This window comes from Marmota monax, unplaced genomic scaffold (assembly GCF_021218885.2).
Source record: "Marmota monax isolate L192 unplaced genomic scaffold, Marmota_monax_Labrador192_F-V1.1 WCK01_AAM20220418_F8-fsc00332, whole genome shotgun sequence".
NCBI lineage: Eukaryota > Metazoa > Chordata > Mammalia > Rodentia > Sciuridae > Marmota > Marmota monax.
This window is the reverse complement of record NW_026693576.1, coordinates 52137-340494: the sequence shown is the minus strand read 5'-3', so window position 1 is coordinate 340494 and position 288358 is coordinate 52137.

Below are 288358 nucleotides of genomic sequence, written 5' to 3'. Positions count from 1 at the left end.
AGAAAGTACAATGTATTCTGCTTCTTTTCAGGACAGGACCATTCCAGGTAGTCAACTTGGTTCCATTTCAGTTTAAATGCTTCCCATGGACAGAGTCTGATTTCTTCCAATAATCGTCTTGGCACATGCTCAAGGACTGGCTGGCCCTTCACTTACCTTGTTATTTCTTAATGCTCTATTAAGCCTAAAATTCAAAGCTCAGACTTTTACTTTCTGTTCCACAGAAATAACTGACTTTGGGCCCCACATTTCAAGGGCAATATAAGCAGTTTAATAACCTAGAAAGGTTTTCATCATTTCGTTCACTCAACATTTTATCACTACCCATGGGATATAAAAAAAGAAAGACACTGCTTTTCACATTGATTTTCTTTGCTCAGAGCAGAATTCAGTCTTTGGTCTTACTTCAGAGACGAGTATAGGTCCTGATGCATCCAGTTGCTTTCCTGGAAGCCTAACAGCTCTCAGTTCACTTCATGAGTAGCATCAGAGGTGGGTGGCACTTTCCCCAAAGTCTTGCACTAGAAAGGACTGAGGGTCATCTTCTAAATACAAACAAGCATCCTACCTATATGCTGCTTATTGGCATTAAGTTCTGACACGAGTAGAATTTGGACTCTAAAAATATTCATTTGTATTTCTCAAAGGAACATCACTCTGTGTAGGAACTGAATTTCTTCAGGGACTATTTTCATCATGCAATGCAAGGAAAAAAATATTTTTTTATAATCAAAGTTTCCAAAACAATGCAACATTAGAAGTTGAACTCTTTTAATCTCCTTCATTTTTAGAATTAAAAGGTTTTCCAGAATTAAACACTTTATAGGAGGAATATATGATATAGACAAAGGCTAAGATGTCCTCTGTGCAGCATGGGACTATTATTATTATTAATTAGTTGTTATATGTTGATAAGAAACACTTATCCTTGGTTTTTAACCAATAAATTGTAGTCAATAGGGTTCTGTTGTGTGAGGTGGCATGGATTTCTGTATTCCACAGAAAGAAGTGAAGGAGTTTCATTTTGTAAACCTGAAATATCTATTTATTCAGATAACTCTACTTCCTTTGGAAATAGGAAGAAACATTTATTTTAAAAGCCAAGTTGTTAAAATATTAGCAAATCTACTAGTTTAAAAATAGTTTCCCTCGGGGCTTTATTTTTATCATGAAGGATGGCAAAGTGCACAAAAATATAAACATACAGTTTGATAAATTTCTCATATGCTAAGCATTGGAACCAATGCTAGGGTCAAACATGGGAAGTCTACAGCACTGCAGATCCACATCCTGTGATGGCTCCCATGTACGCAGCCCCCTTCTGGTGCCAAAGGTAACCACCATCTTGCTTCTAAAACAGCATTATAATTTTCCCTCCCTTGGAAATATATTTAACTGGAATCATTAAACACACATGTATGTATAGATAGATAGTGGAAATGTGTATATTCTGTTGGTAATACACTTAGGAGTAGAATTACGAGTCTTTTGTTTATGTGTCTGTTCAAATTAAAAGTACATCAAGGCTTTGTTCAAATAATTGCACCCATTTACTCTCCTACAAGGGCTGTGCAAGTCCCTGTGACCACAACCCTTGGAAATGCTGGGTACGCTATTCATACTATTTTAGCCCTGCTGGTGCATATGTAGTAACAGCTTATTAAGATTTTAATTTGAGGGGCCTGGATGTAGCTCAGTGTTAGAGCTTGTGCTTAGAACCCCCGGGTTCTAGGTTCAGTCCCCAGCAAGTGAAGGGAAAAAAGGTTTAATTTGAATTGTCCTGATGATTGATAAAATTTAAGTACATTTTCAATTGATTATCTCCATGTAACTTTTGTTTCTTTTTCTGTTCTCTTACCTGAACATTTTTTTTTCTTTTCTTTTTTGTACCAGGGACTGAACACAGGGCCACTTAACTGCTGAGTCACATCCCCAGTCCTATTTAAAAAAAATTAATTTTGATATTGGGTCTTATTAAGTCCTTAGGGGCTCACTAAGTTACTGAGGCTAGCTTTGAACTTTCGATCCTCCTGCCTCAGCCTCCTAAGGCACTGGGATTATAGGCTTGGGCCACTGCACCTGGCCATTTTCTTCTAAATGCATGTTTTTTAAACCTTTCAGCTATGAGTTTTTTTCCTGGATACATATGCTGCATAGTCATTTCATATAGTGTATTTTGATGAACATTCTTAGTTTTAATATAGTTCATGCTGTTGATATTTTCCTTGAAGATTAATGTTTTTTTGTATATTGTTAAAATCTCTCTCTATATCAAGACAATAAAAATGTTTTCCTGTACCTTCTGGAAGTCAGATCATTTTGCTTTCCTTATAGAACTATATATCACCTGAATTTTTTTATTTTATGATTTGACATTCAAATTTTATCTTTTTCCATTTGGATATACAGATTACAAAGTTCCAGAGTTTCCTCTTAAAGCTTCGCATACATTGATACAACACAGCCATCCATTGTTTCCCCTGCATAAAAATACAGCAGTCATATTTTATGAGTTAGCATTTAGTACCCATTTATTATTTAACGGGTAACACTTCAGCAAACTTTGCATTGCCTACAGGATGGAGATGGGAATAAGGATCGAGGAGTTATAAAAATACTTTCACTTACCTGACCTTTCTTCAAACAATGTCTCATATTTGAGTTCAGATTGGCAGATTACCAGTTCTGTAATAAAAGAGCTATATTGGGTTTAATAAACCTATTGTTGGAATTTTGTGATTGTTTAGCTTCTTTCTCAAAGATATTCTCAACATCTCCTGATATATCAGATTGGCATTACTAAATTATGTGCAATTTCAATCAAGAGCAACCTAATTTATATTAAGATAGATGAATTACTGAAATTACCCTCTTATAATTGAAATTATTTTATTCTTGAGAAGAACTAGAATCTCTTGTCAAGAGCATTGTTCTAAGTCAGAGATAGGACAAATATAGATAATTATCTCTTCCTTTCTTAAAAAATAAAAATCGTTTATTTTAGAAGGACAATATAGAATAACAATTTCACTTAGTCACTTTAGTTGGTAACTGATAGAAATATTTTGTGCAAAAATTTTAATTGCAAAAGTTAAAATGTGCATTCATTGCTTGTTAATTTGGCAAAAGACATGGTGAAAGCAATTTATAGTACTAGAAATAAAGAAAAATTCATTCAGTTGAATTAATATTGAAATCTTTAGTCAATTGGTAAAGCACAAAATCTTATATTCCCACTTTGTGATGAAACCAAATTTATAAGTTAATAATTATGTTTCATATATATTCTGATTTACTACATCTGAGGATATTATAATAAAATATGGCTCATACTAATATGAAATAATAACTAAATCAGAGCTAATTAAAATAATGATAGTTGAAATTTAAGGATTGACTAGTAAAAGTAAGATTAATTTGAATGTAGACTTTTTAAATAAAGAATTATTCTGTAATGGCATCTCAGTGTGCCCATGTACCTATTCAAAAATATAAACTGAAAAAAATCAAATAATTCGAAACATTTTTAAACATTGAATTTTTAAATATGATTAGATTAAAATCTTTTGTCCTATTCCTGTCCTCTTCTAAGTCCTATTCTATGTCTCAGTGACATTTGACTTGATTGTTCAAGTTAAATTGTAATGTGTCTGAAAATAGGCCTATAATATTTCCCTCAAAATTGGTGTTCTTCTCAATTCTATCTCTGGTTTGAAATTTGAGCTCTCCTTTGGCTTCTCATTCCTTTCACCTGCTCATTTTCTAAAGGGCACGATGACTTAGTGATTCTAACCTGTCTTCTTATCTGTCTTTATGGTCCCCATCAATGCATGTGAATCCAAAGCTGATAACCCATAAGTTTCTCAGCCTGCACTCTTACCTTTTTCAATCCATCTTTTATACCACTGGGGGATTTATTTTTTTAAAAAAAATAACATTTGTATAGGGTCATGCTCAGAATAAAATCTTCAAATAACTAGCTAATGTTTCTGAACATCAATCCTGGGGTTTAAAAACTTGGCCCCTACTCATGAGCGTCAAATCCAATGAGGGCATCCCTTTCCTCTGCAATCTTTGATGTTTGTCCTTGCACTCCGTTCTCCAGTCAAGCCAGTTTTTTGTTCCACTTTCAAAACCCCACGTTTTATGCTTTATTCTTCAATTCTAGTCATAGTTAAGTTGTAATGCCTGACTTCTGTAGAGAAATTGCAGAGAGAGAGAGAGAGAGAGAGAGAGAGAGAGAGAGAGAGAGAGAGAGAGAGAGAGAGAGAGACACACACACCAGGAAAAGAATTTGCAGTCAGTAGTTATCTATCTACTTCATGATACTGGTTCTGCATTTTGTGACACATTTAATTCTGTTACTTTCCAAAACCAGGAAGCCTGTGTTCAGACTCAGCTGAGATGTCTATTTTCCCATACAGGTTGAGATATTATGAGATATTAGTGGCATTCACACTTGTCCTTAGAGGGACCCAAAGACTTTCTCAGGGTTTCTGGGCATATCTTGATGAACATGGCAATGTGCCACCCAGATATGCAATCAAGACAAGATTTATTGCCCTATCTTCTGGGAATACTTTAAACAGAGTGCCTTTAGCTGTCAATCCCCTTACTCAGGGTCATGTACTTCTCAGGACTGGTAAGAATTTTAGGTCCAGAGTTTTTTGTGTGGTCAGTAAGGCTACAGTTCAACCTGCATTGCAGCTCACATCTCATTTTGACTAGTCTGGCTTCCATTTGTCCTTCCCAGATCAATTTTGATCCCAAGAATATTCTTCAGTAAACATCCTATACTATAAACTCCATCTCAAACTTGTCTTTCCAGAAAACAGCCCCTGAATGATATTTTCATTGGAATTAATGTGCAGATCCTCAATTTGATATGCATTGAGTTTTCAAATTGATCTGTCTCAAAATGTACCTGTAGTCAGGGTATGCCTCCTTTTTCCTTTCTCACATTCCCATCACCCATTTTCATTATATTATAGTGTAATACTCCCTAGGGTTTGGCGGGGGGTGGGGGGGGAGGAAACAGGAAAATTTGAGATATCTATATCATCAGCATAATCTTATTATAGAGTTTTATATTCCTTCTTATATGTATTTGCTGGTTTACGGAATGATATATTTTGGTCTATATTGGGAAACATTGCAGCATGGGGTAGAAGTTGTGATAATAATATATCTTTAATGAATCATTGTTTTCTATTCTCCCAATTACTGACAAAATTGCAAGATTTCTGAGGAAGAGCCTCATGAGAGCAAAGCAAAAAGACAATCATCAAGAAATAATAAAAAGAACAGAAATTCCCTGGTACAGCCAGGAAGCAAGCTCATTGCAAGTCTCCATGCAATATCTATTTATTTATCCTGAAACATTCAAAATTTACCTAAATCATGATGCAAAATACTAATCTCCTACAAAATGCACTCTCTGAGTTTTTATCATTCTCATAGGGAAGCATTTGGTGAGCCTTAGTTTCTCAACCGCAGGGTGTGTGTGTGTGTGTCTGTGTGTCTCTGTGTGTGTGTGTGTGTGTGTGTGTGAGAGAGAGAGAGAGAGAGAGAGAGAGAGAGAGAGAGAGAGAGAGAGAGAGAGATTTCAAGAAATAGAGAGAAGGACATTCATGTCAATTTTGACACATTAGTGCTATTTCTTCAAATAGAAGGGACATATCCTAGAGATAAGACAGTTTTATTTTTTGAAAAGTAATTCAGTTTTTGGAAATATTTTTTGTTCACTTTTTTAACTAGATTACTGGAGGCATTAAACCCAAATTTATTTTTATTTGGGTGCAAGTTTCTAGCATGCTATCAGCCATTAACGATTTCTCTATGTGGTCATATCAAGCTAATTTGTCCATTGTTTTTCCCAAACTAGAACTTGCTGTGCCCTTACCACTGGGATTGCCACTGGAATGGACAGCGTGCTACACCAAGTGCTTCATAGGGAGCAAAGCTGTTTGTTTCCACAGTGTGCCCTCTCCTGGTGGGCCTGTGTAATGCAGCTTGTGGTTGGGTGTTTGGAGCACTGCCTATATATATTCTCATCTGAGTTTCAGTAGTCTGCACGAATAAATGCTCTTTTTGGGAGATTGTGTTTACCAAGTGCCGAAGGTTCATTTTGACACTTTGATTCAGGTTAATAGTTGCTTTCTTGGGGAGATTGGTCGACCCCTTTTCCTCTGTCATGTCAGATATCTTAATATTTGAAGTCACAAAACATAGTGCTTTTTAAAATTTTCTAAACTGAATGTGTGTTGTAAAAGATGCTAATTAAAATTTCTATTGTCAAAGATGAGTATTCAAGGATATGCAAAATGTGAGATGTTAGCAGACAGCTATGATGTCATAAAAAAGGAATATGATCACTTGGGAAGTAATTACAAACAAGAAAAGAAAGCTTAGAACTGAAGATCAGAATGTTTGGAGGTTGAGTTGATGTAGAAACAGCAAAGGAGACAGAGGAAGAGTGGACACTCACATATGAAAAGACAAGAAGAGATGTCCAGTACACCAAGTGGGGGAAAAAAGAGCTTCAATATTGGTTATTAGAGATCTCACTGAATGTTATTTTTATAGAGGGAGCTTGATGGAATCCTTTCTGGAATAAATTTGTAGAAATGAATGAAGAAAAATTTGCACCACAAGTATAAGTAACAATTTCAAAGAAATTCTTCTATGAAAATAAGAAAAAAAAATGACAGTGGTATGTCTAAGGATCACGTAGGGTCAAGAGGGATCCTATTTGATATGAAGTTAGGAAAGAATAAAACATGGTTATATTTTGATAGGAAAAGTTGAACCAGAACAATTGTTACCAGAGAGAGGCAGCTGATTGCGAAGGTAGTGTTTCTCAGATTTTGGCTACATTGGAATCACTTGGAAAACTTGTTGAGCTATGGATGCTGGGCTCTATTTTGGAGGTTTTGATTCACAGACTGCTATAGAGCTGAGAATTGAATTGCTGAGAAGCTGTGGAATGATGTTGGTTCTACTGTTGGTCTGTAGACAATATTTTGATGACTATTACACTAAAGCTGTGGCCTGGCACAGTTTTTTTCTATGTTTATGTAGGAATATTAGAGGGCAGAGGTATGGTTAAAGAGGGAGAGGTTGAGCAGATTTCCAAGGGAATTATAGAACTGTGAAGGAAATAATAGGGTTTATATAGCAATTTATCCATAGAGATAAAAAAGAGGCAAAATGTTTGGGCACAGGTAGAAGATATTACATGCAACAATAAGATCTTGTTAAAGTTTTCTGACTTCAGTTTCTTTTCTTTTTTCAAAAAAAGTTTTATTCAGGACTAGAACTTGAATTCAGGACCTCATGCATCTAGGGGAATGCTCTATCACCAAACTGTATCCCCAGCCCTGATTGCTTCTGTTTTCTTTTTTCAAAGGGGAAATGCTCATAGAAGATTGAGGATAGAAGAGGTGTTGGAAGTTTGAAGAGAGAGTTAAAGTTTTTGTGGAATGGAACATTTGGTTAATTCCCTCAAATAGACAACTTATATTGCGAAAATGACATCATTCTGTGCATCTGATACCGAAAGACCAGCTTTCAGAATTGCCAGCATTTTACTCAACAATTCTTATTTATTTCAGATACATTTTAACATTTAGATTTACTATGTTTTATATTGCCCAACTTCAATCATCTCCATCTGTTCAGCATTAATTAGAGCAAGGAATAATTACAATTTCCACATTGTACTCTGTACTATGTAGGCTTCCCAGCGGATGCAGAGCCAGTGTGAGTTGTTTTTAGGATCATGATGTAAATATTATGTTTTGAAAATGTGAAGATTTTTCAATGTAGCTTGACAATTCAGATTAACTAAGACTTGAGAATAAAGCAAATGCTGTCATGTTATTAACGTATCATTTTACTTATTAACATTTACAACCCATTCATTTCTATTTTAAATTAAAACCCAATACCAGCTGGGTGTGGTGGTGCACGCCTGTAATCCCAGCAGTTTGGGAGACTGAGGCAGGTGGGTCTCAAGTTCAACGTTAGCCTCAGCAACTTAGGAAGACCCTAAGCAACTCAGCGAGACCCTGTCTCTAGATAAAATTAAAAAAAGGGCTGGGGTTGTGGCTCAGTGGTTAAGTGTCAATCCCTTAACCACTGAGCCACATCAGTGGCTGGGTTCAATCCCTTATACCAAACAAAACAAAAACAACAAACATACAAAAGAATAAAACCCAATATCAACAAATAAGTTGGGGGGAAACCACAATAGCATACCTAAAGGGAACAGGAGCAGTGGATTCTTCTAAACAGTCAAAAAAGTGAATTATGGCAAATGGCCACTTATACTAATTGTCTATTTCCTTTCCTACCAAAGCATTTCCAGATACCGATTCCTTCCTCTTCTTTAGAAGTGTGTTTTTTAATTTTTTTTTTATTATGATCCTTTGATGAAAGGCCAGTTAATGGGCATACAATATGCATTGTACTATCCATTCACTATTATTAATCTCTGAAATAAGGAGTCATATACGACCAAGTAAGTAGGTATACAGTAGATTATGAATTTGGTAAAATAAATGTTAAGAATGTGGTAAAACAGAAGCTGGTTGTTAGCTTAGAGACTGTATCAGGTAACTTTGTTATAGAACACTTCATAAAGTGTAGTGGTTTATCAAGCAAGGCTTCATTTATTTCTCAGGAATTTGAGGTTGAGTTCCTCCATCAGAGGGGGTTCTTATAATCTTGCTGGAGCTCCTTCCTGTGTGTGCAGTCTGTTGTCAGCGGACGTGGCTGCTGGCTTGCTGGTTTATTCTGTTCCTCATGGTCTTTGATTCACCAATGAGCCAGGGCTTGATCACATCATGATGCCTGGTTCTAAGAAAGAACACAAGTGTGCAACATCGGCTGAAACCTAGACTTGGGACTGGCCACATCACTTCTGTCACATCCTTTTGGTCAAAGCAAGTCACAAGGCCAGCTGGTATTTAATAGGTGGGGAGGAGAAAAGCTCCACCTCTTGATCAGAAAAGCTGAAAAGTTATATTGCCAAGAAATTTGTACATAGGAAGATGTACAATGTTGGCTGTAGTTTTGCAAAAAATCTAGCACAGTGACAAACTGACCCAATGAATAATTATATATAATAATTAGAACTGGGCAAGAACAAAATAACCTGGAAGAAGCTAAGAGATATACTGAAGGAAACAAAAAAAATTAATTTAAAAAATACCATATAATAATGTGATTTATTAGAAAAAAAACCCTTTTTTTTTCAATTTGGAATTAGCTTGGAGAGTATGAGATGAATATGATGTGCTACATGTGATTTGAATCACACTGTGACTTCATGTTTGTCTCCTCCTGTTTCTTTACATTTTCTTTTGTGGAATTCATTTTCTCTTGCTGTTGAATAAAAGCTCCAGAGGATCAGATGACTTTTCTGCTTACTCTTCTTTAAGTGACCTTTGGTCACTTTAAAATTAAGGAATTAGCATCTATTAAGCAATTAAAGTGTCCAGGTTATCAAACTCTACATTAATCAGGTGTCTATTACTATAACAAAATACCTGAAATCAAATTAACTTAAAAAGAGGAAAGGCGTATTTTGGCTCATAAATTTGGAGGTTTTTGGCCCATGATTGGCAGGGTCCATTGTTTTTGGGCCTGTGGTGAGTCAGTACTTCATAGGTGGGGTCTGCGGTGGAGGAAAGCCTGTATACCTCTTGGTCAGCATGAGAAAGGAGAAAGGAAGAGATCAGAGTGCCTCACTCCTCTTTGATGACAAGTCCCAGTGACCTGAAATTTGCTCCATCTCTTAAAGTTTTTCAACCATTTTTGATAGTGCCAAGCTGAGGTTAATGAGGATAATGCCTTTAACATATGGGCCTTTGGGAGGCATTCTAGATCCAAACTACAGCAAACTGCCAATCTATGATGGAAAACTCCTCTTATTCTCTGGGGATGAAGGCGGATGCTTCAGGCTGGAAGCCTGTGCAGGGCAGAGGTCTGATTTATCCTTGGTTTTCCCTGTTTTGTAAATGTATTCCTTTGAACTCTGCAATTGTGTTTATAAGATGCTTTATTTTCCTGTGAGCTCTATGACTCTTCACTTTGTGTTTTAGTCAGCTTTGCATTGCATTGAGAAAACTGACAAGAACAACTTAAAGGAGGGAAAGTTTATTTGGGTTCATGGTTGTTGAAGTTCAGTTCATGGTCAGCTGATTCCATAGCGCTGGGTCAGAGATGAAGAGAACATCATGGTGGAAGGGCATGGCAGAGGAAAGCACCTGAGGACATGACAATCATCAGGAATGAGAGAGAGAGGGAGGAAGAGAGAGAGAGAGAGAGAGAGAGAGAGAGAGAGCGCTCTGCTCAGGAAGGGCAAAATATAGACTCCCAGGTGCACCCCCAGTGAACTACCTCCTTCAGCCACACCCTACCTGTCTATGGTTACCACCCAGTTAATTCACCTCAGGGCATCAATCCATTGATTGGGTTACAACTGTCATAATCTAATCATTTCACTTCTGAAAATTCTTGCATTGTCCCACATATGAGCTTTTGGAAAACAGCTAACATCTAAACCATAACAAATGGTGTTTTATTTTATTTTATTAATTACTAAGGAGTGAAGTTACATTGGATAGAGGCTCCATCTTACTCCATCATCCCCTGTATTAATCACCTGTACAACACCTCTATTTTCAAAGAATGTCACCTTTTGAAACACCAAGGGTTGAGAATTCAACATCTAAATTGTGGGGAGAAAACAGTTAAAGCCATTCATTAGGTCAGAGCCTTCCATTTTCTGACATAAAGTGGTGTAATTATGAACTAGGTTTGGCTCACTGGATCTAAAAGATACTCATATTGGTTTCTTGCATTAAGACTGAATCCTTTTCTCCTAAGCTTGTCATTTTTATGTGCTCTCCTAAAATTTATATGCTCTCCTGAACCTTGGGTTCTCACTTTTGATTGTTCTATTTGGATGGACAGTGGGATTAAGTAGGAAGGTCACGTTGAAATGGGATTTTAGCCCAAGCTGGGCTTACCCAATAATGCATTTTGTTAAGGGGCTGCATAGATTCAGACAAAGATTTTCTCTTAAAATAAACATATGCATCCATACATAAACATTATCATTTAATTGCTAAAAACTTTGTTAGACTACATCTCACAGAGGGTGTCATCTTGTTTTTTCTTATTTTGACAAGGGAATAGTGCTTACCCAGCATTAAGTGTAGGTAGGACCCTATGTCCTGTGATTCCACTTTGACTTCTCTCAGGTCTCAATCCTCAATATTTTAAAACTTCATCATTCTCCAAATAATGCTCTTCATATCCTCTTACAACTTGGGGGTTGGTAACATCCCCTCTTCTGTCATAACAGAATGTTGGGGGATAGACTATTGTGATTACAAAGAAATGGCTTTCACTCATATTAGCCAGAATAGAAGAAAGTTTGGTATTTTTTTGTAGCTTGCACATTGACCTTACTTTGCTCCTGCTTAGACTAAAGTATAATTGACTTGATTTTTTATAAACTCATTTTATGATTTATCTCTTACTAGTATTCTTATATTTCAAAAGAAACAATTTCTTATCATTTACCTGTAATTGCTATCTAGCTTATATAGCATATATTTTCTTCATTCACTGTTCATCAATAGCTTTGGTTAAAGCATGCAGAAATTTAATATAATTAAAACGATTAGAACATTTACAATAATGTTGTGTTACATAATCATCACTTTATATATAGGTCTTATAATACAGTACTAAAGTAAACTCCTAAGCATCATACCATGCAAGGGAGAATGATTTGTCCATATTTCACCTGATATTAAAGCAAGGTACATTAAGTTACCAATAGAATTTTAAAAGTGATCATCTAAATTTTCTTACATCTGGTCTTTAAGTGAGACAAAATAATATATTCATAAATCCCTTTTTATCTGAAATTTTAGTGAAGAAGATTTAGTTATATTGATCATTTGGAAATAGAAGAAAAAAGAATTCAAGATATCCTGTGGGTGGCAGTCAAACTCTAAATTATGAATTAAAATTTTCTGCTTGTTACAGTTGATTGTTATCATTGGAAAATAAGATTCAAAAAAAATCAAACAACACTCTACAATTCCTTTGCTATGATTTTGAAATATATCTGAATTTTAAATCACCTTACAGTGATGTAAGTAAGATATACTATGTAAAAGTTTTTGAAAACTAGAATAATTATGAGTAATAGTTTAGTACTATATAAGTTGCATTTGAAAGATATGTTTGTTACATTTCTGGTATAATATCCCAAGCATTTAAGGTAATGTATAATTGCCGTATAAAACAACCTATTTTTACTTAAAAAATTCTCAAAGAATGTATTAAATTTCATTCATAGTAGTAACCACTTAGAAATCTGACTTGTTAATGTTTACCTTATATGCCAATGAGGTTACTGTAAATGGCTATTCAAAACAATATGATGATCTTCTTCCAATATTCCTATCTTAAGTAAATCCTCATAGATTTCAACTTTCACTGATAGCTTAACATATGTTTTATATTACATAGTGATAATAACTCAAAGAAGGAAATTAATTATTGAAACTTCCAAGACAATCTGCTTAATTCTTCAGAAAATTCAACCATATAAATATCATAAGGATTATTCAAAAATTTTAACCATATAAATGACATGATCATTGATCAATCAGAGGTACTGTTAACGATAAGCATATGTGAGGATGTACTGGTGTATGCCAGTTAAGGATCAGCCCAGATCAGATATAATTGTTCTGTTGAAGATAAAACAGGGCTCTGAGAGTCTACTGATTTTTTCCAAATAAAAACGCTAAAGCTAGACTCTAAGCCAATTTAACTTTAAGCCTATTGCCTTTCTATAAAAATTTAGAGGTGTACAAAATACTATGCACATTGTAATCAGTGATTTTTTTTGGGGGGGGGCGGGGGAGCTGCAGTTGTAAAAGTTAGAATTGAGTTAACCATAGGAGTTATGAAAACAAAACAAAACAAATGTCTAGCTTTATTCTTCTTAGCTCCATCATAGATCTTTCTAAATTATGGGGCATTATGACTTAATAACTTAAGAACCCAGAATTTTGCAACATAGAAACATTGAGTTGGCTTTTGTTCTCAGAAATTGATAAAGGGCAGGTGTTATTCACCATAGTTATATAGATTATAATAACTGAAATTCATCAGATAATAATAGAATTTCAGAAAAGGAGAGAGTGAACTAAATATTCTTTGGTTTGAATAACAATAATAGTATTAAAAATATATGAATATATGTGTATATTATTGTGTATACATGTATTATATATGTATGTATACATATAATATATAATACGTGTATATATGTATACACACACACACACACATATATATATATATATATATATATATATATATATATATATATATATATATATATATATAATGTTCCTGTGAGGTGATATTGGTGAAGAAATGGACAGATAATTCCATTGTTTTCACGATGAGGTGTATACCAGAGAATGTTAGATAACTAACATTCATTGTCTCCTTTCCTAACTAAAGAGCGTTTTATTAGAAGTGTTGCTGTGCACCTTCAACACGTTTCCAGAATTCCTTGTAGCTAAATGATGCCTTTTATTCCTTCAAAATAGGAAATAAATCCTGCCTCATTCTAGGCTTCATTTGATATTTATTGAACCTCTAATATGTGCTGGTCATTAGCATCCAGAGGTTGATGGGTCAGGAAGATTTTTAAAGATGTAAGCAAATACCCATTCATTAAAAAAAGAAAAAATGCTTTCAAGAGACAACTGAGAAGGTAGAAAAATCCATCTATAGGTACAGTGAGTGACATTTTTGAGGTCTACTCTTCAGTCCTGAAATGCTTCTCCTTATAATTATGTAAAGCAAGTGAATACCTGTTTTGCGAAAGATAACCACAATCTGATCCCTATTGAGATTACTTCTAAATACCTGCAGGGTAAATAATAATTTGGGCTTTGTAGGTTTTTTTAAGGGCCTATGATAATAGATAATATAATACTTCTGGCTACATGGGTGCCTGCCTGTGTTGCTTATTTTTTTTTTAAACTTCAAATTTCCATAATATACTAAGGATAGAAGGAACAGGCAGTGAGCCTTTTAAGAAATACCTCTTAGATATTCTCTGTATCTCCTATTCTCTTGCAAATAACTATTCTCTTGTACTTTTTTATGATAAAGAGATACTCATGTATCCTCTGTGTAAGACTATTATGCAACTGAGAACTCCTTTTTTCTTTATTTAAGCTGAATAATCTTCTTAGGTTTATCCATTTTAGGGGATATGGTTTTATTCCATTTGGATGGTTGAATCTTCTTCAAATTCTTTATCACCCTCTTCAGTTTTAGCCATCAGAGATAAACATTCACTGCTTGTGCAAGTTTCAAAAGATCCTTCTTCCTTCATGGGAATTTATTTTGCATTTCTTAATTAGTCCTTTGCAAAGTCATATGATTTTTTAATTTGCAAACATTTGTATAAGTCACCAGAAATATATGAAAAATGGTACTTAAAAATATTTTTTAGCACATTGGAATACATCTGTAAAGTAAGATAAATCTCAATTTAAATTTTTATTTTTAGCCTAGTTCCTTTCCTTAAACTGTCTCCACCCTTTCAACTCTTAACTTTCAACTTTTTTTTTTGTTCTTAGCTCACTATTCTTTATACAAAGGTAGGCTCAGAATTTCAACTGATGTACCATGGGAAGTACTCAGTTTTTCAGGTTTCGATTTCTTTATCTGGAAGACAAGGAAGCTGCATTAGATGATCTCTCAGATTCCTTCCAGCTTTAGGTTAGAAAGAGTCAAAAGTGAAGGGAATTCATTTCTTTTTTTTCTGGGATATCAAACTTATATTTCTCTTTTTTTGTCTTCATAAGTGAATGGAGCACTTCCTTCTTCATTTTTTTTTTATGATTCCCTCTGTGGTCCTTCTCACCATTTCATTTTAAATTAGAGAAACTTCCTACTTATATCTCAGTTCTTTATGTAGTTTTTAATATTCACAGTAACCTTGATACTTTATTAAGAGTTAGATGGCTTTGGGTATGGCCCCAGGGCTATGGCAAGGAACAAATCAGAGGGTCTCACTTGAAAGAATTGGGATGTTACATTTTATTTCTGGGAGGCAATGATTTTGCCAGAGGGAAGGAGTCATTCTATGTTGGTAGTTTCTTTTTCTTTTTTACAGTTTTGCTTCTGCATCTTTACCCTTGGACCTTAGTGCCTGAACCTACAAGTCTGCTAAATCCTTCAATGACTTTTTATCACACTACATGCAGCCTTGTTTCAAATGCAAGGTCAGGGTGTAAGTCTTTTTTGATATCATAGTTGTAAAATGAGAAGTGGTGCTTATTTCAGATAAAACCTCTTTTTACCTTTCCATAAAAGCTTTCTTCTTTCACACTTCAAACATAATATCTGATTTTTACATTTCAGTAAAAGAAAAAAAAAGAGTAAAACTGAAGAGATGGTGTAATAATGTTTGTGACTATTGGACTCTCAGAAATACATGGCAGAATGGTACATTGAAAGACCATTTATTTCAACCCTCTACTATCAAATAAATTTGCTATTTAATCAACCAGGGAAATGGGTCTGAAATCTTTTTACGCTGTTCTGTGGCATCAAAATCTGCTGCTTCTTTTCCAACACACAATATTGTTAACTTACCAATTTAGGATTTTAAGTATATCAGTCAGTGGGTCTTCAGAATAACCAGATTTTCTTGGAAAGTATTATTAGTGGGCTTGACTCATTAACTCTTTAATACATTTGACTTACAATTTCCTTCCTGGTTTGAGGAAAAATGGAAGAGAAACTTGCATGTATTCCTTAGAATATTCTCTCCTTTTAAACCTGCTTTATTAAGATGTAAGTATATATTCTCACTGCCAAGTTACTCAGAGTCATAGATCATGACGTATAAAAATTGTTTCTTTCTCAAAGACTGGAAAAATATGAAAGTGTTAAAGAGCTCAATACTTCTTTTCTTATCTGATTTAAGATAATTTATATAAAACAATATGCATATAATTGAAACATTTGGTCTATAACATAGAAAAATGGAATATATTTGATAATAATAGTACAGGTGGTATGGGTGATAACATAGTTTTATTGGGTCTAGGTCTAAGAAATGACACTGGATGTCCACAGGGAAAAATGAAATAGACAAAAATAGTATGTAAGAAGATATAAATAAATAAATACATTCATTATACATTTACTCTTTTTTGGTTTCTTTAATAGAAACAGTTACATAGGTAATAATTATAGTAATGCATTAGGATTGTATCCTATATAGATGTGCTGTGTAGACCATTATGCCACAAAGGGGTGGCAGAAATCAAGATATGTAAAGAATAGTGTTTCTATATCTCAATGAATTTAACTACTATATATCTAAAATAATTCCCAGTACTAGAGAAACCCCCAAAATAAATATTTTAAAAGAGTGAAAAGAACACTTAATGGAAATTCAAACGTTACATTAAAAGTATTTACTTGTTGAAAAGCAAAGTTGAAAAGAAGGAATAGAAGGAAAAAAGACATAAGAAAGTATTATGGCAGATGTAAATGAAACTACACCATTAATAACATTAAATATGAATGAATTGACCCAATCAAAAGGTAGAGATTGTCAGATCGGATGAATAAAATATGATCTGATAATGTACTGTCTATAGATAAGCATGCTTTAGACACCAGCACACAAACAGATTAAAAGTAAAAGGATGGAAAAAGAATTCACTTGAGAGCAACCGCAAGAAAGATGGAGTAGCTGATTACAGAAACCAAACTCCCCCTAAAACAAACTTTTAATATTAACCATGCCACTACAGATAAAGAACTTTTTCTTTTGGCACGTTTATTAGTTTTCATTTCTGTATAGAATGATACTCTGCATGTGTATCATATTTGATTGATTTTTCTGTTCAGGGACAATTAGGTTTTCAATATTATAATAATGTTCTTATAAATCCTCATAAATATTTACTTAGATACACATGCAAGTGGTTCTTTTGAGAGCTGCCATAGAATAGATTTGGTGAACTATGGAGTATTTGTATATTAAGCTTTTTATTTTTATAAATAATTATTTTTAATAGTGATAAAATTCATAATATTTACCATACTAACTAGTTTCAATTGTATATTTTGATGTGAAAAGTACATCAGATCATGCAAGAAATTTCCAGAACTTTTCATCTTGCAAAACGAAAGCTCTATACCCATTGAACAACTCCATGTTTTCTTCTCCCTGTACCCCTGGAAAACCAACACTGAACTTTCTATTTCTGTGAGTTTAACTTCTTTTGATATTTCATATAAGGGGAGCCATACAGTGTTGATATTTTTTGGTGACTTGCTTATTTCACTAAGGATAATTTCCTCAAGGTTTATCTGTGTTTTAGCATGTGACAGATTATCCTTACTTTTCAAAACTGAATAATATCCAACTGCCTGTATTACCATATTGTATTTCCTCATTCTTCCACCTATGGAAATTTGAGTTGCTTCTACCTCTTAGATCTTGTGAATGATGTTGTAATGACCACAAGTATACAAATATCTCCTAAAGAACCTGTTTGGAATTCTTCTGGATATATACCTAGAAGTACAATTGGTAGATAATATTATTATTAGGGTTTTTTTTTTGGTAGAGCCTACATAATCTATAATGGCCTCACCGTGTACATACCTATCAGTTAAGCTCCAGGGCTCTAATTTCTCCACATATTTAGCAGTGATTTCCATTGGTGACTTTTTGCCTTTGAGTACATTATGGAAGCATACATTCCCTGGTTCAAACTGTAATGGGTATATTGCTAAAGAATTTCAACATAAAGTCTCAAGGTGGCTCAATTTAGTTTTCCCAGTCTTATTACCTACCTGGCTGGTAAGTCTCAAGTATATCAATTTCCCTTTTCTTGGGATTAAGATAATCTTTATGCTTTGAGATTAAGGATATCCACAGGACAAAATTCTAATGAGAAATATGCACAATTCTGACATATGTATGGGCATCCATGGTTTGTGATCTATTAGTCTCATTTGTACTCTTCCTTTTTCTTCATCCTTTCTTTCTTTTTTTTTATTGGTTGTTCAAAACATTACAAAGCTCTTGACATATCATATTTCATACATTAGATTCAAGTGGGTTATGAACTCCCATTTTTACCCCAAATACAGATTGCAGAATCACATCGGTTACACATCCACATTTTTACATGATGCCATATTAGTAACTGTTGTAATCAACTATCTTTCCTATCCTCTACTATCCCCCCTCCCCTCCCCTCCCATCTTCTCTCTCTACCCCATCTACTGTAATTCATTTCTCTCCTTGTTTTTTTTCCCCATTCCCCTCATAACCTCTTATATGTAATTTTGTATAACAATGAGGGTCTCCTTCCATTTCCATGCAATTTCCCTTTTCTCTACCTTTCCCTCCCACCTCATATCTCTGTTTAATGTAAATCTTTTCCTCCTGCTCTTCCTCCCTGCTCTGTTCTTAGTTGCTCTCATTATATCAAAGAAGACATTCGGCATTTGTTTTTTAGGGATTGGCTAGCTTCACTTAGCATAATCTGCTCTAGTACCATCCATTTCCCTGCAAATTCCATGATTTTGTCATTTTTTAGTGCTGCCTAATATTCCATTGTGTATAAATGCCACATTTTTTTATCCATTCATCTATTGAAGAGCATCTGGGTTGGTTCCACAGTCTAGCTATTGTGAATTGTGCTGCTATGAACATCGATGTGGCAGTATCCCTGTAGTACGCTCTTTTAAGGTCTTCAGGGAATAGTCCAAGAAGGGCAATAGCTGGGTCAAATGGTGGTTCCATTCCCAGCTTTCCCAGGAATCTCCATACTGCTTTCCAAATTGGCCACACCAATTTGCAGTCCCACCAGCAATGTACAAGTGTACCCTTTCCCCCACATCCTCTCCAGCACTTGTTGTTTGACTTCATAATGGCTGCCAATCTTACTGGAGTGAGATGGTATCTTAGGGTGGTTTTGATTTGCATTTCTTTGACTGCTAGAGATGGTGAGCATTTTTTCATGTACTTGTTGACTGATTGTATGTCCTCCTCTGAGAAGTGTCTGTTCAGGTCCTTGGCCCATTTGTTGATTGGGTTATTTGTTATCTTATTGTTTAATTTTTTGAGTTCTTTGTATACTCTGGATATTAGGGCTCTATCTGAAGTGTGAGGAGTAAAAATGTGTTCCCATGATGTAGGCTCCCTATTTACTTCTCTTATTGTTTCTCTTGCTGAGAAAAAACTTTTTAGTTTAAGTAAGTCCCATTTGTTGATTCTTGTTATTAACTTTTGTGCTATGGGTGTCCTATTAAGGAATTTGGAGCCCGACCCACCGACTGTAGATCGTAGCCAACTTTTTCTTCTATCAGACGGCGCATCTCTGATTTGATATCAAGCTCCTTGATCCATTTTGAGTTAACTTTTGTGCATGGCGAGAGGAGGGGATTCAGTTTCATTTTGTTGAATATGGATTTCCAGTTTTCCCAGCACCATTTGTTGAAGATGCTATCCTTCCTCCATTGTATGCTTTTAGCCCCTTTATCAAATATAAGACAGTTGTAACTTTGTGGATTAGTCTCTGTGTTCTCTATTATGTACCATTGGTCCACCCGCCTGTTTTGGTACCAGTACCATGCTGATTTTGTTACTATTGCTGTGTAATATATTTTGAAATCTGGTATCGATATACCACCTGATTCACACTTCCTGCTTACAGTTGCTTTTGCTATTCTGGGTCTTTTATTTTTCCATATGAATTTCATGATTGCTTTATCTATTTCCACAAGAAATGCCGTTGGGATTTTGATTGGCATTGCATTAAACCTATAGAGAACTTTTGGTAATATCGCCATTTTGATGATGTTAGTTCTGCCTATCCATGAACAGGGTATATTTTTCCATCTTCTAAGATCTTCTTCTATTTCTCTCTTTAGGGTTCTGTAGTTTTCATTGTATAAGTCTTTCACCTCATTTGTTAGGTTGATTCCCAAGTATTTTATTTTTTTTGAGGATATTGTGAATGGGGTGTTTTTCCTCATTTCTGTTTCAGAAGTTTTGTCGCTGGTATACAGAAATGCCTTTGATTTATGCGTGTTGATTTTATATCCTGCCACTTTGCTGAATTCATTTATTAGTTCTAGGAGTTTTTTTGTAGACCCTTTTGGGTCTTCTAGGTATAGAATCATGTCTTCTGCAAATAGTGATAATTTAAGTTCTTCTTTTCCTATTTTTATGCCTTTAATTTCTTTCATCTGTCTAATTGCTCTGGCCAGTGTTTCGAGAACGATATTGAATAGAAGTGGTGATAGAGGGCATCCCTGTCTTGTTCCAGATTTTAGAGGGAATGCCTTCAATTTTTCTCCATTCAGAATGATGCTGGCCTGAGGCTTAGCATAGATAGCTTTTACAATGTTGAGGTAAGTTCCTGTTATCCCTAGTTTTTCTAATGTTTTGAACATAAAGCGATGCTGTACTTTGTTGAATGCTTTTTCCGCATCTATCAAGATGATCATATGGTTCTTATCTTTAAGTCTATTGATGTGGTGAATAACATTTATTGATTTCCGTATATTGAACCATCCTTGCATCTCAGGGATGAATCCTACTTGATCATGGTGCACAATTTTTTTGATGTGTTTTTGTATCCGATTCGCCAGAATTTTATTGAGGATTTTTGCATCTAGGTTCATTAGAGATATTGGTCTGTAGTTTTCTTTCTTTGAGGTGTCTTTGGCTGGTTTCGGAATCAGGGTGATGTTGGCCTCATAGAATGAATTTGGAAGAGCTCCCTCTTTTTCTGTTTCCTGAAATAACTTGAAAAGTATTGGTATTAATTCTTCTTTAAAGGTTTTGTAAAACTCTGCTGTATACCCATCCGGTCCTGGCTTTTCTTAGTTGGTAGTCTTTTGATTGCTTCTTCTATTTCATCCATTGATATTGGTCTGTTCAAATTGTGTGTATCCTCCTGACTCAGTCTGGGCAAATCATATGACTTAAGAAATTTATCGATGTCTTCACTATCTTCTATTTTATTGGAATATAGGTTTTCAAAATAATTCCTAATTATCTTCTGTATTTCTGTAGTATCTGTTGTGATGTTGCCTTTTTCATCCAGTATGTTAGTAATTTGAGTTCTCTCTCTTCTTCTCTTTGTTAGCATGGCTAAGGGTCTGTCGATCTTATTTAATTTTTCGAAGAACCAATTTGAGTTCTCTCTCTTCTTCTCTTTGTTAGCATGGCTAAGGGTCTGTCGATCTTATTTAATTTTTCGAAGAACCAACTTTTAGTTTTGTCAATTTTTTCAATAGTTTCTTTTGTTTCCATTTCATTGATTTCTGCTCTGATTTTAATTATTTCTTGCCTTCTGCTACATTTTGCTCTTCCTTTTCTAGGGCTTTGAGATGAAGTGTGAGCTCATTTATTTGTTGGTTTTTTCTTTTTTTGAGGAATGACCTCCAGGCGATGAATTTCCCTCTTGAAACTGCTTTCATTGTGTCCCATAGATTCCGATATGTTGTGTCTGTATTTTCATTTATCTTTAAGAACTTTTTGATTTCCTCCTTTATGTCTTCTGTAACCCATTGATCATTCAGTAACATATTGTTCATTTTCCAGGTGATGCAGGATTTTTCCTTCCTTCTTTTATCATTGATTTCCAGTTTCATTCCATTATGATCAGATAAGATGCATGGTATTATCTCCACACCTTTATATTTACTAAGAGTTGCCCTATGGAATAATATATGGTCTATCTTTGAGTACGATCCATGTGCTGCTGAGAAGAACGTGTATCCACTTGATGATGGTTGATATATTCTATATATGTCGGTTAAGTCTAGGTTATTGATTGTGTTATTGAGTTCTATAGTTTCTTTATTCAGCTTTTGTCTGGAGGATCTGTCTAATGGAGAGAGCGTTGTGTTGAAGTCACCCATATTTATTGTGTTGTGGTCTATTTGACTCTTGAACTTGAGGAGAGTTTGTTTTATGAATGGCGCAGCACCATTGTTTGGTGCATACATATTGATAATTGTTATGTCTTGTTGGTGAATAGTTCCTTTTAGCAGTATGTAGTGTCCTTCTTTATCCCTTTTGATTAACTTAGGTTTGAAGTTGATTTTATTCGATATGAGTATGGCCACTCCTGCTTGCTTCCGAGGACCATGTGAGTGGTATGATTTTTCCCAACCTTTCACCTTCAGCCTGTGTATGTCTTTTCCTGTCATATGAGTCTCCTGAAGGTAGCATATTGTTGGATCTGTTTTTTTAAATCCAGGTTACTAGCCTATGTCTCTTGATTGGTGAACTTAAGCTTTTTTTCCCCAACCTTTCACCTTCAGCCTGTGTATGTCTTTTCCAATCAGATGTGTCTCCTGGAGGCAGCATATTGTTGGATTTGTTTTTTTAATCCATGTTACCAGCCTATGTCGCTTTATTGGAGAGTTTAGGCCATTAACGTTTAGAGTTACTGTTGATAGATGGTTTGTACTTCCAGCCATGTTTGATTATTTATCTTTTTTTTTCTCCATGATTAGCTTTCCCCCTGCCTTCTGTCTTTACTGAGGCACTTCCCACTGATGGTTTTGGTTAATGTTTTTCATTTCTTCCTCGTGTAGTGTTTTGCTCAAGATGCTTTGCAATGCTGGTTTTCTAGCTGCAAATTCTTTTAACTTTTGTTTATCATGAAATATTTTTATTTCATTGTCATACCTGAAGCTTAATTTTGCTGGATACAAAATTCTTGGTTGGCATCCATTGTCTTTCAGTGTTTGAAATACGTTGTTCCAGGATCTTTTCGCTTTCAGCGTCTGTGATGAAAAATACGTTGTTAACCTTATTGGTTTACCCCTGAATGTAATCTTCCTCCTTTCTCTTGTAGCTTTTAATATTTTCTATTTGTTCTGTATATTGGATATCTTCATAACAATGTGTCTTGGCTTTGGTTTACTGTGATTTTGTATGCTCGGTGTCCTGTATGCATCTACAATTTGTATATCCGTTTCCTTTTTTATTTCTGGAAAGTTTTCTATAATTATCTCATTCAGCAGGTTGCTCATTCCCTTGGTTTGAACCTCTATACCTTCCTCTATCCCGAAGACTCTTAAGTTTGGTTTTTTTATGTTATCCCATATCTCTTGGATGTTTTTCTCGTGATTTTTTACCAGCCTTTCTGAGTTGGCTAGACTCTTTTCAAGATGATATATTTTGTCTTCATTATCTGACATTCTGGCTTCTACTTGCTCCACTCTGTTAGTGATACTCTCATTTGAGTTTTTAATTTGGTTTATAGTTTCCTTCATTTCCAGAATTATTGTTTGATTTTTTTAATAATCTCTATCTCCTGATAAAGATGCTTAATTTCTTCTTTTATCTGTTTATGTAATTCATTTTTAATGTGTTCTTTCACTGTTTGAATTTGCTGTCTCATATCCTCTTTAAGGTTCCATTCCATCTGTCTAAGGTATTCCTTGAGTTCTTTATTTGACCATTTTTCTGATGCCTCTAGGTCCTCCTGAATATTTAGGCTGTCCTGCATTGTTTGTACTCCTTTTCTTCCTTGCTTTTTCATGCTGCTCATGTTACTTCTTGTTCTCTTTGACTGCTGAGTTACTGTTTATTCCTATAAATTTATTTGATGCTTGGGAGGAAAGGTATTAGAAGGGAAGGGAAGAAGTCACTGTCACCACCGATTTCAATGGAGTTATCTCCTCCACCGCATTCTGGTGACGTCAGTTCTCTGCCATGGTGGTATCCCATGCAAATGGTGACAGTTTGTTCCCTTTGCCGGGTGACCAATGCAACGGGTGAGTCCTGACTGGCTCTCCCAAGCCCTGTTTCAATCCTGTGGCCACTGCCTATGAAGGCTCGGTTGGCATTAACCCCTGTAGTTTCAGAAGGGCCGACCAGTTGTTTCAGCGAGATCATTTAGTGCTGAGTCACAGCAGTTTGTCTGTGAGAAGCAGGTGAACGGGAGCTTGAATTCAGCCGATCCGGGCTCGGTGTGTGTTCTGAGAGGCCCAGACTGTTTGCCCCAGATCCACGTCAGCTCAGCATTGCCTAGTGATCCTGAGCAAACAGCATTTAGACAGTTTACGACTCCCTATTCCCGCGCAGCTGAAGAGGTCAGAGACTTGATCTCTCTGAGCCCGCCGCCATGTTGGAGAGAGATCATCCTTTCTTTAAAAGAATCTCCAATCTCTTTTGGGTGATTCTGTAAAGTTTGCTCCTATATGAAGCCAGTTTTAAAGACTAAAAAAGGTGGCCTTTTTTTTTTTAAATAGACCCTAAAAGATTTATTTTTTGCCAAGTGTATGAATTACCTGACAAAAATTAAAAATAAACACCAAAAGATGCCCCATGAGCCAAACAAAACTGAAGACTAAATTAACTAGACTTGGTGCATGAACAAAATAAGAATATCAGCAATGAAATAGAAACTATAAAACAAACCAAAGAGAAATTCTGAAGAATAAGACCTTAAAATTGGGAACAAAACTTGTTTGAGTTCCCAAAGCTTTTCAATTTTGGGGGAAAAGGTAGTCATGGAAGTGTTTCGAAGTCATCTTTGTTTTTGTATGGCAATAGTTCTTCTTTGAGAAAGGGAATATAGATCTAACTTTCAACTTTTATTGTCTGAAAGGAAAAGGAAAGATATTAGGAGAAAAATAAAATATTTTTATAACTCCTGATTATATCTCACTATATATAGCTTAGTATTTTAGGGGATTTATTTTAAATTTGCAATTGGCACATGAACTTCATAAAGGGAGGTAGCATACAAAGTTTTCTTTTTATTATTATAAATTTTCATAAGCATAAGGTCTTTTGTTGCTGCAACCAAAAGACCTGACAAGAACAATTTTAAGGTAGCAAAGTTCATTTGGCAGCTTACTGTTTTAGAGGTGTCAGTCCATAATGGCCTGCTCCATTCTTTGGGACTCAAAGTGAGGCAGGACACCAGAGAAGAAGAGTATGGTGGAGGAAAGCAGGTCAGGATGTGGCCACCAAGAAGCAGAAATAGACTAAGCTCAGCTTAAAAAATATACAACCCAAAGGTATGACCTAATAACCCACCTCCTCTAGCCACTCTCTACCTGCCTCTAGTCACCATTCAGTTAATCGATACTAGGAGATTAAGTTAAGGCTCCTTAAGGAACCCAATCATTTTACCTCTAAATGTTCTTGCATTGGTATATACAGGAGCTTTTAGGGAACTCCTCATATCTAAGCCATAATGCATTCTTTCTAATTTGTGAAGGATAATGTACCTACTTTTAATATCTCATTAATTCTGAAACATTATTTTAGAAACAAGAGGAACGTAATCTGATATTAGAAAATTTAAAGCCTACATCCCACTAACAGATTTTTTTTTCTTTCAACAATTTTTATGAGATGTTATCAGGATATGTCTTCAGGATATGTTGGAATCATATGGTTAATTCTTACCTCGTTTTCATCATCATTTTACTTAGCAAACATTCATGTAGTAACTATTTAAGATAGCTGCTATGTAATTGGGAACACAGGCATTTAAGCATTTAAAATGTTATAGAGGTTTAAATTTGTAGTTTGCAAGATAATGCTTGTAAAGGTCATTAATGTTTTATAACTTGAGGAGGAGAAACCACAAACCAGAAAGTGTGAGATTCAGTAAAAAATAATTAAAGACCTCAAGCTATTCTCATTAAATAGAGTTAAAAATTGTAAAGAAATCTTATTTCTGGGTCAGGGTGTGACTCAGTGGTAGAGTGCTTGCTTAGCATCTGCGTTGGTTTCAATGTCCAGTACTAGGGAAAAATAAAGGAAGAAAAGAAAGAAAAAAGGAAAAGAAAAGAAAGAAAATCTTTCTTCTATGAGAATGAGTCTGTAAAATAACCAGTTTACCGAAATTTAACATTTCCATTTTTCTAATTGTCTAATGATTTGAAAAAGTTAGCATTACATGTTTTTGCAAGCCATAATACCTTCTCCCTAGCCCTTGACCTATACTTTTACCATAACATTTCCTGAATCTTGAAACATATTGCTTTGATAGTGCTACAGAATCTTCAGCCTGTGATTGTTGAAACAAATCTGATGCAATCAAGTTTAAGTGTAGAAGTGCTGCCATTACTTAGGCGATTTACTCTAAAATTTGTACTTTTCAATACAAAACACCAGAAAAAAATTCTCCTTAGGAAATAAATGCCTGTGGTGCATGCCTGTAATCTCAGCAGGAGGATTGTGAGTTCAAATCCAGCATTAACAATTTAGGGAGTTCCTAAGCAACTTAGAAGACAGGAAAAGGGCTGGGGGTGTGGCTTAGTGGTTAAGCCCTTGGATTCAAATCCCTGGTACCAAAAATAAATAAATAAATAAAAAAACAAACAAACAAATAAAGGCCTGTCAAGAGATATCTATAGTAGCACCGTTATCATATCTACCTGCTGTATTTCACTGTCAAAAATGATGTGGGCTATCAGGATTAAAACTAAATACAAATATGAGGCACTCCTTTGGACATTTTCTGTCATGAGAAAAGAAAAATATATAGATAACATAAGCCTTTGGAGACAAATTTATTATTGATAAGGGAATACAGGACAGTCATTTGAATGAAGCTGAATATTTTACAGTGATGTCAAGTGACTCATTCTTCTTAATAAGTATAGTAACTTACTCAGAATACTCAGATTCCTTCAAGGCTGCATTCCTGTGGAGTACCATGTTTGTCTTTTGGCAACTTGAAAAGAAGCATGCATCAAGTGTGGAACTATTTCAGTTAATGACCTTCATTTCCGAATCATACAACAGTCTTCACATTTCACATATTCATCTTTTTCAAGTTGTTTTAAAAAGCTTTTTGTGTATGTGTGGCAGAAGCAAAGTTGAAATGCAGTTTGAAAATATATTTTAGTAAATATATACGCATAAAGTGACATTGAAGAGTAAATGTGGAAGTTTTCCCTTTCAGGAGAAAATAAAAGCCTTTGGGAATTTCATAGGTATTGAATTCACGATAGCATTTAAATACACACTTTTATTTTTATAAAATGTAGTTTTATTTACCTGTTTTATATTATATTTGGGAGTCTCCAGTATGTATAAAGGATAAGTTACAATAAAAATGACCGGAATCTGTGCATAAACATTTGGAGTCTGATATTAAGAAAATCACTAAAATCTAATTTATACTAACTTTTTTGTATTGGTTAGAAAAAATGTATCACTTAAATATTTGAATTATAAGGCCAGTGACTCCTTCATTGAGCCACAGAAAGGAGATTAAGATGTATCTATTTTTAAATGCTATCAGAGGAAATCCCTTCATTCTGTGGCCAATGTGGGTAAGAGCTGTCCCTCAACAGACTCTGCTCTTCGGACCTGTATGATTGTGGCCACTCCAACCATAGTGAGTTCCTTAAAAAGAAACTACCCTAGGGAACCTGAGAAACTCAGATCTTACATGATTTTTTTTTTGGGGGGGTGTACATAATATTTGTACATCTTTATGGGGTACAATATGGCAATTTGATACATGTGTACAATATATAATGATCAAATCAGGGTAATAAGCACTTTTGTTCCCTCAAATATTCCTCATTTCTACGTGTTGAGAACTTTCATACTCTTCTAGTTATCTTAAAATACATATAGATTGTTCTAACCAACAGTCACCCTATTGTGCTGTAGAAAACCAGAACTAAGTCCCCTCTAACTGTGCGTGGTGCCTTTTAATTTTTTTCTATCCCCTTAGCTTCCTCCATTCCCAGTCTCCAGTGTCTACTATTCTATTCCATTATTCTGTGAGAGTGACTGTTTTAGTTTCCACAAATTAATAAGGAAATGTGGTGTTCATCTTCTTCTGTCCTATTTCACTTAACATTATGACTTCCTTTTCATCCATATTGCTGCAGGTGACCGGATTTTATTGTTTTAATGGAATAATAACATTCCATGTGTATAAATATCACATTCTCCTTATCCATTCATACGTTGAGGGACCCCTAGTTTGATTCCTTATCCTGGCTATTGTGAATGGTATTACAATAAATGTACTAGAGCAACTATCTCTTTGATATAATTATTTCATTTTATTTTCAGGTGCTTTAAAGCTTTTAAAACCCTGTGTCAAAATCCACTAATGCACTGCATGATGACTTTTAAGTCAAAGACAGACTACATATATGAAGCAGTTCCACAAGATTATAATGGAGCTCCAAAGTTCCTGTCACCTAGCAATGCGGTAGCCATTGAAACATTTTTCCTTGGTGACCTTGCTGTCCAGTTTCCTCTCTATTCTATCGTGCTCCCAAACTTTCCATTCTTAAAACTTTCATTGTCCTTCTACTTGAGTATCTTTCTGGGAAGCTGAGCATTTAACAGAAAAACCATTAAAGACAAGGAACGTGACTGAATGCTTGGTTTCTCTTGTTACTCCATTATGAGAATTAAGGCATTTTAAAGTTCTTTAATAAGCAAATAAGTGAATAAGTTATGTGGAAGAGTACTGTCTTTGGTCAATCAATGAAAATATAATTAATTCTGAGAACAGAAGAGCTTTTTTTAGCACCTGTCCTGATATGCTATTTATCTGCTCAGGTCTATGTGGTTTATACAAAAGCTCATACATGCTGTTTTTGTCAAATCTTTTCTAGAAGATTGTGGGATATACAACCATGAAGAGGGTAGCCATTTTCATATTCATGAGTTGGCTACATTTTCCTATTAATTTAGAACTTTGTATACATAGCACCTATTCAGATGAGGTTAACATTTACTGGGGACCTATAATGTACCAGGTTTTGTGTAAGCACTTTTATATTATTTCCTTAAAAAAGATTTAAAATTTTTACCTTATAATATACTGGTAGCTACTGACCTAGACCATAGTTGTATATTATTATAATGATATTCAAACTTTTGATATCATTTAAGGTTTTCCAGAGAAGGTGAGTTCCCTATGCCTTTGAAAAAATATTCCAACAACTTAATAAATAAATTCAACTTTCAATGTTAAAAGGTTTTGACCCTAATTTTTCCACTGGATATAATTTCAAATGAGAAATATAGTTAGCATAATGGCATAGAAGATTTGAAACGCAGCATATAAGTTTGCTAAATAATGTTCAGACCCACATAGTCTTCATAGTGTACAATTCAAGGCTGTAAATAGAGAAATACACTTAATAAATATTTGTTTTTGAATGATGAATTATGGGTGCTCTGGGTCCCTACTAATATCCCTAGGTATTTACAAAACATTCAAAGCTGTTTTTAAGGTTTTATCCTGAGTGAGGTGGGGAAATGCTGTTCCCATGGAATATTTATTTCACGTACAGTGAACACATAGAATTCTTTGATGGGGGGAAGAGATGAGGGTCTGGGGTAGACAGAGTAGTGATCTCACAGATGTCTATAGTCTAATCCCCAAACCTGTGAATATGTTAGCTTATAAATGTGGTAAAGTTCATACCCTTAAGATGGGAAAACATCCTGGATCATTCAGGTGAGTCCAGTATAATCATAAGTTTTTTGCAAGTGAAAGATGGAAGCAGAAAAGTCAGTAACAACAGAAACATGGTTGGGTGACATGATGCGGGAAGGATATAATCTGTGGGTGCTGACTTTAGAGATGGAAGCAGGACCATGAGGCAAGGAATGGGGGTGGCTTCTATAAATGGCAAAGAAATGGACTTTCCCCTGGAAATTTCAGAAAGAAATGCACCCCCGCTGATCCTTTGACTATAGCACAGTGAACCCTGTGCTAGACTTCTGACCTTCAGCTCTCTGTGTTAATACATTTAGGTTGTTTCAAGCCACCAAATGCCTGAATTATTACAGGAGCAATAGAAATAGAATACAGAATCGAATAGAAATTATGTTTTTAATTTTGAAAGGAAAAATTAGAATTTTACAGGAATGTTTCTTTTTTGAAAAGCAAAATGATTAGTGGTGATGGAGTTCTGCTCCATTTGGGAGGTGAAGTAGTAGTGCAAAGATCCAATGGAAAGCAATACCATTCCAAAGTTGGGAACTGAAAGCTTTTGAAATGGCTCTAGCATATACTAAATCTAGAGAAGAGGGAGAGAACCCTGAGGAGATAAGCAGGAGCCAGATTAAAAAATATTTTATGAATTGTGAAAGAAATTTGAACTTTATCAGAGACATCTTAGGACTTAAGTAGGAGAATGATATAATTTTTAAATAAGTTCTTTAAAAGGATCAGTTTTGCTGTAGTGTAGACAATGGATTAGACAGGAACAATGCTGGACACAAGGAAACAAGTTGGATAGAAGGCTGCCAATTGATTTACTAGGCAACTTACAGCTTTAGAACATGGATAGTGAGGTTGGTAAGACATTTGTGAATTTGGGAAATGTTCAGGAGGCAGAATACGCTAAGTGAATGTAGTTGAGAGTCAAGATTTAACAGCAGGTTTCTTACTTGAGACACTATAAAACTACAGAGAATGAATCAATTTTGTAAAGTGGGTTAGTGGAAATGTTAAACTTGATTTAAGCTTAAGACATTTAAATGAAGAGAAACATTGAGAATGTGGGTTTGGAAAGATGGAGTGAATTTTAGGCTGGTGACATAAATGTGAATATTCTTGGGGGCATTGGGTGATGTTAGTATTCATAGAATGAGAGGCTGGCTTTTATAAGAAGCACATCATCTAGAATGCTGAGAAAGGCCATTAGAGGATTGGGAGAAGAAGAAAGACCACAGTGTTCTGATAAACATACAAAGCTGGATTGTAGGTTTGTAGCATTTGCCTACTTCTGTGGTATTAACATCCATTATTTTAAATTTAATTTTATTTTCTAAGGTACTGGAGATAGAACTCTGGGGGGGGGGGGTTCTACCATTGAACTGCAACCCCAGACCTTCTTATTTTGTGTCTGGTTTTCACTCAGTTGCCCAGGCTGTCCTTGAGCTTGTAGTTCTCTTGCCCCAGGCTCCAGAGTCTCCTACATTACAGTCATGTGCCACTGAGCCTGGGCCAACTATACTTCTCTTTATAAAGTGATACACCCAATTTTCTTTCTCAAATCAGTGCAAAGTGACTCCATTGTATCACTGAAAAGTTTAGAAGGAGGAGAAGAATCAGGCAGCCTGACCCATGAAAGACTGCAAATAATATACAAATCACTCTTTAGGGACTTTGATAATGAAAGAAGGAAAGGGAGAGAGGGAGAGAGGGAGAGAGGAAAAGAGGAAGAGAGGGAGAGAGGGAGAGAGGGAGAGAGGGAGAGAGAGAGAGAGAGAGAGAGAGAGAGAGAGAGAGAGAGTATGAGGAAGTGTGGATTTTTTTTGTCATATATGAAAGGGAGTAAAGATACAGAGGGCTGCTAAACACAAAGAAAGCAGATGAATTAAGAGAACTGGCTAGGTTGATAAAAGGCATAAAATGGGAACAGTCAATTAAGGATACTATAAGCATGGAAATTGTGGACAGAAAGGCACAGGTCTAGATTTGAAGGGTAAAGCTAATTTCAAAGATACAACCAGGGTGTAACCAACCATGTGAGCAGGTGACTGAGCCATGTACAGTTCAGGCATAGGAGATGAAATTGCGGGACTACAAGGTCAGCATTATGTATTGGTCAGTGTAATGGTTAATCTGAATTGTCAACTCAATTGGATTAAGAAATGCCAAAGATTAAGAGGCTTCTGGTATGTCAATGAGGGTGTGTCTAGGAATGATTGGCATGTGGGAGAGCAAACTGAAGTGGAGACCCTCCCTAAGTGTGGGCAACACTGTCCAATAGGCTGGTGGGTTGGATGGAATATAAATTGGAAGAACAAGGGAGAAGCAGCCTAGGCAAGCTTGATCTTCTGGAATGGGGTTCTTGATTGCTGCTGTGATTGCCTGAGGACATCAACTCTTGTTCCTGCACTCTTCTAAAGTGGAATTTGCCAGTGATTCTCCAGGGAGTTTCCAGAACTCAGTCTTGGTCTCAGACTAGGTAGGTCTTAGATTAGTTTATTACTGTTGATCCCTCTTGTTCTAAGGTTTCAGCCTCTTGGACTGTGCAGCTACTGGTTCTTCCAGTTCTCCATCCTGCAGATGGCCATTGTGGACTATCCAGCTTCTGCTTCCCCTTTTATAATCATACTTCCTGTTGATTCTGTTCCTCCAAAGAACCCTGACTAAGGGCTAGAGTTGTGGCTCAGTGGTAGGTAGAGCATTTGCCTAGCATGTGTGAGGTTGGGTTCAATTATAAATAAGTGAATAAAATAAAGGTCCATCAACATCCAAAAATACTTAAAAAAAGAACCCTGACTAATACAATCAGTAATTGTCTATTGAAATCAGTGATGGTGGTGATAGAAATTAAAGAGAAGACCACCACTAGTTTTCAAAGAATGGATGATAATTAGAAGAAGGAAAAAGGGTGAGTTATGAGTAACATGAATCTAAATCTAACAAACTTTCGACTGGGGTTGGAAGACCACCAGTCTTTCCCCTGTGCAACGAAGCTTCAGGGCAATTGATATTTTTGAGGGTAGGAGCAAGGATGGGAACTAGATGCTGTTGAAATCTACTAAATGCAAGAAATATTCAGGGAAGTAGGAGCCTAACTAATTTTCTGAAATTTCAATCTTAGAATTTTTAGAATTTTCTGTGAAATTTTTACCTTGTCTGAAGACTTATAGCTCTAGGCTTATAACAATCTCAATGAATTTATTTTTTTTTCTTTCTCACACTTTTATTTATTTATTTTGTTACCCATTCATATCAGTAGGAACTCATGGATCTTTATTTATTTATTTATTTTTTTAAATTTTTTATTTTTGGCTGTTCAAAACATTACATAGTTCTTGATATATCATATTTCACAATTTGATTCAAGTGGGTTATGAGCTCCCATTTTTACCCCATATACAGATTGCAGAATCACATCAGTTACACATCCATTTATAAAACTGTAAACATTTTGTCTAGTGAAGGGATCCATATACACTACCACTCATTTTATCATTTGAATAAAAAATAATCTGTTTCTTCTGTGTTGTGAGACTTTGGCGTGAAGAACAGAGCCAGGTGTTTCAAAGATGATTGACAGGGGCACTGTGGAAGGAGATGTAGGAATTGCTACAGATTACTTCTAGGTATATAGTGTTACTGCTAAAACCCTCCTATATAAATAAGCCTTAGGGTTGAGAGAATGAACAGAGATCCTCTTCTTTCTCTTTGGATATTTCTAAATAACTAGATAGCTTTCTTTGCCTTGTAGCATTTCATATCTCCACTTTGAGTTGGCTATTGAATAGATACATTGTTTTTATTAAAGCTGTAACCTGTTTGTCTATTCAAAAGTATATCTTGTCATTTTGTTATTGCCTGTTATCACTGCCCTCCAGAAAAATAAACGCCTACATTAACACCAAATGAATATATAATGAATAAAGCTATTACAGAAGTAAGTTAATATTATTGATTACAAAGGTGCTACCTTTAAAAGGCATTTGTTTGAAAAGATTCTCAACTCACATGTTCATTTTTTTTAACATTTATGGGGTGCTTATTTAACATTTGATAGTGGAGGGGAAATGAACCATTAAGTCAAATCAATTACATAAAAATCCTCTTACGTTCCAACTGTGTGTTAGTCTGGTCTCTGTCCCTGTGATAAAATAATCTGAGCCCATTAATTTAAAAGGAAGAAAATTTTATTTTGGCTCATAGTTTCAGAGGCTTCAATTCATGGTTGCTTGGTCCCGTTGCTTTGGATGTGTGGTGAGGCAGGACATCATGATGGGGAGCACATGGTGTAGCAAAGCTGCTTGGCACCAAGAAGCAGAGAGAGAAAGTAGAGGGGCTAGGATCCCAACATCCCCTGTAAGAGCATGCTCCCAATGACCTAATTTCCTTCCATTAGTCTCCACCTCCTGGATTGATCAATGGTACTGCAGGCTGGCCACTGTGCCTTCAACGCATGGCCTGTGGGAGACATTTGAGATCTACACAATATGGGGAAAATTATTGTCACAACTCTTGATCTTAGGAATGCAGATGATATTTCAGGTCATCCCTACTGAAGGTAGTTTATAATTTTATCTTTATGTCTAGTGAATTTATGATACTCAATGAAAATCTGCTAATGATGAGGACTAACCCTGAGAGGCAAAGGGGAACATACCATGTGCTCATATATGTGGCTGTACATATCTAGAATACCAAGTCTGTTAAAGAGAGACACTTTGATAACCATATAGAAAAGTATAGAATGTGTTTAGGAAACATGAATATAAGAATAAATAAAGTTAAAGAATGTTATAACTTAAAATAGAATTGCTTTTATCAAAATAATAACAATTTCAGTTCATGAAGTGTTGAAGTACTCAGAAGAAAGTCTCCCATATAGAAGCAGGCTGTATTACTGATTATTATTGTTATTATTATTACTAGCATAAAACAAATATTCATAGAAGTTATGATTAATGGTATCCCTCAATGTTAAACAATAGGACCGTTAAGAATAATGATTTTATTTTATTTACTTATCTATCTATCTATCTATTTATTTATTTATTTTTTTTGGGGGGGGAGAGAGAGAGAGAGAGAGAGAGAGAGAGAGAGAGAGAGAATCTTTTTTGTAGATGGACACAACACAATGCCTTTATTTTTATGTGGTGCTGAGAATCGAACCCGGGTCCCACCCATGCTAAGCGAGTGCTTTACCACTGAGCCACAATCTCAGCCCCAGTAATAATGTTTTTAAACCTTTGATATCTTTATATGAGTACAGTATCCCCTGTCACTGTTGAACATTGGCCTATGGCCCATGTGTCTTTCATTTTCACTCGCCTTTGTAATTCATGTGTCTTCTTGCTCAAATAATACTATAAAACCCTTGAAGGCAAAAATGTATGTTTTATACTTATTTCTGAACTTGACATCTGTTTTAAAATACTGCACAAAGTGAAAATTGATATTCTTAACATTTTAATCAATATTTGGTTAGACAGAGGTCCCTGAAATAAAGAGAAAATTGGAAGGGGTAGGCCAGGAAGTATTTTCTATCATTTAAACATGATATTGAGAAAAAATTGCATATTATTGGCATCTTAGAGACATCACACAGTCAGCCACAAGACTCTCATCATCTTGCAATTTCTGTTAGGCTAGGTCTGTGTAGTGTTTCCCATGCCTTCAAATCTCTTTTATGCCAGTGCCTTTGGTTTTCCTTTCAAATACATCAGGGTTCTTAGTTGCTATTAACAGAATGCACTGTGGCTACTCTAAATAGAAAAGAAATTTAGGAAGAGTATGTTAGATACCTCACAGCAGTACTGCACCTAATCTGTTTTGGTATTTCCTTCAGAATATGATGAAACTATTTTCAGTAATAATTAAGAAATGAAATAAGTGGTAATTTTGAAGAGAAAGAAATGCAATGAAAACTTTTCTTTTACTGTTTTTTGAACATGCAAATGTACCAGTAAATTTTTTTAAACAAAAATTAAAAATAGATATTGTAATACAAAAAAGGAAAATATCATCAATTAATACTTTTTGAATACATAAAAACAATTCTTTAAAAATTGAGAATTATATTGATATGTTATCCTAATGGAGAAAAATATTACAGTTTCTGTTTTCAAGCCCAATTTGGGATATTTGTCAGTGACTTCATCAGAATGGATTTTCTTTGCATATTCATATTTAATAAATCATATCTCACATTTGTCAGTCTTCATTCATAGTTCGTTGAAAAACACTTTTTATTAATTTTAAAGTTGAAAACTTCTTTCATACAAGCTGACAGCAGTGCAAATAACACATTATTTATTCACACATTTACAGTCTTAGAGTTTTGAGAACTGATATATATGAGGCTACTTAAGGTTACTGACCCTTTCTTGTATAGAACTTACAAAGTGCTAAATTTTTATAGAGGGATTAAAGTAAGGTTCACTGACATCACTTTTGACCCCTGTGTGAGCTTTATCTGAAGTACTTAACCCAGTACTGGTGGTTCATATGGGCGATGCTAAGTAACAGTTGAAGTGCTTGTTTTTCTGATTTGTATACTTAATTTTTGCTCAAGAAGAAGATAAAAATATTAGAAATATTTGATTCTCATGATCATGTTCTTATTGAGCAGACCACACACTGAAAGGATATTCAAATGACTACACAAATGTTCATTACACACCACACACACACACACACACACACACACACACACACGATAATTCTATCCTGCATGCCTGCATGCTGTGGCTTAGCCTGTGGCTCCATGTATTGACTTACTCCATGTTATAGGACTCTGTTGATCTGACAGCCTCTGGCTTCTCAGCAGTGTGCCTGAAGTCTCCTGAGCCATTAGAAAACTGTTTACACCAACTTCCAAAGAAACAGAACTTTTAGGAGCCAGATTTATTACAGATGCTTTTATACTAGAACCAGAAACAAATTTATGATTGTAACAAACAATTGCACATCCTAAAGGAAGATATGCTTGTATGTTTGGATGATGAAAAGAGTAAAATATTCGGTTAGAGAGAGGAAAGATGTTTTCAATCATAACTGACCAATATGAAGGAGAATGATTTTATTTTATTCTTGCCTTTTGGAATTTTGGATTTTCCTAAAGAATGGCAGAATGCATGTACACTTAATTTTGGAAGTTTGGGAGTCCTAGATAATGTTTTCTATTATAATCATAGGGTAGCAATAATTTACGTATTCTAACATTCTATTCTTATTAGATATAAAATTAAATGTACATAATGTTTTTTAACTACCTAGTTTTATTTTTAGATTGGTAATAGAAGATGGAATGGTTACAACTTTCCATTCACCTTTTTATTATTATTTTTTTCAAATTCAGCCAAGTTACAGCTGTTCATGTATAATAAGTCCCCAAAGAAGCTTTCTTTGGTGAGTTGCTAAACACATAGAAGTGCAAATGACTAAATTAATAATGCATGTCAGAAAGTATCAAGCAGAAAATGTCCCTGTAGTCTCTAATCCTTTCTAGATAATGATACATATTTAGCATTAAACAAACTACACGGTGAAGTGTCAGCTTTTTCAAAGTTTTTGTTTGGATTCCTCCTCTAGCTTTGCTCTGGAGGGTGTTAAAGACCCTTGACAAATGTTTGATGTCACTTAAAAAAAAAACACTTCTGAACTTGCTGTACCAATAATTATCATCCTGGAAGTGTGTTGTTAACTACACTGCCTGGTAAAAATTTCAGAAAATGCACTGATCAACAGGTAAGGATATCACGACACAGGGCTGAGCATGTGCCTCCATAGTAAAACTCAAGGCTGCTTTGATGCACAGAACTTAATATGAATAAACTGAGCAGTTGCAGCTTTTAATGAGAGCACCCTCCCAAAGTTTCTGCAGTGCACTGGGTTTCTTGACAGCATGGCAGTATTAGGGAGTTCTCCTTTGGCTCCTGAAGCCAAACTTGACTGCTCCAGTGAGTCAAGTGGAAGCAGTATCATTTTACACAATCCAGCTTCAGAAGTCAAAGTGCAACTTTTGCTGCATTCCACTGATTACTCATGAGTCACTAAGGCCAGCCCAGATTCTAAAGGAGAGGGTAGTGATACCATTTCTTAATGGAATGAGTTGTCAAAAAATGTATAGATATGCTTAAAAACTGCCATGGGCAAAATATATATTAGCACATAGTCATAACACACAATAGATTAACTTACATTATTGATGTTGAAATTTTAGCAAGAAGCCAAACGTGACATTGCCGCATCCATGTACAGGTTGGCAAACAGACAGCTTTCTGTTTAACTCATCCTTGATCATATTCATACTGATGGTAATACCACAGATCAGAAAATAATTCAAGGAAAAAGATAAGAAACTCTAAATATAGATACATTATAGGATGCATGAACGAAATTTCTTAAGTATATTGAGATTTTCAACATGAAAGAGAGTTTCATGGGAATTTCAATAGGGGTAATGAGGTGGTGTGGGGACAAGTGCACGGAGTACTGCATTACAAGGCATACGTTAAGGGCGTCTGAGTGGCAGGCCACTCCCCTCTTGCTAGACTCCTGAGTGTCAGGCCGCTTACCCAATAGGCACAGCTGAGGGCATGAAGCCATGTGTTGCAGTCCCTGCGCTTGCTCCGTGGCCCACTCCTTGATTGGTTGCTGCAAGGGCAGTTAGCAGAAATTGCATGGGTGGCTGCCTGTAATCTGCTTAGCTACTGCCTGAGTATGTGTACATGGTAACTGCACAATAAAATCAGACCTGCTTTCTGCTTGGTCTCCAGAGGTCTTGATTTGTGACTCCATAGCCACACTCTCCTTTACTGTGTTCTGTGGACCTCCTCGCTGGATGAGAGAGAGCCCTCGAAAGGGGGGACAATTGAATCTTTATCCTATTCACAGTGAAGTAGATCAGCTGTCTTCCAAAGAACCTGGCCCAGCACAGTACCATATTTGAGTTGCAATGATCAATTTAGTGGTCATTGTGCAATTAAGCTTGTTCATTTAAATCATTTATATGGTTTGTGTTCATTTTTCATAATTATTTTAGATTTATAAATAAGCAACAGCATAAAAAACTCACCAACTTTAGGATTCTACATGTGAAGTGATCATTATGATGATAACTGAAATTTTAAAAACAGAAAGATTTGAGGGACAAGGATTCTTATCTTGAATACAAGAGAGATGAGACATTAAGAGAAACACCGTGTGAAACTGTTATCAAGGATGTCAATTGCCTCCGTATATAAACACCAATAAAAAAGTAATAAATAGTCACATTTTAAAAATCCTAGATAACTTATTTAGAACCTGTTTATTAACTTTATTAAAGTGTTTGTTTAAGTGATGCCATATAAAAGATCTTCACTAAAATATAATCTTCAGTTTTATGAACTGAAAGCATCATTACATGTTAACATTTAAAATACACAGTAGAATGTAATTGGAAATGTCATCACAGAGATTTCTTTAGATTAATGAGAAAAGTTCTTATAATAAATCAGGTTTTCCTGCTATTCTACTCCAATGCTTTTTAAAAGACGCTTTCTATTGTTGGTTCAAAATCAGTAAACAACTCTTGAATCCAGTGTTTTGCATATCCCTTTGCAATTTTTATACAAAATTATCAAAACTGATGGATTTGCCTTCCTGGAAAACAGGAAGAAAACTCAAGTTTTCTGGATCTTGAAATTAATCTTAAACTATTGTGGAAACATTGTGAATTTCTACAGTGCTGGAATTTAGGGTAGATAGAAACCATAGGAAAGATGGTAATGGTGATGTAAAGTAAGATTGTCATATGGGTCCTCAAAGCACTTATAACCTGGCTTATATATTAAAGGAAAAAAAAAACCCTGCTAAAACACTATTCTAATTCTATTTCTTCTTCCAGATTCAGTTAGGAAAGTTCTAAAATGATAACAAAAACTATATAATTTTGTAAAGTTCTTCTGACTTCTTAATTTTAAAATTTTCTAAATGAATGTTTTTATAAGCATAAGAATTTTAATAACTGTCATTTTATCTCAGAGACAATCAAGTGGAAGAACATAACTACTCTTGTCTAATGCTGTCTCTGGTTGTAAATAAGAATGTTGATAATCTTTTCAAAAAGACAATGATATAAACATTTTTCTTTTTTTCCCCCTCAATTCCTTTAGCAAGGTCCTGTTATTACAGAAATGGTCATCAGAGGGCAGTAAGTATGCCTGTAACAAGGATCAACTAAGGTCCGTCCTCTGTCTCAAGTATTTCTCTATTGTGGAGTTTTTGCATGACTTGTATTTCAAACTGATTTTAAATATTTATACTATTAAATAATTTTAAATATGCATATTATTATTATTAAAGCAAAGGTTGTAGCCAAATGATATGTAATTGGTAATAAAAATCAGTTAGTATTTATTGAGCACTATTTTATGTGTTGGATACTGGCCTAGTTCCCACACCTAGTAGCATCTTTTAAGCCTCACAAACAATTTCTAAGAAGGAACCATTATTATACTTATATCACAGTGTAAGGCCGGGCATGGTGGAACACGCCTATAATCCCAGAGGCTCAGGAGGCTGAGGCAGGAGGATTGTGAATTCAAAGCCAGCCTCAGCAATAGCAAGGCACTAACAACTCAGTGAGACCCTGTCTCTAAATAAAATACACAAAAGGGGTTGGGATGTGGCTTAGTGGTTGAGTGCCCCTGGGTTCAAATCCCCACTAACAAACAAACAAACAGACAAATTTATCACAGTGTAAGATGCAATACTCAGTGAGGTTTAGACAAACTAAGTATACTTAATACAAGTTTTGATTAATTTGGGGGCAAGGGATGTAAGTCAGCCTAGTATTAGATTTATTATATATTTATCAGCTGTCCACCTGTGTTTCAGTCAGCTTTTGCCATTGTGCCTCAAAGATCTGACTAGAACAATTTTAGAGGAGGAAAAATTTATTTGGAGGCTCATGATTTCAGAGGTCTCAGTCCATGGTCAGCAGGCTCCATTCCTCAGGGCTCAAGGTGAGATAGAACTTCTAGGTGGAAGAGTGTGGCAGAAGGAGGGGGCTTCATTATGATCAGAAAGTAGAGAAAGACTTCACTGGTTAGATATAAATTTTATACCCCCTGGCCACGCCCCCAGGGACCCACCTCCTCTAGCCACATCCTACTCACCTTTACTTCTCACTGAGCTAATTCTATCAGGGAACTAATTCACCGATTCTAAGAAGACTCTCATAACCTAATCACTTCTTCTAAACCTTCTTGCATTGCATTTCACACATGAGCTTTTGGGGGATACTGCACATCTAAACCATAATGACCTGTAAAGGTTATGAGAAGATCAAACCAGCTAATCCTTTTTCGGGTTTGTGAGAAAATAAAATTGGAAAAATGAGATCCTTTATCTCATAAAGGTGAGAGATGTAAACTAATAGCTGTGCAAAGGGAAAAATATATTTTGTATAATCAAATCAAGATTTTTTGAGTTATGTTGTTCTAGAAAGTATCATCAACTTCATTCAAATGAAGGTTATTTAGCTATATTTCCTTTAAAAAAATAATGTTAACTTTCCCTCCACTGAAATATGTCCCAATTCTTGATACTGTCCTACCTTCTAACTATCCATTAAAGTACATGCCTCCCAGTCTTAAAGTCTAAGCCAGGAAACAAACTGGACTGACAATAAAATAAAATAATACAAGCAAAAAGAGAAAGAAAATAAGTTGCATAAAAGTCTGTTGCGCCCAGACTGTTAGAGTCTCAGTGGTAGCTGATGTCTCCAAGCAATTGCTGCTATATTTCAAAAGGAGGTGCCAAAGCCCTTGCATCACTGGCCAAGGAATTTTCCAAACTCTTCTTGTTGTCATGGCCTTTTACCTACTTGTAACCTATTAAATAATTTTGAGGAAAGACTGAAGATTTGAAGAAGGCTTTGGAGAAAATGAGCTTCCTGTTATTGTAGAGCTAGTCAGAGCAGAGGATGCTTTAGTCTTTCATGTCCTCTTGATAAGAGCCATGTATGTGAAGTACACGGAGTGAACTTCCCTTATTTTATTTATAATTTTGCTTGAGAAGCAAAAGATCTCAGTAGAGAAACAAACAAACAAACAAACAAAAAACAAAAACTAAAAGTAGAGGTGCCATCAGATATCCAGGATCTGAGAAAGTATATGTAATGCGGCCAGATGTCATAGAGGTGCGAGTGCATGGATCAAGGAAACTTCCAATGCATGATCTGCCACGAGGAAAGCGTGCACTTTGAATATCTCTAGGCCCAGGGAGCATCAGTGTAGATTATCAGTCAAGAAAGCAATTTCCACCATTTTTCTTGTTTTCTCTCTTCCTTTTTACACTTCTTCCCAAAGGGTCAGGAGCCACCATTTATAAAAGCTGAGACAGAGGATGGAAGGAAGTACATAGGACACGCCCTCCTTTTCTGCTTCACAACACTCTACATATTTAAATGAAGTTAGAATTTATCGGTTATTCCATTGAATTGAATAATGTAATTGCTGATATGATATTGTATTTTGTGTGACAAAAGTGACAAGAAGAATTTTTATCACCTGAGTGACTGGAAGATTCATGAACCCCCTTTTTTTTTAAATTCATGATGCGAGAAAGTGGGCGAAACCACATGAATTTGTTTCCTGGCTATACTCCATTACTCTCCCTTATGTAAGATAATAGTTATTCATAATACTTATGCAAAAATAATCTACAGAAATTCAATTTTCTTTTGCAGTACTGGCAATCAAATCCAGGGGCATTTTACTACTGAAGTACATCTTCAGCCCTTTTTATCTATCTATCTATCTATCTATCTATCTATTTATCATCTATCTATCTATCTATTTATCTATCTATTTAATTTTGAGACAGGATCTTGCTAACTTGCCCAGATTGGTGCTGCACTTGTGATCCTCCTGTCAGCCTCTGGAGTATCTTGGATTACAGGCACACATTGCCATGTCTGGCAATTAGGAATCCAAATCTAGAAGTCAGAATTTTCTAATGTGTAAACTGGTTTAAGAATTGTAATGCATTAAAATATACAGGATTAAATCTGAATAATTTATGTCTTCTATAATAACCAGCTTATATTCTGGTCTAATGCAAGATTTGAGATAATTTTATTTTATCTGGGGGTATTATGTAACTAATAAAATTATATAATGGGAGAATATTTTCTTAGGTTTCATTTAGCAATGTTCATATAACAGATTAAGCTCAAGAGATAAATTATTCACTTGAAGTTCATTTAAAAGTATCAGTTGGTGTGGTAATTTAACACTTTTTCTCTCTGCCAACTGCAACTTAACCTCATATATCAGGTTAAATGACATGTCTCATGAGCATGAGGAATGCTGTTATCCCTGGAGGGAATATGCAATAGACTGAGTTGATTTAAAGTAATCACAAATATTTCTGATTAATTCTACCTGATCATTTAGTTACTGATTCCATTAACCACAGCAAATCATAGTCTTGACTGCTTTTATTCATTTCCTATAAAGTGTATATTAAACATGGATCAAGAAATGTTATTTTTTATTGTATGGTCAACAATCAATTTTAGAGCTATAGATGATTTAAAAGAGAATGCGAAGCAATAAAAGCAACATTTTTCCTGAAGAAAATCTTACATAGTAACAGGGAAAATAAAAACCACAAACAATATCAGAAGTGAGAAATTTCTAAAAATCTTCAATTTAATGAGTACTTGCTGTATGTTAGGTATAAAGCTGATAGTATTTTCATTTTATAAGTGAGGAAAATGTGGCTGAATTGGAGGAGGCAGGTTAAACAAAATCCAAAGCCATATGGGGAAGTAAATTTGGGGTTGACACAATTCTAGAACTGTGTAATCACAAACTATTCATTATGACGCAGTGCTACACCACATCACCTGAGATACTTTTGAGATAAAACCTCAATATCTAAATTAAAAGATAATAACAATAATGGTTAGCAGTTCTATGCATTTTGGTAATTTTTCTATTTCTTGAATTACACTAAAATGTTTAACTGCTGTCACAGAGACTCAATGTAACAAAACTAAATCGAATTTAATTATTTTCCACCTCCCTGTCTAGGAAGATGTTAACTAGGACTGTTGGAGTGCTCTGTGGTATCAGGATTTGAGCCTTCTTCTATCTTGCATCCTCCTGAGTGATTTGTCTTCATCTGTGTATCTAAGACTTTCACTACCCTGCGTGGGTATTCTAGGCAGGGAGTTGAAAGAGGAATCAAGGAAACACTCCTTCTTTATAGGTTCTGAAGGTTGCTGGTTGCTGTGGTCTGAATGCTTGTGTCCCTTCAAGTTCTCATGTTGATGTCCTAACTCTCAAGGGTATTAGGAGCCTACTCTTTGGAAGATGATTGGTCTTTAGGGTACAAATCCTCATGAATGGGATTAGTGCCCTCATTAGAGAGGCATAGTGAGCTTATTTGTTCCTTCTGCTATTGGAGAATGCAGCAAGAAGGTGCCATCTATGAAATCTGTGCTCACCAGACATGGAATCTGCTGATATGTTGATCTTGGACTTCTTAGCTTCCAGCATTGTGAGAAATAAATTTTTGTTGTCTATAAGTTACCAGATTATGGTATTTTGCTAGAGCAGCCCAGATGGACTAAGACACTTTAAAAAAATTTGGGAAAAATTCGCCATTAAAAATTTTAGAGTGTAGAATTCAGTGGTGGTTATTACAATCACAGCTGTATAACCATCACTACTATGCAATTACAGAATATCTCCATCACCTCAAATCAAAACCCACTGTCTATCCTACCTGTTAATAATGATTCCCCATTCCTCCTTCTGTTCCATCCCTGATAATCACTGATCTCCCCCCCCCCCCCCAAATATTTGCCTATTTTGGATATTTTGTATAGATAGTCATATCATACATATGGACTACCTGCTTTCCTTTAACTGATGTTAAAGTTTGTTTAATTGATGTTATAGAATGTATAACTACTTTATTTCTTTTTATTGCAAAATAATATTCCATTTTATGGATGTGCCCTCATTCTGTTTATCTGTTCATCAGCTGATGTGCATTTACACTGCTTCTACTTTTTTTTCTTTTGCCATTATGATAATGATGCTCCAGCCAATTGTGCACGTTTTCTGTGGGTATGTTTTTAATTTCTTTGGATATATATGCATAGAAGTGGAATTTCTGTATCTGTGGTGGTTATTTTGTGTTTGGTTTTTTGAGTAGTCCATATTATGTTTTACGCATACATCATTGATCAAGTCTTTGTTGAATGTCTAGACTAAAGATTAAGAAAATTAAGGTTATAGTCTGTATTCTGGAAACCATGTGCTCAGCTAAAGCCTGTTCATAAATGTAAATATCCATTTCTTTCATTAGGCAAGAAAAAGATAGGTATTTGGGAGCAAGAGTCTTCATGTAATACATTCTTTTATCCATACAAATATCAATGTACTCCTCTTCTTCCCATGTTTAGTACATAGTCACTTCTTTCTAAGAAAGACAATCCAAATTTCTGTACAAAGAGTAACTCCAAGTAAAAGATTTGGGAATTTGAGTGGTATGTTTCAGACTGGTGCATTACCTGTACATTAAATGATGTTACCTCCTCTGGATACACCCGATGTACAAAATCGTTCTGCAAAAGGAAAGCCATACTGTGAACAACTACTTAGAAAAAAATAAGAATGAGACACTCCAGAAATCAGTCATTCACAAAAAATATCATATACTACTGTGCTGCAATAAGAGGAGTCAGATCTGGGAGTTGTGCAAATTCCTTGGTTAGGTTATCCCCTGGTTTGTTCTGAAAGAATCTTCTATGTGATTCTCATATGGCTATTGGAGGAGTCTTCCTTGTCCATTCATCTGCACACGTTTCCTCAGGAGTGAACATAAAGGCATGTCCTTGGAAAGAATCAGATTTTTTGTTTGTTTGTTTGTTTCCTTCTTGTTTGCATATGTTTGAAGTTCCATTTGTGGCTTTATTGGCTGAATGGAAAATTTTTAGGAGTCTCATGATTTCTTGAACGGTACAATTTACTCAGAAACTTCTGAGAAATTTACTCATGTTTAATTTCCAATTAATTTCATGTGATAGTATTTAGAGCAGTGATATCATCTGAGTAGGTTTTTAAGCCTAAAAAATGAATTTGCTTGCCTATCTGCTCTGCCCATTCCCCTTTATTCTGATACCAATTGATTTCCTTGCAGCTATCTAGGAAAGAACATTCAGGTAATAAGGCAATGATCATAACTCTGATTTTTAGTGGTTCAATTGATTTATGTAGTCTGGTCTTTACAGGACAAAAACTAGGGCCATAGACTTATCTCTTGCTAAAACTACCTTCTTAGAATTCATTTTAAAAATTAACTCAGTTGGCTTTATCAACAGTTCAAGGCCCCAAGTTACCAGGTTTTTAGTCACTTTGGATTTTAGATTTCCAGCTGAGAAAAATATAAAATGATGGGTTCTGTTCAATTTTAGCATGTATACTTGCTAGCATTGGTCTTAGTTACCCTTGTTGAATTTTGTTGAGAATGTCAAGAAACAACCAATACTTTCAGAATTGGTGATTTCCCCATGATTTCCCATAAAATTTCAAGCTCAGAGGTGCATGGTCTGCCTTCTATGAATTCAGATGATCACCTCACATGTGCTTTTCTGTGGCATAATGAAGGAGGCTGGTTTTCCTAATTGTAGTTTCTGTGTTGATGCTGCTGACTTTGAGTGATTGCTAGCTATTCTTGGTCTCATTATGACCAAAGTTCATTAGGATGCAGGTACTATAATAGATATTTTAAACTCATCCTGTAAGTATGTGTTATCTCTTTCATTTGTATTCTGGCCATAACCAGGCCAGGGGTGGTAATGAAGATAACATTGTGTCAGGGACCAAGATTCATTCTACATCATTATTTTAGAATCTCTAGGGTATTGCCCTTTGCCACTTAGCTCAAGATGGTCTCTAATCTTGCCTGCATTCAAGCCACTGAGATGATGAAAAGAAATAGAGAGGGATATAGTTTTTTTTTTTTAATGACATGGCTCAAAAGTTGCATCAGTCACTTATGGCTACACCCCATGGATCAGAAATTGACCATATGGTCACACTTAACTGCAAGACACTTTAGGAAGTTGCCTTTATTCAGAATGATGACACACTGAGGTAAAAACATTTTTTTTTTAATGAAAAGGAAGGGACAGATATGGGTGGAAACCCAGCAATCTCTTTCCTATTTTCACACCTGTTGACATGAAAAATAGTTGAAAGAATAGCAGTAGCTAAAAATATTGTGTTTATCCTGAAAATAAAATTGTAAATTTTCATTATAATATTGACCTCTAAAACTTGATTTTTCTTAATTCTAACTCATTTTATTTGGACTCTACGCTTATAATATTACACAATACCTTCTATGATGATACTAATTTCAGTGATAATATTTAAAATTAGACACTAAAAATGCATTGCCATTCTATATTTTTACTATTAAGCTTTATTTGTTTAATCTTATGTTCTAGTTTCTAAAGAAAAGGCATAAAAGAACAAACATCGTGAGTGTAATTCTGTCTCTTTGATTTACTGAGCATGTAAAAAACGAATGAAAAAGGCTTAAAATATAGGACAAAAAAATAAACAAAAATACTCACCCCTGCAGGTTGGTTTTAATTCACACATCAAGTGACTCAACAGTGCTTCAGACCCAGAAGTCAGTCACCCAAACTGAAATCAAAATTCTGTCCAAAAGTGAACCTTTTAATTTAATCACAGAAGTTCTGTTCATTCATGGTCTATCCTTTTTTATTTAGTACCATGTTAACTTAAGTGTTTTTCTTCTACTTGACCACTAATTAGTTTATGAAGATTAATATCAAAAAATGTAGTAATCATATCATTGTGAACATAGGTCTCTCATGTTGTAGTTTCATTTTATTTGATTATTTGAGAATGACCAAAGTTTTGTTTTGAGATTGAATGCATTTAAGATAGTTCATGATTGCTTTTAGCAGAGTGATAATTTTACTCAAAAATCTACTTTTCCAAATATTTTCATGGAAATAAAAATGAAATTAAATGGCGGGTGGTCTAGATGATTATAGTCCTCATGTCACTCTTTCAACAAATTCCAAAGATAAATCATAAAAGCAATTCAACATAATTATCATAATGTTTGGAGAAACTGTGTATCCTCCAAAAGCCTACAGAGCATAAGGCTTCTCAAATATCACCAAAGATCTATTTAAAAAGAAAATAGTTCTCTCAACACATTCTAGCTCAGAAGAGATGTAATTTTATATTGGATGTTAGAATTTGAACCAAGACAGAAATTTGCTAATTAGTTGCCTTGGGCCACAGATGGTTTGTAGATCTATTTCTTTTGGTCAATAAAAGAGTCAAAAAATAAAATTTAATTGATTGTCAAGGTTTTAAAAATTTACTATTATACATAAAATTTATATTTTCAGCTTTTATTTAAAAAATAAATGTCAAAGCTATGTGAACAAGGCAAAAAACTAAAAGTTGTCTTTGTGAGATCCCTATAGCCGTGTGAGCAGAGCAATGGTTGCTCTCCTAGGAGGGGCATGTTTCTCTGCCTCAATCTACTAATATTGGTCCCTAATTGCTTTGGGAGTTTCCCATCTGGCCCGATGTAGCATCATTTGATGGAATCAATAGAGTTGAAAGAAGGAGGAGAGAGTGGAGGATAAGCAACATCAGTAATTAAACCCACTCTGTTTTTTTAATCAGCTTTTTCATTGCTGTAACCAAAAGATCTGACCAGAACAATTTTAGAGAAGGAAAAGTTTATCTGGAGGCTCATGGTTTCAGAGGTATCAATCCTTAGACAGCTGGCTCCGTTCCTTGAGGCTCCACGTGAGGCAGAACATCATGGTGGAAGAGTGTAGCCGAGGGAAGCAGCTCACGTGATGATCAGAAAGCAGAGATAGATTCCACTTGCCAGATACAAATATATGCCCCAAATGCACAACCCAATAACCCACCTCCTCTAGCCACGCCCTTCCTGCCTTCAGTTACCGCTTGGCTAATACCGACGGGGTTAATTCACTGATTGTGTTAAGGCTCTAACAACCCAATCATTTCTCCTCTAAGCCTCTTGCTTTATCTCACACATGAGCTTTTGGAGGACATCTAATATCTAAACTATAACATGACCTTTACTGAGATTTCTGGCAATGTCTAAACACAACTTCCTGTCCATTATTCTATGAGCCTCTCCTAATAACTTCCACCTCCTGTCACCTTTTCCTCCAGTGTGCCTCCTTTGGGGCTGCTGCTGATACTGGGATAAAATAGAGTCCTATTTCTCTGAGTGCTTTTGGCTTCCTACTGCTACACAAACCATCTCCAGGTCTTGCTGTCCCCTACCTCATTAAAAAAAGACATAATGTGACTCTTTTTCCAGCAGAAGTATCTTTGGCACAGAGCTGGGATTAGACATATTGTAGTGATAACGAGTCCCATGATAAATTGTAAGGAAATTTTGAAGTTATAGCAAGTAGTAAAATCCTGGAGAAGCTATTAAATCTAACATTTCTAACTCAAATTGAAATGTTAATTCTACTTAGCAAATACAAGTACAAAAATAGCATTTATTACAGTCAAGAAATGTAGACATATAGCACTTATATTATAGACATTTGTGCTAAATGCAGTATCCTGTGAGTTTGATTAGACTTCCTGATTGTAGAAAGTGTTCTCTTGTTAGTACCCTGCAGGACTAGGGTACAGTCACAAGTATGAAATGATATTCACAGACTCTCAAAAGCTTCAGAACTTTATAGGAATAACGTGACTAAGTAGTCCATCTCCTAAACTTACAGAAAATTGATGTTGAGTCTCGCTCTCATCACTTATAAAAGACAAAGCTGTTGGGTTTAACAATTTATAATTTCTGTAGGTTGCAAGTATCTGTGAGTTTCTTATAAAATACAAAATAATATTTTACATCTGAAAGATGATAAGGAAACCTAAAAGAAGATATATAATAAAGGAAAGTAGGAATGCATAGATCCAGGAGAGCAGGCGAAAAATAAAATCAGGCAGAAATAGAACAAGGAACTTGTGGTTTATGCAACAGAGTTACAAAATCACAATCCTTTTCATTCTACATCCCAGAGATCAGAGACTGATGCATTAAAGCTGCTATTCTCAACCCATGATCCAGTGCCCCCAAAGTGTAGTATAATGTTACATCCTTGGATACTTGAAAACCTCAAGAGTATGTGAATTCTGCTCATCATGGCTGTGTCTTGCTTGTTATGCTATTTTATGTCTAGTCTTATTATTTCATATTTATTTACTCATGCTGAGTTACATTAGTCAATAAATTATTTCCCTGGACTCCAATTCTCTCAAAGTTATTCTGAATTCAGTTATGTTCTTCTAATTTATCTCCCTTCTTCAGGTGTTTTGTTTTGCTTTGCTTTGCTTAGCAATTGCAAGCTTCATTGCTTTTACTGTTGCTTCCACTCCAGCCTTGGAAATGAAAAAAAAATAAAAAAGAATCAAAGTGGTCTTCATATTGATTCCCATGGCACTTCACTTGTCACCGCTCTTCACCTTCAAGTGCCTCCTGTCTCTGAGTCATTTGTCTCTGGATTCACTCTTCTATGTTGCACACAGCACTTGTTGACCTTGGGGATCAATCTTGGGTTGGTGATGCATTTTTTAAAACTCACTGAAGTTCAGGTACTATAATTTATGACTGTGGTTTACTTCAGTCAGATCAGAGATATTATTCTTTCATAAAAATGTCAGCATATATGTGCTGCAAGCTTGTCTGTCTGAATAAAATTATTTTCTTCTTAAACATCTTTTGCTTCTTCAGGATGACTCCATTTTGGTCCATAGTATCACAGGACATTTATCCTCTTTTTCACTCATTATTCTTCTTGGGGCAATAAATAGCATCTCATGCACACAAATTTAGAATCTATATCTATTCTAATATATCATCTCAAAATGCAATTGTTTTTTTTTTCAGTGTTGGGGATTGAACCCAGGGCCTTGTGCATGAAATGCAAACACTCTACCAACTGAGCTATATTCCCAGCCCCCTCAAAATGCAATTTGTATATCCCATATATAGCACCTCAAATGCTATATACAGTTTCCACAGGTATTATTGTATACTAGTATATAATGCTGTTAATATATTTGGTTCAAACAACCTAAGTTACAATATGGAGACCTGGATTCTAGTTTTGGCTCAGTCATCTATTGATTGTACAGCAACTTTGGATGATTCCCTTGCCTTCATGCTTCCTTAGTTGCCTTTTCTATGAAACAGACATAATATTAACCGCCAGTCTTATTGCATAGGATTTTTAAAAGGAAAATACTAGGTATTTATGAAAAGAGTTTGAACCTTTGAATGCTACCTGCAAATATATAATAGTATACTGTCAAAGTAACTTGCACAGATATTAGATGGGAGATAAAGATTAAAGGAATGAATATAGTCAAGTCATTACTGTTGTTCACAGATTCAAAGTCAAAGCAGTCTTGTCCTATGCCCTCACATGTAAGGCCCAGCAAAGCTCCCCCTGCTAATTAGTGTCCAGTTTTGAGTAGAATTAATTCCTGAATCATATCTTGACTCATTACAGCATACTTTTGGGCTACTTCTCCTCTGTACACTGTGGATGTGTTTAGCTTTATTAATGCCAATATTAACACTCCTCAGTGGAAGAAAGTTTTAACTTCCTTGCATAGATTCTGGAAAAGAATAGAGGGTTAAATCACTCTGTTCATCCAAGTTTACCTTTCCAAGCAATCTTGATATTTTTTGAGAGCTGGTTTAAAAATTGCTTGGAGCACCCAATCCAAATTCATCATGCCTCCATGTCCAAAGCCCTCCCCCAAACTTTCACAAGTTCTTAGAACTAAGGTGTAATGTGTTCTCCTGGCTTCTCCATGTAACCTTTGCTTCCTCATGGCCTCAACCCAATCTAGAACTCATATTCAGAAATGAATCTCTGATACCTAGCATTCATCAAGTTAGTGGACTTTTTGTTGTGTTTTCTGTTCTTTATATTTATTTATTTTTTATGAGAGGAACTATTTATAGTATGAGGTTGATTGCACAGCATGTAGTCCTCTGCAATTTTGCCAGTTTCCATTGTTTTCTATGTTTCATTTGTTTTGTTGTCTCTATTTCAGGCAATCTCAAGAACTCCAAAAGCTTTCCTCTGTAATTATCAGGGTCACTTAGTTCTCCTTTAGGAAAACTTGTCAAAACCCAACAACAGAGTCATGGGTTAAAAGTAGGAGACCGGTTCCTTTCATCAAGCTGTTTTCAAGGGAATTTGCAAGAAAAATTCTGGTGTCACTCTTTGTAAGTAACAGTTCTCCATTTTTGACTTGAAAACCCTCATTTTCCTGTGATTATACCAGTGCCAACATTTTGAAGCCTCAGGCCAACTTGACTATTTAGAAATTGAATTTGTCAGTAATAGACTATCCAGCATAAATTATACTGAATGATAAAACTTCAAGGATGATTTAATCTAGCAGTACAGCAATGTCAAAACGTTATACTTGCATGTGTGGGTGATCTCTTTTAAAAAGATGAGTGCAAACATCCACTAAGGCTACATTCAGATTATGCCTTTTCCTCATCTTTGAATTTAAAACTCTAGATGTCATGCTAATTACACTAATTTATGTTGTGTGCCTGTTTCTTAATCAATCACTATGATAACATGGATAAGATAATTATTATGATCAGGCAGATTAATTTAGGTCCATAAATTCTCACCATTCGATGTGAACATGAAATCAAGTCCATTCAAATTTGTTGAGGGGAGATGGGTTCCCTCATGAAAAATCTTCAGGCTGATGGGCCAGTGTTGAATCTTGTTTGGTATAAACTATATCCATTCTTCATTTTTAAAAAAGAGTACAGTAGACATTATTGCTACTCTCCGAATAATGGCAGCTTTCTACATTCTGGTTACAAATAAGGCTTTTAAGTCTCTTGGAGCTGGTTGATACCTCTCCCATAACTAGTTCTACTCAGTGTATTTTTATTTATTCACCAGTGAAAATTTTATGGAGGGGATATGTTGCCATTGGGCCACACCATATACATGACAGTGCAAACCCTTAGGAATTATATACAATTTTTGCCTCTGGCATAAACCTAGGTAGAAGGCAATATCTCAGAGTTAGGTCAAAGGAAAACCAATGGGTAGTGCTCCCAGCTGATTCATGATGGACATGGAGAATGTGTGAGCAATAACATTTTGTTCTTTCAAGCCACTGACAATAAAGATTGACTGTGACTGTTTCATAGAATAACCCAGCCTATTCTAGCCTACTTATAATTGAGTTTTGGCTTATTATACCACTATGCAGAGGTCCAGGGACTACTTTTTCCAGAACTCTTGCGGTCATGTGACTGTGTTTTTTGAAAACAGAATCGATGTTTCCAGTTTCTATATTGTTTGATTGAAAGGAAATCTGTTTCCCTAGGCTTTGGCTCTCTCAGTGCTGGCTGGAAATGGCACTGTCTGTAGAAGTCCTGAGTGCCTCATGTGAAGAACAAGCCACATCTTTGGCCCATGGACAACTTAATGGAGCAAAGGTGGTCTATTAGCTCAGTGCTTTACATGAGCGAGAAATGAAACTTCTGTATTTTTTAAATCGATGCATTTTTTTTTACTGAAATAGTTTATCCTTTACTCTAACAAATATATCAACCTAAACACATCATTAGTCAGGAAGAATGCCTAGACACATGTATACTATCTTTTCACCCCAAGAATTGGAAAATAAACAGGAAATGTGGCCTTTGTTTTTATTATTTAATTTATTCACTCAGGTATACATTCAATAGATCTTAATAAATTGCTGTTATAAGAATGGGAGATATTGTGAAGAGGGATATGAAAATTAATAATGCATATTACTTCCCATGAAAGTGCTTCTCATTTAGTATGAAAGGTAAGACATATGTAAATTAAGCATTTAGAGAAATCCGTGACGCAGACTCAAGTCAAATTCATCAAGGTATGGTGAAAAGATCCACCACCGTGAAGGTAGATAAACACAAAGTTCTATCTGACTTTAGACTCTACTGTCTGCTAATTATAAGATATTTAGCATGTGATGATCACATGCACGATGGCAGTTATTTTGTACAATTGATATAATTATAGCTATCCTGTAAATTGCCTAGAGAAGTCCATGGCAAAACAGTAGGCATTCAATTGATGTAGCTCTTAGTGGCATTTCAAAGAAGTTTACATAAGCAAAGAAAATTCAAAGAAAGGATATGTTTATAAGGAGTAGCAAAATTTTTAAAAAGTTTACATATGTAATAGGAAAAAACATTCAATGCAATAAAGAATTTGCCCCAGGTGAGGAAGCAGGGGACTTTAGGCAGAGTTCAACTGGTATGTGGGAGCCAGGATGGAATGTATACAGGATAAATGGAACATGGAAGAGATCAGATGAAAGACAGCAGAAAAGATGGTAGAGAATGGTGGAAATGCATCTTAAGTCTTTTCTCACTCTTTGCATATGGCAAAGGCAAAGATTGATCTCATTTGAGGAGGACTTGAAAGATGTAATTTTGGAGTGCCTTTTTTTTGGGAAAAGACTTAAAGGATACAAATACCAATTTAGGCACTGAGAAGTTAATGGTTAGCAGGAGGTCTATATTACATTCTATTCCTTTTCCAGGGTTGGAGATACTCCTAAAAGAGAGCAGGTGTCCTCATTAAATTTCATTGTAAACCTACTAATGATAGACGTCTTGGCAAACAAACCCATGGTATTTGCTAGCAGAAGAGTTAGTTTCTCTGGAAGATTTTCCTAAGGATAAACTTGGTTTTCTAGGATATCTTATGGTCAATATATGTGGCAATTATACCTTTATGGGACCCGACTCTGGGGAAAATGTCCCATTAACTTTAGCTGTGTAGTATAAAATGGAAATGTAAAGACCAGTTGTTTTCATGTGGGTAACGGCTGTGATTGTGCACATCACTCAGAGAGCTCAGTTATTGCTAGAGATCTACAACACATCTGGAAAGCTGCACTCGGGGACCTGGAGCTCCCCTGCTTTTCCCAAGTCTCATGATTCCTTGAATTCTTTAAACTATTATTAACATTTGATGCTGAGTAAGATATATGATTTGTCTGAGTCTGATTTTTACATTAAGGTCTTTCATGTTCTTTCAGGTCACTGAGTTGAACAGCATTGTATTTCAGATCCACAAATTACAATAGCTCAGACCTTTATTATATTTATTATAATTATTGTGGTAGAAAAAAAGAAGATGGGTAAAATATGAGAAGGACTCAATGCCATGTTGGCTGCTCTGTATGAAATGGTAAAACAGGAAAATGACTGGGATAAATCTTACCTATGGAACTTGTAGGAAATCCATAGAGAGCTGAGGAAAATGGCTAAGTTGTTAGAGAATGGCAGGAAAAAGGGCAAATTAATTAAAAACTCTATTCACTGGGCATTTTCAACAGCTCTGATAAAAATCTAGATTTAGTAGAATGCAACAGACATTATTACTGTATGTATGTATGTATGTGACTGTATGACCAATGTGATTCTACAATATGTATACTCAGAAAAATAAGAAATTATATCCCATCTATGTATGATATATCAAAGTATTAAGTGCAGTCTATTGTCATGTGTAATTAATTAAAATAAATAAATAAATAAATAGGAAGAGAAAAATTGAAGCATCAAAAACAAACAAACAAACAAACAAAAAACTAGACTTCTAAGAGAAGAGGAGGTGACAGTTGGAAGAAAGAAAATCAGTAAGATTGGATTTTCCGGTTCTGGAAGGCTTTTTATGGCTTCTGGACAATCAGGGAAAAAGTTACCTTCTCTTACAAAGTAACTCAGTTATAGCCACTGATTACTCAAGTATCTGCCTAAGCACCTAGAGACCAGGTTCAGGTGACTATAGAACTCAGGGGGATTCTTTCTGTTCAAGCATTAGTACACTTAAAAGTAAAATGTTAGGAAAGTCAGGAGAATAATTACCAAAATGTTTTTGTAGGAATGGCAATCAAGGGAGCTTCATGATATTATATGTTACTGAACAGAAGTGATTATTTGGGTTGATGACTGATCCCCAAGCGGCTACAATCTTTAATAAGAAAAGGCATCTGGATGGTCTATCAACTAACAAGTGGCAGTGGGTGAAGAGGGGGATGACTCCAGCACTCCACCTGTCTCTTAAAAAGGGCCCTGGTGTATTTATTCTGCTATCTGGTCTGCAGGAGTTTATTCCTACAATTAAAGGCAACCCATAAAAATCTGAAGAAGACAGAGAGGTCAAGATCCACTTGTGTAAGCTCTGATAAGAGATCTTGCAATGCAACAATTAGGTTAAGTGGCCTGGAGTTGGCAAACAAAAACTTTATTAGAAATGTTATATTTTTGTATCCAGTGTAAAGTCATTGGAATAATAGATTTAGTCTGGATGGCATAGAATTAAACCTGGTAGGGTTAGAGTTACTACTTGAGGCAACGAAGCAGGGATGGAGATTTGATTTCTAAAATGTGGCTAGTGCTGGGGACATAGCTCAGTTAGTAGAATGCTTGCCTTGCATGTACAAAGCCCTGGGTTCAATCCCCAGCACCAGGAAAACAAAAACAAAATGTGGCTAGAAAAGGTAGGTATCCCACCTATTTTTATGAATATAAGCTCAGAGTGGGTACTTTTTCCATAGTGCATTCTATCCTTTCCAGGGAGGATATTTGACATACTCAAATTCAGGCAATTTTAACTAGCAGTGATGAATGGGACTGTCTAAGACTAAGCCTTCCTCACTAATAAACATTAGGCAACAGAGGATTCAAGGGAGAAGCAAAGAATTGTTGCTGTCCTTAACAAATGGTTGTGGTGAGAGTTTTTCTCTATTTTCCCTTTAATAGCCCTCTCTGGTCCGTTCTAATAAAAGAGTTTTTATAGGTTAATAGCAGACTACTGGGGGTTAGATAAGGAAATCCTTCTGCTTGTTTCAGCTGTACCTGATGATATAGGACAAATGAGGCTGGACACCCAAGGAATTAGCAGGAAGCAGGTTAATTAGCTGCAGTGGTTCAGAGTGGCTATGCCTAAAAATCTCTGGACCTTGAGTCTGGAAATTCTTTCAACTTTATACTCAGTGGGGTGGTTACATATCAGTGGGTGGGTACATAACAGTTACTCTTTGCCCCATATTTTTAGGCTAGACAAAGTTGTCACAAGTTTTTACCACAGAAAGCAGAAGTACTAACTTTTTTTTTGTACATCATCAAGTTTGCAGGCAGATTTAGCTTTTGCAAGAAAAAGCAACTTAGCTCTTAGAAAATAGGAAGTTTCCAACAACACTGTTTTCTTTGCAGAAATTTTTGCTGCTTTCTTGTTGATAAAAACAATGATGGTGAAGGTCTCAGGAGAAACTTAATTATGACTCTTTGGTGGAGGGTGGTTGCCAAGGGGGTGCTACTACACTGATACAACAGACTACACAGAAATTGCAACAAGCTAAGGGACACTGGTACAATGTGACCTACATGGCTGAAACATTCTTTCCATAGTGATTTGGAGTCTGGCCAGTGAAATGTGCAAACTTGTGAAAGGGACATCTGCATATATTCACTGTTTCCAAAGAAAGAACTTTGAATTCCCAGGCATAGGGCCACAACATAATGAGGTAGGACTTGAGCTTGGTGTGGAGAGCAAATGAGCCCTTGATCATCAGCTGATCTGTGGCATTGGCAAAAGCCAAGCCTGGGAAACATTCCTTGCCAAAAAGGTGAGGATGTTATTGCCTTAACTCTTGGCTCTGATGCTAACAGTTATCAGACATTCCAGGACAGTGGGCTTCCTGGGTGCAGCAGGATAACAGCAGGATGTTCCTAGCACTGCAACAGTAGGATAGCTGCAAAAAAAGTTTCTAGCTCTGTAACTTTTTAATGCACAAAGAAGCCTCTTGATAACTAACAAGACTTGGAACAATTTACAATGCCCTATAGTTAACTTCTTGATTATGAGACCCTATATAATAAACTTGCAGAGCTACTTCTGTGTCACTGTTCATCCATCAGAGTGCAGTTGTCCCACCTGGCCCCAGATGCACTTGAAAATGTCTCTGTGTTTTCTTTTTCTCTGTGTTTTTCTCTATCTCCAGTCACCTGTACTCAAAATTCTTTGTTGATGCTACACGGGCCGCTGCAGCTTGATAAACATTAGAGAAAGTTGGTGCACAGCATCAATGACATGACTATCACTGGTTGATATGTTCAGCTAAAATTGAAGATGCTACCCGGTGTAGTGATGTGCTCCTGTAATTTCAGACTCAGGAGGCTGGGCCACAAGGATCACAAGTTTGAGGGCCAGTCTCAGAAAATAAGTGACACCTTGTCTCAAAATAATAATAAAAAAATAAAATAAAAAGGAATGGGGATGTTACTCAGTAGTAGAGCACCCTGGGTTCAATCTCTGGTACTGAATGAATGGATAAATAAATAAATAAATAAAATAAAAGCAAAGGCCCATCTCATAATGAAAAACTCCAAAGAACTATGTGGTCTTGATTAACCAAGGACATCTCCTCTAGCTGAAAAATAAGTTCTCATAGACTCTGCCAAGAAAAACAGAAAAATAGAAGGATAGATGATCTACTCGGATTTTGGTGAAAATTTTGATTCTAGGAATTCTGATGGCCTCAATCACAATGTTACCAGAAAAATTTGAAGGCATAGAGTGCCTTGAGAAGAAATAAACACTATAAAGTTTATAGAGGAGGGTGGTGCCAGCAGACCCGCTTGGTCTTTATGATCCATAACTGAACCTATAGAGCAGTAATGGGGTGTATTCATCTTTTGGCAGAATTCAAGGCCCAGACCTCTTGGTAGGGCCATCTAAAATAAGTGATCAGGGCTGGGGTTGTGGCTTAGTGGTAGAGTGCTTGCTTAGCATGTGCAAGGCCTTGAGTTTGATCCTCAGCACCACATAAAAATAAATAAATAAATAAAGGTATTGTATTGAACTACAACTGGAAAATAGATATTAAAAAATTTAAAAAATAAGTGTTCATTATTAATCACTAGAAAGCAATTGTTAACTTAGTAATAGCTAGTGATGAAAACTATCCACTCCAGAGAAGTCTCAGGTGAGACGCATCATCCATATAGGTGATGTCAAAGCAATTTGGATAGGAATGAAGAAGCCGGCAAAATTCCCATGAAATGGAATGGTATATTAAAAACTATACTAAAGGGGAAGTTCAGGGCAAACCACACACACAGGAGATTATTAACGTATCATTTTGTATAGGAAGAGCAGAAAGATAAATTTGCCTTTTATCTAGCATAATTTTTTAAAATTTTTGCCAATTAGATGAAGGCTTTATGAGAAATAAACATTCTGCTTATAGTTTTACTCTTCTGAGGACTGTAAAGTCCTTAAAAAAATGTTCCTCCGTATAATAACCTTGTTTCTTCTCCACTACATTCACATTTTGATTGCACTCACTGTGGGACATCTACATATTGCCTGGCTAAACTTCTTGTCATGACGCCAGGTGATTCAGTATGGTGGGTGGTAGAAGTTTTCCTAGGAGCCATTCCTATACAGGTGGCTGGAGATAACAGGAATGCATGGTGCTGACCTGAGCTACACAAATATATGGCACAAAGTGCAAACAAATGTCCCTTATCTTCCCTTAAACTGGGTCCTTTAAATCCCTACAATCATTTCAACAACACTTGAAACAGAGTAAGAATGACAAATAGGAAATAGGGGTTGAAACAGTGGTGATCCTAACTATGGTAAAACAATAACCTCCATTGGTCAATTGTTTTGAGCTGTCCATGGGCTAAGTGTGGACTTTGTCGGCATTGCAGCCTAGTGAATAGGAACATCTGGTGTCTGGGAATTTACAGTGGACATTTCCTCTGGGTAAGACTGCCCAGAGACATTGTGAATTTCTATCTCACTCTGCCATGTCCCACACAGCACCTGAGATGATGTGATCTGCCAAGATGCCAATCAACCTGCTGACTGCAAGACATCATGAAACAAGACTCTACCCTTGAAACCTTATCCCTGCCTTTTATGTACCCCCTTAAATAAACTGCTGGAGACATTTTCTTTGTCGAGCTCCCTTTTGGACTAAACCTATCAGTGCTCTGCTTTTTAAAATATCTTTCTGACTCTTTGTCTTTTGTTCTTCACTAATTGTTCTCAACTTTGATTTCTCAGGTGGCTTACACCCTCCTCTGAAGGAAGAAGAACCCCCCAATAAGACACTGGCTGTCATCCCCATATGTCAATTTTACTTATAATATAGGCACAGTGTTAGGGCTCTTCTCTGGGCCTTCGAAGGTACCTGCGAGAGAATGAATATTAAACTTTTTTACCTTCATGGCAAGTATGCCCCTCAGTGAGGCAAGATTATGGAAATATTCAAAAACTCATCAGAGAAAGCTGGATTTGATACAGTCTATAAAGGCAAGAGACATTAGTATGATGAGGTAGTTTAGAAATTCAGAGAAATGTCAGTCAAAGATATGTGCTATGGATAAGTGGTCTCCACTAAAATTATCAACTCAGTCCTCTTCAGATTAACTTGTAATAATATCAAAGCTCTTTCGAGACAAATGTTTCATCTTTTCTAAGGTTGTCCTAATGCAGGATACTGGGATTGGTAGAGTTATATTAAGTAGGATTGGTTTCACTTCACTCCAGTTAAATACATTAGCAATGCATTAAATCATCTCTGGCTATATCAAAATGGTTATCACTTTCCTAAAGCATCACCAATAAGAATTTTAGCTCAATCTCTTATCAAGAGCATCAGACATTTCAGACTATTAAAATCCAGTGCCCTCACTCTGATTTATTTTTCATCCTTTCTGAACAAGTTATTGAACATGAACATGTTTCTTCATTTGAAGATCAGAATGTGTTCAAAAACATTATCAAAAGACTTGTACTGTAACAGTGGTAGCAGGAAATAAAACCAGAATATTTTAAAAGCAAAACAAAACGAAATCTAACTGTCTGTAGTCAACTTGAAATTATTTAATGGTTTCCCCTTTGCCATCAGTCACACCAATTTTTATAGTCTACTACAAGGATTACTGTTATGGTCCTCATCAATTTTTCCATCTTACCTTACAGTCACTCCTGAACCATTTCAGCATATCAAAATATTTATAATTTGCTAACCCTCCATGCCTTTGCATAACTATTCCTTTCTACCTGGAGGTCCCCCCGCCCTTTCTCTGCCACAAGACTAACATTTCTTCATCCTTTAATATCTTTTTTCCTTTATGCTCTTGACTAAGTAGTCTCAGTATGTTTTCTTTCCTAAAAGTTTATCACAGTAGATTAAAATTATGTGTCCCATTGTCTATGAGAACAGGAATGATATTATTTAATTTTCGAGTACCTGCACCACTCTTGAAATACATTAACTGTTCAAAAATAAAAGAGAATCAATCAAGGCTGTACTGCTAACACAGAACACTACTAGTCCACCAAGAGAGATGCCATTGTTTTGTTCAACAGGTATTTAAAAAGAAAATAAAGCTTATCTATATACAAACATAGAATATGATCATTCACAACTAATAAGGCTAAAGATGATCAAACCAAATATTAAATACCAATGCATTTTAATTTTTACTGACCAAAGAATTACTGTGTCAGATGCATTTGGAATCTTGGACATTGTCAGGACAAACCAATTATATGGATAGGAGTATTATGAGAGAAAAACAAAGGAAGTAGGATCTATAAGCCAGCTTACAGAGGGTGTCCTTGAAAGCAGATCTAGTGAAAACGAAATGAGGGATGTAGATTTCAGAAATATTTGGGACTGGATTCTGTTTTTGTTATCAAAGAGGGAAAGTAGTTTACTAATATGTTTACAAACCCATTCACACACTTATGGGCAAAGACAATGCCACAGCTTATCTTTATGATGCATACTTATTTGAGATTGTATGTTTATTAGGGAGGTTGCAATTCATTGATGAAAAAAATCATTGTTAATCTTCCACTTGATGTAACTGCAATTTAAGAAAGTATTTATTGGAATATTTGATCAAAACTTACTCTGTATTTAGTAATGTTTTGAAGACAATATCTTTTTACTAATTTCATATTGTTATAAAGTTAGAAAACAGCAGTAGTATAGAAAGGTGTGCAATACACGATTCATCAATTTTGGGACAATATTTGGTGCTCATATATTATAATGCATATCTTCACTGCCCAAAGGGGTCTGAGTATTACAGACTGTCAAGCTATTTCCTTCTCACAAATGATCATTTTGAAAGCTCTTGAGAAAAGCTCTATTCATTTTGCCATATAAATACATATTTTATTATGTTTTTAAAAGAAATTAAAATTTGTTTAGTTACTGATTGCCTTCTCTAAGTTGCTAAGATTTATTATGTAAATTATTATGGAAATATAATTTAAAGAAAGCATTTTAAATAGGCTTTATTTTATGCAAAAAGATACACTAAGATATGAGGATCACTGACCTGTTAAGAGCCTAATTAACTATTTCATTTTTATCATCTTGGATGAATTTAGCTAGTTCTTCTGTATATGCCCAAATTTCTGTTTACAAACTTTTAAAATAATACGAAAATAGAAGAACAACTTGATTTTTAATTACATCAGTAATGTTTTTGCCTCTATATCAGGCTGCATTCAAGTGTTAATTGAGGGTGAAGATTTCTTAATTAATCACATACTGATAGATTAAGAATCTAAATGTACTCTAAACTGATTATTCTAATTTAACCATGCATATCCATTAGAACTAAAACTACTAGCCAGTATCTTGGTTTCTTTTTTTGTACTTCAAAGCTTATACATTTAGACTGATGAGGGAAGGAATCTAAACCTTGGATTTACTTGATCGTGTTTACAAAATCATGTTCCAGCCTCAATGGCACATACCTATAATCCCAGCAACTTGGGAGGCTGAGACAGAAGGATCACGAGTTCAAAGCCAGCCTCAGCAATGGCAGGTGTTAAGCAACTCAGTGAGACCCTGTCTCTAAATAAAATACAAAATAGGGCTGGGGATGTGGCTCGGAGGTAGAGTGCCCCTGAGTTCAATCCCCAGTACCCTGCCACCGGCCCCCCCCCCCCCCCAACAAAAGAAAACCACCAAAAAACTTAGCTCCTGCAATGGTCCTTCTCCTCTCTTTCGTTCTTGCATCATTAGTTTTTGGCATTTTTTGATCAACATCACCCTGATATAAGGAAATTACAATATATTTTAAATGAAATTTCCTTTATTCCATTTGACCTCTGACTCCCCATGGTCCCAATTTTGCCTAGCATTTTATGCTATGCTTTCAAATACTCAGTATTATGTTCCCAAGATTTAATTCATTTAGAAAGATGTAATTCGCTCATTGTAACTGCTCTGTGTTATTCTTTTGAACTAAAATACCACAGCTTAGCCATGTTATACCTGAAGGATAGATAAATGCAGTTATTTGTATACGTAATGCTTCAGTGGGAATTTTTAATTACGACTTGTTGTATACATGAGGGAAAGACTTCCAAGAGCAGATAATTGAAAGTGGAATCACTGGGTCATAAGATGTGCACAAATTTAAATATCCTAGATATTGTAAATTCTCTTTTAACTAGTAGTTCCATTGTACAGACTCACCAGCAGTGTATAAGATTTCTGATTTCTTCACATTCTTGACAATTTTTTTTGTAAGTGTCATAGACATAAATATGTAGGTGATTTTCCCCCTAAAATGTAGTATCCTGTTTGAGCAGCATTTCATTTTCTTTCAACAGTTTTAAAGATGACCCACGTCTGCCTGCCTCCTTGACTTTTGAGAGGAAGTCAGCCACCAGTCCTCTCATTGCTACTTCCACCTAAGTGTGCATAGGCATGGTTCCTCCGTGTGATTTTCTTTTTGTCTAACCTGTTTGCTATTTTTGAGCTTCTTTAATATGTTAATTGTTACTATTCAACTACTTGGAGACATTTGGCCATTGTCTTTTTATATGTATTTCCATTTCATACTTTTTTCATTTTGAAACCAAAATTATTCATAACTAGACTATACAACCTTTTCTCACATGTCCATGAGACAGTTTCATTTTTAAGTTTATAATCTTTTCTCTCCAGTCTTCAGATGTAGTGTTAGCTTATCTTTAGTTCACTTTCCCTTTCTTCTATTCACTTTAAACTTTAAAAGTTTCATTCTTATTTCAGAATTTCATTGCTAAAAGTTTACTTTTTATTCTTTCTGTTTCTCTGCTGAGATTTCCCATCATTCATATGATCACACTTCCTTCTAAGTCCTTGAATATATTTGCAATGGCTGCTTGAAGATTTGGATCTGCCATTTCTAACATCTCTGTCATCTCAGGATCTATTTCTATTGCTTGTCTTTTTTGTTTTCTTAAATTTAGTTTTTATAGGTTTTTCAATGTTAGTATTTAAGTTTTAGACATTGTTGTATTTCTTAAAATAATGATGCCTTTTGTTCAGGCAAGCATATAATTTACTGATTGATATCCTTGAATTTTTAGGGTTTTAATTTTATTTTTACATCAGTCTCTGCTGGGCTTGCATTTTGTAAATATACACTGTGATTTCATCCAGAGAAAGAAAGGCTATACATATTAATCTTTTTTTTTTTCCACAATTACGTGAAAGTCTTTACTAAAGCAAAGGCTAAAATGGCCACAGTCAGGGAATACTTGGGATTTTAAAGTGCACTGAGCACTTGGGTCAACATACAGAAGAAATTTGTCAGAACTTTGACAGACAACACACAATACATCTGCCTGAATCATCTGGGACAGTGAATGACAAATTGTGATTTTGAAAAATGAACTGTTGTGACTTCTGTTTTCGAGAGTGGACAAGTAGGTTAACAGACCAAATATCTTGCTGAAAAGGGAAATAGTTTTCAATGCCTGTTTTAATGAAGAGGTTGAATGGAATCATCACATAAAATTGAAGGGAGAATAAAAAACTGAGTTGTAGGTGAGTAATGAAGCCACTTTTGCCAAAGTACATCTGCTGATGCTGGCAAATTTGAAGTTTCAATCTTCTTTTATGATGTGTAGGCCCACTTATTGCTTACCTCAGTATTTCCCACTCTTATCCCTTTCTACTCTTTCTGTTCTAGGTACTCTGATCTTCTTCTTGAATAGCTTTTGATTGTGCCGATAGTAGCTATGTGAGAAAAGAATTTTCCACCATTTCTCATCATATTAATAAGGTTTTGTAGTATAAGGTCAGAATAAGCATGCTAGGAATCAGCTTTGCCAGATAAAAATGACCATCTATTAAAACTGAGGCTGTTAGTTTTTGAAAATAAGTGACTAGTATTGGTGGCCGAACTCACTGACATAGCCATTTGGCTTTGACTCTGGAATGAAGAAACATGCCAATCAAATTTCATTATTTCTATCTTTTCTCCTTTGCTCCTGTGTGCTATCCAATGACTCCCACAGAAAGCAAAAATTTGTCAACATTAAATAAGATTGATCTCAGGGAGTATGATGAACATTAATCAAGTTACTATTAATATCTTTTGGTTGTTCATACCCAAATTCAAAGGAAAAACATACTAATTTGATTTCTATACTACTTCATTAAGTGGGTGCTTTGCCATGAGGCACTTATTGCCCTACTGGCTAATGTCTGACAGATGCTTTCTTCCATTAACAGTTACCCTCAGCCAGAGAGCCAGAGAAAACTGTTCCAACCAATCTCATTCCCTTTTCCTGGGATAGTCCACACGCAATGAGTGGTAGATGCAAAGGTTCAAACACCTTGGCATAATCTGAAGGACTATCCTACATTTAAATTTTCCCCATGAGATTATGTGAAGCTCTATTATTATTATAGCAGGGTTCAGACCCCTTTTTCCCCCATTCTATCATTCTTTACATATGCTATTCCTGAAGGTACTTTTAAATTAATTTCTTAACAACAAATTTCATGTTTGTATCTTTTCCCAGGGAACCTTATCTAAGATAGGTGATATCAGATGTTATCCTAGGAAGTGGACATAAAAATAAGATGTGACAAAATGAATTACCCATTTGTTGGATGGTAATAAAGACTTGATCCTTTGGTCTTCCCAGGCATGCTGTAGTGTGAAACTATTCACAAGTTTGGTAGTTGTTAATGGGAGGGTATGCCATTGAAATGTGGTACACTTGCTTTCAATTTATTTGTGATGAAAGAGAGTAAATAATTTTAAGGACTGAGGAACCAAATAGCAATTGATGAATAAAATCACTGCATCAAAGAAAGACAATAAAAAGTTGAGTATGATTAACGACCAATTTAAGGCAAATGTGAGAATGAGATAGTCCTTGGTAATATACAAATGAATATGAATTTTTGCAGTCAGAGAACAGTAAAAGGATGAGGATAAGACTCAGGGCTTGAATTTAAAATTAACTCATCTCTGGGAAAGAGTCAGTTCTCAACCCAGAAATCCAAGGTCACGTTCCTAATTTAGAGGAAGTAAGAAACTGAAACTGAAATTTGAAGTTGGGATATATAAACACACTTGTTTTTTTCATATTAAAGGCAAACATCCATTCATCTTTCTCTTGAAAACAGTGTGGAAAATGAAGAAATGCTGGATCAGTTAAGTGAAGAAAGAATTTATACACTAAAACAGTTGCAGCATGTAGTCAGAATGTGTATCGGAATGGGAAGAGTATGTATTGTATTATATATTTCAATACAATACATAAAGATTCAGAAAGGCTAAGGAAAAGATAACACAATCTTGGATCGTAGCATTTAATACTTTGGTAAAAACTTCAGGAAATAGGGATAGTATGTTGCTAGAATGACTCCTGGAAGCTTGGAAAAAATAATATCACATATGTGAAGTAATAGAATTGCAATTCATATCACGGTATATAGTATAATAAGACATCAAAAGGCCCAGAGAGAAGTCGGCAGATGAGGTGGGATATAGTACAAAACACCAGAAAATCTACCAACCATATTACATACATGGGCTGAGAAAGAAATTTACAATCTCTCCAATTACCAAATTTTGTTACATCTTCATGAGAGTGGTAGCAGGATTGTGAAGAATCTCCATGGTGGTCATCACTGTTAGACTATACTTTAGGAGGTTCCTCTCACAAAACCATAATAGGCCATAGAATAAGTAAATAATAAGATATAGGTACCGACAGAATCTGAAATAGTAAATGTAACATCTATCCTTTGTTTTGGTGGTGATTCTTAACTACACGTGATGGTGTGAACACAAATTTTATATGGATTTCAAAGTTTGTAATTCAGGAAGCTTGGCCTACAGAAAACTCTAGAGATAGATATTAAATTGTGGTGCTCCTCATCATGTACAACTACAAGAATGGGAAGTTATTCTCCATGTATGTTAATATGTTAAAATACATTCTACTGTCATGTATAACTAAAAAGAGCAAATAAAATTTTTCTAAAAATTTGTGGTGTTCCTACAAAAAAGAGAGATGGATAAACAGTGAGTGAATTGCTTTATATGTACAATTGAAAAAAAATACAAAAATTTAAAAAAGGAGGAAAACACACAAAGAAATCTAATAAAGAAGACAAACAAAATTAAGGATGTAAAATAAATCAAAGTTAGGAAGCTTAAGGCCACAGTCTCAGTAAAAAGTCAAAATCTGTTACTGTGTTAGTCAGCTTTCTGTGACTGTAACAAATTATCTGAGAAAAGCAATGTAGAGGAATGAAGATTTATTTTAGCTCATATCAAAGGTTTCAATCCATGGTCATGTGGTATGTTGTTTCTGGGCCTGTGGTGAGGAGGAAGGGGAGGCTGGAGAGCATATGGCACAGCTAAACTGCTTACCTCACCATGGCCAGGGATGAGCAAGAGGAGGAGGTGGAGGAGGAGGAGGAGGAGGAGGAGGAGGAGGAGGAGGAGAAGGGAGGAAAAGGAGGGAGGCTAAAGGAGGGAGAGAGAGAAAGGAGCTAGGGTACCAATATACTGTTTAAGAGCATGCATCCAGTGACCTACCTCTTTCAACTAGGCTATGTCTCCTAAAGTTTAAACCATTTCCCAGTAGTACCACCAACCAAGGACCAAGCCTTTAACACATGAAACTTTTGGAAACTTTTCAGATCCAAACAATAACAATTGTTCTGTTTCTGGATCTTAGCCAATTCTCAGAATCAGAGCCACTGCCCTTGGGAAGGATTTAGCAACACCAAGGCAAAAGTATACTGAAATGATTCCCCAATTCATTCTCAGAGATAATACAACATTAAGTTGAGGGATTAAGTCTGGGATTAAAAGATCACTAAATTCAAAACTTATGGATGTAGAGTTTGAGGAACCAAGCATCATGACCCCTGTTAAACAGGGGAATTATGAGGGTTAGATAATAAATTATCCTGATCAAAGTCTGGTTTACATGAGCCAATGGGTTCATGTACCGCTGCCATTTCTGTAATCCAAATATTCTCCCAACAGAGGTCTTGCATGAACTCAGAATTTTTTCCTTGAGAGAGAATCCAGAACATTTAAATGTTCCTACATGGTCTTGCTCTCATATATGTATTTCAAAGCTCTAAATTTGAGATCTTCAGGAAACCTACATTTTCCCTGGTTGTTCTTAATGAAATGGAATACAAGCTGCATAGTATAGCTTGGTGTGATCAGTGTGTGACTAATTTTCTAAACACACAAAATGAACTAATTAGCTTTAGAAATTAGATATTTCACTAACATTTTCAAAACAGTTAATATTTACACAATCAATGCTCTATCATAAATTACAACATGAATTTATTTAACAGAATTGTAGTTTCAAAGAACCAATTGATATTTGATTTTTTTTTTCTGTTCAGGGAAATTGGATGTTTACTTATATTGGACAACGAAATGCTATATACACATTGGAAAAAATGCTGCACATACATTTAGAATAATTTTTGAAAATAACTATGATGTGATTCACCATTAAAAATAAAATTACTAAAACACATGATTATAGATTGGACCTGTAATGATGACTTTGGAGCACACTCACATAGAAGTGGCTGTAATGCTGCTGGGATGGAGCTTAAGTTACCTTGCTAACAAAGAGCAAATAGGCGTCTCTCCACCAAGAAGCTGAACAAGTGGCACACAGCATGAACTTGGAAAGCTCTGGAAAGAGGGTCAAAGAAGAATGAAATTATTCATCTCCTACAGATTTAATTCTGAAGAAGTATAGTGTTGAAAAATCACCCAAAGACTGCGAATAAGAGTTTTCTTTTCCTTAAGACAAGGGTAACATAAAAATTAAATAGAGCTTTTCTTCCAATTTTCATTAACTCTGATTAAATGGAAAGAATAGACAAAAGCCTTGCACAAAAAGAAAAGACATTCTTCTAGACCTTAAATGTGTTATAGCTGGAATACTCTGAAAAGTCTCACTGTGAGCTCTTAGAAAATAGGTAGCTAAACAATACAGTTTGCTTTGTTGATTAAGTTGAAATAAGTTACCAATAAAGGTTAAATTTAACTAATTTCTGCTTTATTACACAAGTGTTAGTGCTTTGTGCGTCCTTCCTAAAAAGAAAAATTCCTTTGTTTTGATAAGGCTGTCTCAAATATCTACAATGAAATTTTGTGGGTTTTTTTTTTGACTCTTAAAAATATACCATTTATAAAATTATAATATATATATATATATATATATATGTGTATATATATATATATATTTATATAAAAACTATTTATTTATATTAATTAATGCAACACATACTGAAGAAAAATGATGGAATTAGCATTTGTGAATCTGCCATTCAGTGATACCAGGGAAGCTGATAATTCTTCTGTACCTGGCAGAACCAGTCCCCCTTCTTTCCAGAGGTAACCCATGTGTTGGATTGCATGTCCATCATTTAGCTTTAGTTTAACGTTTTCTCACATAGAGATAACATTATACAGCACATCATCTATTTAGTTTTGTTTGTGTAAGTGGTGTCACACTTGACTCTTCTGCAACTGATATATCATTTATTTCAGATTGTGTTTTGAGACATCCATGCTGATTGGTATGGCTATAATTCAGTCATTCTAACTACTCTACAATTAATTAGATGGAAACTTTATGTAACTGTTAAGATATGTGGATCTAATGTGACAACCTATGGCTTTGTATTAGGTAATGTAAAATCTGCATTTATAACATGTAGTTATAATTGAGATTTAATCTATCACATGTGACATGTTTTTCTTTGCCCAATTTGTTATTCTTTTAAACATTATTATTAATGTTAGGAGATATTAATAATAAATCATAAGTAAAAATAAATGATTTTTTCTTATTATTTATTTTTCCTTTTTATTATTTATTTTTTCTCTTTCCTCATTTCTTTAGATTAAATGACATTTTATTCCAGTTTTTTTCCACTATCGCCCTAATCAATGTATTTCTTTATTTTGTCTAGTTGTTAGGAACTGTTCAAAGGTTTAAATGTAAAACATTAAGTTTTCTTTCAAGTTCTATTGTTTCATTGATTGTAATGAAGGAATGTTATAATACTGTATTTCCTTTATCTATTTCCTTTATCCTGTCTTCGCTGCTATTGCTATCCTGCCTTTTAATTTAGAATGTTTAAAATCTTTCAATTCATTATTATTGTTTCTGATTTCAAAAGTCAATTATTATTTTTTTAAATGAGGTAACTTTTTATAGCTTTATTTTATTTTATTGATTTTTAGCAGAATGCATTACAATTCTTATTAAACATATACATATACTGCATATTATTTTATTCATTTGTTTTTTATGTGGTGCTGAGGATTGAACCCAGAGCCTCACATGTGCTAGGCAAGCGCTCTACCAACTGAGCCACAACCCCAGCACAATTATTATTTTTTAAGTAAATTAAAAATATAAAAAAATTGAAAATTGCTTTAACTGGTCAATGTATTTATTCTTTCTGCACTCTGGTTCCTTTAAGTCTATCCAAGTTTTCTTTTAGTTTTGTTTATCTTTTTCCTTTAAAATTTCCATGAGATTTCCTCATTAAAATTGCCTCCAACTTTTCTTCACCTTAAAGAGTATATTTTGTCTTAATTTTTGAAAAATACTCTAAATCAGTTACCATGTTTACGATTGACAGTTTGCTCTCTCTCTCTCTCTCTCCCTCCCTCCCTCCCTCACTCTTTTTTTTTAGCTTCTTAGAGATATAATTCAAGCTCACAAAATTTCTAATTTCTAATTCTATTATTGTACCTTGTTTCTGAACAAAGAATATGCCTTTCCTCCAATTCTGGCTGCAGAATTTTTTCTTCATTAGTATTTTTAAAAAAATTCTTTTTAAAGCATAATAATAATAATAGATTATTATTATTATCATCATCATCATTATTATTATTATTCCTTGGTATGTGTTTGTCCATCTTTGGGTTATTTAGCTTCTTTGGTCTGTGGACTCCTTATTTTCACTTAATTTTTAGTATTTTCATCTCACAGGTCACTGTTAGTTTTGTTTTCATTCTTTTTTTTTCCCTTTCAGATAAGTCTTCACCATTTTTTCTTCAAGTGCAGTGATCTTGTGTGTTATCCTTTCTGTGGGTAATTCTGTTCAATGAAATTTTCACTTTAGATATATTTTTGATCTTGTAGGAATTCTATGTAAGTCTTAAAAATCTTCCTTTTATCCTGTCATATTCATGTTTCTTTCAGAATATTTATGTCAGCTATTTTAGGTCCCCCTTTAAAAAAATCATTCTTTCATCTCTGTCATTTCTGGTACCATTCATATCGACCAATTTTTCTCCAAGTTACCATTCTAGATACAGTGAACTCTGTATATCTCATTTTTAGGATAAGAGTGCTCTATTTTGTTTCTGATTTGCAAAGATTATTAAGCATTTTTCTTTGACACAACCAAAAAATTTAAATTACTATATGAAGGGCTATTTTAGGACAGCTTATAACTTTTAAAATTTCTTCTCTGACTTTAGCTATGGTTTAATTTTCACTCCAAATGTTATCCTCTTCTTGATTAAACTTGTAATAGTTAAATCAATTTGTTTACCTTCTTTGGAAAGTCAGCTCTTATTTTGTTATAATCTCAATTCATTTGTAAATTTTATTAATTCCTTATATTTTCTTTATTCTTTTTTTTTGGAGAGATAGTATTGATTTGTTGTTTATTCTCCTTATTTTATTTTTTCTCTTTTTGTAGTATTATGAATTGAACCAAGGGTACTCTGCTGCTGAGATACATACACCAAAAGCCTTTTCTTATGTTTTATTTTGAGAGTCTTGTTAAATTGCAGGGGCTGTCCTCGAATGTGCAGTCTCCTTGCCTCAGCCTCTCTGGTGTCTGGGATTACAAGTGTTTGCCATGGCACACCCCTGACCCATTTTCTTAAGTGCTTAGCATATCAATTAGTAATATTTTACAAGGAAACATATTTGAATATATTAGCTCATGTTTCCAAAATTTGCATAGAGTTGAACTGTGGCTATAAATTCTAGGTCTTGGACTATGATCAACAAATGTGCTCTTTCCAGTTGGGTTAGTTAGAAGTATATGAGAGTGGTTGGGTGGGGTGGTACAACCAATAATCCCAGTTGCTCAGGAGGCTGAGGCAGAAGGATCACAAGTTGAAGGCCAGCCTGGGCAATTTAACAAGAACCTGTCTCAAAATTACAAACAAAACAAAAAGTCTGAGGATTGAAAATACGAAGATAAGTAGAAGAGTGTCCCTGGGTTCAACCCCCAGTATTACAAATAAATAAATAAGAAATAAAGAAAATAATGAAAGTGTATGTGGGCTTGATAAAGTCTCCCCCCCACCTTTTCACATTCTGGTAGCCATAGAGACCTTGTGTTTTGTCAGCATCACAACTGATGCACTTCTGTAAGCCTAGAACTTTGATGGGTAGGTGAAACAGAGCTCATTCACCTCCTTACCTTCTACTTCCATTGGGATATTTAAAAGATGTGAATAAACCTTTGTGTTTTTGCAACTAATTTGTTATAGCGCCATCACTAGGCTGGAAACGACACAAAACTTAGCCCCCAACTTTTAACAAGAATGTTCAAAAGTGTGGTTGTATATTGACCGCTTCCTTTATTATCAACTTACTCTTCATGTGGAAACCTTCCTCATATGATTATATTTTTTGTTTTCTTCTATACACTGACAAGGTATAGATAAAAAATGTTAGGCAGCTTATATTTAGTGGGTTGATTATATCAATAAGAATGTGGGCACCGAGGTTAAGTTTCCTAAGACCTTGATGACTGGGGAAGCTTGGATCTCTCTTTGGGTAAGAAAGCTTTCAGTTTATACTGTACACAAGCCACTTCCTCCAGTCTCTTGCTCAGCATGACATCAAGCTTTACTTTCTGTGCATAATTTTCAATTACCTAAGAAACATCAAAGAACTAGGGCATGTTTTCCAGCACAAGTGTGGTTGATTTTAGGTAGAAAGAGTATGAAACTGAAGTCTTTGAAGGGAATCAAGAATTTAGGAAACAAAAAATACCTCCAGTTACATAAAACATTACAAATATATTAAAATGTTAAATTCTCAAATGTGTCTGACGACTAGGTCAAGCTTGACAAACATATTTTCAAAAGACTGTTACAGTTCTGCTCCTGAGGCTAGGACAAGGGATAATTACTTAGAAGCAGGGAAAGACTTTTCTCTCTGGATTTGCTAACAACAGTTTAGCTTTATCACCTTAATTCTGTAATTAAAATGAATGTGCTTTTCTTTTACAACTACCTACCATTTTCAGGTCAGAGGGAGAGACTAAAGCAAGCCAGTTGCAAATTTTCGAAATAGGTTTTTGAAAAATTATTTTGTGGAACACAACTAGAAATCAACAAAAACAATCACTGAATGACAGAAAGGATCTTGCAGTTAGAAGGGGCTCATTTTGGCATCAAATGACACAATTTCATGACATTCTTAAATTATAGCAGATAAGGAGAACGAAAATCAGACCTTTACTTACATTGTTGATCAGTTACATCATGTGAATATTCTTTGTAATCACAAGGGGCAAAGTAATTACCATATCGATGGATAGCTAAATAAGGTAGAAATAAACATCATGAAAAAGAGATTTAGGAATGTGAACGTAAAAGAGTTTTCAAGTGGTTGATGACATCCTTTGGACTGACATGAGTACTGGAGTCCAGGGCAGGGAGAAAAGGTGGGAGGGATTGGGTCTCCATACAGGCAGAGATACCAGGAAAGGACACCTGGGTTCAAAAACTGGATAAAATAGCACTAGTGAGCAATGAACCCACAAAGTGACAAATGTAGCAAGCATGGATTGAAAGGCAGATGGTATGGGAAATTTCCTTGTTTAAAGAAGACGAATATATATGATAGTCTTTCTATAATCAGTGTTCTTAATTCAAATAAAATATTTGTAGACTTTCACAGTGCATTGCCACAGCCATATATAATAGCACATGCCATTATCATGATGTATATTGTGCAGATGTAATGCCATTAGTGAAGCCGACTTTTCCAATTTAATCTCTCTCAGTGCTCCATTTGAAGTTATGTCCACATAAAACCAAAATTATTATATGAATATGAAATAAAAAGTTAACAACTGGTTTCATTGTCCTTTTCCCCCCAAACAAATGAACTGAACCTAGCAAGGAACAGACCATATAATCATCATCATAAACTTATAAGGGCAAAATTCAGTAATTTCTTGTGTTAGTTTTCTGAAATGGCTTTGAAAAAGAGGATTTTAGTAAAACAAATCCGTAGATAGTTTATTTACAAAAACTAGTTAAATAAATCGACAAAATAGGTTAACTGACAGGGACCTTAGTCAATTGTAGAATAAAAATCAATAGGTACATAATTAAAAATAAGAATATATTTTTCCTCTAACATTTAAATGTGATGTTAATATGTTGTAAATATGTTGTTTCATATTTTTCCTGTTTTAAATTACTAGGAACAATCCCTTAAAACAATTTTAAATTTTTAACTAGATTTACTTTAAAAATAAAGGGGAAAATGTGGTCTGTTATTGTCAAACTTAATTTATGTAGCAACAGCTCTTAGACTTGCAGAAAACAAAGGGTCAAAAGAGAGTTACATGGTTCAAATATTTATGATAAAAACTAAAGCAGAATATTTTATTATTTTGAGATTAAGATATCGAAAACATTTTATTCTATTTCTTGATTTTTAAGAAATCATACATTTTCATGTTTTATTTATTATCATGTTTCTCACATGTACATGCATCTTCATTGTGTTTAGCTTGTGAAATTTACTCAAGAAAGAGAGAGAAGCATAAAACTGAACACATATCTGAGAATTTTATGGAATCAGTTCCTGGATGTTCAGAATCAATAACATATCTGATTCTGGCTTTCTCTCAAGTTATAAATTTGAGTTTTATAGAGGATGTCCTCTTCTAGCTCTGATGGGGTTCCATAAAGAAGAAATGAAAATTAAAATTCAAAATCCATCTGTTTTAAAGGATCAAAGTCCTATAGAGTCAGCCAGGTATGAGGGACAACCTGGAGAGAAGGAACCACAGAGAAATAACCCTGAACTCTGCTGACTTCTCTCTTCACTGGGGGATTTGTTGATTTTTCATAGAAGGAGCCTGGGAATGCTGGAAGAATGCTGTTGTTCTATGTTGTCTATTTCACCTTTTCCTCCATCTCCCCAAAAAGGTCTTTATATTTAATTGGGATATATATATATATATATATGAATGATTGGTTTTGAGACATAAAGTTACTTTTTCATTAAGTTAGGGACTCAGTATAAATGTGCTATATATTTGGAGTCACTACAATTCGTTTACATGCTGTAGAGCTTGATTTGAATTAGTTTTCTTAAACTTTCTGTGAATCTGCTTTTTCCTCTCAAGATGGTAAACTTCAGAGGCAGAATTGTGCAAATCTCAAACTATTTCTCATGAGAGTTGAAGGTAGGTAATGTGATAATCAACTTACTGTTTCTGTGATCAAAAACCTGACCAGAACAACTTAAGAGGAAACGTTTATATTGAGTTCATATTTTCAGAGGTTCAGTCCATGGTCAACCAACTCCATCACTCTGGGACTATGGTGAGGGAGAATATCATGGTAGAAAGATGCAGTGGAGGAAAGAATCTTACCTTGAGAAGGTCTGAAGCAGAGTGAAGCTACCAAATATAAATGGTAAAAGCCTGTGCCCAGTGACCTACTTCCTAATATGTCAAATGGATTGATCCACTTATTAGGTTATAGCTTACATATTCCAATAATTTTATCTCTTAAAATTTAACACAGGAAGTTTTGGGAGGACACCGCATATCAAAACCATAGCAGGTACTCTCTGTTGGGCATATATTCTTTTGATCAATGATCCTCAATATTGGTTACACATTAGACTCTCTTGTAGTACTTTTCAAACTCCCTGTGACCAATTCCCACAGAAGACCAATAGCATTAAAACATTGTGTGAAACCAGGCATTATTATTTTAAAAAATCCCACCAGATCCCAGTGTGCAGGGAAGGCTCTGAACCATACTTTAGATACTGTGGACAGCAGTTTTTTTACCTGCCAAAAGGAATTCACTGTATAGAGAATAAAGTGGAAGTTTCAGAGTTAAAATTCATTGGGCAGATATCTGTTCTACATCTTTCTGCTTTCCTGTAATAGTTACGGCACCAAACAAGAGAAGACTCAGACCTCCTGGGTCAAGAGAGAACTTCTTTGAAGAGAGTCAGGATGTGCTCAGAAAATACTACTAGATCCCCTTCATGGCTAATAAAGGCCTTGATGAACCTTAGTATATGAATTCTTAATACTTGTCCCTGAGCAGCTAACCATAGCTATAGAAAATCGTGACACATGGGTGGTTGGTTTCATTATAAATCATAATTATCAATTTTAACCTGGTATGTAACACTGCCAGTCATGGCTAATGCATTTTTCTAGTTCCCTCAATTATTCATATTAACAATGATTATTTAAAAATAATTACTGGGCACTTTCTTCTCATCTCAAAGACTCTCTATTTCCCTCTTCATCTCACTCAATGATCTTATGACACTAAAAAAGTAAGTAGATGTCATTATTATTGTAACTGCAATAGCAACACAACCAACCATAGCTACATGTATCTTTTAAAAATCCTTATGTTCCAGGAGTAGTTCTCTCTTACCCAGGTCCAATTCTTTCTTATGTATTTGAGGTTTATCATTTCTAAACTTTTTCAAGGTCAATGAGTTGACATTTCCACATTTCCACAGCAAGAATACATCCCCAAGGTTTTTATGTAATTGCTACGGGATGGAGAAACTTATTGTTGATATTTCCTTAAGTCTGAGGTACTTTTCATGTGTAGCTGTATTCAGAACAACTTCTATCCATTGTATTTAAACCATCGCAATGAAAGCTATCACCAAGGGAGAAATTATTTTTACAGAACACAAAGAACCAAGTAAGATCTTGAAGAACACCAGCATTTAGAGATTAGGTCAGGAACACAGCAGAAAACAGAAAGAAAAAAAAATAAAAATCTGAAATGGAATACTCTTAAGATGTTATGGAAACTAAAAAAGGGAGGGGCTATTGTTTTTAGAAGAATTAATAAATGTGATTGAGAGGGCAAGCAAAACAGAGCAGAGTTCACACATAACAACTATCAAGATGGAGACTTGAAAGTGCTATTGGCTAGGCATTAAACTTTTTCAGGAGTTTTCCCAGAAGGAAAGCAGGTTGGTATAGAGAAGGACATATTGAGTTAGGTGAGAGTTTTAATTTATTTTGTGAAAAAAGAGGGGTTACTGGAGCATGTTTCTGTGCTGAGGGGAGTCTCCAGAGTTATAGAGATTAAAGATGCAGGAGAAGTGAGAGTGGACAGAGTGTAGAGGTCATCTCTTGAGAGACTAGTCTTTCATAGGCACAGGTTTTTGTCCCAGCTGATTTTTGCTACAGAGAAAAGGTGAAGGAATTCCTATGAGGTAGTTCTGTTACATTCTTGAACATGAGGTACCATTATCACCTGCATGAGGCTTGTGGCAGGGTTATGAGATATTTTAAGAAAGAGCATAATCTTTTTTGTTTAAATATTTATTTATTTTCAGTTGTAGTTGGACACAATACCTTTATTTTATTTATTTATTTTTATGTGGTGCTGAGGATCCAACCCAGGGCTTCGCACGTGCTAGGCTAGCACTCTCCTGCTGAGCCACAACCCCAGCCCCCACAAATCTGAAAATAGGTATTTAAGGGATATTTACATCTATGATGAAATGGTATTGTGCTCTTGAAGTCTGTGAATTCACAGAAAAAAATAGCTTTTTATTTTTCTTCTTTGGTTTGGTAATCCTCAGTGATTCTAGAGAAAACACTGGTATATTTATATTTTTTTCAAATTAATTTTTTATTTGTTTAAGTTAGTTATACATAACAGTAGAATGCACATATATACTTTGATATATCATACAACGATGGGATATAATTTCTCATTTTTCTTAGTATACATATTGTAGGATCATATTGGTCATACAGTCACATACATACATAAAGTAATAATGTGTTTCATTCAAATTTCTTATCCCCACATCTGCTGCTTTCCCCTCATTTCACTTCCCTCTACCTAATCTAAGGTAACACTATTCTTTTTAATTTTTTCCTTTATACATGTACTTTTTTTTTTCATTTAAACTATGTTGACACCCAACTCAAATATTTATACATGTACTTTGTATAATGATGTCTATCACATTCCACCACCCTTGCTAATCCCCTGCCCCTCCCTTTCCCTCTCACCCCTCTTTCCTATCTAGAATTCATCTATTCCTCCCATGCTCTCCCTCCCTACACCATTATGAGTCAAACATTTGGCATTTGTTTTTCTAGGATTGGCTGACTTCACTTAGCATTATCTTTTCTAATGCCATCCATTTACATGGAAATACCATGGTTTTGTTCTTTTTTAATGCTGAGTAAAATTCCATCGTATATATATGCCACATGTTTTTATTCATTCATCTATTGAAGGGCATCTAGGTTGGTTCCACAGTTTAGCTATTGTGAATTGTGCTGCTATAAACATTGATGTGGCTGTGTCCCTGCAGTATGCTGCTTTTAAGTCCTTTGGGTATAGACCAAGGAGAAAGACAGCTGGGTCAAATGGTGGTTCCATTTCCAGTTTTCCAAGGAATCTCCATACTGCTTTCCAGATTGGCTGCACCAATTTGCAGTCCCACCAGCCATGTATGAGTATACCTTTTCCCTCATATCCTCGCCAACACTTATTGTTGTTTGTCTTCATAATAGCTGCCATTCTGTCTGGAGTGAGATGATATCTTAGATTGGTTTTGAATGGCATTTTTCTGATTGCTAGAGATGATGAGCATTTTTTTTTATATATTTGTTGATTGATTGAACATCCTCTTCTGAGAAGTGTCTGTTCAGGTCCTTGGCTCATTTGTTGATTGGGTTATTTGTTTTTTCAGTGTTTAGCTTTTTGAGTTCTTTATCTACCCTAGAGATTAGTGCTCTATCTGATGTGTGAAGGGTAAAAATTTGTCCCCAGGATGTAGGCTCTCTGTTCACCTCACAGATTGTTTCTTTTGCTGAGAAGAAACTTTTTAGTTTGAGTACATTCCATTTATTGATTCTTTGTTTTAATTCTTGCACTATAGGAGTTTTATTAAGGAAGTTGGAGCCTAATCCCACATGATGAAGATTAGGGCCTACTTTTTCTTCTATTAGACACAAAGTCTCAGGTTTAATTCCTAGGTTCTTGATCCATTTTGAGTTGAGTTTTGTGCATGGTGAGAGATAGGGGTTGAATTTCATTTTGTTGCATATGGATTTCCAGTTTTCTAGCACCATTTGTTGAAGATGTTATCTTTTCTCCAGTGCATGTTTTTGGCACCTTTGTCTAATATAAGATAATTGTAATTTTGTGGGTTAGTCTCTATGACCTCTATTCTGTACCTTTTGTCTACCCGCCTGCTTTGGTGCCTATTTTGGTGCCTAAGTCTAATGATGTGATGAATTACATTTATTGATTTCCATATGTTGAACCAAACTTGCCTCCCTGGGATGAATCACACAATCTTTTTGGTATGTTTTTGTATTCGATTTGCCACAATTTTATTGAGAATTTTAGCATCTATGTTCATTAGAGATATTGATCTGAAGTTTTCTTTCCTTGATGTGTCTTTGCCTGTTTTTTTGGATCAGGGTAATATTGGCTCCATAGAATGAGTTTCGAATTACTATCTCTTTTTCTATTTCCTGAAATAAATTGAAGAGTATTGGTATTAGTTATTCTTTAAAGGTCTCTTAGAACTTGGCTGTGTATCCATCTGATCCTGGGCTTTTCTTAGTTGGTAAGTTTTTGATGGCTTCTTCTGTTTCTTCACTTGATATTGGTCTGTTTAAGTTGTCTATATCTTCCTGACTCAATCTGGGCAAATTGTTTGACTTAAGAAATTTGTCTATGCCTTCAACGTCTTCTATTTTATTTGAGTATAATTTTTCAAAATAATTTTTAATTATCCTCTGTATTTCTGTAGTATCTGTTGTGATATTGGCTTTTCATCACTTATGCTGGTGATTTGAGTTCTCTTTCTCCTTCTCTTCGTTAGCATGGCTAAGGGTATGTCAATTTTATTTATTTTTTCAAAAATCAACTTATAGTTCTATCAATGTTTTCAATTGTTTCTTTTGTTTCTATTTCAGTGATTTCAGCTCTAATTTTAATTATTTCTTCTACTGCTTTTGCTGCTGATTTGTTCTTCTGTTTCTAGGGTTTTGTCATGTAGTGTGATGTCATTTATTTGTTGACTTTTTCTTTTTTTAAGGATTGAACTCCATCCAATGAATTTTCCTCTAAGTACTGCTTTCATAGTGTCCCAGAGATTTTGATATGTTGTGTCTGTGTTCTCATTTACCTCTAAGAATTTTTTAATCTCCTCCTGGATGTCTTCTGTAACCCATTTTTCTTTCAATAGCATATTGTTCAGTCTCCATGTGATGCATAAATTTTTATTTTTTATTTTGCCATTGATTTCCAATTTCATTCCTTTATGGTCTGATAAATTACATGGTAGTATCTCTACTCTTTTGTATTTGCTAAGAGTTCCTTTTTGGCATAGTATATGGTCTATTTTAGAGAAGGATCCATGTGTTGCTGAGAAGAAAGTGTATCTGCTTGATGCCGGTTGAAATATTCTATATATGTCAGTTAAGTCTAAGTTATTACTTGTGTTATTGAGCTCTATAGTGTCTTTATCCAATTTTTGTTTGGAAGATCTATCCAGTGGTGAGAGAGGTGTGTTAAAATCACCACTGATTATTGTGTTGTGGTCAGTTTGACTCTTGAACTTGAGAAGAGTTTGTTTGATAAACATAGCTGCACCACTGTTTGGGGCATATGTATTTATGATTGTTATGTCTTGTTGGTGTCTGTTTCCCTTGAGCAGTATGTAATGTCCATCTTTGTCCCTTTTGATTAACTTTGGCTTGAAGTCTACTTTATTTGATATGAGTATGGAAACCCCTGCTTGCTTCCGTAATCCATGTGCTTGGTATGATTTTTCCAAACCTTTCACCTTCAGTCTTTTCCTAACAGATGAGTCTCCTGTAGGCAGCATATTGTTGGATCTTTTTTTTTTAATCCAATCTGATAGCCTATAGTCATAGGGACACTATGAAATAAAATTAATTGCTGAGTTTAAGTCATTAACATTTAGGGTGACTATTGAGACATGGTTTGTGTTTCTAGCCATATTTGTTTATTTTTGTTATTGAACTTGACTTGGTTTTCCTCTTTGATTAGTTTTTCCTTTAGCGTATTACCTCCCTCTGCTGGTTTTCATTGTTGTTTTTCATTTCCTCTTTTGAAATATTTTGTAGTCGTGGTTTTCTAGAATTTCTAAAATTCTTTTAACTTTTGTTTATCGTGGAAGGTTTTTATTTACTCTTCAAATCTGAAGCTTAATTTTGCTCAATACCAAGATTCTTGGTTGGCATTCATTATCTTTCAGAACCTGAAATATGTTGTTCCAGGATCTTCTAGATTTCAGGGTCTTTGTTGAAAAATCTACTGTTATCCTATTTGGTTTACCCCTATATGTAATCTGACTTCAGTCTCTTGTGGCTTTTAAAATTCTCTCCTTATTCTGTATGTTGGGCATTTTCATTATAATGTGTCTTGGTGTAGATCTGTGGTGATTTTGCACATTCAGCTTCCTGTAGGCTTCTTGGATTTGGATTTCCATTTCATTCTTCATGTCTGAAAAGTTTTCTGATATTATTTCATTGAACAGATTGCTTATTTCTTTGGTTTGGACCTCTATGCCTTTTTCTATCCCAACAAATTAAATTTGGTGATCTTTCACTGCCTGTATTTGTTCCCTAATGTCTTCTTTGAGATCCCCAAACATTTTATTCATGTATATCCTGAAATCTTTCTCTGTAATTTTGTCTGCTATTGCTGTCAATGCTTCTAGTGATGTTTTATCTTGAATTGTTTGTGGTATTTTCCCTTGTCTTTTCATGTTGGTCACGTTTCTTTCTTTCCAGCTCTGTGGGACTGGTGTGTTATTTTTTTTTACCCTATAGATTTGTAGTGCTCTTGTATGGTTCCAAGATCCCTTCTTTGTGTGGAAGGACAATTTATTAACAGATCCTAATATCAACAGTACTTCACCTATGATGTACAACACCTAGGAACAAATTATTGTTATTAAGACATTTATAGTTAGTCTCAATGTCCAAAAATTTTGGATTTAATTATTATTTAAAATATAATCAGTAGTTTCATAAAAGGTGTACAGTTTCTGGTGGTGGACAGTGAACTGGGGGTCAGGCATAGGACGATATGCTAAGGGGGAAAGATGTGAGGGTCTGGGGTTAATATAACTTAGGAAATTTGAAGGATAACTGTAATGAAGAGGCTTAGTAGCAGGGGAATAGACAGGAGGTAATTTAGGGTAGACAAGTACTTGGGAGGACAGTAGAGCACATAAAAATAAACACATATGTATTTTGAAAATTACAGGATATTAAAATAGTAAAATTTGGAGGGTGAAAGAAGAAGAAAGAAGAAAAAAGGAAAGAAAGAAAGAGAAAAAATAGAGAGAAGAAAAAAGAGAGAATAAAAATGGGGGGGGGTTATGGAATTCCTCTATATTATATTATTCAGGTGACTCAGTTCTCAAAGTTCTATTTTATGTAAAGTTCTTGGTTGCACATATGTTGGGGTTTTGAGGGCCAGAGGATAGAAGGGTAGAGGAGAAAGAAGGATAAGAAGGGAAAAAAAATACTCTTAAAATTCCGTTTCCTTCCTGCTTCTCTTCTCTTCCAGTAGGTCGAGTTGTCTATTTTAAGCTGGACTCTCTATCCTCAGGGTGGAGTAGGTAACCAGGGTGAGAAAACCTGAGGGACCCCCCCCCCCACCCAGTATTGTCTCCCTCTCCTTCCTTTAGCTTCCCAACCCTGGTCTCTCTGTTTTGCTCCTGGTTTTTAGATCCCTCCCCTCTTTTGCTTATTAGGTCCCAACTGTGGGACTTCTCACCCTCAGGCTTGTGCCAGGTGGGCAGTGCCATGGTCCCATTGTGCTCCCACTCCCTTTCAGCTGAGAGTGGTTTTTGTGCTGGATCGTGGCGGTGCCAAGTAATCACAGCTGGGGATGGGGGAGGAGGAGGAAGTTGGAAACCAGGTACCTGTTCAAATGGAGGTCCGTGCTGATAGCCACGCCCACCAAAAAATAGCAAGAGAGGTTTTCCAAGATGGAATTGGTCTGCTTGCAGCGCTGGGGTGTCTGGTGAGGTGGGGGAGCTGGGATGGCTTTATGCTGTGGCTAGATTGCAGCTGAGTGACCTGTGTGGGAGCCGGCACAGCTGATTAGGTGATTCTGCTCCAACGCTTGAGAGCCCTGTGTGTGCTAGAACTTCGGGCTTTGGGTCTGGAGTCCATAGTCTTACTGGAACCCAGAGGCCCTGATTTCTGCACAGGTGGTCTCAGCTCTGATGTTTTCTGTGAAAATCCGCTGTATAGGGGTCCTGTCACACACTCTTGAGTTGTTGTATTCCGTCTAGGTGAGACCTTGTGAGGCTGCCTGACTGCTTTCTTGGTTTAATTCCACAGAGCAGCCAGAAACAGTACCTCCTCTATTCCGCCATCTTGGATCCCCCCAACACTGGTGTATTTATTCTAGGTAGTTTTTTTTCTTTCTTTACAGGCAAATGTGATGGATGAGAAAAGAACAAAGAAATAGAAGCTATTGTTTTCCAGGAAGGAATGATAATGTGCCATAGAACTGAAACTGGTAAAGGCAGAAACACGAGTGAGAAGATGGTGAGTTTGTAGATAATGGCTCGCTAATCAGTCACTGTGACCTCAAGGTATTTGAGTCTGGTGAAGTATTGGAAGTGGGTATTTTTACTTGTCTTGTATATGTGTAAGATTTTTATTGTGCACCTTTCTCCTCCCAGGGTTAGTCCCTCCTTGGAGGCAGGAAGTAGAGTACATCTCTTACTTGTAAATTTCTCGAGATTTCTTCTTCCACTCCATGTTTTCTTTCTACATTGGCGAAGGTGTGTGGAGCAGGTGGGTGGAAGTGAATTGCACTCCATAAGCTTCCTTGAGAAGAGTCTGTGCCTCCTAGAGGTGTGGTAGATTTCCAAAGTTGAGTGCTTTGTTTATAACAGGTCAGTTCGAGTCCACAGAGAAAAAGAACATACTCCTTGAACTATAAGTTGGATAAATATTAATTCTTCATAGATTTCCTGTCATTCTCTCTTTATTCTCCCTTGTGCTCCTTTTCCTTCTCCCTTCCCTGTTTTCTCTATTAGGTCTTCCTTCCTTTCTTCTTTTCTCCCTATGATTTTTCTACATTTTCTCATTTCTAACTTCATCCATCTTCTGTTTTCTCTCTTCCTTCTTTCCATACTGTAAGCAAATCTATGACTTTATTTCAGGTGTGTAATTGGGTTTCTTTAATATATCAAATGCAAAAATTTATCATCTATTAGATGACTTGAGAGTTTCAGGACCTGGCCCCCAAAATCACAGAGCAGCCTGTAACCCCATTACCTTCAAGTGAATCATAGCTTCCTACTTTTTTGTCTGTTAGCTGTTATCCTAAAATTACTGCACTTAATGCTACATCAAAAAATATAAGTACAAAAGTTAAAAAGAAGCACAAAACCATTATTATTATTATTAATATTATTTTTGATAATTTCTTATCCTTTCTCCTAAACACTGCTAATAAAAGTCTTTTTTGTACTGTCAAACACAGGATATGATAGGTGTTAAACAAAGCCACCTTAAAGTAACACACTGTGTGTGTGCACACACGAGTAGTTATTGTGCTGACTTTGGCTTTAAGCAATGTACTTTCTCACAGTGACAGCTAGAGGTTGGCACTTTATCCATTTACATCTAAAACCTTGCCTGGCTGTGGATGACACGTTCATTTCCTACAACTGCAAAGCAACCCAGAGAGCTACTATACCAGCGAAAGCAGCAATTTTCTGATGCCGTTGTGATATCATCGCTGCCTGCCCAGGAGTGTGCATGAAGAAACCCAGATGGGAAATAGGCAACAACCTCTATATAAAATAGAACGATGCCAATGATAACCAGGCAGATTCATGATTCGCTTTTACACGGGAAACACAGGAAGGGAGGTCATCATTTTCATGCCCTTACGTTATGCCGAAAAAGAGAAAAACGGCAAGTAATTTTGTAGGCCCTTATCATGGAAATCAGGTTTGACCAGAGAATGGTTCATCTCAGATTGCGGCCATCTCATTTCTTCTTTTATTGCAGTCTTCTTTTTAAACTTCTGGTTTAAAAATAGTGTTACTTGCATAGGTATCTTTTAAGAGAAATCGCTTGCAGGGTTTTCAATATTGGCTCCTTGTTTGAAATAAGCAAATATTGGTGTTATAATTGCTATATTCAGGCAAGAAGATGGACACACACATCCCATGTCACATACTGAAGATCTTTCCAGAGCTGCAGAGGGTTTGTCATTGCAATAGCTGCTTTTCCCACCGTAGAATCCTTTTTTTTTTTTTTTAAAGCAAAACACTAACGGTATCTCGTTTTAGAAATTGCTCCTACTATTTTAGATGTTTATCTTTTAATCAGCTAAGATTCAATGCAAGGAACAGAAAACACATAACGAATTTTAAATAACAAAGAATAAATATAGCATGAATTAGTAGTTGTTTATAAAATAAAGGGAGATACTGAAGGAAGGGCACAAGTAGGACCTGCAGTGACCCATAGCTTGTACCAATCCATTAGGAAAACTACTACCTCTGAGGTGACCATGGAAACCTAGAATCAGGAGCCCAATCCCACAGCCTTCTAACAGCAGAGGAGCTGGAGTACCAATATCCACAGCTGTCATCCAGGGACTCAGAGGTGGATAGAGAAGTCACACAACTGTTTCACCTGTTCTCTGCATCACAGGAAAGCAGGAGCCGTGCTGTCTCATAGCAACACAAATGTGAGGCATGTTTCCAATTTCAAATTTTCTCATGGCTTCATTAAAAAAAAGTAAAATGAAACAGGCAAAATTAATTTAATGACATGTTTTATCTGACAAAAATAGAAGCACTTCAATGTATAATCCATAAAAAAGTTAATGGAATACTATATTTGCTTATGTTTGGGGGCTATGGGGTCCTAAGATTTCAAAATCTATTGTGTAATTCATGCTTACAAAACATTTCCATGTGCCCTAGCCATCTTTCAAGTGCTTAATGGTCACAAGAAGCAGTGACGATATATCGGGCAAAGCAGAGCTAGAAAGGGATGCTGCTGTTCAGTTGTTGCAAAGAAAAATTTTGTTTTCCCATGGGCTTGCAAGCAGAAGCAGACACAATGTGACAGGAAGGTGGCTTCTGCCTCACTTTTGCTTTCCAAATTTCATGCCCATGCATATGATTGGCAGGTCTAATTTGCCTCCAGAACCCTTGCTTCAAAAGAATTTCAAAAATATGATCTTTTTTGTTTTGATTTCCATATTCTGCAGTTAGAAATTAGAAATGCAGGTTGAGTAAACCAATCTACAAAATCCAGCAGTTTGTTTTCAAAATGGGAAAGGACAATTGCTAGACAATCTTTACATCTCATTTCTGTTATTCCACAAATAATTTAGTGTATATAACTTAAAAAAAAAGCCCAATCAGTTTATTCTCTTTCTACTTTGGAATGCTTATTGTTAACCAAGGCTTTATACCATAACGTCTATTGTGGTTTTTCAAATAGCAACACAAAGGTATAACTAAAATTGTTCCTTTAGATTACTCTATCTTAAAGAGATCTTTGTCATGAAATTTCTGAGGCTTTAATTATAATTCCTAACCCTATGAGAAAGAATTTTCTGTCTCTTAGGATTTCTACACAGAAAGACATTCATATGAAAAACAGATCCCTTTTAAAAATATTTGAATGGTTTATGACACCCACCTATTTTTGCAAGCTGCAGGGTCTGGTTGGTCATTAACAGGACTCCACAAGCCAGTGTGACTCATTATGCTCTACAGTCATGGAGAAATAGGAAAAATAAGATGCAGGCTTCTGCATATTATGAGAAGAGGGGAACTTTTAGAGATTATTTATAACATGAGTAATGAAACATTAGTGAAGTTTAGGGCACATTTTTTTGGAGAAAAATATTGTGCTATAATAAAGGAGTCTACAGTTTCATCTGCCTAAAATCCAATCTACCAGACATTACACTCTGGATCCTTTACACCCACACACAGTACTTCAATTTATCACTTCTATTCACTGCAAGAATGAACAAGTAGCTCAAAAACCAGGATAATTTGTTCCATTCTGACATCTGGAGTTTGATAGAAATCCAGGCTTGTCTCCCAGGAATAAATAGTAACATTATATCATCTAGCCTTTTCCTGGCCATTGTGGTGTGCTATGTTCACATATTGGGCAAATATTAGAATGCATATACAATTTGAGTTGAGTACATGCTGGTTTTTAAAAAGATCAGGATATCAAGCTAATGCTTAATGCCAAATGCATATCATAAGATACTTGAGAGGCGCCTGGGCTTGGCTACTCACTAGCAGCCCTGCTCCCTATACAATTCACCTCCTAGGTTCATCCTCATGTTCATATATGGTCCCCTCTGAGTGACCGTTTCCAAGACTACAGCTGTAATTAACGCTTCTAAGCAAGTGGATTAAATAATCTTGTCTTTAACTTGATTTTTCTTTTGAAAATTTTCTTTTAGATTCCAGATCCATATTTTCAACTGACTGGTGAATATCTCCAAGGGCATTTTCTGGTAGCAAAAAATGTTAAAGTCAAATAATCCCTTTTCTTGTACCCAGAGAAGTCCTCTCTGAGCTCGCTATTTTTTTTTTGTATTATCCTCCCAAGGCATACTTACCAGCCTGCTGAAGGTTAAGCTTCTGACTTGTTCATGATTTCTTTCTGCAAACTCATTATGTACTGGTTTATTCTGTACATACATATCTATGGTAATGTTGACACATTAAAAGATTAACAGCAAAAATAAACAATTATAACAATATACTATAAAACAGTTACTTATGAATGGTTTATTTCTAGAATTTTTCATTTGATATTTTAAGAGTATGGCTGACTTCAGGTAACTCAAAATGTGGAAATCAAGACTGTGGGTAAAGGGGAATGAATGAATAGATTTAGGTAAACATCATTATAACCAAGATTCAGAGCACCTCAAAAAATGACTTTTCATAATCACACCCTTCGTCTATTTCTAACCCATAAGGACCACTGATCTATTCTCTGTTCTTATAGATTGTCCTTCTTCAGAATGCAGATGAACAGATTCATGCAATCATTTGAGTCTGGCTTCTTCATTCAGAGATTCACCCAATTATTCTGTCTATTAGTACTTCTTTTTAGTATTTCAATGTGTAGCTATACAACTGTTTCCTTTATTATCTTCCAAAATTCATTATTATTTTAATAACAACAAAATATAATAATAATGATAATAATAATAATAATAATAATAGTTATTATTATTTGCGTCTGCTTTTCAAGGACCTTATAATATTTCCCTCGTCTCAGGCCTGATTTTCTATACTGACTTGTAATATTTAGGTCAGTGTATTATTCAGCTGTTTGTCACTGTGTCCAAAAGTACCTGAGAAAAAGAACTTCAAGAAGAAAAGTTTATTCTGAGCTCACAGTTTCAGAGGTTCAATCCATGCTCAGCTGATTCCATTGTTCTGGGCTTTAGGTGAAGCAGATCGTCATGACAGACAGAAGGGTATGGTGGAGGAGAACTGCTCTGCTCATGGCAATGAGGAAGCAAAAGGAGGGAGGGAGGGAGGGAGGGAGAGAGAGAAAGAGAGAGAGAGAGAGAGAGAGAGAGAGAGAGAGAGAGAGAGAGAGAGAGAGAGAGAGAGAACACATAAAGAGAGAGAAGACTGTGAAGAACTAGGGACAAGGTATAATTCCCAAGGGCATGCCTTTGGCCACTGTAGGGCATGCCTAGAGTTATGACCCAGTAATCCATTCAGATCATCAATCTATCAAATTGATTAACCTGTTGATGAGGTTATAGCTCTTATAATCAAATTATTTCACATCTGAATATTCTTGCATTGCCTAACTTGTCTTTTGGGGGACATTAAAGATCTAAACAATAACAGTCAGTGACACTATGTTCAGTTATATTATTATACTCAATACTTCCTTTATTTTCTTCTTTTGTTTGTTTCATGAGATTTCCTCCAGTTTAAAATAACTTGCCTCAATCTCCACATGTTAAAATTCTACCCATTTGTCAAGATTTCCTAGGGAACCTTTTATGATTCTTTTAAATAGTATTTGTTTTCCTTGTTTTTCAAATATTTTATTTGGCATTTTGACTTCATGATATTTTTAATGTAGATTTGTAGCTTGTTTAATAGATTGTATATAAGATTTCATGTAAGAGATGAATCATAAAAGTAAAAATGATGTCTTAGAGTTAATATTGGAAATCAAGATTTAGTAGATCATTAGAAATATGGGAAAATCCTCTTAATAAAAGTTTTCTAAGGGTTTCACAAATGTGAATGAATGTAGTTACGACAACAACAACAACAGCAACAACAAAGAAAGAAAGAAAAGCCCAGGACCAGACAGATTCTCAGACAAGTGTTACAAGACCTTTAAAGAAGAACTAACAGCAATCCTCTTCAAATTATTCCATGAAACAGAAAAGGAGAGAACTTTTCCAAAACTCATTCTATGAAGCTAGTGCCACCCTGATATAAAAACCAGACAAAGACACACCAAGGAAAGAAAATTTTAGACCAAGATCCCTAATGAACATAGTTGAAAAAATTCTTAATAAAATTCTGGCAAATTGCATACAAAAACATTTAAAATATATTGCACCATGATCAAGTGGGATTTACCCTAGAGATGCAAGATTGGTTCAACATATGGAAATCAATAAACATGATTCATCACATCAATAGACTTAAAGACAAGAATCAAATAATTATCTTAATAGATTCAGAAAAAGCATTTGTCAAAATACAGCACTTTTTCATGTTCAAAACATTAGAAAAACTAAGGATAGTAGGAACATACCTCAATATTTTGAAAACTATCTATGCTAAAACCAAGGCCAACTTCATTATAAATGGAGAAAAATTGGAAGTATCCCCTCTAAAAAGTGGAACAAGACAGGAATGCCATGTTTCACCATTTCTATTCAACAGAGTCTTAGAAAATCTAGCCAGAACAATTAGAAGAATAAAATTAAAGGGATACAAATAGGAAAAGAAAATCTCAAACTATACTTATTTCATGATGATATGATTCTATATTTAGAAGACACAAAAAACTCCACCAGAAAATGTCTAGAACCAATACATGAATTCAGCAAAGTATCAGGATATAAAATTAATACCCATAAATCAATTCCATTCTTACATATCAGCGGTGAATCAAATGAAAGAGAAATCAGGAAAACTGTCCCATTCAGAACAGCTTCAAAGGTAATGAAATATTTGGCAATCATTGTAACAAGAGGTAAAAGGCCTCTATAATGAAAAAATATAGAACACAGAAGAAAGAAATTGAAAAAGACCTTAGAAGATGGAAAGATCTCCTATGTTCTTGGATATGCAGAATTAATATTGTCAAAATGGGCATACTACTAAAAATGCTATACAGATTTAATGCAACTCCTATTAGGTTTCCAATGACATTCTTCATAGAAATAGAAAAGGCAGATGTGAAATTTATTTGGAAAAATAAGAGGCTCAGAATCGCCAAAGCAATCCTTAGTGAGGAAAGTGACATCACAATACCAGACCTTAAATTATACTTCAGAGCTATAGAAACAGAAAATGGCATGGTATGGGCACAAAACAGACACAAAAGACCAATGGCACAGGATAAACAACACAGAGATAAACCTGCACCGAGATAAATACATCGATATCATATTAGACAAATGTGCCATAAACATACATTGGAGAAAAGATATCCTCTCTTCAACAAATGGTTCTGGGAAAAATGTAAACACATATGTAATAAAATGAAGTTATACCATATCTCTCAGCTGTACAAAACTCAACTCAATGTGGATCAAGTACCTAGGAATTAGACCAAGGAACCTCTGCCTACTAGAAGATAATGTAGGCTCAAATCTTCATCATGTTGGCTTAGGAACTGAATTCCTCAACAAAACTCCTAAAGTGCAAGAAATAAAATCAAGAATCAATAAATGTGATTGTATGAAACTAAAAAGCTTCTTAACAGCAAAGGAAACAATCAAGAACATAAAGAGAGAGCTGACAGAATGGGAGAAAAATCTTTTCTACCTACTCCTCAGATAGAACATTAATTTCCAGGATATATAAAGAACTCAAAAAATTTAACACCAAAAAAGCAAATAACCCAGTCAATAAATGGTCAAAGGAATGCAATAGTCACTTCACAGAAAAAGAAATATGAATGGTCAACAAATATATGAACAAATGTTCAACAACTCTGACAATTAGAGAAATTCAGATTACAACTATACTGAGATTTTATCTCACTCCAGTCAGAATGACAATTATCAAGAATATAAGTAACAATAAATGTTGGTGAGGATTTGAGGAAGAAGGTAGACTTGTATTTTGCTAGTGGGACTGAAAATTGGTGCAACCACTCTGGAAAGCAGTATGGAGATTTCTCAGAAAACTTGCAATGGAACCACCCAGCTATCTGACTCCTTGGCATAGTCCCCAAGGACCTAAAATCCACATACTTATAGTAATGCATCCACACCAATGTTTATAGCAGCTCAATGCACAATAGTGAAGTTATGGAACCAAGTATGAGCTCTTCAACAGATTAATGGATAAAGAAAATATGGTACATATCCAGAATTGAATATTACTCAGCCATAAAGAAGAATGAAATTATGGCACTTGCTGTTAAATGGAAACGAAGACTATTATGCTAAGCAAATTAAGCCAATCTCCAAAGCCCATAGGCTGAATATTCTCTCTGATATGTGGACACTGACTCACAATGGTGGAGAGTGGGTAATAGAGGTTCACTGGATTGGTCAGGGGAAACGGGAGGAAGGAAAGGAGGACAGCAATGAAAAAATATAGTAGTTTGTATTGGACATAACTTACTTATGTTCATATATGAATATATGACCAGTGTAACTCCACATCATGTACAACCACAAGAATGGGAAATTATACTCCATGTATGTATGATATGTCAAAATATATTCTATTGTCATATGTTACTAAAAAGACCACCAACAAAAAAGCTTTATTTTCATATACAGTCACATTTTGAGGAACTGGGAGTTAAAAATCCAACATACAAATTTTGAAGGGAGACAAATCTGCCCACAATACTTGCTCACCAAGTAACTTCCAGAAAATTTGCCTAATGAGGAAAAATAAATTAGTCAGGCTCACTCAGTTAGAAAGTCTTGGCAGATATAGTTCTCATGACAAATTAACAAATTGACCTAGAAAGTCTCTTGTGAGATTAGGGTACACAAATTATCATTTCCTTGCCAATCAACTCTGGGACATCAATAAAATACAAGTTTAGAATTGTTAAGGCAGGTGGTAGACTTGGAACTATGGTAAATTGTGGAAGATCAATGACTTTCTTGGAGACCAGTTTTGGAAGGAAGACTACCATCTCCAGCTACCTGCCTTTGAGTCATCTCATACTGCATAACCTTCTCTGTGAGACTACTACAGTTTTAGTGCCCCTACATATTTAACCTTCAATGAGTTACTTTGTTTCATTAATTATAAAACAAAAATTTTCACACTTTTAATTAGACTGTGTGAAATAATAAATGGTATTTCATAGTCTAATTGTGGTACTTTCCCTCCCTTATTGGAAATTAATTATGCAATTTAAGAGTTAGAGCATTTTAATTTTTTTTTAAAATATGATATGTCTCCTTACTTTTCTGACTCCCTTTTCAGAAAGGGAAAGAAAAGTAGACTTCTAATTGGCAGACAGTCAAGAAATATGTTTACTATCTTTATCATATTGTATATAGTTTATTAGTAATTATTCTTTTGTCTTTGTACAAACTTCCTGCAAAAATAAAACGGACAGTAAATATTTGTTTTATTGAAGAGAATTTGAGGAAGGAGTTATTGTTTATGACACTTCCTTCAATGATGGCAATCTGTAAAAACAGAGTTAAGTTTTGTTTACAAAAATCCATTTTCCTTGACCCAAAGTGTATTGTAGGAAATGCCTCATGCTGTTTGTAGAAGTAAAAAACAAAAACAAAACAAATAAACAAAGAAAAACTCAGAAATTACTCTCTGCCACCTGGAAGGAAAGCTGGTGGTGTAAGTCCTGAGAGGGATCTTGACCCACTCTTGACCCATTCATGCTAACACCCTCAGAGTCATATCACAAAATAATATTTTATCAACTATCTGAGCATCCTTTATCTCAGTCAGATTGACCCCAAGATAACCATCATATGTTGTATGTTATCTAGAGAGATGGAGATGAGGATGAATCCCTACTTTTGATTATATACTTAAAAAAGAAGCCTGGGTACCTATTTATCTCTGCTTCATGATAAGAATTTGCAGTCCATTTGATGAAGAAAAAGAGGGCAATATGACATTAATTCTAGGTCAGCCTTTTAGTGCTTGATTTCCTTCAGAATATATTTTTTGTTCTTGGAGAAAAGAAACTGAAATGGAGTTGAGTTTACAAAAAGTATCTCACCAATTATTCTGAATTCAGTTTTGGAGAGCTTATAGAGATAGGAAGGGCATGGAACTTTTTTTTTTTTTTTTTTTTAAGATGGAAACCATGGGATGTGAGTAAAGTAATCATTGAAGTCTTTGAAGCTAGGAAGTTTTTGTACCTTTGAATCCTGAAAGCTCCATGTCCAATGGGTCAGAAAATAGTTGGGGGTAGACAAGAGACATAGGGGCTCTTGATCTGCAGGCCCACCTACAGGGTCATACAGCAGAAGATAGTGTTACACTGGTGCAGTGATTTGAGGAAAATATTTACTTCATATATAAATATTTAAGAAAGTCTTGGCAACATCCTCTTTGCTTCTTTGTCTGAAGCTCAGAAAAAAACAATGTGGACTCTTTCTGCTACTGATGAGTAAATTGATAGGATTTTTTAAAAATATTTTTAATATTTTCTTCTGTCTTGAAAATTTCTTTTTTTTTTGTTTTTATTACCTTAAAATTTAATGAAAAACTAAGCTTCAATTATAACAGACTTGTAATGGGGTCTACTTATTGAGATCTTCTTCTTTATTGTCAATCTGAAACGAATAGATGATCAATGACAACAATCATTATGCTAAAACAATACAATGAGAGCTAGATGCTACTAAACTTTTATTTTGAAGTATATGATATATTCCTTGATCCCAGGTCCTCCATCTATCTTGCAATATTTTGGTTCATGCAAACAAGTTTGATAAAATTATTAAACACTATTGGGATTCACCTTAAATTTATAATGTCTATTTATACATAAAATAGGAAAACAATCATTTTGATAAAAAGTGAAATATTTATATGATCTGAAGAGAAACCAGAGTATTGAAAAACAGGCATTTTGGCAAAGCAGCTTCAGGAGATGAATTTTACAGTCTAATTCCAGACTTCATTTGGAATTGAAAAATAAATGGGTCTAATAATAATTTTACAAAGCAATACAAAAAAAACCTTTCATCTTTTTAAGAAACTTGTCTACTGACTTCAATTCATTTAAGAGAGATGGTGTTGGTAGCTTGCAGATGTTAACACTGTGTTTTAAATCTCTGTGATAGTTTCTACAAGATGCTTCTATTTCAGCTACACTTCTCTACTGACTTCCCAGCCCTCTCTGTGAGGAAGGGGACATACTGACACTAATATTTCTGATCAAATTTTACTCAGAAGTGCTACTTTTTTTTCCCTGTGTCCTTTTTTATTCCATTGTCTTTTGAACTTTGCTATCAGCAAACGCCAAAATACATTCATTAGAAGTGGTGATACACATTTTCTTAATTTCTAGAAACATTGAATGTTTTTCATATATTTATTGGCAATTTGTATTTCTCCTTTTGAAAAGTATCTGTTTAGTTCTTTTGCCAAATTATTAATTGGGTCTATTTTTGGTGTTAAGTTTTTTGCGTTCTTCACATACTCTGGATATTAATTCCTTATTTGAGGGTTTCAACAAGGAAGTCAATACCTGTGCCAACATGTTGCAGGGTTGAGCTTACATTTTCTTGTACCAGTTGCTGAGTTTCTGGTCTAATTCCCAGAACTGTGATCCACTTTGAGTTTACTTTTGTGCAGGTATTACATATGGATATGCAGTTGTCTTATCGTCTTTGTCGGGTATCAGATGGCCGTATCTACATGGATTTGTCTATGTGTCTTCCATCCTATTCTGTTGGTCTCCATGGTGCCAATAACATGCTGTTTTTGTGGAGTATAATTTGAGACCTGGTATTGTGATGTTTTCCATATTCTTCTGTTCAGAATTGTTTTGGCTGTTCTGCATCTCTTATCATTTCAAATGAATTTTAGAACTGGTTTTTCTAGTTCTGTGAAGAATGTCATTGGTATTTTGATGGGGAGTGCACTGAATCTGTAAAGTGCTTTTGGTAGGGTGGACATTTGACAAGGTTAATTTTGCCTGTCCAAGAACATGGAAGGTCTTTCCATCTTCTAAAGTCTTCTTCAATATCTTCTTTTAGTGTTCTAGAGTCTCCATTGTGGATGGAGCTCTTTCACCTCCTTTATTAGATTAATTCCTGAGTATTTTTTGGAGGTTATTGTGAATGGGATAGTTATTTTAACTTATTTTTTTAGCAGATTTACTACTGAAGTATAGGTATATGATTGATTTATGTATGTTGGCCTTGTATTCTGCTACTTTACTAAATTAATTTATCAACTGTAGAAGTCTTAAGGTGGAGTTTTTGGATATTTTAAATATAGGACCATGTTATCAGCAAACAGAAAATTTGACTTATTTTTTTTTTCTATTTGTATCCCTTTAATTTCTTTCTCTTGCCCAATTGCTCAGTTTCAAGTTTCAAAATGGATACGTTGAATAGGAGTGGCGAGAGTGGATATCCAGGTTTTAGTTCCATTTTTAGAGGAAATGATCTCAGGTTTTATGTTTAGTGTGTTGTCTTGATTTGTCATATATAGCTTTTATAAAAAATTACATTAAAATTTCATCTCCAGTCAGAATGGAAATTATCAAGAATACAAATAATGATAAATGTTGGCAAGAACAGGGGAAAAAAAGGTACACTCATACATTGTTGATGGGAATTAAAAGTAGTACAACTTCTTTGGAAAGCAATATGGAAATTCCTCCCAAAACCAGAAATGGAACCATCATATGACTCAGCTATCCCACTCCTTAGTATATATTCAAAAGATTTAAAATCAGCATATCATACTATAAGGATGCAGATTTGTTCATGTTTAGAGCTGCACATTTCACAACTGCCAAGCAATGGAATCAATGTAAATGCCTATCAACAGGTGAATGGATAAAGAAAAATGTGGTATATATACAAAGTGGAGTATTACTTAGCCATAAAGGAGAAAAATATTATGGCATTTGTTCATTAATGGATGAGACTGAAAACGATCATGCTAAGTGAAACAAGCTGGACTCAGAAGGTCAAAGGTCAAATGTTTTCTCTAATATACAAAACTTTGACCAGCGTAAGGCAACCCCCCCAAAAAAATAGTATGGAGGTGAACTTCATGAAAATAGAAGAGATATCAGTGGAATAGAGGAACGAGATTGTTGTGAGGAAAGAAGAAGGGATGGGAAAAATAAAAGAACTGTGAAATAAATCTGACGAAAATTTCCTATGTACATATGTTAATATATCACAGTAAATCTCACTTTTATGTATATCCACAAGGCACTAATTTTCAAAAGAAAACCTGTAAATAAATTGGAGAAAGAGCAAATGAAGAGTGAAAGGGAACAGGGAGAGGGAGGAATAGAGGGAAAAGGGAAATGGTGGTCACTGAACTAGAGCAAATCATACTCCAGGGTTTTATAATTATGTCAAAATGAACCCCAATATTATGTATAACTAAAACAAACTCATAAAAATGTCAAAAAAAGGAATGAAAAAAACACTTGGACATTGAACAGTCAATTAAAGAAAAAGAAATGGTGATATGCTTAGACTGTGGTGCTAAGCTATATAGTTCCCTTTTTGAAAAAAAGTCATGGACTTTTCCTAAGATAATACAAGCAATTTGTTTTCACCAACAATGTCAAGTGTATCCTGTTTTGATAATATAAAAGAATACAGTTAAACCTGTGTAATCAAATTTTATTTTCTTCTAGCTAGGAATCTTACAGAACAACAAAGCTAGAAGAACTTGTTGTCACACTTAATTCTCATGTGTCCTTAGGGTCACTTGGAAAATCTCTTCTAAATTACATTTTCTGTGATCCAGACGCTCCCATGGGTGCCCCATTATACAGGAAACAAACACCTTCCCGACTTCTGAGTCTTGCATTTACCGATACTGAAATGTTATTGGCAGCCTGAATCAGGGTTCCTAGTTTAGAACAAATCAAGATAATATTCAAATCATTATTTAATAATTCAATGTAAAATATCCACATTCTGCATTTGACACTAGCTCCCTGAGAGCAGGTGCAAGAGAGGAAGGCTTATCTTTAACAGATAGGAAAAATATCTTTTGATGTGGAATAGACATTCAACAGATATTCGTTAGAGCAATGAATAAAAGGAGTGATGAATGTAAATATGCCTAGATGAATTTCAAATCAAGAAAAACATAATAAAAATGAAAAAGCTGACAGTTCAAGCAAAGAGTTCAGCTGGATTCTATTTAAAGTATGCTTTCACAACTGAGGTGTGCCTTTTCTGATCTTTCCTTTCAAGGGATGTGCAGAAACATAGCTACTAATTTCTTTGTTCTTTGGTGTCTGTATATAAATGTCACCTCCCAGACTTCCTGGTTGTGACCATGGCCTCCCTGAGCCTCTCTCTGATTCTTTATGACCAGGACCATCTGACAGCCTCTATCCTGCCTAGAATTATTCATTATAAAAGTTTTCACCTCCTCCCTGTGTCCTCCTCCCATCCCTACCATGCAGCCGTGAGTCACTTTTGAGGATAAGAAACCTCCATTCTTATATGATTTGCTAAGCAGTGACTTATTTAATCATAGCCAAGATGTGTTTCTACTTAACTACCTATTTGGAGTTTTTTTTTTTTTAATTTACTTTATAACTAGATGATCATGTTCAAAAATCTCATTGTGGTTAACATTATGAAGAAAAGACAACTATTATTCTTGAGATGGTATTAATATTAAGCAAAAAGGCATTTAGATGCCAAACAAGTCACTTATTTTGGCATTGTGAAGGATAAATGATATTTGCTTCCCCATCTGAAGTTAATTTTGTAATTGACAGATTTTTCTATATATTTTTATAGTTTTATTAGCATTTTATGGCATGTTTTATATTTGATGAAACTGCTTTACACTCATTTTAATTAGTTATTTCTCATATATATCAATTAGTTTCAGTAATGGAAAGAGTGAAGTCAAAAAGATTTTGAAAAGCAAGATGTCACATATGCATACAAATTAAACTTTAATGACTTCCATCTGGGGATTATTACCCGGCCTCACAAGTGGTTTCAGAGAAAAATTGTATGAATGACAAATGGGCCCTGCTAGCTTCCTCAGCTCATCCAGAGGGTGAAATGACTCAGTCTTCAAACAGCTTTTAGTGGGCTTATGTAGATGGGCACACTGGGTACGCCAAAAGGAAAAAGGAAATGAAGGAATAATGCATGAGCATGATCTGTGGCCAACGTGACAATTGGACAACCATTAGATGTTCAAGAAAACTGGCTTTACTGAGTCTGTGACCTGGATTTGGTCTGTGCTTTGAGATGTTCCACAGAATGTGACGGAAATCAAAGCAGCTCATATCTCTCACCATTCTCTCTATCCCTGTTTATTTTATTTTTATTTATTTATTTATTTTTGGAACTGGGAATTGAACTGAGGGGCACATCTACCACTGAGCCACATCCCCAGCCCTATTTGGTATTTTATTTAGAGACAGGGTCACACTGAGTTGCTTAGTGTCTTGCTGATGCTGAGTCTGGCTTTGAAGTCATGATCCTCCTGCTTCAGCCGCCTGAGCTGCTGGGATTACAGGCATGCACTAGGGCACCTGGCAGCAGTTCACTTCTCTTAACCTTGCTCTTCCTGTGTTCACAATGAAAGTATTAAGACTCATTTCACAGAGGTGTTTTGAGGCTTAAATAAATTCATCCCTACAAAGCGTCCAGCTCAATATTTGATTTGTGGTGAACCCTACACATTGTTTGGTACCATTATTTGTATCAATCATCCAATGATTGGTGTTCTTTGTACCCTTCCCAGGCTGACCTTAAACTCTGATTTTACCAAAATGTTATTAAACAGAACTGTTTTTAAATGTTAAATGAAGTTGTGACTTGATCATTATCAATCGGAATCTAAAATTATTCAACCTGTTTCTCTTTTAAAGTGGGCTAAGTTTCTTAGCTAGAAGGGAAATTTGACATTTATTATTAGTCCAAACTTCGTCTTCATAGAACCAAACTCACCCTAACAGAGAATACAAACATATTTACAAACATACCTAAATAAATATAAATTGGCATATGGAAAAGCTCTAACACATTTCTGCCTGCTAAAGTGAGCAGATGCTTCCTCTTAGAATGGAGAGCGTTGAACGGGACTTATGAGAGCTATCAGCATTTAGCGGGCAGTTGATGGCTTACTATTGCCAAGTATAGCCAGGTTTCATATGGATGTCAAATCACCAATTCCTAGTACCTCGGAGTTCTTCTAATTTCACGATTTTATGTTTTGAAATGAAATAATTAAAATCGGCATCAAATTAGAAACAGCAAGGATGTTATTGATGAGCTGAAATACATTCAAGGTTGAGCAGTATCACATAAATGTTTATTTGAGCTTTATTGAATAGTCATGCATATTATCTATTTTTTTTCTTCAGGTTTATGAAATAGATGAACAAGTCAATTGCATATTGTATTTTCTCTAGGAAAAACAGAGAAAATGTTTTTATTGAACCCCTTAACATAATTTTCTATGGATATCATCAATTTTCAAGTTAATATGTAGATAGAAGCCACATAGATTAGAAAACATGTTATTTGGAATTTATTATTATTTTGGTTTATATGATATTTGATTTGTTGAGCTTGAAATGATTTTTTTATACCTCTTTATTTTGCATCTAGACTTTGAATTGAAGACAAAGCCCAGGGATACAACATTAAATTATTTTATGTGAATTATTGTTTCAATATAAATTGCAGATCACAAAAACAGATGTAGCATATAGTGAGAACCCAAACATTAACACAATCTATCTAGAGCCAATATGACTTAATGTACTGACCTTGTGTGGGTACAGTGGAACCTACAGAAGTAAAGTGCTCTGCATAGTATCTTTAGTGGAAATGAGTTCAATGGAAATGTGTCCAGAATCAGGACACTAGAACTTGCAAGTTTTCCATGATAACTAGGGACCATTCACGAAGTCAGTGTCCATCAGTTATATTCTTACAATAGTTTCCGTCTTCTCCTTTTGTAGTTCTGGCTTCTGTTGATGTTACATTTGTTCATGAACTTTTAATTTGCTGTTTGCTTTTATTTGTATTTGACATCTATTTTTTCCATTATTCCTGTATACAGAACTTGAATACCTAGTTCAAAACCTGCTACATGAAATTGATGAAATTGTTTTTCTTACTTTACCAAGTCTCTAGCTTGCCCTGATTTTGTTGCTTCCATCTGTACCTTGACAGTTTTGATGGTCTCATTCTACTGAAGCCATAATTAGACAGGTTGTCAGTATAGATAGGCAAATTGAATCAGGTCAGATCAAGGAAGTTGGAGACTGGCCCCTGAGGGACTCAAATGCCTTCAGAGCCCTTCCTCTACCCTATCAAGATAACCTTTCCCTGCTCCAACCTGTTGCTAAGGTAACCTGACCCAGGAATTGCTGTTCCCTACAGGGAGGTATAAAGTTGTTAATTAATGCCTTCTGGACTGCTCCATCCAGCCTACCTGGCGATCCCACCAAGCATCTCCTGGGCCTAGTCATGTAAGCAGGAAGGAGAAAGATAAGGGAAGAGGGCAAGAGAACAAAGGAAGCCAAAGACATAGAAAAAGGCAGAACACCATGCTTCTTGGGATACCAGGATACCAGATATGTCCCCCTTCTCCTTCCTGGGAGAATTCTATGTTACCCATCTTTATTTATTTATTTATTTTTATACCTTTATTTATTTTCTTTATTTTTATGTGATACTGAGGATTGAACCCAGTGCCTCACATATGCAAGGCAAGCGCTCTGCCCCTGAGCTATAACTCCAGCTCCCCTTCTTTAAATAAACCCTACTTTATATGCTTGCTTTGCACACTTCTCTAACATTTAGACTTCAACATGTGAGGAAGCAAAACTCATCACCACTAACCAGTGGTATCACTACCATTGACTATGACAATGTCAAGCTACTAAGGAATTCAGCATTCAAATCAACCTACACTGACCAATTTTAAAAGTATAAATAATATATAAATAGTTTTAAATTTTATGGTGCAAATAACAATTGTAGGGATGTTACAGAAGTTATGTTTGTATGCATATATGGATCTGTGTATAAATTTCTTCTTATATGCTAATTTTAGGCAGCATTTATAAACCTCAGGCACAATTAGTGAACACACACAGATATATATATATGCATCCATGTAAACACATAGCTATGGATATAGATGATATCAGGTACGTTTTATATATAAATTATATAATCTCTATTTTACATAGATTTACATATGTGTCTGTGTGTTCAGTATGATTCACTGTGTAGGCACAGTTAAATACATTCATGCTGGTCAGTCACACTTATTACAATGCCTTTCTTTTGCTCTCTTGTAAGTGAATTTTCAAATGTGCTTCTAAAAAGTGAAAGTCATTAGAATTTATATCATTTCCCCTCTCTCTATTTTTCTTCTTGTGATAAAGCCATTCAAAGTTAATTCCTTTTTATCCACCTACCTTGGGAGAATTAGAAATGACCTAAAAAAACAGTTTGCCAAAAAAAAGGGATATGTGACAGAATTATATAAAAACTGATTTCCTTGAGATATGTGAGAGTAAGTTTGACAAGGAATCTTCAAGTACCCTCATAGACACAAATGAGGGAAATATGTGGAATATGTGGATTCCCTGTAGTTAAGATGGGAGAAAAGTAGCCAACCAAATCTCTTTTGAGAAAGAAAACTCTCTGTATCAGGCAAGTTAGAGAGGATAATATGACTCAGACCACTTTGAAGAGGGAAGAAAATTTTCTACTTCAGTTTCTACATGAGATCTCTGGCATAACTCTTGTAGGCGTGGCCCCAGGAATTTAAAGGCTCAAGGAATATAATATGGCAATTCTTTGATTAGAAATCACTAAGAGTTCATAAGACGGAATTCCATGAACTATTAGGTTTGACAGATAAAACACAGAATGTCTATTTAAACTTAAATTTCAGATTAATAATTAACAACATTTTAGTACAAGTAGTTTCTATGCAGTATTTTTTCCCCCAGGTCTTTCAATCTGAGAAGTAAGTTATTAGCACATTTATAGGTCATTTTATTTTAGAGGCAAACTATTATGGAAGGGGAGGATTCCCATCAAAAAATAAAACAGAAATATTTGCAAATTAAATGTCACGGACCTGATAAAGCAATGATTTTCATGGGAAACCTTTGAGAGAACTGGCCAAATAAGCCCACTGAGAAATTATGGAACACGGACACTGTGGATGTGGCAATTATAAAGTCATTTACAAATAGTAATAATCAGTTTATAATGGGTAAGAAAAATTACATGTGGGCATGGTTCCATAAACACTCATGGTGTTTTTTCCCAGAGAAGGATTTAGACACATTATGAAGTTGGTATAGGAAAGAGGTGGATTAATGTGGTACTTGTGGTCAAGTTTCAGGCTGAACTCACAATGTCATATTCAGCAAAGTCATACAGAAGAGAAAATATTTTTTCAGGGGTCAATGGAATTGTGACTCACAGAAGTCACACTGAATCCATTAAATTACACCCATGATGACACTGCAGCTTACAAAATTATTTCTATATTGTTTCAGGCTAATGATTTTATTAAGGTACTCATATTCATCATCAGTATTCTGATTAAAAATGGGCAAGAACTTAAAGGTGCATAGTGGTAGTTTCATGTCTTCCTCACGTAGTAGGGTACTTGAGAACATTCTTCTCTGCTATTGGTTTTGGTCACAATTTTTTTTTTCTCAGTGACTATAAGAGAAAAATATTTTTTCTTTTCAACTTCTAGAATATTTAATAGATAGGTTTGTTAATCTTCAGTGATATGTTGGTTAAAATAAAGCTTTGAGATATAATTGTCTTTAATTACTGTGATTAAAAAGCAGAATTATCATATAAAAAGTTATGGGAGAAAAACCTTAATTAAGGACCTGAGACCTGTAAAATAAATTAAATTTGGCTAAATCTTGGTTAACTTGGTTGCATAATTTTACACTATATTTTTGCAAACTAGGATAATCTTGTAGGTAGAATCCTAACTCTATCTAACCACAAAATATTAACTAAATAGAATTTAATGTTTTAACAACATTATATTTTGTTTCTTGAGATTGGGGCCAAGTTCACATTCAGATTTACAATTGTTAAGATTCTTTTAGTTCCCAGGGAAAGTAGCACATGCTTTCTGCCCTTGATAGCGTGGATATTGACTTCTCCTTTTCACTTGGTGTCTGTAGCTGCCACAGATCCTTTAAGAAGCTGAGGATTCTGCCATGTTTAGATTGAGTCCTAATGAATGGCAGCTAGAACTGACTTGAATTATGGGGTAGTAGCCTGTTGGGGCTCTGTGATTACCTGCCTTGTTATATTTCCACTTATTCCTTCTATGTACAAAGTTTTCGGAATCGGACCTTCAAGCCCTTGCTTTCTCATCAAGATTTTGTGACTGATATCAAATGTCATGCTCCTCTGACTGCAGCAAATGGTCTTTACCTGTGCATTTATCCTTACTAGAAGTTCATCGCATGGGTTTGATATTCTTCCCTAGCAGAACTTACAAGCGATGTCAGGAAGATCTATACATTTCTTTTTATGACTGCCACATCTATTCTCTGTGAATTTCGTTCCACACCAACTGTTCACCAGGGAATGTGCTTTATGAGGATTAAACATGGGGTATACAGAATGTGCGACACAGTGTTTAAGATTATCTTTAAGAATAATGATGAGCCAACTTTTAGCTTCAGTGCTTTTCCTATCTCTCCTTTTTGGCATTGTGCTTGTCTCCTTTCAAGAACAAGATTATTCCTAGCTGCCCAGATGCCTAAGATTGAGTGGCTTCCAGAAGCTTCCATGACCAGAAGTTTTCCTTCTTTCTTTTTTTAAAAAATATATTTATAGAATTTATTACATTAATCTTCTTTGCCATTTTTGGATTTCTTCATTTCTTCCTATGGCTTCACGTTCCTTCTTTCTTTATTGTATTTCTAACAATATTTTTTAAAGGGTTAATCAGATAAACTGATTGGTCTTAACATGAGGCAAACAAATGCTTGTCCTTTATTTCATGTTTTGTTTTTCCTGATTGAAATCTACATTTTCCCAAAAAGGATCAAAGGGATAGACTCAAATGGAAGGAAACACAGGAAAGTTGAAATTCCTTCAGGGAGATCTTTGTAGGAAGAAGGGTCTATCGCTGCTCCTCACATTATACCATGAAGTTAAATCCCTGTGGAGCAATTGTGTGAACAGACCTGTGGGCACTCAGGTGAAAAAGTTAGGAAGAGAAAACATTATCTGGAATGAATCATAGAGTCCCTCAGCCCTATCACTTCCCTCCACTCTCTGTAGATGACCTTTCCTCCAAATATGAAGAGAAAATGGAGGACTTCAAAGAGTCTAACTTTTCTATTGTGGAATCTACAAGCTAACTTTTATTCACACACTGATTTTGCTTTTGCCATTGAGTGTTATAGAAGAGAGATGCCTCATGTCATCTCAAATCAACCCTTCAATCTCTCCATGATGCTGTACTTCCTACTTCTTCCTCTCCCTGGATCCTTGTCATCTGAACATCCTAAAGTTGATCTAACTTAACCCTTTATCAACCTCATTCTCCCTTCCGGGTTCTGCTCTTTTCCACTTTTCTACCTCGGAGGCAAGCTTTATGAATAACTTATCTACGGTGACCAGTTTTACCCTTCAAGCTCTTAAAATCTGATATTGCCGCCATATTTTGCCATTATTGTCCAATATGTAGCCACTAGTGGCACATGTTGTGCAACTATATAGTCACATGTTGCTATTTATGTTGATTAAATTTAAATAAAGAGAAAAATTTAGTTCTTCAGCTTTACTAGCTACATTTTAAGTGCTTAATGGCATTAATATCTCATGCAACTATCATAATGGACAGTGCAAATGTAAAATATTTCTGCCATCTCAGAAAGTTCTAGTGAGCAGAACATTTAATGATGGAGCAATTGTCTGTTATTCCTTTGCTCAGTGTCCATGGGGACTTTAGTATATGGAGACTGTATGTTGTATGGAAACTGAGTTATGTGGATACTTTGACTGTGGTTTCAATACCCAAAGCATTTTTATCTTAATATAGGTGCAATTTTTATGTTTTCATGTATTAGTTAAAAATAAATTAAAAATTAAAACAACACACAAAATCCAAAAATCCAACCAATCAAACAAAAACAAAACTCCAATAAACTGAAAGCATCTTAATTAGGGACTGTGTGATCTCACCAATAGTAATTATGAGCATAATATCATCAAAGACAGAAGGCAAAAGCAATATTTCGCTTTACTTTTACTTTTTAAATCTTTCTAGCCAAATACTACAGTACTTGACTGCAGCACAATTACTTATATTTTGATAATCACTCGGGAGCATGATTTGCATTTATTTTCAAAAACACCTTCCTCCTTTCTTGAGTCCTTGTGATTGTTCCCCTGTGAACTCGATCCTCTCCGTGCTGTTGTGTTGATGCTGAAAACAATCACATGACAGAATCTCTTTCCTATTAAAGACAAGGTCTTATTTCAAATGGAGAAAATAATTAGAAAGCTGACAGGAATTCCTCTGGGTGCAATAGTGTTTTTAATGAGAAAATTGTACATCATCGAAGTCAAAGGGCTTGGCCTTGGGAGCTGAGAGAGGCTCAGTTTTGTCTCAAGGGCAGAACCCAGATGTCCACCACGGCACTCCTGGTGGTGCACAGTTCCTTTCCTGCCCAGATACGCCAATCAGTGCCTTTCTGATGTCTTGCTGCAATACATATTAGAGAAATTCTGAAGTACTTATCCATTTCATTATGTCTGGGGAAAAAAATTCCAGATACAGGTGCATGAATTAAATCACTTATTTGTGACTTCAAGCATGAAGTTCAAACTCATTGGAAGCCACAAATTATATGCTTGAGAGGCTTCTGCAATTTCAGAAAGAACTGTACTTGACTGCCAGAAGAAAGGAAGGACAGACAAAAGCTAAGTTCACCTCCCTCTACTGGCATCTTATTTGTGGCTTGGTTAGCTTCCTAAGGATAATTCTAAAGGTCAGAGGAAAAAGCAGAGGAAATAGTTCCATGACTCATTCTTATTTAAATATACAAAAAGAAAGATAAGAAAGATAAATACAGAAATATGTGTGTGCATGTATATACACACATATCTGAGTAGTTCTGAAATATGCCGGTGGCACAAAGTATTAGTCAATCAAATGGTTTTTAAAGGGAAATTACTGCATCCCAGTAATACTTAACTTTCTGATTATAGAACTATCCGTTCACTAGCATCCAGTGCCTTCTGACTGATGGAAATAATTGTGACCTTTTTAAAGAACAAAATATTTGTAACAGATATAGTGTAATTCCTGTCACAAATAATAGAGGTAAAACAGAAGTCAGTCAGTCAGTGTTATAGCTTAATATAATTGAACACCAAGAATTTAAATTGTGCAGCAAGAAATATGACTCATTTTCTCCTAAGTCATCTTTTAGGGCAACAAAAAAGCCATAAAAGAGCTGTGGAGATACACATGACTTCTACCGGGGTATGGCCCACTAGTTTACAAATGAAGCTTGTTAGAAACTATGATGGATGAGAAAGGAAAAAGACTTTTTTTATGTGCTTTTGTTCTTCCTGTACCTTTCAATTATAAAGAAGCAGGAATTTTGGCTACCAAGAAATTATTAAGTTTGCAGGTAGAAAAGATATGAAATCCTTCACTAGCAAATCCTCATTTCTTGTTTGGGGTGTCATAATCCCTATCTGACAATAGGGGGTGTGCAAATCCCATCATGAAATCAACCACTGGGGACATTTCTCCTTGCTATTATGTGTTATAAAATCAATGTTTTTGGCCCCAAACTCCAAGGAACCAGGCCAAAAATGAAGGTATTCTTCCCTATAGCTTATCCTCTTGTCGTTTTGATTCATCTGTTGGTGATAATGGAAAACTTCCTGATTGGTTGGTGTATAATCCATTTTAAGCTGCCATAAGAGAATATTTGAGATTGGATAATTTCTAAAGAACAGAGATTTGTTACTTACAGTTTAGGAGGCTTGAAAGTTCAAGGTCAAGGGGTCCATATATAGTGAGGGTCTTTTTTACTGTGTCCATCCCATGGAGAAAGGTGGAGGGGCAAGAGAGCAGTTGCAAGTGAGAGAGAGATAAAGCAAGGGGGCTAAATTCATCCTTTTATTGGGAAACTCACTCCACATAAGCCACTCCACAAAAGCAACAATAATCCATTTACGAGGACAGAACTCTTATCACCTAATCACTTCATAAATATCTTATTTCTTCCTGCTGTTCCAGAGGAGATTGTTTCCAACACTTAAACTTTAGGGGACAGATCACCTTTGGGGCTACATTTAACCTAAAGCAGATTTACTGATAGACAATTTTTTTTACTCTTCTTCCTCTTGTTGCTCTCTGTTTCTCTCTTCTCTCTCTCTTTTCCCCTCCTCTTTCTCTGAAACACACACACACACACACACACACAAAGGATGGAAGCAACCGATATTCAAAAGGGGAAACTTATGAGAGAGAAACTTATAGGAGGTGAGAATTCTCTTTTAAGGGGCCCAAGCAAGGAAAGATTCCTGGAATGTGAAGCGGATAAAAGGAGAATATTCTATGTTCATGAATTATTCTTCTCCTTCCCTCTCACTCCTTCCAGCGTAAATACTGAAAGAAGAATACAAATAAATGAAAATCAGGTTTTAGAGTATCATACAGTATTTTTAAAAAGGTAAGATACAGACATGATTAACCTTACGCATTTCAAGTAAAAAAGATGTGGGAATGGGGGAGAGGCCTAACTAGGACTTATACAGGGTATGTCATATGTTTAAATATATGAAGTTGTACAACAAAAAAAGGAAACAGGGCTCATGAGGGAATGTGTTTTAAATTTTTATGAAAGAAGAAGGCGGACTCTAAGCACAGAAAGAAAAATTCAGTTTCGAAAACACAGAAAGGTTTAAAAGACTGACTGCCACTAAGCTAGGAAGTATTTCTTAGCAGAAGGTGAGCCGTGAATGATTGGCTAATAAAACACTTCCCACAACACCACCTTTAGTTCAGTACAATTTACATTTCTATTCTTGGAATTGGGTTCTCTAAAGAGCTGGGTAAAAACATTGTTGGGCAAATATTTATTTAGAAAGAGAAAAAAAATTAAAATTACTCTTAAATCTAAAAAAAACCAAGACCACTGAGATGGTTGGGCACACAGCCTTTCAAAGAAGAGAGCTGTGCAGTCACAATGTATCCTTTGCAAAATAAAGCAAAGTGTGATCATTTTTGGGAAAGGAACTGTCTTTCATTGCATGCATTTCCCAATTCTGTAAGCTTTCCCAACCTTTCCCAATACACATCAAGTGAAGATGTTCCTCATCTGGAGATACCTCTTTAGTCAAATTTCAATTTGTGTTTAACCAAACAAACATATAGCACTTTAGCCCTCCCCTCCAAAGTTCACCATAGTTGTTTGAACTTTCTCATAATGATATAATTATTTTATGTTTTTTTTAATGCTTTACCATTGGAACCTATATCAGATGTGCCCTTGATTAAAAAAGAAAAAGGATTGTGTGCATTCAGATTATACAGATTACAGTTAACTAAACAGTGAATACAGTGAATACAGTTGTCTTTGATCTGTCCCCAGTCAGTAACAACCAGGGAAAAATTTAGGCTCTTTAGCCTACATAGGAGTGATTGTCTTTACTTTCTTATATCATTGCAGTGTACCTAGTAGTAGTCTGTGCTAAAATTCTAATCAGAATTTGAAATTTTATTAACAGAATTAAACTACAAGGTTTTCTAATAAATAAGTAAAGGAACAAAAAAGGAGGGGGGGAGGAGAGGGACAGAGGCTTTGAGTGAGACCTGATGTAGACATGGGGTGGAGAATCCTGGGATGCCACTTTACTCACTCTAGGATTCCTGCATTTTCTGTTTATGCAGAGAGCACTGGGCAGGGTGTCCTCCTTGGCAACAGCTGTCAGGCAGTCCCTTCCTTTTCCTGCCTTTATGTCCTTGGACCTGCAATGCTTCCTTTGTTCTTTTGTATGTAACTCTTAGCAGTGACAGTAAATCATGTAGAGAGAGAACAACTGAATTTGTTCTGCTTCTGGAGCCATTTGCCAGAGAATGGAAGGTGGAAACAATTAGTGAATAGAACCAATAGGCATTGTGGTGACATGTTAGAGTTCTGTCATAAATAGAACAAATATGTCTGGAAATATTAATAAAATCTGATAAAATCATGGAATTTTTTGAAAAGTGTAGTGGATAAAAGTGGGATTGTCTGAATCAGTGTAATTAATATAATATTTATTTGGCTTACCTTGGGGGTTTTCAGAAAACATTTTTTTTTTTTTTTACTTACCACTTCCTTAAGAAAACTAAGCATGGAACTATGTGGAACTAAAAGATTGGTAGCACTTTGTGACCACAAATGCAAACTATTGATGAGTAGGAGCAAGTAAGGATCAGAGTATTATCTAAAGTAAATTCTGGGAGGTCTAAGATGTAGGATTAATTTAATGCACAAGAATAGAATGAAATATAACTATGGTATCATTCCAACATCTTAGGTTCCAACTACTTTTTTTTTTTTTTTTTTAAGTAATAGAGTCTCTTGGTAACAATTACCTTTCAAATAACATTCAAATACTAGTAGGACTGATAAATAAAACTGGAAAAATATCTCCTTGAGACTTTGAACAGGAAGAATGATGAATTATTATATCATTATTCAGAGAGTCATACATCTCTCAGTAGACATTTTTATTTCTTTGAAAGTGCCTAAAATGGGCATATTATAAAACTTATTGGTGATTATCAAACAGCATCTTTCTCTCTGGAAAGAATAAAATGACTAAAAGGGAAAATAATAGTACATTTTCTTTATCCTTTTTATTCCTTCTTTAGAGGATGAGGTATTACCAGTTGATGGAAATTATCTAGTTCTTTTCCTTTGGGAGAATTTAATTTCATTTAAAGAACCAGGTAGGTAGATGTTATGGTTTATATACGAAGTGTACCCTGGAAGTTCATGTGGGAGACAACGCAAGAAAATTTAGGGGTGAAATAATTTGGTTATGAGAGTTTTAACTAATCAGTGTATTAATCTCCTAATAGGGATTAACCAGGCAGGTTCAGTGTGGCTGAAGGAGATACAACATTGGGGGCAGGGTGTGCCTTTGGGGTATATAATTTGTTCTTGGTGAGTCAAGCTCTCTCCCTGCTTCCTGGTGACTATGTTCTGAGCCACTTTTTCCTACCATACTCTTTGGCCATGTGCCTCTTCTCAGGCACAAAACAGTGGAGTCAGCTGTCTTTATGGTAAGAGATCTCTGAAACCATGAGACTCAAAACAGATTTTTTTCTCCTCTAAAATTATGCTTGTCAGGTCTATTGGTCACAGCCATGAAAAAGCTGACAAAAACAGTAGGTAAATGTTCTGATTGGCTCACATGAGTAATATTTTTAATTTATAAGATAAATAGCCTCATTAGTTTTGAGATTTTAATTGGATAATTATTTTGTCACCCTTGTAAAATATGGAAACTGCTCATATTCTTCAGATATAATTTACATATATAATTATATTATGTATATTATAAATTATGTAGCATATATAACAGATTATAATAGGTCACATATATCACAGTAAACCTCTTTAGTGTGTGGTACTGAGTTTTGACAGTACGTAGAGTATGCAATTTTCAATACGATCAAGATATACTTTTTAATTCCTACCAAGTGCCCTACTGGGCTATTTTGAAGTAAATTCATCCTTAATTTTATAGCCACTGCCTAATATTCATTTATTTTCTGTACCTATAGTTTTGCCTTTCTCAAAATGGAAGGAATCAGAGCATGTAGACTTTGGAATTTGGACACTTATGACTTATTATGATAGATCTTTAATTTATTCAAAGTATTACTTATATCAGTAATTAATTCTTTTATATGGCAATGAGTATTCCATTTTATGATATACTAATTTATCTTTTTACTCATGAGGACCATTTTTATAATTTTTAACTTTGTGAAATTATGAATAATAAACTGAATATAATAATAATCTGTTTATAAATATACATATACATATATATTTGTTGTTTATTTGATCATAAATTTCTTTTCTCTTGGGTGAATATTCAGGATTGAGATTCTGGGTCACCTAGTATATGTTTGTTTTGCTGTGTAAAAAACTGCCAAAATAATTTCCAAAGTGTCATATTATTTTTCCTTTCCATCACCAGTGTATGAGTGATCTAGTTGCTCCACAACTTTATTGTGACATACTGTCTGCTAAAAATCCTTAAATACATAAAAGTATAAAATAATGAGGGACAGAAAACCAAATTTTTGTAAATGGGTTAGCAGGGTTAATAAAGAAAACTATTACATTCTGTATGTTGGCAAATATATAGGTTTAATTCAAAATTCCATTCAGGTGTTTTTAGACATATTCAAGTTTATTGAAAAATTTACATAAAATAGTACATGCCTTAGAATAGGTAGAACAATCTTAAATAAGTACTATAAAATTATCTCATAACTATTTTAGCTTCATCCAATGTATTTTGATACAGTATGTTTTCTAAAATTTGGTTTTATATGTGTGTGTTCACTTCCTTTGAATTTTCTATTGCATCAATTATTTTGAAACGTGTTTTTACCAACTGTTTGAAGATTTTCCTATTATCTCTCTACTATTAATTTCTTGTTTGATTTCATTTTGGTAAAAGAACACACTTTGATTTTTAATCTTTAAATCTGATACTATTTTTATGGCTGAGATATGGTGTATCTTGATAAATGGTCCATAATGTATTAGAGGAAAAAAGTGTACTGTACTATGTTCAAGTGGAGTGTTTTATACATGTCAAATCTGTTGGTTTGTTATGGTGCTCATATGTTTTATAACTTTATCTTATGTGGAGCAGTTCTATCAGTTGTTAATGGAGCCAGTGTGTAAGTTACTAATAAAATTTGTGGTTCTGTTTACTTCTTTCCTCGACTCTGTCAGTTTTTGCTTTATATATTTTGAGGTTCTGTTTGTTGCACATTTTGAATAATTTTGTATTCCTGATGGAATACCTTTTCATTATTATATAACATCACTCTTCATATCTATAATTTTTTTTTTGCTTTGAAATCCTCTTTACTGGAAGTTATTATAGCTACTCCTGACTGTTCAAATTAATATTTTATGGCATATCATTTTGTGTCATTTCACTTCCAACCTATTGTTTTGTTGAATTTGAAATGTTTTTCTTGTAGGCAGTAAGGAGTTTTGTCCTTACTTTTCTTAAATACATTCTAAAGACCTATCTTTGGATTGATACATTTGAAACATTTATATTTAAGGTGATTGTTAATATTTTAATAATTAACTCTGTCCTAATAATTTGATCTTTATTTCCTCTCTTTCTCTATTTTTTTTTTTTTGCTGTTTGTGCAATACTTGAAACTTTAAAAAAATTTATCTTCATTTACTTATACTATTTTAAAGTTTACATTTTGTATGGTTTTGTTTTGGTTGCTTTTTTTTTTTTGTATTTGTTATATACATGATTGTTTTTAGTCTGCTTATAAAGGGTATGTTTTTCTCTTCTTATATCTTTCACTATTTTGGTATCAGGGTAATAATAGCCTCACAGAATCAACTGAGAAATATTCATTTTTTTCAATTTCCTAGAAGAATTTTTGTAAGTAGATGTTATTTCTTCATCAAATCTTTGTTAGAAATTGAGCAGTAATATCAACTTGACTTGGAATTTTCTCTGTTGGAAGGATATATTATAAATCAACTTCTTTTCTCTTTTGTCTATTATTTTCTTTAGTGAGTATTGATAATTTGTGCCTTTCAATAATTAAGAATTATGCTCACTTAATTTAAGTTGTCAAATTTATGATCATAAAGATTTTCTAATCTGAGACAATGGTCCCCTTTAAAGTCCCATTATTGGTAATCAGTTCTCTTTCTTTCTTTTTCTTTGGCTGGAAGTTAATCAATTTTATTTGCCTTTTCAAAGATGCCAAGAACATGCATTAAAGAAAAGATAGCCTCTTCAACAAACGGTGCTGGGAAAACTGGAAATCCATATGCAACAAAATGAAATTAAACCCCTGTCTCTCACCATGCACAAAACTCAACTCAAAATGGATCAAGGACTTAGGAATACAACCAGAGACCCTGTTTCTAATAGAAGAAAAAGTAGGCCCTAATCTCCATCATGTGGGATTAGGCCCCAACTTAATAAGACTCCTGTGGTACAAGAAATAAAATCAAGAATCAATAAATAGGATGGGCTCAAACTAAAAACTTTCTTCTCAGAAAAGAGACAATCTGTGAGGTGAATAGAGAGCCTATAACTTGGGAACAAATCTTAACTCCTCACACAACAGATAGAGCACTAATCACTTGGGTATATAAAGAACTCAAAAAGCTAAACACCAAAAAAAAAAAAAAAAAAAAAAAAAAACCAAATAACCCAGTCAATAAATAGGCCAAGGACCTGAACAGACACTTCTCAGAAGATGATGTACAATCAGTCAACAAATACATGAGAAAATGTTCATCATCACTAGCAATTAGTGAAATGCAAATCAAAACTACCCTAAGATTTCATCTCATTACAGTCAGAATGGCATCTATTATACATACAAACAACAATAAGTGTTGGTGAGGATATAAGGTACACACATACACTGCTGATGGGAGTGCAAATTGGTGCACCAATATGGAAAGCAGTATGGAGATTTCTTGAAAAATTGGGAATGGAACCACCATTTGACCCAGCAATCCCTCTCCTCAGTCTATACCCAAAGGACTTAAAACCAGCATACTACAGGGACACAGCCACATCAATATTTATAGCAGCACAATTCACAGTAGCTAAACTGTGGAACCAACCTAAATGTCCTTCAGTAGATGAATGGATTAAAAAATGTAGCATATATACACAATGGACTATTACTCATCAATAAAGAAGAATAAAATCATGGCATTTATAGGTAAATGGATGGAATTAGAGAAGCTATTACTAAGTGAAGTTAGCTAATCCCAAAAACTTAAATCCTGAATGTTTTCTTTGATATATCCTTATATATAAGGAGGCTCATTCATAGTGGGATAGGAAGAGGGAGCATTGGAGGAATAGACAAACTCTAGATAGGACAGAGGGGTTGGGGGGAAGGGAGGGAGCATGGGGTAATTAATGATGGTGGAATATGATGATTATTATTATCCAAAGTACATATATGAAGACACAAATTGGTGTGAATATACTATGTATACAACCAGAGTTATGAAAAATTGTGTTCTATATATGTTATAAGAATTGTAATGCATTCTGCATTACAATATATATAAAATCTCTCTTCTTGCTTTAATCATTTTTAATTTTACTAGTTTTACCATGTGCACAATTTTATCACTTATCTGAATTCTTAATTCTTTTCTAATATTAGGAAGTAGATTGTCTCTGGTTAGCCTATATAGTCTTTAGCATTGAACTAACATTAATTGAACAAAATAAAAGTATACAAATTGGAATTTCAAAAGAGTCCAGGAAACTGGTAGGGTTAAGTTTGCAGAGCCTGCTTTAGTTCAAAGCATGTAAACTGAGGACATAGTCTTCCTTCTTTATTTGCTGTGAGCAGGGAAAGACATGTGGCCACTGCCCACTCATGATCCTCCTAGGAATCATATCCATTTTGAATCCATCTTCGGAAAAATGCCACTTTACTGCCCCCCAAAGCAGGAAACTAGGGTCTCTCTTTCCCCAATACAATAGCAATAGTTTCCCGTTTTACACTTTGAACCTGAAAGTGTCTCACTGGGAAATGGTCTTCATTTTCAACACATTTATTTTATTTCTTATAATTTGCCAAGGTGAATGACACATATTTTCTCTCTTTTGACTTTTTTTAATGTTGAGTCATCAAAGACAATTGAGCTCTCACAGAGATAAATGGAAATGAACTGTCTATATAAAAAGAAGCAAGTTGACAGAAGAAAATTAAATGAAGCAAATATTTCTTTTAGAAATAGTATCTATTCAGCACATCAGGCTTTGAATGATTTGCAGTCATGCAGACTTACTTTGGAATGTAAAAATTTGCTAAAATAATCTAAATATGTCTAGTCAATGGTTTCTTGAAAGATTTCAGAAGAAGCTATTATTACTAAGGATGGAGATAGAACCAAAAACTTTAAAATAGAGAAAAAATATGAAACAACATAGATTCATACCAAAAAGGTATTTAATTTTAAAAAGAAATAGAAGTTATTTTAAAGCATTTGAGTACATTTTGAAGGCATCATGCCGTCAATTGTAGAATGAATGCTGCATACCAGCAGTATCCTCCGTGACCTATAAATCTTTGGGATACTGGGACACTTTTGGGATGGTTTGAGATATTAGAACTATTTTTTAAAAATAAAATAAAAATGCTCTTTGTCTTTATTTATTTTTATTGTTATTTATTTATCTATGTTTACTCTGTTGGTACTTGAACTGATAGGACAAAAAGCCATCATGGGTAAAAGTGCTGGTTCCTAAGCTGGGTGTATAGCTCAACCTAGCATCAGCTGTTTCCTTGACAGGAATCAAGACAATTATCCCAAAGCCAAGTGGTCATACCAAATAGTCTTCATAGCCATGCTCTTCTTTTTCGGGAAAAAAAAAATGCAGTTTTTACTTAAGAATGCCTTTAGGGTTGGGGATGTGGCTCAATTGTGAGACACCCGCCTAGCACGTGCGAGGCCCTGGGTTCGATCGTCAGCACCACATAAAAATAGATAAATGAAGGTATTGTGTCCAACTGCAACTAAAAAATAAATAAATATTTTAGAAAAGAATGCCTTTAATGAAGTAGGGCATATTATGAGCTTTGTTAACTTGCCATAGCTCAGTTCTTAAATTGTTTACTTGCTATAGTTTAGTTTCTCCAAGGCCCACATGTTAAACTCTTGGTCCTTAGCCTGTGGTGCTCTCTGAAGGTGATGGAACCTTGAAAAGTGGGGCCTAGTGGAAGCAAATTATGTTACTGGATGTGTGCCCTTGAAGAGGATTTTAGGATCCTAACCTCTTTTTGTCTCTCTTTGCTTTCTAGCCGCCCTGAGGTGAGCAGCTGTTCCACCTGGTGGTCTCCTGCATGATGTACTATGCCAACAGAGGCCCAAAACAGTGGGTCAACTGAACGTGTACTAAAAGATCTAAAACTGTGAACCCATCAATAAACCTTTCCTTCTTTAAATTTGATTATCTCAGACATTTAATCACAGTAATAGAAAGCAGACTAACACATAAATCTAAGATTTTTAAAAATACCTTGTGCAACACAGTGGGATGTGTAAACAACACACATCACTACATACCAAGGTAACAAGGTTATTTCCACATATTGCACTTGTGCAATTCTTTGAGAAGGAGAATCACATTTAAAATGGAAAATCATTTAATTTTAAGGAAAGTTTGATAAGCTTGATTCATATTTGGGGGTGTAGGGAATATCTATTCAAAATGAAAAAAATCTGTTCATCTATTCAAAATCTGTCTGCTTAAGAAAAATAATTGACTATGTCTATTATAAACATAAAATTCAAATTTTGGTGTAAAAATCAGAATTTAGAAAAAAAATGTATGAACCACACGGACCTCATTTGTTCCAACTGCTTGGAAAAAATTCACATGTTATTAGTAATGTTATTAATACATGTGAACTTCAGATATTTTATTACTCAATGATCCATGATTTTCAAATGACCAGTATATGATATTGCAAAAATCATGCATGAGTAAACAGTCCATACAAATTGCAAGGTAGAACAATGAATTTTAAGAGTATCATAGAATGAAAAGTTCACTGAAATGTTTTCAGGTTCCTTATGGAATCTAATGTTTAGGGAACTAGAATTCATTGAGATTGGTGTAATATCATAGAAGAATATCCATAATTATTTAAAAGACTTGTATATGAAACCAGACTTTCTTTATATACTTTAACCTAAACTGCATAGTGATAAAATTAATGCACAAGCAGAAATGTGAAAACTACTTGTTCTCATAAGCCCAATTTAAGTTTTGTAAAAATATGTAACAATGTTATTCTTTTCACTAAATGACTTTTTTTTGCAAATATAGTCATTCTTTCAAATGTCATGTTTACTTTTTACTGGTGCCTTATGATTATACCTAATAGTGGGATTTGTTATTCCATGTTTGTACATGTATGTAGCATAATTTGCTCAATTAATTTCCTAGTACCTCCCTTATCCTCCATTTGTCCTCCCCCTGACCCTCTTCATCTTCTCTACTTGTCTCCCTTCTAGTTTCATGAGATCCCCAATTTTCCTCCTTTTTTTTTAATCTCTTTTGGATATGAAAGAAAACATATAACCCTTGACTGAGTCTTGCTAAATTTTCTTAAGATAATGCTCTAAATTCCATTTTCCTGCAAATGACATTATTTCATTCTTACTTATGGCTGAATAAAACTCCATTGTGTATGTGTAGCACACTTTTTATACATTCTTTCCCTGATGGACACCTAACTGATATCATAATTTGGATATTCTTCTATAAACATGGATATGCATGTATTGCTATAGTAGGCTGACTTTAACTCTTTTGGATTAAGATCAAGTAGTGATATAGCAGGGTCATACTAAAATATAGTATTTATGTTAAGATATGACAATTTTATTATTTTTATTTAAGATAATATATGATATTTTAAACATTTCTCTGTCTTAGTTATGAATACAGTAAATACTGATAGATATAATCCATATAAATAAAACTTGTTGGAATGCTCAATAATTTTTTAAGAGTTTAATGGACCTTGATACAAAAATGTTAGATAATCACAGATGCAGAGGAGTCATAAAAATAGCTTTTAAGACAATGTTGATACTTTAAATCTGAAAATAGAAAAAGACTATGCAGAGGAGGAATAATTCAAATTGTATTTTAGGGAATGTTCGCTGATTCCTCTCACCTGTCAGGGACCTGATATTATTTGCTATTATTTTATTTTTGTACATTTTATCTCTCTACTCTTCACTTAGCTTAGTTATTGAACAGGCATGTACAAATTCTTAATTGTTGTACAGGTTAAAAAATAAGAACAAAACAAAATAAATATTTATTCTGTAAGTTTGTTTCTCTACCTATCACTTTAATTTTTTCTGAAAATATAAAGGCATTAAATGCACCAAATGTCAACTTTTTCACTTTGATTTCAATACTAGATATATTAATTACTTCAATCTACATTTTAAAAATTCTATCACCTTTTTTAAAAAATTGCCCTGTTTCTTAAAGTTCCATGTCTTTAAATTTAATGAATAATTTTCAAACTCAATTACTTTTTTTTCTTAGCAAAATTTGACCTGAACTATTTCCTCTCCTCTTATCTGTGGAAGATACATTTGAGATCCCTCAATGGATGGTTGAAACCATGGATACTGTGTATAATTTTTTTCCTATATAAACATACCTATGATGAGGGTTAATTTATGAATTGAGCACAGTAAGAGATTAACAACAATAATTAAGGATAAGTAGCAAAATTACAATAATACATTGTAAAAATATTATTTAAATTTCATTAAATATTTATTTTTAGAGTTTTCCATTTAATATTTTTGGACGGTGGTTGGCTATGAGTATCTGAAATCAGAGAAGGTGAAAAGCACAGGTAAGCGGTAACTATTATACACTTACATTTCACTGTGTGCTTTTATTTTCTTCCTAATTGACTATTCAGTGTGTTGAGTCCCTTAGCTAATTCTTCCTTATTTTACTAACTATTCGATGTGGAGATTTCCATTTTCCCCTTATTCAATATTTTTTCCCAGAATTGACCTAATTTACTCCCTTGTTTTCAACGTTTGTACCAATTATTGCCTGATTTATTTTCTGGTGTAGATTTCTCCTTTATTATATAGACATGTGTGTGAAATGTCATTTGGGATGGTTCAACTGGAAAATCAGAAATTCACCTCAAATTTAAAGTTTTAAAACAGAATTTTGTATTTATCCCCAGTAAGCGTGTTCTTCCAAGATACTCAATGAATGGAGCTACTATCTATCCAGTTGCATGAGAAGAGATCCTAGGATCCTTCTTTGATATTGCTTCCTAACTCATTCATTTCATTGCTAAGACCCAAATATTTACAAATATTTTACAAATATTTTTACAAATATTTAAAAAATTTTCATTTCTATCTTCTCTCTCTCTCTCTCTCTCTCTCTCTCTCTCTCTCTCTCTCTCTCCCTGTATTTTAGGCAAAATACCTGATAGTTCTTTAACTCATCTTCTATACAGCAACTATTTGCTGTCTCAATTCTGTCACCTGTACTTGACATAATTCAAATTTGATTTTGCAACCACGTTGCATTAAATCATTTGTTGAGTTCTTAATGTTTTCAGGGGAAAATCAAGGCTATAATCTCAACCACTCTTTCCATTAATCACTTTTTTCTAGTTGTTGCAACTTTCTTTTAGTCCCTTCAGTTCATCAGGTCCATTCTTATATCAGGCTCTTCCCAGAACTCTTCCCATCTCTCTCCCCTCTGTTTCTGTAAATTTCTATTCATGAAGCTGCCACATCTCAACTGAGATCTCACATTCTTTTCCTTCATATTGTGGAACACATTTTATAATTACACATACTTTTAATTATGTGCGGTATATCTAAGAGGCAGCTACTCTGGATGTGGCCCTGCATTTTCAGCATGTTGGACTAAAAACAAAATATTTGATAAGTATTTTGGTCGGTATGTATGACAAGTTTTATGTTATATGAGGAGAACTTAGAAGAAAATACATGTCAGAAGAGAGAATGATATGGAAAACTGAAAATTTGCTCTGTGGATCCAATGTACTCAGTTTTAAAGGAGACATTTCTTCTTGCAATAACATTCTGTACTTTCTGACTAGCAATACTTGCTTAATTTTAGAAATGTATATTCTTTAGGTGGATAAAATTCCTATTAAAATGCTCAGATATTTTATGAGTTGACTAAAACTTGTATTTTGTTTTTAGCACAACACTGATAATATGGCATGCATGCTATCATAGGCAGAGAAGTTTTCAGTTTAATAAACACACATAGTAGTTTTCATTGTATAGATCTTTCACCTCTTTTATTAAGTTGATTCCCAAGTATTTTATTTTTTGAGGCTATTGAAAATGGGGTAGTTTTCCTCGTTTCCCTTTCTGAGGATTTGTCACTCATATACAGAAATGCCTTTGATTTATGGGTGTTTATTTTATATCCTACTACTTTGCTGAATTCATTTACTAGTTCTAGAAGTTTTCTGGTAGAAGTTTTAGGGTCTTCCAGGTGTAGAATCATATCATCAGCAAATAGTGCCAATTTGAGTTTTTCTTTTCGTATGTGTATCCCTTTAATTTCTTTCATCTGCCTAATTGCTCTGGCCAGTGTTTCAAAAACTATGTTAAATAGAAGTGGTGAAAGAAGGCATCCTTGTCTTTCTCCAGTTTTGAGAAGGAATGCCTTCAATTTTTCTCCATTTAGAATGATTTTGCCCTGGAATTAGCATAAATAGCCCTTATGATGTTGAGATATGTTCCCGTTATCCCTAATTTTTATAGTTAGAATACCTTAGAAGATGGAAAGATCTACCTTGCTCTTGGATAGGCAGAAATTAATATTATCAAAATGACCATACTTTCAAAAGCACTACACAGATTTAATGCAATTCCAATCAAAATTCCAATGACATTCCTCATAAAAATAGAAAAAGCAATCATGAAATTCATCTGGAAATATAAGAGACCCAGAATAACTAAAGCAATTATTAAGAAGAATAGTGAAGCAGATGGCATCACTATACCAGACCTTAAACTATACCACAGAGCAACAGTAACAAAAACAACATGGTATTGGCACCATGTACAATACCATGGCACCATGGTAGACCAATGGTACACAATAGAGAACACAGAGACTAACCTACAAAAGTACAATTATCTTATATTAGACAAAGGTGCCAAGAACATGCACTGGAGAAAAGATAGCCTCTTCAACAAATGGTGCTGGGAAAACTGGAAATCCATATGCAACAAAATGAAATTAAACCCCTATCTCTCACCATGCACAAAACTCAACTCAAAATGGATCAAGGACTTAGGAATAAAACCAGAGACCCTGTGTCTAATAGAAGAAAAATTAGGGCCTAATCTCCATCATGTGGGATAAGGTCCAATTTCTTTAATAAGACTCCTATAGTGCAAGAATTAAAACCAAGAATCAATAAATGGGATGGAATCAAACTAAAAAGTTTCTTCTCAGCAAAAGAAACAACTGTGAGGTGAACAAAGAGCCTATAGCCTGGGAGCAAATCTTAACTCCTCACACATCAGATAGAGCACTAATCTCTGGGGTATATAAAGAACTAAAAAATCTAAACACCAAAAAATCCCCCAAAACCCACAAATAACCCAATCAATAAATGGCCCAATACCATGCTGTTTTTGTTACTATTACTCTGTAGTATAGTTTAAGGTCTGGTATAACAATACCACCTGTTTCACTCTTCCTGCTTAGAATTGCTTTAGCTATTCTGGGTTTCTTATTTTTCCAGATGAATTTCATAATTGCTTTTTCTATTTCTATGAGGAATAATCCATTTATTTTATTTTATGTGATGCTGAGGATCGGACCCGGGGCACAGGGACACAGCCACATCAATGTTTATAGCAGCACAATTAACAATAGCTAAACTGTGGAGCAAAACTAGATGCCCTTCAGTGGATGAATGGATAAAAAAATATGGCATTTATACACAATGGAATATTACTGAGCACTAAAAATTAAGATCATCATATTTGCAGGGAAATAGATGGCATTAGAGCAGATTATGTTAAGTGAAGTTCTCCAATCCCAAAAAAACAAATGCAAAATTCCTTCTCTGATATAAGGGGGGTGACTCAAAATGGGGTAGGGAAGAAGAGCATGGGAAGAACATTACCTTTAGATAGGGAAGAGGGGTGGGAGGGAAAGGGAGGGAGAAGGGGAATTGCATGGATGGTGGAGGGAGACCCTCATCGTTGTACAAAATACATGTAGGAAGATGTGAATTTGAGGTCAACATATCTTGTATACAGAGATATGATACATTGTGGTATAAAGGTGTATTAAGAATTGTAATGCAAATAATAATTAAAAAAAGAAAATAAAAAAATAAATAAATGGGCTAAGAACATGAACTGACACTTCTTAGAAGATGATATACAATCAATCAACACATATATGAAAAAATGTTCATCATTGCTAGCAACTAGAGAAATGCAAATAAAAAACACTCTAAGATTTCATGTCACTCCAGTCAGAATGGCAGCTATTATGCGTACAAACAACAGTAAGTGTTGGCGAGGATGTGGGGAAAAAGGCACACTCATACATTGCTGATGGGACAGCAAATTGGTGTGGCCAATATGGAAAGCAGTATGGAGATTCCTTGGAAAACTTGAAATGGAACCACCATTTGACCCAGCTGTCTTTCTCCTTGGTCTATACCCAAAGGACTTAAAAGCAGCATACTGCAGGGACACAGCCACATCAATGTTTATAGCAGCACAATTCACAATAGCTAAACTGTGGAACCAACCTAGATGCCCTTCAATAGATGAATGAATAAAAACATGTGACATATATACACAATGGAATATTACTCAGCAATAAAATAGAATAAAATCATGGCATTTGCAGGTAAATAGATGGCATTGGAGAAGATAATGCTAAGTGAAGTTAGTCAATCCCCAAAAAACAAATGCCGAACATTTTCTTTGATATAAAGAAACTGATTTATAGTGGGATAGAGATAGGAAGCATGGGGGAAATAGATGAACTCTAGATAGGGTAGAGGGATGGGAGGGGAAGGGAGGGGGTATGGGGTTAGAAATTATGGTGGAATGTGATGGACATTATTATCCAAACTACATGTATGAAGACATGAATTGTATACAACCAGAAATATGAAAAATTGTACTCTATGTGTAAAAAAAAGAGAAGAAAATAAGGTTAAAACATAGTTAAAAAACAAAAAAGAAATATTTAGAATATTGATTTTTTTAACTTGAATAGCCATATTTTTAAAATTTCAAACCGTTAAAAAACGTACCAAATTAAAAAAAATTCAAATGACTACACAATTTCAAATGAATTTATCATTTATTTGTGATTTGGCATGCAGCTCTAGTTAATACTAGATCTAGTTACTTCTTACTGTATGCCTGTTATTTTTAAAGTTAAATATGCATTATTAATGTATGATTATAATTATACTGTGTATAATGAATATAAAACTTAAATTTTAAAAAATAGAAACAAAATTTGTTGTTTGGTTCATGATTAATAAATTAATTGCTTTCTGGCCAAGGGTTGTGGCTCAATGGTTGAGTGCTTTCTTAGTATATATAAAGCAGTGGGTTCAATCCTCAGCACCATATATAAATGCATAAATAAAATAAAATAATTGTGCCCACCTACAACTAAAAGTATTTTTTTAAAATTGCTTTCTAACTTCCAAACCCTGTAGTATCAACAGTACAGGCACTTGTTATATCCAGACTTAGTTTCCAATTATCATTCTTGGGAAATTACACCATCTGAGAGAACATGGAAAACCTGAAATCAGAAACTAACAGCAACAGAGAATAATTTGGTCTGGTACTAAACTGTTTCCTGCTAGTAGTTTGTAACCCACCAAAATTTTCTTAAAATAACATTGATATAGTTCTATAAATGAAGGCAGATGCAATTGCTACCAACAATTTTTAGTTTAGAAATATTGGAGTGATGTGTAAATTTCAAAATAAGGAGCCTTAAGGATAAAAAGACCAAACAAACAAACAAAACCCCCCAAAACACCAACAAAACAAACAAACAAAAAAACTCAAACCAAACCCAAACAAAAACTTAAAGCAAGTATGCACACAAAGCCAAAAACAACGCACAACAACAACAAAACTCCTTGACAGAACCTATTGTCAAATATCATAAGAATAAAACACTATTTTAGCTTCATTGGAAACTTGCTATCTGACCTCAGTCATACTTTTATTGTAGTTATATTGTTCAGCAGAGGAAGCCAAAAATTAGTACCATACCTCTGTATTTAAAAAGGTAAACAAGAGATATCAGAGACATGTTGGAATTCTTTCCTAATAGAGTGATTTTTGTAATGCATATTGCAAAAATCAGTTTCTCTAGAAAAATGTATTTAAAGACTTGTTTTCAGGAGCTAAGAAGTTATTATAGTTTCTAAAACTTTATAGTAGTGTTTTCTTTATTTGGATGTATTGAATCTATGGGCTAAAACTTATCTAAGCTGGAAAGTTCTGGTGCTTATTTGTAGATCAAGTAGTATATTATCAACTCAAAAGTTATCAATCATCTGGGGAAGGCTATGGATATTATATAAAGGTGAATTACGATTAATACCTTAAAAAGGAAAAGATTCTGACAGCTTCACACTTTATTTCACTTTACATTATGCAGCAGATATTTTTATCAGCTGTTTATAAATAGCATTTTATTTTTTATCAGAATATGCATCACATTTTGGAAGATATTTTTACTTGCAAGTAACTATATTTATCAACCATTTAAAATGTCTCTATTAAAATTTTTGAGGTACATTTTTACATTATGAATAAGAATATTCTACTAATCTTCCTACTATACAATTTTTATAAAGGCAGAATACATAGCCAAATCTCATATTCTGAAGTTTCCAGCTAATATCAAGAACATAATTAAAACATTTTGATATGCTGAATTTAAAACACTATATCCTTTACATCTATGAATTACTAGGTGGGTATGTGGCTTTTTATGTTTCATACCCAAGTTGAAAGATTAAGCTGTGTTTTTTGCCCATTTGCACTTGAGGTTTTCTTTTTCTTTTTGAGTCACTGGAATTACTCATATATTCTGGTTACTGACACTGTGTTGTAAATATATGCTGTCAGTGTGAGTCCCTCCCTTTGAATTTTTAAGATTTTTCTTCTTTAAAGTATTGATTTGCTGGGCATAGTATTCTTGGCTGACAATATTTTTCTTTGCACATCTTGAATATATTATTTTACTGCATTTTAAAGTCCATTATTTCTGATAAGTCAGCTATTAATCTTGTGTTAATATAATGTTCCTTTATATGTTACAATTTTTTTTCTCTTGTTGCATTCAAGATTTCAAGCACTTTTTCCTCTTCAGAATTTTTCCATTATATGTTTTGTGGTGTTTTTTAAATTTTATTTTATTTTTGTGTGTGGTTTTATGTGTATATGTTTATTCTACTTGCAACTTATTGAGCTCTTTGAAAGAAATTTATATATATATATATATATATATATATATATATATATATATTTAAATCAAGTTTGTGAGGTTTTTAGTCATTACTTTTTTTTTCTCCATCCCCTCTTATTTTTCTGGTATTCCTATTACTTGTATATTTGTACACTTAATAATTTCCCACATTTCTTTGGTTTCTCTTCATTTTGTTCCATTCTTTTTTTCTCTCGGTTCTTTGAAATGCACGATCACTACCTTTCTTTAACTTCATTAGTATTTCTTCTGCATGTTCAGCATACGCTTGAGCCCCTCTAATGCATCTTTTATTTCAGTTACTTGAGTTTTCAACTCCAGAATTTACATTTTAAAAAGTTATTTATATATATTCTCTGATGCAGTATTATCATCAGACCTTAGCTTATTTTTAAAATTCTGTTTTCCTTGGGTTCTTTGAACTTATTTATAGTGGTCACTTCCAAGTTTTTATTAAATCTGATATCTAGTTTCTTTCACAGGCATTTTCTGTGGTGTGTTTTTTTCCTCCATATATGAGTCATGTTTTATTATTTGTTTGTATGTCATGTATGTGCGTGTGTGCGTGTGTGTATTTGTATATTTTTTTTTTTTTGAACTGGAGATTAGACAGAATCTTTGGGAAGTGCCCTCCACCTCCTTTCCAGTCTGTAATAAAGTTGCTTTCTTTTTTATTTGTTTAGTGATTGGCTTACTTGTTTAGTGACTGGTTTAATTTAGTGAAGTCTATTACCCTTACAGTAGGAAGACTTTGATGTTCTTCCTAATAGAGCACAACCTTCAATTTGCAGATTTTTTGGGATGATAATGTTTTCATCTGGGCTCTCACTGAATATTTTTCTGATCTCTCTGTCAAGCTGATTGCCACAGTTAGTATCACACAACTGTTAAGTTTCACTAATTGCCAGCTGAATGCTGTATTGTATTTGACAGTGATTTTGAGGATAAATTGCTCTGAGATCTGACCTATTAAATTCAGACCTGGTTGCAGGGATAAATTTTAAGTCCAACCTTTGAGACTTGTTCTGATTCTAGAAGTACACTTAGCTATCTCATTCCTTGGCTTTCTCTGGTGAATAAGCTGGACTACAGTTTACCTTGTTGATCGAGTGGAGCTATCAGTTTTCACTTCATTGTTCACCACCAAAATATTAATTGTTGGAATTTTTTGGATCCTGTAGGTACAGAATCATGTTGTTGGCAAATAGTGATACTTTGAGCTCTTCTTTTCCTATCCATATCCCTTTAATTCTTTGTCTAATTGCTGTGGCTTGAGTTTCAAGAACTATGTTAAATAGAAGTGATAAAAGAGGGCATCCCGGTCTTGTTCCAGTTTTTAGAGGAAATTTTTTTCAATTTTTCTTCACTAGAATGATGTTGAATGATGTTAGAATGATGTTGGCCTTGGGCTTACCATATATTGCTTTTACAATGGTGAGATATATTCCTGTTATCCCTAGTTTTTCTTGTGTTTTGAACATGAAGGGGTGCTGTGTTTTATTCAATGCTTTTCCTGTATCTATTGTGATGATCATATGATTCTTATCTTTAAGTCTATTGATGTGCTTAATTACATTTATTGATTTCTGTATGTTGAACCAACCTTGAACTACTCTTAAGATTTCATCTCACTCCTTACAAACTCCCTGTTAACTGCAGAAGAAATGCAGGCCCCAAATAATGTTAATAAGAGAAACCTAAGTTACCCTGAATGGGGAGTCTTTTGTGATCAGGTTGTGAAACTGTTGGAGGTAAGGATAGCTCCTCCTAACAATAAATCTATAATAATGTATGGTTAAGAATCCAAAATTAGAACCAGTTAGCATGGGCCAATGTGACTTAGATTTGCCATGGCAATGGGTACTTGAAAGTCTGATGTCACCTTGCTGTCAGTCAAAAGTCAAGAGGTGGACCTGGGGAGGACTCTCTGGAAATCTCTGGGACCCTCCAATACAACTGGAGTGCAGGAGAGGCACATTGTCTCTCTCTTTCTGAGAGAACCCACTCTCTCTCTTGAGAGTGTCTTCTTTTCCTTTCCCCCATACTTTCAATAAACTCATCCCTGTTACTCTGAGGGACATGTCTGAAATCAGTCTGACTTGATCTCAGGAATTGGGATTTGAAGGGGGGTCTTCATGCTACCTCAGTTTTTAGAAAGGCCTCAGCTCTGTAACAATACTTTCTCTGGAACAGCACTAGATATTTTTATATAAACAACCATTAAAAATAAACATTTAAAATTCAGATACCAGGATTTTTTTTTAACATCTTTTTGTTAAGAAAATGTATCTTTAATAGGACATCCATAGCACAAGAGATAAAAACAAGAATCAACAAATGGGACTTACTTAAACTAAAAAGTTTTTTCTCAGCAAGAGAAACAATAAGGTAAATAGGGAGCCTACATCCTGGGAACAAATCTTTACTCCTCACACTTCAGGTAGAGCCCTAATATCCAGAGTATACAAAGAACTCAAAAAATTAGACAATAAGATAACAAACAACCCAATCAACAAATGGGCCAAGGACCTGAACAGACACTTCTCAGAGGAGGACATACAATCAATCAACAAGTACATGAAAAAATGCTCACCATCTCTAGCAGTCAGAGAAATGCAAATCAAAACCACCCTAAGATACCATCTCACTCCAGTAAGATTGGCAGCCATTATGAAGTGAAACAACAACAAGTGCTGGCGAGGATGTGGGGAAAAGGGTACTCTTGTACATTGCTGGTGGGACTGCAAATTGGTGCGGCCAATTTGGAAAGCAGTATGGAGATTTCTTGGAAAGCTGGGAATGGAGCCACCATTTGACCCAGCTATTCCCCTTCTCGGTCTATTCCCTAAAGACCTAAAAAGAGCATGCTACAGGGACACTGCTACATCGATGTTCATAGCAGCACAATTCACAATAGCAAGACTGTGGAACCAACCTAGATGCCCTTCAATAGACGAATGGATAAAAAAAAATGTGGCATTTATACACAATGGAGTATTACTCTGCATTAAAAAATGACAAAATCATAGAATTTACAGGGAAATGGATGGCATTAGAGCAGATTATGCTAAGTGAAGCTAGCCAATCCCTAAAAAATAAATGCCACATGTCTTCTTTGATATAAGGAGAGTAACTAAGAACAGAGTAGGGACGAAGAGCATGAGAAGAAGATTAACATTAAACAGGGATGAGAGGTGGGAGGGAAAGGGAGAGAGAAGGGAAATTTCATGGAAATGGAAGGAGACCTTCAGGGTTATACAAAAGTACATACAAGAGGAAGTGAGGGGAAAGGGAAAAATAATACAAGGGGGAGAAATGAATGACAGTAGAGGGGGTAGAGAGAGAAGAGGGGAGGGGAGGGGAGGGGAGGGGGGATAGTAGAGGATAGGAAAGGCAGCAGAACACAACAGACACTAGTATGGCAATATGTAAATCAATGGATGTGTAACTGATGTGATTCTGCAATCTGTATATGGGGTAAAAATGGGAGTTCATAACCCACTTGAATCAAAGTGTGAAATATGATATATCAAGAACTATGTAATGTTTTGAACAGCCAATAATAAAAAATTAAAAAAAAAAGAAAATGTATCTTTGCCAACAGGAGACACCACTTTTATGACATAACTGACTCATAATATTATTCAAGAGATGATTTTCATAATATTTAGAGTGGTTAATTTACACATGATATTTGAGAAAGCATCAATAGTTTACTATAATAAGACACATTCCTTACATAGGACTTATAAATGCAAAACTTCTTTATTTTAACAATTTAATGTACAACATTCTCCAGTTATTTAATACCTGAATGTTTAATTTCCCTCACCCTACAATATTGAATTTTATTGATACATCAAATATAATGTGTACATTTTCATTTTCTTTTACAAAATCTGCTTGGTGACTCATTAAGAGTATTAAACAAAATATCCAAGAATTATCTATAAAGTCCCTGGATAAAAAAAATGGCAAATAACTGTTGATATGCCCTATCAGTTATCCCTATCATTTTGAAGACATAAAACTTAAATGTCAGAAGGAAAGTTTTCTTGTAAGTAGAAAAAAATAGAAGCTACTTTTAAGACCTATTTAGTCCTTGGAATTTTTGCTTTAATGATTTTGAAGAACAAAGAAAAAGTCATTTAATTCAGCTTATTATCTTGCATCAGAAGTATTAGTAGTTATTCAAAATTATTTGTTCATATGTAGTTAATGATATAAAAATAGACCTGGCTATTAGATTATATCCAGATTTTGCTTCTATTTCTCCCTGTTTTTCTTTTTTGACATTAATTTCTGATTAAGATTCTTACACTAGAACACTTTTAAAATTATAACTGATCATATTTCCATATACAAATACTTGTTGTCTGAAAATTGGGTTAATGATCTCTAGAATCACAACAACTCTTCTGAGTAAGTGTTCTATTTTCTGTCAAAACTTCTACACCTTTAAAAATTTATTACTCTTTTTTTTTCTGTAGTGCTGAAAGCTGCTCTGGTCATGTTCTACATTTATAGCAGATTTTGGTGCCTAAATCACACACTTTAGATTTACACAACATTTTTTCATTATTTATATGGCCTTTAGCATCATCTTTAAAACATTAAACAATAGCTTAGCCTCTCATTCCAGAGCTTTCAGAATTTGAATAGTTATCTACATTCAAAGCAGGCCTCCTCCCTGAGAGGCCAAATCCTAGAATTTTTCCTAACCTGACCTGGTCAAGTTGAGAACTAGCTTTAAAATATACCATGCCTATTTTCTGACTAGGATTTGCTATGTTTCTAACTCTTTTGTTCCTTTATTTATCTCATCAGTGCTCCAAGACTTCTTCATATTCCTTCTATAATTTATCAGATGCTTCCTGATCTTTCTTTCTTTACCGGCATTTCTAAATTTCATGTCAATTGTATCAGGAATTTTTTGGCACTCTAGATTCCTCATGTATCATTCTGACACATCCACCCATTCAAAATGACCCTGAATCAGTGTTAAGATCTATACTTTTTTTCTTAAACTCTTGGTGGAATAAGTGCTGCTGAGACAAATAATCAATACATTTTGGGACTTCAACAAATCTAGTAAATACTTTTACTGGTGGGAATTCACTCTACCTCTAATTCCTGTCAGTGATTACTTATGAATTTTGTATGTTGCTTTCCTCACTTTAAAGGAATCTCATTTTCATTAGATGATCTTATTGAGAAAAACATAACAATACAAAAGAATCCTATAACCATTAGTTGCACTTTTACTCCTACACATACCTAAAAAATATACATCTATTCCATATTCATTATTCTTTTTTTTTCACCAAGTATTAAAGTCTTTCTTCTTTTGATTTGGGGTAAATATCTCTACAGAGGCTCCTCAACTTATTAATGGGGTTGGATCTTGGTAAACCCACTGTAAGTTTAATAAGTGTAACCTACCAAACATCATAGCTTTAGCAACATGCTGCGCTGTGTAGTACTGCTTGTTTTCCGTCATGATTGCATGGCTGGCTGGGAGCTATATGACTCACTGCCCTGCCCAGCACTACAAGAATTTTATTATGCATATTGCTAGCCCAGGAAATAATCAAAATTCAAAATTTCAAGAATAGTGTTTACAATGTGTATTGCTTTTTCACCATTGTAAAGTAAAAAAAAGAGGTATATGGAACCATCATAAATTGCAAATTACCTTCATGTGCTTCCTTGTCTCCCTTGAGAGAATTTGCTGCCTAAACAGATCCTCCTTCCTTGCTTTTATCATGAATCTCCTTTGTCTCTATAGAAAACTTTGTGTCAATCCATAGATATGTTAAACATTCTCTTGCTAAACAAACAAATAAGCAAACAACAAAGAAAAAGTCCTCCTCTTTCTCTTATAGTTAAATTGACTGTTTTTCCTCTTGCTTTAATGGGAATGAATAAGGGTAGTCTACAGTTATACTTTGTATTTCTTCCATATACTTCCTTAAATCTTGCTAAAATGGTCTTTGTTTTCCTTATAACTCTGTGGCAACATTTTATTATTGCTGTCAAAAACTTCTAAGTAATACATTCAGTTGATGATTTTCAATATTTATCTAGTTGTAATATTAGGTATATAGATAGCTTTGGATGGATTTTTTTAGATTAACTTTCTTAAATACCATTTCATATTATTATTTGGAAAGTCAGGGAAGCTAAAATCACCTCAACACATCAGCTTTTTTGAAGTTTTGTGTTTTGGTCAGCTTTTTATTGCTGTGACTGAAATATTAAAAAAAAAAAACATAGAGGAGGAAGAGCTTATTCTGAGCTCATGGTTTTAGAGGTTTAGTTTATTGTGTGCTCATTCCGAATTGGCTCCCACACCACAGAAGTGGAACCCAGGGGAGATCCCTGGGGTACAGTCTTCTAGAATGAACCAGCAAATACTGGGTGATGGAGGTGTGCTGATTTAAAATCTCCAGACCAATTGGCATTGAGGGAAGAGCCTGGAGCTCACCTAAACCTAACCCCTGCCTCCAGGAATTCTGCCTATGGGATTACCTCTCTCATTCCAGCAATCCAGAAGGTGGAGCATCACCTTCCAGTTGACTTCACCTAAAACTGCTGAGAAGAGGAGCTGAGAATATTTTCAACTCCAATGAGAGGAATGCTTTAACTTTTTGTCAAGATTTTCTTTTTCTTTTACTTTTTTAAAAATTCTTTATCTCTATTAACTGTGACCTTAATTGTACATGGACAATTATACATTTTCATATTTTTTCTCATTCCTAGCATTTTTGAAGCCAGTTAGTTTTCATGCATCAGTTTTTTTGTGAACTGGAATGTTTGATTAGTATATTTTAGTCTTATTTTGTATTCTTTTATTTTTATTTTAAAAGTTTTACTCTCTATTTTTCTCCTACCTATCTATATTCCTTGAATCTCTCTTTTCTTCCGCTAACAATCTCTATTGTTCTCTATTGTTTTAACTCTTCCTTTAACTTTTTAATACTGTCTTCTCTCCTCCTCCCTCATAATTATTATCACATTCTATATCACTTCTGTTATCTCTGTTTACCCTTTGAAATTGTAAACCCTTTTGCAAACTTCCTGCTTTTATTGTAGGCAATAATGAATCATATCATCTACGTTTATTGTGATAATTGACATTGTAGATGTCATAGTAGGAATTATTTGGTTTAATGTTGCTTATTGTTTGCATTGGTTGTTGTTATTATTTGTCTCTCCCTAAACAGTGAGGTACTAGAAATGTTCAAGGTCACTATAAGTCCACAGGGTAGAAACTCTACTGCCGCAGATCCATACTGTTAGATAGGTAGATACACAAACAACATGAAAAAGCAAGGGAACAAATCACCCAATAAACTAAGATACTCCAATAAGAGAATCCATTGACAGCACAGTGGAAGAATGTTAAAGAAGGGTAAGTTTAGAATGTAAATAGTTAAACTGACCTGTGAAGTAAAGGATGATATAAGGAATCAAATCAGAGAGAAAATACAGGAATTGAAAGATCACTTCAATAAACAGGCTGAGATTCCCAAACAAACAAATAAACAAACAAAACAAAACTAAACAAAAAAAAAATAAGCGTAAATCCTGAAAATGAAGAAAAAAATAAACCAAATTAAAAATGCAACAGAAAGCATCACCAACAGACTAGAACACTTAGAAGACAAAATCTCAGGCAAAGAACACAAAATATATAATCTTGAAAATAGAGTTAACTATGGAGAGAAGATGTTAAGAAATCATGAAGACAAGGTCTTAGAATTATGGGGTAACATAAAGAGACCAAATTTAAGATTTATCGGGATAGATAAAGGCTAGGAGATACACACCAAAGGAATGCACAGTCTTTTCAATTAAATAATATTAGAAAATTTCCCAAACCTAAAGAATGAAAGGCCTATTCCAGCTTTGCGTGCCCATTCTCTAGCATGCCAATTGGTAGAGTTATTTGGAGAAGCAGCCTTGCTTCCTGTTCTCTTCACAGCTCTGATGATGGCCTTGAGGGTACTATCTCTTTGTTCTGAGTACCATTCCAGAAGAGTTAGAGTAGAAACTCCAACTTCAAGAAGTCTAACTTTTTTTTTAAGCCAAATACTTATTTAAATACCTTTGTGCTTTAAATTCCTGCCATATTTTCTGCCCTTTCACTGAATGAGCCCTGACTATACAGGACTCTAGCTTATTCCTCCTTGCCTAGTTCCTTTTATTCCTGCAGCATAGCACTCTTCTGGTCACTAAAATGCCTCTCTGAGTTTCTCATCTGTGTTGGTCTTCTCTTTCTCTTTCCATCCCTCATCCTTTGCATTTAGGAGCAATTCTCACAGTCTATCCTTAATTCTCATGAGCTTAATAGCAAATGCCAACTCCTGAATTTAGAGCAGTTGGTCAGGCTTACTAATTTTCCCCTCCTCCTCTCCCTCCTTTTTCCCCTTCTCCTCTTTGTTTTTCTTTATTTTTCCCTTTTAAAAAACTTTACACATAAATTCAGTATCTGCTGCATATCTTCATATGGTTATTTTACTTTTTTACAAAATAAAAATGTGGAAAATGAGCTCTGTTTCTCATTTAGACTTCATTCATTGATATTCTTATTTCTCACACGTCATGAATACTTATTTGTCATTCCTACTTTTCTTATAACATATCCCATATCCAGTTGACACATTCGTCCCTAATATTTATTGAGCTTTGACTCTTTATTGATCCAGCCACCATTATTGTTATTATTTTTTAATTTGATCTTTATTATTCTCTCATACAGACCATAGGGACATTTCTTAACTGAACTTTTGGCTGTCTCCCTGAAATTAATTCCCACGCACTGTATCCAAAATGCTCTATTTATAAAACACCTAGACCATGTAACATTTCAGCTTAATTAATTGTTCGATGATTTTATTTAAATTCATCAATAATCAGGCTATTACCAGTCTATCTAGTAATAATTTTCTGACTCTTTTGAGGTTGGGCTTTATGTGCCTCCTCTGATACATGCTGCCACTATCTGCATATTCCATCAATAAATCACCAGATGATATTGTCCTGTTTTGCTGTGTATATGTCTTTTTCCTCTCAATGAATAGTGAACTCCTTAAAGTTAGAAATTGAGATATATCTTTGTATCCATAACCACATGTTTGTTTATTAGTAATTGCTGACCAGATAAATAACATATCCATTTAAAAATGTATCCATTTAATCAGTCTGTGTTGGTCACTCAATTAATTTTATTTAATTATTCCACCTATCTTCTTTGGACAACTACCTCTAAGGGTGCCTTGTTAATCTCCAACATTTAAAAATCATGGTTCACATATAGACACATATGCAAAAAGATGCACTTATTGAACGAACAACAAAAGAGAGTTTTTTCCTGATGTTGCTAACATTATGGCAAGAATTAATTTTAATTCAAAACCTAATCTTGTGTGTCTTTCTTTATCTCAGGTATATACCACCAAACCCATATAATCCATATAAACCTTATACATACTGTTGCATGAGCTTAGCATAGTGTAAGACAGTAATTATTCTATGACTATCAAAATAAATTCCCCCAAACCCTATTCAGATGAACAAAAGAAATCTGTGCTTCCACTTGCTTTAAATACAAAAGTTCTTCTAAATGAGTAAATTTTCATCCTCTTGTGATTTTTTAATATCTCTTCAAATATACTAAATTCCCTTGAAATTTTTTTAAACTTTCTAAAGTATTTTACCTCTCCTTCAAGTGTTTGATTTTAATAGTACTTCAGCTGATTCCTACTACTTTGGTTATAATCTTTTTAAAAGAACAATGACTTTTCTGAAATATTCTAGGATAGAATATGAAAAGTCAGTGAATCTCAAGAAAAATCAGACTTCATTTTATTCTAGATCTCTAACAGTGAAGGTCGAGACAGACCCAATACATAAAAATATTAATTATTTATTCTAATTAAACACTAATTTTATGGAGAAAATGAAAGTTTCAGAGTCTCCCAGAACAAGAGTTGTCTTATGTCATCCTGGGAATGATCTTGTGAGTTCTGTAGAAAGGGACAATTAATCCACTGGACTCCATGGGGAAAGATCCTATGATCTCTTTTTCCAAAAATTCTTTCTGGTATGATACAATAACAACCTGACATTCTCAGGAAATTACTATAACTTCATGAAAGTCCAGTGGTTCCATTCTTTAGTGTTCTGATATCCTTGAGGCAAAGCAGAATTAACCTATATGCTGTTAAAGACTTCTAGAAAAAGGAAAATTCAATTCATAGTTCTTTATTGCAGACTAAAGCCACATCTTTAAGAAACGTAGAAATGAGGAAATTTCCAAGTAAGGGGAAATTCCCTCTCAAATGGGGAATCATTAAAATTATTGATAATAAATAAGGATAAATAATGTAGTTATATGGCCAGCAACATTCTTTAGAGGACAATTGTTAATATTTATTGTATTTCCTACAGAGCTGCCAAAATTCTAAATCTTGATACAGTCTAATGTCTCTTGTTCCATTTTTTTGTAATATTTAATATGATTTTAGGCTAGCAAATGCACAAATCAGCATTAAATCTACAAATACAATCTCCAAAGCTTATTCTCTTTATCTTTTTCTCTATCCTGATTGTGGTAGATTGAAAAAAAAAAACAAATCATGGACATGATGACAGTCGAGAGTGTTACTTGCCTGGGCTGTCATAACCAATTCTCACAAATTTGGTGGCTCCAAAGAACCAAAATATATTTTTTCACCATTAGGGACCAGAATGCCAGAATGGCAGAATCAAATTTTGGTAAGGATGATTTCTACTGGAGGCTCTGAGGAAGAATCTGTCCTGTGCCTCTTTCCTTGCTGCCAGCAATTCTTGGCACAGTTGTCTGCCCTCTGTGTCTTTTTGTCAAATTACAAGGACATTTATCTTTCAGTTTAAGGCCTATTCTAAATCCAAGATGATTTCCTCTTGAGATTCTTAATTACCTATACAAAGAACACTTGAAGGTCACAGTCTTAGATACTAGAGGTCAGAACCTGGACCTGACTTTTTGGCATACCTCATTCAATACATTACAGAGGGTTAAACCTTGATACTATGGAAATGCTGCTGACTACATAATCTATGTAGAATTGACATTAAAATAGTTTCAAGCAGTAGAACGAGTTTTCACTGGTTTTAATCTAGTGGCTCAAATTTCATGAGAAATAATTTAGAAAAAAAAGAATTCTATGTTTTGTTAAATTATTGAAAAAATGTCCAATGTTCAGATTGAAGACAAAAGAGTCAATAAAATACATGTACTTTAGTTATCACAATTGCTAACTCGATGTTTTTACAGAGTGAGTGGGAAATTTTCTTGCCAATAAAATGATCTTGCTAAATAAGAAACAAATGATTAGGTATGTAGATTTTCATTTCTTTTAGTTTTTTTCTACTACCACTGTACTAGATAGCTTTAAATTTCTGTATAAATAGACTTTAATTTATAATCAACAAAATGCTACAAATTTATGGAATATAATGTGATATTTCAATAATATATACAACTTGTAATTATCAGAAGAGGCTAACTGGCATATTTGTCAGCTGAAGCATTGATCATTTCTTTGTTTTGGGGGCATTCAAAATCTGCCCTACTAGCTGTTTTAAAATATGCAATTCATTGTTTAAACTGCAGTTGTCCTACAGTATTATATCCATGCTTGCCAGCTTTAGTAACCACTAGTCTACTCTCAGCTTCTAGAAGATCAATTTTTTTTTTTAGTTTCCACATATAAGTGGGAACATCTGCTATTTTTATTTCCTTTCTTGACTTATTTCGCTTGATTCCTCTGTGTGCATATGCTCAGCGGCTGCCACTCACTGTCATTTTTAACACCTCTTCAAAAAGTTTACTTGGCTTCAATATTTCTCTGACTTAGTGAGTACTGTAGGTGAAATATGCATGTTTTAATGATTTGCCACCGATAAAGCAGTTTTTTATATCTCAGATGAGGCTGGAAGAGCAATGATTTTAGGCCTAGCCACATTTTTGAGAAAACTTGATATATATAATACAGAAGTATTTGAAATGTGTATGAAAAGAAATCAAATAAGCTTTTATATTTTATCCCAGTGACAACATATCACAAGTCAAAAATGATTTCTACTGAACTTAAATATACAAAATGTCTCACTTTGAAAGTTGAAATAACATTTTTGGTTCCATAAGAATAGAATCGAGTTTTTGAAGTATTACTCTTTTTTTGATATGTAAAATCTTGAGTTGACAGGCTTGCTATCTAATGTCTTTAAAGGAAAAATAAACAAAATGTGCATAGTGTGGAATTGTCAAGAAATATATGGATAATCAAAGACACTTGAGGTTATTAAAATAAAAATACATTGAGAAACGAATTACTTATAATTTATGATCAAATATTTTAGATACTATAAAGCTGACAAATTCAAAATTGTTTTATGTCCTTAGAAGACTGTATATATCTAAGTAAGTATGGTATTTCTAAGAGAATAATGTTGTCTCCTCATATTGGGTACCGAAATGCTGATTTCTGAAAAGGTACAGCAGGGAGAGCAACTGCAGAAACTATTGACTTTACAGAGGTATTTAGCGCAAAATATTGACTATGACAATTTCAAGATGTAAAAGCAATTGTTTTCATTCAACTCATCTGATCCGATTAATGTTATTATTATCTTTTTAATCAGTTGCCATCTGTGCATCTTACAATGAGAAGTTGTTCTAATCATGTCTACTACTTTTATCATCCTATTTCTCAAGGTCAAATTTAACATTATCATCCCCATTCCTAGAATTTTAATTTCTACCAACATCTGTATTTCAACCGCTAATACAAGTTCAGAACTCCCCTGAACATGTTTTTTAGCAGTCATCATTATCCCTAATAACTTTTACATCAAAATAAATACATAACCCTTTCAAACTATGCTAGTAGAAGCCCTCACAGAAGATGTAATTTAATTTATTAATTAACTAATTTAAACCAGCACTGGTAAAACAAACTCTGAGTATAAGACACCATAGATGTATATCTTGAATTTTTTCAGATTAAAAAAAGCAAAGTTCTTATTATTTTAAATTTAATATGATTTTATACTTGTTTAACAAATAATACCTTCTCATGGTATACAATGTGATGTTGTGATATATATGTGTATGTGTATGTGTGTGGGTGTGTGTATGTGTGTGTGTATAAATATATATATATATATAATATAAATATGAATTATTTTGTCAAGCTAATTAAGATAACTATCCCTTTATATACTTATCATTTATGATGAGGACATTTAAAATCTACTCTTTTAGAAATTTTGAATCACCTAGTGCATTATTATTAACTTTATTCACCATGCTATACAATAGATGTTTTTGAAGCTATTGTTACAGTTAAAGCAAAGTCCCGGGGTTTCATAAATTGACTTCCAGACCACTCACATATAATCAAATCAAACCTTTATTGAAGCACACAGGTGGCAAATGACCAGAACATAAAGCTGTTCCCCTGATCAGCCCCGAACAATTGTAAGGGCACCCCTTTTAAGGCTGAAAATTACAAAAGGGATGTTTGGGAGTTTAGCCAATGCAAGCAAGCCAAGTTACAGAAGCAGGAGAGTATAGTCAGTTGGCGGGACACCACAATTAAATCACAATTAAATCAGTGATGCCAATTATAGAAACACAGCCCTTACCCTAGTTACAGAAACAATGTCCCATTAGGTAGCTCTGTGTTCTTAAGGGGTTCTATAGCAAAAGAAAAAGAACACTTGCCCCGTCATGACCTTTCTATTTGGCACGGTTGTTTTACAAAATGCAGTTACTAAACAAAATGGAGTCACTTTGGCTTGACTATCACACTATCTAATTGAAATTTGGAACCTTTGATCAACACTTTCTTGACCCCATTTACTCCCACTCCCACCCTCTGGGAACTATCACTCTATTAAATTTCTATGGCTTCTGCTTTTTAAAATTTCCACAAATAAGTGAGATGATATAGTATTTTTCTTTCTGTTTCATCTCTTTCACTTAACATAGTATCTTCCAGCTTCACCCAAGTTTTCACAAATGGCAGAATTTCCGTGTTTTAAAAGACTGTATAGCATTCTATTGTATGTATGTATGTATGTGTGTGTGTATACACACACACACACATCTATATATATACCAGTTTTAAAATCCATTCATATGGTAATGGATGCAGGTTGCTTCCTTATTTTGGCTATTGTGAATAGTGCTGAAATGAACACAGGAATAAAGATATCAATATTTACTTACAAAACCAATTTCAATTTGTTTGTATAACCACAAATGGCATCGCTGAATCAAATGGTAATTCTATTTTTAATGCTTTGAGGAAACTTAACCCGAGTTTTGATAACAACTGTTATTTTAACAGAAATAGAAATATAATTCTGAAATTTATATGGAACCACAAAAGAGCCAGAAGAGTAAAAAAAAGTCATTAATGAAAACAAAAAATACAAAACAAAAGACAAAGCTGGATACATCCCGCAACCTGATTTCAAAATATATTACAAAGTTTTAGGGTTTAGATATGAGGTTTCCTCCAAAACTCATGTGTGAGCATGTGTGAGACAATGGAAGAAAGTTTAGAGGTGAAATGGTTGGTTATGAGAGCTGTAATCTGATCAGTGCATCAATCCACTAGAATTAATCAGCTGGGTGTTAATTGTAGGCAGGTAGGGTGTGGCTGTTGGAGTAGATCAATGGGGAAGTGCTTTTGGTGTACATATATTTTGCCTGATGAGAAGAGCTCTCTCTGTTCCCTGTTTGCCATGTCCAGAGCTGCTCCCTCCTCCATACCCTTGTACCATGGTGTTCTGCCTTACTTCTGGCCCAGACCTTCAGAATCAGCCACCTATGAATAGAAACCTCTGAAACCTTGAGCACCAAATAAACTTTTCCTCTTATGTTGTTCTTATCAAGTCTTTTGGTCACATCATAGGAAAATCAGACTAAAGCATAAAACTTTAGTAAACAAAACAGCCTGATATAGCCACGTCAACCAAGGCAACAGGACAGAGAACCCAGAAATAAATTCACCAATTTCTTTTTTTTTTTTAGTTCAAATGTAATTTATTATTATTATTTTTTTTAATGTTTTTTAATTGGTTGTTCAAAACATTATAAAGCTCTTGACATATCATATTTCATACATTAGATTCAAGTTGGTTATGAACTCCCAATTTTACCCCAAATACAGATTGCAGAATCACATCGGTTACACATCCACATTTTTACATAATGCCCTATTAGTAACTGTTGTATTCTGCTACCTTTCCTATCCTCTACCATCCCCCCTCCCTCCCCTCCCATCTTCTCTCTCTACCCCATCCACTGTAATTCATATCTCTCCTTGTTTATTTTCCCATTCCCCTCACAACCTCTTATATGTAATTTTGTATAACAATGAGGGTCTCCCTCCATTACCATGCAATTTCCCTTTTCTCTCCCTTTCCATCCCACCTCATGTATCTGTTTAATGTTAATCTTTTCTTCCTGCTCTTCCTCCCTGCTCTGTTCTTAGTTGCTCTCATTATATCAAAGAAGACATTTGGTATTTGTTTTTTAGGGATTGGCTAGCTTCACTAAGCATAATCTGCTCTAGTGCCATCCATTTCCCTGCAAATTCTATGATTTTGTCATTTTTTAGTGCTGCGTAATACTCCATGGTGTATAAATGCCACATTTTTTTTTACCCATTCATCTGTTGAAGGGCATCTGGGTTGGTTCCACAGTCTAGCAATTGTGAATTGTGCTGCTATGAACAGCGATGTAGCAGTATCCCTGTAGTACCCTCTTTTAAGGTCTTCAGGGAAAAGTCCAAGAAGGGCAATAGCTGGGTCAAATGGTGGTTCCATTCCCAGCTTTCCCAGGAATCTCCATACTGCTTTCCAGATTGGCCGCACCAGTTTGCAGTCCCACCAGCAATGTACAAGAGTACCCTTTTCCCCACATCCTCTCCAGCACTTGTTGTTGTTTGACTTCATAATGACTGCCAATCTTACTGGAGTGAGATGTTATCTTAGGGTGGTTTTGATTTGCATTTCTCTGACTGCTAGAGATGGTGAGCATTTTTTCATGTACTTGTTGATTGATTGTATGTCCTCCTCTGAGAAGTGTCTGTTCAGGTCTTTGGCCCATTTGTTGATTGGGTTATTTGTTTTCTTATTGTTTAATTTTTTGAGTTCTTTGTATACTCTGGATATTAGGGCTCTATCTGAAATTCACCAATTTCGATGAATTAATTTTTAGTAAAGACATTAAACAATATAATGGGAAAAGGGTAATCTCCTTAACAGATGGTATTGGGAAAACTGGATATTAGCATATAGAAGTTAAAAATGGAATGCTTATCTCATTGCATATACAAAAGCAACTCAAAATGTTTTAAAGATTTAAATGCAAGACCTACAACTTTAAAACTACTAAAATAACTAGTGAAATTGTAAAACAGTACAAAATCTTCATAACTTTTGTTTGAGCAATGATATCTTTATATGACCCCAGTACTGGCAAGAAAATCAAAATAGAACAATGATATTACATTAAACCAAACCCTTCTGCACAACAAAGGAAATAATCAAGAGTGAAGAAACAACTAACAGATTGGGGGAAAATACTTGCAAACCATACATCTCATAGGAAGTTGGTGTCCATAATATATAAGGAACTCACAACGTAGAAAATAAATAGCTCGATCTAAAAATGGCAAATGACCTGACTAGCCATTTTTCAATAGAAGACATACCAATGGCCAACAGATACATTTAAAAAAAATGCTCCATATCACTGATCATTAAATATGTAGTTAAAGACCACAATATATTTCTTTTGCCTGGTAAAATATCTAGTATCAAATGATAACAAGTGTTGGCAAGAATGTAAAGAAAAGGGGACTTTTGTATACTTTTATTGGAGATATAAATTATTATAGTTCTTGTTACTTTAAGACAATACATTTACAGTTTTGGTAGTCTAAGATATATATGAATATATGCTATATTCTTGCTATAGACTGAAAGTTTGTGACCCATCAAAATCCATATTTTGAAATGCAAACACTCAATGTCATGGCACTAGTTAGGGCCTTTGGGAGATAATTAGGTCATGTGAATGGATATCTCGAATTTGGAATTAGTGACTTTATATAGGAAGACCTGGAGTGCTCCCTCTTCCTTCCACCATGTGAGCACAGAGAGAACAGTCTGCCATTTAGGAATAAGAAGGCTGATCCTCACAAGACACCAAATCTAATACCACTTTGATCTATGATTCCCCAGACTCCCGCACTGTAGAAGATAAATCGGTGTTGTTTACCAGCCATCCAGGTTTTAATGGTTTTACATAGCAGCCAGAAAAGATTAAGACTTTCCTCCTTGCTTATTCTACTACAGTTTTACTAATAATTTGAAAAGTATATATTAAAAAACTTGTGTTTCCTGGGTCTTGCAGATTTAACAGTGAAACAGCTAATAGTTCTGATCTCCTGAAATTGTAACTTCACAGGAAAGTAGGTGTGTGGCTTCGATAAATTAATTAATAAATGTGAAATCATGAAATATACATTTTGGTGCTGTACAGAACAGGACTCAAGACTCTTATGACATTAAGATGATCACTCTCCCATAAGGTACAATGAATAGTCTCAATAAGTTGGCTTATTTGTAGATTTAGCAGGTGTGGGGGTATCTCAGATTGCTCCTTACCCAAGAAGAAGCCTGCCTGCTGGTTCTGAATTTTTCTGAGGAATTCATTTTATTGTTGGATCAACTGTAGTTGGCCCAGAGTGCGATATTCAACTATTACTATGTCCCCATGAATAGGTCCTTAATGAACCTGATTTCTCACATGTTGATAAAGAATTAAAAGTGTAGTAAGTTACAGTAGCTTGAAATAATTTTTTTGTAGAAATATTCAAATATAAGAGGAAAATATCTAGGTGTCACCACAACAGGCTTCCTTTCTCATATGTTTAGTATAGACATATGGCACTTTTAAAGATAAATTATCTAGAAACAATTTTGCAAAGTGATAGACCTTCAGAATGCATGCCAGTGGGAAGCAGAAGGCCTGGTTTACACAGCTCAGGTGTGCCATGTCTGGGACAGTGTGTGCAATTCCTGGAAGTCATTAGATCTAAAATTCAAGGACAGATAGGAAGAGAAAGAAATTTTGAGGTGACAGGGAAGTAGATTACAATATTAAATATGAATAAGCTGTTAAAGAAAAGACTGAGAGGTCAGGTTACTGATCATTAATTATTTTAAACACATAAATGAACATAAAGGAGACCAGAAAAATGGCTGAAAGACTTCTAACTTGAAGAAAAGGATTTGTTTTCCTTCATTCAAAAGGGCTAATGATAAATAACTACTTGCTCATGAAAATGCAAAAACAATCACTGTGTGTGTGTATATATATATATATATAATATATATATGTATATATATATATAATCATATATATAATATTATATATGATTATATATATTATATATATATATAATCACTGTATATACAGTGATTTTTTGCATATATATATATATATATATATATATATATATACAGTGATTTATTTTCTCTAATAAAAGCTCCCCAGACCACAAAAGCAAATCATTTCCAATTATCGTTAGCTTAGTTAACTTCTAGAGTGCCTTGGTGACTTGTAAAAGTAAACGACAAAATTGGCTAGAAACCAAATGTCCTAGTTTGTTGATTTGCTATGTGCATGCACAACTGGAGATCTCTAAGTTATTTACTCAAAACAGGTCTAACACCCCTGTACTTAATACATTTGGAAGTAAATACTCCATTTATTTATAAATGCACAATATAGAAAATAAAGATCATAATTTTCAAGCTCAAAGGTAATGTAGTAATTCTTTTGTCAGTTTTTCCCCTTTTTTTTCTTTTTTGTAGATATATATAAGAGTAGAGGGTGCTTTGATATATTATACAAATATGGAGTATAGTTTCCCATTCTTGTAATTGTACATAACGTGGAGTTACACTAGTTATTTATCCATACATTAATATAGAAAAGTAATGCTTGATATATTCTACTGTCTTTCCTGTTTCCATCCTGTCTTCTTTCCCTTTAGTACCCTTTGTCTAATACAACAAACTTGTATTCTTCCCTCCCCTCCTCCTTATAGTGTTAATATCTGCATATCAGAGAGAATATTTGGCTTATTTCACTTAGCATAACAGTCTCCAGTTCTATCCATTTGCTGGCAAATGCCAAAATTTCATTCTTCATTATGGCTGAGTAATATTCCACTGTATATAGTGTACCAATTTCTTAATATATTTGTCTGTTGAAGGGCACATGGGTTAGTACCATAGCTTGTCTAATATGCATTGAGCTTCTATGAATATTGATTTGGCCGCATCACTATAGTATGTTAATTTAAGTCCTTTGGGTATATACAGAGGAGTGGGTGAAATGGTGGCTCTATTCCAAATTTTCTGAGGAAACTCTATAGTGCTTTGCAGAGTGGCTGCACCAATATGCAGTCCCACCAGCAATGTATGAGTGTATCTTTCCCCCTACATTCTTGCTAACATTTATCGTTACTTGTATTCCTGATAGTCCATTCTGACTGAGATGAAATCTCAGTGTATTTGTAATTTGCATTTCTCTAATTGCTAGAGATGTTGAACATTTTTAAAATATATTTGTTGACCATTCATATTTCTTCTGTGAAGTGCCTGTTCAGAGACTTTGCACAATTATTGATTGGGTAATATGTGCTTTTTCTCCCCGTTTGGTGTTAAGTTCTTTTGAGTTCTTTATATATACTGGAAAGTAATGCTCTGAGGTGCAGGTGGCAAAATTTTTCTCCCATTCTTTGGCTCACTGTTCATGTTCTTGATTTTCCTTGCTGTGAAGAAGCTTTTTAGTTTGAAACCATCCCATTTATTGATTCTTTTTTTTTTTTTTGAGAGAGAGAGAGAGAGAGAGAGAGAGAGAGAGAGAATTTTTTTAAATATTTATTTTTTAGTATTCGGCAGACACAACATCTTTGTTGGTATGTGGTGCTGAGGATCGAACCCAGGCCACACGCATGCCAGCGGAGCGTGCTACTGCTGGAGCCACATCCCCAGCCCCCAAATAAATTTCTTGACTGCTTTTTCTATTTCCATGAAGAACATCATAAAAATTTTAATAAGAATCGCATTAAAACTTTTAGAACTTTTGATAATATGGCCATTTTGACAATATTAATTCCTCATATCCAAGAACTTGGGAGATCTTTCCATCTTCTGAGGTTTTCTTCAATTTTTTTCTTTAGTGTTCTGTAGTTTTAATTGTAGAGGTCTTTATCTCTTTTGTTAGATTGATTTCCAAGGTTGTTTTTTGTTTGTTTGTTTTGGGGCTATCATGAATGTTATAGCTTTCCTAATTTATCAGTTGATTCATCATGGATATATAGGAATGCAACTGATTTATGGGTATTAATTTTATCTGCTACTTTGCTGAATTCATTTGCTGTTTCCATAAGTTGTCTGGTAGAGTTTTTTGGGTCTTCTAAATATAGAATTACATTGTCAGCAAGTAGGGATAATTTGAGCTCTTCTTTTCCTACTCATATCCATTTAATTTCTTTGTTCTATCTAATTGCTTGGCTTGTGTTTCAAAGGCTATGTTGAATAGAAGTGGTGAAAGAGGGTACCCTTGCCTTGTTCCAATTTTTAGAGGGAATGCTTTAAATTTTTCTCCATTTATAATAATGTTGCTATTGGGTTTAATATATATAGCTTTTATAATGTTGAAATATATTCCTACTATGCATAGTTTTTCTAATGTTTTAAACATGACTGGATGCTGTAATTTATCAGATGCTTTTTCTGCATCTATTGAGATAATTTAGTCTTTAAATTTATTGATGTGAGGAATTATATTTATTAATTTCTGTGTGTTAAGCCAATCTTGCATCCCTGAGATGAACCCCATTTGATCATGGTGCACTATCTTTTTAATATGTTTTTGTATGTGATTTGCCAGTATTTTGTTAAAAATTTTTGCATCTATATTCATCAGGGATATTGGTCTGAAGTTTTATTTCCTTGATGTGTCTTTGTCTGGTTTTGGTGTCAGGGCAATACTAGCATCATAGAATGAGTTTGGAAGGGTTCCCTCCTTTTCTATGTCATGGAATAACTTGAGGAGCATTGATGTTAGTTATCATTTGAGGGTCTGGTAGAACTCAGTTGAGAATCCATATAGTCCTGGGCTTTCCTTTGTTGGTAGGCTTCTGATGGTGTCTTTAATTTTATTCTTTAAATTGATCTGTTTAAATTTTCTATGTCTTCCTGATGCAATTTGGGAAGGTCATTTATCTCTAGAAATTTGTTGATGCTTCAAGATTATTTTATTAGAGTATAAATTTTCAAAATAGTTTCTGATAATTGTCTGTATTTCAGTAGTATTCTTTGTGATGTTTTCTTTTTCATCATGGATTTTATTGAGTTTTTTCACTTTCTCTTAGTTAACTTGGATAAGGATTTATCAATTATATTTATTTTTTAATGGATCATCATTTTTTAATTGATTTTTAATTTTTTTGGTTTGTTTTATTTTCCTTAATTTTTTTCTCATTTTAATTATTTCCTGTCTTGTACTGCATTGGGTGTTAATTTGTTCTTCTTTTTCTAAGACTTTGAGAGGTAAAGTTTACTTATTTGATGACTTTCTACCCTTTTAATTAATGAGCTCAATGCAATGAACTTTTCTTTTAGAACTTTTCTTCATAGTGTCCCAGTGACTTTGACATGTTTTGCTACTATTCTCATTTACCTCTAAGGGTTTTTTTTATTTTATCCTTGATTCCTTCAGCTATACATTGTTCATTTAATAGTGTATTATTTAGTTTCCAGGTGTTAGAGTAGCTTCTTTTATTTTGTTGTTGATTTCTAATTTCATTTAATTATTATCTGATAGAATGTAAAGTATTATCTCTATTTTTTGTATTTGCTAAGAATTGCTTAAGATATGATCTATTTGAGAGAAGGATCCATGTGCTGCTGAGAAGAAAGTGTATTCAGTGTTTGATGGATGAAATATTCTACATGTCTGTTAAGTCTAAATTATTAATTTTATTTTTTAGTTATAGAGCTTCCTTATTTAGTTTTTGTTTGGAGCATCTATCCAGAGGTGACAGAGGTATGTTAAAGTCACCCAGAACTATTGTGTTGTGGTCCACTTGATTCTTAAAACTGAGAAGGGTTTGTTTGAGGTACATGCTCCATTGTTTGGGGCATAATATTTATGATTATTATATCTTGTTGGTATATAATTCCCTTAAGCCATATGAAATGTCCTTCTTTATCCCCTGTGATTAACTTTGGCTTGAATTCCACTTTATCTGATATGACTATAGAAACCCTTGCTTGTTTACAACATCAATGTGAATGATATGTTTTTCTCCCATCCTTTTACTTTCAGTGTGTGGATGTCTATTTAAAAGGTCAGGAGATAGCATGTTGTTGGGTCTTTTTAAAATCCAATCTGCCTGTATATATCTTTTGATTGATTAACTTAGATCATTTACATTCAGTGTTACTATTAAGAAATGATTTTTATTCCCTCTCATTTTGATTTTTAATTTGAATCAGATTCTTCTTTGATTGACTATGCTTCTAGTGTAATTTCTTCCTTTGATGGTTTTCACTTTCATTTTTCATGAAATAACTATTGAGTGTATTTTGTAATGCAGGCTTTCTAGTTGTGAATCTATTAACTTTTGTTTATCAGGGAAGGTTTTTATTTCATTTTCCATTTTGAAGCTTAATTTTGCTGGGTATAGCATTCATGGCTGGAATCCATTCTTTCAGAGTTTGGTATATATTATTCCAAGTTTTCCTAGCTTTGAGTATCTGGATTGAGAAAACCAATGGGGTGCATGTTGTTTTCCTCTAATTGTGACCTGCCTTATTCTCTGCCAGCCTTTAAATTCTATCCTTATTCTCCATGTTAGGCATTTTCATAATAATGTGAATAGGTGTTAGTGTATTGTAATTTTGTATATTTGGAGTCCTGTAAGCCTTCTGTATTTGATTTTCCATTTCATTCTTAAAATCTCCAAAATTTTCTGAAATTACTTCTTGAAAATATTGTACATTCCTTTGGATTGTACCTCTGAGCCTTCATCTATCCCAATGAATATTAAATTTGGTCTTCTCAGGTTATCCATATATCTTGAATATTCTGCTCCTGGACTCTTAACATATTTTCTCCATGGTCAACTTTATTTTCAAGATTATACATTTTGTCTTCATTGCCTAAAACTCTGTCTCCTAAGTGTTCTAGTCTTTTGGTGATGTTTTCCATTCAATTTTTAATTTGGTTTATTGATTTCTTCATTTCAAAAATTTCTGCTTGATTTCCCCCCCCCCACCAGAATCTCTCATTATTGAAATGATATTTCCCTTCCTGTATTTTATTTCTGATTTGACTTCTTACATTGTCCTTTAACTCTCAGGGCAGTTTAACTATGTACATTCTACACACCTTCTCTGACATTTCTTCTACTATGATGTTGATGGATTCTGTTATTTGCAACAACCAAAGCAAATAGTATACAACATTAAACCAACTGATTCCTGCTATTACATCTACATTGTTAACTGTCACAATAAATAGATATGATATGATAAGTTATTGCCTAGAGTAAAAACAGTAAGTTTGTGAAAAGGTTTACAATTTTGAATGGTAGACAATGAGAAAACAAAAGTGATGTGGGATGTGATGATTATAAGGGAGGAGGAGAAAAGATAGTAGAAAAAGTTAAAGGAAGAGTGAAAGAGAGAACAATAGATATTGGCTTTTAGCAGAAAAGAGAAAGAGAATCAAGGGAAACAGATAAGCAAGAGAAAAAATATAGATAAAGTAAAAATTTAGAAGCTAAAAATAAAAGAATACAAAACTGAAATATACTAATAAAATGTTCTAGTCCTCAAAATACAGATCCATGAAAAATAACTGGCTTCAAAAAATGCTATAAATTAGATTTAAAAACATATATACATATGTATAAATGTCCATGAACCATTAAGGTCACATTTAAGCAGAGAGAGAAAAAATATCTTAATGAAAAGTTAAATTAAAAATGTCCATGAACCATTAAGGTTACAATTAAACAGAGAGAGGGAAAAGAATCTGAATTAAAAGTTAAATAATTATTTCCATTTGCATTCAAATATTTTCAGTTTCTCTTCTCAGCAGTGGTAGGTGGGATCATTTGGAGTGTGATGTTCTCCACCCTTAGGGTGAACTTGCTGAAGTAAGAGAGATAATTCCACAGGCAGAACTCTTGGAGATGGGTTGCAGGCTTAGGTAAGCTCCAGTTTCTTTACTGAATGGAAATTGGTCTGGAGACTTTAAAACAGCACAACTCCAGGACCGAGCAATTGCTGGTCCATGCTTGAAGACTGCACCCCAGAGATTTCCCCTGGGTTACACTCATCATTGGAGGAAATTCTTAAAATGAAGAAATCAATAAACCAAATTAAAAATTAAATGGAAAGCATCACCAAAAAACTAGAACACCTAGAAGATTGAGTTTTAGGCAATGAAGACAAAATATATAATCTTGAAAATTAAGTTGATACCATGGAGAAAAGATGTTAAGAGACCAGGAGCAGAATATCCAAGATATATGAATAATCTGAAAAGACCAAGTTTAAGATTTATTGGGATAGATGAAGGCTCAGAGATACAATCCACTCATCATTGGAGGAGTCAATTCTTAGTCCACTTCATTATGTCTTGACCCCATGTTTCCTGGTCTCAGATTCAGTCTCCAAACTCAATCTCTCTTGTCCCCACCCTTTCAAAATCCCAGCCAGGATGTTTTTTCCCAGTTAGTCCTGCAAACAGGAGAAGGGAAGAAGCAGGTTGTTTCCATGATGAGTAGTACCTTGTGTAAACCCCTCTCCACGTTACATTTTCTCATGGTCACGTAGGCACACATTATGCCATGCAGTGTGGGTTTGCAAAGTCAGTATTTTGGGCCAAACTCAGTTTGCCAGGAATTGGGTCCCTCAGCTTTCATTCCCCATACTGTGGTTGCAAAATGTTTCTCTCCTCTTTACTCCACACGCAGCCAGGAGAGATGCAGCTTCTTTACTGCACAAGGATATTGTGCAGCACACCTTTTGGTTTAGTTGGTCAGTGTCTTTGATCTCAAAACTCTCTGTATGTGGGTTCCTTTAATTCCCTTATCCTTCCACTTTGATTGCTAGGGACCTATATAGTGGGTGCCTCTGGCTGTGGCTGCAGCTGTAGCACTAGGGATTACTTTCTTAATTTTTTTTTATATCTGAGTCCCCTATTTGCTTTGAATGTCCAATATTAAATTGTAGTAAATTCTCCATCTCTTTTCTTTCACCCACCTTGCTGAGAAGCTGCCTATCTACTTTCTTGGTTTCATAACTTGGAGCAGCCAGGAAAGCAACTTTCTGTATTCTGCCATCTTGTAGTAATTCTTAATGAGAATCTCAACCCTCGAGTATATTATATTAAAAAAAAAACACAATTCTTTTATTCTCATCAAAAGTGTCCAGGGGTTTAAAAATTTGAGAAATTACTCTAAATAATGTGATTGTAGGATTTGGTGAGAGTTAGACATTGGTTTGGAAGAGATCCAAGTGGGTTTAGAGCCTACAGAAAGTCAAAGAATGAGGAGCAGTCAGAAGCTTAGTCTAAACCAAAAGGTTTGACTAGAAAGATCAGAGAAAGGAGCTTGATGACAAAAATATAATGATTTCCCTGCTTTCTGTCCTGCAGCTAAGCAAAAGTGGCAGAAAAAGAAAATCAATTTACATCAACCCAACTTGATGAGAGGTATGTGAGAGAATTTGGCAGCAAATTTGAAAGGTGGTAAGTGGAAGGACAGCGTTAATTGACTTGTCAAGAGAAATCTGAAACCTACTCTGGAATTCAAGAGGAGTCCTGAAGGAAGCATATTAACAATGCAATCCTTTCCCCAGAAGACTTGAGAAATGGAGAGAGGTGTTCTTCTAAACAGGAGGTTGTAGTTGGAGCCCTCTACAAATAAGAGAAAAGAGTAATAGTCTAATTTTACAAAACAGAATCTTAGCAGTGTGTAGTGGTGCATTCCTATAATGCTATCTATTCAGGATCCTGAGTCAGGAGAATCATCAACTTTACGCAGGCCTTGGCAACTTAGTGAGATGCTGTCTAAAAATAAAAAAAAAAATAAAGAGAAACAATAAAAACAGAGAGTTTATAAAAAATAACTTTTCTCAAATAAAAAATGACATTTTATCCATTAAACAAGAAAGAATGTACAGAAAATAATTATAGAATAAAAGGAGGCCTTGTATGTTAAGATGCTGGTGAGTTAACAATGTTAAAGAAAATTAATGGTGAAAATGTAAGCTCAAAAAATCGATTTGGAAAATAGTTTGGTGATAACTGTTAAATATGGAAATACTGGGGACTGGGGTTGTGGCTAGTGGTAGAGAGCTCTCCTAACACATGTGAGGTGCTGGGTTCGATCCTTAACACCACATAAAAATAAATAAATAACATAAAGGCATTGTGTCCTACTACAACTAAAAAAAAAATTTTAAAAATGCAAATAATGTGTGACTCACCAAATCCTTACCTAGATATTACTCAAAAGAAATGATTCACATAAAAGATTTTGGAAATACCACTTGTTGTTATGGATGTGAATCAATGGGAATGTTTTCAGATTACTAGTTGGAGTAGAAACTTGTACAACTACTTTGGAAAACCAATTTGGCATTGTCTTTTAATGTTAGACATTCTCATATCCTATAAATCAACAATTATCCCCCTTTCAGACAAAATCTTTATATAAACAGTTACATGTGTTTGAAAGACATGTATAAGATTTTTCATAGTGATCTTGTTCATAACAGGAAAAAAAGAGCAACAGCTCTAAGCCTACCAACAGAAAGATTCACAAATAAGTCATGGTATATATTCACATGATGAAATCTGATATATCCATGAAAGTGAATATGTTGTAACTGTGTGCTTCAACATGGTGTTGAGATATAAAGCCAATCTCAGAATATTGCGCACAATAGAATACCATTTTTATATAGTTTAAAAAGGCAAGATTGAAAAAATATTGTTTCTGAGTAAAAATGTATAAGACAAGACACTTAAAAGCATGATGAGGATGGAGGTTTTGCTCAAACTCTTGGATTTCAGGCTGAATTTTCACAAAAGTTTCAATTTTTAGATGTCCTCTGATATTTCCAATATAGTGGACTTGCAGAGATGCTCTAGTGGGAATGCTAAAAGCCCTCTGTGGTACTACTTATTACCTCCCTAGTACTTTGATTTTTAAAAAGTAGTCTATTTTCTTATAACTCTCCTAATGAGTCTGCATTTTATTTTTAAGCATTTGAAGAGAGTCTTATGTTAAAACTAAGCCATATATTTTGGAAACAAAACAAAACAGGATGACTATAAAAGTTAAGAGAAAAAGTTTTGAGAAGTACTTATAAAAGTACCCATAAAAGTGATGATTCCACTATGAAAACTCATATTGGGGGGACAGTTTGTGGGTGCAGAGAGGAAGAGAGATTGATTAATTAAGTAATATACAGTCCAAGAAAAGGCCAAAAGCAAAAGCAAATGTAGGAAAATATTAATCTTCAAGAAGATTTAAAGTACAGGTAAAAAAGTTATCTTTGAGTTAATGGCAACAACAGCAATAATAAACCAAAAACACTTTACCAAGGTGGGGAATAAAATGACTGTTCCTCTGGTATCTGAAGCAGAATAGTATTACCTTTTCTAATGATTTGTGGATCCAATAACATTCTTCCATTGCCTGTTCTAATGAACTCTGTGCTATATTGGTATCTTTAGTTTTTGTCTTCAATAACCAAATACTTCTCTCTGTAACTTGGCCATTTCATTTGAAAAACACAATAAACAAAATTCAATTATGTTCAGTTCTTTGAAATTCCAAGGTCTGCAAGCATGCTTTTGTGTTTAGTTCTATTGATTTAAGTAAACTTTTATTTATCACTTTCTCATAATACCCTGAAAGCTGTCTACAAATGTCTCAGAACCATGTTGACAGCCATCCCTGGGAAATGTGATTCTTTTGTTGGTTTTACTAAAAAGTATCAAATTATAGCTAGCATTCAGTAAGCAATGATATTTTTGTTTTATTTTCATTACATTATGTAAAAATATATTCAGGCAAGTAAAATTATTTTTGTTTGCAAAATAGTTTACTTAATTTCTGAGAACAGTTAAATTCACTTATGTGCCTCTGTGAATTTATCCCCATCCTTAGTCTTTAATATTATACCCACAGCAAGTATATAATCAACGGAAAAGGCTTTTCTAATGAGGGGTATGACAAATACTTTTCATAATAGCTCTTGCTGATTTCTGACATGACAGTGAGCAGAGACATATCTTTCTATAACTGAGAAGCTTAAGTAATGAGTGTGTTGGAGAATAATGGAGCCTGGATCCTAAAGTCTGGGTATCTGAGTCATATCCCATATTTATGTTTGGGTATGTGGACTTGGCCAAGTTATTTAAACTTGTTGTGCCACATTTTCTTCATCAGTAAAGTGGAAATAATGTTGAGAGGATTAAATGTCATAAGGTACATAAAGTCATTAGAACAGAACCTGAAACCTAGTAAGCACCATACCTTCTTCTTTCTCCTCCTCCTCCTCCTCATCATCATCATGACAGACATGTGCTGTGTAATGTTGTTTCAGTTGAGCAGGGATCATATAGACAAGCATTGGTTTCATAAGATTAAATGGAGCTGAAAAACTCCTATTGCCTAATGTCTTTGTAGCCATATTATTATGTTATAATGCAAAGTGTTACTCATGTGTTCATGGTGATGCTGGTGTTACATAGATTTATTGTGCCACCAGTCATATAAAAGTATAACTCATACAATTATGTGTAGTATGTGATACTTGATAATGACAATAAGCAGATATCTAGCTAGTTCATGTATTCATTATATTATACTTTCTATCATTAGAATGTGCTCTTCTACTTATAAATTAAAACTTTACTACAAAACACTATGCCTTATTATATTGGCAGCAGATGTATAGATCAAATATGAGTACAGGTCTTGATTATTCAAAAGACTACTCTGAGTGATTGACCTATGTCATTTCAGTTGGTGTAAATATGTGCTATGATGTTCCCACAAGCATCAAATTAAGTTAAAGATGCATTCCTCAGGAAATGTCCCCATTATTAATGAAGGCATGCCTGTCTTTGAAATTTATTGCTTTTATCACTTCCAAGCATTTTTAAGAAAAATAACAGATGACCTCACCCTGAAATGTCTGTATAAAAATAATTTACCTTGGTCATCTTGGTTATGATACTACAAAGAATAATTTATGACCAAGAATTGTATGAAAAACAATTGCCACTTCACTTCTGTTGACTTTTTATTTGCTGCTCAGCAGCTTATATATATTGAATTTATTGATTTGTTTGTTTCATTCGTACATGTGTTCTAGCCAGGCAGCCAGTTTAGAGAGACTACCCCCACTCAGTGGTAGGCTGGTGCTGTATATAACCAAGACTCCTTATGTCTCAGGGCTTCCAAGCAGACTTTGCTGAGACACTGGTGACTTTGCTGAGATGTACTTTTATCTAAGTAAGAGTTCATCTGCACAGTGATACTAAAATATTCACCGAGTAGTGATTATTTTGTTTTCTAGAGCCATATGATATAGAAATAAAACAAGGTGTGAGACTCATTCTTATACCATAGGGGATGGGAAACATATTGGCAAGCAACATGCCTCTGTTAGTTATAAAAAAAAAATGCCAAGTAGTATTTGATTACATTTTGTAATGAATGGGAAGAGATACATATAGATAGAAGTGATTCAGGAAGGCTTATGAGGTGATTGGGAATATGAACTGATGTTTGGAGAAAGACTACCTGGTGAGGATAAGCTGGGGTATGGAAAGTGGATAGGAGATAATGAGAAAAGTTCTTTTATAGGCTAATGAGTAAATCAGCCTTATTCATGTTAAAAATCCCAGCAAAAGACTATTGTACTCAACACAATGGACAGGATGAAAATGGTTGGTATAAAAGCAAGTGTACCAAAACCATTTTGGTCTTTTTCTCTTTAGTAATCTACTTCCCTATACTTCTCCCCTTTCTTTTTTCCCTGAATGGAGTAAATGTTCTGAAAATTGAATCTAATTACAGTAGAACTCCCCTCTTTCTTGACTATTTCCTCTTTCTTGACTATTCCTGTACTTTGCTGCTATTCCCAAACATGGGATAAAGATCAAGGATATTGTTGACCTGGTTTATTTTCTATTCCCAGTGCACAGGTGATCCTGATGCACAACAGAGTCCAAAATATACTTAAAATGAAATTGTTGAACAAAGACCAAGATTTAAGAAGGGAGACTTAGATGGGACCATCAGGGTGATGAAAAAAAAATTTGATATTGAAAGTCAAAGTTGTAATGAGGACAGATGCTCTTTTAACTTAATAAAAGCCTGGTTATGCAAACAGAAACACACACACACACACACACAGAGAGAGAGAAAATGGCCTGCAGCTGACCTGTGAAGAGCAGATTTGTTTCCCTGTTTTCATGTGTTCCTAACTTTAGTAGATAATGTTGGGGAATATTATGCTGATAATTTAAATAAAACATTTGTTAGTATCATAGTTCCTCTTAATCATCCTGTTTTAATTGCCTTTTCATTGCTGTCATTAAATTACCCAACAAGAACCAACTTGGAGGAAAAGTTTATTTGGAACTCATGGTTTCAGTCCATGGTTGGCTGGAACTCAAGGTGGAGGCAGCACATGGCAAAAGGGCTCAGTGGAGGAAAGCTGCTGAGTTCATGGGAGAGTCAGGAAGCCGAGAAAGGAGAGAGAGGGAGAGAGAGGGAGAGAGAGAGAGAGAGAGAGAGAGATATGGATGGAAGATGCTCAGGGAGAGGAACCCTTCCAGGGCTTGCCCCAATGACCTACCTCTTCTAGCTATGCCCTACCTGCCTGCAGTTACCACCCAGTGAGTCTATTTAAATGAGGATGGACTGATGAAGCTGTACTTTTACAATGTCGTTATTTCACCTACAAAAATTCTGTTTTGAACACAGGAGCTTTTGGGGAACACCTTATAGCCAAACTATAATGTTTTGCCTCTTCATTGAATCCATCCCAAGAGTCCAAGTCCATGTCTCCTCTGAGGTTCAAGGCAAATTCTTGACTGTGAGCCCCTGTAAAGATCAAAAGACAGTTACATATATCCAATATATAGTGGCACTGAATAAGCATTTCAATTCCGAAAGGGAGGAATAGGGGCACAAAAAGAAGGAATGAGGTCAAAGCAAGACTGAAACCCATCTGGGAAAACGGGTGATATAACCCCTTTGGTAGCACCTGAGACATGCTGTACAATGTGCTCTACAAAGGGCTCGGGCAGCCCTGTCTCTATGACCTTGCCAGTTGCATTGTGCACGTCCTCTATTTTAGCATGGCTTTCTCTGCAGTTAGCAGCTGTTCTTGGAACACAGTCCATATTACTGGCATCTCTTAATTCCTGGGCTCCCCATTCCAGCTCCTTCCTGCTTCACCTTCACAGTTTTATGCATCGCCCTCTCAGGGGCAGCCCATAGGAACTCCAACCCCACTACCCTTAGCTGGGCCTCTCAGGTCTTCCTTTGGAATCTTTTTAGAAGCCTCCATGACCCCTTAACTCCAGCTTCCTGCATTTCTGCAGGACCAGCACCAAGTGGGTGACATCAAGGACTGTTGACAATTCATGCAGTAACTGAGCTCCCGGGGATCATGGCTGAGCAGCCTGTAAGTGTCTGAGTGGGTGAGAAAAGTGAAACAACTTCCTAGGACTCTTGTAGATGGACTAAATGCAGAGGCTAAACATTACAGTTTGACTAATGAGGTGTCTCCTACTTAGGGTGCCCCCATGACTTCAAAGGAATTTCATCTTCTACATTCATGAGCCTGCAGTGTGTTTAGTCTTATAGGTTCCTGAGATACCCTCAAGCCATCTTTTCTATTGTCTCTGTTCAAAATACTTACCATCTCTTTCATGGTCACAATATCTTTAACAATCACTTTTTCCTTGGTCTCAGTTTTATAAGCACTTTTCTGGTTAAACTGCAAGTTTTTTTTTAAATCCTTCAACACGGCTTTCTTCTCCTGATTCTTATATAGTAAACTTGGCTAAAAGCTACCAGGAAAATCCATGCCATATACCAAACACTGTCCTATCTTAAAATTTCACCAGATTGATGGGTCAATAATCTTTAAATTCAGTCTGACCCAAAGTCCCAGGACATGGACAAAATGTAGACAAGTTGTTTACCAAAATACAACACAAATGACCTTTAGTCTAATTCCACCTCCACCCCTGAATCCTCATTTCCCTCTGAAATCTCATGAGCACAGTCTGCATTTCTATCAGTTTTCTGGTCCTCTGAGCTCCAACTAGAAGTACTTACTAAGCTCTGCTTACCACATTTTAAAGCTTTTCCAACCTGCATTTCCAAAACTTTTTCATACTCCTCTCATAAATAACTCCCAGGGGTTTCTGAACCTCATGGTCAGGTTAGTCACAGTAACAACCTGCTTCTCAGTACCAATTTCTGTTTTCGTCAGCCTTTCATCAGTGATGTTAGGGGACAGATAGATGAGAATGGAGGGGACACAAAGATAAGAGAATAACTCTATAAAGCAATTCTATAAATGGTCACTGTGCTGAGCTCACAGGCCTTCTTTTCCAAAAGCAATTTGTCTGAAGCTCTGCCAGGCCTAAGTGGATAGGATATGGCACATTCCTCAGCAAACTGAGGCAGGAGCAGAGGTTAGACAGTCAGTGAAGGTAATGAATGGATGGCGGTAGAGAGAGTGGACTGTTTATCAAAGAGTTGTTAAGGGATAACTCCCATTATTATATTCCTCAGCACTCCGAGGTACTAACAACTAACCTCTGTGCTCCTGCCCTTGGTCACATATATGGGGAAGAAACAGAAGATAAGAATTTAAGAGGGGTGTTCTGGAGTCTAAAAAAAAAAAGCCAGTCTCACTCCTTCCTATGAGCTCTTGGCTCCAAGGCCCCCCTTCTTTTTGGAGAAGTCTGTCTTTATCACTTTCTTAAATAATACTTACTCCCTATGCTTACCTTGGTGTCTCCCAGGTGTTTAATCTTCAACACCCAAGAACACGAACCCGTTCCTGATCTGCAACCAACTGATACCACAGAGACAAAAATACCTAAGAAGAACAATTCAGAGGAGAAAAAAATTTATTTGGAACTCATGGCTTCAGAGGTTTCAGTCCATAGATGGCTGACTCCTTTGCTCTGGGCCCAACGTGAGACAGCACATCATGGCAGAAGAGACCAGTAGAGGAAAGGTGCTGAACTCATGGCAGTGTCAGGAAGCAGAGAAAGGGAGAGAGAAGGAAGGGGCTGCAGAGAGAGGTGAACCCTGTCAAAGCATATGCGCCAGTGACCCTCCTCCTCCAGTCATGGCTCACCTGCCTACAGTTACCACCCAGTCAGTCCACTTAAACTAGGATGGACAGATTAGAGTACAGCTCTAACAATCTAATCATTTTACCTATGATTGTTCACATCCCCCTGTGAAATGCAAAACTCACTCCTCTCCTTTAACATTATGATCCAAATGGTTTTGAAAGAAACTGTGTTTTTGAGGCTGTGATCAGGACCTCTACAGTACAGAATAAAGTGGAGCTTTCTGATTTCTGCAGACAGGATGGCTAGAGACAAGTAACAGTGTTACCTGCTCTGCAGAAAGCCCTTCCTGCCACCAGGGCTTAATGTCCCGCACTGATGCCAAGATTATGTAGTGATGGGCAAAATCACGATGTTTTTGTTTAAACTATTATAGATATCATCATTAAAAAAGGAGTCCAAATACAAAAATTTTGTTATGTACAAGGAACCACTTAAACCTTACTCCATTTTATTTTTTATATTCTTTAATTTGCCCTCTCTGCTGGCACTGAGCCCTTGGAACATTTTTCCAGATGTATTAATCCTTATTCACTTGTATATTAAAATTACTTCTAAGTAATTTGGTAAGTAGATATAAGTTTGCCTGGACAGTTCAACAGATTCACTCCAGAATCAGACTACCTCTGTAAAATTATGATCAGAAGACATTAAATGAGAGAGATTCAGAAAGAATGCTTCTTAACAGTACACTATTGATTATGAGATATTTGCTTTGAAAACTTATTCTTTAAACAGATTTGAAGAAAAGCTTCATTTCATGTGGTATAAAATGACGTTCTATGTGCTAGAAAGGGAGTCTCTTGGTCTGAGACGTTCCAGCCAGATTTAGCAGGAAAGAGCAGTGAAGTCAACTCTACCCTGAAGACATAAACAGAAGGCAGAGCAGAGTTGTAAGGAAAGGACATAACTTCAGAGATGATGGGTTTCATTAAAACAGAGACAGTAAAATTTAAACAATTAATTAATCTAGGAGATTGGCCAGAAGTAACGAAGAAAACAGTTGACCTGTTTCTATTTTAATATCTATGTCCAAATACTCTGTGTCCTTCAAATTATGGTGTCAACTAAAGATTACACTAGTATATTGGAGAAGCTTGATATATAGTTTGTACTCCTCCCTATGAGATTTCCTTTCCCATGTGAAAATTTTACTTACCCACCTCTCAGAAATCTTGCCCTTTCAGCAGTTTCCATACTGATCCTCTCTTATTTTTTCTACAAGACCAATATTGTCCCAGATGGGGGCTGCTCCTTCATCTGAGTCTCTGGTACTGACAGGAACAAAGCTGAGAAAACTTTCAATGGTCACCTGGTATGAGTGACAAATCCATATACGTTATTGTATGACACTGAAATGCTGGTGTCAGTTGTTGACACATCATTATTAGTGAACTGAATTTGCACTCATTGTTTATGATTAATTACAATCATAAATAAAACAGAAAAGAGTCCTCAATTAACTTTGGAAATGGTCCTTTAAAATACAATTCAGAAACTTCATAACTATCTTGCTTGCCACCTGATTCTCATCTCTAGCTACATATCTAGGAAATGGATTTATGTTTGCCACTTATGTGCACAAGTGGATATTGTGCACTTCAGACCGAGTACTCTGAGTAAACATTTCTTTCCTAATGTGTGATTTTTAACTGAATCATAATGTGATTTGAAATTTTATTCCTTTATATTAGTTTTTGCTTTTTTCAGTTTTATAAAATCTCATAAAATTGTATATGAATCTTCCATATTGAAAGTTGCATTTTATTATTTTTATTATGTTTTAAACACCATAGGCTTTGGATTTCCAAAATTTCTTTCTTCAGATCATTTGTGATGTAAGTTCCTAGAGGAAATGTGTGATAATGTGCAATATTTTGTTTAGAGAGATAGCTTTTAGCATACTGTCCATATTGAATAGGTACTAAATAATAAAATGATAAGCAATGCCCTTTATGAATTTATTGACATAAATCATATTTCACTCTCTCCTGTGGTGCTAGTGTTGTTTTCTGGAGTGTTTCATCTATACACATTACTTTAATGGTTTATTTCTTGGAAAATTACATCCATATATCTTGATAATGCTATGTATTTGTGTAATATGCAGAAGAAAGAGCAGGCTGCTAATAATTGACAGATCTGCTTTGTTTACCTTTGGGGAGTTTAAAATATAATTTTTAAATGGCCAAATATATTTCTTCTATAGTTGAATAAGCATGGATCTTCCTTAAGAACTCTCAGAATGTGGAGATTGGAGAAAGTACTTACTGACAGGGGTCCCAAGGGCTCAGAAGCAATTGTCTGTATGATTGAAAAATATGTGAATGTAATCTAGCTTAAGGAAAAGCTTGCAAACAACTAATATTAAAAGGAAAGACTGTACTGTCAACTTTATGTCCAGTTATATGAGAACTTTATGTCCAGAAAAGTAACGCTACTCCTATCACTTGTGAATTTTACCAAACGCCTTGATATTACGTTCTCTAGATATCAACTGAACGTTAATTTTTTACTTGATATAAAACTCACCACCCATCTGTGAACAAAAATTCAGAAGTTCCTCATGACCTTTTCAGTGATGTGAGATCTACACCTTAAGTACATCTCGTCCAGATTCTCTTTACAGTGGGTCATGTGTTCCATGAGGACATGTCAGAATTATGAACAACTGTAATTTCAACCTTGGAAGGACCATCTATAATATCATTTCTCTTATTTAGATGGCAAAGTTAATGTGATGTTTGAAAAGCAACATTTATTTAATTAACTGGCTTTGCTCTGTTTTTAAAATCATAAGTGGCCCTCAAGTTTTTCCACCCACTGTCTTTTCAGTTTAGCTGACATTTTAACTGATAATCAAATCTCATGTCTTTTTTTAATGGTATTTGTGTAATGGGAATCAACAAAGAACAACTTTAAAACAGCTTAAGGAAAGTAGTGGGCTTAATGAAAACAAGATATCTAACACTCAAAGAATAAGGATATCTGAGGGAGTTGTTTTACTGCAATTAAACAAAAGTATTCTCTGTTTTCATCTTGGAGGAGAATGTGTGGAGCAGAGCAGGTCACCCAGGCTGTGCCCTATAGTCACACCACACTGAGGCAGAGAAGAGGCCTGGCTCTGAACACTAAACCCCTTCTCATAAAAGGCTCTGAGTTACAAGTTTACCACAGTGTCTGGTTTATATAGACCATTTCCTTGAAAGTTTTACTTTGCTGCTTAACTAAATCCAAGTCTTACTTCTATTGCTCACCACCAATTTGATCCATTCCCTGTCAATTTTCTCACATACAGTCATCTTCTCTTATCATCACTGTTGCCTAGATTTAGGGAAAAAAGAGTCCACCTTCTCTTTGCTCCTCACTTTCTTTCACATAACCTACTTTCACATAAACCTACTTGCACAGTAGGTTTTTCACAAGCTGTTATTATAGAGATGGTCTCCAACTATTGATGCTTTGACTCAAATATTTTTCCACTTTACAATAGCACAAAAGTAATACACATTCAGTACTTTAGGGTTTAAATTTTAATGGCTCTGATACAGTCTTGCAATGCTGGGCAGAGGCAGGAAGCCATGCCTCCAGGTCAGGAATGTGATGATGCGAGGACACAGTGATGCTCTATAGGGTTCTGTGCTGGTGCCCTACAATGCTCAGGTCAGAGGTATTAATTGTACATTTGACTTATGATAGTCTTAGTTTATGATGGAGTTATGGGACCTAACCCTACCTTAAGTCAAGGAGCATCTGTACTATTTGAAATCTTTCAACTGCTAAGTATGATATGAAATTCCTTATTATGACAATGGCAAATACCCAGAATAAATGCCAATTCTTTTTCTTGCCTCTAATCTCAAACATCACTTTTTTCCTGTTGAACCTGGCCCTAGTGTTAGGATCATTCTCTATTAATAAAGTGAGTGTCCCAGATAACCACCATTAATTGATGTGATTCATTCCCAAGAACCTTCAGTTTTACTTAATACCTTCTTGATTAACTTTAGCTCAAATTCTGAAGCCTTTTTCTCCCATCTCTTGTCATCATCTCTTGTCATCATCTTTGGGGAATTAAATTTTTTTGTGATGACTATTCTACAACTTCTGTGTATAGTCTTTTTTAAAGGTCTCTTTTGCTACATGGATTATCATTTAATTCTATTTTTGTCCTCAGTGGAATAGCTACATTATATCTAACCTTCCACAGGAATTAATGCCTTTAAGATCTGAATCTCTGAGATATGGCTCTGTCCATATCATCTACCCCTTTGGTTTTATGAATAATTTCTTTGTGGAAATTACACCCTGTACTTTCTTTCTCCTTCCTTTCTTCCATACCTCCTTCCTTCCCTCCCTTTCTCCCTCTCTCCCTCCTTCCCTCCATCCATCTATTCCTTCCTTCCTTCCTTCCTTCCTTCCTTCCTTCCTTCCTTCCTTCCTTCCTTCCTTTAATCCTTCCTTCCATTCCAGAATTGAACCCAGAGATGCTTAACCACTGAGCCATATCTCCAGCCTTTTTATTTTTGAGACAGGTTTTTACTAAGTTACTTAGGGCCTCACTAAGTTGCTGAGGCTGGCTTGGAACTTGAGATCCTCCTGCCTCAGCCTCTTGAACGGCTGACATTACATTCATGTGCTACTGTGTCTAGTTTGTGCTTTCGAGATACCTCTCAATGTCTCTTTTCACATTTTCCATTCTGTTTAAACACCTTCCTCACCTCCCTTGTCATTGTCCCCATCCACCTTGCATCCAAGTGGAATCCTCAGTTCTCTTACTGACATTGCACCATGTCCACCTGCCGCAGTCTGGCTGGGCACAAAATAACCGAGCCACCACAAAAGCCTTGTAGATTCAAACAGCAACTCTTTATTCCCAAACTCTCACCGGCACTCTACATGCACGTTCTGGGAAAATACACTCCCTCCACCAGGCTCTGCATACCCATATTCTCAGAACCCCGCAAGAACTCAACAGGAACTCCAAAGGAGCGGGCGCCTGAGGCAACAGGATATGCCCTAATCCAAGCAGGATCCGCCCTAATCCTGGAGCTGCCCTATTCCCAGCAGGATCCACCCTAAACCTGGAGCCACCCTAATCCCTGAGCAGGGTCACCTTTCAACCCAAAATGCCATACTTCATTCCTACTTGGCTATGGCTCTCAGCATCCACCCATCAATTGCCAGCCAAGAATTAACATTTATTCACTTGCATCCTAGGCATTCAACACCTGCTATTTATAAAGATGCTCTATAACCTTTTGTTTTCTTTTTCATCAATTTTCATCCAGTGTTATCCTTGCAACAACTCTTGTAATACACTACCTTCTCATGGCAGTTTCTATTCCCTGTGGTAATGAGGGTTTGAATCACCAAGGAGGTAATGTTTGAAAAAGACCAGACCAGGGTAATTATAAGTAGCCAACCACAAAAAACCAGGGAAGAGCATTTCAGTTAAGATACAGAAATATTTTAAAGACTTTGTTTCAAGAAATAGTTTAGTAGATTAAAGAAATAGATAGAAGTTTGAGAACAGTGAGAGGGATCTAAAAGGCGAGGTGAGATGGGATAGCTGGGCAAGAGTTAGGCAGAGTTCTCTAACACATGTTAAGGAATTTGTGTTTTATTCTAAGTGAAACGGAGTACCTTAGCCTTGGCATCAGTGACATTTTGGGTGTCCTGGGCATTGCTGAATGTTTAGCAGCATACTTAGCCTCTGTCCACTAGACACCAATAGCACCACCCCTCCCCTGCTCCTATATGATGACCAAAAATATTTACAGTCTTATCCCTGTTCCTTCTTAGAGGCAAAAACATTCCCCAGGAAGTCACTAAAGTGATTCAAGCAGTACAGTGATGTGTTTGTGTGTTTGCAAATTTACTAAACCATGCTTCTTTATGGAAAATGAACTATTAGATTAGAATCAGAGGCAATCTGTGTCTGTTCTCCAGATGTGAGAGGGTCGTGGGCTAGAATACAGCACATTATGAAGGTCGTTCACCACATTATGTTTGAAGGCATTGTTGAATTTGGTCATATGATTATCAATTAAGGATGACAGTATGAAGTTGCATGGAAAACTCTGAAGCTCAGGGGAGAGTTCAAGACTGAATTTATTAAAAAGCAAACATTAGAAGGGGCTGGGGATATAGGACAGTTGGTAGAGTGCTTGCCTTGTATGCAACAGGGCCCGGGGTCCAATCCCCAACTCCAGAAAAACAAAAACAAACAAAAAAAATGTGGCCAGAAAAGGTAGGTCTCCCACTTATTTTTATGAATACAAGCTCAGAGTAGGTATTTTGTCCAAATAGGGCATTCTACATGTGCTAGTGACTCTAATGTTTTCTTTTTCTTTTATTTATTTATTTTCATTGTTAAACAGAGAGAGGACTAGTGAATGACAAACCTCTGTTCTCGTCCAAGTTGAGAGTGATTAAAATAGGCTTACAACCTATTCCTCACATCATATGGAAACACTAACTCAAAATGACTAAAAAAAAAAAAAACTACACTTAAGATGTTAGAAATAAGATTCTCAAATATATTTCTGTATGACCTTGGTTGAAGCAATGGTTTCTTAAAGACAGCACAAAAAACACTACCAACCGAACAGAACAGCAACAAAAATAACAAGAAAAATAAACTGTGCTTCACGAAAAACAAAGAAATGTATTTCAAACGACACTATTTAAAAAATGCAAAGATGACACATAGAATTGAAGAAAATTGTTGGCAAATTTGCATATGTGATAAAAGTGTAGTATTCAAAACATGAAAGTTGTTAGAGTTTAATAATAAAGAGACAACACACTAAAAATGGGCAGAGAATTTGAGTAGCTGTTTCTTTAAAGAAGATACAAAAGTTGTCAACAGTCACATTAAAATAAAAAAAAATATGCAATTACACCATTGCTCATTAGATCATGCACATTAAGACCTTGATTAGATACCACTTCATACCTACTGAGGATACTGCACAAGATGGACAAGTATTGGTGAGGATATGGAAAAATTGGAATCCTAAAAAATTTCTTGTTCGAATATAAAATGGTGCATTTAAAAAAATATTGGGTTTTTTTTTGGTTATAAGTGACAGCAGAATCCATTTGGATATAATTATACAAGCATGGAATATGTCAAATATATATTATAGTAGATAGAGTATCATTCTTATGGATGTAGGTGCTGGTGGAATTTACTGTGTTGTTTTCATAAAAACAACATGGGAAATCATGTCAGATTCATTCCAGTGTCTTTCTTTTGTTTATCCTCCCTCCCTGGTCTCCATTTACCATTATCTCATCACCTGCATTTATATTCTTCCTCTTACCTTCCCCTTCTTATTATGGGTTAACTTCCACATATCAGAGAAAACATTTTACCTTTGGTTTTGGGGGGCCTGGCTTCATTTAGCATGATAGACTTCAGATCCATCCATTATTCTGGAAAATGTCATAAACTCATCTTTATTTATGATTGAGTAATACTCCATTGTGTGTGTGTGTGTGTGTGTGTTTGTGTATCCTTCTTTATCCATTTGTCTATTGAAGGGCACCTAAATTGTTCCACAACCTAGCTATAGTGAACTGAACTGCTATAAACATTGCTGTGGCTGCATCCCTGTATTATGCTGATTTAAAATTATTTGGGTATATACTGAGAAGTGGGATAACTGGGTCAAATGGTGGTTCCATTACAAGTTTTCTGAGGAATCTCCTTACTGCTTTCTAGAGTGGTTGCTCCAATTTGCAGTCCCACCAGCAATATATGAATGTACACTTTCTCCCACATTGTCACCAACATTTACTGTTACTTGTATTCTTGATAATTGCCATTCTGACTGGAATGAGATGGAATCTCAGTGTAGTTTTAATTTGCATATCTTTAATTGCCAGAGATGTTGAACATTTCTAAAATATATTTGTTGACCATTTGTATTTCTTCTTCTGTGAATGCCTATTCAAATTCTTTGTTCAAATATAGATTGTCATTTATTCATTTATTTATTTGGTTTTAAGTTCTCTGAGTTCTTTATATATCCTGGAAATTCATGCTCTGAGGTGCAAGTGGCAAAGATTTTCTCCCATTCTGTGTGCTTTGTCTTTATGCCCTTGATTGTTTCCTTTCTTGTAAAGAAGCATTTTAGTTTGAATCCATCCATTTACTGATAATTGATTAATGTAGGCACAACACTCCAACATAGTGGATCAGGAACTGGTGCAGTCATTATGGAAAATAGTTTGGAATTTTCTGAAAAACTCAAACAGAATTCATATGACCTAACGATTATACTTGTAGATATATTTCCAAGATAACAGATAACATATGTCATTAAAAACTTAAATGCAAATATTTGTAACAGCAGTATTTATAATAACTAACCAAATATCCATCAACTCTTGAATAAATAAACAAAAGAGGATTATCCAAAACTTATAAAAAGGAATTCAGCCATAAAAAGGAATGACATATTAATTAGTGCTACAAATGGATGATTCTTGATAACATCACACTAAGTGAAAAAAACTGTCCCCAAAAGGCTACATATGGTTTGATTCCATTTATTTGAAATGTCAAAAATAGGCAAATTCATAGTCAGAAAATAGATTAGTAGTTGCCTGGAAGTAGGGAAGGAGGCTGAGGGAGAATGATTACTAATGGATATACTATACATTTTTTTTGAGTAATGAAAGTATTTTTTATGGAATTAGTGTTGATACCTTGCACTATTTTGTGAATATATCAAAACCCACTGAATTGTACACATTAAAAGAGTAAATATGCTATGTGAATTATATCTCAAAAAACTGGGTTATGTGTATGTGTACTTGTATATACATATATTCACTCAGATTTGGTGAGCCTATGTTTGATTAATGCCTTTCCCTTTTCCTCCCAATATATACATGAAACACACACATACATATATATATATACATATACACACATATACATATATGATATATAAGGTATAGATAGATGCATATATGTACATGAAAGAATGGGTTTCAATATATTCATTATATTATAAATAAAGCTTAATTGAAGTGAGTTCATTATATATATATGAAACAGTGAACTTCTTAATCTTTATTCCTGAGTCAAACAGATTTACATACAGTCATGGGCAGAGATGTTACTTGTTAAACTTCAGAGAGGCATTGTGGAAAAAACCAGATTAGATGGCATCCTCTCTTAGCCCTGAAGGAGGTAAGCTAAGTATACTAGGCTTCTACTTTACAGGCAGAAGTGTTACCCTTTGGGAAATGTTGGGCCTGGAAAATTGAGTTCTTTACACGAGGAAAGAAGATGAGACCAATTTTTTGCACATTGGGTTTTGTGACTAAACTCTCCAAGTAGAGATGTTGATAGCAAAATGTAAGGGTCTGCAGAATAATACCCAAAGTTCTGAGTAATCTTTTAAAATTTGCCTTAAAAATGACAAGGAAAGGTTAGAGTAAGTCTCCCTGGAATTCTGTTTTCCAACCCCATTGGCGCTCACAGCAGCCATGAAAGTGACTTAATGAAAGCAGCAATTCTGTGCTGAAAAAAGATTGGTGGGTATTATTTAAATGTAAAAATTCATGGTGAATTGGATGCTATAAATGTTAGTAGATGTTATTCCATGAAGTTTATTGTCTTCCTAACAATTTACTGTTTTCAATATGGAGACTTTTATTATTTTGTTTTGTTTCAGAAGTGAGAACAATCATACTACATAAATCTATGGATTTGGGACTAAAAACAAAATTAAAAGTCATGATGCCTGAAAATTTTTCTTAAAAATGTTTATTCATGCAGTTGTAGAGCTAATAGACATGATTTTTATTACTATAAAAAAGAGGAATAAATAAAAATTGTTTCAGATGTGGTCTACCTTTTTAGAGATTATACTGAATGGACTGTTTTATTATAAGCTAAATAATCCAAAGCTTCCTCACAGTAGGAAACTTAATGGTTTGTGAAAGAAAGGTGTCCTGGGAGCTGAAATAAAAACATGGACATAAAAGCAGATAGACACTAGGCTCTCACGTTCCTAAGAAAATTATCCAATTCATTGAATACCGATAGCCATTTTATTATCCGAATCAGTACCACTGCAGTTAATGTGCCATTTAGAAATCATAAAAAGAAAATGGGATAATTGTTCCCCTAAACAGAATCCTTACATAAATATTTTAAACCTCATACAATAAAATCACACTGAAATTTAGAGAAACCTGGGTCCACATAAAAGCTGCTGACATTAAGCAACACTCAGGTTTCCCTTCCTTATTAATAGATTCATCTATGATTAAATACAAATGTTAGCTACCACCAATGCCAAGGGATGAAGAGTTTAACAGTTTTTCCCTTTTTTTAAATACTAAAGATATTGTTTACAAAGAAACAAAAACATTTAACATTATAGTACCATTCTATGTTTTTTTCATTAGCTAATAAAAAAATATTTTGAACTGTTAAATCTATCTTGGACAATGGAGTCAAATAATTTTTTGAGGTGGACACACTTACATTGATCACCAAATATAATTCTCTTACTGTGAAGGTAAGAGATGCTAAGGCCTACAAGTATCAAATAATTGAGTAAAATTGAATTTTATTATGGCTACAGGAACCAAAATAATTATCTATGTTGCTTAATCCTAGCCTTAGAATTTCTTTTACAAAACCATTTGCTTCCAAAATACTGCAACAGATGATGATTGAGCCAAACAATCAACAAGTTAAAGTCATCAATGAGGTTTTTGCTTCTTATAGGTTATGACATTGAATACATTTTTTTACATTATCCAGCATTTGACTTTATTTAAAGTTTTACTTGAAATGTTGGTGATATATATATATATATATATATATATATATATATATAATATACACATACATATGATATAACTTAATAAATTTCTACATAATAACTATACTTGAGTGTAACTTGATCAAAACTTTCAGGTTCACCACTTTAAAATCTCTAGCACCTGCTGTTATTATCTCTTCTTCTGATCCACCCCAAGGTACTAATTAACTGTTTAAAGTGAAGATGAACTTGACCTGTTTTTATATATTACAAATGAGGCTTTATATATTATATGTGATATGTAATTTTGTGTTTGTATAATTATCATTATCATTATCTTCTGCTCAAAATTAGTTTAGGAAATTTATCCATATTGTTGTATAAACTACTATTTTGTGAATATACAATAATTCACCTATGAATAGTATTGTTGGTGTTATTTGGTTATTTTCTACCTTTTTTGTACTAATAATGGTACTATCAACCTCTAGGAAATAATTTTAGGTAAATGAATATGTATATTTCTGTTGGGAATATATCTACAAATAGCATTGCTTATTTATAGGAGATGCGTAAGTTCAACAGTCCGTTTTTCAAAGTGGTTCCTATTAACTTATGCTAATATCAGTAGTGTATGAGCAACACAACTCCTTACAAAAAGTATTAAATTTTTATTTTCCTTTTACCATATTCTTGGGCAAAGTGTTATATTATGCTGATGCAAACTCATGTGTGAGTGTTCACATTCTGTTCTTTTCATTATATCTTATTCTTCATTAATTGTTAACTTATATGTGATAAAATGCACATATTTTTAATTATGTATTTTAGAATTTCAACAAATTTAATCACCCATTTACCCATAATTCCAATAATGTATAAAAAGTTTTCATCAGATGCTAAGAGCCATAGCTGAGTAGGAATGACGCATGGCATCTTTGGTTGAAAGGTGATGCCAGCAAGCCATTGAGATGATAATGATTATGTTAAGATCTGCATTCAATTGGATATTAGACCCCTGCTGTCCACCTTGGCCTGCTACTTTGGAGCTCTCCTGGGACTCCTGGAGAGTTCCCATTGGTTGGGGCAGTGCGGTAGGAGGGATTTCCGGAGGAGGGATTTCCTGTTGGTGTGGTGTGTCCTGGGAGAATGCTGCTGGCCTGGTTCCGGGAGTTTTGGAAACAAAGTTTGTTCCTGCTTGAGTGGCTCATGATTTTGTGCCCAGCCAGACTGCGGCAATCAGAGAGGAATACCATTTGACTTTTTCCATTCAGTCTTTTCTACTCCAGAGAAAACTGCAGCTCTCAAGTCTATTGCCACAGTTAGTTTTGTTTCCTTTCCAACTGTGAATGAATGAAGTAATAATCATATGCTTTTGAATCTGTAGATGTTTTGTCAATTTATGTGTATTGTGAATATTTCAGAAATGTTTTTCTTAATGTTGCTTAGTAGTATTTTATTGTGTAACTATATTTATATATAAATTCAAACTTTGAGGAACAATTGGGGTAAGGATATAAGAAAAACAATCTCAGTGTCTCAGATTGTACTTTCACAACACTCAACACAGAATACTTCTGTGACCCAAGATGTGTTGTATAATTTGGTTCTCTTCTAGTCTAAGGAAATCCCATCAGAATTTATTAAGGAACTATGTCTAGTTTTGCATGCATAAAAACTGATATAAGCTAACTGGACTATTTTGAGAAAGAACCTTTGTTTTATTCTGAAATAAACAAACAATCATAATTCTGTAAGAAGTTGTATACCTTACAAAGAATCAATAGGGACAGCAGAATTTTTTTATGGTTATCACAGCTGGTTAGACTTTCAGTATTTTTCTTTCTAAAAAACATTTCTCATTATATATATATATATATATATATATATATATATATATATATATATATATATATATATTTATATTTAGAAACAGGAACATTTAATACTAAAACAGAACCAAAAATTGACACCAAAGCCTCTACTACCTCTTTTCTTAAAAGTCTAGAACTGATAAAGATAGAAAGAATAGATGGAAAGACTAAAAGGAGGCTATGGGAACTGGGGAAAAGAAAATTACAAAGGGAGAAATCTATATTGATCTGGTTTTATGGATGATATTACTATAATATATTGAACTTTTGCAGTATATTGATTTAATTTTTCTCCTTCTTTTGCAACTTTAATTTTGGATACACTGATATGTTCAAAATATATCTCATTGAAAAGGAAAATATTGTACATATTTTTCAGATAATTTAGTAATTTATTGGTTACTTAATTGTTTATATCTGCCATTTTGTGTCTCACAATTAAGGAGTTTAAGTGTTTAACATTACTTATGGTCCTTGTGTTTCTGTTTCAAAACTTTTATTATGACAAAACTGTAGACTTTAGACTTCATCATGACTTAGATTTTAGAGCCAATTCCTTAGGCAAAAATATACAACTGTTCTTTTTGTAATACTTAAAACATGAACTTAAACTAAATATTTTCCCAATATAATTTTAGTTCAAGGTAAATATTTGACTTATAGTTTAAAAATTCTAGTTAAAATATATGACAAGGGTATCCAAGATGGTGGGCCAGAGGGAGGTAGCATTCTGTGTCACTCTATGACCTGGGACTCAAGTAGTAAGAATATTGCTTCTCTGTGAGTGATATTCGTGCTTCTGCACAGGAATCATGGCCACTGTGCTATCCAGGGCTCCAGGCCTCAGTGTCATTGTAGGTCTCCCAATTACTCACCCAGGAAGGACTACTGAGTACCTGAGTGGGACCACCAGCACACATGCAGAACTTTTGGCCACCCACCCAAGCAGAAATCACCAATGCCACTCTCACTCAGAACACCTGGCATCTTCCCACACACAGTATTTCTGGCCATCACTCCCATGTGGACTCCCATCTACCAACATGGGGCTCCCCTGGTGGCTGATATCTTGGGATTCTGCAGCAGCAGAGATAGTCCCCTACAAACAATAGCCTACCTGCACCCAAGAACTTCACCCAGGCTCTGAAGTCAGGCAACAGCCACACACTGCAAGCCACAGAGCTCCTCTCTGAACTCATCCTACAATACCATCACTCAGCTCCCCTACCCAACCTGACACCTCACAGCTAAAAGCAGGCACCTCCATCTTGGGTCACCTTTATCACCATCTTCAGTAGGAGGCAATTTCCAGTTTGGAACTCCAGCTGGCCAGGTTCCCAGTTTCTAACTCCCATCTCTCCCCAGCAGCCACAAAACAAAAAATTGTTTTGTTGAAATAAATAAATAAAATTGACAAACCCTTAGCCATGCTAATGAAGAGAAGGAGAGAAAAAACTCAAATTACTAAAATACATGATGAAAAAGGAAATACCACAAAAGACACTACAGAAATACAGAAGATAATTACAAATTATTTTGAAAACTTGTACCTGAATAAAATAGAAAATATCTAAGGCATTGAAAAATTTATAGAGTCATATGATTTGCCCTCATTGAATCAGGATGATATACACAATTTAAATGTATCAATTTCAAGTGATGAAATACAAGATGCCATCAGAAGCCTACCACCTAGAAAAGCCCAGGACCTGATGGATACACAGCCAACTTCTACAAGACCTGTAAAGAAAGACTAATACCAATAATGTTCAATTTATTTCAAGAAATAGTAAGAGACGGAGCACTTCCAAACTCACTCTGTGAGACCAATATCACCTTGATTCCATAACCAGGCAAAGACACATCAAAGAAAGAAAACTTCAGACCAGTAGATGCAAAAATTCTCAATAAAATTCTGGCAAATGAAATACAAAAACATAACAAAAAGATCATTCACTCTTATCAAGTGGGGATCATTCCAGGGATGCAAGTTTGGTTCAACATATGGAAATCAGTAAATGTAATTCATTACATCAATTGACTTAAAGATAAAAACAATATGATCATCTCAATAAATGCAGAAAAAGCATTCAACAAAATACAGCACCTCTTCATGCTCAAAACACTAGAAAAACTAGGGATAACAGGAACTTACCTCAACATTCTAAAGGCTATTTATGCTAAGCCCCAGGCCAACATCATTCTAAATGGAGAAAAACTGAAAGCATTCCTTCTAAAGACTGGAACAAGATAGGGATGCCCTCTTTCACCACTTCTATTTAACATAGTTCTTGAAAAACTGTCCAGAGCAATTATACAAAAGAAACTAAAGGGATACAGATAGGATAAGAAGAATTTAAATTAGCACCATTTGCTAATGATATGATTCTATACCTAGAAGAGCCAAAAATTTCCACCAGAAAAATTCTAGAACTAGTATATGAATTCAGCAAAGTAGCAGGATACAACATTAACACCCATAAATCAAAGGCATTTCTGTATATAAGTGACAAATCATCTGAAAGGGAAAAAAAGAAAAACCACCCCATTTATAATAGATTAAAAAAAACCAACTTGGGAATCAACGTAACAAAAGAGGTGAAAGACCTCTACATTGAAAATTATAGAACACTAAAGAAATAAATTAAAGGAGACTTTAGAAAATGGAAAGATCTCCCTTGTTCTTGGATAGGCAGAATTCATATTGTCAAAATGACCATACTATCAAAAGCATTATACAGATTTAATGCAGTTGCCATCAAAATCCCAATAATATTTTTCACAGAAATAGAAAAAGCAGTCATGAAATTCATCTGGGAAAATAAGGGATCAAAAATAGCTAAAGCAATTCTTAGCAAGAAGAATGAAGTAGGTAGCATCACTATACCAGACTTTAAACTATACTATAGAGCAATAGTAATAAAAACAGCATTGTATTGGCACCAAAACACACTGGTAGACCAGTCGTTCAGAATACAGGTCACAGAGACTAACCCACATAATTAAAGTTATCTTATATTTGACAAAGGCACCAAAATTATACAGTGGAGAAAAGATAACCTCTTCAACAAATGGTGCTGGGTAAACTGGAAATTCATATGCAACAAAATGAAATTAAACCCCTATTTCTCACTATCCACTAAACTCAACTCAACATGGATCAAGGACCTAGAGAATGAAGCCAGAGACCCTGTGAATAGAAGATGCATTCTGCTGCCATGTATTTTTAAAAAATTACATAACAATATACTTATGCAGATTTCAATTAAGATTGGGGCAAGAACTTCAGTGTAGATGCTTTTATTATTTGCATATTTGGAGCATTAGTGTAGTTGGGTAAAAATCAGAGATTTCCCATATGTAGCAAAATGAAGTTAAACCCCAGAATCTCTCCATGCACAAAGCTCAACTCAACATGAATCAAGGACCTAGGAATTAGACCAGAGACCCTGCACCTAATAGAAGAAAAAGTAGGCCCAAATCTCCATCATGTAGTATTAGGCCCCAACTTCCTTAATAAGATTCCTAAAGCACAAGAATTAAAATCAAGGATTAATATTGGAATGGATTCAAACTAAAAAGCTTCTTATCAGCAAAAGAAACAATCAGTGAGGTGAATAGAGAGCCTAAATCTTGGGAGCAAATTTTTTACCACTTGCACATCAGATAGAGCACTAATCTCTAGGGTATATAAAGAACTCAAAAAACTAAACAACAACAACAACAACAACAACAAAACAAAACAAAATAAATAACCCAATCAACAAATGGGCCAAGGAACTGAACAGATACTTTCAAAAGGTGATACATAATCAACCAACAAATATATAAAAAAATGTTCAACATCTCTAGCAATTAGAGAAATGCTAATCAAAAGTATTCACTCCAGTCAGAATGGAAGCTATTAAGAATATGAACAACAGTAAGTGTTGGCAAAGATGTGAGGAAAAAGGCACACTCATACATTACTGGTGGGACTGAAAAATGGTGCAGCCAATCTGGAAAGCAATATGGAGATTCCTTGGTAAATTGGGAATGGAACCACATTTTGACCCAGCTATCCCATTCCTCCATCTATACCTAAAGGACTGAAAAACAACATGCTACAGGCATAATTCAAAATAGCTAAACTATGGAACCAACGTAGATGCCCTTCAGTAGATGAGTGGATAAAGAACATGTGTCACATATACACAATGGAATATTACTTAGCATTAAAAGAGAATAAAATCATGGCATTTGCAAGTAAATGAATGAAGTTGGAGAATATAATGCTAAGTGAATTTAGCCAATCCCAAAAAACCAAATGCTGAATGTTTTCTCTGATATAAGGAGGCTGAGTCATTGTAGGGTTGGGAGTGGAGCATGGGAAGATTAGATGAACTCTAGATAGACTCTAGATAGAGCAAAGGGGAGGGGAGGGAAAGGAGAGGGCATGGGGTAAAAAAGATGGTGGAATGAGATTGACATCATTACCCTAAGTACATGTATGAAGACACAAATGGTGTGAATATTCTTTGTGTACAACTAGAGATATGAAAAATTGTGCTCTATATGTAGATTATGAATTATAATGCATTGTACTGTCATATATAACAAATTAGATTAAAAAATATATGACAAATCATGTGTGTGTATATATGTGTATGTGAGAGAGAGAGGGATGGAGGAGGTCGAGAAAATCAGCTTACCATTTATTTAATAAAAGTTAATAAATGCATACACTCTAAATTAATCTACAGAAATTTTCTTGGTATCCCTAAACACATTTTAAAAAATCTAATGTAACAAAATAGAATAACCAGGTGATTTTTAGGATGGTATAACCAACTTTGTTAGAAAATTAGATTGTGGTTAGTTTAGAAAAAAATTAAATAGTTTGAACAACAGAAGAGATAGGAGAAAGATAAATGGAGATGCAGATATGTCAAGCAAAGCAACAACTATAAATCAAAGAAAAATATGAACATGTTATAAAGGAAAAATAAGAAAGAAAACATGAAAAAAATCAAAGAACATTATTGAAGATAAATCCATACAAAAAAGAAATAAACAGAATTTAATTGTAAGTAGGAAGTCTTGTGTTATTACACAATATGAATTTGTAAACCAATGTAAGACAGACTATTATTTCATATTTAAATTAAGTTTTCTGCCAGAAAATATATTCCCCTAAAGTATCCCAAAAAGGTCAGGTTGAAAAGATCAATAAGATACAAATATAAATAAAAATATAATAAAAATTTTTAAAAGCCAAAACAAATTTGTGTGAAGAGAGATGATATAGTAATTTGACTTTGGTTACAAACTTTGATTCAGTTTAACTAGTCTCTAAACCTGTTAATCCCTAATTTCTGAGGATAATTCAGATAATTTTACTAAGAGATACTTTATTCTCCCAACTTTGAGCCATGAGCCTTTGTACTAAATTTAATTAGAAGAAATCACCTTATGATGAAGAAGTTGCTAAATATAGTGCATCATGCTGTATTCATTATGCAACTAGAATTGTCCCGGTATTGTTTAAAATACTGTTTGCAATTCTGACTTTTATATAACAAACAGAAAACCTAGGTATTATAAAGGAGAAAAATATCTAAAGTAACCAACAAAACAGAGAATTTTGTGTGAGGAAAATTGGAAAAGTTAAACTACTAAGCAAGAAATCATGAATAATACTCCGCATTGTCATTGCACATCCAGCTAAGGAAAATATTTTAAGTAGCTGAGAACCACCACCAGAATAGCCATGCTAGGTGGCACATGCCTTTAAGCCCAGTGGCTTGGAAGGCTGAGGCAGGAAGATCCTAAGTTCAAAGCCAGTTACAGCAAATGTGAGGAATTAAGCAACTCTGTAAGACCCTGTCTCTAAATACAATACAAAATAGGGCTGAGGATGTGGCTCAGTGGTCAAGTGCCCCTGAGTTCAATCCCTGGTATTAAAAAAAAAGTGAATAGTCAGAATACTAGGTTCATTTCCAGCTCATCTGCAGAAACTGAACCTACCAGAAATTAACCCCAAATTTGGAATCCCCAGGGAATTTCTTATTTATATTCTGGATCTAAACCTTTTAACTATCATTTAGTAGTTCCCATTTTCTCTTCTGATTCATCTTCCTAGAGCTTTCAGGATAGATAAACATATTTATGAGGGAAGACAATGTTATCTTTTGCTTCATAGAAATATTTATTTTTTAAAATCTAGTGACATTTGCTATAAGCTTAACATACAACAATGGATGCAAAGATAATGAGCTCATTCATCTGAAATATAATGTTTCCAGCTAGGAGTCTGCAATCACCAATTATGTTTGGAATCTATCAGTTTTTCCATTTACTGTAATCATTTTTGTCAGTTTGAGATAGAAATTCTTCAACACATTAAGTATATATCTTTCATTTTTAATCATTCATGAGATTTGCACAACAATTTTTTTAAACTTCAATCTTTCATTGAATATTTAACAACCTCATGTCAAGTAAAATTCAAGGCATTGTATGAAGTACTAAACAAAAGATCCCAAAGTCCCAGTTCCAATCATACATAACTTTCTTGTAAAGGCAGAAGACTGAAAATAAATTATCTATTATATTAAAAGGAAATGTATATGGAAAAAATGAATAAATAAATTTAAAGGAGGGTGGATGAAAAGTTTGGAATTAGTTATGTTAACAATGACATGGTGACAGGATAGTGACTAAGATGACATAAGGGACTTAGCCACTTGAATATTTGGGAGCAGAATGTTTCACACAGAGGGAAAAGCAAGTGTGTGGCTTATAGGCAGTCCCTGGTGCACTGTTTACAGAGAAAGAGTGGGGAGGAGGTTGAGAGCAGATGACGTAAGTGGACAGATCCTAAAGGTGAGTTGCTTGAGAAGAGTGAGGTTTATACTAAGTGAGATTAGGTATTATGATAAGATTTTTGAACAAATTAATATTTTTAACTGAAAAATTTTTAATTGATTTTATTTTTTTAAAATACATGACAGTGGAATGTATTACAATTCTTAATACACATATAGAGCACAATTTTTCATATCTTTGTATAAAGTATGTTCACACCAATTCATGTCTTTATACATGTACTTGGTTTTTTTTTTTGCATTACAATTCTTATTACACATATATACCACAATTTTTCATGTCTCTGTTTGTATATAAAGTAGGTTGACACCCAATTAGTCTCTTCATACATGTTCTTTGGATAATGATATCCATCACATTCCACCATCCTTGCTAATCCCATCCCTCCTCCCTTTCCCTCCCTCCCCTCTTCCCTATCTAGAATTCATCCAATCCTCCCATACTCCCCCTCCCTACCCCATTATGAGTCAGCCTCCTTATATCAGAGTAAACATTTGGCATTTGTTTTTTGGGGGGATTGGCTAACTTCACTTAGCCTTATCTTTTCCAACACCATCCATTTACGTGCAAATGCCATGATTTTATTCTCTTTTATTGCTGAGTAAAATTCTGTTGTTTATATATGCCACATTTTTTTATCCATTCATCCACTGAAGGCCATCTAGTTTGGCTTCACAGTTTAGCTATTGTGAACTGCTGTAAACATTGATGTGGCTGTGTCTCTGTAGTATGCTGTTTTTAAGTCCTTTGGGTATAGTCTGAGGAGAGGGATATCTAGTCAAATGGTTGTTCCATTCCCAGATTTCCAAGGAATCTCCATACTGCTTTCAATATTGCCTGAACCAATTTGCAGTCCCACCTGCAATGTATGAGTGTACCTTTTCCCCCATATCCTCACCAACACTTATTGTTGTTTGACTTCATAATAGCTGCCATTTTGACTGGAGTAAGATGATACCTTAGAGTAGTTTTGATTTGAATTTCTCTGATTGCTAGAGATGATGAGCATTTTTTCATATATTTGTTTTTTTTAAAAGAGAGAGTGAGAGAGAGATTTTTTAATATTTTATTTTTTAGTTTTCAGTGGACACAACATCTTTGTTTGTATGTGGTGCTGAGGATTGAACCCCGGGCCGCACGCATGCCAGGCGAGCGCGCTACTGCTTGAGCCACATCCCCAGCTCCATATATTTGTTGATTGATTGTATATCCTCTTCTGAGAAGATTGTATATCCTATCTGTTCAGGTCCTTAGCCCATTTGTTGATTGGGTTATTTTTTTTCAGTACTTAGCTTTTTGAGTTCTTTATATATTATAGAGATTAGTGCTCTATCTGATGTGGGAGGGGTAAATATTTGCTCCCAGTATGTATGTAGGCTCTCTGTTCACCTCACAGATTGTTTCTTTTGCCAAGAAGAAACTTGTTAGTTTGATTCCATCCCATTTATTGATTCTTGGTTTTAATTCTTGCACTATAGGAGTCTTATTAAGGAAATTGGGGCCTAATCCCACATGATGATGATTAGGGCCTACTTTTTCTTCTATTGGACACAGAGTCTCTGGTTTAATTCCTAGGTCCTTGATCCACTTTGAGTTGAGTTTTGTGCATGGTGAGAGATAGGGGTTTAATTTAATTTTGTTGCATATGGATTTCCAGTTTTCCCAGCACCATTTGTTGGAGATGATATCTCTTCTCCAGTGCATGTTTTTGGCACCTTTGTCTAATATAAGATAATTGTAATTTTGTGGGTTAACTTCTGTGTCCTCTATTCTGTACCACATTGGTCTACCAGTCTGTTTTGGTGTCAATACCATGTCTTTGTTACTATTGCTTTGTAGTATAGTTTAAGGACTGGTATAGTGATGTCACCTGCTTCACTCTTCCTGCTAAGGATTGCTTTAACTATTCTGGATCTCTTATTTTTCCAGATGAATTTCATGACTGCTTTTTCTATTTCTATGAGGATTGCTTTTGGGATTTTGATTGGGGGAATTACATTAAATCTGTATAATGCTTTGGTAGTATGGTCATTTTGATAATTTTAATTCTGCCTATCCAACAGCAAGTCAGATCTTTCCATCTTCTAAGGTCTTCTTGATTACTCTCTTTAGGGTTCTGTAGTTTTCATTGTATATATCTTTCACTTCTTTTGTTAAGTTGACTCCCAAGTATCTTATGTTTTTGAGGTTATTGTGAATGGGGTAGTTTTCCTCATTTCCTTCTCAGTGGCTTTGTCACAGATATACAGAAATGCCTTTGATTTATGGGTGTTGATTTTCAATCCTGCTACAGTGCTGAATTTATTTAGTAGTTTTAGATGTTTTCTGGTGAAGCTTTTGGGTCTTCTCCTTATAGAATCATATTGTCAGCAAATAGTGCTAATTTAAGATCATCTTTTCCTATACATATCCCTTTGATTTCTTTCATCTGTCTAATTGCTCTGGCCAGTGTTTCAAGAACTATGTTAAAAAGAAGTGGTGAAAGAGAGCATCCCTGTTTTGTTCCAGTTTTTAGAGCGAATGCCTTCAATTTTTCTCAGTAGAATGATGTTGGTCTGAGGCTTAGCATAAAGAGCCTTTATGATGTTGAGATACAATCCTGTTATCTCTAGTTTTTCTAGTATTTTGAACATAAAGGGGTGCTGTATTTTGTCAAATTCTTTTTCTGCGTCTATTGAGATGATAATATAATTCTTATGTTTAAGTCTATTGATGTGATGAATTACATTTATTGATTTCCATATGTTGAACCATCCTTGAATCCCTGGGATGAATCCCACTTGATTCTGGTGCACAATCTTTTTGATATGTTTTTGTATTCGAGTTGCCAGAATTGTACTGAGAATTTTTTGTATCTATGTTCATTAGAGATATTGATCTGAAGTTTTCTTTCTTTGATGTGTCTTTGCCTGGTTTTGGGATCAGGGCGATATCGGCCTCAGAGAATGAGTTTGGAATTACTACTCTTTTTCTATTTCCTGAAATAAATTAGAGTGCAGGTATTAGTTCTTCTTTAAAGGTCTTGTGGAACTTGTCTGTGTATCTTTCCGTTCCTGGGCTTTTTTTTTTTTTGGTTGGTAAGATTTTGATGGCTTCTTCAATTTCCTCACTTGATATTGGTCTGCTTAAATTGTGTATATCTTCCTGACTCAATCTGGGCAAATAGTATGACTTAAGAAATTTGTCAATGCCTTCAATGTCTTCTATTTTATTGGAGTATAAGGTTTCAAAATAATTTCTAATTTCTTTATTTCTGTAGTATCTGTTCTGATATTACCCTTTTCATCATGTATGCTGGTAATTTGAGTTCTCTCTATTCTTGTCTTTGTTAGTGTAGCTAAGGGTCTTTAAATTTTATTTATTTTTTCAAAGAACCAACTTTCTGTTTTGGCATTTTTTTCAATTGTTTCTTTTATTTCTATTTCATTGATTTCCGCTCTAATTTTAATTATTTCTTGCCTCCTACTGGTTTTGCTGTTGGTTTCTTCTTCTTTTTTTAGGCCTTTGAGATATAGTGTGAGGTCATTTATTTGTTGACTTTTTCTTCTTTTAAGGAATTAACTCCATCCAATGAATTTTCCTCTTAGTACTGCTTTCATTGTGTCCCAGAGATTTTCATGTTGTGTCTGTGTTCTCATTTACCTCTAGGAATTTTTAAATCTCCTCCTTGATGTCTTCTGTGACCAACTGTTCATTCAGTAGCATATTGTTTAGTCTTCATGTGATGGAGAAATTTTTATTTTTTATTTTGTCATTGATTACCAATTTCATTCCATTATTATCTGATAAAATGCATGGTAGTATCTCTACTTTTTTGTATTTTCTAAGTGTTGCTTTGTGGCATGGTATATGGTCTATTTTAGAGAGGATCCATGTACTGCTGAGATGAAAGTGTATTGCTTGATGCAGGTTGAAATATTCTATATATGTCAGTTAAGTCTAAGTTATTGATTGTGTTATTGAATTCTATAGTGTCTTTATTCAACTTGTGTTTGGAAGATCTATCCAGTGGTGAGAGAGGTGTGTTGAAGTCACCCAAAATTATTGAGTTGTGGTCAATTTGAGTCTTGAACTTGAGAAGAGTTTGTTTGATGAACATAGCTGTACCACTGTTTGGGGCATATATATTTATGATTGTTATGTCTTATTGGTATATGCTTCCCTTGAGCAGTATATAATGTCCATCTTTATCCATTTTGATTAACCTTGGCTTAAAGTCTACTTTACTTGATATTAGTATGGAAACCCCTGCTTGCTTCTGCAGTCCATGTGAGTGGTATAATTTGTCCCAACCTTTCTCCTTCAGTCTGTGTATGTCTTTACCTATCAGATGAGTCTCCTGGAGGCAGCATATTATTGGGTCTTTTTAAAAATCTAATCTGCTAGCCTATGTGTTTTGATTGGTGAGTTTAAGCCATTAACATTTACGGGTACTATTGAGACATGGTTTGTATTTCCAGCCATATTTGTTTATTTTTGTTATTTTACTGGAATTGGTTTTTCCTTTTTTGAATAGTTTTTCCTTTAGTGTACTACCTCTCTCTGCTGATTTTCATTGTTGTTTTTCCTTTCCTCTTCATGAAATATTTTACCAAGGATGTTTTTTAATGCTGGCTTTCTAACTATACATTCTTTAACTTTTGTTTATCGTGGAACATTATTATTTCATCTTCAAATCTAAAGCTTAATTTTGCTGGATACAAGATTCTTGGTTGGCACCCATTATCATTCAGAGCTTGATATATGTTGTTCCAGGATGTTCTCGCTTTCAGGGTCTATGTAGAAAAATCTGCCATTATCCTAAATGGTTTTTCCTTATATGTAATCTGATTCCTTTATCTTGTGGCTTTTAAAATTCTCTCCTTATTCTGTATATTGGGCATGTTCATTATAAGGTGTCTTGGTGTGCTTGGTGTGGGTCTTTTGTGATTTTGTACATTCGGTGTCCTGTAGACTTCTTGAATTTGGATTTCCAATTCATTCTTCATGTTTGGAAAGTTTTCTCATAGTATTTAATTGTATAGATTGTTCATTCCTTTGGTTTGGACCTCTATGCCTTCCTCTATCCCGATAACTCTTAAGTTTGGTCTTTTTATGCTATCTCATATTTCTTGAATATTCTGCTCATGGTTTCTTATCATTTTTGCTGTGTGGTCTATGTTCTTTTCAAGATGATTTATTTGATCTTCATTGTCTGATGTCCTATCTTTTAAGTGGTCTACTCTATTGGTGATGCTTTCATTTGAGTTTTTAATTTGGTTTATTATTTCTTTCATTTCAAGGATTTCTGTTTGGATTTTTTTTGTATAATCTCTATCTCCCTGTTGAGGTGAAGTTTTGCTTCTTGGATTTGTTTATGTAGCTCATTATCGAAGTGATCTTTCACTGCCTGTATTTGTTCTCTTATGTCTTCTTTGAGATCTCAAAACATTTTAACCATGTATATCCTGAAATCTTTATCTGTCATTTTATTTGCTGTTGCTGTCAATTCTTCTAATGATTCATTGTCTTGATTTGTTTGTGGTACTTTATTCCCTTGTCTTTTCATGTTGCTCATATGTCTTCCTATCCAACTCTGTGGATCTGGTGTGTTATTGTTTTTACCCTATAGATCTGTAGTGCTCTTGTAGGGTTCCAAGATCTCTCCTTTGTGGGAAAGTACAATGTTAACAGATCCCAAAATCAACAATCTGAACAAGTTGTTGTTATTAAGACATTACAGTTTAGTCTCAATGTCCAGAAATGTTGGATTCAATTATTATTTAAAATATAATCAGTAGTTTCATAAAAAGGTTTATAGTTTCTGGCGGTGAACAATAAACTGGGGGTCAAGGCATGGGACGATATGTTGAGGGGAGAAAATGTGAGGGTATATAGTTAATATATCTTAGTAAATGTGAAGGAGGAAACTAGTGAAGTGGGTTAGTAGCAGGAGAATAGATAGGAGGTAATTTGGGATAGACAATTATGTGGGAAGACAGTAGAGTACATAAAACAAACATACATAAGGTTTTAGAAAAATATAGGATGTTACAATAGTATAATTTGTAGGGTGAAAGAAGAAGAAAGAGAAAAAAATGGAAAGAAAGGAATAAAAAAGAGAAGAAAAAGAAAGAAGAAAAAAGGAAAAAAAGAGAAAAAAAGGGCTTATGCAATTCCTCTATATTATATTATTCAGGTGACTCAGTCCTCAAAGTCCTATTTTATGCAAAGTTCTTGATTTTACATATGTTGGAGATGTGAGGGCCAGAAGATAGAAGGGCAGAAGAGAAAGAAAAAGAGGAAAAAAAATACTCTTAGTGATCCGTTTCTTTCTCTTCCAGGAGGTGGGGATGTCTCCTGCAGTAGGGGGTCTCTGCCCTCAGGATGGTGTAGGTAACCAGGGTGTGAAGACTGGACCTGGCATGGAGCGTCTGGAAGTGAGTAGTGCTGCCCACCAGTCCCAGGAGAGAAATAACGCCTCATGGGTCTTTTTTTGTCACCACTTGTCTGATTTGAACCACCAGTATCGTTTCCCTCTCTTGCCTGAAGATTTCCCAAATCCTGATCTCTCTGTTATGCTCCAGACTTTAGTCCCCTTCCCTCTCTTATTTATTAGGTCCTAATTGCATGACCTCTCACCCCCAGGCTCACACATGGTGGGCAGCGCCCTTTGGCATTGCACTCCTGTCCAACTGAGAGCTGTTCTTGTGTTTGGTGGCCACTGTGCTAAGTTAACGCTGTTGCACAGCGGGGTAGAAATGAAAGTCAGGTACCTGCTCAAATGGTGATCCCATCTGATAGCCATGCCCACCACAAAATGGCAAGGAAGGTTTTCCAAGATGGAGTTGGTCTGCTTCCAGTGCCAGGGTGTCTGGTGATGTGGGGGAAGCTGGGCAATGGCCTTGTGCTGTGGGTAGGTAGCAGCCCAGTGATCTGTGTGGGAGCAGCATGCAGTCTGGAGTTCTGCAGAGGTGCTGGTAAGTGTTTCTACTAAGCCACTTGTGAGCCATGCATGAGCTAGTACTGCGGGCTTTGGGTCCAGAGTCCAGAGACTTACTTGAGCTCAGAGGCTCTGATTTCTGCATGGGTGGGCACAGCGCTGGTGATTTCTGTGATAATTCACTGGCCTCTCGAGATTTGATCTGGGAACTGCCCCTGCCTAATATGGCGAGAATGTTGAGCCAAGATGGTGGTGGTCTGCTTTCAGTGCCGGGGTATCTGGTGAGGTGGGGGAGCCAGGTGATGGCGTTGTGCTGTGGGTAGGTAGCAACTGAGAGACCTGCGTGGGAGCAGAGTGAAGCCTTGGCTGTCTGCAGATGTGTTGATCAGTGATTCTGCTAAGGCACTCACTGAGTGTTGCATGAACTGGAACTTCAGGCTTTGGGTCCTGCTCGAACACTGAGGCCTGGAGCCCTGTGAGGTCACAGCACTGGTGATTTCTGCAGAGTGTAGCTGTATAGGGGTCCTCTAACACTCTCAGAGAAGCAGTATTTTGATTAGGTGAGATCTGGATCACAGAGCAACACAGAATGATGCCTCCCTCTGGCCTGCCATGTTGAAACTCCCCTTAACTGAAATTTTAACAATGTCACTCTGAATACATTTTAAGGATACTTCCTATGAATATAAAGATACAAGTAGAGAGGGCAGTTAGGAAGCTAGTGAAATAAACCAGGAGAAGGAGAATGATGAGTTGATACATGGATGTAGCAGTGACATTACTAAGAAGTGATTAGACCCACAGTGGATTATGAATTTATCCTGGTGTAAATTTTATATGCACTTCTTCATGTTTGTTATATAATTTTCTCTTATGTGTGCTACTTTTGAATAACAATATTTTCTCTCTAAAATGTCAGTGTATGTTGCTATGGAATATTTTGCTTGTTATGTGGTATAAGTGAAAAATAAGGACACACAAACTGTTTTTTTTTAAAATATTTTCCTGAAACAATTATTGTAGGATTTTATTCTCATCAATAAAATTTAAGCACTTAAGATAAAGCTTAAAGATAAGTAATTACCTAGTAAATTGAACTATCTGAGCTGAAAATTCTTGTCAACTTAAAACACATTATATTCTCTTACATCTGTTGCTTGTAAAAAGATGTGAGAGTTCTTTTATATATACTCCTTTAAAAATGTTTTTCCTTACTATTTTGGATTTTTTGTTTATTTTTAAAATGAATTGAAATAAAAATTAGAAAAATTTTTTAAAGTTTTCAGGTTTTTATTTTAATTTACCTAGTTAATTTTTTTTTGTGTGATTATCATTACATTATTTCCTGATTTCACTGGATATTTTTCCTAATTTTTGTCACTGAATATAATAGATATACAAAAAACATTAAGACTTATATATCTGGTATGATTAGTAATTAGACTCACTACTCTTTTGGTCACATAGAGGATATTTTTTGAATGAATTAATAAATAAATGAGTGAAATACACAAATCCCTGTTGAATTTCCCAGTTTCTTAGAAGTTGGTTGAAATTCAAATAAAAGTTTAAATGGAAGCCTGCTCAAAATGTTCCAACTCCATAGTGTCTTTCACAGGTCATCCCAGGAGGATGTATTGAGTTGCTCCATCTATGATTCTTTCTGTGGAGAACTTGAGCCTGGTCAAAACATGTCATGTTCTTACATGAGTTGTAGCCCATGATGATTTTAACCAAGGGATGAGAGGGAGAATCCACAGATCTGGAGAATCCCAGATTCCCTCAAGCACACAGGCTTAAGTTAACAATTTACAGAATCATTTGAATTTTCCGTTTGGTGGGTGTAGAACTTTTGAGACTTTTTGCCTGATTCCTTCATATGTATTATCTCAGACTTTAGGGGATCTAATTCCCCTTGGCTGAAATTTTAGTGTTCTTGGTTGCTCACTCACTAGAGATTAAAAGACTAAAAATCTATTCATGTTTCTGTCCCTCACCTCCTTCGTAAGTTATTTCTTTCTCTCCTTAAAGTTCTGGCAGACCTGAATAAGCTTTTAATTTACTAATATACCTACTTGTACAAATACTCATTTAATTTGATACATATATTCTTCCAAGAAATTTTCCTTACCCTTCATGGTCAATATTTCTCACACAACAGAATAAATGCATGAAGGATAGCCGAGCTATTCTAGTCAGTTTGATTAAACTCTTCTTTGAACACAGCACCCTGTGTTGATGGCAAGGTGTACTAAGTTATTTTCAATACTGTGAAGAATTCAAATGTCATAAAAATGGCAACTTAAACAGTGACTTTGTTATAATGCATGCCCTTTCAATTTTTGATGCTTGAGACCTCTACAGATTGCACAAAATGGAAAATAACCATAAGAATCTTAGTGTGGCTGATATAAAATAACATTTAGTTCCCACGGAGAAGCCTTTTTTAAAAATCTCTGTTAAGGTTAAACATTTTTCAAAAATTCAACAAAGAGCATAGCATGGAAATTGACTCTTTGTAACACCTGTTAAGGAGAAAAAAGAAAAGAATATTTTACACCCGGGCAGTGAGAGGAAAAACTGGGAGTGTGACTAAGAAGCAATATGAAAACCTCTTCTGTTGATGCCAACACTGATTTCACACTCCTGCGTTAGCTGCCAATTTCATTTCAAATTATTGGGCCTCTGCTGTTTAAAGAAATAGATAGAATGTACTGTTTCATGAATACTGCAGACTTACATGTTGTTGGTAGACATGTCTGTGACATATGCTCACCCAGATGATACTAAAACCATTGTCACTGGGTTAGAGACTTAGAGACCCGTGAGATGCGCTAAAGCAGATCACTGTCAAAAGAAGACTGAGCTAGAATGACAAATGTTTTGAACTATTCTGAAATATTATTTTTTTTATTTTTTTAAATATGGCTTTAGTTGTTGACAGATGTTTATTTTATTTATCTATTTATTTGTGGTGCTGAGACTCGAACCCAGTGCCTCACACATGCTAGGCAAGTGCTCTATCACTGAGCTACAACCCCAACCTCATGAAACAGTTTTCAAATACAAAAATTCTTGATCTTTTCTTTAGGAATAGTCCTAGAAATCCAATCATAATTGTTATCTAGTCTGCTTGGAACATTTCATGTAAATTTACATTCTTAGATATCATAGAGAAAATATTCATAGATAAACTGATCCTTTCTTTCTTCCCTTTTCTCTTTTTTTTTCATACACATTTTATATAATGAACTAAAGAGAAAATAAATATCTGGAATATAAAAGAAAGATGTCCAAAATCTACAATGTTTCCTTAGTGAAAACAGCTGAGACTAGGGTGGTACTAATAATAGGAATATTTAATCTTTAATCAGAGACTGTGCATTTCACATAACTTTTAGAATTAGGTCATTAAATTATACACACACACAAGCATGTGTGCACACACACATTCATATGCCCCTTATTTTGATTCTGACTGCAATTTTGTTGAATTTACACAATAATTTTGGGAGAAAGAATTTTCCACTTGAAGATCATGGAGTGAGTAATTTTTTTTAAATATTGCTAGGCACAGTGGCACTTGCTTCTAATCCTATCAGTTAGGGAGGCTGAGGCAGGAGGATCACAGGTTCAAAGCTAGCCTCAGCAACTGTGAGGTGCTCAGGAACTCAGTGAGACCCTGTCTTTAAATAAAATAAAAAATAGGGCTGGGAATGTGGCTCAGATACTGAATTCAATCCCGGTACAAAAGAAAGGAAGGAAGGAAGGAAGGAAGGAAGGAAGGAAGGAAGGGAGGGAGGGAGGGAGGGAAGGAGGGAGGAAGGGAGGGTATCACTTGGCAGGCAGAAGAGAGACACAGGAAAAAATGAAACAAAAGGTTCTTTTATTACATTGTTGACTTATGCTAAACACTGAAGGAAGGTAGGATACTGAGATTAAGTCATTGTTTGAAAACGTTTGAGTTGGGTGTTGTATGATGGCAACTCAAATAATTCTGATATCTCCTTTTGTCAGATGAAGTAAAAATGATTGTTTATTCCTTTATTTCCCTACTTGAAAGTTATTACTTTTATTTTTGTAGAAGTATTAATGAATGAACCGAGTTTATAAGTCTTTTGTGGAAGATCCGTGGTCTTATTTTTTTCCTCCTGAATCATCCATCTATCTTGTCCAACTTAAAGTATTTATTGGTTGAGATCCTAATTAATTTAGAGTATTAGCAGACATTTTAATGGCAGACCCTACATTTCATCCTAGCCACAGGCTAAGACTGAACACAAACACAATCACACATATGTAAAATTACCTGTATTTACATATATTTTATCCAAGTTAGGAGAGGACTTCTTTAGCAAAACACAAAGCATAAATCAAAAACAAATGATTGATGTTTGACTATGTTAAAACTAACATCACCTGTTTATCTAATAATACTATAAAAAAGTATTTTAAAAGCTATGTACAATGCATATGGTGAAGAAAATTTATTTATGAATACACATAAGAAAAAGTTTTGAAATGGTATGAAAAACAAATTAATATAAAATGGGAAAAATAAAGAAATGGGAGTTTTATAAAATAAAAATACAAATTATAGTAATATCAGTAATAAAAAAGGATACTTGAAATGAAACTATTATTAAATGCATATTACTTCCATTAGATTGGAAAATACTAAAAAACAGGCAATCACAATATGTGAGGTACTACCAGAAAGTGACAGAATGGAACATTCATTCCTTTTTTTTACTTTTTCTTTATAGTTAGGATGGGACAATTGATTTGTCAGGGATCCATGGGCCCTTGTTGAAATGGATTTTTTTGTTCCCTGTCAGAAATAAACTAATCTGGACACTAGTTAATGTGGTGAGGGTACATTTTTAATCAGCAATATATTATTAAAAAATGGAGGCAGATCCAGTGTGAACAGAACTTCACTTTGATTTGTACCGGGGTGACGAGGTGTTTTAAAGGGGAATGAGGGAATGAGGGAGCAGACAGGGCTTTGAGTGAAGCTCAGTGTCAGTGCAATGACAAAAGTTAGAGTAGGGTCAACGTTAGTGCAGTTATTTCAAGGGAGTGTGTTCCACAGGAATCATGGGAGTTAGATTTCTCTCCTTGGATGAGGTTGAGAGACAGATGCCTTATCCTGCTTCATTGTCAAAGAAATGACTTTCCTGTCACTGAGAAAAGACACTTCTGATTTGTAAGAGATTCAAATACATCTCAAATGGACAGAGAGAAGATTCAGTTACAAGCCTTTTGGTGGTTGATTAAGTCTTTTATTGAGATGGGGAGGGAAGCGGATGAAATCATCTGCATTGAGCTGCCATGGTTTTAGTTTTTGATGTGCCAAACAATATAAAATATTAACAAATATTTCATCAGTGTGAAAGAAAAATGTCATCTCCTTTGCAGAGAATGAAGTGAATTATTTGGCATCTTTGATCGTATGCTGCAGAAATGTGTCTGAGAAAAAGCAGGTCTGTGCTTCTGCCAGTGTTGTTGTAGTTGACCTCTGCCTGATGCCTGTGTGCTAATTGGTCCAGAGAGGAAGAGACAGGAGAAACTTTGTTACCTGGGTTGTCTAATTAATAGCCACAGAATAATTTGTTTATCATATGTTTCTCTTTTAGATTACTTTTTTTATTTGACTAGTGGATCATGTCCAAAAATAATTGCATACTGCACTACAAATTTACCCTGTTTTTGATAAGTTTATGATTTTTGATGATCATTTGAAGTACCACAGTAGTTATTTCATGCTAGAAGCCTTATGTATTCAACATCTATTTCTCATATCATTTTTTAAAATTAAATTTGTTTTTAACCAATAAGAACAATAAAGTCATACATGTTTATGAGTTACCATGTGATGTTTCAAAATGCATTGTATTTAATGTTTAAGTCAAGCTAAGTATATCTCTCTCCTCATTTATTATTACTCTTATAGTGAAAACTTCCAACCTCCTTTCATCTAACTTTTTGAAATACGCAGACAATTTTATCATTGTCTATAGTCACTATACTCTGAATGCCCATCAATCAATCTCTTTCCAGGCTCTCTTCCTCCCTATTCTCCCAAGCTCCCTGTAATCACCATTCTACTCTAGATCAACTGTTTTAGAATCCACATAAGATCAGGCAGCAGTATTTGTTTTTGTTTACCTGGCTTATTTTACTTAACATAATGATCTTCATTCCCATCCGGCATGCACAAAGACAGGATGTCATTGTTTTTAGATTTACCTAGTATTCTATTGTGTACATACACTGCATTTTCTTAATACAATTATCAATTGATGGACACTCGGATTGTTTCCATATCTTGGCTACCGGTGAATAGTGTAACAATAATCATGAGAATACAGATGTCTCTTTGACATGCTGTTTTAGTCACCTCTTTTGTTTCTGTGAGTCAAGGAGCCAACCAGCATTATTGTAGAGGAGGTAAAGTTTATTTGAGGGCTCACAGGTTCAGAGGTGTCCATAGAAAGCCAACTCCATTCCTTGAGGCTTGAGGTTATGGCAGGTGAGGGTGGTGGAGGGAAGCATCTCACATCACATGATCAGGAGTGTGTGTGTATGTGTGTGTGTGTGTGTGTGTGTGTGTGAGAGAGAGAGAGAGAGAGAGAGAGAGAGAGAGAGAGAGAGAGAGAGAGAGAGATAAAAGCCAGATAAAAATATATACCCCAAAGCCACACCCCAATTTCCATCTCCTCCAGCCACACCCTACCACTTCAGTCAATCCCATCAGGATTAACTCACTAATTAGGCTAAGGCTATAACCCAATCATTTCTCCTCCAAATCTTCTTGCATTGTCTCACATGTGAGCATTCGAGGACACCACATCTAAATCACAACACCTGCTGGTTTCATTTCCTTTAGACATATACCTAGTAGTGGGATTGCTGGTTCATATGGTAGTTCTATTTTTAATATTTTGAGGAACCTCCATATTATTTTCTATAATGGCTGCACTAGTTTACGTTCCCACCAGTCATTCACAGGAGTTCATTTTTTTCCATATCCTGCTAGCAGTTGTTATCTTTAGTCCTTTTGAAAATAGCCATTCTTACGAGAATGAGGGATCAATATCTCCATCTCATTATGGTTTTGCTGTGCATTTCCTGATGATTAGTGATGTTGAACAGTTTTTCATATACCTTCTGTCCAAGAGTGTGTAATGTCTGTAGACCAACATTGAGGTCTAGTTGGCTAGAGTTTGGTCAATGAGAAATCTTTGTCTCCCTTCATGTGGTTCATAAGATTTTTAGATCTTTTTCATGTTCTGCCAATTAACCATTTGCCATCTACTTGTGTAGCTCCTGATCTAAAAAACAAACAAACAAAGAAACAAAAAACCCAAAACAAAAAATTGGTGGACAGGCCAATTGGATATTAACTATTTTCTTCCTTTAAACTAAGAATTGTTAAGAATCTTCCAGAGACCTCAGAGGTAGAAAACTTCCACCCACCATCCTCACATGATGCTGGTGACTGATGATGTTGAACACAGAAAATGTAATTAACTGTCTATTTGCCTAATGCTATTTTTGTTTCCCTTTGTTCTCCTATGAATCTGGCCTATTATTGTACTCTGACAAACTAATAACCGATGAGAAGTTTTCTATGTTCTTTCTGATCTGCCTCCTGTTACTTTAGATATACTGTGGCCTTCTTTTGCTGCTTAAGAAAAATTTAAACTCACTTGTATTTTCCCAGACCATAGCTACTGCTCTGAATTTAGTTAAGGGCTATGTATGTTATTCACCAACTATTTGAACAGAGTAGAATAGATGTTCTTTAAATATTTCAGAAGGTTGACTTCCTTCTTTAAGTTCCTTCTGGTACTTAAGCTCACCTCATACAATTAGTAGCAAGTATTAATCTTGCAAACATTGGATCTTAATCCCACATGTAAAATTGCTTCTGCTGAGGTCAATACCAGCCTACGAACAAGGCATAGTCCCAAGGAATGGGAACCCACATATTATGTTAAGGATATATACTGTTCAGTTTGTTGTAGAGACACTCCAGTATGGTTTCCAGGCATTGTCTAGCTTCACTCAAGGAATCTCTTTTCTTTGATCATGAGTTATTTACTCTTATTGAGAAAACAAGCATAGTTCACCAACAGATTCGTTCCCCTTCCCCAAATGAAAGTATAGCTTTACAGTGTATTTCTTCTCCAGAACTCCCAAAACACAGTGTAAATTTATTGGATGATGTTTTCATGGACATCCCATAACCCTTGATTGCTTCTCAACTTAGCAGAAGGGAATAACAGTGTTGTGCTTTAGAAAACAATTTCTCTGTTTAAATACAATGGGCCAAACAGAAGAGTTCATAACCAGGTCCAAAGGAAAAAAAATCACTTCTAGAAGAAGCTCAACTGGACTCCCAGGCATGTTTTCATTTCCTAGCTAAATAATCAAGTTCTCTCACCTTGAAGGCTTTTCCAAGGCCTAATGATCATTTTATTTCTGCATTTAAGGCCAAGTTAGATTATATAGCTAACCTATATAATCTAACTTGACCTTAAATGCACTACACAGTCATTGTCACATCTGATGATCAGACAACTTATCCTACAACATAGGGACAGAAGGGACAAAGTATAGGCTGACAACAGATGTGTTGTGCATGCATCCTCCTGCTCAACAAAAGTTCGTCAATGGTAAAAATGTGGATGTCTTGGATTGAAGTCCTATCTTCCGACCTTGGCCTCAAACAGAAAGAGGAACTGGAAATGAAAACAAAAATTAAAAATAGCTCATGACTGCTCCTCATGGGGCACTAGCTGGACTCTGAACTGCTAAAATGTGATGTTCTCTTACTGCACATAAACAATTTTATAGAACGCCATCATTTGGCAAGGTTATTCTAATCATGATAAAGCGAGGCAAAAACAAGACCACCCCATAATTATGTCTGAATACAGACAAAAATAAGAACTCTTTGCAAACTGTAGTCATGCCCAAACATTTCCTTTTTAGGGCTAGCATATGTAATTGCTGCTTGTTCATCAATTAGAGCTCCAATCTGCTCTTCCTGCCTCCTCAATAAAAACTATTGAAATAGCAAATCATAAACTGGTTCCTATTTACTGAAAATGCCCAATTCAGAGCGAAACCTGAGTGCTTACTTGAAATCTTTCTGAAATTACCTGAGCATAAATCTTTAAACACAACTCTCCTATACCTTTGTTTTGAAACCTCCATGTTTCTTCATTTCTTTGTGTGTGTGTGTGTGTGTGTGTGTGTGTGGTTTCTCTTGCTGCAATGAGTGCAATAACCTCCAACTTCATTTACCTGTGGTTATTATGGGTCATCTTTAACAGAACATCATTAATATAGCGACTTTATCAATTCAAGGTCATCAAAGAACAAAGATCTATTTCTCATTTATGTCCATGTTAATGGCACATAGGGAATTCTGTTTCCTATTACCCTTAATCTAAGCAAAACAATAAACCTCCAATAAAATCTTGAACATTGGTAGTTAATGTGAAAGAGGAGATAAAGCACATATTAAAGTTTTCCAGACACATAGGACAAGTAAGTATAGATATATTGATACATAATTGGGGATTTATTATGGGAATTGGCTCAAGTTACTATGAAGGCTAAAAAACCCATCATCTTCCATCTGTCAACTGGAGTACCTTCGAGGGAACCAATGGTATAATACTTAGTTTAAGGACAAAGGTCGGAAGATCTGGGAGAGTAATTGGTGTAAGACCCGGAGCCCAGAGGTCAAGGAACCTGGCATTTTGATGTCCAAGCACAGGGGATGGATATTGGATTTTCCAATTTCAAAAGAGAGAGTGAATTCTCCATTCCTCTGTCTTTTTGTTCTATTTGGGCCCTCAGTGGAATAGATGATGCCTGCTCATATTGGTGAAGGCAGACCTTCTTTACTCAGTCTACAGATTCAAATGTTAAACAATCTGGAAATATACTCAAACTTAGACAGTAATAATGTTTTACAAGTTATCTGGACATCCTTTAGACCAGTCAAGCTAACACCTAAAATTATCTATCACAGAGAGTAGACCAAATTGTGCATTGATGCTTAAAGCTTCTACCTGAAGAGCATGGATAACTTCTGCAGATATTTCATCCAGCTGAGAAAACCTTATAGTCACATCTACTTTTAATTCTACCATCTGCTTAGAGAAGAATTTAAAATATTTTGTGGACTAAACTTGTGATTTTCTAGGTTTTATTTTCATGTGAGGAAGAGGTAAAATGATGATGAGGTAAGAAGGCTTCTAAGGCACAATGAAGTTCGTTTTGTTGCAGTTGGTATTTATGCATGTGCTCTTTGTTACTGTCCTATAAAATATACACATACATTTTCTTGCATTATCACAATCAAAAGTAATGAAATATAGGATAAACTTATATAAACTGGAAATTAAAAAATGAGAAACTTCAATAAGTTATCTTATTAGCGTTCAACATCATTATTTTTAATAACTTTGTTCTATACAGTACTAACCAATGCATCAAAAATTACCTACATAATTCATAAACACTAGCATATTAACATTAGGAATGTTGACAATTTTTACTTCCAAAGTCCAACTATATATTAAATTTTGCTGAGTTAATTTCTGTTCCTTAGCTCTGTTGCTTTATTACTACAAAGTTGATATTGCAAAAAAATAGGTAAAGACAAAGAGTTGGGAAAAAGAAGAGAAATAATAAGAAAAGCAAAAGGAAGAAACAATATAAACTGTCAAATATTCAACTATTAAGCATTCTAGGAAGAAAAGGTGAAAATGGTAAGAATAAATTACTAAGAAATGATATGAGAAACTTCCCCAGAATAGAAGAATGTTAGTGTTTAGATTAAAATGATTCAATGAAGCTTCTATACCAAGGGTGAAGAATGGCCCATATTAAGCCATATACCATTAAAGTTTTCTCAGAATAAAGAAAAAGAAATATAGAAATATAATAAAACCTTTCAGAGAGGAAAAAGATGTAAGAAAAATGTGTTATAGGCATCTCATATTTGTGAATGTGCACATTCATAAAAATTATAGCAAATTGAATGTAATGTAAGAGTTTCAGAAATCTACCTAAGAGCAATTCATCACAGAATTCAAGAATGCTTAAAACTCTAATAAATTATAGTAAAACTATAACTTATTAAAACCATAATATAATTCATTTAGGTTGAAAAACCACCTGCTTTAGTAAATGCTGAAAAGTTTTAATTTTAACATTTGGTTTAAGATGGGTTCTCTAAGAAACAAACTCTGAGTAGCAGATTAGTGAGTAGATTTTGGGAATAATTTCAATGCAAGTATTCATGATTAAGTAGAGGGATCAAGACTGGGCACAGGCAGATGGATGTTCAATTGCAGGATCTGTCACAGTCTGGAAGTGGGATGGCCATTCAGAATTGAAGCAAGAGGTCTGTTTGGCTTTTGTACCTCCACCTTTACCAATCAAAAATGATGCATCAACTTCTTTTGGATGAATTAACTGTTAGCCATCAGTATCTAATAACTCAGCACCTGAGGAAATGATTGGTTCACTCCTAAAGGTGATAACTGGGTGTGGTACCACAGCTTCCACTCTTTCCTACCCTGGTGCTACGCAGGTTATGATTTCACTTCATCTGGAATCAACCATTCTGAATTCTGATAGGTCTAGTTCTCTGGGGAACCTGGAAAAAAAATATAAAGGTGAGGAAGACAAACTTCAACACCCACTGCTCCCACTGGTCTCTTTAAGGATGGGTCTTATTGGAGGCCCAACATTGGTCCAACTTGCTAAAAGTTTGGACAGTTAGCAAGTGGCAGTCACTGACTCGGCTTGTAGAGTGAGCACAAATCTTGATCCCATGCCCAGTTTCCATCACAGCTACTCTATTCAAGGGCAACTTGCCAACAATAGAAATGACAGAGGCTGGCTGGTATCAATTTGCGAATCATTGTTTTCTACTGGCTATTTCATGCCTCTTTTGTGTTGAATGTTTATTGGTGAGTGGTAACACACACACACACACACACACACACATACGCACACAGATCCCATTTTGTGCTTCTCCCATAAATCTATTTTTATGTTGATTGATGTAGTTCTATCTTTTCACAAATAGGGCTAAAAGGAAAGGATATTGGATATAGCCAATGAAAAATATATAGCATGATTTATACTTTTTCACTTGTCATCTAGTCCTATCACTTCTTCAGGTGATAAATGTGTTCCTAATGCAAAAGACACACAAAGTTCTAGAAGCTACAAGGAATGTGAAATACTAGCTACAACCATGCAATCTAAAATCCTTGATACCTCTTGATATAATCTGGCAAACCTAAAAATGAAAGAAAAGATAAAATTGTTTTAATTTTTACTTTGTCTCACTTTAGATGTGAAGCCTAACATAATAATCACAGATGCCTTCTTCTGATGTCATTGGTGCTCCTAACCCTTAGTTGAACCCTGTTTAAATGACATTATTTATCTGGTAGAGTAACCCAAATATCTACTCTTATACGATCTAAGTCTTTGATTATCCTATTGCATTTTCCCACAGAACTGAGCTATTGGTCAGGAAGGGCAGAACTAAGGGGAACCTCTGTGAGTCCTGGATCCCTTGGGTTTTTGACCTTGCCCTTCTTCTCCCCATTGTATTGCAGCAGGATATATTTCTCTTGGAAACCAGGCCTATCCACTTCAGACAATACAATAAACTCTTCTCTGCCTGTGGGATCAAAAGAAAAAAGAGCAAGCACAACTGGTCACAGTGCACTCTCTGCTTTCAATTAAATGGAATCATGCTGGTGTTACCTGGTGTGAGCATTCTTTTCCTGACACAGAAATCTAAATACCCTCACTGAGGTGATGGGGAACAAAAATCTTTCCAATAAGGTATATATTTTCATAGTGAGAAAAATCACTGCTAATTTTATTCTTTGGCTCTTAAATATGTATACAATCGATGGTGGATTTCACCATGTACTGAACACACTGATTTAAGGTATATAATATATATTTTCATTGATACACCAATCATGTAGATCATTGAATAGTCTACGTAACATGTTGCGGTAATCAAAGTTGTAGTAAGAATGAATTCTGTATGCCCAAAACCCATTACAATCTTTACATTGCTATAACAAATGTCCCTTGAGCAAAGAAACTTTGTATGTAATCAATTCCATGGCCATCAATAAGGCTTTCTGAAGTTTCATATACTTAGTTCTAGCAGGTAGATATGATCAATTTATTTCTAGAATTTATGTCTATTCCCATGTGAGTGTGCACGGAAGAGGGGATTTCCACTACTTCTGTGAAAAATTATATTGTCAAAGTTATCAGCTCCTTTCTTCATAAGAGGATCACATCCCAGCACTTAGCACTTGTGATTTGCCCAAAGTCCTGGTGAGTGATATAGTATAGTAGTATAGTTATATATGGAAGATATAGTATGTAGTATAGTATGTAGTATAGTTTCTCATCTTTGCTTCTGGACTTACTGTATGATTGTTTTGGCCAAAAGAAAATAAGAAGATGTGATTGATGCTATTTTTAAGGTATTATTTGATTTGGCTCAATCTTTTCTGCTCGACGTCCCCCCTTTCCCACAATAGTAGGATGACTAAAATTGGAATTGTTCCTTCACTTTGGGCCAAGATTAGAATAAGAAGCATGTGGTAAACCCCTGTAATGTGAACAAGAAATAGTTCTTATTGCTGTTGTTATTGTTTTCAGCCAGTGGTCTTTGAGAACTGGTTTTTACTTAACAAAATCTAGCTAATGAATACCTCCATGATATAAAGGACATAAGCAAATTAACCTGTCATCAGGTGGCCCATTAATAACCTTAGAAAACAAAACCAAATAAGGAGTAAAGCATCAACATTTACTTTTGACATATTGAGCACCACAATAGTAGCTGAATTAGCTGAGTGGGAAAATAACTCTTGTATGATTTATCTGTAGCCCCCATTCCTACTGTCATTGTCACACATTTGAAACAGGCCTATTGAGAAAGTACTTGGTGGCTTATATCTACAGTGTTCCATATGGTTCATTTAATTTTGGAGACCTCCATCCATAGTGTCAAATCTCTGTTCAGCATTTGTAATAATCAGCATTTGTAGTAACCAAAAAATAATTTTGCACTCTTTGCTTTCTTTGCAGGATCAGATCTCAAATTCTATTACCAATCTTTCATTTTTTATCTTTCCATTTTTCTGATTAGACCACCAATCCACTACACACAAATCACAAGGATCTACATCTCATGCCATCTCTTTCATATGAAGTATCACATTCCCACTTCCCAAAAGTCTGCCGATTAAAGAGTTAGTCTTCCTGATGGGCTGCAATGTAGTAATGATTCAATTAATACTATTGTTTGAATATTATGCACATTTTTCTATAAATCAAACTCATGTATTTTCTTCCATTTCTTCTTCTGTCAAGTGATTATAAGTAGGGCATGGTAGATTCCGATTTGCCCAGAACACTCCTGATTTACATCCATTACTCCATCTTAATTATGATGAGTGCTGTTTTTCACTCTTGAAAGTGTCCTGATTTGGATGTTAACCATATGGTTACACTCATCTGAGGTGAGGGTGTGAGAGAGAGGTAGAAAAGCAGTGAAAATGTGTGCACCTGAGTCTAATTCTTCTGCAGTTTATCTGTGCATTGTGGACTGCTCTGATCAGTCTCATAGATTGAATTTTTATTACATATTACCAGACTCATCCAATTTTTTGATGCAGTAGATCAGTTAACCCTGTTGAGTACATGCGGTTAGAGGATGTTTGATTACTTGTTACTCTATGGTCAGCTACTCTATTTTTTACTCAGGACCAGTATTAGGTTATAGGGTGCTTTTCAAATGAGAAGAGTTAGGGATAGAAATGGCCAGGCCTTACTCTTGAAATCAATAGGGATCTCTGCTTCTTCTACAGAGGATTGCCTCTGTCTACTATAAACACTTCTGAAACTATTGGGTCTGCTGAGAGTATCCAAATTTTATTGTTTCAAAATATTTTTCTCATGCTACAGAATATTTTCTTATTCCGTGTACCTTTAGAAACTGTCAGATTTTTGAGTTATCCAGAGAAGCACACATAAATATGATATGTGTTATCTGAAAATCCAAAAAAATCCCAGTAAGCGTTGTGTCTCTTTCTTCCTAGAAGTAGTAAAAGATGCAGCATATTTATTTTATTTAAGGAGGATATTCTGAGGTATTCTCCACTCTACTAAACCCTAAAAATTTCCCTGAAATTTTCCAGAGTTTATAATCCATTCATTTGTATTCATTTATTTTACTGTAGCACTTTGAAGGGTTTTTAATTTATAATAATGAGATTCAATTACAACCATGTCATCAATATAAAATATCTGTAGTGAGACATCAGCATGATCAAGAGACCTTTTGACTTTATTATGACATAGCTCTAAGTCAGAGAGTAGGGCATACCGATATCACTATAATGAAGGCAAAAATGCTTAAAATTATGTTTAATTTTACTGATACAAATGGGAAAAAGAAAACTCCTGCAAACAAGAGACCATATGTTGATTGACTGTACAAAAAGACACCATCTTCAGCAACCTGACTATGATAGTCATCATCACTGGATTAATTCAGTGGAAATCTATTGTCTTTCTCCATGACCTGGTTCTCTTTTGCATTGGCTAAAAGACATTTAATTAGGATGTGAAAGTAATCACTATATTTTAAAAATACCACAATCTGTATCTTTAAAATATTTGTTGTTGGTAATAATCTTTATGCCTGTTCTAGATTGGTTTCCTTTTACTCCCGCTTTTAACAAAAACAGGCAGATCCAAAGGCTTCCAAGTGGCCTTTTCAACCATAACGGACTTTACTTTGCAGAACATCGAATGTATGTAGGAATTCTGCCAGTAATTAATTATATCTATTTCCACTACATTCCCAGATACTGAGAAAATAACCACAAAATATGTCTCTCGTTAAAAGTCTTCTTCTTCAACTTAACTTAGTTTCTTCTCTGATGCCTTAAATTTTTTCCACCTGAATGCCTTAAACATGACTACGGTGTTAAGCTGTTTTATTCCTGGTCACTTCATGATCAAAGATTGTTTTAGATCTCTGTCTTTTAAACATGTTTATATCAACCAGTTCAGTAGCTTATGATTCGAAATGCACTTGCATCATCTCTGACACATCCACATTGTCAACTGACCTGAGTATCTATAGATTCCTGTTGAGATAATGGAACTCAATATATTGCAGTATGCCTGATTATCACCTCTGGCTTACAGAGGACACCCACTACAGAGATGTGCATGGTGATGTCCTTTTCACCAATATTTTTCTTGTCCATTTAATAAATGGAGTCTCCTTTGAGTCATTGTAGAGTAGGGTTTCTTGTTTGTTTGTTTGTTTTTGCAGTAATGGGCATTGAAGCCACAACTCACACATGTTACATGAACACTGAACTATACCCCCAGCTCTTTGTTTCTTGTATTAGGAAATAGTGTTGCCTAGGCTAGCCTTGAGCTTGAAGTCTTTTACCACAAGCCTTTCCCAGTAGCTGGGATTACAGGCTCATACCACTGTTTCTGGCAGAGCAGGTTTTTTTTTTTTTTTTTTTAGTAGATGAGTGAACAATTTGTATAAAACAGAATTAATCCAACATTCATGGCAACTTGAGCTTTCAGACACTCAGCCAATGAAATTTTGGTGTTGATTTTCAATGACAGTAGGTTATTATTAAGTTTCAATCAGCCAAGATGGTTAGGGATATTGCAAAGGAAGATAAGATGAATTTGGAAGTTTGAAGTTGTCCTACTAATGCTATTCACAGGCACTTAATTCAATATAATAAATCATAATTCCCAGGTGAGTACATACATATTTAATACATTAACCCAAATTGATATTTTATCTTTTTTGGTTTAGTATATCTAGAATATACTTTAAAAACACTCCTAAACCACTGCTGAAAGAAATTAGTAAAGTTCTGTAATACATTTGGGGTATTGGTGTTATTGACTATCTTCCCTTTCCTTGAGTTCTTCCATGAATTTTCAGTCTAGTTTATGAATATCTAACTTTTTAAGGACTTGAAGGCAAAATATCAAGGGGGAGAGATGTCCTGAAATGATTCGGCCATTGCTTCTGAGAAAACAACCCAGGGCTATTAAAAAACATGGTGTTGCTGGGCGCAGTGTTTCATGCCTGTAATCCCAGTGGCTGGGGAGGCTGAGACAAGAGGATGGTGAGTTCAAAGTCAGGCTCAGCAAGAGCAAGGCTCTAAGCAACTCAGTGAGACCCTGTCTCTAAATAAAATACAAATAATAGGGCTGGGGATGGAGCTCAGAGGTTGGGTACCCCTGAATTCAATCCCCAGTACCCCCCCCCCAAAAAAAAAAAGGTAGAAAATTTCAGGTATCAAAAGGCCCACAGATCAGAAAACTGCTGCCACTGAAAAGATAATTTATAACTTTAAGCTTCCAAGAGAAAGGGGCACTCCATGCCACAGAGGCCCACACGAGGGAGCATCTGGGTTGATCAGGAGGTAGAGGGAGAAGGAGAAAGTCTGGGAAAGAGCCTTTATTGACGTTTCCATAAGAAGAACAGGTGAGGTGAGGTGGGCAGGTTTATAATTGGCTCATATGAACACTTTCATGGTCTGTGGGGTGTAGGGGTTGTCTCTAGTTAGCCGGTATCTGGTTCTGGAGTAACTAGGGCAGGTCAATATTGACTGGAGTATGCTTGGCCCAAAGAGGAAGTGGTTGGGGGTGGGCTCTTGAAAAACATTCTCCTAATTGAGTTGTTTGCTATCTCTGGAAACTGGCTCACTCTGTAAGGGAATTTCCTTCCAGGATCAGCAAAGCCCTAAGTGTCCAAGTATCACAATATATAAAGTAAAAAACTCGATTGATACAAAATCAACCAGTAAAACATCAAAGTTTTTTGTGCAAGGGGTGAACGGTTCCTTTAGTGTATGTGTGTTTGTGTTCGGGTGTGTTTGTGTGTGTGTGTCTGTATGTGTGTGTCAGGTAGCTTGGGCATGATGGGAGGATATCTTTACTGGATTCAGGAAGATTTTGCTGTTTTAATATTTCAGCATTGCCTGCCTCTTTTCAAATGTCCCCACTCCATGTCTCAGGGTTTATTTTCTTTCTCATTAGTGACCTTAATTTAGCATAAAATGTTTTCAAGTTTTGATATTTGATCGTTACTATACTCTAACAGCTCTTAGCATACATTCGCTTCAACAATAGCAGAAGAAAATCTCTTCAAAAAGGCTCACTATGTTCTTAGTTGGGCACTCAAGGACTTCAGTTTGTCCTTTTCACTCTCTATGCTTTCTGGTCTAGTCATAAAAAGCCACCGACTCCAGTCTTTATTATCTTGATTGTTACCATGGTTACCAAGTGCTTCAGCCACTTGACCTCCATTTGCACAACATCACTCATCTCAGGCTGCCGGTAGGGTAATTTGAGTTATCATGATGCTACCACATGCCACAGAATTACCAGTAGCCCATCACCCCCAGCAAAGAGGCCATTTCTTTTCTTCTCAAATATATGAGCAGCTCAATCATGGAATCCTATTTTGATATGATTCTAAAACCTTGAGAGGTGAAAAACCCTGTTTCCTAGAGCTACTCAAAAGTCAATTACCGTATTAGTCAATGTCCCAGCTTGGGGGGACAAAAAAAAAAAAAGAAAGGAAAGAAACTTACTGTGAGGACAGTTTGATAGATGGATGTTTTGCAAAGCTGTGTGAAGGGCAGAAATAAACCACGGAACATGGGAGCACCCTGAAACCAGCAAATGTAAGACGACTGACTTCTCACTCTTTGTCTAACATGGCAAGCAGGGAAAGCAGTTATCTAGGCCTGGGGTGGGTGCATGTGTGCATTGAGAGTACTCTCTGCCCAGAACTGCATTATTAGAGGGATGTAGCCATCCGACATCGTTCTTGCAGAGCGGAGTCTATGAGATAAAATCAAACCTCAGTCTCTATTGACTTCTCCTCCTGCCCGAACTTTATCATCTGAACCAAACAGAAGACCAAGAATGTGAGAGCAGAGAGACACACTCCATAGGAGGTCAGCATCCAATGGTGCAGTAGGAAAAGTCTGGAGGGTGGATTTGGCAAGACAAATACAAATAACCAGTGTAGGTACCAGTCCAGGAGGAGACCATTTAAAGCTAATTCTAACATCTTGATGTTTTCTTCTAAACTCCTATTATATTTTTAGATCTGGAATGGACCCAAAAGGACCATCTATTAGAGGTTTCATTTTTTTGGCCTGTGGGAGGTTATGGAGTGTTTAGGGGTTGAGACCTAATGGGAGGTTGTCAGCTTACAGGAGGCTTGTCCTTGAAGGGGCTAGTGGGGCCCCATACTCTTCTTCTTTTTCACTTCTTGGATGATTTGAGGTAATCAGTTATAATCTCACACACTTCCTGCCCTAACTCACCACAGGCCCCAAAGCAACCAAGAAGCCAACCTACCTTGAACTGAAACTTCCAAAAGCTGTGAGCCAAAATAAACCTTTCTTCTTTATAAAGTGATTTTTTTCAGGTATTTGTTATAGTGATGTAAAGTTGACTAACATGGTCCCTAATGGATTTTTTTTTCTTTTTCTGGACATGCTGTTGATGAACATTAATTGTAAACTTTGTTTCTCAAGAAAATCAGTTATTTTTTCACCTGTAAGTATTTTGGTTTTCCAAATCAGAAAGTTGATGGTTTTTAAAATTTAGGAATAAACATTTGCCTCTTTCTTGCCAGTTAAGATACTTAGAGGACTTTACTTCTAAAATAATACTAATGTGCAGCACACATTTCTTTCTTAACATAAATATTTCATTTTTCTTAACCTGAATGTGTGAGGAAGAAAAAGGAAGCAGGTAATCTCATAGACAGGTTATGGTGGCATTTTCTGTTCAGCAAATAATTTTATATTCCTGAGGTCAAATCGAGATTTTGCTTCTTCTTAGCTTTATTGATTTTGCATAACTTAAAAAATATTTCTCTGAGTCTGTTTCGCTGTCATTAAAACAGGGATCCTAATAGCTAGCTTGAACAAAAATTGTTATTATTAGATGTAATCTGGATAATGTTTCTGACACCATTTCTGGTATATTTTAGGTATTCAATGGCAAGGATTATTAATAGCACAAAGAAGAAACACAGGGGAAAATATTGATTTAGTTATCTTAAATGTGAATGAAGATGAGATTAGTGGAGAAATCTAGGAATTAATTTTCAAATCATCTTTAATAATTTTATAAACCTAACAAAATACATACATTGCTTTATATACCTGAGATGTGGTTGAAAATATGCAACCAGTAGCCTGGGTCTCATACTCTTTCTTCTTTCTTCTTTTCCTTTTTTAGTGGTAGCACTCTAGTCACAACCACATGCATTTCTCTTGCCATGAAGGGATTTAAGTCCCTGTGAGCCAAACAGTTGAGAAATGTGTGTAGTCCAATATATCGGTTGCTTTGGGGCTTAACAAAGTGAATTGAAAACATCGATGATTAATGGGAAGTGAAGCTAAGAGGCTGCACAGCATGTATTACAAAGGAGGGAAACCGTTAAATTAAAGCCATTTACATTTCAAATTTCAGCATCTCCCCAAATCAGCTTATATGCAAAGCTCCTTACACTAAAATAAGCTTAATTTCTGGTTGTAAACAGTTCTGCTGAACACCATGAATTTCAGGTTTCATGAGGATCCCTTGTTCAGTGCAGATTGGTTTAAGAAAAACTGTAGTTATGTTAAAATCTTTTTTTCCCTTATGTTGCTGGTGATGGAACCTGGGTCTTGTACATACTAGACAAGTTACTTTCCACTTAGCTCCTCTTCTAGTGCCTCATTAAAGTCTTTTATGGTGGATTTGATCCTTCTATCAATTTTCTAGTGCATTTTATTCCTAATGGTATAACTAATTTTATACCAATTGAGGTGAAGGACTAGTTATTTAATGGGTAAAAACCATTCCTTCTGTTTCTGATATCTATTTTCCCTATTTTAAAAAGGTGCACATATGGTATTTTTTTATTTTATCATAAAACTTTTAGAAGTCTAATTCGCTTAGTACTGTTGACACCTTGAGAAATTATCGGGTGTATTAATATTTTTAAAAATATATGTGGGAAATGTCATTTACTGATTTGGGTTAACCATCACCCTTTTTCCTTTCTTTGTGGTAACAGTTCTTGGATTTTTCTTCACCCCTTCTCCATGCAGCGCTTGTAATGCTGTGGAAGCTAAAACTAACTTCACGTCTGTCTTCCACAGTAGTTAGCATAGATCTTCAAGCTATGAATGGTTTCTTATTCAAAAATTGGCTCATGATTTCATTAAAGTCAGTGGAATATGACTAGGGAATATACTTTTTTCATAGAGACTTCTTAGAAGCAAACATTCTTGATTTTCAATAAAATTTATTTGAAGACAATTATTTTATCTGCTGGAATTGAGTGGAGAAGGCTATAGCTTTGGAAGCTGGCTGGCAGCCATTCTGTTACTCTGAGTGAGGGTTTTCTAACTAAGAAGAAACAGACACAAGAGAAGACAAAGGATTGAAATAAAGTAATTTGTAGTCTTTGAAGGTATTCAATTTTGACTGAAGTCCTCCCAACTTCTGGACATGTTCCAATCTCAGGTATATGTACTACAAATTGCCATTATTTGTTTTGGCATACATTAGAAAATGTATAGACTGTAAGTGTTTAGGTGTGTTGCTTGCAATTTGAGAACTTTCTTATTAATAAAATATTTTCCTATTTTAGGGAACATCCCCCCTTTTTTCTATTTATTCAATCAACATTTTCATCCAGGAATGATGTATCATTGCAACTGCTTAGAGAATCTTGCAATCCTTTTAATGTGTATGTGGAATTCAAATAGAACTTTTTCCAGTTTCAGAGTTTTTGTAGAGAAACATCTGTGTTTTATTCAGGTCCATGTCTGCATCTTAGTTACATGTTGCCAGATAACAAACAAAAATGTGAGAAATGATTGATGCATGTGTATATGTAGAAATAACACTTTAATATGTATTTTGAAAATTATTTAAATTAATTTACCCTTCTTTGCATTTGGGGAAATAAAATTACGCAGATTTTTTGTACAGCACTTAAATTTTTAACCTTATCATTTGTCACTAAATAGTTAAAAGGAATTGGTAAAACATAGCCACAATTTAAAATTTACTTGTAATTCATGCAATAATCCATTTTTTTGTATTCCTCATATTATGACATGGCTATAAAAATAAAAATTATCTTCAGCAACACTTGGCATAGTAATTATAATACTATTAATTTTTTGTTAATATTTCACAGAAACACCTATAACTATTTGAGTCATATAATTTATATATTATAAATTCCCCTACTTCTCCAGGAAAAGACAGCTTAAAACTTGAAAAGGGGCCACAGAATTAATTTTCCCAGAAGTTAACTTGCTCTCTGAACAACCAAAAACCTAAAAGGAAACACTTGTTTGGCTGAACTTTTTAATTTGACTTTCTCTCTTTTGTGTATTCTATTGCATATACAAAACCAGATAAGGTTAATATAGATGTACTCAACTAAGTTAAATATGAAATATTTTTTATGTGATTCTGTTGATGGGATCAAATAGCTTTAAGAATGTTTTGGTGAGTTTAGGATAATGAAATGTTTGATCTTATATATTTTTATGTCCAATAAACAGTGGTCATGCCAGGGTTTACACAAGTGACACTGTGGGAAACACAGGTGTCAGGCTATGAGGCAGAATAGTAGTCACAGGGCTGGAGCTGCATGATCGCAGAGATCAAGGCAGGTGTCTGGACTGGGATGTAGTTCAGTGGAAAAGAGCTTGCATGCAAAAGGCCCCAGGTTTGATCCCCAAGATCCCACACAGTCTCTCTCTCTCTCTCTCTCTCTCTCTCTCTCTCTCTCTCTCTCTCTCTCACACACACACACACACACACACATACATGCATGCACACACACACACACATACACACAAACAAACAGATTTGCATTTCCCCAAATGCAAATCTATTTGTGAACATATGTGTGGTATCAGTTGACAATCCCCCAAATTATAATATTTTTGGGAGAACAAAAGGCTTAGCATTGACTTTATTGTGGTTCATAAACTCAGGAAAAGTTTTGTCGAACACTGTCATTTATTACACTGAAAATATTTTCTAACCTTGGAAAAATATGATATAGGTACAAAAATATAAAAGAGGTTTTTGTTTGTTTGTTTTTGTTTTGTTTTGTTTTGTTTTGTTTTTGTGCCAGGGATTGAACCCAGGGTACATAACCATAGAGGTCCCACCTCTTTTTTATTTTTTATTTTTAGACAGGGTCTAAATTGCTTAGGGGCTTGCTAAATTGCTGAGGCTTGCCTTAAACTTATGATTCTCCTGCTTCAGCCTCCCATGTTGCTGGAAGTACAGGCATGAACCATCATGCCCAGCATAATTGATTTTTTTTATGTTGATTATTTTTCTCTAATTTTTATTCTTTTTAGTTACACATAACAGTAGAGTATATTTTGATGTGTTTATGCAAACATGGAATATATCTTATTCTCATTGATCTGATGTCATGCAACCTTTCATTTACTATTTCTAATTATGTTTTAGTGGATTCCTTAGGGTTTTTTAATATAAGATCATGTCACCCATGAATAGAGATAGTCTTATTTCTTCATTTACAATGTGGATTCTTTCCTTATAGAGGCCCTGGCAGGAGTTCATCATAGCCATAGATAATATCAGGGTTCACTTTTACACAATCATATATGCATAAAATATAATATGCTTCACTTCATTCACCAATACTTCTTCTTACCCTCCACTTCTTCTTCCCTCTGTTTTTCCTTTACTCTGTGGTCTTCCTTCTATTTTCATGGGATTCCCCTCTATACTTTTTTCCCCTCTTATTTTGGTCTAGCTTCCACATATAAGAGCAAAAAAATTCAACCCATAATGTTCTGAGTCTGGCTTATTTCACTAGCATGATGTTCTCCAGTTCCATCCATTTACCAGTAAATGCCACAATTTCATTCTTTCTTATGGTTGAGTAAAACTCTATTGTGTGTATACCATATTTTATTTATTCATTCATCTGTTGAAGTTACCTCAGCTGGACCCATAACTTGCCTGTTATAACTGCATTGCATAAACATGAGTATACATATATCACTATAGTATGTTGATTTCAGTTATTTAGGATAAAACTAAGAAATAAGATACCTGGGTTTTAGGGTGGTTCCATTCCTAGTCTTTTGTGGAATCTCCACACTGTTTTCCAAAGCAGTTGTAATGAGTTGCAGGCCCACCAAAAATGTTTGAGTGTACCTTTCCCCCCCCATCCTTGCCAACACTTATTATTTGTATTCTTGATGATCACCATTCTAACTGGAGAAAGATGAATTCTCAATGTAGTTTGGATTTGCATTTCCATGATTTCCAGGGATGTTGAACTTTTTTATATATTTGTTGGCTATTTGTATTTATTCTTTTGAGAAATGTCTGTTTAACTTTTTTACCCCTTTATTGATTAGTTCATTTTTGGTGCTGTTTTTTGTGTTCTTTTATGTATTCTAGATATTAACCCCTGTCAGAGGAGCAATTGGCAAACATTTTTTTCCTGTGTGTACTATGTGTAAGCTCTCTCTTCATATTCTTAATTATTTCCTTTCCTGTGGACAATTTTTAAAATTTGATGACATCCCACTTATGATTCTTGGTTTTATTTCTTATGCTTTTTTTTTCAGTAGGTGCCTCAGCCAATATATTGGAGTGGGTTTAATTACTAAATCTATGATACCTTTCTGAGTTGGCTCTTGTGCAGGGTGAAAGACCAGAGGTTTAGTTTCATTATTCTATACATGAATATCCAGTTTCCCTAATACCATTTGTTAAAGATGTTATCTATTCTCCAACATAAGTTTTTGGCATCTTTGTCAAGTGACAGATGATTATAATTATGTGGGTTTGTCTCTATGCCTTCTCTTTTACTCCATTGATCTTCATGCCTTTGTTACTATAGCTCTGTAGTATAATTTGAGATGAGGTGTTTTGATGCCCCCCAAATTACTCCTCTTGCTCAGGATTGCTGTGGTCTTTTATTTATCCAAGTGAAATTTAGTACTTTTAAAAATAGTTCTGTGAAGAATGTCATTGATAGTTTAATTGGAATTGTATTGAATCATTAGAATAGTTTTGGTAGTATGACCATTTTGACAATATTAATCATGCCTATCCAAGAATAGGCGAGGACTTAATTTTCTAAGGTGTTCTTCAATTTCTTTTTTCTGTGTTCCATAGTTTTCATTGTAGAGGTCTTTCACCTTCTTGATTAGATTTATCCCCAAGTATGGATTTTTTTAGGTTATTTTGACTGAAATAGCCTTCCCAATTTCTTTCTCAGCAGATTCATTATTGGAATATAGGAACACAATTGATTTCTATATGCTGATCTCATATCTGGCTACTTTGCTCAATTTGTTCATCAGCTCTAGAATGCTACTGGTATATTTTGGGTCTTATAGGTATAGGATAAGTTGTTAGCAAATAGAGATTATTTAACTTCTTCTTTTCCTACTTGTATGTCTTTAATTTCTTTTTCTTACCTGATTGGTATGGCTAGAGTTGCAAGCAGAAATGGAGTGGTGAGAGTGGACATCCTTGTCTTCTTCCTCATTTTTGAGAAAATATTTTTCTCCATTTAGTATGACATTGGCTTTGGGTGTTATACATGTTGAAGTAAGTCCCTTCTATTCCTAATTTCTCCAGTGTTTTTATCATGAGTGGTTGCTGGGTTTTGTTGAGTGCCTTTCTGCATCTGTTGAGTTGATCATGTAATTCTTGTGGTGAATTACATTTATAATTCACATATGTTGAACCAACCTTGTATTGCTGGCACATATGCCACTTAATCATGGTGTAACATCTTCTTGATATGTTTTTGAATGTAGTTTGCTAGTAATTTGTTAAGAATGTTTGTGTCTGTGTTCATGAGGAATGTTGATATGAGGTTTTCTTTTCTTGATTTGTCTTTTTCTGTTTTGTTTTTTAATATTTTTTTCAGTTGTAAATGGATGTTCATTTATTTATATGTGGTGCTGAGAATCAAACCCTGTGCCTAACACATGCTAGGCAAGCGCTCTGTCAATGAGCGATGATCCCAGCTCTTTTTCTGGTATTGATATCAGCTTTACATTATCTTCATAGATTGAATTCTGCAATGAAATTTCCTGTTCTACTTCATAGAATAATTTGAGGAGAATGGCATGAATTCTTTTTTAAAGGTAGAATTCAGGTGAGAATCTATCTGGTTCTGTGCTTTCTTTATTGGAAGGCTTTTATTGCTGCTTCTATGTCATTGCTTATTATTTGTCTGTTTAGGTTTGCTGTGTCTTCATGATTTAATTTGGGTAGGTAATATGTGTCTAGAAATTTATAAATACCTTCTGTTGGAGTGTAAATTTTCAAAATAGTTTCTCATGATCCTCTGCATTTTAGAAGTGTCTGTGGTGATATATCTATCTTTTTCATCTGGAATTTCATTAATTGGCAACTTCTCTTTGCGTACTTTGGTTTGGTTAAGGATTAATCAATCTTGTTTATTTTTTCAAAGAACCAGCATTTTGTAGCATTGATTTTTTTTTCAATTCTCAATTTCATTAATTTTGGTTATGGTTTTAATTATTTCCTGTATCTTACTGATTTTAGAATTAGTTTTTACTTCTTTTTCTAGGATCTCTAGGTGTAACATTGGATTATTTATGTTGTGTCTTTCTATTTTTAAAAAATGTAGGAAACCAATGCTATAAACTTTGCTCTTAGAACTGCTTTCATAGTATACCAGAAATTTTGATATATTGTAACTCTATTCTTATTTGTATCTAAAAATTTTTGAAATTTTTTTCCTCTGATTTCTTCTATTATCCATTCTTCATTCTAAAGTATATTAAACTTGAATTGTCATAGTGATTTCTAATTTTATTCCATTTTGATATAATAGGATTCAAGGAATTATCTCTATTTTTTATTTGCTAAGACTCCCTTTGTATCCACAAGTATGGTCTATTTTAAAAAAAAAGTTCTGTGTGCTGCTGAGAAGAAAGTCAATTCAGCTGTCAATGGATTAAATTGATCATGAATATTTGTTAGGTCAATTTGCTTAACAGAAATTTTTAGCTGTGAAGAATCTTAGTTCATGTCTGGATGATCTATCTAATGGTGAAAGAGATGTGTTAAATCACCCAATATAATTGTATCACCCAGATTTATTGTATTGTGGCCTATTTGATTCCTTGTATTAAGAAGCATTTGTTTTACATATATAGGTGTGCTGATGTTTGGAGCATAAATATTCCCAATAATTTCTTCTTGTTGTTGGATGATTCCCTTAAACACTATGAAGTGACCTTCTTTGTCTTTCCTGATTAATTTTGGTTGGAAGTCTACTTTGTCTTATATAAGATGAAAGTACCTAATTCTACTTGCTTTCAGCTTCCATTTGTATGGTACATCTTCTTTTTTCCTTTCAACCTCAACTTGTGTTTGTATTTATCTGCAAGGTCAGTCTTTTGTAAACAACAAATATTGGATCTTGTTTTTAATTCTTTCAGTCTGTGTCTTTTGTGTGGATAATGTAGTCTATTTACATTCAGTGTTAATTATAAAGAGATGATTTTTATTTCGTGACATTTGATTTATTTCTAATGCTTTATTCAGACTTGATTATCCTTTGACTGTTCTTCTAGTAAGATTCATCCCTATGCTGACTCTGATTTTTACTTTTCATTTTTTTTTCCTGCATGGAATACTTCATTAAATATGTTTTGCACTACAGGCTTAATGGTCATGAATTCTTTGAGCTACATCTTATCATGGAAGATTTTGTTTGATCTTCAATTCTGAATTATAATTTTGTTGATATATATTAATCTTTGTTGCCTTCTCCTTTCTTTCATGGCTTTTTATATATTATTTCTGGCCCTCTGGGTTTTAGAGGCTGGGTTGAGAAATCAGTTGAAATCCCAGTTAATTTGTGTCTAAATGTGACCTGTCATTTTTGTGGCTTTGGAAATTCTATCCTTGTTCTGTATATTAGGATTTTTATTTTAAGTATCTTGTTAGGGTCTTTTTTGGTCTTGCCCATCTGGGGTTCCAAATGCATTTTATATTTGGATTTCTATCTCATTCCTAAGGTTTGGGAAATTTTCTGATATTATTTCATTGAAAAGTTTGCACATTTCTTTAATTTGATTTGAAGTGCCTTTATCTATGCAAATGATATTTTAGAATTGATCTCTTAATATTATACTTAATTTCTTTATTATTCTGGTCATAATGTTATCCCAGATTTTTTAATTATTCAGGTCATGGTTTCTTCACATTTTATTTTTTACTTTATTTTGAAGATTGTCTACTTTGTCTTTAGGTTCTGAGAATCTGTCTTGTATGTGTTCTAATCCATTGCTAATGCTTTCAACTGAATTTTTAATTTGATTTATCAAATTGTCTGTTTCCAGGATTTATATGTAGTTTTTTTTTTCTTTCTTTCTTTTTTTTTGGGGGGGGGGCGTCAAAGTGGTACTGAAAATGGAACCCAGAGCCTCACACATACTTGGCAGTTGCTTTTACAGCTGAATTACACTTCTAGGTCCCTGTGTGATTCTTTTTCAGAATCTCTCCTTATTTAATTGATCTTTTACTTCCTACATTTTCTCTAAGTTTCATTCCTTACATCTTTCTTTCTTTGTTTTTGTTTTTTTTTAGCTTACTGAACATTTAAACTTTCTAAATATTTTTCTCTGACATTTTCTCCACTGTGGTGTCAATGGGATCAGTTGTTGAAGCATTGTGAGCTATTTGAGGCCATTTGTCAGAAAATAACATCCATCTAATTCTAGGGTTGAAGTACAATGATGGGTCTCTCCTCATTCATTGTATGGCAAGCGATTTTTCAATTGAACCTGCATATTTGAAGTTTATAAAACTCAGGAATTATTTAATCCTTGTGTTTAACAGGCTTCTTCTGAAGACTCTATAGTGAATGCAGGATTAGTGTGTTTGCTCTCCTATTTCTACCAGGCAAGTGTGAAGTTGAGGCTCATCACTCAGTCTTCACTGACTTCCGAGATGGGGTGGGGCTCCTTATTAATAATGAGGGTAAAAATTCAAGCTCTCTATTAGACTTCCACTGATACCACCTTGGCTGAGAGCAGGAGAATTTCTTCATTTCCATTCCTCACACGGAGCCTTCACTGACAATACAAGGGAGGGGTGACCTTTTTATCACTGAATAGTGGTGCCTACTTTGATTCTGCACTAGTTCTACCTTAGCAAGTAATTGGAGGGTTCTCTTGTAATTACTGGGTGGGGATGAATATGCAAGTGTTCCTTCTTGTCCCCATTGACACTATGGTGTAAAGGTACTTTTTGGCAGGTATGAAAGTTCTGGTTTCCCATTCAGCTATTTCTGATGCCACCTGAAAAAACAAAAAAGGATTTGTGTGTGGATTGTTGCCTGGCAAGAGTGGACATCTCTTCCTTCTATTGGAACTTTGTTCCTGATGGTGTGGATTGGGCCATGATGCTTTGGCTTTGTTTTGTTGTAGTGTTATATTAGAGTAGAGTAGCTCCTGTCCACAAGTTTTCTGTCTTTCCAGTCCCTCTCGGCCACCTTTTCCCTTTAGTTAGATAAGAAAAATTTTCCTTGGTGTTTTTTTTTTTTAATTCTCTTCTCCATTGATGATAAAGAATTGCCAGCTTCCCCTGAAGACATTCTGATATAGATGATGCAAAAAGAAAATTCTGAGAACTCACCATCTTGTCATTTCTCAGGTCTGGCATTAACTAGCCCCTCTATTTTTCCTTCCAACTTTCTGGGTCTTCTTATATATAATATTCAGGATTTTAAGTTTTACTTTTTTTTTTTACTTTGAAACAGAGAAAAAAATGTCTATGCCATCTTCCCAGAAGCAGTAATGCTCTCATTCTCTTTTATAGTTCCACTGAAATCATGTTTGTTGTTTGTTTGTTTTGAAAGCAAGCTGCTGTGGGTCAGATGACCCTCATTGTTCACATGAATTATTACAATAGTCATTTAATTTAGCTTCCTGTTTTGGGCCTTTACTCTTTAGATAGTTTCTATTTCCTCAAATCAGACTTCCTATGAATAACACCATCAGAATAACAAAACTGGAATATATATTTATAATTCCATAATTTTAATTATTGACTAAAACCCAATTTATGTATTTGGTATATCATGTGTAGATTCGCTGAATGCCACTTCTAAATTAATCAAAAACTATAAGTTAGCATAATTATATAAATTACCCTAAATAAATTATGAGAATCTTCATTAACAGGAGGTAATGGAGAAATATAATAATCTTTTATTTTGACATAAAAAGGGAAGAAACAAATGATGTTTCAACAATTAATTTTGCTTTTCTATGTATAACTCTTAATCAATTAGTGTTATTTTTGGAAACTTTATTGTATAAATTGATAAGTGTCATGGATATGGTATACAGAATTTAAGTCTTATAAGACAGTTAATTTTTTAAATAATTCAAAAGTAAATTTTCCTTGGAATACTAAACCTTTTAGTTATGTCTATAATCTTTCTTCAAAATGTTTATTTTACATGTGTTATCATAGGTATTAGACACTTATCCTAAAGTTTAGCCCATAAAAATCACTGAACACATCTAAGTTTCTTGTCCTTTTAACAAACCACAAAGTATATTTAAGTATTATGAATATATTTATAATTATTTTTGGGGGTATATTTAAAGTCTCAAACAAATTTCTAGTAAAAAATATCTTGCACATCACTCAGACTCCCGCTAAGGAAGGATGTGCACAGTAGCAATTAGGACAGTTAATCAGTGGGATTTGTCATCTAAAGGGGAAAATCATTAGCAAGATGCTGGGTGGCCAGTGACAGCTTAAATACTTATAAATCACAAAATTGTCAGCTCTTTCATTTAAAAGGGATAAGTTGAGCTTTTTTTTAATTTATATTTTTGATTTATGTCACTTTGCCAAAAATTTAAACACTTGGAATCCTGTCATGCAGAAAACTTGGAAACTTTGATAAAAGTTAAACAACCAAGTTGTCCTAGAAAAGTCACAAATCTCTTCTCTGTGCACTACATCAGGGCCTCACTAGACCTTAGCAAGCATTACAGAGATTCCTACACAAAGCCTTTGAACATTTATCATGGTGTCACCATTGGCTGGGCACCATGTCCCAGAGTCAAAGGAAGCATAGATCCTTTCCTCAAGAACCTCACATTCCAGTGTCCAAAAATGAATTTTGAAACACAACAGCTAAAGGTTGACAATGACACAAAATTTATAGCTCTATTCTATTAAATGATCTAAATGGCTCAGGCTCAGGTTTTTTTTTTTAAAGTTAAGTACATAACTAAAGGACCAACACTAATTTCAAGTTACAAGTTGCCAAAAATCACATTTCAATTGATCTCAACTAGAAAAGATTTCTAGAAAAATTATACATGGTTTTAATGATATCTTCATATTCACTGATATATAAGGCTCATCAAATACCAAATTCATGTAATCAACCATGTTTTATTAAAAACAAGTTTTATGGAGATACAATTGATGTACAATAAATTGCACATATTTAATGTATTCAGTTTGCTGAAGTTGGACACATGCATACATCCATGAAGCCATCATCACAATAGAAGATAATAAACACACACATCATCTCTACACTATTCCTTTTGTCCATTTGTTTTTTTGGTTTTAGTAAGAACACATACCCTGAATTTTACCTTCCTATCACATTTGTGAGTGCACACTATAGTATTGTTCATAAAATGCACTATGCTATGCAACAGAAATCTAGAATTAAGTCACTTTGCATAAATGAAATTTTATTCCTATTAAACATGAAATGCCATTTTCCAGTCTGTGTCTCCTGATAACCACCATTCCAGTCTATGATTCTTTGAGTTTGACTATTTTGGATAACATAAATAAGTTAAATACTTTTGCATTTGTCCTTTTGAGATTGATTTATTACATTGGGTATAGGGTTCTAATGGCAGGATTTTTTTCAGTGAGCTGAGTAACATTCCACTGTATGTGAATGTACCTCATTGTCTTTATGTAATCATCTGTCAAGAGATGTCTGTGCTGTATCCATAATGTCATCATCGGGAATAGTGCTGCAATGAACCTAGAAACACAGATATATCTTTGAAATCCTGGTTTTACTTCTTTTTGGCATATACTCAGAAGTGGGACTTCCAGATAATATTGTAGTTCTATTTTTGAATTTTTGCAAAACCTCCATGTTCACTTCCATGGTCACTGCTGTATTTCACATTTTTTGCAGTGTGTAGGCTCCCAATTTCTTCATATTTTTTTTTGCCAATGCTTACTATTTTTTAGTTTTGTAATAGTCATTTGAAATGGTGTGAAGCAATATATTGTTTGCTTTTGACCTTTATCTCTCTAGTGATTAGTGCTTTCAAACATATTTTCATATGCCTATTAGTCGTTTGTGCATCCACTTTGGAAAAGATGTATTTAAGTCCTTTGCTCAAGTTTTAACTGGGCTACATTTTCTTTCTTTCTACTATTTAATTGTAGGATTTCTTTATATCCTAAAGTTTAGGATATATAGTTTATCAGATATATAGTTTGCAAAAATTTTCTTACATTATGTAGATTACTTCTTAATTTTGTAAATTATGGGGCTAGGGTTGTACTTCGTGGTAGAGAGCTTGCCTAGTACATGTGAGGCACTGGGTTCAACCCCAGCACCAAATTAAAAAAAAAAACAAACAACAAACTAACAAACAATAACAACAACAATAAAACCTGAATAAAAGTATTGTGTCCATCTACAACTAAATATTTTTTTTAATTTGTAAATTATTTTCTTTGCTTTCAAGAGGTTTTTTTAATTCTATATGGTATCACTTGCACTCTTTTAATTTTTTTGTCTGTGCTTTTGGTATTATATTAAAAAAATCATTGCCAAGACCGACTTTGAGAAGAGTTTCTCCTATGTCTATGTTTTCTCCTAGGACTTTTATAATTTAAGGTCTTCTGCTTCATTGTAATCTATTTAAGTTGATTTTTGTGTATTATATAAGGTAATGATCCAAATTCTTTCTTCTGTATGTGAATATTTGGTTTTCCAAGCACCATTTATTGAAGAGACTATCTTAATCTAATTGTGTATTCTTGGAACCCTTGTTGAAGATCAGTTTATCACGAGTGTAGTCTGATTTCTGGACTCTTTTCTTCTCCTTTTATCTAATGTCTTTCTTGATGCCAGTACTATAGTGTTTTAACTACTGTAGGTTTATAATATACTTGAAGTAGAAAATGTGATGCTTTAGATTTTTTACTTTTTATCAAGAGAGCTTTGATTATTCAAGGTCTTTTATGATTCCATATGAATGTTGGGAATATTTTTTTATTTATGGAGAGAAAAGAACATTAATATTTTAATATAAATAGCACAACATTATAGAATTCTTTGGGTAGTTAACAATAACAACTCTTCCAAAAATGAACACAGGAACACTATTTCTTTATATATTCTTTAATTTTCTTTATTGATGTTATTGTAGTTTTGAGTGAAATGAATCAGTTACTTTTCATTCAGTTTTCAGGGTTTTTTTTCTTTTTATAATGACCATGCAATTAATCTGATTCAATTGGCTTACTCCAATGTTTACTAAAATATTTTAAAGTCCATAAAGTAGCTGTTCACTCCCTATTTAAAACATATTCTTTCTTTACAATGAAATAGAACCAAATGTTACTGGGACTCAAAGGGTATGAATTGTCAAAAATATTTTATTCTACTAACCACATGTGGCTTTCTTGTCATCATTGAATTAACTGCTGTTAAAGTATGGATTATATACACACAACACACATACAACCTTTCAGAACCCATCTGACTTGCACAACTAACTCAAATGTAATAAAAAAGATAGTTGACAATATGCAGAAAGTTGGTACCATTGCAAATCTTTGAAGAAGCCTTTCAAAATTAATTACTCAATTAATGCCTGAATAATTATTTACAAGGTACTTACTGGGAGCTTATCAAGCTTTGGATAAAGGAGCTAAGGGTCAAGGAAGCTTTGAGGAAATAAGTAATAGGAAATAATTTATTAGCTATATAGATAGTACTTCCTAGACTTTTAGACCTGGGGGTATATCTTAAATTATAATTTGATTTATCCAGATTTTATGTATAATGGAAGTAGTGGAAACACATTTTGAAAAATTCTTCTTTTTGGCTTTGCATTTAGACATGTATGTAAATAATGAAGAAAGAGTTCTGAGAATGAGAGAAAAGTGGGGATAGTGTCTTGACATAACTATATAGAACACACCTCCTGGCCTAAGATTGGAAAGGAAGAAGAATTGGGTATAGTGCTATGTCTTCTTCTGAGAGAATTTAGAGAGAGATGGAAGGTAAAGGGTCTAAATTTTAAAAAAAGTTTAAAAACCACTTTTCTCTAAAATCTTTGTAAAACGTTAAAAACCCTGCACTGAAAATATAGGCACTCCTGCTTTATTTCTTCATAACATGCTGTGAAACTTAGAGTAATGGGTCCCAGGCATGTTATAGAATGATATAAAGAGGCAGTGCCCTGGGCAACAAGGCAGAGCATCCTACATTTAAAATGAAAATGTTAGAAAAAAAAAAACAACACTAGCAGCAAAGGAAAAATCAGTGGTAATGTATGGAGTACTTACATATGTGCACAACTTGATGATTTTTTATGCACTGAATATATTTTGGAACTATCTCTCAGATTAAGAACAAGATATACCCTTATTTCCATTCCTGGTGCAATTTCTTCTGTAACTATGACAACTTCTACAATCTTGAATTTATATTTTGTTCTTTATATTAATGTTAATAAATATGATGGGACTCTTCAGTACTTGCTGTTTTGGCATTCTTTTCTTTAGCATTCATGAAAACTTTCTATATGATGCGTGTAAGGGCAGATAATTTAATCTTACTGCTACATGCATAGCAGACTGTTAAGTAAAAATGAATAAAATTGAAGATTATAGTTATGAACTTTTTTATGTTTAAAAAAAAATAAAGCTTTTGAGAAAAGCTATGATTCAGAGATGTAAGTGCTTTTGATAAGGTCACTGTATGTGTATCTGTAAAAAGTGAGAGAAAATTTAAAGCATTAGCTGAAGTAAACATCGGTTGTACAAAGGAATAAAGATATGAGTCATACCCAATAGACAGCATACTACTAAACAATGATTAGGGCATTGTCTATGTCACATAATTTCCACAGATCAGAAATATTGGATTCTCTCTAAAACTTGACAGCATTGATTTTATTGGTGGAGGACATCCTGTCAGAGTAAGAAAATAGGTGACCAGTTAAAATCATCTGCAAGATTAACTGGTTGTCAATTCTCTGCTGAATCTCCTGAGGTCAAAAGCTAATATGACCATCTCAACAAACTCAGTGGTTCCACCAGTTATTTTTTTACTCTATTTTCCTGGTTATTCTCCATGGACTAGAGAAAGAATTGCAGTGTCTATTTTTAGAACAGACATGTTAAAAGCCAATAAAATGGAAAGATCTTGTCAAAATTGACCATCAAATAGCTGGCTGAGGAACACTTATTTAAATGTATTCCAAGCATTTTATATCATAAAGAGCTAAATATAAATACTGGTCCAGAGGAGCTTATCAATTTAGATGCTCTCAATAAGAATTTTTTGTAAATATATTTTTAAGCAACCAAAGCAATGTTAATAATTTGGAAGGCTGATTAATTGAGATCTGTACTTTGCTCAAGTCAATGAATTTGATATATTTGCATTTCCTGGAATCCAATAGAAGCCTAAAGACAGTGTAATATACAACTGTTGCAGTGCATCAATTATATGCAACCTGCTAACTATATGCCAAGTATTGTCTTCAAGACAGCCCTCTTTGAAGGTATTCTTTTCACCTAGAAGTTAGAAAAACACATTGATAAAGAGAGGCTATCTTCCTAGAAAAGGCCCTGGAACATGTTCATGGAACTAGACTTCAGAGTTCAGTGGAAATAATTGGGTTCTGTAATACCGGTGTTTGGCCCTCAAAGACAGAGTGCATGCAATTACCAAAATAAGAATTTGAGGACGAGAGTGTAAAACAATGTTTTCACTCACAGGAATCTGTTGTCGTAGCCATATAGTTGATTACAGTCTTTTATTCACAACACACAGAGAGATGCAAAAGAATTACTTGATCTATAAAATACAAACAATCCTTTGTTCAGAGGTAGGAAGCATGATTCTTCTCAAAAAACCAGGCCTACATGACTATTTACCTAGTTCATGGACTTGGAAGTCCCTTTAAAGACCTGTCACTTCTTTATTGAGGATGAAGGTCCTTATGAGGAGGAAACTTGAATATAAGACTACAGTGAATGATCTAAATTTCCTTTCAAGCCTTTTTCAGGAAACTTTCTGTTGCACATTGGCTTAAATGTGCCCAGAGCAAAGAATACCTAGACATTCCAGTGATTATTAAATAGTGGCTCTAAATTGACAGTAAATCTTAAAAATTCACAATTTTACTATTGCCCTTGGGTCACACTTGGAGTAAGATCATGGAGGTCTAGTGATAAATGGAGATACACCATTTTTTCATGGTTTGGGTTAACATAAATTGTAATTATTTTCCAGTTATTGAATGAAGAGCAGAATTTAACCTCATAAAGAAACTACAGCCACCATTAAAAACCAGAGAGATATAGAGGAAATGGTTCATTTCATCTCTCTTTTTATTGCTATTATTTGACCGATGTAAAAATCAAACAGATCATAGGGATTATTGTGGGTTATTATGAATTTTAACTTTTTTAGTAATTGTGTGGTATTTTTACTGGAGAAAATAAATCAAATGTCCAAATATCTAACATATATTTATTCTGTATTTTGTTCAATATATATGAGCAATATATATATTCTCATATATATTGAGCAAATATATATATATTCTGAATATAGATGTATTCAGAAGCTATTCATCTCATGTAGCAGTACATTTTCAAAATCTTGTTTATATCTATAACTTGCTCTTTAATATATAGTAGTGCTGAGTTTTCTTAAAAATCATGTGACTCTGAAACTATTGCCACACAGTCAGCATAATGATATTTTTCTTGTTAGATTTGACTAGAAAGGAACCATTACCCTAGATACATTTAAAAAAAATAATAATAAAAAGAATTCCAGAGGCTGAGAGATGAACTCTACCAAACAGAAAACTGTCCCATCAGGAAGATTCTAGCAATCCAGTGGTCTAAGGTATGTGAGGAGGTACCCTCTAAAGTTAGGAATATTATCAGCTGCAGCTCACACCACTTAGCATGAAAAAAAAGAAGCAGTGTGTTTGGTGTGACTATCTGGAATTTGAAGATAATAAACACCTGATTTGGATGGGCTTTTTCTGTTCATTTACTGAATAATAAAAAGCCACACATTTAGGTAGAATTCAGGAAAAGAGAGGCCTTAGCATAAGGTTCCTTCTCTAGTGCAGCTATTTTGAAGTCTGGATTGTCATACATTTGACGTGTCTGTGACAGATAAGGTAGCAATATGAAGCCACTGGAGGGAAATCACAGAGCAGACCTATAAGAATTTGAAACAAAGCCACAATGATCTCTTTTGCCTATAACAATTCCATTTGAAAAGAAGCTCCTGGCTTGTTACCAGGCCCCCAACTAGAGGATACCAAGTGACTTGGCCACAACAGCTACCTATCCAATATTTTTTGATCCAGAAAATCATAAGCTACTGAGGTACAGAAGTATTTGTAAGATCAGGCCTACACTGGTTTGGAAGGCACAAGGAGCTCACACAGAAAGAATCACCAACTATACTCCCTTTAACTGCTTTATTATTATTCTTCATTTCCCCAGTGTGAAATAATGAGTAGTTTTGTAATAACAGAAGAGGAATCTATTCACCAATTAACATAAGAATGGGTCTGCCTGGTGTGTAACAATGACCAACTAGATATAGTCCACTACTGCCTTGTAGTCCTACACCAGGAGAGTCCTGACAGAAAGAAGTGAAACGTCTCTGGTTTACAGATATATTAGCAATGATTTTGACTATATGTTTTATTTAGAAAAGTTCATGTCCCCACTAATTTCTGAGAGACTCCTCATGGATTAGCTAACTGTTCAGAGACTTAAAAAAGACCACATTAGAAGATTATTGAGAAGAAAGCCAGGGGTGGGGGAAATTATACGGTTTGGTCTATTGAAACATGCATAATGTGCCAAGATATATGTATCACATTTAAATGCGTTAATAATATCATCTTCCACAGAGGAGTATCTCAGTAATAAGACAAACAAGATCCATTGGAGAGCTTTCAGTATGTTTGTTTTCAGATTCCTGGTTCTTGTTCAATGGGACCATATACCAAGTGGTTGTCTTGGCAAGGATGGAGAAAAGCTTGAGCTCAACAATACTGATTGTGTGCTCCTTGCTAAAGGAAGAGGCTAATTCTGAAACAATATAATATAATTTTTCAGTGGCTGATTGACTACAAAGAATTCCTTCCTGCATGAAGAGGTGGAGTCATGCTGGATACAGACAGAGCTACTATGAACACAGGCTGAAACCACTCCTTCCTACAATACTTCTGCCATTTTTTTCCGTATAACATTTCTGCCTGTATTGCCACACACTTAGAAGAGTGCCTTATTCATTGTCACATAGCCAACACAACATTACTTCTAATTAAGGAATTCATTTGACCGTTCATGAAGAATGCTAGGGAAGACACCACAGAATTCACTGATATTACCCATCACTCAAAACCAGCTGGCCTGATAGAATGATAGAAACAGCCAACTGATGACTTAATCGCATTGCTTTCTTGGAGAGGAAAAATAATCCCAGAAAATGTGGGGCCTACAGGTTATAGCACAAGCCTTAATGTAGCAGACTACATAGTACTGTTTCTTCCTTAATGGATGGAGAAGAGGTCTGCCCTCTCACTATATTGTCCAATAATCCATTCACAATATTTTTCTTCCTAGCTATAAAAACTTGGATTGTCACTCTCAGGATGGGAAGAAGAGAGAGTTACAGGGAGAAAAAGTGAGAGATGCCTAAGCCAACAACCATATTATGATTCTGTTAAACTGAATCATGAGATTTCCAGCTAGCTGCTTTGGACTTGCTTCCTACTGTAAGAAAAGTAAATGAGGGGATCAATTTTCATACCTTGGTGGTTTATCCAAATTACTATACAAAATTGAGTTACTCTTACACAAAACAGAAAAAGAGGACCATCCTTGTACCTGGAGACTTCCTGAGGAGTTTATTTATATTTTTATGTCCAACCATAATATTAATAGAATTAGGACAGCTTGATGAGGTCAAGGCCAACAGATATGTGCATTCTGGGAAAATAAATTTTTGAGTAGCCCCACAATGTAAAGAATCCTGAACAACTAAGTCTCTGGGCCAGATAAAGGGAATTAGGTTGGAGAAAGGGAGCTATAATAATTAATTTGCTCTTGTGATTTCCTAAAGATATAGGTATTACAAGAGTTGTGTCTTATGTCAAATGATTCATTTTTCCTCCAATGTTGTTTAGCTTATATAGCTAATGTTGTAATTTAGGACCCACAGAGAGGATAATTATGTTAATGTCACCTTGTGAAGATTTGGTAATAGATGAGCTTTGTGAATTCCTCTCTGTTGGGCAAGAATGGATGCTGAATTGGAAAGGGTATGCAGATTCTTGATTAAACACCAATTTCCATTTCCCACCTTGCCCCTAGATCAATTTTCTGTGACTATTTTTGCTCTGAGTTCTAAGGAGTGAATATCTGTGGACTACATGATCTGAGCCTTCTTGCTTTCTGGATTCAGGCTGGATTCAGCAAATGAAGGGCAGCAGCAGTAAATCAAAGTACAGGTGAGGACAGGGTTCAGGGTATTTCTTCTCCATACCCTGCCTCAGGCCTGTAGTGACGGCCTCCTCTATGACCATGTATTCTGTTGAGCATCCCATACTCTACTTACCAGCTGTTCTGCAGACATTATCTTCTCTTTGCATGGACACCTAGTTTTGGTCTCCAGGTTGCTAGTATCTGGATTCTGCAACATTTTTAAACTCTCCACACCTTCACTAAATTGTCTTAATTCCCAGTGAGTGTTCTGTCTCTTTGCTGATGAGATCCAAACTGATACACAACCTATAGTGGGAGAATCTCTATCATTCGGGACTTAAATTATCAATCTTCAAACATTTTCCACTATAAACATATATTCGATTTGTTCCTAAAAACTCAGTGTGAGCCCACATGAGGACGAACACAGCGCCACTGCAGATCACTATTCACCATGTGGCTCCACCCAAACTGCCTCCATCTTGGGACCCTGCACCCACTGCCATAGCCCTCCCCACATGGTAATCTCCACTGTGGGACATCAAACAGGGCCAGGAGGCAGCTGCCTATTGCAGCACTGAATGCCACACTAAGGCATCACCAAATAGATCACACAACACCATTGCACAGTCCATCCTTCCAGCCTCATCTCTGAAAGCATTTGCTTCTACCTTGAGGCACAGCCACCGCCATCTTGGGTTACCTCTGCTGCCACCTCTGCCATCTTTAGCTGGTGAAGCTTCCACCTTGGGGCACTGACTGAGGCCTGGAAGCCCCAAATCAAGGTACCTAAAGGCTTGATGCTACTGCCTCCACTAACTAGGGACATGGCCACTTCCATCTAGTTACAGCAACCAGGACCTAGAAGACGGTCACCAAGGTCACTGTGGGACCAGTTGCACCAGAAATATCCCTATTAGGTGTTCTAACAGACACGACCCTGTTGCAGAGGCAACAGGTAGCCTTGCATGGGGTTGCCTCTCTCTCTTTTTTCTCCTGCTAACAGCCAACTTCTTTTGATTACCCTTTCACTAGTTCTATAATCTAATATTCTCACAGCCTACCTCAAAAACAGCACATCCTACCTCAAAAACCCCCCATACACTATTAGAAACTATAAACCCTACTGCAAATCTACTGGCTATATGGTAGAAGATAACCAAACTCATTTCTGTTTATAGTAAAAAATTGTAAATGTCAGAATAAAAACTAATTGAATTATGGTTGCATATTGGTTGCATTGGATGATGTAAACATTGATAACCCCCTTAAAGGTGAGGTATTGGTAACCTGCAGGGACACTACATGATTATGGGGTAGAAGCTACAATACCTCAGATCTGCATTGCAAGAGAGGAAGATACATAGATAACATGAAAAAATAAGGAAGGGAAGTGCTCCAAACAAACCAGGATACTACAATATCAGAACCCATGGACAGTGATATTGATGAAATGTCAGAGAAGGAGAGTGTACTTAATTAAAATGAACTGCAAATTAAAGAATGACTTAAGTGAGCAAATACAGGCAAAAAAATTATCACTCCAACTAAGAGTTAAGAGAGCAAATATAGATAACAAAAGATAACTTCAAGAAAGAGAGATTCTAAAAACAAAGCAAAACAATAACAACAGCAGCACCCCCCCCCATAAATCCTTGAAATGAAGAAAACAATAAACCAAATAAAAAAACTCAGTAGAAAGCGTCACCAACAGACTAGATCACTTGGAAGACAGAACCTCAGATAATGAAGACAAAATATACAACCTGGAAAATAAAGTTGACCACACAGTGAAGATGGTAAGAAACCATGAACAGAACATCCAAGAGTTATGGGATAACATCAAAAGACCAAATCTAATGTTTATCAGGATACAGGAAGGCACAGATATTCAAATCAAAGGAATGCACAATCTCTTCAATGAAATAATATCAGAAAATTTATCAATCATGAAGAATGAATTTGAAAATCAAATACAAGAGGCTTAAAGGACACCAAATATACAAAATTAAAACAGATCTACACCAAGACATGTTATAATGAAAATGCCTAGCCATACAGAATAAAGATACAATTTTAAAGACCTCAAGAGAGGAATCAGATCACATATTGAGAGAGACCAATTTGGATCTCAGCAGATTTTTCAACCCAGACCCTCAAAGCCAGGAAATCCTGGAACAACATATAGCAGCTCTGAAAAAAAAAAAAAGAATTCCAATCAAGAATTTTATATCCAGCAAAATGAAGCTTTAGATTTGATGATGAACTAAAAACCTCTCATGATAAACAAAAGTAAAGAAAGCCTGCACTACAGAACATTGTTGGCAAAATATTCCCTGAGCAGGAAATGAAAAACAACATGAAAATCTGCAAAGGCAGGAACTACACTAAAGGAAAGGCTAATCAAAGAAAAAAACAAGTCAAGTTAAATACCAAAAATAAACAAAAATGGCTGGGAATACAAACCATATCTTCATAATAACCCTAAATATTAATGGCCTAAACTCACCAATCAAAAGACATATAAGTAGCAGATTGGAAAAGAAAAAAAAAACAACAACAATATGCTGCCTTCAAGAGACTTATAATAAAAGACATCCACAGACTGAAGGTGAAAGGTTGGAAGAAATCTTACCACTCACATGGACTTTAGAAGCAAGCAGGGGGGGTTTCATCCTCATATCAAATAAAGTAGACATAAAGCTAAAGTTAATCAAAAGGGATAATGAAGGACACTACATACTGCTCAAGGGAACCATACACCAACAAGACTTAACAATTATAAATATATATATTCCTCAAAGAATGGAGTATCTACATTCATCAAACAAACTCTTCTCAAGTTCAAGAGTCAAATCAAATAGACCACAGAACAATAATTTTGGGTGACTTTAATACACTTCTTTCACCATTGGATAGATCTTCCAAACAAAAACTGAACAAAGAAATTATGGAACTCAATAGTACAATCAATAACTTGGACTTAACTAACACATATAGAATATTTCATCCTATGACACTTTCTTCTCAGCAGTACATGGATCCTTATAGACCATATATTATGCCACACAGCAACTCTTAACAAATATAAAAAAAGTAGAGATACTATCCTGCATTCTATAAGATCATAATGGAAGGAGATTATAAATCAATGATAAAATAAGTAATAAAATCTACTTCAACACCTGGAGACTAAATAGTATACTATTGAATGAACAATGGGTTGCAGAAGACATCAAGTTGGATATTAAAAAGTTTTTTAGAGGTGAATGAGAACACAGACACAACATACTTAAATCTCTGGGATACTATGAAAGCAGTTTTAAGAGGACTGTTCATTGCATGGACTTCATTCTTTAAAAGAAAAAAAGTCAATAAATAAATGACTTAACATTACATCTCAAAGCCCTAGTAAAAGAAGAACAAATCAACCCCAAAAGCAGTAGAAAACAGAAAATATTTAAAATCAGAGCTGAAATCAATGAAATTGAAACAAAAGAAACAATTGAAAAAAATTGACAAAACAAAAAGTTGGTTCTTTGAAAAAATAAATAAAAGCAACAGACCCTTAGCCATGTTAATGAAGAGAAGGAGAGAGAACATTCAACTTACTAACGTATGTGATGAAAAAGGCAATATCACAAGAGACACTACAGAAATACAGAAGATAATTAGAAATTACTTTGAAAACTTATACTCCAATAAAATAGAAAATGTTAAAGGCATCAACAAATTTCCAGAGTCATATGATTTGCCCAATTTGAATCAGATGGTAAACACAATTGAAACAGATCAACATCAAGGGATGAAATAGAAGGTGTCATAAGAAGCTTAGCAACCCCCCCCCCCCCCCGCAAAAACAAACAAACAAACAAAAAAACCCAGGACTGGATGGATACACAGCTGAGTTTTAAAGAAGAACTAATACCAATATTTTTCAATCTATTTCAGGAAACAGAAAAAAGAGGCAGCACTTCCAAACTCATTCTATGAGGTCAATATGACCCTGATTCCCAAACTAGGCAAAGATGCATCAAAAAAAGAAAACTTCAGACAAGTTTCTCTCATGAATATAGATGCAAAAATTTTCAATAAAATTCTGGTAAATCAAATACAAAAACATATCAAAAAAGATCATGCATCACAATCAAGTGGGGATCATTCTAGGGATGCAAGTTTGGTTCAACATATGGAAATCAATAAATGTAATTCATCACATCAATAGACTTAAAGGTAAGAACCATATGATCATCTCAACAGATGCAGAAAAAGTATTTGACAAAATACAGCACCCCTTCATGTTCAAAACACTAGAAAAACTAGAGATAATAGGAATATATCTCAACATTATAAAAGCTATTTATGCAAAGAGCCAGGCTAACATCATTCTAAGTGGAGAAAAATTGAAGGCATTCCCTCTGAAAACTGGAAACTGACTGGGATGCCCTCTTTCACCACTTCTATTTAACATAGTTCTTAAAACACTGGCCAGAGCAATTAGACACATGGAAGAAATTAAATGAATATGGATAGGTAAAGAAGAACTCAAATTAGCACTATTTGCCAATGATATAAAGGCCCCAAAAAATCCACCAGAAAATTTCTAGAACTAGTAAATGAATTCAGCGAAGTAGCAGGATATAAGATCAACACCCATAAATCAAAGGCATTTCTGTATATCGGTGACAAATCCTCTGAAAGGGAAAGGAGAAAAACTACCCCATTTACAATAGCATCAAAAAAACAAAACAAAACAAAACAAACAAAAAAAAACCCTTGGGAATCAACTTAACAAAAGAGGTAAAAGACATCTACAGTGAAAACTATAGAACACTAAAGAAAGAAAGTAAATAAGACCTTAGAAGATGAAAAGATCTAACTTGTTCTTGGCTAGGCAGAATTCATATTGTCAAAATGACCATACTACCCAAAGCACTATACATATTTAATGCAATTCCATTAAAAAACTCTTATGACATTCCTCATAAAAATAAAAAAAATCAGTCATGAAATTTATCTAGAAAAATAAGAGACCCAGAATAGCTAAAGCAATCCTTAGCAAGAATAGTGAAGCAGGTAGCATCGCTATACCAGACCTTAAACTATGATACATAGCAATAGCAAAAAACCAGCATGGTATTGGCACCAAAATAGACTGGCAGACCAATGGTACAGAATAGAAGACACAGAGACTAACCCATAAAATTACAGTTATCTTATATTTGACAAAGGTGCCAAAAAAGTACATTGGAGAAAAGATAGCCTCTTCAACAAATGGTGCTGGGAAAACTGGAAATCTATATGCAACAAAATGAAATTAAACCCCTATCTCTCACCATGCACAAAACTCAACTCAAAATGGATCAAGGATTTAGGAATTAAACCAGAGACACTGGGTCTATTAGAAGAAAAAGTAGACTCAAATCTCCATCATATCAGATTAGGCCCCAACTTTTTTAATGCAAGAATTAATGTTAAGAATCAATAAATGAGATGGATTAAAACTAAAAAGCTTCTTCTCAGTAAAAGAAATAATCAGTGAGGTGAATAGAGAACCGACTACCTGGGAACAAATTCTTACCACACACATGTCAGATAGAGCACTAATCTCTAAAATATATAAAGAACTCAAAAGTCTTAACACCAAATTAACAAATAACCCAATCAATAAATGAGCCAAGGACCTGAACAGACACTTCTCAGAAGAGGATATACAATCAATCAACAATTATATGAAAAAAATGTTCAAACATCTCTAGCAATTAGAGAAATGAAAATCAAAACTACTCTAAGATTTCACCTCACTCCAGTCAGAATGGCAGCTATTAAGAATACAAACAACAGTAAGTGTTGACGAGGATGTGGGGGAAAAGGCACACTCATACACTGCTGGTGGGACTGCAAATTGGTGCAGCCAGTATGGAGAATCCTTAGAAAACTGGAAATTGAACCACCATTTGATCCAGCTAAGGTCTGAAAAACAGCATACTACAGGGACACAGCCACATCAATGTTTATAGCAGCACAATTCACAAGAGCTCAACTGTGGAACCAATCTAGATGTCCTTCAGTAGATGAATGAATAAAAAAATGTGGTGTATATACACAATGGAAATTAATCAGTATCCAAAGAGAATAAAATCATGGCATTTGAAGGTAAATGGAGAGAGCTGAAGAATATAATGCTAAGTGAAATTAGCCAATCCCCCCACCTCAGAGGAAAAAAAAAACAAATGATAAATGATTTCTCTGATTTAAGGATGTTGATTCATAATATGCTTCATGGGCAAGGGGTAGGATGGGAGAATTAAATGAGCTCTAGATAGGGTAAAATGGAAAAAGGGAAGGAGGGGAAGGGATGGAGAATAGGGGTAGAAAAGACAGTGGAATGTGATGGTCATCATAACCTAAGTACACATATGAAGACACAAAGGATGTGACTTTGCTTTGTGTACCACCAGAGATATGAAAAATTGTGCTCTATATGTGTAATGTGAATTTTAATGCATTCTGTTGTCATATATAACAAATTCAAATTTAAAAAAAAACATTTAAAAAGAGATGAGCTCCAGTTCTAACATAAAAAAATGGAAGCAAAGATAAATGTTGGGGACTGTGACCAAAAAAGAATACTTTAAGAGGTCATACTAAGCTGTTACAATTCCTTTCTTTCTCATGCTTATGAAGATTTGGTGGTTACTATATGAGGTGATAGATATGTACATTATGTTGAATGTGATAATCAATCCATAATGTAGTTGCATATTAAAGCATCACTTTACACAGCCACATCAATGTTTATAGCAGCAGCTCAATTCACAATAGCTAAACTATGGAACCAACCTAGATGTCCTTCAGCAGATGAATGGATAAAGAACATGTGGTGTACATACACAGTGGAATATTACTTAGCCTTAAATAATGAAATGATGGCATTTGCAGATAAATGGATGGAGCTAGAGAATATCATGATAAGTGAAATAAGCCAAATACCAAAATCCAAAGGCCAGATGTTTTCTCTGATAAGTGGATGCTGATCCATAATGGGGATGGGTAGGGAAGAATGAACAAAGTTTGGATAAGACAGAGGGAGTGAGAGGAGGGGAGGAGTTGTGGGGGTGGGAAGGATGGTGTAATGAGATGGACATTATTACCGTATATCCATGCATAATTGCATGACCAGTGTCACTCTGCATCATGTACAGCCAGAGGAATGAGAAGTTGTGCTCCATTTGTGTACAGTGTGTCAGAATGCATTCTGCTGCCATAAATAACTAATTAGAACAAATAAAAATTAAAATTAAAAAGTAAAAAAAGAGAAAGAAAAATAAAAACCATTGGCAAATTTAAAAAAAATAAATATCTGGGACACTATGGAGGCAGTGCTAAGAGGAAAATTCATTGCAATAAGCTTATTCATTAAAAGAAGAAAAAGTCAACAAATAAACTACCTGACATTACATGTCAAAACCCGAGAAAAAGAGGAACAAACCAACACCAAAAGAAGAAGAAGAAGAAGAAAATAATTAAAATCAGGGCTGAAATAAATGAAATTGAAACAAAAGAAATAATTTAAAAAATGGCAATATGAAAAGCTGGTTCTTTGAAAAAATAAATAAAATTGAAAAACACTTAGCCACCCTATGAAAAGGAGAGTGAAAACTCAAATTACTAAAATTTGTGCTGAAAAAGGAACTATCATGACAGACACTATTTAAATACAGAAGATAATTAGAAACTATCTTGAAAATTTATACTCTAGTAAAATAGAACACCTCGAAGACACCAAAAAATTTCTAGAGGCACCTGATCTACCCAAACTGAACCAGGAAGACATACACCACTTAAATAGATCAATTTGAAGCAAGAAAATAGAAGACACCATTAAAAGTCTACCAACTAAGGAAAGTTCAGGACCAGATGAATTCTCAGCTGAGTTCCACAAGGCCTCCAAAGAAAAATTAATACAAACACTTCTCAAATTATTCCATGAAATAGAAAAGGAAGGAACTTTTTCAAATTCATTCTACGAGGCTAGTATCACTCTGATACCAAAACCAGACAGAGATATATCACAGCAAGAAAATTTCAGACCAATATCCCCAGTGAACATGGATGCAAAAGTATTCAATAAAATGTTGGCAAATCACACACAAAAACATATCAAAAAAATAGTGTGCCATGATCAAGTGTGGTTCATTCCAGGGATGCAGGTTGGTTCTACCTATGAAAATCAATAAATATAATTCATCACATCAAAAGAGTTAAAGACAAGGAATAATGCAGAGAAAGCTTTTGACAAAATACAGCACTTTTTCATGTTCAAAACACGAGGAAAAACTAGGAAAAATAGGAACTTATTTCAACATTGTAAAAGCTATCTATGCTAATCCAAAGGCCAACATCATCCTAAATGGAGAAAAATTGAAAACATTTCCTCTAAAAATGGGAACAAGACAAGGATGCCCTCATTCACCACGTCTATTAAACATAGTTCTTGAAATTTTAGCCAGAACAATTAGATGAAAGAAATTAAAGGGATATGAATTGGAAAAGAAGAACTCAAACTGTCATTATTTGCTGAAAACATGATTCTATACTTAGAGGATCCAAAAAAATTACACCAGAAAACTTCCAGAATTAATAAATGAATTCAGCAAAGTAGCAGGATATAAAATCAATACTCACAAATCAAATGCATTTCTATACATCAGTGATGAATCCTCTGAAAGAGAAATTAGGAAAACTACCCAATTCACAATCACCTCAAAAAACAAAACAACAACAACAACAAAAAACAACAACAACAACCAAAAACAACCTTTGGAAATCAGTTTACCAAGAGGTGAAAGACCTGTCCAATGAAAACTATAGAACACTAAACAAAGAAATTAAAGAAGACTTTAGAAGATGGAAAGACCTCCCATGTTCTTGGGTAGGCAGAATCAATATTGCCAAAAAGTCCATACTACCGAAAGTATTATACAGATTCAATGTGATCCTAATTAAAGTCCCAATGTCATTCCTTATAGAAATAGAAAAAGCTATTATGAAATCCATTTGGAAAAATAATAAAAAATGGACATCTAGATAGCTAAAGTAATCCTTAGCAAGAAGAGTAAACCAAGAAGCCTCACAATACCAGACCTTAAACTATACAAAGCTATAGTAACAAAAATGGCCATGGTATTGGCACTAAAATAGATATGTGGACAAATGGTACAGAATAGAAGACACAAGACAAACCCATATAAACAGTTATTTTATACTAGACAAATGTGCCAAAAATGCACATTGGAGAAAAGATAGCCTGTTCAACAAATGGTGCTGGGAAAAAGTGGAAATCCATATGCAGCAAAATAAAACTAAACCCCTCTCTCTCACCATGCACAAAAACTCAAAGTGGATCAAAGACCTAGGAATTAGATCAGAGAACCTTCACATAACAAATAAAAAAGTAGGTCCAAATCTTCATCATGTCGGATAAGGCCCTGACTTCCTTAACAAAACTCCTAAAGCACAAGAATTAAAATCAAGAATCAATAAATGGATTGGATTGAACTAAATCCAAAAGTCTTTTGCTTCTTCTCAGCAAAAGAAACAATCAATGAGGAAACAGAGAGCCTATATTTTGGGAGCAAATTTTTGCCACACTTACATCAGATAGGTGTATACACACACACACACACACACATACATACTCAAAGAACTTAACACCAAAAAAACAAATAACCTAATCAGTAAATGGGCTAAGGAGCTGAACAGACACTTCTCAGAAGAAGATATACAATTGATCAACAAATATATAAAAAAAATGTTCAACATCTCTAGTAATTAGAGAAATGCAAATCAAAAACTACTCTAGGGCTGGGGATGTGGCTCAAGCGTTAGCGCGCTCGCATGGGGTCCGGGTTTGATCCTCAGCACCACATACAAACAAAGATGTTGTTTCCGCCGAAAACTAAAAAATAAATATTAAAATTCTCTCTCTCTCTCTCTCTCTCTCTCTCTCTCTCTAAAAAAAAAAAAAAAAAAAACTACTCTAAGATTTCATCTCATGCCAATAAGAATAGCAGTTATTAAGAATAAAGGATGTGGGGGAAAGGCACACTACACATTACTGGTGGGACTGCAAATTGGTGCAACCAATGTGGAAAGCAGTATGGAGATTCCTTAGAAAACCTGGAATGGAACCACCATTTGACCCAGCTATCCTATTCCTCGGTCTATACCCAGAGGACTTAAAAACAGCATACTACAGGGACACAGCCATATCAATGTTTATAGCAGCAAAATTCACAATTGCTAAACTTTGGAAGCAACCTAGATGCACTTCAATAGATGAATGGATAAAAAAAAAACTGTGGTATGTGTATAACATAGAATATTACTGAGCATTAAGAGAATAAAATTATGGCATTTGCAAATAAATGGATGGAGTTGGAGAATATCAGGCTAAGCAAAATAAGCCAATATCAAGAAACCATGGGCTGAACGTTTTCTCTGATAAGTGGATGCTAATCCATACTGGGTCCGGGGGCATGGAATGAGTGGAGAAACTTTGGATGGGGCAAAGGGGAGCAGAGGGGGGGCCAAGGGGTAGGAAAGATGGTGGCACATGTATGATTGCACAAATGGTGTTACTCTACTTCATGCACAACCAGAGAAGTGAAAAATTCTGCTCTATTTGCGTACAATGAACTAAAGAACTTTCTACTGTAATGTATAACTTATTAGTTCTAATTAAAAAAACTCAGTGTGAAAGGGAGATACAGAATTAATGGAGGGAGACGTGAAAGTGGTGGTGTCGATATGTGATTGTGAAAATGTATTCATGTCCATTCCCAATCTCCTGGAAAAGCTGTTAAAATATATTCAAAGAAAATTGTAAATATTCTGAATAATATGCTGACTTGAGGTTATGCAATGATGAATTTTACCATGATGCTGGACTATTTTAATAATTATTGTCTTCATCACACTAGACTCTTTAACAAGTCTTGGTCTAGTATTGGGGTTTCCTAGGTCATCATTGTGCTTAGGTGCCTTTATCTTCTTGGGGGAAATTAACAAGTTCAAATGCATTGATTGTGAAAATTAAATGCAACAAAGCATAAAAAACATCCAGGACACTGTTTGACTGTGATCCATGATTTGGATCATTCAATGGAAGATGTTGTTATTCTAAATACTCCTAAGTCTTCTATAGTTATGGACATATCACTATTTATTTTATTTCCAATCCAGGCCAATCCTCAAACAACTAGGAAAAGTGTTTATATGAGTTTAGGAGGCAATAGAAGCAAAGAGTTCCCTACCTTGTCTTTTCAGGTAACCTCTTATGTAGTTCTTTTCTATTTAATCCAGTGCTGTAAAATCCCTAATTCTGGATCTTATGCCACTGGAGTATTTGCACTGTCATAGAGTTGAGTTTATGATTATACCATATTTCCTTTTAACTTCCTTCAATGTTTTCTCATTAGACACCCTCATATGATTAAGCTTAATTTTCCTTCTCGTTTACCTCCTGAGATAACATCATTATTCAAATTAAACCTTACAGCAACACATTTAATTGAAATTTCAGTAATAATAGTATTAAATATTCCTATAAAAGACAACTATTTCAAACATCTGATTTTACCCACATGCAATACTATGTCTTTATTTTATATCTCTTCTTCCTAAGCAGAAATTTAGCAGGGAGATCCATTATTACAAGTGAAAAGTGAATTATAATTTGGCATTGTCTATCACTGAATTTGAATTGCAGGAGTTGCTCACAGATCAAAGAACTCTGAGATGAGAAATGTATTTGAAACAACAAGGGACCTGTGTCAAATAACCACAGGAAAGTTGATTGCTCTGAAAGACTTCAATAAAATATGTTAATTGAAACCTGCACTTGAGCCTCCTCAGCAGTTTTGTGGGTGACAAAAGCACTTTAGAACAGTTTTAAGAGATTATGCATTTCATGTTAGGGAGCAATTGAAGAGTCAGCAATGCCTCAATCCTCTGATACAGAGATGGTACATTCTAAATTGGTCTCTTCAAGGGGAAACAAACTAATCTAATGTATAAGCATGATAATGCAGTTTTCTCCTATAGCCCATGCCTAGCTTAAATGGTTGGAGTTACAAAGTAGCCAAAATCAAAGGTGGCTTTATTCTAGATTTTCTTTTCATCACTTGGCTTAGAATATAAGGTATGTAAATAAATCCTAAACTAAAATGATAAAATAAAATAAAATGACATAGAAGTTATTTTCTAGTTATAACAAAAAATGACACCACAGTTGCCCAGGATAGTTGGGAATTTTTATCAAGGAGAATAAAGAGAATTAATTGTCTAAGAGACAATTGGATTCTTTTTATATTTTGAACACCCAGCATATCATTGCTAATATGAAGTTATATTTAAAATAACTTCAACTTATGAAGATGTGAATTTCTTATCTTTATAATGATACAACAGACTATAGTATTACACTAGTTGGATGTGCTTTGTGGCCATGACATGTGACTGAACCAGTCAGGGTCACTCCAGGTGAATTGGACTGGCTACTAAATAACCATACAGAGACAGGAAATACCCTTTGTGGTGGGTTCAATAATGGCTCCTCGACCTCAGCTCCCACAACAGAGGCCAGAGAGGCAGGCAAAATAGAGAGAGCACGGCTGAAACCCTCCTATTTATTGGGGGGGAAGACATTCGGGAAAGTTCTACCCAAATAAGGCATGGGATTGGCTTTCAGGGAGTTACTTGCTGATGTCTTGTGGTCATCAGATTGATGGACATCTTGGAAAGCCACACCCATCTCAGGTGCTCTGTGGGGAACATAGGCAGAACGAGTGAAGAGGACACATGGGTCTCATAAGAGCAACAGTGTCAATCCAGTCCCCTCTGTACTCAAATGCATATAGTTCACAGACACAGCCCATGGCTGGCTGGCAACATTTTATAGTAATGTTGGATCACTTGAGTTTGGTATAACACTCGGAAAAGTTATCAGACCATGAATTTAAAACTAGGTAAAACTAGTTGAACTTGAACCCTCTTATAAGAAACAGATTTGGTAGATAGAGATTTCAACATACCAAATGAGCCATAATGATGTTTTGATCAAAGATGGACCATGTATATGACATGGCCTAATAAGATCATAATGGAGATGAAAAATTCCTATCATCCAGTGATATAATAGCCATCTTATCATTATAGTGCAAGAGTTTACACACCTATTTGTAGAGATGCTCTTGTAAATGGACTTACTGAGCTGTCAGTCTTATAAAAGTACAGCACATATAATTATGTGCAGTACAGAACACTTGATAATGATAATAAATTGCCATGTCACTGGTTAATTTATTTACAGAGCTATATTTTATATGACTAATTTAGAGGGTATTCCTGCTTATAAAAAGTGTGACTTGTTATTACAGCAGCATCTTCATACACCTCGTGTTTACAATTTCTAATTATATCATTTTCTTTTGTGCATTAGGTTAGAACTTGTATAAGTCAAGTCAAGAATTTTTGTAGTTTTCTATGTAGAAGTCTTGACTATATGTCACTAAATTAATTCCAAAATATTTTTTTCTGTTGTAATTGGAAATTTTTATTTAAAATTCATTGTCATTTATATATATTTATATCATATGATATGTATTGTTCATTTATATGCTATGTGATATCATTTAAATGCCATATGATACACATGCTGTATATGATATGTTGCTAAATATGTTACATTTGATATATAATGGTAAATGTACTTATTCATTTCAATTTATATTTGTAGATCCCTTTGGGTTTTCTACATGCATAATAATATTTTCTGCAAATAATAACTTTTTTGCTATTTGAATATTTTTTCACTTTGTCAATCTTTTTGTATTAATTTATTGCAGTGCAATGTTTCTAGTAGCAGTCATAGCTTTGACTTCGTTTTTTATAAAAGTTATAATAAAAGCAACAAGCATAGTTAAATGCATTACAAATTATGTTTTTATACCATGTAGATTACCAGCCCATTGCACTTGTTTCATAAATCAACTAATTTTATAGAATTAAAAATAAAGCATTATAGTTTTACAACAATTATTTAAAATTTTATTGTCATTTGTAACAGCTTATCCATGAATCAAAATGTTTATTTTCTATAAAACAAGGACAATTTTTTTCTAAATGCATGTAAATTTTATTTGTTTATGAACACCACTTCTTACACAATATTCAAATATATATTAAATTAAAAATAATATCCATTAACTTAATTATTTTACTAGAAGTATGTACATTTGTTTTTAGAATTTATGTTCATTAGGGGTTCAACTGACTTGCCAATATTTCTTTTCTGGGAAATTTGCTAGTAAATAAAGCAGGTTTGTATAATTAGCTAAATTTAGAGATGCCAAAATTATTGAAAGAGGTGTACATCTTTTTTTTTCTTTAATTTTGAAAGAAAATGTCCATGAAACAGGTTTTCTAATTTTTTTTTCTGATATTGAGTATTTAATTGAACCCAGGGTCTTGCACTTACTAGGCACATACTTTATAAAAAAACCACTGAACTACATCCCCAGTCCCTAGTCCTCTAATTGTAAAATCACTATTACATTTCTGGTAAACTGGGATATTTAGAGATAATGTATGCTATTGGCAGATTTGAAGTGATACAGAACAACTGTCCACCTGATCCCAAATTCTGATAATCAAGATGATGAGTGAATTAATGAATGAACTAGTGAAATAAACATATACATTAATTTTGATATAGAATATGCTCTAAGCATCTGCATGTAATTGTAAGCTTATGATTTCTGAGAAATAAGTCCAAAGCATTCTAAAAGAGATTAAGGGTTACTTAATTGTTTTTGAAGGAACATGAAAAGAGAAAACACCAAAATCAGTAATTTTGATATAAATATGAATGTATCTAAAGTCTGCACAGCAAAATTACAACTAATATATTTTCAGATGTTTTAATCTTAAACTAAGTCTCTTAAATCTTGAGAAACAATATATATCATTCCAAGAAAAAGTAATATGATTTACATTTATTGCACTTCAGATTCATATAAACAGAAAAGTCTTATCTATGTGAACATTGAAACAGGAGTTAAACATAAATGTCTAAAAAGTAAACTTATATTTTCCTTATAGACTGGCTCATATGGCCTTTGATATGTATCCAGTTTGGAGAGAAGTGTAGGTTATAATATGAGGCTCAGAGAGAAGCTTATGAAGCAAAGATGTAGGGCAGATAAGATTTGGGTATAAGAACAGACACTCAAGATCCTCTGGCTGAATACCCAGAGCCAAAGGATTTAATGTCATGGGAGATCTGAGACCTTTATCTAGGCCACCAGCTGTCTTTTGCAGGGGAAGAGGAAGCATGCTTAGGGAAAGAAAATGACTCATGTCATACCGCAGAATGTGAGTAGTTTTCTCGCATAATGCTCAGTTCACTTCTCATATATCTGAACTAGAAAGGGACCTGGGCATCTGAGACTTCTCAATCTTGACTTTTAGTACACTAAGTTGTATATCTCCCAGGAGTTCCAGTTTCAGAGGGAGGAGTCTAACTGAAAAGTCTAGTTGGAAGAATCAAGCTGAATTGTATCTTACTAAATGGCTATGACAGTTTTCAGGATTGAAAACCCTTGCTTCTTGCCTAGAGCCAACCCCATTAGAACATAAAACCTCAGGTATGTATAGCTGGTATGATACTCTTTTCCTTTTGGAGTCTCATCTCTCATTTACTAACATTTCTTCCATAATCAGGAGTATGTTCCCTCTCTGGGAGGACTCAACTCTCTCCCTTGAGAGTATCCTCTTTCTCCTTTTCCCATCTGTTCTAATAAACTCACGCCTATTACTCTGAAAAACACAATCAGGAGTGAGCAAAACCATAGATTTTTACAAAGTGGGTTTCTTTCTTTCTTTTTTTATTTATATATGACAGCGGAATGCATTACGATTCTTATTACATATATAGAGCACAATTTTTCACATCTCTGCTTGTATGCACAGTATATTCACACCAATTTGTGTCTTCATACCTGTACTTTGGATAATAATGATCATCACATTGCACCATACCCCCTCCTTTCCCCTCCCAACCCTCTGCCCTATCTAGAGTTCGTCTACTTCTCCCATGCTCCCTATCCCTATCCCACTATGAATCAGCCTCCTTATATCAGAGAAAACATTTGGCATTTGGGTTTTCTTTACACATCTTTTAAAACTCCAACCTGCACATGATAATGAAAGTATGAGAGGATGAGAGAGACACCTACCTTTCATCTCAGCCTAAGGTCTGTCTCTGCTAGAATCATAATGTTGTTTTCCTCTAAAGTTCCTTAATGTACTTCCATGTACCATTTTGCGGGGAGGTGGAAGCAAAATAGGGCACATTATCACTTCATTTTAACTACTTTGCTATGAGGATCACATGTGGAAAATAAAAATTGTCATCAATTATTCTTTTTGTAAAGAAATTGAATGCATATTATTATTAGTTGAGAGAGACCTTAGGAATAGCATAATCTTCAGTGAGAGTCATAAGAAATCTTTAAAAACTATGTAGTTTTATTATTTATCCATATTTTTCTCTTCAGCTTTATTTATAAGGTGATACGCCTAATATTTGAATGAAAATCAGACCAAATTTTTATCCTAATCATGGCTCTCTTTGTAACTTCCTACCTTAGGCATATCATGTGAACATGGGTTTCTGTCACACTCTTAAAAATCACTAATCTATCTGATGGACAAATCTTAAAGATATCAAATGCAAACCATCCTTATCTATATTGAAGGACTTGATTAAATTGAGAGGCAATCTGATATGGTGGGTAGAAGCTAGTCTATAGAATCAAAAATGTTTGATTTCAAAGCAGTGCATATTGGTTGGCTGATGACAATTACTCAGCAATTTTATAAAAAAAGCTGTGAATCTTGTTATGATTCATTTTAACAGCATTTAATGGGAAAGAAAAAAAAAGATACCACCTCTAGAGAAAAAAAGTATATTCCCATGAAAATGCATATCTTCTTGCTTTTCTGGTGTTTTTTCCCCCCCAATATTGTTGAATTTGTTGTGTGAGCCAGGTATTGTGTTAGGCCTGAGGAACATAATATAAGGATAAGGACTTGTTGGCAGGGCTGGAGGTGCTTAAAATGCTCAGAAAATGACTCTGTGATAGAGTCTGATTGTTATCCAGGTGGCCTAACTCCTTTTTTTTTTTTTCCCAGTGTGAAGCATAAAAACCTTCCTAGGGTTTTATAAAAATGCATTATCTTACCTTCTGAACTTAAAAGTAAGTTCACTTCAGTTGTCAACTTTAATATTAAAAGAGGGCACTTTGCTTTATCGACACTAAAAAGTGATATTGCTCTTATATAAATAACTGTCCGTCAGAGCTATCTTGTGTCAATCTGATTAAATTCCTTTCTCTGAGGATCAAAGAATTCTAATATTCCATTTTGGAAATCAAAGATTTTATCCTGCAGCATGAATGAAATCAAATCCTTTAAGCAACTTCTGTTCAAACATTTCAGAAAACATACCTATCTAGAATAATTTCTGAATATTGGCAATAATATTTTAATGACATGAGTAAAAGTCATAATATTAGAAGGTAATGGTTTAAAATTTCACTTCCTCTAAAACATACTAACTCAAAACAATATTTTTTGTAATTATTTGCTTTCATGTCTCATTTATTATTTACAAACACTATCTTAGTGACCTTAAATAATTTATTTATGTATGGTAATGTATATTCCTTGATTAAAACCTTTTCTACTTTATTCTGAGGAACCTTGGAACTTTTAGAAAGCTATATAAATTGAAATATGATTTTTTGAAAAATTGTATGATTTTTAGAGCAATTCTAGGCACAGAGAAAAATCAAGCAGAAGGCACAGAGACTTTCCAACACAGCCCTTGCCCCACCATGAAAATCCCAAAGAGTATTGAATCTATTATAATTGATGAACCTACATTCACACATCATTATCACCCAAAATCTAACAGTTCACAAGAAAGATCTTAGTCTTGGTGCATACATTCTACAGATCTCAACAAACAAAAAATGAACTGCATTCACCATTAAGGCATCATACAAATAGTGTACTTGTTACCCAAATCCTCTGTGCTTATCCTGTGTGTTCCTCTCTTCTTCTGCCACCTCATTCCCAGTTACCCAACAATCCCTTCACTCTCTCTGTGGTCCTGCTCCCTCCAGAATGTCAGATGGTTGAAAACATATAGTATACATCTCTCTTAGATTGGCCTCTTCCACTCAGCAATATAATCCCATTTCTTCCATGTTTTTGTGGTTTGATAGCTTATCTCTCACTAGGGCTAAACAATATTCCATTGTCTGGATATATGTCAGTATCACCATACTTTCACATGCTAAAGGACACCTTAGACACCTCCAAGTTGTTAATCATAAACAAAGTTGCTACCAAAAACTTGTAAGTATGTTTTGTGTGGAGATATGTCTTCATTCCCTTTGGTTCAATAGCAAACATCACAAGTACTGTAGTATATTACAAAAGCATGTTTAGTTTTTGAAGAAACTGCCAAGATGTCTTCCAAACTGACTGCACCTCTTTGCATTCCCCTGTGCAATAAATGACAGTTAGTTCCTGCCACTATACATCTCCATCAGCATCTGGTGCCTGAAGTGTTCTAGACCACAGTCATTTCCATAAGTCTGCAGTGGCATTTTACCACTGTTTCAATTTGCAATTTTCCAATGATACATCATTTGAAATACATTTTATTATACTGATCCTCCATTTGTATATCCTTCCTGGTGAGGTATCTTCTCAGGTTCTCTTCCTATATTTTATTAGGGCTGTAAAGCTATTCATTGTTGAATTTTAATAGTTCCTTTCATATTTCATACAGGGGCCTCTTACAAAAATATATATTTTGCAAATGTTTTCTACCAGTTTTTGGTCTGTCTTCTTTTTCTTGATACTGTCTTTTACAAAACAGAAGTTTTAAATTTTAATAAAATCTGGCTTACTGTTTTTTTTTTCCTACATGGGTTATGTATTCAATGTTATATCTAAAATAACATACAAGACCCAAGATCATGTAGATATTTTTCCATGTTATCTTCTAGGCACATTATAATAATTCTACATATTATATTTAGTTCTATGATCAACTTTGAGTTAGCATTTGGAAAGAGTATGAGGTTTGTGTCTCTATTCTTTCTTTCATTTTTAATTTTTCTGCATGGACATGTCCAGTTGTTCCAGCATTAATTTTTTGAAAGGAATATCTTTAATCCATTGTTATTTTCATTGCTTCTTTGTCAAAGATAAGTTACTATGTTTCTTCAGGTCTATTTCTGGGCTTTCTATTCTGTCCCATTAATAAATTTGTATATTTTTTGTCCAATTCTACAGTGTCTTGAATACTTTAGCTTCATAGAAAAACTTGAAATTAAGCAGTATCAGTCATTTGATTTTATTCTTCTTCAATATTGTGTTTGCTATTCTAGGTCTTTTGCCTCCTCATTAAAACTTTAGGAGCAGTGTGTTGATAGCTGCAAGATAATTTTTTGATATTTTGAGTGGGATTGTATTTCAAGTGTAAGTGAATTTGGGAAAAATTGACATCTTGACAATATAAGGTCTCCTTATCCATGAACATGCAATGTCTGTCCTTGATTCCTTCATCAGAGTTTTGCAGTTTTCATCATAAATATTGTAGATGTTTTGTTAGATTCTTGCCTATATATTTCAAGTTTTGGTGATGGTAATGCAAATGGTATTGAGTTTTTAATTTTAAATTCCATTTGTTCATTATTATATAGGAAAGTGATTGACTTTTGTATATCATCCTTGCAATCTCCAACATTAATTGTTTATTGGTTTAAGAATCTTTATTGTTGTTGGTGGTGATGATTATGATTTTCTTCAATGACAATCATTGTCAGCTGTAAACAATTTCATTTCTTTCTTTCAAATCAGCAGAATAGCATGTGCCCACCATCACAAATCATACACATAGAGTCCCTGTCTCAAATCCTCTCTGGTCTATCTATTCATTTCCCCCTTCTCCCCCAAACCTCTAACTGCCTCTGATCTTTCTAGTGTCTCTATGATTTTGTCATTTCAAGAATGTTACATTTGGAATCCTGCAATATGATTTTTAGGCTTTCTTCTTTCACTTAGAAATATGCATGCATTTTTTCTGTGTCCTTTTATGGCTTTATAGTGGATGCCTTTTTATCCTTGAAATACACACACACACACATTTTAGCCTTGACAGGATGCACCATAGTTTATTCATCCTTTCTCTTACTGAGGGTGACTTTGGTTGCTTTCAAGTCTGGAGAAATTCAGAATTAAACTACCTTAAAATCTAATTTCCAATGTCTATATGGATATGTTTTCAATTTCTTTGTGTCCATATCAATCAGACCCATCGATGGATTGAATAGTAAATGTGTAGCTTTGTAAGACACTGCTGAATTTTCTTCTCAAGTGTCTTTCTTATTGAATTTCAGTTTTTTTTTTCTTTTTTTATATAAATATTTACTTTTAGTTGTAGTTGGACACAATACCTTTATTTCACTTATTTATTTTTATGTGGTGCTGAGGATCAAACCCAGGGTCTCACACATAGGAGGCGAGTGCTCTATTGCTGAGCCACAACCCCAGCCCAAGGATTTCCTGTTTATTCACATCCAGAATTTGGTGTTGCCAAAACGTTTATGCATGGCCATTCTGATGGACGTTGTTAGTTTTTGTTTGTTTTGTTTTAAATCTCTAACATTTCTTTTTTATTCTTTCTTAGAATTTCCACTTCTCTGCTAACATTACCGGCCCAGTCCTTGTATGGTATAAATTTGTATTAGATTCCTTAGCCTGTTAATTATATTTGTTTTAAAGTCCTAGACTGATCATTCTAATTTCCTTGCCATATCTAAGTTTCTGTGATTTTATTGTTCTGTAGTTTGATTTGTAATTTGTTGAAAGTCAGATGTGATTTAATGTGTCATAGGATCTCCCCTAAGCATGATTTTTCAGATGCAATGGCAAAGTGTAGTGGGAGGAGAAGCATTATCCAATCCTGTGATTAGGTCTCAGTCTTTTATTAAGCCTCTGTCCCTGGGCTGTGAACTTCACAAATGCTTCTCAGGTTTTCACCCTCTGTTGGTGGGACAAGATGGCTAGTGGGCCTGGATTTAGATATTTCTCTTCCTCAGTTTGGTTAGACTCCTAGAAAACTCCAGAAGGTTAGGTGCTAATAAAATTGTTGCTTTAGAGAACAGGCTCTGTTCAAAAGAATGGAATGCTCTCTAGTATTTCAAAATAGCCACTTTTTCTGCCCCTGCTGGAAGCCAGAGTTGATTTTTCTATGATCTTCATGGTGAAAACCTGGTAGAAGTTCTGTCAGTAAAACTCACAATGTGGAAGGCTTGACTGGACTTCCCCTGAAGATTTTAGCTTTCAGATTTGTTCACACTCAGCTTCCAGGAGTTCACCGATTGCAGTTTAGGTTTTTAATCCCAGTGTTGGCTGCATGTTTCTGCTTTAGTGAGTTTTGTCCCCCGGAATCTCCCCTTCTGTCTCTCCAATTGTGGAGGTAGTGCAATTCCCTGTGATTCTGTCTTCTCTGATGGGTCTGAAAAAAGTTGTTGATTTTTCAATTTGTTCAGATTTTTACTTGTTGTAAGAGAATGACAACTCTCCAACTCCTTATATGCTGGATTAGGAACTGGAAATCTCAAATATGATGTTTTTGTTGTTGTTATTTTATAAATGAGTGAATATAATTTACAAATATTTGAATATGAAATTATTCAAACATTATATCTAAATTACCCTATCGTTTTTAGCAGTTGTTGAAATTTTACTCTTATTATTCCTTCTCTCTACTCGTATGAGTAGTAAATAATAATTTACTCCATGCTCCTTACCAACATTACCAGCTTTATAACCAATATGATATTATAGAGTATGATATGATATGATAGAATGTAACACATATATATGATTGAAAGAAACTGTTTTATTATTTAGTCATACTTTAAAATTTTTATATGAAAATCTTCGTTATCCATCTTGCTTCTCTTGACACACCTAATATAGTACTCTATTAAATTTGTTTCCCAAATTCTAATTCTTCTTCAGTAGGTACACAGTTCACTCCAGAGTGTCAACAGATTAAAAAAATGCAAAGAGGGTATTTGTGTTGAATTCTCTGGAATTATGAAACTCTTCTAAGTGTGGTCAACATCTCTGGGACAAATTTATTTAGGCTCCCTAAAGAATCAAAGTGAGAAAAGTGAATTTTTAAAGTAGCATTAATTGTACAGATTTACTGAAGACATAATATTAAAGTAGTACTAAGCTGCATACTATGGATACGAAAATTAATACTAATTATGACCAAATTTAACAGTTTTTTTTTAAAATAAGATAGTTGTGTAATGGAATAGTCATTTCATGATTTCTGCCTATTAGCTTATTTTTCACTTGAAACAGATCCCTTTAATTTTATAAATCATAAGTAATCATAAAGAATCACAATTTACTGAGAATTACAAAACAATTGGTCAGAAAATTAGTTGCAATTTAGGATGTACTTCCAGTAATTATTTTTTTGCAGTGTATGACAGACTAATTAGCAGTTATTAAAAGAATTCCATTTACCTTTAGCGTTCATTATATTTATGTTTTAGAAGTAAGCCTTAAGTGTCAATGATTCTTTGATGAAATTACTAGCCCAACTTCAGTTGACCATGTCTACAGATTGTTCAATAAACTTCAGTATGTGAGTGAAAGATTCATTTTAATTATTATTGTAAGGGCTGCCCCAGGACAAAGGCAAGTGGCACACTCAGTACCTATGTGCACCAGCGCAAGTCTGTTGTGACTGTGGCAACTGTGTTGCAACTTTATAATATAAAATACTTAATCAGAATATGTGTTACTATATAGGGGAGACAAAGGGGCTAACATGTAATGGGGACACTAACACAGAGTATATAAGGTAATGCCTTGCTGCACTTGGAGCTCAATCTTTGGATATGAATTTGCAGGGCCAGGGCTGGCACTAATAAACACTGCTTCCTGCTGAAAGTCCTGGTGTCTTGTCTCTCTGTGGGATAATCCTGCAACATTATAACTTAAATATGTTAGCAAGGAATTAAATGTGAGAAATCCTGACAGGTAGTAGTGCTACTATATTCCAAGAACCTAACTTCTCCAGTCAGTGAGAAACACATGATTGATCCTTCAGTTGTCTTCAATGGCAAACTGCTCTTGGTGAGGAAATATAACTAGAAACAAAATCTTCTAACCCAGTGTAGAGGAGAAAAAGTAATACCTTTTCCTATGCATTGCAGGGTTCATGACCAAGACCCTTATAACATAAGACAGATTAGTAAGAAGAAAACATACAAATATATTTAATATACAGTTTACATGACATGTGAACCTTCGGAAATGAAGACCTGAAGGAACAAGGAGAATAGTATATTTTTTGTGGGTAGTCTCCTGTGTAACTGGAGAGCAAAAGTCATGACCTAATGGTACAAACTGAGGGGAACTTGGTAAGGCTTGTGTATTTACATTCTGTTTATGATCTCTGTGTTCGTGGATTCTTTCTTCCTGGTATAGTAAAATCATTTATTTAGGGGAAAGTCAGAGAATTCTTTTGTTGGCAGGCTTCACAGTGAAAAGATGGGCGATCTGGGAGAAACCTTCCTGCTTCAGCAATTTTCTCAATTCTCTTCAGCTTTACTTTCCTCATCCTTCCTTTAGTATGTGAGGATGACATATTTGGGGCATGTTCTTTGAACCATCACCAGAAAACTTCTGAACAAAGGTAATAGAAAAAAATAAAAGTTTTTTTTTTTTTAATTCAGTTAGAATCAAACCAGAATATGATGTGAATCATGGAGAGTCAGCTAAGATATTGCAAAGACAGAAAGAAGTATGACCGTATAATGGAGCCAAACAAGTATAATCATGGCGTACCTGTTTGTAGGAAGACTGAAGAGTAGTAACTATTCCTCTTGAAAGAGGATTTATCACATGTAATTAATCCTAAATTCATCTAAATAGTGGGTTAACTATCTGTATAGTTGAATTTATCCAGAGCAAAAAATAAACTGTTCATATCTTTAGGAATAGAAAATGATTTTAGGACTTGGAACAAAATTTATGTTTCATCAAAAACTTGATATGAGTGGTATTATCTCCCTTGATGTTTACATTTCAAAGAGACAACATTAAGGTCTTTAAGAAAGATATTCCTGTGTCATAAAAGGCCTACTTAGTTTTCAATGGATGTGTACATTTCAAAGAGAAAGGGCGGAATTTACCTTGCTAAGTTTTCTAAAGCAAATGATTTAAGAAAACAGAAGATATTTCTTCCTTTTTTTTCAACAAGGATAATTAAGCATCTCAGTTTTAATTTGGATTGATGCAATATATATATAAATTGCATCAATATATATATAAATTGCATAGTTAGGAATATATAGTAGATGAACTAAAATTTAAAAAAAAAACTTAATTAACATATACTTCTTTGATGTTCCTTTTTACATAGGACTTTTTATTAGCCTAAACTCAGCCAATATAAATTTATATGGGAATAAACAGAAGTAGGCTTCAGCCAAGGTTTTTGTTTTTGTTTTTGTTTTCTTTTTTAGTAAGAATTTGTAGAGGTGAATTACAGGTCCTTATTCGAACTCTTCCACTACACATTCACTCTGGTATAAACAGATTGCACCCTTGACAAGGGAAACCCAGTTCACAATGGAAGAGGTGCCTATTTGAAAATTCCAAATTGTAATTGTGGGTCCACTTTGTGCTTTAGATGCAAACCTCGCTGTTCAATCACTGGTGGCTTAATTTTTGAGCTGGGGTTATGGCTCGGTGGTAGAGTGCTTGTTTAGCACATGTGAAGCCCTGGATTCGATTCTCAACACCACATATAAATAAATAAAATAAAGGTCCATTTACAACTTTAAAATATTGAAAAAAACCTGACCTGTTCTCTCCTCTCCTCTCCTCTCTTCTTCTCTCTCTCTCTTTCTCATTCTTACTTTATTTCTCCACCTTGCTAACTATGGGAGAGGCAAGATCAATATTCTTACAGTTCTGGGCCCAGTTATCTATTCTTCAATTTATTACCCACAGAGGTTAAAAAGAAAATTGCAGACCTGGAAACTGGAACAGTGACTCTCTAAAAGACACTAGCTGCACATTAATCTACTGATAATAATTATACTTGAAGCCCAGCCTTGTATTCTCCTTTTCAAAGCTTTCTGTTCCTCCTGGCAGTTAGAACTGCAGCATTTGTAACCCTAGTCTGCTCCTTTTCTCATTTGCTAGCAAATCAATAAAACTTTTTTCCTTTTTCTCAAAACCTCATCCTCATTATTGGACCAGTACTGAGGACATGGACCAAGCTTTCAGTATAAAAAACACCCTCAGTACCTCTCTAGGTACAAGCGGGGATCCTCATGTTACTTTACAGACGACAGATGAGCATTGAAACCAAATAATTCATTTTCCAAAATGAAAAGGTCAAGAAGGGAGACCTTTCCTGAAGGAATATCTTTTGTGTCTTGGTTTCTGAGCCAGCAACATCTCACTTCATCTCACACAAGGATGTCAATCCCATGCTTCACAGAACCAGAGGGAAGGAGACTATTTCCTTCATTGATTATCATTCTAAACTTAAAAGTGTCGTGGGCCTTTAAAGACAATGCTGAAAGTGAACATAGGGCAGAATCTGACATATAGATAGATAATGATGCCTCAACTGCCTTTTGACAAGTTAATTATTCATTGAATTTTTCATACATGATAACCTTTGTTAAAAAATTGAACCAGAACACCAACTACCCAAGAATACCAGTTTAAAAAGATATATATAAAACAGAATTACCCAGACAAATAGTACTGACAGTGCATATTGCAATGGTTTACATTGTGAGAGGTCCACATTACCCCTCCAAAACTGATGTTGAAATTTAATTGTCACTGTGACGAGGCAAACACTAATCAGTGCCCAGGAAATCTTGCAGTGAGATAAAAAGAACGCTAAAGAACGTGTTAATAGAGAAAATGGAAAGGGGAAGCTGAGCATTTTTCCTTATCTCCAATTTTTAGGTGAGGATCAAGGCAGAGTGACCTTAATTGTATGGCAAAAGAATGTACTCATGAAACATCAGAAGAAATCCATCTGTGTGTGCAACGGGCATGCCCTTTTCCCATGAATTTCCCTGCTTGTGGGAACCGTACGACCTTCAGTTGTATCCTTGCCTGCCACCACCAGTGAGTGTGTGAGTGATGGAATGTCCAAAACTTTGAGAAGTGCATCAGTCATACAGTGTCCAAGACTTTTCCAGTGACTCCTTCAAGTTATTTCTTTGGAATTGAAAAATAGTATGCCGGGTGTTTAAGCTCTGGAGTCAAACAATTGGCATGATTGACAGGACATCCAAGAGGAATGTGTCCAGTTGATTCTGGATTGAAAAAGGACATAGAGGTTATGGAGAAAATCCTGAAGTGGTCACAAGTCTCAGTGTGATTTGGGTTGACTTTCCTATTGGAGGGGTAGGGACCACCACATAAGTATGGTGACATCCTGAAAACAACAGAAGGTATTGGAAGCAGCATCCAACACAGTCACAAAAAAAAAAAACAAAAGGAAAGAATGCCATCACAGCAGTGGCATGACCTCTGCTATGAGTGATTAAATTAGCCACAGACCAGGAGTTAGCTCCTCAGCTCAAATATACTACTACTACTGTAGGTCATGACACATGATTATGCTTAACTGATGGGACATTACAGACCAAAAGCTCATATTAGGACATTGGTGACTAATGAAAACTGAGACCGTGAAATGTGGGATCCACTCAAATTAAAATGATTTCTGGTAAATCTGAGTTGAAATGAAGTTCGAAGACATAATGGAAGTCAGACTGGTAATGGTCCAGAAGTTAGAGAATCAGCCAGAGCAACTGAGGAGGCCAATCCAGATCTGCTCCCCTTTCTAGAGGTATCCACATACCATCATGAGACCATAAACCCAACAGAGCTGGTGGAACGAGAATACAAGCTCGGGCACAAAACAAAATACAGAATATTGGTGGGGATGCTCCACCTGTGCGACACTGGAGTATATAGGATAATGTTAAATGCTATAGAGTTATTTAAATGCCTTCAGTAATCACTTTCCCCCACTGTGTTACATCAACAACTTTACGCCAATGCCGCTGATTAAAGTGTGGGATCATTACTAAGTTGGCTGCTTTTTGCCCCTTGCAATATGTGGTCAAATTCAAGTGATATTCCTATGCCCAGAGGCACCTTGTTCTCTATGAAGGCCTTCAGGTTATTTCAAGATCTGAGAATGAAATGTGCTATTTATGTGCAGCCTTTCCCATGACCTGAGGTTATGAGTTTCACTGCAGAAATGAGAGATATGGCTTTACACTTGACCCTTATATCCATTTATGGTGTCCTGGTATCAATATTATCCACATTTTGTAGGGAAATCCCTCCAGAAAGCAACTGATACTGGGTCTAGGTGAGATGGAAAGATATTGGCAGAAAACAGGAGTCCGTAAAACCCAACCAAAACTGGAAGGACCTCTTTGAGTCTCCTATAAACAGATGTGAGTGGACTTAGTGGAAGCAGGAGTAGATGAAAGGAATATAGATAAACAATCTAATGCCATACTGGTACAATTCTGAAAACAATTATAAAAGAACAAAAGGTTTTAGCCATTATCTCTCAATAAGGAAAACAAAAGGAAGATGGTTATAAAGGTAGACTGGCTTCCAACTCCAAAAGGAGATAATGACAAGTTTCTCCTATTAAATTTAATGAAAGCAGAGTTCATGGCTTCCCCTGAGAATTCTTTGAGTCCTTGGTTGTGGGATAACTAGGGAGAAGATCAAGGTTCAGGAGTCCAAGTTGTGTCTCTGAACTAGAGACTATAAATAGAATTGGCAATACATTGGTCTTCAAAAAATATTTAGAGTAATAGCATTGGTGGACACAGGAGCTAATTGGACATTTATATGTGATAACCCTGTCAAGTTCTCAGGTAGGTTAACTGCTAATGATGGATATGTGTGAAAAAACAGTGAGACTCCAAGCTGTAATGTTGATGCATTGGCTTGGGCACCTGTCACCCATCCCATAACTGGTATTCACAACTCCCATTACTGAATATGTTATAGGTGTTGATATATTGTGGGGTAGATGCCCTCAAACTGTTGTAGAGGATCTCCATATCCATATGCTTGGAGATTAAATCTACATTAGCTATAAAGCCAAATATTAAGAGGGCATACAACTCTGTTGCTTTGCCCACACCCTGCCAAGCTGTTGCCACCAAAGAATATTGACTCCCCTGTAGCCATGAAGAGATAACAGAGAACATACTAACATCAGCATAATCTGCCAAATCCACACTCCTTTTAACTTCCCTCTGTGACTGGAAATGAAGCCAGATGGAGCTTGAAGCATGATGTATTCAAGAGAATTAAATAAGGTGAAGCTTTCACTTTACACAGCAATTCCCAACTAAGCCACCATTCTAGAAGAATTCAGCACTCAATTGGAAGCATATCATTGTGTATTATACCTTGCTAATGCGTTTCTTAATACAGATACAGTCCTGAGAGCTGACAATGGGTGGTTCTGCTGTTACTGCAAGTATATCTCCATAGCCCCACTGTGTATGGTAGCACAATATTTAGAAACCTGGTCTCAACCTCTGTTGATAATGTTTCATTATGTTAGTGACATTCTCCTTATTCTCAATCTTTTCCCACACTTGCTGAGGCTACACCCGTATTTTGACTCATTTACAGGGGCCCTGAACCCCAACAAATTTCAGGGGCCTGGCTTAGTGGTAAAAATATTGGGTGTTGTTTGTTCTGATAAAGCAAAGATTGAACCTCAGGCTGTGATATATAAAGTTCAGGTGTTTTCACTTCCTAACACAGTAAGACAAATATAAGAATTTGTAAGGGTACTGGGTTATCGGAGGACTCTCATTTAGTTGTCACAGCCCCTCTATAATTTGTGTAGAAGGAGTAGAATAAGGGACTGAATTGACCTGCATACTGAGGTGTTTAATCAAGCTAAAGGAATAGTGAAAGAGGCACAAGCCCTTGAAGCACTGGATTCATGGAAACCTGTTGAGTTTTCCATTAGTGTCACTCTAGATGACTTTGGATGGGGCTTATGGAAGTGTATTAAGAGACATAAGATCCCAATTAGATTTTGCTCACAATTAGGAAGAGAGAAGAGAAACACTGTAGCTTGTTTGAAAAACAATTGTGTGATCTGGGCATGATGGCACATGTGCCTATAATTCCAGAGACTGAAAGGATGAGGCAAAAAGATTGCAAGTTCAAAGCCACCCTCAGCAACTTACTGAGGGCCTAAGCAACTTAGCAAGAACTTGTCTCAAAATAAATAAATAAATAAAATTAAAAAGAAATGTAGTTGTAACTCAGTGGTAACTCAGTGGTACTGGGGTTCAATCCCTGGTACTAAAACAAAACAAAACAACCCCTCTTCCAAAAAAATTATTGTCAATTGTGTGATACTTATGTTGTCCTTTTTGCCCCCAAACGACTCACCAGAGAAGAACTGGTAGAGGTCATGACTACCTAACCCGCAGTGGATGGTTACAACAAATAGCCAAAGTCCCATAATTAGGGGTAGCTCAGATGACAACCACAATGAAATGGGGTGAACAGCTTCAACAACAAGGAATAAACAGCACTTTAACACTCAGCTTAGAACTTTGTTCCTGGGACCCATCACAAAGATAGCAGAAAAGGGCAAAATTCAAGAAGATATACCTTTCTCCCTTTTCCTGTAAATGAAGGCCAACTTCCAATACCAGAGTCATCCTGGCACACTGAAGTATCAACAACCCCTCCACCCCACAGTGGATAACTGAAGGCTGTCATTCTATGGGTTGATGACATGGACACAGCAGCCAGTGGGCCAAATTGTAAGCAGTATGGATGGCTATTATTCACAAAAGAGTGCCATTAAGTACCAGGTGGGCTGTGTTCAGAGGACTGACAATGTGGCTGCCTCAATGGCAACAACAGGGAATGGTTAATGGCAGACCTCTTTGGGAAAACCAGTTATGGAAAGATATTTGATGTTGTGTCCAAACCAAAGTTGTTTCAGTGTACCACGTGGCTGCTCATTGCCTTATTCAATTTCCAGGCAACCATGAGGCTGACCAACTTGTAAAGATGAGATGGCTGGAGAAAGATTCAGCAGAAGAAATTGCCACTTGGCTATCTTGTATATTAAAGCCCATAGGCAGCTGTGGCATGCTGGGGACTGCTCATAAAGATGTCTGATGTTTTTACTGCATGCCACAACTCTCTTGCCTGCTCTAAGCACTACCCACAATGACTTAATGTCATCAAGGGACATACCAAATGGGTGATACCCATCTTTTATAATGGCAGATAAACTACATTGGTCTCCTCTCCCCTTATCAGAGGTGACCAACTGTGCATTAACAGTTATAGAATTGATGCGAGGCTTTCCCAGCAAAAGAGCCAATAAGAAGGCAACTATTAATGGACAGATCCAGCTGAGTGCCATGTATGCCACACCATGGGTAATTGAAAATGACTATGTAACCCATTCCATAGTTCATGACATACAACAGTGGGCATAAGACCAGGGCATATTATGAATTTTCCACTTGCCATACAATCCACTAGAAGCTGGCTTAATGGAAAGAATAAATGGCTGCTGAAATGAGTCTTAAGAACTGAGAGTAACTCTATGCAAGGGTAGGCTGCTTGTCTGCCTGAAGCACTGAAGTCACCAAGTGAGAAAGACAGACATCAGTGGCCTGTAGTTATTTCTATTCTCCTACCCATGGCAGCCAGCATTAAGGTTATAGATAAAGGACACTTCCGCTGAACATTTTCTTAAATTGACCTAGGACACAGGAACAGCTTACTGTTGCTGGCTCCTCAAGACATCACTTCAGAGACAAGCAGTATTCATTGGCCATGAACCATATAAATAAGTCCCCAGTAGATTGAATTACTGATCCCTTGGAGGGAGAAAGAATGTCTAAATTTATAAGTAAAGCCTACTGTATTGAGAACCTGGCCCTCATAAGTACAGGTGATGTTATCCCCAAAAGTTATTACGTGAGCTTATGGCAGTTATATGTTCCAGAAGTGTCTTATTCTTTCTACATCCCTGAAGTGTGAATAGAGGTCTGTACACTTTCCTAGGCAAGCATACTGTATAGGCTACTTTACTAACACAAGACTGTGCCTATCCTGGAGCTGATTTGCCGTTATTGGTGCCTATTAAGTGTTCATCCTACTCCCTTTAAGTTAGCAACAAGTAACCTATTCCTAGACTAGACAATGAAATGTGAATATAATATCAAACAGACTGACTGATGGATCTGCTTGGATTTCCTGGTGGCTGCAGCACAAGGACTTGCCTGGTTTATCCAGCCTGCAATGAGATGGAAAGGACTTTAATAAAACAATGGGACTAAAAACACTCATCTGCCAAAATTGGCCATCAAATGATTACACTAAGAAAAGGGAATTTTGCTTTGATTAGGGAGACATTAAATATTTCTCAAGTTTCTGGGTATACTTCTATATGAAATGGGTTTTCATGGGACAAAGCAACTCAGGTTAGAGTTAAAAAAATCAACTTTTGTTTATGTCATGGTAATAATCATGTGCTTCATCACTGACCTTCTGCGTGAGAACTCAGTCAATTCAACAAATATCCTCACCCATCACCCAATAGTACATGGGATTTTCCCCTGCCAAGGGTATGTTGGTTGTATGGATGGCCTTTTTAACCTTATCATTGGTCAGGACAGAGGATATGGGATGTTTTTACATCAGGCCAGAGTTCTGTCTCTTTTACCAGGCTCACCTAATAATTGGGATGACATGAAGGAGCTTTGCATCAAGCAGCCCTGTGCCGCCTGGTGGTTCTATCCATTAGCTATTCTTTCCCCATAGGCTGCAGTGATTGATGCAGAAACTCAGGTCTTGGCTTCAGCCCCCCACACTGTTCAAGTTCTCATTCAGATTAAACATATAACCTTGTTAATCAAGGAAATTACTCAGATAAGAACAGTGGATTTACAAAATAGGATGGCACTGGATATGCTTATATCTGCCCAAGGTGGAACATGCAAACTCCTGGTGCAATTATATTATGTGAATTTAATTGATAATCAACACAATATTACTCATGCTTTAATCCAAGAATGTAAACAAATCAATGCTATTGATTTCCATTGGTTTGTTCCGTTCTCTAAGTGGTTAAGCTCCCTTCCCTTGACAGAGCACCATACATTCTACATTACCTCAATAATCTTAGCAGGACTGCTGATAGCTTCTTGCACTTAGTACTGCTGTTGTGGAGTATGGATGCAATATGCCTCCAGAGCCCTGTCTCAAAGGCTTTGTAGAAGAATGGGATGGGATGAGGTTGTGGGAGACATTAAGGGGTTTCTGAGGCATTGAAGAAGTGGGGGATTGGGGAAAACACTAATCAGTGTCTAGGAAAGTTTTCAGCAAGATAAGAAGGACTCTAATGAATGCGGTAAGGAAGGAAAAGGAGAGAGGAAGCTGGCCATTTTCCTTACCTCCAATCTTAGGATCAACAGGGTAAGAATCAAAGAGTGATCTTGGTTATATAGTGAACGAATGACCTCATAAAACATCTGCAGAAATCTACCTGCTCAGTGGGCATGCAACTTATCCTATATGTTCCCCTGCTTGTGGAAGTGGTGTGGTTCTCCATTGTATCCTGGCTTTACCACCATTGAGAAGCAAGTGGTTAATAAAATGTCCAAACCCTCTCCATTGAGTGCCCTGAGTTCTTTTTGGGGGATTGGAAAACAGTACACTGGGGCTTTTGCAGCCCTGGGATTCAGCAGATGGTATTAGTAGTTGGGACTTTTAAGAGGTATTTAGGTTATAAGGGTTTGCCTTCCTAAATGAATGGATTAACGCTATTACCACAGGAGTGGGTTAGTGATAAGTTCTGATGAGTTTAAACCCCTTCTTTTACTCTTCTCTCCCTCCCCCGCACTCCCCCTCTGCCCCTGTGCTCTTTCCCCATGTGGTATCTTCTGTCTCATTAGACTGAAAAAAGAAAGTCATCTTAAGACCAGATTCAGCCCCTTTTGTTCTTGGACTTCGAAGCTTCCAGAAATGTGAGCTCAATAAACTTCTATTTTTTTACCCAATCTTTGGTATGCTGTCATAGCAACAGAAAATGGATTAAGACACTTCTACAATAAATTAGTTAAAAAGGGCATGTCTGAAAGTTAATTCTGAAGGTAAGCAGATCTGGGTTCTGTCAAATCAAGTCTAAAAAGAGCATCTTGCCCTCCAGTTTTAAACTCTACAGTCAAGGAGAATATCAGTTCAAAGTTTTGGATGATGCATGATGAAAGATGCCATCTATCTGTTTGGAATAGCCATGTGCTTATGAATCAGTGGAAATTAGTCATTGCTTTGACATGGTAACAAAAAGTTCAAAATGCAAAATCTCCTGAGGTACATGTTTCTTCACATTCCTCAGCATTTAAATGAAGACAGTTGAGAACATTTAACCAGTAGGTTCCATGAGGTTGCACACTCACAATGGAAGTGAAGTAGTGAGGAGAAGAGAGGAAAGGTGGAGAGAAAGTAAGTTAATCTGAACTCTTTCTACTCAGTGGTAAATAGCTAGACCTTCCTGTTCCCTTTTTTTTTCTATTTTGGTTCTTTATTTGCTGTTTTTGTTTTCAAATAAAACATAGATGCCTTACGATTACTCCACTTTTTAAAAGCAAATTTCTCCTTCCCTTTATTTCAGTGGAGTTGAGTTCAGAGTTTTCGCTTCTGTCCACTAATGCAATAAACTTGGATAAAATCTTCCTTGCCTGTTTAAGATTGTGAAGTGCAGTTTTTGTGTTGACACAGACCAAACACAAAAACCATTATTCCTCAAACTTAACTCACCATAATCATAAGAAACTATATTTTTAGAGAGATGATTAGTTAGTTTTAAAAAATCCTGTTAGTTTTTTTTCTTTTTCTTTTTTTGCTCTTGGTTGTAACAAAGAGAAGATCTGGAGAATAGTTTTGGTAAAACTGAAACCTGAAATCAGCAAGTTTACATTTGTACCAATGTATAAATAATTGACCAGCTTTTTGCAAACTACTGAGCCAGGCCTTCTCATACACTAGTTCTTTGCTTGCTATGAAACTGCAGTTAGAACCTTTAATAGGACCTCTAAAGGGTGCTGGAAACTCATCTTATACACCTATTAGTAGATTCCAAATATTTCTCTTTCTTCTAGAGAAAGAAACATAATTTAATTCACCCAGGTTTCCAGGTGAGGAGAGGATCATTTGACCTTTTTCTGTACTTTATTTCTGTCTACTGTGCCTTCTTTCTTCAAGGTAGGTATTGGATATACTCCTGTCTATCTATCCTGAATTTACCTAGGTGACTTAAGGAAAGCAGTATTCACCCCAGGGAAGATAAGTAGACTAATTTCATACCATTTAAAACTAAAAAGGATATTTGGGGTTATAGAATATCATAGTATTAATTTGCAGGTGAAGAAAACATGATTTTTCAAATCACATAGAAGTTGATGATAGAAATGAAATCAAGAATGAGGAATTCTAGTCTATTAGTTTTCCATTATTTTCCATTTCTGATGTTTTTTTTTTTCTTTTTTTTATGTCATTTGTTCCTTTGTCCTCTGATTATGTGCTTCATGTCATATCACATGGAATCCAGGATTCCATACCTACACTCTATTTATTATAGTCTTCATGAGTCATTCTGCCTAGGAATTATGGTTTAAAAGAAGAATGCAAAAATATAAAGTAGAAATTCAACGTTCTATATGATGGGATTTGTTTTGGAGAATGAGCATCTTTCATACCAGGAGCCAATTCCCTTCTCCACCCTCCACCCCCACCACATGATATCTGCTACAGAAGGAGAGCTTTGCCATTACAATTCGATGATTAATTCAGTTCAAATAAAAGGCATATTCTAAATACTGGGCCATTTCTGAATGAAAATGACTTTAACATACAATTTATAAGAAGGTTACCCAATATGATATCATTTTACTTTTTCCCATCCAGACTAGAGAAGCTCTTTACTAGCACCTTCTCATTTCTTTTAGAGGGAGGGGAATCAAACTATGAAGATATCCCTCAAATGGACCACCTCTGCTTACAGACAATTCCATTTCTGCTTTTATTTCCTCATTTCCTGGCTTAAATGTTAACTGAAGTAATTCCAGCATTAAGGAAAATAAACGCAATTAACCATCACACTTGAATTCATATAAAACAAAATTATAGTTTGACTTCTAAGTAGAAAAACAAACTCAGACTTGGACTCAGTTTTTCCTGTTCCTCCTTCACCACACATCACTTTTGTGACCTCAAAAGGTGTGGAAATTTCTCCCCACCAGCAAGAAAACAATGACTTCTGCAGTTAACAACAGCTCAGATGTCCTCTAATCCAATTTGATTCAGATACTACCTAGAGATACTGTCAGATTCTGGAAATAGCATCAGATCCCACTGGTTAAGGGCTCAATCTCAAGAGTAATTTCCCCTTGAAATGCCAGACTCAAGCCCTGGGTTGTTTACCTGTGATTCTGACCAACCTGCTACACACTGAGGCTCCTACCACTCTATCCTTGGTCAGGTAAAGCAGCTCAAAGAATTCATGGAAACACTCATGTATATTGATTAATATAAAGGTATTTATAACAAAATAACAGATGCATAGGGGGACATATAGGAGAAGGGGTAGACATTTCCATAACCTCTCTGGGTATGCTGCCCCCCAGGGACATTCATGTGCTCTGTAGTCTATATGTTTTCCAACCTTACCTTTCAGGGTTTTTAGGGAGGCTTCAACACATAGGTGTGATTGATTAGGAGACTGGCCAATGGCGGGTAACTTAACTTTCAGTCCTGCCCCCTTCTTCCAAGAGATCAGGAAATAGGGCTGAAAGTTGTAATCTCCTAACCCTGCCTGGGTCTTTATTGTGACCAGGCATCATCCGGAAGCTACCTAGGGGACCCCAGTCATCACCATACAAAAACTGTATGTATTACCTAGGAAATTTCAAGGACATTAAGAGTTGTATGTCAGAAAATGGAGGCTAAGATGAGATATATATTTCTAAACGTCACAACAGCAAAACAAAAAAAAAATAAAACAATAACAGAAAATCCAGTATCTTTTTTTTTCTTGAATTTGATTCAAACTAGTGAAACCACACACACACACACACACATCATTTTGGCCAGTCTTATGAAAAAATGCTTTCTTGATCAAATAGATCTGAAGTTATAAAGTGTAGGGAATTAATTCATAACATTCTTCATCTTTCCTGTCATCTAAATGAAGATTCTTTCTCCACACTCAAAGTTCCGGCCTCTAGTGTCCTAAATAAGTTCACATCTTCATACTTTAAGGGTACTCTGTAAGTTCTGAAGCATATTGCTGTTTTTATATCCAGCTTTAGTGTGAATTTAATGTCATTATAGAGTTTCTTAGTTTTTTTTTTCTCTTTTGCTTTCCATTCTAATTCCTGAAGTCATAAAGATATTACTGTCTTTTAAGATCTCCGTGTTCCCACAGGGCTACTCCTTGAACAGATAAAAGCTTAGAGGGGAATTGACCTTTCCACAGATCCTTCATTTTTATGCTTGTTAGCAAGTTGTACGTTTTGAGAACTACCTTTCTAAGGTTTATAAGGCTGCAGGTCCATTTTGTACTTTCTCTTCCCTCCATAAGATACCTATCTCTGATTTTTTTTTTAAAAAAGTGACCCTGTTTAACATTAAACACTAGAAAATCTGAATGAGAAACAAGTCCAAGGGACTCAGAATCTGATTCTCAATCATCTCAAATACCTTTAGAGAGAGCAGGAGAACATATGCTTGCAGAAAATAGTTGAATTGATCAATGAAAAGGAAAAAAAATGAAAATAAGAAAATATGGGGGTAGAAATTAAAAAGGGCACAGAAATGAAGTTCATTACCTCTCAGGATATATTATGGTTATCTTAAAAAAAATCCCCAGAGTAAAATTTATTCTTTGGTTTCAATTAAAAATGATAAAGTTAACCTAAATTGCAGAATATTGTATTGACTATCCATTTTCCATTAATAAGTATTTAAATTGCCTCAGGAATGAAATAATATTATCTTTCCAAGAACAAAATCTTGTTTGGAGTTGGAAGCTTTTTGTTGTTGTTGTTGTTGTTTTGGTATCAAGGATGGAACACTGGGGTCCTTAACCACTGAGCCACATCCCAAGCCCTTCTTTATATTTTATTTAGAGACAAGGTCTCACTGAGTTGCCTAAGGCCTAGATAAATTGCTGAGACTGGATTTGAACTCATGATCCTCCTCCTTCAGCCTCCTGAGCCTCTGGAATTGCAGGCATGTTATACTGTGCCCAGCTTGGATTTGGGAGATTTTTCTGCTCACTAGTGAATCCCCAGGGCCTAGAACTAGAGTCCTGGTACAAGTCAGGAATTTGATGAACCTTTGCTAAATTGATGTACTGGACCAGCACTTCTTAAAGCATTGTCAGAATCCTAGACTATTCTTTCCACAGTTAACAATATTCTGTAAAAAGGGAGTTCTCTGCTTAAAGTCGTTTGAGAACCATGGTGTGTCAGAATTGAACTTTAGATATTCAAGTTCTATATAATAAAATGACTTAAAGAATTTTTTGCTTAGAGGATTGACTGTGCTTGAGTATAGTAACCTTTTCATAAGTAATAACTGACCCTTTCTTACTTCTAGTGGGAGATGCAATTCTGAGCCAGTATTGTCCTAGTGTGGGATGTGTCATTATACCTAGCTGTACACTTAATAGGGTTCTGCTTTGAATTCAGGTTCCACGTAGGAAGTCATTTTTAAAAAATAGTAGAGAGCCAGCATCCCATTGATGATACTCCAAAGAGAGTAAAGCTTTCATGGATTCCCAAATTCAGATTCAAAGTGTAAAAATTACTTCATTATAAGCACCATTTTAAGGATTTTATATATACTTATCATTTAATCTTCCAATTATATGGGATAGAGGGTAAAATTATGTCCACTTTACAAATTGTGAAACTGAGGCACAGAAGACATTGATACACTTTACCTAAGTTCACATAGCCACTAGTAGCAACCCAGGATTTTAACACAGGAATTTAACCATGGTCTGGTACTGGTATCTGTGCCCTTTGAAACTAATTGTTAATTTGGTAATGATCTCTCTTATTTCATTTTTATGATCTCACTTATTAATTTTTCACATGACATATTTTACGACTACCATTTAAATAAAATCTGTTTGGATATGAATGTATCTGATTGTATGCTATTTATAGAGTAATGGAGATGTATTTTGAACTACAAACTTATTTATTTATTTATTTATGGTGGACACAGGGTGGAAACCAGGGCTTTGTACACATGCAGTGGGTATCATTGAGCTATATTCCCAGCTTTAACTTTAGACTTTTAATGCTAAGTTAGCAGTAATGATTCAAGAAAAGCATAATAACCGAGTGAATTACTACTAATCCAATACAGAAAAAAATAATGCATGGAAAAGAAATGAGCTCAAAACTGCAAGTATATTTAAAGCAGATGAATGGAAAAATGATGCATAAACAAAATTGGTCCAAACATAAAAATAATTACAATAAATGTAAATGAACTACGCTCATCAGTTAAAGATTGAAATAATTTACATATGAAGTAAAATGACTCCTAATCCTGTATATAAGAAGGATACTATTATGGATTGATATATTGGAGCCCTAATCCTAATGTGGCTATATTTGGAAATAGCATTTTTCAAAGAGGTGACTGAGGTAAATTGAGGTAAGAAGGGTGGGATCCTAACCCAATGGGACTGATGTTTTTTTTTTGTTTGTTTTTGTTTTAAGAAGCTCCTTTTCTCCATGTGACACACAGAGAGAGGCCACATGAAGATGGTAACAAGAAGGGGCCAATTGCAGGATAGGAAATGAGACCTTTTCAGACACTAACCTTGCAAGCACCTTGATCTTGAACTTCAGAACTTTGAGAAAATAAATTTCTGGTTTTTATGCCACTCATCCAGCCTGTGGTATTTTGTCATAGCAGCTCAAGCCAATTAATATAGGCACCTAAGACTTCTTCACAGAAGTTCGAAAGGAAAAGGATGTTAAAATACATACTAGTTAAGTCCTAACATAAGAGAGCTGGTGTATCTACATAAAACTTTAAAAAATAAATTATTTTCTTAAGTATAAAGAAACTCACTTAATAATGATGAAAGTTCTGATTCATCTGATTCTGTAACAAAAATGGTAAAAGCCTCAGAGAGAAACTGACTAGTTCTCCATCATAATGAGGTTATTTCAAGTTCATTCTCTTTACTAATCGGTAAAGCAAAGATAAATGAACTTACAGAAAATTTGAACAACACGGTCTACAGATTTGACTAATTTAACTGAAACTGGAGCTGTGAGATAAAAGTAGATTCTCTACTTCACCAATTTCTTTGTGGGTTCCTGTTTCCCAAATTTGAAGAATAAAACCCATTGACAATAACAGAAGGCAAGAGTGAATGAAGCAGGATTTATTCAAGTGGGAAGAGACAGAACTCCCGCAAGGCAGGGAGAGAACTGCGAGCAAGTGTTTCCACTTTAATGTACTAGTCTAGGGTCAATGTAGCTTCTGTGTAGGGGTATTAATCAAAATCCATGCAAAACAGCTATTGAAAATGTACCAAAGCCATTCGTCAAAATATATGTTAAACAGATATTAAAAAAATATCTCAAGCTATTGGCTGTGTCCTAAGGACTTTTAATGCTTCCTGTAACTTCTATCTGTGTTCATCCATCATCTTCCACTTTTCCCTCAGCTCTGGGACAAAAGAGTTGGCAGGAATGTTCCCACTGGTTACCCTAATGGTCTTTATGTTTGAAAAAGGCTTCAATGGGGTGCTGACCACCTGACCAAAGACTATCTACTTTTATTCATAACTTTTCTGGAAAAAAAAAGGGAAAAACGTTTTTTTTTTTTTTTTTTTTTTGTAATTGTTTTTCCCCAAAACATCCCCTACCTAATTAGTTCCCCTAAATGTATGACAACTCATCTTTTTTTTGCTTATCTAGTTCTACCCTTATAGTAAATTGTAAATGATATAGCTTAATTTTGCCTGTTATTGAACTTTGAGAAGTAGAAATGTGATTTTTCTTGTGTGTAACTTGCTTATTGTCTGCCATATTCAAAATTTTGATTAAGAGGAACCCAAGTAAACATAATTGAATTCATCATGGTCTTTAGTTCATGACACAACTTATGGTGGCCTTTATTTTTTTATTTATAAATAACCATAATGCAATGTAAAAAATTAATATTATTAATAGTTATATCTCTCTGTATATATTACTCCTTAATCCATCTCTACTGCCTTATAATATGGCCAAGGAGAAACAATTCAGAACTTTATTAATTACCTCTTTTCTTTGCTTTTAAATTTTCTTTTTCTTCATTCTCTATGTAATTTTTTTTATAACTTGGTCAAATTTGTATGCATCCTTAAACCCCATATTATTTAGTAATGCTTATTTGTAAGCATTATAAAAGTTATAAGGACAGAAGTGTCTGAGTGTTGTATAAAAAAATTTTGAACATCACCAATCATCTGAGAAAGTAAATCAAAATCACAGTGAGATATCACCTCACTCTAGTAAGAATGACTATTTTCAGAAAGAAAGAAATTACAAGTACTAGTGAGACCATGTAAAAAGAACTCTTTACACAACAGGAATGAGAGAATATAAATTAATACAACTGTTCTGGAAAATAGTATAGAGTTTGCTCAAAAAAAAAAAAAAAAATAGAAGTACCATCTGATCCAGTAATCCTACTACTGGGATATATCCAAAGGAAATGAAACCAGTATGTTGAAGAGACATCTGGACTCCCATGTTTATTGCAGTCACTAGCCACAGTAACTAAGAAAACATCTGAATGTCCATCAACAGAATACTGGATAAAGAAAATTTGTATATACAAAATAGAACACTATTCAGCCATTAAAAAGACAAAATCTTGCCATTTGTGAAAACATGAATATAACTAGAGGTCATTGTGTTAAGTGAGAGGAGAAAGACAATCACTACATTATCTTATTCATATGCAGAATCTAAAAATAATTAATTTCATGAAACAGAAGAATAGTAGTTACCAGAGGCTAGAGAAAGTAGGGGAAAGGTAGAGTTGGAGAAATGTTGGTCAATTGTATTAAATTATAGTCAGAGATGAGAAAAAGTTTTGCTGTACAGTTGCACAGCAGGGAAATTATTGATAAAAATAATACAGTGTGTATTTAAAAAAATCTTGGAGAAACGATTCTGAATGTTTTCACCACAAAAATATGATAAATGTTAAAGGAGATAAACATGTATAATTTTTAATGTGTCAATGAAAAAAATACTTAAAAGATGCAGATAGTATTTTAAGTTTAATATTTTTGGATCTTTAATCATGGAGAAAATTATTTTGGTTATATTGTCTTTGGCACCAATTACTTTATAATTCTCATATGTTGAACTAAACATATGTATAGTATGCAATTTGGTAAAAGATAACATGTTCACATTCATAAAACCCAAACCAAATAGATATAATAGACATAATTTTATTCCTAAACCTTTTCTCATAATATTTGATAATTCTTGCCCTCCCCATTAATAATATTCCCATCAGCAGTAAAATAATGACTCATTTTCTTTTGATGGGTTTACATTCTAGACAATTGTAGAATGGAAACACACAACATGTTCTTCTTTCTCTGGTTTCTTTCATTCATAATATTAATTTTGAGATACATCCATGTTGTTCTGTGTATCAAGATTCATTGCTTTTGGTTGTTGAGTAGCATTCCATTATAAGGATATAGCATGATATCTTTATCTGTTTATCTCTTGGTGGACATTTTATTTGTTCCCAGTATTTGGCTATCACACTTAAAGTTTCTAAGTCTTTGTGGATATATTTTTTCATGAAATTCCAAAGAATTAAGGGCAGGGTGATATGATATGTGCACATTTAACATATTATAAAACTGTCAGTCAGGTTTAATTATGTGTGCCTGAAATCTCAGCTACTCTGGAGGCTGAGGCAGGAGAATTATGAGTCTGAGGTCAGCTGGAGCAACATATTGAGACCTTATCTCACAAAAATAAATTAATTAATTAACTAAAATAGATGAAAAAAGAAAAGAAAATAATAAAAAACAAAAACAATGAAAAAATATGCCAACATACTTTCTGCATTGGTTGCAACATTTTATATTCCCAGCGGCAGCAGCTGAGAGAGTTCCAGTTGCCCTACATGCAAGCCAAGACTTGGTATTGTCTTATAGTTTCATTTAGACCTGCCAATAATTTATAGTGCTCTCAAAGAGAAGTTTTACTTTTTCTCTCCTGAATGATTAACGGTGGTGGACATCTTTCTATGTGCTTATCTGCCACCTGTATAGCTTCTTTGGTGAAAGTTCTGTTCAAATTTTTCATCCATTCTATTTTAATTGAACTTTTTTTTGGCTTTTAAGATTATTATAATTATTATTAGTGTGTGAATTCTCTTTTTGTCTTTTTAGCCCTATGTTTCAAAGAGCAAAAGTTATGAATTTTGATGAGATCAAACTTATCATTTTTTATGGAATATGCTTTCAGTGTCATATCTAAGAAATATTGGTACAATCACATGGCCAAAATGCTTTTTACCATGTTTACTTATAGAAGGAAGTGTTTTAGTATTACTTATATACCTTTAGGTCTATAATCAACTTTGATAAAGTTTTATATGGTGAGGTAAGCATTATATAGTTGGTTTCTTTGCATGTACATATCTAAGTATTCCAACACAATTTGTTGAAAAAGAATATTGTCCACTGAAATTCCTTTCCATTTCTATCAAAATTAATTGCCTATATATGTGACTATTTCTGGGATCCTTAGTCTTTTTCTTGGGTGCATTTGTCCCTGTTTAAAAAATACCACACTTAGCATTGTAATAAATCTTGAAGCAAGTAAAGTTTCCAAACGTGCCATTCTTTTATAAGACTGTTTTGACTGTTCTGGGTCCTTTAGCAATATATGAGGAGTTGAATCATATCATTTAATGTTACAAAAACATCTAAAGAGATTTTTGATTAGGATCGCATAACAGCCACAGGGCAATGTGAGGAATTTCATTCCTGCGCGTCTTTTGTCATGTTTATATTTACTATTTCATATTTGATGTTTTCTTAAAATACATTTCAATTCTGGATTGATTTTCTTCAGTATATAGAAACTGGTTTTTGTATGTTCATAATGTATTCTGTAACTTTTCTTAATATCCATTTTAGTAGCTTTCTGCATTTTACAAATAAATTTCTACATATACATCATGTCATCTCTGAATAAAGAGAGATTTACTTCTTTATTTTTATTTCTTTTTCTTAGTTTAGATCACTGCTAAATATTTTGAATGCATATATCATGGTAGGAGTGGGCATCTTTATCTTGTTCTGCTCGCTTGCTTAGGGGCAAAATATTGAGTTAGGTGAGCTGTGGGTTTGTTTTATAGATGCTTCTTGACAGGTGAAAATTTTTTCTCCTCTACATAGTTTGCAAAATTTATTTTTTCCTCCTCAGGAATGGTTGTGATTTTGTTAAGTGATTCTTCTCCTTCTATTAAGATTGATCATACTTTTTTTTCTTTTTTACATTGTTAATATAATGGTTCACATTGATTTTTTTTAATACTAAGTTAACCCTGCATTTTTAGGATAAATACATCCAATACAGACATGAAAAGTGGCTCCATGTCAAGGGAGCCTGAACAAAAGACTCCTGCCATTTTATGGATTTGGTAGGATTGGGGGAAGTTGGAGAGGTAAGAAATGAGAAACACTGGGGGCGTTGAGTCAGAGTAGAGAAAATCTATTCTTCAAAGGCTTCTTTATTAGGGGAAGCGGTATTTCCCACTCTCTGGGCCCTCTGCTAAGGAGGGCTTGGCAAAGGTGCCTAAAGAAGATGGCTCCATGGAGGTCCCTGTGAATGAAAGCTGTTGGTCCATGAATGCTGATAAGCTTCAGAGCATGGCCAGGTGTGTTCTGCATCCTCCAGAAGGTACTCATACACATGTTAACAAACAATATCTTTACTCTTTTGCATTTTTTTAATTTTCAAGATATTACATTTTAAGACATGCTGAATGATTTTCAGGAAGAATTTTCTGGTATAAGGATTATATTTAATCCTTAAGTTATAATTATGTCCTTATAATCTTTCAAAAATGCTTTCTATAACTTTTCAGGTAATGATATACATTTACATCTATCTATTTATTTCTCTCTATATGTATATATATTAAAAAAGCATTGAGTTAGGTCATATATATATATATATATATGTATACATATGTGTGTATGTGTATATATATATATATTATATATATATATATTATATATATATATATATATATATATATAGAGAGAGAGAGAGAGAGAGAGAGAGAGAGAATGAAGAGCCTTTTTGATTTTTCTAGTTTATTTATATATACTGCCCAGTTTCACCTTTTGTTATAACTGTAGCTAGTCCATTGCTTAATGTGTTGAGTTCAGGGGTACCTTACATAGTATCCTTAACTAATTATCTCAAAGGTCCAACATAGCTTATATTTCCCTTAGAGTTCTGCTGCCATCTTCCCTCCATCAACCTTCCCACATTGTCCTCCCAACTGCCTGGTCTTTGGATCCTTAGGCCAGTCAGAATCTTCCTTGCAATATGCAGCTTCATGCATGCTGACTCTTTCTGAAGAAGAGTCCTGGCAGAGTCTCAGTTTTTCCCTTGGTTCTAGAGCCCAGTACTCACAGCCTAAGGAGGTGTCAGGGAGGATGGGTCTTCTACAGCGTGGGTCTGCTGGACAGAGGGTCCATTCCTGCTCTGAGGAGAAGGGAGCCAGGCGGCACAAAACAGCATCACACTCCTCAGAAGAGGACATAATTTTAAACTTATGGATGGTTTACTTCTGGAATTTCCCATTTACTATTGTTGGACCATGGTTGACCCTGGATAACTAAACTATCAGAAAATGAAATGACAGTTAAGGGAGATTACGGTACACCAGTCTTTTCTCTTAATGAACATATGTCCTGAGTGAATATTAATTAAGAAATGTGCAGGAGCTGTTCCCCAGTTGCTTTCAGGTCCTCTGTGCCTTTTCAAACATAAATACCGTGCTCTACTGAGTGTGATTCTAGTGTTTGAAAAATATACATGTTATGTAAAAAGCATAAAAATGAAAAGCCAGATATTTTATCTGGAGCCCATAAAAATAAATTGTAAAATATTTTTATACTTTGAAGAAAGTCGTGCTTCATATAGCTAAGAAAAATATTTTTGTTCAATATTGGTATTTTTATGAGACTTTCAAAAATATATAATCTTTACTTTGCAGGCTGACTTCAATCCTAATTCCTTAGTATGATGTACTTTTTGCGAAATGGTCTATAGTTAATGCCTCATGAGAGTCTCAAATGTTACTGTGTAAAACAGAATTTTAGATTTCATTCCCTTTACCAAAGCTGATTCTCCCTCATCTTTACATCGCAGTAGATAAAACAGTGCATTAGTTAATAGCATTACACTTGCTCGGGCTAAATAAATCCTTTAGGGTTGCTCAAGATTTCTATCAAGTGTATATCTAATCACAGACAAATCTCAGTGACTTTTGTCACTCTGCTTCAAAAATACTCTCCATATTTTAACATCTTCCATCTCTGTGGCGACAATCTTCATTGTTGATGTCATCGCCTCTTCCTATGTGACTTCCTGTTGTGACTACCTATACTGCTTCCTCCTGCAATTTTTGTTAGGTCAGTTTGAGGTTGCTGAGGAACAAAGCACCAAGCAACCCTTGCTGGAAAGAACCACCAATCAGGCTCCGGCAGAACCACCTGTCAATCAGTAGGGTCTCCTGACCAATCCTGGATCTCAGAAAGCTCCCCTGACCAACCACAACAGGACAAGGGACTCTAAAAATCTTCCTCTCTTGTCCCAAGCCCTCCATTCCTGCCCTAAGCCCAATAAAAATTCCATTCTAGTTGATCCCCCCCGCCCCCCCCCCCCCCCGGAATTCCCCTACCTGTTCTGTTCAACTTGACTAGAAGGTCTTGTCTGGGAGTGAATCTCAATAAAACCTCATTCAGTAGCTTTTAATCTTCATCCTTTTAGTTACAGGTGCCTGACCTTAAAGGTTTCCTTCCCAGTTCCCAGACCCCAGTCTCAAGTATTAAATTCTAAATATACAAGTTGTTCTGTTGTTGTTTAGAAGCTTCCAGTGTTTTCCCAGAGAAGTAAGAAAAAATCTAAGCCCAGCTGGCACAGTGGTGCACCCCTGTAATCCCAGTGGTTTGGGAGGCTGAGACAGAAGGATCCTGAGTTCAAAGCCAGCCTCAGCAACTGTGAGGTGCTAAGCAACTCAGTGAGACCCTGTCTCTAAATAAAATACAAAATTGGACTGGGGATGTGGCTCAGTGGCTGAGTGCCCCTGAGTTCAATTCCCAGTACCAAAAAAAAAAAAAAAAAAAAAAAATCTAAGGCCACTTACTTAACTGCTATATATAATCTGTTCCCTGATTATGTTTCAATTTTTTTTATCATCTTTACACTAGTGTGAATATTTGGACAACTCTATATTTTTTTTGTGCTCTGGTCATAATGAGTTTACTCCTCTTTCAAAGACATGATTTTTTTCTCAGGTATGATGTTCTTCTCATATGTGATCCTCTGTTAACTAATATTGAAGGCCTACGATGAGAGAAACTGAACTTGTAGGGCCCAACACCTGGAGGAGTATTGCCAGAGATGAAAAGATGGAGCCTATCAGATGACCACTGTTGCACTTGTATTGAGAAACAGTCTTTCTACAACTCCCCCTCCTTCCCCTCATCACATCCCATCTCTTGCAATCACTTAGAGCTCACAAAGCCATCTTTTTCCTTTCTATATCATCTGTATCATATCTATCAACCTATAAATCTATCATCTAATCTACTTTTAATATAAATATTTAATCTTATTGTGCACTTAAATCAATAGGCTATCTCTTTAAGCCTTATTATCTTAATATTTTTCTCCCTAAATATGGCATAATGGACCTTGAACAGAATGGGGACACATGTGAGCATATAGGAAGGCTGTTCAGTGGCTACTTCATGATCCAGCAATCTTTCTGAGAGCAAAAGTGTTGATAAAGAAAATACATTCCCATGTAACTCTTCACATTTTTACTTGTTTTACGCTGTGATACAAGTGCCAAGAAACCCAATTCCTTTTTGTGGCTTGATAAGGTGTTTGGTTTGCATATTAAGAGATACATCACTACATTTTAAATGTACTAGTGCTTAATTCTGTGACTTTAAGAAAAAAATTGAATTTAAAAAATTATGCACAGTTCTCTCTTTCAGGGAAAAGTAGATCAGGCTTCAACTCATCCTGGCTAGTTATTACCAATTAGAAAAAAAAAAAAATTGAGGATAAAATGTGATTAAAAGTTTATAATTAAATTTCCTATGAGAAAAAAGACATTTTTTTACACTGTTCTAAAAGAAGAAAATAAAACCATATGATTACAGTTGATTTTGGCTTTTCTAATGCATTTGTGAAAAAAGAATTAAAAAGAAAAATCAAATCTTCATGTAATATACAAACATTGGCCATTCTAGTTAGGTGCATAATATTAACAACCAACATTACTATAAGTTATTTAACAAAACATAAAGTTAGAGAAAGGTCAGAATCTTTTTCCTTAATGAATTTTATATTCTATAAGTAAAATTCATAATTTTCCCTAAACATTCTAACGGGGATAATCTTTAATTAAGTTGAATTTTGTCCTGAACTATCTCCCAAATTGTGGTACATTAATAATAAGCAGAAACATAAAAAAAGAGGGTAGCATGCAGCAAACATAGATCACAGAAAATATTTAATAAAATATCAACAACCAGCCTCTGACTTCCTATAATATGATTTTTGCTTTGTGGCAGGCAATCTCTAAGATGACCTCATACAATCCCAACCTCTGTGTGTTCCCTGCCTTATGTGACTCCTTTCCATAGGGGACCTTTCTATTAAGCAGCATGTGACACTGTTGAGATGTCACTTCCATGATTAGGTTACAAAATAATCTTGTTTCTCTCTTGATAACAGACAGACTTGTATGTGTGTGTGGGCTTTGATGAGTAAGTTTCCATATTAGAGAAGAAGATCAGATGTCAAGAAACTGAAGAAAGTCTCTACCCACCCTGCAGTAAGCAACCAAGGACTTCAGTGAAATGGTCCATGAGGAGCTAGCCACTGCTATCAATCATATAAGCTTGACTGAGCTTGGAGATGTCCTTCCTCAGTTGAGCCCTTAGCCTTATCCCTGGCCAATACCCTGATTTCAGCCTTATGAGTCGCCATGAGCTATATAGAAAGATCCAACTACATCATTTGTGTATCTCTGACCCACAGAAAATGAAATAACCAGTGTGTGATTTTTTTCACCATATTTTCACTCTTCGTTTTCTACAACATTCTCTCTTTTGTACCTTTGAAGAAAGTGTTCATTTGTGGAATTAAATATATGGAATGCAAATAACTGTGTTAATAACTACAGTCCTAACATTTTAAGCAAATGTGTGATTTTTATTTTTAGATAATATGGCACATATACATGGAGAAATAATGCACCTACTATACGCATAAGTAGGCATTTATTCTTACTAGAGATGTCAGATGATCTTTTAGCCAATCTACCACTAACTACTAGCTAACGTTTAACTCTGTATTTTCTTTACTTTTTGAGTCCCTCAGACATTTCTCAATATGGGCATTTTTCTTAAGTATGGAGACTCATTTGAAGAAAATAAGTCTTGTTTTGACATTTCATTACTCTCTTTTTAACCTTTAATTTTTAGACTGAGGATTGAACCTAGAGGCGTTAAACCACTGAACCACATCCCCAGCCCTTTTTATTTTTTTTATTTTGAGACAGGGTCTTGCCAAGTTGTTAGGGCCTCGCTAAGTTGCTGAAGCTGGCTTTGAACTCAAGATACTCCTGCCTCAGCTTCCCTAGTCCCTGGGATTAGAGGCCATGTGACATCACATCCAGCTCCTTTTAACCTTTTATTTTTATTCATTACAATTTGTATTTTACTTTATGTTTCGTTTTACAGCATTCTTTTCAAATTTCCATCTGGGAGATTTTTACTTCATTTATTTGTGCACCCACATGTATACATATATACATATACCATGTTGTAATATTTATTTTTTGTATTGATTAAAATACAGTAGCATACTTGTGAGAGTTCTTTTGGACTTCTGTAAGACCCCAAGTATCTAGCAAGGAGCACTCAGTGATCCTCCCACAGCACCTTGGCAGGATATGCATTGTGTTAAGGGCACTGATGTAACATAGCAGCTCAGTCCTGGATTCTTAGTGAAAACTTTTCAACGGATGAATAGTTCTTTAGGAGAACCAATGATTTTTTATGAGTCATGAAGATATATGATGGTCACAGATGGGATGTCGTGTAATGTATGCCCACATCTGCTCGCTGTGAAACAAACTGTTCTGTCATTTTATGAGTCAATTTTATTTGTCCAAAAGGTGAATGATTAAGATAGCTGAATTGCCAGAGTTTGATGCAAAATGAAGTTTAACTCTGTTGGGGAGTGGGGAAGTAATCCAGCAGAGATTTACAGTGCCCCACATTGCTTGTTTTTATAGTTTGACTTCATCATTTCAAATATACAACTGCAAACATACAAGATCAACCAAAAGCAGAGAAACTGTTGTAAAAACATCCAAAATCCTGGATAAAAATGCCACTGTCTCTGAGTTATATAGGACGTTGGTTATATTTCAAAAATTTTATATTTACTGATACATCCTTAAGGTACTGAAATTTATAATGAGAGTAAACTACTGAACTAATTTTATATTGTTATATTTGAATATGTAATTGTTATCAAAATGATTATAAATTATCCATATATATTAGTTTATAATATATTTTCTGCATGGTTATGTTTAAGATGATGAATGAACCATTACAAAATATTCTGCTGATAGTAATGCACTCTCCAGAAATATGCTAAATGAGAAAATATGTGCCATAATAGTATTAGGGATGGTGAGGTTTAAAAAATAATTAACAAGCTAAGTATGATGGCCTAAAGATTTAAAAGGACTAGGGATATAGTCCAGAAGTAAAATAGCCTCCTGGGATCAATTCCCAATACCTGCCCCCCAAAAGGTAATAATAATAGAAAATTTTGATGAAAAATCCATAAAGTCTGCCAAAGTGATTGAATACCCGAAATATTAATACTTAAATGAGACTGATGAGTTACATGCTGGAGTAAAAAAGAATAAAAATAGACTATGAACAATTTAAGGTAAAAGGGACAGAATCTAAAATCTAAATGTGTTAAGGCAGAAAGTTAAAAGACATCTGTGTAAATATTTAACAGCATGATTTTAATTAATTCAAATTAATTCCACAGTATTGGGACAATCTCAGTGGTCTAGGTTAAAGTGATACTATTACATAGTGGAGGAAATGCATTGTTTAATCACTAGAAATTTTAATATTTTTAAATGGAGAATTTTGAAAGATGTTCAAATGTTCAAATGACTCATAAGTTTGTTTAGTAACTTTATTTCTAACACAAACAAATATAGATATAAATAGGGTTAAGTAAATACTGGGACTTTAGTCACATTGAGCTTGAAACTGAAAACAAACAATATATATATATGAGCCATCTTTAATTATATGGTTGTTTATATATTAAGCAATTATATAATAATTATTTTTTCAGTACATTATAGATACAGAGAATCAAATTATAACTTTCATGAGTTAAGATGATAAATTTGATATGAAATAATCAGGTAATGTTTTGATATTTCTTTCATATCTGTAAGGAAAATGATATCACTGTCTGACACCCAAAGAATTTGATTTCAGAGTGAATGAAGTTTTCGTCTATTTAGAGTGACTATCAATACCATCTATTAATCTATTTAGTATTAATGAATCTATTTATAGTCATCATCTTATTGGTCACCCTCTAAAATTAAATTTCTCTGGTAATCTTTTAGTTCAGTAAAATCTTGTTTAACCATTAGCAAAACAAACAACAAAAACCAAAAATCTAACCAGATAGCAGAGGACCATGTGTTGAAACCACAGTTTGCTTTAAGGAGAGGAAACATTTTTTAACAGATAAGGGTATGGCATTTGGTTTCAGTGTGACATTTGGTTTCAGTGTGGCATTTGGTTTCAGGGCTGTGTAAGGTAGTGACTTCAACAGGATGACCAAGACCTCAAAACAGGGATTAAGGTGATCTGAAAATTAATCTGATGCCTCCTTTTGTTGAGGTGTCTGGAAATAGCCAAGTAACTGCTATATTCAATTTATTTTCCCACTTCATACTAAACCTATACTTTGTGGATTGTGTCTGTGGAAATACAAGAATGTTTAGTCAAGAGTATTCTTCCAGTAACAGTCATAATGAACTAAATTTTTAAACATTTTAAAACTACTATACACTTAAGTGAAATAATAGAGTATATGTGTCTCCTTAATAAGAAATATAACCTTAACTTAGCACTTCAATGGAAAATGAAGATTCTTCAGGGTCAGCACACATGAAGGAATTTAATTTTCATAACAATGTATCATAGCAAAAGATGACTTCAGTGATACAGAAATTATTTTTTAACATTTTACATAAAAGAAAACTTTATCTAATTTATCCAAGTTTATAGTGCTGTTTAGTGTTGGTGAAGGATTTGAAAATAGATATGTCTCTGATATCCAATGCTCTTTTTAATATATTAAAATGTGGAATTTGCAACATACAAAAAAAGCTATATATAATATGTCCAAATAATCTATTGCATAATTTGACAGCTATATTTGTCATTTTGGCTCAGGTTCTGTAGTGAACTCCTTAATCTAAAAAAAAAAAAAAGAAAAAGAAATTGGCAGTCAGTAGAATTAACTCGATTTTACTGAGTACTTCTTCAACCATAGCAAACTTAATGAAAAGTGTCAAGGTAACTTTGTTGCCTTTCGGGCATCCATTCTAATGTGATTCTATATGTACATTTCATAATGTTGTATTTCTAGGAGCAGATGACAGCAAATATGTTTACTTAATTGCTGAGTCTACTGTAAAAGTAGAGCATCATATATAAGTTTCTGTTTCTCAAAATTTTCACATAAATAGCTCACAAAAACCTACATTACCCCCACACATGAAATAGAAAATGCCAAACATTTAAACCCTAAGCCAAAAAGGTATTGCAAGTAGCTTTTGAAACTTAGAAAAAAAGGTAATAGTTTTTTTCTGAAAACTAGAGCATAAATTGAAATACAATTTTTTTAGCCTGAAATGAACTAAAAATTATTTGCATGTGTATTTGTTTTTATAGTATAAGACCAAAATTTAGAATTATTATATGCTGTCATCAAACACAAATGAGAAAATGTGTTTCTTAGCTTTTTGTGCTATTAAATAGATGTTTCAATGATTACTTAGATCTTAAGTAAATAAACACCTTGCTTATTTTCAATCAACATGAAAGGACTTTTTTTATTGTTATGTGTGATCCTACAATTAGGGTTCATCCCAGAAATACTGTGTGAATTTAAATGATATGTTTACTCAGTAAATAATATAACTGATCACATTAACAGATAAGGAAAAAATAAAACATGATTATTTTTATAGATATAGAAAAATAAAATTGATGCAACTCATCTCTGTTGCAAAAATATGCAGAATTACTCTATGCAACAAATATGGAATATATATTATTTACCAGAACACATGGAAAATTCACAAAGATAGTTCACATTTTTGACCATGTAACAAATCATACAAAATATACACTCTGAAAACAATAAAATAATTAAAATAACAGAGATATAATTGTAAAATCCCCAAATAATACAAAATTTAGCACTATACATCTCAATTACAAAATATAGCAGCTGTTGCACTTAGTGAAAAATAATAATATACAAATCGGAAAATATAATGTAAAATTATTGCCATTTATAGATATTCGTTTGTACACTTTGAAAACCCAGGAGATAAACTGAAAAATTGCTATAGAAAAATAAGCCAGTGGGTGATACATAAGTTAGTATCCTTTATATACACAAATAGCACCAAGTTAGAAGATACAGTGGGAATAGAGGTCCCATTTACAATATAAATTTGAAAAACAATATGAGGAACACTGAAGAAATCTTACGTAACAACACTTATAGCAAAAGAAATATAATTAATATAAATAGTAAAATGCGGTAGATTTTTATTTTTAAATACCCTGAAGAGCTAAAAACCCTCATGTTAGGTAGAAGAACACTTGAATGAATGTCTTTGCAAGGAATATACATTGAGAAGGAATAACAAACATATCAAGGTATAGGTACTGTGAGGAACCTATAAAGCATCCTGTAGCAGATAGAGATGCAAATCACATAAAATCAAATTGATTCATGTTATGAACAGGCTATTAATAATTACTAGCAGGCGGATTGTCTTTAAATGCAAGCATATATTTGATCACACCTATCATCAAATATAAACAATTAATGCAAAATGTGTTAAGCGTGCAGGAGCACCCCAACTAGCATTCAATGCACACTAATTAAACACTATAAGCAAGTCACACAATCCTAGGACAACCTAGGACAACCACAAGCCCCCAAATATCTCTGATGTTAGGTGCCTTCTTTTAGCCAAAGAGCAGACATTGTCCTTGTCTGGTGGTTTTCTCCAACCAATGGCTGGACATCAGGGAATGGTGGAGTCAGTCCAGGGACAGACATCAAGGTGGTCAGCACTGATATCCTTGGAGCAAACCTCTTCAATGTGGCAGGACAAGCAATTTAAATACAGTTCCAAGTTGGTGGTGTATGTTGGTGATTGGTTACACCCAGTGAAAGTCAATGTCCATTAGTCATGTCCAGTGAGGTGATGTAATTGCAACTGGGCATGTTCTTTGCACATGTCCATGGACCTGTGCTCCCTATCAATTCTAACCACTCATTGCTAAGCATGCCTATGGCTAGTGTCCCTTACAGCTCTTTATCAATTGCAAACAGACATAACTGAGCAGTTCAATGGCTGCTGTTCCTTATGGCCAGCAACATAGTGAGTCCCAGCATGTCCCAGCATGTCTATGACATATGCTCTTTACAGTGCAGAAAAAGCAATAACATAGGAAAAACGATACTACTCAAAATGAGTTTTCCCGCCAAAATTGTGCACAAATGAGAACACTAGAGATGTGGAAATAAGATAGCTTTTCTGGCATAGTGACAGTCTTCAAAATAATTTATTGTCTAGAGAAACTGTGCCATTATCTTGGCATCATAGCTATTAGGTCTAGCACTTTCCTTAAAGATAAAGGCACATTAAAAACTTACAAAGTAAAATGGATGACACTGGAGAAGATAATGCTAAGTGAAGTTAGCCAATCCCAAAAAAACAAATGCTGAATGTTTTCTCTGATATAAAGAGGCTGACTCATATGGGGTAGGGAGGGAGAACATGGGAGGAATAACTGAATTCTAGATAGGGCAGAGGGGTGGGAGGGAAACGGAGAGGGCAGGGGATTAGCAATGTGATAGACATCATCATCCAAAGTTCATGTATAAAGACATGAATTGGTGTCAACATACTTTATGTACAACCAGAGATACAAAAAATTGTGCTGTATACATGTAATAAGAATTGTAATGCATTCTGCTGTCATTTATTTTTTTTAAGTCAATAAAAAAACTTAAGTACAAATGAGATTTTTCCATAAAGATTCATAAAACGGTTATTTGTATCAGGCAAAGGAGGGCTTACTTTTTGTATGGCTAATTCAAAGGGCAAAAAATTCACACCCTTACAAAATATGTTTCCTACTTATTTAAAGCAAGTCTGCCTGTTTACTTACATAAACCCCAGTTCTTAATCCCTATCTTCCCCTTTCAGTCCAATCAGCCCAGACACTGCCTTGCATTGAGAATTTTTATTTATAGTTAGACAACAGATTATTTAGGAAACGCTTCAACTATAAACATTTTACAATTTAAGGTTTTGTTTCATGAAAATTAAGCAGGCAACCAAAAAAAAAATTCACTGCACATTTGAGTAAAACCAGTAGCATGAAAAAGAATCACTAGACTGAAAAATCCCGAGAAACAAAAAGATTTCAGAACTTAACATAAATGTAAATATTATCCTCTGAGGAATGACAAAATTATACAAACCAAGAATGAATATGGAAATAGGAGCAAATGACTTATGAAGAAATGAAAAGAAATAGTATGAAATAGAAAATCAGAATAGCAGAATGATATGAAAATACACTAACCATTTAGCTGGAAAAATTCTTGGAATCTTATATAAAGGATTGATATTAACTAAGATGATATTAACAGGCGTGAAATGAAAAGACATGGTGATAGATTGTGGGGAACCATAACTCTAGCTCTTACCTGTAATAGGAGTTTCAAAATAAGAGCTCCAAGGAAAGAAGAGAAGAAAACAACAAGGGAGAAAATTTTCTAGAGTTGAAGCAGGGCTTCAATCAACAGTCATGAAATCTCCCACCAACTGCCTTAGAAGAACACTGAAAACAGACCTGCACTACTGTGGCCTGGTAATGTCAGAAAAATATGAAAAGAAAAAGGATAGCTCCTAAGAAAAAAAAAATTAAGCTCATGGTAAGCTTTTCTTCTGTATCATTCATATTATGAGTATGAATGAGAAAATGTTTCTTAATAAGACCAACATTTGAATCAATACACTGAGAAATACAGAATGATCTCTCTGAAGAACATGGGCCTCCTCCACTTCATTTTAAACCTAAGCAGAACAAAGGTCTTAGTAAGATAGAATTCTCTCTCTGCTTATCTTCCCCTGTCTTTAGGCTCAGACTGACTAGAACTTACGCCACCAGTTCTCTTGATTCTCAGGCCTTTTGACTTGAACTGGAACTATATGTTGCCTCTCCTGGATCTGCAGTTTGCTGACTGTGGTTTCTAGGACTTATCCTCCATAACTCCCTGAGCCAATTCCTTATACTAAATCTCTCTCCCCTTATATATCTATATCTACATATGTATACACGTAGCTAAATAGACACAGACAAATATCTGTCTATAAATATGTCTACAATATAGACAGATATAGAAAGATATAGACATCAATATATTGATATTATAGATGTGCTATTGATTCGGTTTATTTGGAAAACCTAGACTAATAATTTAGTACTGAGAGTTGTTCTAGAGGAACAGAATTTTAAAGATGAGGGTTTTTTTTAAAATTGTTTCTAGAATTTCCATAATTCAATTTGTAATTTGATTAGGTTTAAGAAGCTAAAGATTTCTTTGGAGTACAAAAGGGAACACTGATATTCCATAGTATGATATGGCAGTAGAGATATGCAAAATATCTCCATTAGATATAAGATAATAGAGAAACAACGGATTATAAGAAGCAAAGATTTGGGTGATTGTTTTTATGATGCTTATAAACATTTTTGGAAGACTAACAAATATTTTGAAATTAGTTCTTCAGTCCTAAGTCTTCTGGAAAAAAATGTGGAAAAAGAAAAGAAGTGTACAGGAATTTAAATCAGAATTCTTGGCTCAGATATCTTGTAAAGGACCTAAAAGCTTCTAAGTACACTCTGAAGAAGATCCTTATCTCTTTTATCTGCAGGACTGAAAGTGCTGAAAACCAAATGCAGAATCTCATCCCGCAACTGGCTGAACTACAAAGTTAAACATCCAGAATCATGGGCTGTCTCTTGTTAAAACTAGGATATTGGTTTGGAAGAAGGGAATCATGTAAGTTGGAATGAGACATATGGGAAGACCTTGATGAAGCAATGAATATAAAACTCCTAAATTCTATGTCTTCTTTGCCAATAGAGGAGGTTTCCCTGCAATCAAAGTGGCCTCCCCATTTCCAGTGCAGGTGGATTTTTGCCCTCAGAAGTAATGTCCCCCTCACTATCTGAGGGGAATAATCCTGTGTTGCCTAAGCAAAGTCCCTCGACCTTCCCACATGCACTTGTTTTGCAAGAAAATGACGATTTTCCCCTGGACTCAGTGCCACCATCCTTCTTTATTACTTCTAGATTCACAACTGGACACAAGTTGTAGCAAGCCCCTAAAGATGGGTTACAAAACATAATCCATTAGGAAGCATGCAGTACTCCAAATGAACTACCTGAGTTTTCTAATTTACCCAAATGGAAATTTTGGTAATATGTATATGAAAGTGGGATGATAGAGGAAGGAACATACAATTGAGCCAGTCCTTTTTTATTGATATGGTGTCACTAAGTAGAAGTTCTGCATTCAGTAATTTTGCAACAGGAATTAGGAAGGGCTCTTACAATTTTTTATTTGCATGGCTGGCTGAAACATGTTCTAAAAGGTGACTCACAGTGACTAAATTACAAACTCCAGAACGTTTTGGATTTAATGTGGATAATAAGATTCAAAAACTTCAGGCTATTAGAATATTAGATTGGATTTGTTATTTGAGACATCCTTACCCTCATGGGTAAGGGTCTAGGAGATATGCCTATTACAACTTTTGTGAGAAATAAATGTGAGAGGAGCTCCAGAAACCTGAAGAATCCTGCAATCACTCTGCTATGTACAGTAGCACATAGTAGTACAGTAATAGTGGCTAAAGACATTGAATTGGGAAAAGTGAAGTGCAATGAGAGTAATTGGAACTCAGAGCCATAGAGGTCAAGTAGCACCACTCAGTTGCCAACAATAGGATGGGCATGGTTACCATCATGGATCAAAGCAGAATATTATGATTCATATAAAACTATAATGCTAGCCCGTCAATTATGGTATTCCTAGAAACAAAATAGAAAGTCTATTAAGGTCTTTCTTGATCTGTATAAAGAGAAAAGCTTTAGCTTAATTAAATACAAGTCTAACCTGAATCATAAAGACAAAAAGCCACAGCTCCTCCATAAGTTCCCAGATTTGAGGTAGTTTATAGACCCACTACCCTTTGAGTGAAGAGAGGCTAGGTACCTTTGAGGAAAGATCCCAGTGCACATATTTATGAGCCGTGAATGAATTATGGATTTGTTCAAGTCACCTTAAGACAGGGACATTGCTCTTCTGAGAACTCTGTGTGCTATCTCAATGATTCAAGACTGCTCAGTTTATGCTGACACCTGGCGCAGACAGAATTCTCTCTCTCTTGGGATTTTTTGTTTCAAACCGTCCTAGGTTCAAATGCAGCTGCCCAGAGGTGGAAGAGATATCAGTGTGCCCAAGTAGCCTTGAGGCACCAGCTGCCTGGAGAGGAAGAATGCTCCCAGTTATGCTGTGTTCCACACAGCCTCCCTTTTGTTTATCTTATAGAAGTTTCTCTCTCCCAACAAATCCCTTTGATGTGTTTGCATATAAAATAGACCATTCGGAGCTTCACTCTTGGTTAGAGATCAGACTCCACCAGGGCTGATTCACCCACTGAGCCCTGCTATTCATTTATTCATCGAGTCTTTGTCTTTATTTCTTGTATTTTTTTTTTTATTTCTAATCCACTCATCAGCTGGAGTTCAGGGAAACTGAGTAAACGTCGCACAGGTTTGTGATACACAATAAAATATTTACATTAGTCTTTCTCCCAACCTTCCACAATGAGTCTTTTACAAGAATAATCATGCGCAGATTGGGGAAAAGGAAATTACTTTTGGAGACTACTCTCGACACTGGCTCTGAATGAACATGATTCTAGGAGACTCAAAACCTCACTGTGGTCCAATAGAGTACAAGCTTATAGATGTCACGGTGGGTCCAATGTGTCTCAAAACACATCCTGTGGTCACTTCCCTAGTTGTAGAATGCAAACCTAGAATACACACACTCAGCAGATGGCAGAATCCCCACATTGGTTCCCTGACCTGGGGTGAGGGCCATCATGGTAGAGAAGGCCAAGCGAAAGCCATTAGAACTCTTTGTACTTAAGAAAATAGTAAACCGAAAGTGATAACACACTCCTGGAGGGATTTCAGAGTTTAGTGTCACTATGTAGGACTTGGAAAAATATAGTTTCCTCATTCAACTCCCCTACTTGGCCTATGCAAAAGACAAATAGATCTTGGATGATGGCTACATACTATGGTAAGCCCAACCAGCTGGTCTCTTTAATTACAGCTGCTGTGCCAGATGTGATTTCATTGCTTGAACAAATGAAAAAAATCCTCTTATACCTGATATGCAACTATTCGTTTGGCAAATAAATTTTTTCTCAATACCTATAAGTAAAGATCACCAAAAGCAATTTTCTTTCAGCTGGAAAGACCAGCCATATATTCTCAGTGTCTTACCTCAGAGTTATGGTGACTGCCTGATTCTATGTCATAATTTAGTTCACATGGTTCTTTCTCTACCCTTCCATAAGATATCACACTGGTCCATTACATTGATGATATTATGCCAACTGGATGTAGTAGGTAAGAAACAGAAATTACTCTAGAGTTGTTGGAAAAACATTTGCATGTTAAAAAGTGGGAAACAAATACAGCGAAAATTCTGGCTCCTTTGACTCAGTGAAATTTGTAGGGTACAAGTGCACTGTGGGGCATGTTGAGATATCCTATCTGAGATTAAGGGTATATTGTATCCATCCTACAACCCAAAATAAGCCCTACACCTAGTGGGCACTTTGGATTTTGAGGGCAACATATGTCTCATTTGAATGTGTTTCTCTGGCCTATTTACCAAGTGAACCAAAAAAAAACTTCTAGGTTAAAGTAGAGCCCAGAACAAGGTAAGACTCTTCAAATAGGTCCAAGATGGTATGCAAGCTGCCATGTTGCTTGGGTAACTTGAGTAAGCAGATCCAAGGGTGCTCAAAGTGTGAATGGCAGGTAGTTGCTGTTTGGAAATGCTGACAGGTTCCTATAAGGTGAATCATTGTTCAGGTCCTGCTACCCTTCTTAGAGAAATATGTTTTGGCTTGCTGCTGAGACTTAGGATAGAGTAAATAGCTTCACCATGGGCATTAAGTTATCATGTGATCTCAGCTGTCCATCACAAGCTTACCTACCATGCCATAATTTTGGGAATACACAGCAGTACAACACTCCATCTACAGAAGAGGTACATATTTGATACAGACTATGAAATCCCTAAAGGCACAAGTTAAATGAAGAAGTAACTCAAATGCTATTGTTACTGTCCCTGCTACAGTACTATGACCTCATGAAGTATTCTCTATGATCAGCTGACAAAGGAAGAGAAGACTCAGGCCTGGTTTATATATAGTCCTTCATGCTAAATAGGCAACACTCCAAAACTGGACAACTACAGCACTGATCACCCTTTCTGAGACATCTCTAAGGGACAGTGATGAAAAAAGTTTGCTTGAAGACAGAACTTTGAACAGTGCCCTTAGTTGTTCACTTCAATTGGAAAGAGTGACCATGTGTGTGATTGTATACAGGTTATGGCCAATGATTTGGTTTGATACTGACTTAGTTCCTTTGAGCTGCTGTAGCAGAATACCTGAGACTGGGTAATTTATAAAGAAAAGAAGGTTTGTTTGTTTGTTTGTTTATCCTCACAGTTCTGAAGTCTACAAAGTTCAAGCTCTAGTCTCCCGCAGGTTTTGTTGTCTGGTAAGGACTACTCTCTGCTTCCAATATGGTGCCTTAATGCTGCATCCTCAAGAGGGGAGAAATATTTTTTCCTCACATGACAGAAGGCAGAAGGGAAAGGAAATAAATTCTCTCTGTAATATCCTTTCATAGAAGTACCCAATCCCATTCACAAAAGGAGTCCTCATGGGTTAATCACTGATGGATTACTCACTTTTTAATACAATCCTATTGGAAACACATACTTTTTGGAGAAAACACATCCATCAAACAATAGCAAGTGGTCAAAGACTTGAAAGGTACATTTCTGGAGAATTACCAACAAGGACATTTGAGTAAAATAATATGTGGATAAGATTATGTTGGCAAAATTTCTAAAGATGTTTGTGTTCCACCTGAATCTTCTCTCAGCAATGGAGGATTTTAATAATAAAGTAGATAATCTACCTGTTTGGTGGAAACCAAGTGTCCTCTTTTCCTAGCCCACCTGTCATCACCCAATAGGGTCATGAAAACACTGATCATGATGACAGGGGTGAACATTATTCATGGGCTTAATAACATGGCATTACACTTACCACACTCCTTTTGGCTTTGGTCACTGCTGAGTGCCCCATCTGCCAGCAGCAGAGACTGATATCGGTGCCAGCTACTTGGTAGGTTGATTATGCTGGCTGCTTCTACCCTGGAAAGGGGTAGTGTTTTGTTCTTACTGGAATTGTCCCTTCCTCTGCATACAAATTTGCCTTTCCTGAAAACAATACTTCTGCCCAAATTATCACCTATGAAGTCACAGAATATGTTATACACCACTGCAATGTTCCATAATATTAGCGTTGCTTCCAATCAAGGGGCTGATTTCACTGAAAGAGAAGTATGGCAATGGTCCCATGCTCATAGAATATAATGGATTTTCCAGGTTTCTGTCCACCTTGAGGTAGTTGACTTGACAGAATGATAGAACTACCCTTTGAAGATTCATTTGCTATGATGGGTAGATGGGAGTACATTGTAAGTTTGAGACAAAGATTTACATTCAGCTCTTATACTCTGAGTCAGCATATAACATATGGTGCTATTTCTCCCCATAGTCAGGATTCATAGGTATAGGAGTCAAAGGGTTAAAATGGGAGCTGCACTGTTTTCCATTAACCCTGGTGACTCACTAGAAAATATTTTGGTTCCTTTTCCATGACCTTATGCTATGCTGGCCTAGAGGCCTTAGTTTCAAAGTAAGAAATGCTTCCACCAGGAGACACATCAGTGATTC